This window comes from Drosophila grimshawi, unplaced genomic scaffold (genome assembly GCF_018153295.1).
Source record: "Drosophila grimshawi isolate 15287-2541.00 unplaced genomic scaffold, ASM1815329v1 contig_311, whole genome shotgun sequence".
Taxonomy (NCBI): Eukaryota; Metazoa; Arthropoda; class Insecta; order Diptera; family Drosophilidae; genus Drosophila; species Drosophila grimshawi.
Window position 1 is genome coordinate 10,296,207 of NW_025063098.1, and position 209,802 is coordinate 10,506,008.

The 209,802-nt window shown below is 39.3% G+C and overlaps 31 protein-coding genes across 44 annotated transcripts; 15 read left to right on the forward strand and 16 right to left on the reverse strand.

Annotated features, from left to right (window-relative positions):
• Positions 1-5,048: 5,048 nt before the first annotated feature.
• Positions 5,049-6,833, reverse strand: LOC6563235 (fatty-acid amide hydrolase 2). Its single transcript, XM_001989736.2, has one exon. The coding sequence runs from the start codon at positions 6,732-6,734 to the stop codon at positions 5,163-5,165; it is 1,572 nt and encodes a 523-aa protein (XP_001989772.1). The 5' UTR covers positions 6,735-6,833; the 3' UTR covers positions 5,049-5,162.
• A 1,822-nt stretch (positions 6,834-8,655) lies between these two features.
• On the forward strand, positions 8,656-11,517 carry LOC6563234 (dihydroxyacetone phosphate acyltransferase). Its single transcript, XM_001989735.2, has 3 exons — positions 8,656-9,223; positions 9,418-10,697; positions 10,772-11,517. The coding sequence occupies exons 1-3, from the start codon at positions 8,683-8,685 to the stop codon at positions 11,105-11,107; spliced, it is 2,157 nt and encodes a 718-aa protein (XP_001989771.2). The 5' UTR covers positions 8,656-8,682; the 3' UTR covers positions 11,108-11,517.
• Positions 11,518-12,401: 884 nt separating this feature from the next.
• Positions 12,402-14,330, reverse strand: LOC6563233 (putative GTP-binding protein 6). The gene is made up of 3 exons (XM_001989734.3): positions 14,107-14,330; positions 13,159-14,047; positions 12,402-13,087 (listed from the first exon to the last, which is right to left on the reverse strand). Exons 1-3 carry the CDS (start codon positions 14,328-14,330, stop codon positions 12,641-12,643), a joined length of 1,560 nt encoding a protein of 519 aa, XP_001989770.1. The 3' UTR covers positions 12,402-12,640.
• A 35-nt stretch (positions 14,331-14,365) lies between these two features.
• LOC6563232 (transmembrane protein 141) lies at positions 14,366-14,833 on the reverse strand. The gene is made up of 2 exons (XM_001989733.3): positions 14,617-14,833; positions 14,366-14,562 (listed from the first exon to the last, which is right to left on the reverse strand). The coding sequence occupies exons 1-2, from the start codon at positions 14,729-14,731 to the stop codon at positions 14,366-14,368; spliced, it is 312 nt and encodes a 103-aa protein (XP_001989769.1). The 5' UTR covers positions 14,732-14,833.
• Positions 14,834-15,084: 251 nt separating this feature from the next.
• LOC6563231 (zinc finger protein 606) lies at positions 15,085-17,456 on the forward strand. The gene is made up of 3 exons (XM_001989732.3): positions 15,085-15,265; positions 15,326-16,427; positions 16,516-17,456. The coding sequence occupies exons 1-3, from the start codon at positions 15,146-15,148 to the stop codon at positions 17,175-17,177; spliced, it is 1,884 nt and encodes a 627-aa protein (XP_001989768.1). The 5' UTR covers positions 15,085-15,145; the 3' UTR covers positions 17,178-17,456.
• LOC6564191 (MAU2 chromatid cohesion factor homolog) lies at positions 17,394-19,599 on the reverse strand. Its single transcript, XM_001989731.2, has 3 exons — positions 19,372-19,599; positions 18,031-19,289; positions 17,394-17,939 (listed from the first exon to the last, which is right to left on the reverse strand). Exons 1-3 carry the CDS (start codon positions 19,522-19,524, stop codon positions 17,480-17,482), a joined length of 1,872 nt encoding a protein of 623 aa, XP_001989767.1. The 5' UTR covers positions 19,525-19,599; the 3' UTR covers positions 17,394-17,479.
• A 308-nt stretch (positions 19,600-19,907) lies between these two features.
• Positions 19,908-23,349, forward strand: LOC6564190 (serine protease inhibitor 88Ea). 2 transcript variants are annotated; one of them, XM_032737035.2, is made up of 3 exons: positions 19,908-19,994; positions 21,716-22,684; positions 22,749-23,349. In XM_032737035.2, exons 2-3 carry the CDS (start codon positions 21,719-21,721, stop codon positions 23,040-23,042), a joined length of 1,260 nt encoding a protein of 419 aa, XP_032592926.1. In that variant the 5' UTR covers positions 19,908-19,994; positions 21,716-21,718; the 3' UTR covers positions 23,043-23,349. The 2 variants fall into 2 exon arrangements, with proteins under 2 accessions (XP_032592926.1, XP_001989766.1); XM_001989730.3 differs by lacking the exon at positions 19,908-19,994 and adding an exon at positions 21,160-21,408.
• Positions 23,350-23,494: 145 nt separating this feature from the next.
• LOC6564189 (transmembrane protein 165) lies at positions 23,495-27,385 on the reverse strand. Of its 2 annotated transcripts, XM_001989729.2 has the most exons (6): positions 27,116-27,385; positions 26,759-27,049; positions 26,547-26,687; positions 24,977-25,525; positions 24,283-24,465; positions 23,495-24,209 (listed from the first exon to the last, which is right to left on the reverse strand). In XM_001989729.2, exons 1-6 carry the CDS (start codon positions 27,293-27,295, stop codon positions 24,030-24,032), a joined length of 1,524 nt encoding a protein of 507 aa, XP_001989765.1. In that variant the 5' UTR covers positions 27,296-27,385; the 3' UTR covers positions 23,495-24,029. The 2 variants fall into 2 exon arrangements, with proteins under 2 accessions (XP_001989765.1, XP_032592925.1); XM_032737034.1 differs by lacking the exon at positions 24,977-25,525.
• A 2,653-nt stretch (positions 27,386-30,038) lies between these two features.
• Positions 30,039-31,515, reverse strand: LOC6564188 (3-ketodihydrosphingosine reductase). Its single transcript, XM_001989728.2, has 3 exons — positions 31,263-31,515; positions 30,595-31,163; positions 30,039-30,537 (listed from the first exon to the last, which is right to left on the reverse strand). The coding sequence occupies exons 1-3, from the start codon at positions 31,477-31,479 to the stop codon at positions 30,301-30,303; spliced, it is 1,023 nt and encodes a 340-aa protein (XP_001989764.1). The 5' UTR covers positions 31,480-31,515; the 3' UTR covers positions 30,039-30,300.
• A 1,054-nt stretch (positions 31,516-32,569) lies between these two features.
• Positions 32,570-64,493, forward strand: LOC6564187 (ensconsin). The gene is given in 17 exon segments (XM_032737411.2): positions 32,570-32,996; positions 48,653-48,758; positions 48,862-48,992; positions 50,431-50,544; positions 52,693-52,696; positions 55,726-55,786; positions 56,076-56,346; positions 56,412-56,530; positions 56,594-56,781; positions 57,003-57,176; positions 58,322-58,459; positions 60,186-60,622; positions 60,624-60,699; positions 60,702-60,815; positions 62,682-62,900; positions 62,975-63,088; positions 63,615-64,493. Coding segments are annotated over 17 exon segments (2,577 nt in total). The 5' UTR covers positions 32,570-32,939; the 3' UTR covers positions 63,869-64,493.
• Positions 64,494-67,678: 3,185 nt separating this feature from the next.
• Positions 67,679-113,915, reverse strand: LOC6563274 (diacylglycerol kinase eta). 4 transcript variants are annotated; one of them, XM_032737452.2, is made up of 13 exons: positions 113,174-113,915; positions 108,431-108,544; positions 86,501-86,581; positions 76,550-77,401; positions 75,706-76,250; positions 74,666-75,593; positions 74,470-74,610; positions 73,933-74,376; positions 72,811-73,503; positions 71,518-71,637; positions 70,654-70,852; positions 69,387-70,585; positions 67,679-69,222 (listed from the first exon to the last, which is right to left on the reverse strand). In XM_032737452.2, the coding sequence occupies exons 1-13, from the start codon at positions 113,444-113,446 to the stop codon at positions 68,914-68,916; spliced, it is 5,898 nt and encodes a 1,965-aa protein (XP_032593343.1). In that variant the 5' UTR covers positions 113,447-113,915; the 3' UTR covers positions 67,679-68,913. The 4 variants fall into 4 exon arrangements, with proteins under 4 accessions (XP_032593343.1, XP_032593341.1, XP_032593342.1 ...); XM_032737450.2 differs by lacking the exon at positions 71,518-71,637 and having other exon boundaries at positions 72,811-73,107; positions 73,180-73,572; XM_032737451.2 differs by lacking the exon at positions 71,518-71,637 and having other exon boundaries at positions 72,811-73,572; positions 74,756-75,593.
• A 2,094-nt stretch (positions 113,916-116,009) lies between these two features.
• On the reverse strand, positions 116,010-116,954 carry LOC6563273 (pyridoxine/pyridoxamine 5'-phosphate oxidase). 2 transcript variants are annotated; one of them, XM_001989725.3, is made up of 2 exons: positions 116,197-116,953; positions 116,010-116,135 (listed from the first exon to the last, which is right to left on the reverse strand). In XM_001989725.3, exons 1-2 carry the CDS (start codon positions 116,899-116,901, stop codon positions 116,061-116,063), a joined length of 780 nt encoding a protein of 259 aa, XP_001989761.2. In that variant the 5' UTR covers positions 116,902-116,953; the 3' UTR covers positions 116,010-116,060. The 2 variants fall into 2 exon arrangements, with proteins under 2 accessions (XP_001989761.2, XP_032593220.1); XM_032737329.2 differs by having other exon boundaries at positions 116,045-116,130; positions 116,197-116,954.
• A 609-nt stretch (positions 116,955-117,563) lies between these two features.
• On the reverse strand, positions 117,564-118,727 carry LOC6563272 (pyridoxine/pyridoxamine 5'-phosphate oxidase). Its single transcript, XM_001989724.2, has 3 exons — positions 118,654-118,727; positions 118,525-118,587; positions 117,564-118,460 (listed from the first exon to the last, which is right to left on the reverse strand). Coding segments are annotated over exons 1-3 (744 nt in total). The 5' UTR covers positions 118,655-118,727; the 3' UTR covers positions 117,564-117,780.
• A 409-nt stretch (positions 118,728-119,136) lies between these two features.
• On the forward strand, positions 119,137-124,390 carry LOC6563271 (arrestin domain-containing protein 17). 3 transcript variants are annotated; one of them, XM_032737574.1, is made up of 5 exons: positions 119,641-119,874; positions 120,835-121,187; positions 121,342-122,098; positions 122,291-122,404; positions 123,453-124,390. In XM_032737574.1, exons 1-5 carry the CDS (start codon positions 119,760-119,762, stop codon positions 123,578-123,580), a joined length of 1,467 nt encoding a protein of 488 aa, XP_032593465.1. In that variant the 5' UTR covers positions 119,641-119,759; the 3' UTR covers positions 123,581-124,390. The 3 variants fall into 3 exon arrangements, with proteins under 3 accessions (XP_001989759.1, XP_032593465.1, XP_032593464.1); XM_032737573.1 differs by having other exon boundaries at positions 119,642-119,874; positions 122,291-122,473; XM_001989723.3 differs by lacking the exon at positions 123,453-124,390 and having other exon boundaries at positions 119,137-119,874; positions 122,291-122,564.
• Positions 124,391-125,157: 767 nt separating this feature from the next.
• On the forward strand, positions 125,158-127,666 carry LOC6563270. The gene is made up of 3 exons (XM_001989722.3): positions 125,158-125,440; positions 125,810-126,565; positions 126,897-127,666. Exons 1-3 carry the CDS (start codon positions 125,323-125,325, stop codon positions 127,085-127,087), a joined length of 1,065 nt encoding a protein of 354 aa, XP_001989758.1. The 5' UTR covers positions 125,158-125,322; the 3' UTR covers positions 127,088-127,666.
• A 913-nt stretch (positions 127,667-128,579) lies between these two features.
• On the forward strand, positions 128,580-130,832 carry LOC6563269 (arrestin domain-containing protein 3). The gene is made up of 4 exons (XM_032737468.2): positions 128,580-128,691; positions 128,797-129,122; positions 129,596-130,250; positions 130,399-130,832. The coding sequence occupies exons 1-4, from the start codon at positions 128,580-128,582 to the stop codon at positions 130,767-130,769; spliced, it is 1,464 nt and encodes a 487-aa protein (XP_032593359.2). The 3' UTR covers positions 130,770-130,832.
• A 684-nt stretch (positions 130,833-131,516) lies between these two features.
• On the forward strand, positions 131,517-133,588 carry LOC6563268 (arrestin domain-containing protein 2). The gene is made up of 3 exons (XM_001989720.2): positions 131,517-131,762; positions 132,205-133,233; positions 133,339-133,588. The coding sequence occupies exons 1-3, from the start codon at positions 131,651-131,653 to the stop codon at positions 133,482-133,484; spliced, it is 1,287 nt and encodes a 428-aa protein (XP_001989756.1). The 5' UTR covers positions 131,517-131,650; the 3' UTR covers positions 133,485-133,588.
• Positions 133,589-134,398: 810 nt separating this feature from the next.
• LOC6563669 (membrane alanyl aminopeptidase) lies at positions 134,399-137,905 on the forward strand. Of its 2 annotated transcripts, none has more exons than XM_032737009.1 (6): positions 134,399-134,468; positions 134,550-135,066; positions 135,146-135,310; positions 135,371-136,087; positions 136,289-137,407; positions 137,472-137,905. In XM_032737009.1, the coding sequence occupies exons 2-6, from the start codon at positions 134,555-134,557 to the stop codon at positions 137,764-137,766; spliced, it is 2,808 nt and encodes a 935-aa protein (XP_032592900.1). In that variant the 5' UTR covers positions 134,399-134,468; positions 134,550-134,554; the 3' UTR covers positions 137,767-137,905. The 2 variants fall into 2 exon arrangements, with proteins under 2 accessions (XP_032592900.1, XP_001989755.1); XM_001989719.2 differs by having other exon boundaries at positions 134,399-134,462.
• Positions 137,906-139,540: 1,635 nt separating this feature from the next.
• LOC6563668 (membrane alanyl aminopeptidase) lies at positions 139,541-143,932 on the forward strand. The gene is made up of 6 exons (XM_001989718.2): positions 139,541-140,246; positions 140,304-140,597; positions 140,663-140,849; positions 141,679-141,926; positions 141,985-143,094; positions 143,565-143,932. Exons 1-6 carry the CDS (start codon positions 139,609-139,611, stop codon positions 143,866-143,868), a joined length of 2,781 nt encoding a protein of 926 aa, XP_001989754.1. The 5' UTR covers positions 139,541-139,608; the 3' UTR covers positions 143,869-143,932.
• A 53-nt stretch (positions 143,933-143,985) lies between these two features.
• LOC6563667 (bursicon) lies at positions 143,986-144,845 on the forward strand. 3 transcript variants are annotated; one of them, XM_032737011.1, is made up of 3 exons: positions 143,986-144,258; positions 144,310-144,434; positions 144,505-144,845. In XM_032737011.1, the coding sequence occupies exons 1-3, from the start codon at positions 144,120-144,122 to the stop codon at positions 144,769-144,771; spliced, it is 531 nt and encodes a 176-aa protein (XP_032592902.1). In that variant the 5' UTR covers positions 143,986-144,119; the 3' UTR covers positions 144,772-144,845. The 3 variants fall into 3 exon arrangements, with proteins under 3 accessions (XP_032592902.1, XP_001989753.1, XP_032592901.1); XM_001989717.2 differs by having other exon boundaries at positions 143,986-144,249; XM_032737010.1 differs by having other exon boundaries at positions 143,986-144,434.
• A 625-nt stretch (positions 144,846-145,470) lies between these two features.
• On the forward strand, positions 145,471-165,763 carry LOC6563666 (lateral signaling target protein 2 homolog). The gene is made up of 5 exons (XM_001989716.2): positions 145,471-146,372; positions 161,518-161,658; positions 161,738-162,478; positions 162,534-163,888; positions 164,303-165,763. The coding sequence occupies exons 1-5, from the start codon at positions 146,337-146,339 to the stop codon at positions 165,375-165,377; spliced, it is 3,348 nt and encodes a 1,115-aa protein (XP_001989752.1). The 5' UTR covers positions 145,471-146,336; the 3' UTR covers positions 165,378-165,763.
• Positions 165,764-166,851: 1,088 nt separating this feature from the next.
• On the forward strand, positions 166,852-170,175 carry LOC6563665 (cilia- and flagella-associated protein 58). Its single transcript, XM_001989715.2, has 4 exons — positions 166,852-167,427; positions 167,494-168,111; positions 168,170-168,486; positions 168,553-170,175. Exons 1-4 carry the CDS (start codon positions 166,949-166,951, stop codon positions 169,785-169,787), a joined length of 2,649 nt encoding a protein of 882 aa, XP_001989751.1. The 5' UTR covers positions 166,852-166,948; the 3' UTR covers positions 169,788-170,175.
• On the reverse strand, positions 169,784-173,116 carry LOC6563664 (cilia- and flagella-associated protein 58). Its single transcript, XM_001989714.3, has 7 exons — positions 172,887-173,116; positions 172,602-172,821; positions 172,244-172,536; positions 171,640-172,088; positions 171,270-171,586; positions 170,247-171,208; positions 169,784-170,059 (listed from the first exon to the last, which is right to left on the reverse strand). Exons 1-7 carry the CDS (start codon positions 172,977-172,979, stop codon positions 169,784-169,786), a joined length of 2,610 nt encoding a protein of 869 aa, XP_001989750.1. The 5' UTR covers positions 172,980-173,116.
• Positions 173,117-173,295: 179 nt separating this feature from the next.
• LOC6564143 (palmitoyltransferase ZDHHC16) lies at positions 173,296-175,119 on the reverse strand. Its single transcript, XM_001989713.3, has 6 exons — positions 174,979-175,119; positions 174,742-174,889; positions 174,335-174,644; positions 174,063-174,274; positions 173,672-173,997; positions 173,296-173,611 (listed from the first exon to the last, which is right to left on the reverse strand). The coding sequence occupies exons 1-6, from the start codon at positions 175,020-175,022 to the stop codon at positions 173,506-173,508; spliced, it is 1,146 nt and encodes a 381-aa protein (XP_001989749.1). The 5' UTR covers positions 175,023-175,119; the 3' UTR covers positions 173,296-173,505.
• A 122-nt stretch (positions 175,120-175,241) lies between these two features.
• On the reverse strand, positions 175,242-176,583 carry LOC6564142 (putative gustatory receptor 97a). Its single transcript, XM_001989712.1, has 2 exons — positions 175,564-176,583; positions 175,242-175,475 (listed from the first exon to the last, which is right to left on the reverse strand). Exons 1-2 carry the CDS (start codon positions 176,581-176,583, stop codon positions 175,242-175,244), a joined length of 1,254 nt encoding a protein of 417 aa, XP_001989748.1.
• A 204-nt stretch (positions 176,584-176,787) lies between these two features.
• Positions 176,788-177,588, reverse strand: LOC116805460. Its single transcript, XM_032737455.1, has 3 exons — positions 177,447-177,588; positions 177,199-177,359; positions 176,788-177,143 (listed from the first exon to the last, which is right to left on the reverse strand). The coding sequence occupies exons 2-3, from the start codon at positions 177,235-177,237 to the stop codon at positions 176,817-176,819; spliced, it is 366 nt and encodes a 121-aa protein (XP_032593346.1). The 5' UTR covers positions 177,238-177,359; positions 177,447-177,588; the 3' UTR covers positions 176,788-176,816.
• Positions 177,589-178,226: 638 nt separating this feature from the next.
• LOC6564141 (26S proteasome regulatory subunit 10B) lies at positions 178,227-179,618 on the reverse strand. The gene has a single exon (XM_001989711.2). It carries the CDS (start codon positions 179,511-179,513, stop codon positions 178,317-178,319), a length of 1,197 nt encoding a protein of 398 aa, XP_001989747.1. The 5' UTR covers positions 179,514-179,618; the 3' UTR covers positions 178,227-178,316.
• A 699-nt stretch (positions 179,619-180,317) lies between these two features.
• On the forward strand, positions 180,318-191,031 carry LOC6564140 (probable Rho GTPase-activating protein CG5521). Of its 2 annotated transcripts, XM_032736860.2 has the most exons (7): positions 180,318-180,897; positions 182,701-182,811; positions 183,116-183,133; positions 183,855-184,026; positions 184,094-189,304; positions 189,512-189,708; positions 189,781-191,031. In XM_032736860.2, the coding sequence occupies exons 1-7, from the start codon at positions 180,792-180,794 to the stop codon at positions 190,047-190,049; spliced, it is 6,084 nt and encodes a 2,027-aa protein (XP_032592751.1). In that variant the 5' UTR covers positions 180,318-180,791; the 3' UTR covers positions 190,050-191,031. The 2 variants fall into 2 exon arrangements, with proteins under 2 accessions (XP_032592751.1, XP_001989746.1); XM_001989710.3 differs by lacking the exon at positions 183,116-183,133.
• Positions 191,032-192,030: 999 nt separating this feature from the next.
• LOC6564139 lies at positions 192,031-200,185 on the forward strand. 2 transcript variants are annotated; one of them, XM_001989709.3, is made up of 6 exons: positions 192,031-192,408; positions 198,202-198,435; positions 198,499-198,678; positions 198,757-198,898; positions 199,440-199,595; positions 199,658-200,185. In XM_001989709.3, the coding sequence occupies exons 1-6, from the start codon at positions 192,303-192,305 to the stop codon at positions 200,067-200,069; spliced, it is 1,230 nt and encodes a 409-aa protein (XP_001989745.1). In that variant the 5' UTR covers positions 192,031-192,302; the 3' UTR covers positions 200,070-200,185. The 2 variants fall into 2 exon arrangements, with proteins under 2 accessions (XP_001989745.1, XP_032592781.1); XM_032736890.1 differs by lacking the exon at positions 192,031-192,408 and adding an exon at positions 195,109-195,187.
• A 114-nt stretch (positions 200,186-200,299) lies between these two features.
• On the reverse strand, positions 200,300-203,688 carry LOC6564138 (aldehyde dehydrogenase, mitochondrial). The gene is made up of 6 exons (XM_001989708.2): positions 203,546-203,688; positions 201,896-202,000; positions 201,736-201,836; positions 201,109-201,680; positions 200,697-201,046; positions 200,300-200,635 (listed from the first exon to the last, which is right to left on the reverse strand). The coding sequence occupies exons 1-6, from the start codon at positions 203,579-203,581 to the stop codon at positions 200,342-200,344; spliced, it is 1,458 nt and encodes a 485-aa protein (XP_001989744.1). The 5' UTR covers positions 203,582-203,688; the 3' UTR covers positions 200,300-200,341.
• Positions 203,689-203,983: 295 nt separating this feature from the next.
• On the reverse strand, positions 203,984-205,189 carry LOC6564137 (leucine-rich melanocyte differentiation-associated protein). Its single transcript, XM_001989707.3, has 4 exons — positions 204,998-205,189; positions 204,696-204,932; positions 204,479-204,627; positions 203,984-204,420 (listed from the first exon to the last, which is right to left on the reverse strand). Exons 1-4 carry the CDS (start codon positions 205,040-205,042, stop codon positions 204,282-204,284), a joined length of 570 nt encoding a protein of 189 aa, XP_001989743.2. The 5' UTR covers positions 205,043-205,189; the 3' UTR covers positions 203,984-204,281.
• Between the last annotated feature and the right edge of the window lie 4,613 nt (positions 205,190-209,802).

Below are 209,802 nucleotides of genomic sequence, written 5' to 3' on the forward strand. Positions count from 1 at the left end.
TCAAAATCTCAACTTGTAAAGCCCACAAATACTTGGTAAATGCTTTTACTCGAATCCTAGCTCCCAAAACTTGACCATTTTTATTGAGGCATACCACTCAGATCACTATTTATTGCAAAGAAAAGTTCTGCTTTGAAACTTGAATTACTCATGGAGAGAACATGTAGTCAGAGATTTTTTGACTTTGCAACCAAAAGTCACAGCAAGTTAAGCACAGTCAAAACTACTGCTCAACTATCATTTTGCACATGTAAAGGCCATGTAAAAGTTAATAGAAAAGTAGTTTGAATTGTTTGCGGACATGAATCAGAGACACCCAACTCGCCAACTCCCCCACTCAAAAAAAGAAGAAGAAAAAAATAAATAGTGTCATAAAAATGGAGTGGAGTGGAGTGGAGTGGAGTCCACATAAGGTTGGCAGCGACACCCGCATCCTTGGCTTTTGGGGAAGCTTCTGTGCCGTTGACATTTGTTAATTGTCAGCCTTGTGGGGGTTTTTGGTTTGCAAACAAGCAGTTGGCCAAAAGCCAATACGGCCAAAACACACCCACACACATTCACCAAATACATCGGTAAAGTGAACAACAATTGTGACAATTTAATTAACTTTTTGGTAAGTAATTTGCGCTGGCACTTTAAATAGTTGCTGGAAGACGCCTTTTGGCCTGGCTTTTGACTTGTTTTTACCTTTCGCTGCTGCTAATTACGCAAATGTTTTAACTTTAAAATGGCGTTGCCATTTCACGCGTTCTGCCCGTCACATTTACAACGACAACTGCCACACTAAGCACACCCAACTAGACACTCCCTCCCCCTTTCCTTCCGCCTCCGACTCCTCCTCCGCCTCCTGCGACGCCCACAAAACTTTGCATTTTGTTTTGTCTGTTTAACTTTTGTTCATAGCTCGCTGAGTTCTGCTGATTGTGCAGCAGTGGAAGGCATTCTTGTCACACTGCAACAAACTGCATTGCAGTTGTTGCATGCAACCTCAACCCAGCTACCACACATTTGTGACACATGCACTTGCAATTTATTTTTTGTATTTTCATGTTTTTGCTAGTTTTTGAAAATTACAATTTTTACTTAGCGCAACGTTCTGTTGCAGAGAGTTCATCACAAACCGTTTGTATGTGCAACATGGCGTCTGTGTGTTTACTGAGGTTGCATGTAATGAGTAAACGGTTGCATAAGTTTAATGATGTTGCTAAAAATGGTGGTGCAACCATTTCAATTTACGTTTGCGGTTCGACATTTTCACTTCGTTTTCCTTCAGCTTCTCTAATGAAAGTGTTTTTCAAAAATGATTTTAATTGCAATGCAAAATTTCAATTTCATCATCTTTCTTTCGTATTCAATTTAGTTTTCTATGCATTCTCATTTTCAAATATAAACTTTCTGATTTTTGCTTATTGAAATGCACAAACTGCTCCACAATTTTTCAAGCTTTTCGATATTTGAAGTTTGCAGATGCCAAGCTCCCAAATGCATTTTCATGGCAAAAAAAGAACAGAAGACAAACTAAGTCCTGGTCTTGGATTTATCCACACACAGAGAGAAGACGCCCAAAACACACCTGCAACATGAGCGCGTACACATGTGGCAGCTGCTGTCAGTCAATTTCCATTAAGTCAACACCTTATTGAGTTTTATTGTAAATTGAAAAAAAGTACAAACTACAAAATGGCAAAACAAAACAAAAATACAGCCACAGACAGACGCAGTGCATCAAGGAAGATTTTGAAAGTAAATTGAATGCAAGCAGTTGGGATACAAGTCGAATATGCAACTCTAATAAATAGAAATATGTATTAAGCTGAGAGCAACGAGTGCTGTAAATATTCGCAATTAATTTGCATAACTGGCAAACGATTGTGTAATTTGTATTTGTCACATAAATTATCACGCAATGAAAATAGTTTTCAAATATGCAGACAGAAAGCACAGGGTGTTTAGGGGTAAAGCCTAACGCAACTATCGATAAATTATAAAGCCGTTGACAATGCCCCTGCCTCCAAATAAAAACACGGACACACACAGAAGTGGAAACAGGAAACAGTAACTGACTAATTTTTCGCCTCAAACCAATCCACAATTGTGTTTTAGGTGCTTTCCCAGCACCGCAAATTTTATGCACGTTATAAATCACGACGACATCGACGACAACGACGACGACGACGGCAACGACGACTGCGACTGCGACAGCGACAGCGAAAATGTTCACATTAATTGTTGCAACGTCATTTTCGGGCCTATTGTGTCGGGCAGTTCGGTTCGTTGCAAGGCTAATAAAAGGCGTTCACTCTATGTGTGTGCTCCAGACGCCTTTGTGTCACGTGGCAATTTCGTTAAAGGAATTTCAACAATGTAGACGTTTTTACAACAGTTTGGGGCCACAGGCCATCAGCAGTTGCAAAAAAAAAACCTAGAAAAAGACTCAACTATTTTTTGTGATATAGGCAAATGTGCCTGTGTTGGTCGCTGGCAATGAAACATGACTGTTTAGTGGCGGGATTTGGGATTTGTCAAAGGCGCGCAACAACAATTTCAACAAAGCCTGCCGCGGCTGTGTAATTTTCATAATTTTACATTTGAGACCCGCAACGTGGCCAGATGAAGGAGAAAACTTCGAGTTCTCCGAGTTCCGTGCGATGAGAACGCGATTTGTTGTTTGTCCCTCAAGCGAAACCTTATTTTCATGCACAGCTACAGTTGCGGTCAAAATAATAAGTGCTGCTGCTTCTCAAAACATTTAATAAAAATATTACTCATTTTATGCTGATAATATCGAGACCTTTTTTAAAATCTATAAAAATTCAATTCTGCCAAACATGAAATGTTTGGTTTCTCATTTGGGAATGTTTTAAAATACAATTATTTAATTTATTTATTATTAACAACCCATCGCATCAAGTTTTATCAATTATAATGATCAATTTCAATTATAATTTATTAAAATAAACAAACTATAAAATTTAAGGAATTTTAATTCCTTTTGTCAATAAATTTGATCGCTATTCCAACTTTTAATGTTAACAAATCTTCAATATTGATTGCGTATTTTTAAGTCAAATTTCATAATTTTGTAACTAGATCTTAATTATTTTTTTTAAACACTACTAATATTTTGACCGCAGCTGTACATATGGATGGCTGTGATTTTTCTTTGCTGAGCACATAGCTCTAAATATAGCCAGTAATAATGGTTTGGTCGAGATAGCTCGACTGGGGGATACCCTGCAGCCACTGATAGATGAATCATAAGTCGCACACTTCTTAGGTATTCAAAGCAACAACAATCAGACTATCAAAAATCGATTGGAATCGATAAATGCAAAACGGGCAAGTTATCGATAAATTCGATCTGCGTGTGTTAGAAACTTGGATTCTCTAGCTCGGGTCTAGGTCTGGTCGACTTTAACTGTTGATCGTGTGTAAAATAATTTATTTATACTTTATGGGATCAGAGACGCTTCGTTTTACGCAAGAATGACGAATATATTAATGCAAATATTTAAATTAAACTATTTGCGTATTAAGGAAAATGCAAATATTATAATTTAGATATTTCTATCGAATAGATATCGGTCAGAATTAAGTAAAGCAAAATACTATGCTGCATATGATTATTGTTCAACAATATAAATAAATATTCATGCTTCGAATTATTTGCACGTTTGCATAAGCTACACACACGCACTCACATGAACATTCAGTAAAGTGTGTGTGTGTGTGTGGAATGAGGTGCACATAAAATGCAGGCAAAAACACTCGAAACGCAAAAGTTATGCACAATGACAAAAACAGCAAAAGGGCGTCGTTAGTATTTCAAAAACAGAAAGACAACAAAAACTAAACAAAACACAAGAGAAATGCCCAAAATACACACGCATGCACGCACACACACACACGCACACAAACAATCACACACAGACGCTTAGCGAAGCACAGGAAAACAGCAAATTACAATAATAGAAACAACAACGAAAACACTTTAGACAATTGCACAACGTGCTCCACACTTGACTTGTGAAAATATTAAAAGGCATATTTGCCGCCGCTTGGTCAGCAGACGGACAAACGGACAATAGGTGAAGCCAGGCGCAGAAGAGCAACAACAACCACAACAACAACAACAGCAGCAACAGCAACAAAACGGAAGATGCTAGAATCACGTAATTTATGGCTAGAGCCAAAGTCAGGTTACGTTTATGTTACGCATTCGCAAAAAGCTGTCAATGTTTGTGTGTGTGTTCATTTGTGACGGTGGGTGGAGGGGATAGGTGAGGTTTCTGGCACTGCAAATTAATTGTTGAGACATCGCCAACGACAACAGCTGAGCTAAGTCGATGCTGCTGCCCATGAGGGTTAAATGTCCGTCCATTTATCACCTTGGCCTGGTCAAAGTTCAACGGATGCGCCTAACGTCTTGCATGTGATCAATTAGCTTGTAACAAGTCTTGCCACCTAACTTTCCCTCGCCTCGCTTTCGCTCTGCATCTCCCATATAGCAGTATCATTCCATTTTGGCAATTCAGCTTTAAATGCAATAAATCACTATTTGCTTGATACAGAAATCAAGGATTTGAATAACGTAAGAAACTCTGCAAAAGTGTTGCCTATTCTTGTGCTTCTTTGAGATGGTAGTGCTGCCACTAAGTTACAAAAAGTAAGGGTGCTGCCACTAAGTAACAAGAAGTATGGGTGCTGCCAGACTATGTAATTCAAAATAAGGTCACACTGCTTTTAAAACTGCTACACTTAAAACGCTGCTTGAAGTAAATCTACAAGTTTGAGAGTATTTCATTTAACGTAATCGTGGGTATAATCTATATTAAATTATTAATTAAATGCTGTTAATTGACAATAGATATTCATATTCTCTTACCTACACACATCTCTCTGAGATTTAAATACGGCTGCAAGAAAAAAGAAAATATAATTTTTTTCCCAATTGAAAGTTACAATTCGTTTAAATAAGTTGCTTACGTTGCCAGCATTCCTATTAAAATCAGCTGTTTTCGCTGACAAGATTAAAAGCAATTCTAAAATTATATTCAGATAATTTTAATCAATTTATTAGCTCAGGGAATACAGTCTTAGGAATTACCAACACCTTGGATGAGTATTGTTAAAAAAATACACCAGAAAACATCCATAAGCAACTACTGCCTCAATGGAAACGGCGCCACCCAGCCGCCAAAGGTGCGCTCCAGTTGCTCGGCAACTGCGAGACAGAGGCGATCCTTGTTGTGATTGGCAACCACCTGGATACCCAGTGGCATGCCCTTCGCATCCAGGCCCATGGGCACCTGGGTGACCGGCAAGCGCAGCACATTGAACAGGCTGAAGTAACTGAAATCCATAAATTTGAGCAACGGATAATAATGGAATGGCGCCGTGCGTGGCGAGCTGTGGTAGAAGAGGACTCCATTGTCGCCCAGCAGCTGTTGCAAGTATGACTTGCACTTTTCGGTCGCCTCGCGCATCAGAGTCTCCGACTCCTTGGGCAGAAGGCTGTCGAGCAGTGAGTAAATCGCCGCCATGCTAAAGTCACTTTGACCCAACAGTTTCTTGAACAGCTCCACGAAGGGATTCAGGTCCGCGCCGTTTCCGAGGAGCTTATTAAAATTGGCCGGCTCCTGGGTCATCCAATAGCGCCACATTTTCCCCGTCAACTCTGTGGCGGGCAGCTCCGCCTGGCGCACTTGTTGCCCAGTCAGGTCCTCGAAATGCTTGCGCACCTTGTGGAGCACTTGCTCCGTTTCACGCTGGATGGGATTGCATTGGCGCATTCGATTGTTGGGCGCATAGAAGTAGCGCAGTTTCGACAAATCTACAGGCTCCTGCAGTTGCAGCATTTTGGCCTTGCTCGGCTCGAGCAGCACCTGCATGAGGGGACGCAAATCGGTGGCATAGCGCGTCATTGGACCGGCGCAGACCATTGTGTTCTGCTCCTTGCCGGTGCGGAAGGTGCATCCAGCCATGCTGATCGCACCTTCGCTGGGTTTGTGCCCGAAGATGCCGCAGTTGAAGGCGGGTATGCGTATGGAGCCGCCAATATCGGTGCCCAGGCCAAAGCCGGTGCAGCAGGCGGAGATTAGGCACGCCTCGCCACCAGACGAACCGCCCACGGAGCGTCGCAAGTCATACGGATTATTTGTGCGGCCAATGAGCATGTTGCGCGATTCCATCCACTTGTTCACCTCCGGCACATTGCTGGTAGCAATAATGATTGCGCCACTCGCCCTCATCAGGCGCACACATTCCGCATCCTCCTTGGCGCGTTCATTCTTGCGCGACACCAAGCCAAGCGTGTGCCTCCTGCCGGCAACACTGGTGCTGTCCTTGGTGGTAAACGGCACTCCCAGGAAGGGCAGAGCATCCAGCTGCTCCTTGCTGTACTTGTTGTCCGCCAGCTTTTGATCGATTTCGCTTGCCTGCTGCAGTGCATCCGCAAAGGGGCCGTCGACAATGGCATTTAGGTCACCATTAACACTCTCGATGCGATCGCAATAGGCTTTGACGATGTCGTAACTTTTCAGCTTGCGTTCGCGAATTTGTGTTGCCAACTCGACGGCGCTCTTGGCCAACATCGCCCGTTGATCCGCATTTGCTGGAGTTGCGACACGCTTGTGCGCACCCAGATACCAGCCAAATACCAGCTCCAGCAGGCGGTCGCTGATGATGTGCACCAGCACAAGTAGCGCCTCAAGTAACATCTTACAGGCAGACATTGCTAATGAGTTGTCGATCTTTTATCTACAAGATATGTTTGCCCTTTGAAACTGGAAATGCTTAAGTGAATTTTGTTGATTATTGCAGTTGGCGTTGCCACTTTGATAAACTATAAAAGCTCTGCGCAAACCGGTATGGAAAGCTCACTTTTTAAACAGCTCAACTAACGTCCGAACGAGTCTGCAATTTGCGGCTGCATGATGACTGTGTTGATGGCATGATTAAATGTACACTTTCTTATAGAACCATTTATAAAAATAAATGAAAATAACATAAGAATGTTTGTTTCCAAATGTAGTGCTGATTGCTGATTACCTAACTCTTTCTATTATTTGAAACGACAATTAAATTAAAATCAATTCGTTCATGCCCAAGTCGTAACGTGTGTGGTCCCGTTGAGCACGCAATACGCCACCACCAACAACAATAAAAATAAATATCGACCCGTTGCCGCCGCCGTCGCAGCTGTGCTGTGAGTGGAGTGTTAGTTGCTTTACCGTCGCGCTGCTAAAGCGTCGCAAATTCGCTGTGAGTATCTGTATCGAATTTTCGTACGTAAAAAAAAACACCGATTTCAAAAATAGAAAGTCAACAACTCAGTTGTATGCAAATGTTTGCTAATTTTTATTAATGCTAAAAACCTGTGCTAAATTGCATTTAAACTGCTCCACATGAGCAGAGACGAGTGTTTATTTATTTATTTTTTAAGCATGTGCATATTTCTCTTTGTGTGTGTGCGTATGCGTGTAAGTGAGTGGGTGGGTTGGTGTGTGCGTGTATGTGGTGCTGAGAAATACAGCAACTGCTTAAAATGCATATTATATTAAATTGCTAGTCAAATATGTGCACGCAAAATGCACCTAAGTTCTACGAACTGTGTATTTACCGTAAACAAATTTTGGTTATTGCATTAACTCATATTGTATGTCGTGTTTACAGTTTGTTAACTTGACATATTTCAAAAACAATCACCGCCACATTTTTCCTTATGTGTCGTAAGCTGTTTGATAAACAAACAACTTCATAAAAAAACGACAACCTAGCTTTTACTGTAAATGGTTACAAGGCGGTGTGCCGACAGGTACGCAGCTCGTCTTCAACAAATGTTCACAAACGATTATTCAACATTCGTCATTTTTAAGGTATTAACTTTCACGTATCATGTTTTACTATTATTTTCCAATAGCTTTTTTTTTAATTAAACGTATTTAAATAATAAGAATTATTTGTTATTTGTTATTTTATTTATTTATTTTTGTAATATTAACTTAATTTTAAAAGTATTAACATTTAATTTGCCATTTTATATATATATATTTTTTTAATATCGTAATTTTTAAAGTATTTACATTTCATATACCATTCTTTAATTTGAATTAATTGTCTTTTGTTTTTAAATACTTTGGAAATTGGACTGTGAACATAAATTGTACCAATGATTACTGCAAATTAACAAATCTAATAGCGATTTAGAATCAGTCAATAAAGGTAATTTACCCTAATTATTAAGCAAATCCAAAAGGCTGCTTGGCTGCACACTACACATTGTCGTTAATAGTCTTTTGTTGTTGTTGTTGATAAGAGCAGCTGCAATCTTGTATTGCTGTTTCTTTCCCACGTGATAGGCCATTTTACGCTTATGATTAATTTGTGGGTGATGAATAGTTGTCGACGCGGACGGACGGCGCTGGTGATTAGGCATAAGCCGATCGGTAAAATAAACCACCTAGAAACGGTGCAGATAACAAAGTGTAGTAAATGGCATCTTTCGATTTGGCCACTGTGCAGGGGGTGTGTATCAGGCCAATAAACGGCGGCAATTCTTTAAAAAAGCACCAAATTCCTCGTGTTGTACGTCAAATTTGTTTCAAATCTATATAGTATAATACATAAATAAATGAATTTGAATTTGAATTACAGGTAAGGCTGTAACGTGTCTAACGTTCGATGGAAATGAAGTCGCAAACTGGCGCTGGTGAATCATCGCCAGCGGGCGATGCGGCCGAAACAGCTGCCGCTTATATGCGGCAATTTCGGAATATAATTGCGGACGGTAATGTGGCCTCGATGACCCGAGAGTTCAAGCCACAGGTTGCCTATGAGTTTGAGCGCTACTTAAATCCCCAGAAGCTGAAACAGTATGTGTTACGCAGCGATAAATTACGCTCCCTGGTTGAGCATTATGCCAAGGTCAACCAAAAGCCGGTACGCGAACTGGAGAAGCAGGCACGCGCCATTATCGATGAGATTGGCCTGGATAGGAATATGGCGATAATACGCTGGTGCGGCATTGCAATCACATCGATTGGGAAACGCATATGTGATGGCTTCTTTGTGAACTCGGCCAGCATGGAGAAGGTGCGCAACAAGATGGGCAATTGTCCTGTCCTCTATTTGCCCAGTCATCGCAGCTACATGGACTTCATACTGATGAGCTATATCTGCTACTATTATGATATTGAGATACCAGGCATTGCAGCCGGCATGGGTTAGTAACAGATTCACATTATATGCAGCATATATCTTCCTGATTTCTATGGATAGTTGAGTCACAATTGTCCTTGTCCTAGCTTCAATAAGAGCTATATATCATTCTTCATAGTATAGTTAACATAAATTTCCATATATATTATTTAATCATTGAAAGATCTTGGTGAACTAATGTTTTAAATGTCCTTTCAGACTTTCACTCGATGTTTGGCATGGGCACCATGCTACGCAAAACGGGGGCCTTCTTCATGCGTCGCACCTTCTCCAACGACGAGCTCTACTGGGACATCTTTCGAGAGTATATGTACGCACTGGTTGCCCATTATCATATTGGTGTGGAGTTCTTCATAGAGGGGACACGTTCACGTAATTTTAAGGCACTGGTACCCAAGGTGGGTCTGTTGTCCATGGCACTGTTGCCCTATTTTACCGGCGATGTGCCGGATGTGATGATTGTTCCGGTTAGCGTTGCCTACGAGCGTGTGCTGGAGGAGCAACTGTTTGTCTACGAATTGCTGGGCGTGCCCAAGCCCAAAGAATCCACCAAAGGATTCTTCAAGGCATTGAAAATCATCGATGAACGTTTTGGCAAAATGTTTCTCGACTTTGGTGAGCCGATTTCGGTCCGGGAATTCTTTGGCCACAACAACGGACAACGCATACAACGCGCCGGAGTGGCTGGCTCGGTGCAGAAGCTCAATCGGCAGGAGATTGAGCTGGTCAAGCAGTTGGCCAATGAGATTATCTATCAGCAGCAGCGACGCATCGTCATCAGCACATTTAATCTGCTCAGCTTGTATTACGCGAGTCGCTTGTATGGCCAGCGCAGCGTTAATCTCGACGAGCTGTCGCGCGGCATACTCCATCTGCAGCGGATCTTTGAGCAGCTGGGCGCCCATGTGAGCACCACGGCCAACAGCATCAAGCGCGACATTATCGATGCCGTCGAAATACATGGCAACATTTTACAGTTTCGTGTCGGTGTCCTGCAATTTACACCGCTCGCCGTCGAGCAACTGGCGGCCACAATCGATATGAAGCGCCTCAAAGCCCATGCTCTGCTCTCCAGCACAATGGCGGTTGCGGTGCCCATGTTGGCCCTACAACTCTACATAAATCCCTGCATGTTTTGGCTGGCGAGACCCGCTTATCTGCTGCTCGCTGCGCTCAAGTTGCAGCGGCGTCAGCAGAACCTGGACAGCATGAGATCATATGCGGAAACGCTGACCGCACTGCACCATCATGTGAACAGCATGGATGCACTGTTCCAGCATGAGTTCATCATCGAATCCAATCGCGAGGCAGTCGAATTTGAGGCACACCTGCAGCTGCTGCTCGACGAGCGTGTGCTGGATCTGCACGAGCAAACGGGCCGCATCAGCGTCCACGATAATGAGTGTTCGCGTGTCATACTCGCTGCACTGGCGCCCTTCCTCTGCCTCTACTATCAGCTGTCGGTTACGTTGCGGCAGGTTTGTAATAAATGCTTGCATATTTCATATTCAGCTGTTGGCTGATTAACATCTGTTCTCCTTTTGGCTTGCAGCGGTTTTCGGTTGGCGAGTTCAGTGCCAAGGATCTGCTTGTTGGCGTGCAGCAGCATGTGGAGCAGCTGCTCCAACAACCAGGCATTGCAGCGTCACACGTGCATCCATATTGCCTGGCGCTGGACAATCTCAATATTGCCATCCATGCGCTGATCCAGTCCGGATATGTGCAGAAGTCACGCGACACGGGAATGATGCACATTGCGACAAAGTCGCCGGCGAAGGATCTGAGGCAGCTGGAACTGCAGCTGCTGGAGTATTGCCAGCTAATGCCATTTACCCAATACTCAACGGCGGCCAACGAGCAGGCCCAAACGCATTTGGCCAAGTTATAACTGACAAATGGCAGGCGGTTGGCCAACGTATCGCTGCCCAGCGCCTCGACAACGTTCTCAACGTTCTCAGCACATCTAAATAGTACAATATCACAAATCATTCAATTCATTGTTCGCCTGCTCAGAAACTGTCGCATCATTTGCATTCTGTTCGCTTTCGTAGTTGTTGCCCCTGTTTGGCAATTGCTACTCTGGCTAATTGCAGCAGCGTAGTGTGCGTGTGTGTGTGAGAGTGTGTGTGCGAGTGTGAGTGTGTTTTCGGTTTAGGGTTTTAGTTTATTATGACGGGGGTGTGTTCAAACGAGGCCTGTGTAAACGAGGCGTTTTTCCGAGTCATTTATCATTAAACAATAGTTGTAATTGATATTCGATTTGTTGCCATACACATAAAAAATGCATAAGCCAAATAAGTCACATAAATATTGATGCGAGTCAATTTGAGGGGCGACAAATACACTGTTCTACAGGTGAAGGAAGTCAGGTTTTTATATAGCTAGAGATCCCAACGACATTTGTTAATATATATTCCAATAGTTCATATAGCTCAAATATCATTGCATAGAAATTACATAGATATTTGACGCATTTTGATATGATGTCATTGACCATTTAGGCCATTTGGCATTCCTCGTCAACTGCAGAAAACATACATTTTAAATGAACTTCTTACAATTTTTATGTAGTTTTTAGCTCTTTTTATTTACATGTATATATTCAATAGGTGAGTTCTTAAACGCATTTTAGATTAATTTATTTGACGTTTTTTGTTTGTTACTCGAACTGCAAATTGAGTTAGCTTTAACCATGTTTTGTCTGTTGCTCAAAATGCACAATTTGTTTGTAAGTAAAACTGGAACTGTCCGCATAAATTACCCAAGTTATTTATGCCAGTGCATAATGCTTGAACAATGAAAAGCTTATTTTCTTTGTGTTAGTTACGTTCAATTCTACTATCATAGAAAATAACTATTCAACTATTTTGTATAACAAGTTTTCATCATCTTGAACTCAAAAGCCACACTTATCTTTTGAGCACTCAATTCCCGAGGGTATTTCGTGACATTAATATAAATGAGTATAAAAGTGCCAATGTAAATGCACTTGAAATTTTAGATAAGCTAATGCATTGTAGTTACTAGAATTCCTTTAAAAGACTTAAACATAAGTTGGTAAATATTCTCAATATTTTTGTAAAGCATACAACGGAATTTCCTATGAAAACAAAAAAAAAATATATATATATATAAACAACTGCAGCACAAACAAACCTAGCAACAAAGAATAAATAGTGCAATATTTTATTATTATTTAATACAACTTGAAAATCATATTTGAGGTAAAAGTGTTTTGTAGCTAATTTTATATATATACATATATGTATACTATGGGAATCCGACACCAATACACAAATTTATACACTACAACAACAGCAGAAATTAAATTTATTTAACTGGTGCCAGTTGCGCCATTGAGAAAGATTAACAAAATAAAAAAAAAAAACTAAAATGATTATTTATTTATTTATAAATATAACTAGCAAAACTGGCGTTTAAACTGATCCAAGGTACGCTGACTGATGACCACACGCATCAGGATTTTCTCGGAATTCTGTTCATCCGCTTTGGTATTCACAACGGCGGCATTCTTATATAGCCAGGCCATCTCTGGTCCACCGCTGGGCACGCGCACCTGCAGCTTTCGGCGTCCGGTGACGTTCAGAATCTGTTCCTCAATGTCCATTAGCAGCGGCTCCAAGCCACTCTGAGCGCGTGCCGAGATCAGATGACCGCCAGCAGCTGTCTGGGCTTGGGGTGTTACCAAATCGCATTTGTTGTAAACGTTAATGATGGGCGGCAGTTGGCTGGCGCTGGAATCGCCACCAGCCACACTGAACGCCAAGGAGCGAAGCGTGGACTCGACATGGGCACGCTGAGCGGCATGACAGGGATGCGACAGATCCTGTACATGTATGATAATGTCCTGCAAGAGCAACTGATTAATAGCTATTCCATTTTGATTTCAACTTGAAACTACATTAGAATATCACTTACCGCCAGCATGGCATCCTCCAAGGTGGCCACAAAGCACTCGAACAAGCCCGTCGGTAAATCGGACATAAAACCCACCGTATCCATATAGATAAGCTGCAGATTACAGGGTAAACTGCCCGCATGCGCTGTCACATCGAGTGTGGCAAACAACTGATTGCGCGGCTGCAGCGAATCTTCCACTGTGAGCGCCTTTATCAGCGATGTCTTCCCGGCATTTGTATAGCCAACGACAGCCGCAATTGGGTAGTTCTGTTGCTTGCGCTTCTGGCGCAACAGCTGTCGCTGGCGACGCACAGCATCCAGTTCGGCACGCAATTTGCGCTCCCTTGTGCGCAGTATTTCCTTTTGCAGATCACTCAGGGAGTAGCCCTGACGCCGTGTTTGCGTTGCACTCGCATCCTTTGCCTGCGCCCAAATGTAGGGGAGCTCCGCCATTGCCACCTGGAGACGAGCCTCAGCGGTCGTCGCATGTAGCCGCAAGATTTGTATGACCACCGAGTAGCGATCCAGCACCGGCAACTGGAATTCCGACTCCAGGAATTGTTTCTGGGCGAAGGAGAGCGTGCCTTTGCTCACAAATACGCAGCTAATGTGTCGCTCCTCGCGCAGCTGGGCAATTAGCTGCTTCAGTTCCGTCAGTTTGCCGCTGCCAAAGAGCGTTTTGCGCTCCAGGCTTTCCAGTGGCACCTTCAGTGCTCGAGCCACCTGCCAGTTGGGCAGGGAGTGAATCAGCGCCGTCGCCTCGATCAACTGATCATCGGGGCGCACATCGTTGGGCGTTGTGCGCTTCGCCGACCATTTGACATACGGCTGCAGGATGAACACGTGCTGCGCTGTGGCGACATCTCTACTGATGCGCATTGCTCCACCAGCGACCTCATCGTAGGCGCTGTTAAACAGAGGAATCTTATCTTAATAATATATTTTAAGGCCATCTTCCTTACTTACCGATCATCCAGGAAACGCATATCACCGCTGCTCATAGCCATCGATCTCTCCTCGCTGTCCTCCTGCTGGCCCGCCTGCATTTGAGCCTCGTAGAAGCTCTTGCGGCTGCGTATGCCCTTGACTCCTTGGTGTTGTGTGTACTTGAGGCGCGCCAGGATTTGTGTGGTTGCAGGACGCAACTGCGGGAGCCAGGCCACATGCAAAGCTGCACGCAGGCACTTCATGGCTTAAACTATTCTATATACTAATTTGGCGCCCCTTAAAACGTTTTCTCCTTGAGCACAGAGTGTTTGTCCTCGAAGGCCATCCAAGCCGCTTGACAGGACTTGGTGCGTGTCGTTGTCGTTTGATAGGATATCCCAGTTGCCACTAGGGCTGACACCAATACGTTGAATTTGGCTGGATAGTGTATTCTTGTTTGCACCGCCTTCTGTACAAAATATGTGCCAGCAAATCCTGGAAGCATAATAAATATTATGCAATTGTTTTGAAAATTGACAAAATGCCTACCTAAACAAAATGATGCAAGTCCCGTGAAGAGAGCACGTGTCATGCAGTCCAGGTATCCGTCAAAGCCTGGATGTTTGTCGCGCTGCTGTTCCCTTAATTGCTTTATATCGTTCATAATAAAGTTTTACTCACATACATTAATTAAATCGCAATTCAATAAAAGCTGCAAGCCTTTGGTATTCTGTTGTGAGTTCTTGGCAGCACTGCTTGCTGTCGTCCGATCTGGCAGCTACAGCGCCAGCTGTTAGAAATAGTGCACACGATGAAAATCTTATTGGCTAACTATTATCTCTGTATGACATATATAAATTTACAAGTTTCTGTCAGAACTGTGCTTATAAGAAGCAAAACTTAAATGCCACTGATGTATTGAATTAAAAAAAAAATCAAAGTTACTTTAAGGAATTGTATGACAAGCGCAAGAAATAGATTTTATGGGTAGCACTTTTTGCGTAGAGTGCCGTCCAGTCTGGCAACTCTCGCCCGTTTAGTTGTTATTTGTGGCATTAGCTCGAGAATTTGCTGCAAAATGGATGTGGAGAAGATTTGTCGCACCTGTCTCAGCCTCTCCGGCCCATTCCTGTCTATCTACGATGGTGGGTCCGGCAGCTGCTTAGTCGATATGCTGCGCGAATTCACCAGGACGCAAGTAAGTTGAACCATGTCAACCAATGTGGGTTGAAAACTTAAATCTAGCTCTGTTTGCCAGCCGCGTCGCGAAGATAATTTGCCAGCGAGAGTTTGCTTGAGCTGCATCAGCGAAATCAATCACTGCTATTCGTTTAAGCTCAAGTGTGAGAGCTCGAATCGCACGCTGCGCCAGCTTCTGCCCAATGCGCTGCCCGAGCAGCCCGAATTCGTGGCCAAGCCAACAGTGGCCACATCCGAGAAATCCATGCAAACCAACGAAGTGCAAACAGTCACAGCAGAAGCGCAAACGGATGGGGTGACCACAACAGATGCGACACAAAACACCAGCCTACAGGAGCCAGCGCCTGTGACCGTGCAGCCCCAGCAACAAAATGAGGAAGAGGAGGAGCAGGTGGAGGATGAGGACGAAGAGGAGGAGGAGGAGCAAGAGTTTGACTATGAGTTTACAGAAGAACAGGAGGGCGATGAGGCGCCGTCCAAAGCAAGTGCTGAAAATATAATACTACACGTGGAGAAGGACAATGAGAAGTATGAAACGGAAATGGTGTACAACAAAACAACCGGGGAACTGCTAGAACAGAGTGTCGAGAACGTTGACAAGCAGAAGGAATACAAATATCGACTTGTCAGCAATGGCAATGGCGACACATTCATCTCCCCGGAGCCAGCGACCGCTGCAGCTCGCAAAGAGCTGATGTCTGATCAGCCAGAGACTCGTGCAACGTCAAAGCGACGTCGAGCGGCTGCTGCTGCTGCTGCTACTGTTGCGGCACAGCTCAAGGAGCAGCCGGATGAGAGGCCGCCATCAGCTATGCTCGGCAAGAAACCAAAAATCAACAACTTCAATGAAACGCCTGCAACTGAAATGGAGGAGCTAAAGGCCAATTTCCACTGCGATCGCTGCAATGCCGGCTTTGCTCTGGAGAAATCCCTCATCATTCACCGCAGGCAAAACGGCTGCACCCATCGCAACTTCAAGTGCAACGAATGCAAGCGCGTTTTCGTCTCGATGGATCATCTAACCGAGCATCAGGCGACGCATGGTACGTTTATGTGTCAGGAGTGCGGACTGCGCTGCGAGTCCATGGAGCAGCTGGGCAGGCACATGGTGCAGACGCACAAACGCAATCTGCGCAATCAGTGCAACATTTGTCAGAAGGGTAAGTACACAAATATTGAGAATTGTTCTGCATTAAGAATGAAATCAAGGTTTAAATGAAATTCTCGGACAATTGCTCATTTTTGCAGTCTTCACCATGCTGTCAACGCTGCGGGATCACATGCGCATCCACACCGGCGAGAAGCCGTTTGTGTGCAACGTGTGTGGCAAGGGTTTTACGCAGAATGCCAATTTGCGGCAGCACAAGATGCGACACTCGGATATCAAGCGCTTCAAGTGTGAGCTGTGCAGCAATTCGTTTGTGACGAAAGCGGAGCTGACCTCGCATGCACGCACCCATACGGGCGTCAAGCCGTATCAGTGCGAGGTGTGCTCCTCCAAATTCACCACCAGCTGTTCCCTGGCCAAGCACAAGCGCAAGCATACCGGCGAGCGTCCGTATGCCTGTGATCTGTGCCCCATGCGATTTACGGCGTTGAACGTGCTGAAGAACCATCGACGAACGCACACCGGCGAAAGACCATTCGTTTGTCCGTTCTGCTCGAAGAGCTTCACGCAGCGCGGCGACTGCCAGATGCATCAGCGGACGCATCAGGGCGACAAGATCTACATTTGCCCCGTTTGCAATGAGGAGTTCAAAACGATGAATGATATGCGAACGCATCTCACGATACACGAGCAGGATGACAAGCGATTGGTGCACTTCACCCTGCTCAGCAACAAGGAGAATGGCAGCGGAGCCCTGGAGGAGGCCGACGACGATTCGGATGCAACGCAGGATTTACTCTAGTTGAGGGCTGGATAACTTTCCCTATGGGAATCTATATAATTAGATATATATATATATATATGCTAGAACTTAAGTTGGGTATTCCTTAGGCACAAGAGCTAAAAAGCTATCGATGTGTGCCACAAGATTGATTGATTATTTGATGACACTAATAATTCCTGCCACAACTCGATTGTTTTTCAGCTCTATTTAAAAAAAAAAGTTAATGCGTTCTTATAGAATTTACTTAGTCTTTAATTGTAGCTTACAAGTGTAGTTATTAAAATGCTTATGAATCGATACGGGCAACTGGTTGTCATCTGTTAGTAGAATTGTCCGAATTGCGCTGTCGATGCTTGCAGCGACGATGTGGACGCCTCCGGTGCGGCAGCAGCGACGGGCAGATGAGTGAGGGATGCGCCGCTTGTCAACGGCGGATCGCCTTGAAACCAATTGACCAGCTCGTGATGCGCACTCTGGACGCACTTGCGCTGATCGGCAATCAGGTTCTCTGAGTATTTCACATGGTTGGCATACGCCTCCTTCTCGTGCTGCACATCCTTCGACATGCGATGCAGATCCTTCAGTATCGCCGAGCCCCACAGCTGTACATGTATATCAGGTATTTTACTGGCCAATTGCATTGCAGGCGTCACCATATTCATGCTCTCCTTGGAGTTACCAATGCTCAGGAAGACATGGGAGAGCAGCACCAGTGAGCAGCTGGTCAACCGATTCAAATCCTCGGCATTGGCCATTTTCAGTGTTTCGCGCAGGAAGCGTCTGTGCGAGAGTATTAATTAGTCAAGAGAGAGATAAACATATATATATATATATATATATATATATATATATATATATATATGCTACTTACTTGGCCTCGTGGAAGCTGTTCTTGTGGAAGGCATGCAGACCCTGCACGTAGTAGAATCCGCCCATTAGTGCCTGGCTGCTGTACGTGTGCGTATTTTCCGTGGATACGGCGTCGAGTATTTGCTTCAGATCTGCATCCCGTTTGGTGCGCAGATAAATGATGGCCAGATTGAGATTGGCAAACAGCTTCAGATCCCGTTCGCCCGTCTCGTTCACGCACACCAGAAACTGTCGTTCCGCATGCTCAAAGAAGCTCGTCGACATCGAATAGAGGCCAATGAGGCAATGCAACTGCGCCGAGTGCCGCTTGAGGAGACTGCGATGCGGCACCGCCAGGCAAACATCTCGGGCAGCGGCTATCTCGCGTATGGCCAGCTCACGGTTGCCCATGACCATGCGGCACATGACGATGTGCTCGAGCAGGATGACCTTGAAGACGGATAATATGGATTTGTCCTCCTGCAGCTTGAGTTTCTCGATTTGGGTGAGCGCCTTTTCCGTATACTTTTGCGCCTTGTCCATGTAGCCGGCCATCATCGAGTGCGAAACGGTGACCAAATAGACGAGCACATATAGCTGCTCCTTGGGCAGCCAGACAAACATCTCCAGTTGATTGCCACCGAATATGCTCTCATCGCTGGGCCAATTGGGCGCCATTATCGTCTGTATGGACATCTGGAGCTGTTTCAAGCTGGGCTTCACCGTCTTCACCTGGCCGAGTGCCAAATAGTAGCACACTTGCAACACCAGAAAGAACACCTTGAGATACTCCTTCTGATGCGGATTGGGTATATTATTGTCGATAATTTGACCCGCTGAATTGAGCAGCGCCAGAACATCGTTCGTCTTGCGCTCAATCATTAGGATCATGGCGCGTGAGAGTAGAAACAGCACCTTCAGATAGGTGGCGCCCGCCTCCTCCGCTGACTCGGCGCCCACCGCTAGCAGATCGCTGGCTAGCGAGTACTCCCGATCATTGGCATGAATCTGGGAGAGCTGCAGTAGCAGCTTACAATGCCAGTAGACATTGTTTTGCGACAGTTCCACTGCCCGGCGCAGCATCGCCTTGGCGTGCGGACTCTGCTCCGTTTTCAGGTGGAGCTGGGCCAACAGCGAGGCAGTGTCAAATTTGACGTCATCAAAGTTCATTAGGGGCTCGGAAATGCTCCACGCCTGTTCCAAATGGCGACGCGCCAAATCTATGTTGCATGTGTACGCCATCAGCACTTGGCCCATCTGTAGGTGTGTGCGCGCCTCCACCTGACCAATGAGTGACATTCAAAATTTAATTTCAGTATTAAATTATATTTATTGTTGACTTTCACTTGAACTCTTTTCTTACCTTGGAAGGCGGTTGAAAAGTGAACAGGGCCTGTAAACATTGTATGCATTTTTTGATATTTGGCGGCTGGGAGGTACGAAAGTATTCGGCAAGTCCGAGTAGCGATATGTAGCAGGCATCCTGGGATGCTGCTGTGGTGTTTGCCACACTCATTGCGTTTAATTTGCCACAAAATCGGCTTCGTTTTGTTTATCGCGTAATTTTGTTGTTGTTGTCGTTCCTGCTGCGTGGGTTAATCTGGTGGTTAATCAGTGTTGGTCAACACTGCAGCGTTGTGTTGCTCCATATGCTATCGATAGATTATTATTATTAACTTGAATTATTAAATGCAACATTATTTAAATACTTTTCTAAAACATTTTATTTTGATACATATGCACTAATTAATTATTGCATTTAAATAAATATATAGATTAAAAACAGAAAAAGAACACCACTACTTTGAACAACAACAATCGCTTGAGGTTAATCGATAAGTGCTATCGAATATTTTGAGCTCGTCTCATCAAAATATTACTTGAGGCGCGCTCAGCAATAAGTTCAGTGTAGAGCTTTGAGCGGCCGCAACAAGTCGTGTTTTTGTGCAAGTAGTGTGAAAATAGCTAATAAAGTTAAAAAAAAAGGTAAAAGATGTGCACGAACCCATTGCATTTTATTAATAGTTCATACGTATTGTGTATTGCCAATATCCGACTACCACTGACCGGTTTTATCGTTTTCAAATCGAGGGCTCTTCACATATTATTTTTGTAATTTGCTCACAATAATTGTTCAATCCATAATTGCTTGCTACCCGCAAGCGTTGGCTATTCCAGTAAATAAGTGATTTTTTAAATATATAAAGCTTTGTTATTGCTGTTACTGTGACACGCAATCGCAATTGTCATTCAAAATTGGAATGAATTTTGCGTTTGATTTATGTTTAATTTTAATTGGATTGCTATTTGTAGATTATTTCTGTTGAAATATATATGTTTGTATATATATATATATCATGGTTTTCCCTTGAGATGAGCTAACGATAATGCGCTTATTATAGAATTCCTTTAATCAGAATAACAATTCGACCTTATTTTGGCCTTTTATGGATTCCTCGAAATTCATAATTAACAGATTGGGTTTTTTTCGCTTTTGGAATATTTCAGCCAAATTGGTGAAAAAAAAAAAACAAACATGCAAGGGGACACTTAATAATTATTTGCGTCAAATACTTGAGTTGTTGGAAATTCCATAGAAACATGTTGTTCCATTTTTCAATACTGCTCTGCCAGTGTGGGCAGCGCAGGCGCCAATGTGTTGATAAACCGCAAACATAAATGCGAGTGAGAAAAGAAATAAAACTAAATAAAAAAAACCAATTACAAAATCGCCAATACAGGGTCAAATAAGCGCGTAAGCTCTGAAATGTGAACAATTTATGAATCACGCATATTTAAAGTGCACACAACTGTGTGTCCCTATCAATAAACCAGTTTTAAATATGTTAATTTTGGGTTTTTTATTTCGCTTGTAAAAAACGCAATCACGCAACTGTGACGTTGTGCAGACAATCAGCTGCACAAGCCTAAAAAAAAAAGAAAAAGAAAACAAAGACAAAGTCGCTCTTTTTATGCTCAGTCGAACAACAACAGTAGTAGTCAGTTATGCATGGCAGCAACAAAAAACAAACATCAGCCGCGAATTGTTGTTGTTGCTGTTGTTGCGAATTCGAGTGCAGACAAACCGATAAACTTTCACTTTTCACGTTGTCAGCAACGAGATGTTGCAATTGCTGTAATATTGTGTATAAGATAAATTAGCTACAGCAACTTTAGCAGCTTTGGGGATAATAGCAGCGTTGATGAATCAGCCTCAGGGGTCATTTATGACTCGCTCTCACTGCATAAATTTGCCGGCTTAACGATTTTGCATACAATAAAACTGACAATAAAATAAACAAAAGATTTCCATGCGTGACGTGAATAATGACAATCCACAAACGTATATATTGCGGCATGACCTGCTTCTAGTCACGTGTTTTCTCTGCTATTTTTAAAGGTAATCGAAATGTAAATATATAAAAACAGAAGAGGTGCTCGAAACTATACTATAAACAAAAGTGATAATGACTGTATCCGCAAACAAATTGCAAATTTAAAGTATCTTAACATTATTTCATAAACAAAATATTTATTTATGTTCTGATTAGCCTCACAATGTTGTCGATTTAGCCTCCACAAGGTCATCGTGACATTGAAATTAGGTTCACGTAACATTTAGCGATTGTGCTGACATCGAACTTCTCTGGCTATTTTCAAAGTCATTAATCAAAAAACTGTCGTATCTGAATCTTGTTTACCCTTAGAGAATGAAGGTGTGTCTTTCGCTGGTGCTTTCGCTGCTGCCGGCGCTGTTAAGCGCCGAGTTTTGTGGCATCCAATCGAATCCAAGCATGGTGAATATGCGCTTCCAGTTGTATAGTGGAGAGCAGGAGTTCTCCGTGGCCATGCTGGACGCCATACGCAAGGCGACGCCCACCGAGAATGTTTTCTTCTCGCCCTACAGCACGTACCATGTACTGATGTTGGCCTATTTCGGCGCCACCGGCGAAACAGAGCAGGAGCTGACCAGGGCACTGCGCTTAAGCTGGGCATCCTCCAAGGAGGAGGTGCGCAGCGCCTATCGCATGGAGAAACAGTTACGTGGTACCCGTGCCAAGAATATGCCACTGGAGTTCTCGTCCGCGGACCGTCTGTATTTTGATAACCGGGTGCAACTGGCCAGCTGTCTGGATGAGCGTCTGCACGAAGAGATCGTCAAGTTAAATATCAGGGATAATGTGGAGGAGACACGTCAACAGATTAATGGATGGATTGCTAAGGAAACACGTGACCAAATTAAGGACATGCTATCCTCCGGCGATATCGATTCAAACACTCAACTGGTGCTGGCCAATGCTGCGTACTTCAAGGGACAGTGGCTTACTCGCTTCAATGTCGACAAAACCGAACAGATGCCCTTCTACACGTCCAGCGACAAGTATTCGTTTGTGCCCATGATGAAGCAGAAGGGCAATTTCCTAATGCATCCCGATGAGCGTCTTGGCGCCCATGTGCTGCAGCTGCCCTATCGCACATCCCATAAGGAAGATGACGAGAATTCGGAAATATCAATGGTTATTATACTGCCATCCTTTGCCAATGATGCACTGGAACAAGTGCTGTCCAAGCTGAATGCTACTACTCTGAAGGATTCTTTAAAGGAAGCGTCGCAGCGTGAAATTGAGATCTCACTGCCAAAATTTGAGTTTGAGCAGCGTCTGGAACTTGTGCCAGTAAGTGCCCAGTACTTATTCCCAATTGAATAAAATCTATTATTTATAACTAAATCGCTTACAGATTTTGCGTCAAATGGGTGTCAATCTGATCTTTGAAAGCAACGCCAGCTTCATGGACTTCAGCACGGACCAGAGCATCAATTTCGGCGATGCCAAGCACGTGGCCAAGATCAAGGTAGATGAGGAGGGCTCCACAGCTGCGGCAGCCACTGTTCTGGTCAGCTTCCGTTCAGCTCGTCCTGCTGAGCCAACCAAATTCGAGTGCAATCATCCGTTTGTCTTTTTGATCTATGATCACTATTCGAACGCAATTCTGTTTACGGGCATCTATCGCGATCCGAAGACAATGAAGTAAATTACACCTGGCCAACAAGGCTCGTGTCAATGCCAGTGCTGTGTGTGTGTGTGTGCGTGTGCGCACATCTCGTAATAATCGAATTAACACTTAACCAAATTCTGTGTCGAGCATGCGCATGTACCTAAAACTTTCTTATTGTACGTGTAAAATAAATTATATGAACATAGCTCCAAAATGTAATCTTTGTCATTTTCAAAAATTAATATTATTTTGTGCCTTAAGCTTAAGGTTTAAACTAATAAATATTTTATTTAAATAAAAAAATCCGGATCTTGAGCCGGTTAAACCAAATATCTTGGACAAATTTCGTTGCTTTTAATCTTGCAGACTGTATATATTGTAGATTAATTAGAAAAACCTTTTTTAATGCTTAAAATATTAAAACATTTCAGCAAGTTAAAGGAACAACTTTCCACACAACACCAGACAAAAAAAAAACACAGTTCACATTCATTATTTAGTTTTGCTCTTTCGCTATTTTCTTCTTTTAAAAAATTACGTAAATCATCCGTAAACATTTTTATCTCATATTTTGTTGTTTTTTTTTTAAGTAAACATTGCTACATAAATACAAATTAGGAATTGAAATGAGCTACTTAAGAGGAGCTTAGGCCATACAGTTAACAAGCATGCATATTTACAAAAAGAAACTTTAATACTTAATTCGACAAAAAATGATTAGATTGGGATCAAATGTGACTGCTACAAATGGTGTTATTGGCCTGGCGAAAACATAAAAATTCCTTGGCTTGGCAACGCAATTTGTATGTCATGGCTATAGCGAAAAGCACTGAAGGCACTTTGGGTTAGCAAGCGGCGCTTTTCAACTATAAATTTACAAACCAAATATGAAACAGAAATAGTAATTTATAATGCCTATTGCTCCTCGCAAACTACAACTAAAATTCATAATAATTCATCTTAGGGGGTGGTGGTCATCAACAAGGGGCTAGTGTGCAATCAATATAAATCATGTGAGTAGATCTATAGATCATCTGGTGGCATGACAACCGCATAAATGGCAAAGCCAATAAATACAATGCCACCCACAATGGTAACAGTGCGCACCGAGATTTTGGAAGCCACGAGACGACCGCCAATCACAGCCAGGCCAGTGCAAATGCAATGGCCAAGAATGCCGCCACAAATAACGCCATAGACGTCCTGGAAAACCAAATAAATGTATATCAAAAATAAAATTGGCAACAGTTTTGCGATTGACATTGAACCAACATACCTTGCTGGCAGCTAGAATAATAGTTGTCAATTGAGAGCGATCGCCCCATTCGGCAAGAAAGGTCATCGTAAAGGCCTGGGCAAGAATGCGCATGGTAAAATAGGTGGCACCACGACGTTGCCCCTTGCCACGGCGTCCGCTTTCCGGATCATTCACCAGTGCAGTATTCACATCACGGTCCAGCTGCAATTAAAAGCAAAAGTGCAAATTTAAAACAAAGTTCACATTGAGTTATCAGTTTCAGTTGATGAGAAGTATGTGTGCGAAGTAAAAAATGTACAGCACAATTGATAATAAAAAATTTGTGAGTTAAGTATACATATAATTATACATATAAATACAAAATAAAATTGCACAAACGATCACTTCGGAACAAAATAGATTTCAAAACATGCATATAATTGTGTGAGTATAATTGATGTATGCTTAGTGGAATGCCGCAACGCAAATGTGGAATATGAAACAAGTCAATATTTGTATGACAAACACCGCAAACCCATTGCTCTGGGGTCATTGTGTTATACACTTAAAATAATCCAATGTAAATATAGATAGTAACAAAATGCAGTTTCATGACTGTGTGTGTGTGTGTGGGTGGATGGGGGGCTATACTTTTTTTGTTGTTTGGTTGAAAAAGCAAGTGAAACGTATGTGAAACAACAAGAGTTAATTTGAATGCCTGATCATCTCTAACCCGTGTCTTAAGCTCGCCTTCCTCGATGGTATTTAAACTATGCATGCTATCATGTCCGGCTAGCGGAGCACGTGGCTCCGTTTTGCCATTCTGCTCCTCTGAAGCAGCCGGATTGTTGTTGCCAATGCTGCGGGGGCTATCACAATGGGTTTGTTCGGTCTGGTTTGATGAGGCGATCGATGCCGAGTGCGCCGGACTGCCATTGAACGTGGTCATTTTCAATTGTTCAACCACACGGCCCCCGTCCCTGAGCAGCACCTCGGTGTTATGATAGTCCACATCGTTGCCAGTTTTATCACAGCTCGTTTGCTTAACATTAGTTGAGTTATTGGTGGTAATATTATTATTATTGTTGTTGCTGCTGCTGTTACTGTTGCTGGTGGGCTTGCGTTGGCGATGCTGCATCTCGGAGCCATTGCTGGAATTTGCCTTGGGCACAACGCTCACTTTGCCTTCGCTCAGCGTTTCTCCGGCATCCTCTTTGTCCGAGTTGCTGTTCTTGCGCTTCGCATCGGGATCCTCGTATTTTCGAGTCGCTTTGCGCATTAGCTGTCAGGTTTTTGTGTGTTGTTTTAAAGTAGAGTTTCATGTTTTGCACACACGGTAGGTAGGTAAATAGTTTCAATTTGTTTGGTTTGTGAAAGAAAGAATAATTAAATTAGACATTAGCTAAGTTTTGTAATACAAATCACAGGCAATTTTTTTTTGCTGTTTCAATGTGTTTCTTTTCTGTTTTTTTTTTTTGATTTCTGGTCAATTGTTTTGCGGTTAAGCAGCTTTCAAAACGTTCAAAATTGCTTTTAGTAATTTTGTTGTTTGATTATTAAATAGGTATTTTCTTTACACTTCATGGCGCAGACGTGCAATTAATCACATAGGCGTTTGTGTGCTTTGGTGTGTTCTGTTGCATACTTCAATTCAATTCAAATCAAAGTAATTAAACTGAAGCCTGACAATGAACGCTTCAAACTGCATGTGAATGATCGATTATTAGGAGACAAAATCGATTTCTCTTGCTTACAAACAACATTATGCCAGCGTTTAATGTGCGACACAATTTTACAATAATGCCTCATTGTTAGTCGGTCTTGTTTTAAATAATAAATTAATTATAATTAACACACAATCAGCATGCAGTAAATTAGCTCTTATTGCAACACGAACACTAAAGTACGGAAAGTTTTGCGGTTCGTTAATGAATAGTTTTTGTATATTTATAGTATTTGTTTTTGTTTTTGTGAGAGAGCAAATGAAAGTAGGTGTGTAGTAGCATAAACTAAAGCTTTTCGCAGGCAAAACGTGTCAGCGGGCAAATGAAGTGATCTCCTTGTTGTCGTTGTTTGTTTGTTTTGTCAATTGCAACAACAGTAAAAAGTAAAAGTAAAATATTGGCAAAAATTATTTACAACCAATTAAGCATATATCAATTAACAAAAGCGGCGTAAATTATTATTTTAATTTCCAAAGTATTAACAAAGCCAGGATAAGAAAAACAAAACGTTTCGTTTGATTCTCAACTACAACTACAGCCAAAACATGTACAAAATAAATATCTGAGATTGTGACTCACCTCATCCTCACGCTTGCGCAGATCGCTTTGGACCTCTTCGAGTTCCTCTTGGGCATCGGTTGGTTTCATTTTGTAACCATCATACAACATTTTTAAACCGAATATTAAAAATAATGCAGTAGAAATATAATACGTATAAAGCTGAAATTAACAAAGTTAACACTTAAAGTTAAGAAATATGACAAAAACTCAAGATGTTTTCGTGTTCGTACCTTAGGAATAAAGTTTGCTGCCAAGCCGAATACGCACGAGAGAACCGTCATTAGGGCCAAGGCGGCAATGGCACCGCCAAAGACAATCAAACGCGGGTGGCGCATCGCCATAATGGCAGCAATAAAGAAAGTCTTATCGCCTAGCTCTGTTAACAATATAACAGAGATCGATGCTGTAAAAGCATCGATAAATGATCCCTTTATGTTGACATCCCGTTCCTTATCCGCCAATTTATCTTCTGTGCCAGTTACTGCCGTTCCCATTTTCAGTAACTGTTCTTGCTCCACATTCTAAAAGAAAAAAAGGAAATGCATCGATTAGACTTGCCGAGCTAAATGAAAGTAAAGTTCACTCACCTCCTTCAGATCGGCAATAATTGCAGCATTCTTGTCTCCATCCGGATTTGATTCTGCCGCACAGATGGTGGAGAATGTGAGCACCACCATTAATGCCATGGCCATTTTCCATTTGGCTGATCGCTTCAGGTATACATTGCGTCTGGTCGTCTGCCAGAAATATGATTGATTTTGTGACATCTTTGTGAGTGTGACTCTGTTGCCCGCTAGTACCGCATGCAATTATGTATCAACTTTTTTTTCGTAAACGTGTCCAATTCGTCCGGCTATCTAAAATGAAATGAGTCGCTCCACTTTAATAGCTGTTCTCTCATGGCAAAAATAAAATCAAAAGTATTACAATACATGCACGTAAAGCTAATCAGTTAGCAAGTGTGTTCGCGCCGCACGACTATTTGTATATGGCAAACACAACGAATCATGTCCAAGTCAGCGTTGAGCAAGCAAATCTGGCGGAGCCAACCATCAAATCAGTCCAACAGCGAACAGCCAACAAATGTGATGTGTAGATAACGGAGGTACTGCGTCAAGTGCCGCTGAACTGATATGGTCAGCCCAAGGCAGAATACAAAAGCAAAACCAAACTGAACCCGTAAGGTAATACAACATTTTAATACATACATACAAGATATGTACATATTTATTAATTTGGTCAATGCTCGTCGTGTATCGACGTCAGCAGCAGCAACTGCCAAAAATGTTGATTAGATGAAAATAAGTGCAAAAAATTGGCAAATATATGCCCCACACGAAACTGAGATACTCTCAGCCAACTTAATGTTTATTAGTTAATGCTCTTTATTCTTAAGAACGAAAAATATAAAAAGCTGGCGTAAACTGCTTGACTAAGCGCACAGTCCACGATAATTTAAGGGCATAAGAAACCACTTGATACACTTACGTGACCATTGCTGACTGACAACAAATCTTAAGGCTCAACTAATACATTTTTGCTGTATTTAGCTATCAATGAAAATGAACAAGAGTTGTTTAAACAGATTTATTTTAATTATAATTACTGGCAAAGTGAATCAAAATGCATTTTGCAATTATACTAGAGTTATAGTGTGTGAAGGCAGCTGGAAATGTTATCGCATTTGCATTGCTGATTGCTGTTTGTACCACTAGATTTATATTAATTTATGCTCAATTCGTATTCTACGTATTACGTCTTATACTTGGTCATATAATATTTGTGACATATATATCCTGTGTTTTTTTGTTAATGTCGGGGAATTATATTTATAATCTGTATATGCTATATATATTCGATTTATAAACTTTTGTACTTTTTTTTATGTGTTTCCCAATTAAATAAATCATCTCTTGCGGTTTTTGGTTTAGTCATTCTTTTTTATCTCTCTCCCTTGCGCCATAACATTATCTATATATGTTTATACAATAAATATAAAAAAATAATTTGGAACAGTTGAATTAAAGCTGCGCAAAATACGCAATTAAAACTTGTTTACTTAAATGCAAATAAAAATGTTCAACGATTAATGTGCATGTAATCACGTAAAGAGCCTCGTTACGTAGGACAGCTGCAGTTGTTGTTGTTGCTGATGACGTTATAGTGAACGTCTTAAATGCATAACGTATCGAAAAATTCTGCGTCAAAACAAACAACGTCAATGACACGTTAACAATATTTTATTAATATTGAATATAATACTCGAATTTCAATGCATATTCATATTAATACACATACATTGACAGCAACTCGTATTACTTATATAAATGGTTTGTAAAAAAGTGACGGGCAGAACAGAACGGCAGCAACAATTTTATAAATGAAAGGCAAGTGAGCAGCTGACCGGGCCGACCGACAAATCAATTGACCGTTTTCATTGCGTACGTTTCGCATTTGTTAACTATACCCTGTAACAGTAGATTGTATGTTGTATGTAGATGTGGTTGGAAGTCTTCCAATCAATTGTTCGACTTATATGATGATTCCGAGTCAATCTGCATGACAAACAACGGATGTAATTAACTGAGCAAAGCACATACAATTTTCTATTGTATCTTTAGTCGAGGATATCGCCTAGTCAATCAAATTAATTTTTTTTTTTATACACTTAATCAAATAAATATTAATTGCAGCGTAGCAACATAAGACACTTTCAGAAAATTATTTGCTCATGTACTTGTAAACATTTTCACATTGCTGACATTGATTTTCATTTATTTTCCAATGTATATTCATACTTATTCAATTTGTATATATTATAATTTTTGCCACTTGTCTATTTTTATGCGCACAAGCAACGGCATTTTACCAGCGCTGTCATTTTGGCTGTTTTTGAGCTAAACGGTGCAGCCAGCGTGGCAATTGATTGGATTTACTAAATCGTATTAAATTATATTATATTAAGGCACAAAATGTTTATCTTTGTGGTTTTACATAATATGCATTGCTTTTAACTTGTATTTGAACACCACTACTAAATTGTTAGTTAGCTTTTTTCACAGTTCTAACAGTTTCAAACATTCTCACACCACTTGTGGCATCACTAACACTGCGGCATTGACTGGCAAAATTTGACCAGTTATTTTGTAACATAATTATGCAAATTTTATGTAGACATTCGTCCCTCAACACATGCAAGTATATTGCATTATGTATACATCTTAGTTACACAAAATTATAAATTAATTGCGGTTTTAAGCCATCAAATGTGAAACCCGTCCTTACATCGCCAGAATACTTTTTGTTAGTGATGCTAATAACTCGATAGATAAGTGAATCGATATATTACAACTTTTTAGTTGTTTGCGTGCGCTAAGTGCGCAAAAATGCTCAGTGTTAACATAAAAAGTGCGCTAAATTTAAGCGCAGATTTACAATGTAATACTTGATTTATTCAAATTCATTTTTCTTGACTTATCTTAAATATTATCCTATCAAATTTAACCCAAATCACAAAGCAGACAATACATTTATTGTGCATATAAAAAATATAAAGTTAAACATTTATATAACAATTAAATGGAAATGAAATAAACGTAATACAAGCAATATAAATTTGGTTTACATTTTCGGAATAGATGATAACATTAATAGCAATTGAATTTTGCTACTTACAATGAATACTAAATGCAAGTCAATAAGTATGCAAAGGCCTCAGTTTAGGGCACAAATTGGATACGTCCAGAGCAGCAGATCATGGATGTCATTATTGCTACTGCTCCACTTTAATATCATCAGATTTCGATGCCTTGAGAGCACGATCCTCTCGAGCACATTTGCGTATGATTCCATTGAAATGCTTGTGCAGTCCATATCCCAAAAGACGAACTGGTCCAATGATTGTGGCATGCAACAGATTCGTAAAGAAACCATCCCAGGGCATCAGAGCACCACCCAGCATGGTAATCAGCCAGCTCTGTGCACCCACAATCGATATAAAATTGCCTTTCTGTGAACGAGGGAAAACTTAAATTGTCAGCTAAAAAAAAATCACATATTTGCTCACCAGCGCATCCTTAAGTATTGCCTTGGCAATAACCTCCGGCTCTATGAGACCGCCACCACCTGAAATGATTTTCGTTTCCCGCGGCTTCGACTTCTCCTCTTCTTCGAATCCGGTCGTATTTGTGTCGCAGGGGAGCGCCAATGTGACAGAGACTCCATGGGATCGCGACTCCATCGCAATCGTTTCGGCCATGGCACGCAGGGCGTATTTGCTGGCTGCGTATGGGCCGTAGCCATAAATGCCAAAAATGGCCGCCTGGGAAGAGGTCAACACAATGATGCCCTCGCCGGCCTTCTTCATCTTGGGCAGCACATAGCGAGTGCAATTGTAACTGCCAAAGAAGTTCACGTTCATCAGCTTGTGCACATCCTCAACGGCGACTTCCTCGAACAGTCCACAGATGGCCATGCCAGCACAATTGATCATCGCATAGATATCGCCGACGCTCTCCTCCAGTTCACCAAGGACACGCGCCACCTGATCATAGTCGCTGCCAATGTCCAGGCTGCGATGTTGGAATTTCTGTTCCGGTCTCTGGCGGATGACCTCCAATAGTGCAATAGCGCCACCTATGGCATGCAAAATGGAACACGCCATGCACCATGCAAGTGAGAGTTGCAGTGAAAATTGTTAGCTTGTTTTTCTGGTTTTTCATTTCGTACACTTACGCAGCATTTTCTCGTCGCGGGCAATTACTGTGACATTTGCACCTTTCATGGCGCATTCGACGGCGAGACATAGGCCGATGCCCTTGGATCCTCCGGTAATTACCACGTGACGACCGACAATGCTCTTTGGTCTCTTAGCCATGACGAATATGAATATCAGTATGTGGATTAATAGCGCAATGCCCAGGCAGAAAACCACTTCCCATGTCAGCTCCATAGTTATTGTGCCGCTGATAAGATTTGTCAAATGGGTATGGCGATATTTGTTTGTGGACCATCGCTAACATTATCGATAGATTTAGCTATCACGCCCATAGAAATAAGTGTGTTCTGAGTGTTGCCAGATAGTCACAAATAGTTGTATTTGATTTGATTTTGAATTTTGTCTGTATATATGTATTACTAATATATAAATATAATATTAAAATAATAAATGGGAAATTAATTATGTGTTGTTTTTCAATAAAAATTAAACGTTTATGTGCACTACGCCACTGTCTGTTTATCATATGCAAAATTTCCAATGAGCGGAGAACAGCTGCCAATTGAGTCGCTGCCCCGGTGCGCTGCACAACTTCCAAGCGCTGCGTCAACTCCAACGCCGACGCTTTGGCGATGGCTTTGGCTTCACTTAAAGGCGATTTTCAACCACTTTTATATATGTATGTTCCACAGAGCCGACGACAGTTGGCAGCACACTTTCAGCTTAGTCGTGTACGTAACGTCGTCGAGTTGCAAGCGTTAGCGGTAAAACGCATACATTTTTGGTCCCAATAGCAGCATCAGCACCAGCACCAGCGACAGCAGCAGCAAAAGTACCAGCAGAAGCAGCGGTGCATTCAAAGCAAAAAAATTAAAATGTGTGTTTAGTGTTAAGTAAATTTTTGGTAGTGCAATCTCTCAAGTAAACGGCAAATGTTGCGCTCCACTGCACGCTAATGGCAAATTAGTGCAGCAAATGCAAAAAAAAGAAAAATTTAAAACAAGCAGCACAGCGTAAAGCGGTAAAAAGTATTGCATACCAAACGGCTGTCATGAAAAATAGATATCGATTTGCTGTTGAGGCTATGGCTATTTCTGTGGGTGCACATAATACAAAATTTAATATCAAATTGCCAGAGTTACCAGCGAATTCAACACACATACTTGTAAATTATGCATTAATTGGCTCAATTGTGTGACATTCTATGTGTGGGTGTGTGTGTGTGTGAGTGGGTATTACTCTGTCGCTTACAGCGCTGTGTGTGTGTGTATGAGATCATCATTAGAACGTCGCCTGCTGGTATGCAATACTTTTTTTTTAATGGCAGCACTGTTTCTCCATCTCCTTTCCACAGCTGCGGCCAGTAAAACAAACGAAAAAAAATCGAATCTAGAATAGTGTATGACAATACAAACGCACTTTCTTCGCAACGCATTAACCAGGTGCGTGTGCGTCTAGCGAGAGCGTGAGAGCGAGCGAGAGGGACAGAGTAAGTGAGCGAGAGCGGCACGCGTGTGTTTTTGTGTATGTGTGTTAGTACGGTTGTTGCGCCTAAAAGTTGACAACGAGAACAAAAATAAATTCTGAGAAAATAAATATAGATAATCTGTAATCTGCAAGCGCGCGCGTGTTTATTTAATTTGTATTTTGGTCACTTGGTTCGGCAACAACAACGACAACAAAAGCATTTCCCTATGATTGGCTCATTCTGGAATCTGTGCAGAGCGTGCCCATCAATGCCGGTTGACAAGGTATGTACCCCATATAAACACATATACACACACACACACACACACACACACACTCATACATACATACATACATACTTGCTAATCTCACACATATCTCAACTGGGAAAATGTATACCATCCTTGAGACATTTTCAATAGTTGGCCATAACTGGTAGCTTCTTAGCCCACTTACATTATTTAAAATATGATTATATTATTTTTTGTTGCAACGAAATCGGTTGATTTATGTGCGACATATTTTTATTTTTATTGCGACACAAGTGAAGGGTGCATTGAAGGGTGCGGACAAAATGGGGTGACTCTTGTCTTGAATTTATGACTTTGCTCGTGAGGGTGTCCGTCTGCTGGGGGATTATATCATGGGATTAAGAGCCAAATATATTTGATTTCATAAAATTGCAACGAGAAATAAAAATAAAATCGCTAATCCTTATTTATTAAATGCGCATTAGAGTCATTGAGAAATATGTTAGAATATTTGTTAATGATTTTAATATCGTTATTAAATACATTCTAAAATGAAATATGCTCATCTTCAGAAATACATTTTTTATATAGATATTTTAAAAATAAATTATAAAAGCTAAAATTAAAATTATCGATCAATTTGTGATACAGAAATTTTGTGTTTTATTCAAAAGAATGTGTGTATTCCTTAAGCTCTGCTACAAAAAAATAATCACGACAAGTCAAGCGAATTCTACACAAACTTGAATTTATATACACCATACATAACTTTAGCAGCTTTCAGCGACTATCCTTGGAGTGTCATAAAAAGGAGTTGGCTGAGTAAACATGCAATTCACAGCGCACTGAACTGAAAAGAAAGAAAAATGAAGAGAATAAGTCGAAAAAGGAATGAAGTTTGAAAATAATAATAATCTGCTGATGGTATAGAATAAATTAAAGAACACTACGCTCGACACTATAGTCGGCGTCAGCAATGGAGCAGACATGGCCAAAAATCAATAGCCATATGGTAGGTAGCTAGTACTATGGGTATGTGGCCTAAAGGAGTGTGTGTATCCAGACCCAGACCCGTCAGTTGGCTAGGGGCCGGCCGGGCAACGAATTTAATTCAAGCACGAATCGCCTGCTGCTTTGGCTTTCCAGTTTTGCCTTAGCATGGTCGGAGCGGTGGAATGGGTGGCCGGGGGTTGGGTGAGGGGTGTCCACTTTGCAGAACAGCTGATTCATCAAATTCGAGCTGCCGCACTAAAATGTATGCAATGCTTTTTTACTCTGGCTTCCTGTCACAGCTGTTGGAAGAGAAAACGCGCATGCGCGAGAGAGTGACAGAGAGAGAGCGAGAGAGGGAGCGAAAGAGAGAGAGCGAGAGAGAGAGAGCAGAGAGTAATATATATTGAGAGTGGGAGCAGCGAAGAGAAGTGTGAGAAAGAGACAGAGCGAGCGGCGTCTGCCGGCTTTTAGTAGCTGCTTCAGTTGGTGCTGTTGGTACTGTTGTTGCTGGCCATATGACGTGCAAAGGCAAATTGTCTTGCGGTATTACATCAGCGCAGCGCAGTCAAAACTTTTATTGTGCCACCTCTTTTACCACCGCCATCACTTTGATCCACTGTTTGCCCGTAATCTCGACGCTTGTGGAAATTAAAAAATTGTAACAATCCTAGGGTTATAATTTCTAATGAATAAATGAATGACAAAATTGACCTTTACAAAATGTTTTTCATTTGTTAGTTTTTTTTTTATTCTTTCGTAAAAGATAATTCTTATCTTATTATGTTTTGCGAATTTGAATTACCTTTTTTTACCACTGTAGCAAAAACAACTAGTTTGGCTGGTCGCCAGTGAGGCGTGCTCCTTGCTGGTGGCTACTTTTTTGGCTTATCGATTCGCCAGACATGTTGTTGGACTCTTAGTCACTCTCTGCGTGTACATAGATATGTATATATAAATATATGTATAAGTCAGCTGGCGACGCCCAGAACAAATGCACCACTACCGTTGTTACACTTATCTAATGTAAATTTAGCCCACGACACAGGCACACTTGTTGTTATTGTTGGCTGTACGGATCCATTGTCTTGCTGCTGCTGCGTGTGCTATGTGCTCTATCTGCCCACATCATCAATATGCACATTGTGGCCTAGCCGACAGGCATTGTTCTATGCACCCTACCTTAAGCGGGGCTTAGACTCTACTCCCATATATTCGAGTATTTATAGTATGCTCGTTAACATTGCTGAACTATTTTGGGGCATTACCATACGTGCTGGCATTTAACAAGAAAAAAAACTCGTTTATCTCAGCTGCTGCAAGCATGTGTGGCATATCTGTTTGAATAAGTGCTTGGCTGTGCGGTGTATCAATAAAATTGCAACATCATTTTGCGCACAATTACTAAAAAAATTGTTAAAAAAAATATTAAAATTTGATTTCGATATTATTGATAATGATACTGATTTAAATAATGTCTATAAAAGTATTCTATACTCTTTTCTTGGGTTATACACTTCACTACACTGCTTCCAGAAGCGTTTTCAATTTTTGCACAAAATTGAAAGCTTGGCATTTCAATTTCCGCATTTCTTGACCAATCACAATGGAAATTTTCATTGTGCATTCAAATCGCGTCAACCAAACAGTTCTCACTCAGTTTGACCGCAGCAATTTGCACATTTTATTCATTACTCCCTGTCTCCCAAAGCCAGCTGCTTTCTAATCTCCAAACTGCTGACGGAAACCATAAGGGAACCCACGCGGCAAATGCACAGAGCCGCAGCCACAGACAAATACGAGAAACGGAAATGGGAAGTATACTCAAATTGTGTGGTCAATCTCTATGGAGCAGAGCTGAGTTGAGCTGAGTAGAGCACAGCGTCGAGAGCCTTAGAAAACTTTTGTAATTATTTGTGGTCAGCTGATTGTACTTGTTTCTGTTTTTGCAGTCAATGAACACTCAACCAAGCGATACTCTTAGAAAGTTTCGAGCGAGAGTACTGCAAATAATTGGTATCAGAATGCATGCGAATGAAAAGGTGTTTCTTGAATTAAAGGAATGCTTTCTTTTCTTTTGAAAAAAATCTTTTATATATGAAAATGCTAAGTAATATTAATAAAGAAATATAAACAAATTCCAAGCTTATTTTACTTTTCTTATGGAACTTTTTCATTACATAATTTCTCCACAATTTTAGTTGTCGAGAACAACTGGAAAGCTTAAAATAAATCCATACCTCAGTCAATTATAATATTAAAAGTTATACAAAACTTGTCGTTTAATTAGTTTTCTGTTGTTTCTTAGAGTGGGGTTCAAAGGTTGGCATGGTAAATTTAATTGGCATTACGATATGTGCAGACACGTACAGACTTGCACTGGATGCCAACGAAACTGTACAAATTTGCATTTTTTGTTGTGCACACAACAGGGAACAATTTCAGCTGTGTAAATTTTTATTTTACTGATTGCCTTCCGTGGCCGCGTGTCAACAGACTTTTGACTGTTGGTTAGCAATGATCATACACTCACAGAAGGTATTTCAAATATATCATATAAGAGACATTTTTGACCTAAATTTTATATACATTTATGTAAATATTATGTGATATATTATATTTATTGTATTGTGATTGTAACTTAGCGATATACATTGCTATTCTTGTGTTTATTGATAATGATATTTTGCTTAATTGAGCTTCATAAGTCCTTTTTCCACCGCTGGCTGCAACCGAACTCAACTGATGCCGATCATATATCGATACTTTTCTGATATATCTACTGACCCGATAACTTGCGCTCAACAGTATCGGGACAATGAAAAGAAGGTTGCCAGACAGCTTGGATCGCTTCTTGATAGTGATAGAAATCTTTTGCTTCATTTCAAAAGAAACTAGAAGTTATTTCATATGTTTTTTTATTGGGGAAGTCTATACCTTTCTGATATTCCATATTAGAGTACTCAGTTTTCGGCAATACTGCGTTTAATCCTTTTTTATTTTGGGTACAATAGTTTTTTGTTACTCCTTTTTAATATTTGCATATTCTCCACACAAATCAGGCAATCGCATGCAGACCGGGTATTAAATTGTACTACATAGAAGAGTTCTTAGTTTATTTTTCGCTTATACTTTTCCTTGCAATTCTCGCGCTTAAGTGCATTTTTGCGTTTAATTTGAATATTTATTTTGTTTGGCTTTACGAGTTCTTTAATATTCGCTTAATTGTTTGTCTCTTTACGATCGTCAACAGTGATAAAATTGTTAGTACTCGTAATCAAAGTGAGTAACAGTTTAAAAGTTACATAATAGACTGCAAAATATTTTGTTTGTTGATATAAATATTTATAAATTTTTTTGGTGTATATTGATAAGAATTTAAAATATATTGTGTATCTTCCCTACTCAATGTAGCTTGGCAATTGTATCCCTTGACTTAGACTCTTTATAGAGTACATTTTAAAATGCACAAATCAGAGATTAACAATGGAAACGATGTGCAACTTTCTGACTAGAGATTGGCGTGTTAATCACAGCCTTTATTATTGATTTTTCTGCCACTCATTAAGACCAACACGAAATTCCAGGCAGTTTTTGTAATAGCACGAAATGTCTGTCAAAGCCCCACTAACACAATGCTGCAAAATAAACAACTTTCCGATTAGAACAACACGAAACTTTTCCCATTAAACGAGGTTTCTGTTCTGTTTCTTTGCCGGCTAATGGTAGTTAAAAGCAATTGACTTTTACTTTAAGAATTATGCACAAGTGAAGCATAAAATTGAATTATTTTTAATTGAAATGTTATTTGCAACATTTAGCGCGAGAGATCCCTTTAAAATTGCAACACTTGGGTGCCCTTGCCTGTGACGTCGAGTCAATCTGACGGGACGCATCCGTCAACATCCTGTCGTCGACACGTCTAACATATTTCAATTTCAATTTCAATTTTCTGCCTCTGCACTAATGCAATTATTATAATTTCCGCACGTAAGTGAATGGATTAGAGGGCAGGTGCCCTTAACAGCTGGATGAGTTCCGTCAGGTCTGCGGCATGGTGTGCTCTGGGGCAACATTTGCTGCAGTTTGCCTCTGAGTTGGCTGGCGACCAACTTGCTGCCTGCCTGTCAGCGTTGATAGTAATTTTATGAGATTCTTTTTTTTTTCTTTTTTTTTTTGGGCACTGGAAAGTTTACAGTTTGCTGCAATGTGGATTGAAAATGCTCTGTGGGAATATGTTTAGGGACTAGAAATTGCCTTGGATTGAAAATGATGGTACTCATGTCTGCAAAAAACCTGAATACAAGCTAGCTTAATTCAAATTAAATTCGAAGTTATCTTCTTAAAGTTGTCTGCCTGCTAAATATTCGTATTCATATCGTACATTTATTATTTTATGCTTCCTCAATATGCCAACGTTCCCCCATCTTTGGGAAAACTTTTGTTGAATGCATCTAAAATTGTTTGCAGTTTCATGGCAAACAACAAATCCATTAAGCCGTATTGCAATTTTAACATGCTTTATTTGACGTTGGTTGCCAACAGCCGTTCTTGTGCATTGCCAAGTAAAAAATCTGCGAACATTACGTATACGCAAATAAGGTCATATATGAGCTACTCGCACAAAATGCCTAGCAATGCCAAAAAATCCAAAAGGCCTCCATTCGCTTCTACCACTTGCTCTATATGCCACTTAAATATTTTACGCTTTTATATTGTTAAGCTAAAGTTTTTTTTACCCGCTGCATTTCTAACGCATGAAAAATGCAAACGCATTGGGGAAAGGTTATATAATGTTCTATAGGGCGAGGTATATATCTATATATATATACATTCATGTATATTATATTTATGAGTGTATATTTCACAAAGCAAAGTGCAAAAAGTTACAATAGCTCTGTAAGTGGCGACTCAAAGCTCCTTGACTCAAAGCTCTGCACATTTAACATTTCATTCAAGTTTCTTTTGTGTGATTACGGTAAATGCCGGGCTTGACTTATGGCAGTCGATTTTTTAGATCGAGCGTGGATAAAACATATACTCTATGAAGCTAAAAAGGGATTTATAAGTTAAATCTCTTTTTATAATTTAAATATGTTTCTGATTTGTGCTCTAGACTTGGCATCAGGGAGCGTCCGTCGGCTTTTCTTGACTATTTTCTGTTTTGTACTTTTTATTGTACTTTTGGCTATAATTTCATATGACATTGTCAATTCACAGTGCAGCATTGCGATTGTTTGCAGCAGTATGGCTTAGCCAGCGCCATCCATAAACGACTTTATTGTTCCTTCCATTCAAAAACAAATGTACATACATATATATATATAATACATAATACATACGTATACATGAATGCAGCACAATTCGTTGTCTGGCAATGGCAATTTGATACAAGGCAGCGAAATAAAAATAAAGGAGGAATAATCGCATACAATAGACAATTATTTGCAAAAGTATGAGTAAATATATATATATATATTATATTTATTTATATAACAATTTGTGAGGTTGTCGTTATTGTGTATGCTGCATGGCCATTTGATGCTGCATTGTCTGAATGGCATTCAACCAGAGTTCTCAATTGCCAGCTTTGAAGGATTTACTCATGGCTCAACGAGTTCAACTCGGTCTAAATGAAGCTAAGCATAAGTTTGCTGATAATGTGGCCTGGGCAAATATATACATATACGTGCAGCACATTCATGATAAGTTCAGTTGGATTAGGTAAGGTCAAGTTAGGTCATCCGATTGAGTTCCAAGTGCTCAAATAAGGACAGTGTTTATCCTAGCCAAGTACCAAGTGCTTATGGTTTTATAGACTGCATAGCAATATTGTGGAATTTATGAGATTTTGATTTCTGTGTACAAGTATAGTTCAGGACGGCGCTTTAACTTTTTCTATAATGTTCTTATGTAGTATAAACCATAAATAAATAAACCAATTGACTAATCATGTTGTTTACATTTTCTTACACTTTTTTGTTTGTCTATTTTATATACCTTCTTCAATTTAATTTCCATTTTTTGTGGGATACATTTGCACTAAATTGGGGCTAAGTAAATATTTCCGGTTGCGTATTTCCTGCAAGGTGTGCGTACCACCTGTCTGAAAGGATGGTTGAAATTAAATTTGAATATTCTTAGAGCTGTAACTTGAGCTGTATGGAAATTTTACGACGTCGCCACACTTTGTGGGTTGGAAACTAAAGTCTGCGTTTTTTCTAGGAATTGTAAGCATATTTAAAGTTTAGTTCTGTTTAGAAAAAATCGCTTAAATGCCAATAAGTGTGTGGAAAATATAAAATTTGTTCATACATTCATTCATTTAATATACTACTTAATTTTAGAGAGTTTTTCGTTCAAGTTTTATAGGCTGTCAGAACTATAATTTCAATTGGTCATTAATCAAATAAGCTAAAAGAATTCAGGCGAAGCATACTTAAGTGGGCTTGCCCTTAGCTGGCTCAGTCGCATTCATCGTTTGTCACAGTCAAGTTCCGAAACATGATCCAAATGGAAAAACTATAACAACTTCTTGCGACAACTTTTTACTTATGTATTCCTTTGTAACGTGAACTTTTCGCCTGGAATAAATGTTATGAAAATAGTCTAGTGACCCTAGCCCAACATGAAGATGACTAAACACAAGTTGAAGATGCTGATTGTTGATTGGGAGAAAGAAAGTCGAAATGACGTCATTTGCAAACTGTTTGTGCTTTTACTGATTTTTTCTTCGCTTACGTCAGCCGCTGCCAACTTGATGTTATATAACCAGCTAATTGGCATCCAGCGGTTCGTATGCGTAATATAGAAATGCGCTTTGCTTACCAGGCAAATTGCAATACAGCAGATGTTTTAGATTAGAAAAATATAATGTATTTCGAGCTAAGATAATTTTTGCAAATTTAACAAATTTGTCCAAATCGGCATTGCAATTAAAAATCGGTTTTCTTGAAAGTTGCGGCTGTTGTATGTTTTGAATCATTCCTATATGTGAGGAACAATAAATCCAATAATACGACTAAAAAAGATAAGCCGTGAAAAAAGAGCATCGCTTTGGAATATTGGTTAGGTTTTTTCAAACTTATGGTTATGGATATTATAAGCTCTCCCTATACAAGCGATGTATAGCAACTATAAATATATATATATATATATATTTAACTTAAGGTTTCTAGTATTTTATACTATTGTAATTTAAGCCGTGAGCACTTAAGATACGCTATACAAAGCGTGTGCCATCGATCGCATCGTCATTATTCACATGAGTGCAGCAAGCAAAGCCGACAAAGACTCACTCATTCACTCACCCATACACACACTTACGTACACACACACATACACACACACACACACACACACACATAAAATGCAGTCGTGCGGCAAATAATAGAAATAAAGCACGCTAGCAGCCGTCTAATGCAAAAATACTTAGTTTCTGAAGGCCACTGCACAACATCATCGAGTTTCATGATAATTGTTGAAATGTGTATAACATTTAAGCACTTGAATATAGCAGGTACAGATGCATTTGCATAAACATTTGCAGTCATTTAGATTGATGATGTGGCTGCCTCTGGCAGTGGCAGTGACAGCCAGAGTTTCTGGAGTTTCTCCTCCTTGCAGGCGCAGAGACAGGAAAATGCAATTAAATGCAGCTGTTTGTTGTCATCATTGCTTTTGTTGTTGTTTTTGCATAATTCGCATTTCATTTTGCATTATAATATGCACAAAGAATGTTTTTTTGGCTGCTGGCGCCCTATGCAAAAGTTTTCCGGGTTGTGTGGCATGCATTTGACACCGGAAGTGTTGCATTTTCTGTGTGTGTACACATATTTTCCCAAAGTTCTGTTTGACTTAATACTTTGGACAAATTCAAATTTAATAACGAAAGTGGATTGTTCAATTTATTACTCTAGAAAGACTTTTTAATTAATTTATATAAACATAGTTACTTAAGAGTTAGAGTCGACAAGAGTAGCTAGGTACAAATTATTATTTATTATATTTTCATACTATTTAAGTATATCTACGAGTATTTATTTAGTTTTTAATTTTACTTGCAATTTTCAGTGAGTTAATTTTTAGAATGAAAAAGGAAGTTGTTGAAAGATTACTTCGAAAATAACTCAAAGATATCGAACACAGTATTACAAAGTGACAGCCATTTGCAGGGATGCGAAGTGCAACGAACTGTGGCATTTACAAGAATCGACTGCTGCACAATGTTAAACATCTGTAAAAGTGAAGGAAACAGATTCCAACTACAAGTGACAAATTGCGCACAGCCAAAGAAAATTGTTTATATGTTTTTTAAAATTTTATTCTCGGCTGTTTTCACAAGAACTTCTCGAGAAGCCATTCCCCCCCATGCTGAATGCACTTTGTATGTTAAGCGCTGGTGTGTTGAAGCTATTTATGTAGCTGGTGCTAAAAACAAAACGTGCTGGGTAGCAGTTGAATTGGTAAGCTATGTATTTAGGTTGAATTTGTGCCATTGTTGGTGCACGTGAATGAACTCGGGAATGCAGGATATTATGCATACGCCACTTTGCCAGCGAGCGAGCTGCGGACTCAGCCTTCCCATTGGGTCTTTTCAATAAATCAGCTGTCAACGCAAAGCCAGCAAATCAAAGCCAAAGCCATAGCCAAGCCAAGCCAAGCCAAGCCAAAAGGGATACAAATTGAATAGAGCAAGTCGACAACTGGAGAGGGATTGACGGCGAGTCCGGTAGTTGAGCTTATGTGCAATAAAAGGGTCTTAAAAGTTTAATGCCTTTCGATTTGCGGTCACATACATATGAGTTTCCACTTGGTGGCTGTCTGTGTGCTTATGTGTGTGTATTGACATTTATCCAACTGCTTAAAGCTCCGCCATTTACCTGTCAACAACTTTTTCATTGCCCCATTGAACGAGTTGTCGGACTGTTTCAAAAATAAGTTTTCAATTGCTAAATTCCATTGGTCAAATTTAAAATGACATTTTAAAAGGCACATAAATTATTTCATATATGTATGTATAGAACATAAGATTATACTCTGTTATAGTCACTGATATTTCACTTAGTTACCACACACAGAACAATATATTTTTAATTTATTATGTTATATAAATCTTACGGTTACGCGATGCTCTATTAATTTTAACAACGTTTGCAAGTTTATTGTAGTTCATTTAATATTGTTTGTAATTAAATCGCGTCTTCTGCGCCGTCTCCGCATTCTGAAATCTAATACATATTTATGGCACCATAAAAAAAGGTTTGTACCAACTAAATTCTATTGAATCTTAACGTTGCAGCGTGTATACTCTTTCAAATGACTTCGCTTAATTAATATTTGTACTTAATTTTTTTTAAATAATCATAAAACGACATTTGAAGGTATCATATCAATTATAAAAATAGCATACACTTACAAAATATATCCACTAAAAGTAGGAACGATAAATCATACTTGCTGATCGCTATTGACTACAATATAGTTTTTTTTTATTTTAAAGTAAATTATAATTCTAGGTCGTATTTTTATTATAATTGTACAGTTTAAATCAAATAGATGGCATAGCTGCTATACCCAGGCCGACTCAACAAAAATGCACCCATGCAAATGAGCAGCATTATTTAATTAAATGAAGTTGGTCCCACGGAGCTGGCCATGTTGTTGCATGTTGTGGCTAATGTGCATTTGCTTCAGAGGGTCGCCGGTAGCCTCATTAAGGGACGACACCGACAACAGCTGGGCTATTTATTAGTGGTGCAACTGACCCCTCCACAGTTACGAGTCAATCTGCGTCAGAGTCAAGCTGACAGCGTGGCTCGTTGCTGTCATCTTAAAACAGGGCACATGAATTTAGGCTGCTGGCCAGCCAACTAAAAAAGGGCGAGCATTCCAACACGTCTGGGGCCATGTTGAGTAAATTAATTGCTGGTGTAGACCAAGCAAACACACACACACACACACACCCGCACACACACACACACTCATGTTTATTTGCAAAGTCTGATTGTATTGCGCGGTTAGTTGAGCAATCGAGCAAACAAAACCGTTGCGGCCCAGAACTACGCATTGTAGAGGCACCATGTCAGACAGAATGGAAGCACATATGTAGATGGGCCACCCAGTGGGTTGGGGTAGGAGGTGGGTGGGCTCGGGCTCACCCGATGTTTGTGTTTGGCTTGGTTTGGTGAGGTTAGGTTTTTCGGTCTGTGCCAGGGGAAACCATAGAAGCAACCATCCTATGCTACCTGCACATGCACCTGATGCCGTCTGCGCCAGACAAAAATGGTGTCAAATGGCAAAATGCATCGTAAGCCAAAAATAATAAAAGAAACTGGGAAAAAACTTGAAGCTAGCACAAGTGGGCTGCACGATTAGTTTCAGATGGAAAACTGAATTCAAATTGAATATTAACAGCATGGCTTAATGCTGGAACAGACTCTGAGATGATGAAGATGTTTTATAAAGAATAAACTTTATAATCATATTTAGCATTGTATTTCTTTGGACAATTTTCTCTCTAATGTACGATTTTTGAAAGACTTTTGTGTAATCGATTTTACTATCTAAACTTTTGTTTTATTTATAAACTATTCGCAGTCAGTTTATATTCTGATTATATGGATAATTTACCGTCTTTGTACATCAAATATTGTTTGCTGTTTCGTTTGCTGTACTGCTTATAGAATTTTCTCATTTTCTAAGTAAGCTGAGTTAATGAACTTTTAGTTTTATTATTATTAAAAGACTGTTTGACAATTATTTTGTTATTTTACGTCGGTCATTATTAATAGCAAATTTCTTGTCAAATATACCTTTTTTGTGTGATATCTATAAAATCATTGTTCTACTTATAAAATCCTATTATAGTTTGAAAACGTATTGTAGCAACCAAGACAAAAGAAAAACCCCACTGGGCGATTACATTTTATGCGCTTGTTTGTGCTTCATTTTTCTTGCACTTCACAAACACACAACAAGCAGCAATATGGAAGACCGCAGACAGTCCAGCCCATTTCAGGCGATAACTGCAAGTGCTGTGTTGCCTGGAGGTGTCCTTTGTTCGCATAAAACTTGAAAGGTCCCTTCGGGTAGATTAAACACGCACACAAAACTCTATGTGGAAATATATGTATATAAATATACATATGTGTTGATATATATATATATATATACAGGTTGTTTGCGGTTTCAGTTAAGTTATCCAACATGTGTAGCTTAGTGTGAGTCTGGGGATTATGGCGCAGTATAAACTAACGAACTAACGCCTTCAACTATACTGTGGAAATGATTGCACTAGATTTACCAATCTCTTACGAGCTGTACTCACATTTGCTATGTGCAATAAATTTTGTGGACTTTTGCAAATTGTGTATTTTATAGAGCAAGTCATTGACTGGCAGCTTGAGCTACCAGCCTTGCCAGAAGTGCTGCCCATTAAAATGTTATGGTCAATAAGAAATTGTGAAGAACTCTGCGCATATTCTTGAGTTGTAGTAAAAAGTATATTAAATTACCATAATTGGCTTATACTAAATAAAACTATAGTAAACCGAATCGTCCATTGAATATTCGAGGTATTAATTTAGATTATTGCACCCACAATGTAATCTTATATATATTTAAATCAATAATTTTGAGCCTGCTCAATCACTGTCGGTCTTAATTCAAAAGCTATTTTAATTAATTTAATTAAAATTTTGATTCACTGAGCTGTGATTTGAGTGAACGACAGGCTGGTCTGCCTGTCTGCAGGCTTATCAGCATTTCAACGTCAGTGCACTGAAAAATATTATAGTAGTCGTATTAACAGACTTACAAGTTAAGCTGCAATTTTAAAGTACTTTTAAAAGTTCACAAACTCGTTGAACCACAATGTGCTGATAGACAAAAAATAAATGTGAAAAGGTAAAAAGAAAAAACAAAAATAAAAAAATAATCATAAACACATTGAAACCGAAATTGAATTTTAAATAAACTTTGACATGACCGCTGCGAAATATGTTTGCATGTGTTTATGCCAGAGAAAAAATAAAATAAAATAAAAATAAAACGAATTCGTATGTTGAAGTGCGGCTTGCATTTCGAAGCAATCAATTTGGCGCAACATACATAAATCAGGTTAAAATTTATGGTGTGCCATCGTTTTTCTTTTCTGAACCCATCCTGCAAATTCGCATGATAAATGGTTGCAGCATAAAAAATGAGCAATAAATTGGGGAAGGTGTTGCTGCCACGTGCCAACAGAGCTACTCAACTGGAATAAGCACCCTGGTACTCTTCACAAACATTCCTGGAGGCCCACCTACAATTAATCGATTAAAGTGCGTTCAGCTACAGTTCATCGACTAAATTATGCATGAGTTGTGGTATTGCAAACCTATTTCAGGGAATTGTTCCCGGTGCACAAGTTGCTTGAAACTCTCTTGTGGTTAGTTGGCAGTGAACGTTATTTATTGTCTGGCGAATTGATTTTTAATGAAGTTCTTAATGGTTTTTGAGTCTTTGGGTCGGGCACCAGTCTACACTATTTTTGTAGTTTTGCCGGCAATTTGGTTAATTGGTTTTTAACTCGATTTGCGGTTATGTATTGAATTGTGATTTAATAGGTGTGGCAGCCTATAAAACAAAGGTATTTCAAATGAAAGGCAAATAGTTAAAAATGCTGAAATCGTGAGTGCTGTGAGATACTCTTTAGCCAGGGATGTCTGTGCCTCATTATTTAAAGCAAAACTGATCGTTTTCAAGAGCTGTTCTGAAAAAGTTACCCTTCCGCTTTAAAAGGACTCTTTTTACCAAATTATCTGATTGTCCTTCAATCTATAAATACTTGCTTAAATTTAGAAAATTTAAGTTCTTTTTCAAATTAATTAAGTAGCTTTTTAGTAATCAGGTACGATTAAGTGGTTAGCGTCGAGACCTACTTATAGATTTAAATTAAACAGAGAAAGGACATTTTGAATGAAAAATGCACTAAGAAAGTCAACTGGCGAAGTAGGTGAACTGGCCAACTGGGTGAACTAACATTGTCTTTGGCTTTGCGTGTTAAGTTGCAATTATTTTTACTTTCGCAGTACTACAGAATGGCAACGATAAAATACCTTCAAGTAGCAATGCGCACATGTAGCACAGCTAAGTAAATTCCATAAGCTGCCACAGATACGAAAATGACTTGGCCAAGTTGCCACAGAAGAAAACAAAAACCCAAAAACAATGAAACAATGAAACAACTGACGCCATAATTAACTCCACTAGTAGTCCAACTATCCGACTGACTGCCTGGCTGTCGCTGCGACTTTTGCCGAGTTTAACACAATTTACAGCTAGTTGCAACGAAAAATAATTTGAAAATGTCCTTTGTCCTCAGTCCTTAGTCCTTTGCAGTTGCTGCACTTAAATCGATACGAATTTTACGAGGGCTACAACGCATTTTGTTTTCGTCATAGCCATTAAGCCATAGACTTGACTGTACACATTGGCCATAGCTATTGGTTTTTTTTTGTTTGTTTGCTTGGCTTCTTCTTGCTGCAATTATCAAATGTTTGCAGAAGCAGTGGAATAAGGACATGACTACGATTACCATTGCTGCATTGCAAATGTGACAACCACGTTTTGGCAACGCGCCCGATTTGCCATCTAAACTGGCCAATTGCGCCAGCTTTGGCTTCAGCGATGACTATTTTCCCCGGTCCTGCTCCGACCTTGCAACAAAAATATTTTCATTTGCATTTATTTTAAAAAGTTGAGTTGAATGTGCATTTGTTTTTTTTTCTATTTAGCTTAATTACTTGTGGGCAGTGCGTTTGGCTAATTATTTAGATTTTGGCAGTGCTCATTTTAATTGTCATGACATTTGAAAAGAAAAATGTTGATTGCTTGTCGGAAGTGCAGTGGCGGTGTTTTAATAAAGTAGTTTGAATTTTGTTTAACTACAATTGTTCAATGTACACACAATTGTCACGCTCAGCTAAAATTGTACATCCGAAGGAGCAAGATGCAGAGCTTCGATTATTAAACAACAAGGCAAGAAGGGGCGCAGAGAGTCTAGAACCGTATTGTGGCATTGAAAACACTGACAATACGGCTACAACTGAGAAACGAGGAATCAGATCTGCGTCACTCAAATTGGGCAGAGTCACAGGTCAAATGTCTTTTTGGTAGCGAATTAAGCAAGTAAACGAATTAACAGACATTTACAGACTTAGAATACTTATCGTTCTCTTGACAGGTCACTGTCACTGTAGACACAGAAGTCACTTAGCTAATCTTGGAGGAATCCTCAAATTGCATTATATCGCCTTGTATCACCTTAGACAGAAGAAAATGCAGTAACTTGGGGAAATATGTCTTAAGCTCAGTAAACATGGAAACTCGCAACATGACATAAATTCTTAAATCAGGATTGATGCAGGAGTTACAGGCTCAGGAGGGGGCACCACATAACAATAATAATAATATAATACAAAATAAATAAAAATATATATAATGAATTCAAAAATCATATTCTTAACTTAAAACCTTCGCTTTAACACTATTATAAGATTTGCGCTTTTGATGCAGCCGATTTTGTATTTAAGACTCGCATACAAATTCATTAATACCAAAATCAATCACATTTAATGCAAGCATAAAATTAATAATTAATTTTGCGACCCACACAAATTTGTGTGACAACGTTATTTTTTCTTATTTTTCAGCAGCTCCATTCGGAGTACAGGAGCACTTATCGTTGGCATGAATTTACGGGCAACTCGAGGCCGGAGGTTGTGCGCCGAGCGCCAGCGCCTAATCCAAGTCAATTTGTTGGTGCGTATTTGTCAAATCCAATTCCATCAATCCAATCAGAGTTGTCCACTCATCTAACTTTATCAATACATTATTTATATGTCTTTGTTCGATTTAACCGCAGGTGCAACAAATGAGCCGCCATTGCCACGTCGAAAAAAATGCCCCGAATTAGCATATAAATCGCACGAGTTTATTATAGGATCCGAATATACAGATGCACGTCGAGATGCCAGTGCGCACCGTTCGGCGAGGGTGAGTATTATATTATATATATATTATGTGTATATACGTAAATATCACAATCTAGCATTCACCTTTAATTTGACCTTGCGAAAAGAGCACACAATAATTTTGAACAGTCAGCACGGTTGCCCAACGCCACATGGTATTGCAATAGCTTTTCCTTCTGGGAAATTGTAGCATAAAATCATTTTTACATGAGATAGAAATATGTATGGCTGACATAGATTTTTACGTGAATGTATTATGCAACAACAGCATAATAGTCAGTCAAAATTTGGTGAAATAGTTTCAAGATGTGGGCATACTAATTTTAAAAATATAGAAAATACAACAGGAGGAAGATTTGTTTAAATTACAGATGAAAAAATCAATCACAGTTGAGTGATGAACATGTTCAAAAGGTCATAGGATGTAGGCACACTAGATTAAAAAATATAGCAAAAAATATCCAAATTGATTGATTAATATACTTACTTAATATATTTAGGTATAAACTCTTTACTATTTAATAAGTAAAACTAGTTACTTATTTAATAAGTAAAGTTAAATAATATAGTGACATACAAAATCTTGTCAGTAAGAAAACTTGTTTAAAGTTCAAAATTGCATGGCAATATAATAAGTACATTTGTGGTTTCTGTAAAGCTGTCACGTCGCAAACGCATATGTAATGCTCTTGGTCTGCGAGATGTTGAGAATTATGTAAAAAAAATGTTTGAAAAATGAATAAAATAAATTCAAAACTCACATTTGTATGTGGTGAACCAATTTAAGCTGCCACCATAAAAATGCATGCACTGCTGAAACTTAAAGTGCGCTGGCAGAATTAAAAGTTATGCTCTTTTTTTTTATGTATTATGCCCATTTGCTAAAGAGCAAATATAAAAAATTCTATAAGTGGCAGGTTTACTTTTTGCTTAGTTTGCCATTAGGCTTAATTCATTTATGCAGAAGTTCGTATAATATATATGAATGTGACCATAAGCCATAGTCGAATGCCGCATAATAATACAGCAGGCAAAAGGTGCGAGGCTGATGTGGTTGGTTGCCGACAGGTTTGCTGTGTTACCGCTAATTAAAAATGCGCACATGTTGCACACAAGGACATCAAGGACCAAATACATGAGTATATATATAGTTTTATGTATATATGCAAACGTATTTTCGTTATGTTGTGGGCGTCTGGGTGTGTGTGTGTTTGTGTGTGTTTGTGTTTGTGTGTCTGTGTGTTTTACTACACACCCTGGCAATAAATAATTAATTGATTTTCACTTGGGCCAATGGCGTTGAGACTATTGTTCCTGTTTTTGTGTTACCTGATCATGTACGTCAGCATGTCGTATGCGTAATATTAATGAGCTGCTAATTAACTCAAGCACACATACACACTTATATATATATTTATATGTGCGTGTGTGTGTTTTTATTCATCTCCCTCTATTTGCAGTCGGAGGAGCGCGGCACACCTTCGCGTCGCAGCAAATCGGAGGGACCACCCGTTGTGCCCAATGGACGCCCCTATCCTATGGCAACGGAGGTCGACGGACCAACAAGAAAACAGGTACACAATTGTCAGCTAGATAGATGCTGCATCTAATGCCATTATAATAAGGGATGATCAACCCATATTGTACACCTCATATGCATATAACTAACTATGTACAAACTAATGTTTTATGTGCGCCTGCAGTAATGCTACAAAGTATGTTTAAGGCTTATTTTATGCATGTGTCGCCGATAATTCAAATCTCAATGACGATAGCTGAAAATAGCTGAAAATGGCTGAAAATGCAAAATATTGGAGGACAACATTTTACAAAATTGTAAAAGTAAAATAAAGCTCTGCTCTTAAATACTTTAAATGCATGCTATAAGTGTACACCAATTAAAAATATGGCCTTTCAGCTATTGTCACTGATAATTGAACTAATTTTTAGCTTAGCTTTCCTTAAGCTAAGAATAAAGTTCCTTTTGAGACAGCCATCTTGTTGAATACTCTAATGCATGCCTCGTACGACTGTACATAGATATCTAAATGTATTTTGCCTTTACCTATTTGTATGTATATCTAAATGCGAGTATCTGCAACGGCAACGCCCTTTCTTAGTTGCGACACGGCCTCATCGTTGTCAGCCAACAAAATTGCAAACCACTATGATTTTATGCCTTGTCATGGCGCCACATACATAAAAAAATAGGGGAAAACTGCCATCCCCCACACAGATCCTAGATAGTGTGCGACTCATTGGACCAATGGACCAAGCCATTGGAACCGTCGACCAGGCGACGCGCAACAATTTCTATTAGTATTTTTCATTGTTGCTGTCTATCAGCAGTTGCCACCATGCTTGCCTTCACAATGGCCGGCCCAGCTTTCGCCTTGCATTATAGGCAATTTCTTTCATATATGTGCTAGTGTATTTGGTACACATGTCGTTACATTCGTAACTGGTTTTTGTCGCGCCATTGTAGCCATCAGAAATTTATGTAGTAACTGTATGTGTGTGTGTGTGTGTGTGTGGTAAAAGTGCCATTGAGTTGACTGTCAGGGCGTCAGTTAGTCACAGACAGACACTCGACCTGAATGTACATTTTTAATCTGGAAAACTCATCAGAATTTGCATAAGTTGCCGTTACCGCTGTTTATTGATTTCTTTTTCTCTACTGTTTCTTATATGTATATCCTAGTTACCTGTTTGTATAAAATTAAAGCATTCTATGATATGTAGTGCACGAGGGAGGTGTGTTTGTATTTTGGTTAGATTTCTGTCACATTCACTTTGCATGCCTTTATTATACGTTCGAAATTAGCATACAAATTATGGAAGGTCAATAACATATTTTGAGTTGTATTTGACTTTCAGTTTCTGTTTCAAACATATTTGAATTAATTAATTAATTCATTTCAAGGAAGAATTAAAGAAACTTCACTGGTAGCTTTTAAGAATATCGAAGCTGATTTTTGAAAGCTTGCAATATGCCGATATTATTCATAACAGAAAAACTGACAACTTCAGCGACTTTTTGTAACAATTTAAATAAATAAATATTTGCAAAGTGTATATCCAATTAATTTAGAGAACAAACTACCCTGGCACTGGGATATTTTGACAGTTTCCAATTAAACCGTTTGCTTTAGTCTGATATTCTGTAAACTATAAATAAATAAATTTATTAAAGCTAAGGATTGATTTTTCTAATTTTTTTTGTATGTATATGCATTTTATTTTGTTTGTGTAAATATAATACTTTCCTTAAATTTTGTATGTTAAGTTTAAGTATTGAGTATTTAGAACTCATTAGAATTATATGTAAAAATTTACAAATTATACTTGTACTATGTGTATTTTTCTCTCTCTTTCTCTCTTCCTTTCTCGCTCTCTCTCTCTCTCTCTCTCTCCTCTCTCTCTCTCTCTCTCTTCTCTTTAACTAACACGTTCTCTTTCTTTGTATTTTTCTTTATGTTAACTGTGCTCTGATCGTCCCCCATAATTAAACATAACTAACGCATACCTATCTACAACTAATTAAATGCTAATGCTAACAATTAAACAATTAAATTCAATTGTAACTTAATAAAAAAAACACTCAATGCGTCATTGCAATTGCTCTCTCTTTTTCTCTCGTTTTCTCTTCCATTTTTTTGTGTCTCTCTCATTTGTTTGTTTGGTCTTCTCGTCTCTTGTGATTCTGCTCTTCTCTTTCGCAGGCGGGTGAGTCAAATGGCCTATTGAAAAAGACCATCACAAAATTGAGCACTGAGTATCGCCTGCAATTCGTTTGGCCCAATGTCCGACGCATTAAGGGCGCCGATTCAAACGTATCGACGACGGCGAGGGCGGCGGCCGGCGATTACCCAAGAAAGTCAATATCATTGGGCGCGATCCGTTCCGGCCAGCCGGGCCAGCCGCAGCACAGTCACACACATCAATATCAAACGATAGGTGCCGGCTTGCCAACGGTGCATAAAAAACGTACAACAAATCAGAAAGAAGGTGCGACAGCAATATGTCGTCGCTAAGCATTTACATACATACTTATACTAAAAGAAAAAAAAAAAAAAACAACAACAACAACATAAATATCCTATTAGCGCATAGTTTCTTTCAATATCTCGTATATGTATGTACTTACTAAAAACAGCAAAAAGCGTACTAAAACAAATAATTTATATTTGAGTTTTTTACTAAGTACTAATTCTTAAATAACAATAATTAATATATTCAAATCATTTTAATTAACTAACCTTTATTGAAAAGTAATTGTTGAGCGCGCAGTTTTTTTTGAAGAACTCAATATATTTTCATTTAATTACTTTTAAAATGAAATTTGCGCAGTGGCAGCAGCATTGAGCTCAATTTTCCAAAAACAAATAAAATTAATCTTAATACTAATTTCATGCCTAATATTTTGATGCGTTGAATAGTGTTGGTAAATTACAAGTAGTCAAAACATTTCTTTTCACAACACTGCCAAAAAAGCTAACTATTTGCAAAAATGTTAACAAAAAGCGATTATCAAGTTTTTTATGTACTGGTCGTCGTAAATTTTTGCTTTTCATCCAATAATCTCATTAGATGTACATTAAATTCAACTTTCGAACCTATATTAATAAATATATAAATATATATATATATAAATATATATCGCATTTGCGACTGAATTTTTAAGCTTAAGTCACCCTTGATATAAACATAATTTTTGAACACAATATATTTTATTAATTTTAGTCAAAAAATTTAAATAGGTACACACATTTATTTTTAATTTCTTAAGGCAATATTTTTATTTATGGCTTTTATAAATAATAATTATTTGTTTTCAAGCAGTTAGCAATCTTTACTCTCTCTCTCTCTCTCTTTGGAAGTCTTAATATCTATTTCATATAGAACGAAATTATGCTAAATTCCTTCCTAAAAGAAATACACACACACAAGAATATCTTTATAGCCAAAAGCTGACGTAAGTGTTGAACTAAATTCATTTTTCTTAGTGCTAAATAATAAAAATAAAAAAACAACAACAACAAGAACTACACGGTAAATTACCTGACATATTCGTTTACGTTGATGCTAATCGTAAAATTCCATTGATCCATTGATGATACTTAATTTAATGAAAGAAAAACTAAATTGCTTTGGCTGACCATAAAAATAAGAACGCCAATGTCAATGGCAATGGCAGCCCCAAAAAATATGCCTCTGTAACACGTATCAATGCAATTTTACGCAAGTGATGAATTAGCTAAGTGTAGTTGGAGCATGCGGTCGCAGGTTGTGTGACATTGTTTTTTTGTTTTTTATGTTTTATACAAAATGTATTTATTTTTCCATTTATTTTTTTCTATTTGGTACAAGCGTAGGAGTTTTGTTGGCTTTAGTTGCATGCGTGAAACGACCAAATGGAATTAGCATCATGCATTATTCAACATCATTATATCAGCATTTATCGTACATAACAAGGTACTGTACTGTACTCAGTTAGCTAAAAAAACTATTTAAAAATTGCTAAGAGAGCTTGCGTTATAAAGAGAATTCAAATTATTTTAATATATTCAAGATGGACCAATCGGTCACAGCTGATAAAATAGTGCTTTTAACAGAGCTTTAATCTTTTGACTGACAGGGTATCGGAAAATCGTCATGATCATTTTTTGATATTATTCTTTTCTAATATTGGAAATAAGATATAGAATCGTGTGTTAAAAATAGAAAGAGCCTAATTCAAGATTAATAAAAAATATATGTATTATATTATCATTTCATATATGTATATCAAAATTAAATTTCAATATAAAAAACACAGATACATTTTACATAACACAAATTTACAGTTAAGACCAAGATCCTAGGTAAGACAAAACAAAAACGTAAGCCCAAAATCGAAATGTATACTCATATAAAAAATTTACATAATCTATATAGCTAATATATATATGTATATCATATAAAATGCAAGTGCAAATTGAAAAAGTGGCTTCCGTTGCAAAGCTTTTAAGTCTTGTCTTTAAGCCTCGAGCTTGAGAAGCTTTTTTTTAGTGCAGCCTGAAAACAATTGGCAGTAGTGCTTCAAAATACAAGAAAAAAAAAACACAAATATAAATATAAACAAAATTTAAATAAAATATAATAACACTGCGCTGCATTGAACTTGAACTGTTTATATTTTTGTATGTATATTCAAAAAAATTGGTTCGAATTTCGTTCTATATTCCAAAAAGTGACCCCAGCCCCCCACATAACCCAAAACACTGAACACGCTTCAAAACATGCAAACAAATTGAATACAAATATTTTGTTACTTTAGTTTATCAAATAATATAAATGCTGCTATTTATTGTTTTTTTTCAGTTGTTGAGAACTCTGAATTTTGCGCCAGATTAGCCAGAAACACCACTAACCACAACTAAAAAAATTACAATCACCCACCAAACCACCACGAACTTAGCGCCTTCTTCTGCTCATTTAATTTGCTGTACAAAGACTCACCCAGTTCTCAGTTGAAATTGTTTTGAGGATAATTCGAAATACTTTTGCAAAACTTAAACGTATATTTTTGTTATCCTATCAATACCTTTGGTCCTTTAGTTAACACTTGAAGCAAATTAATACTCAATTACTCGTATATTTATTTATTTTTTCTTATCTTTATGTAAATGATGAAAGTCAGCAAAGAACAATTGAATTGCGTTTGATTTTAGATCGTACAGAGTTGTTTAAATCTTTTATCTGTGTGCTTTCAGCTACTCTGCATGAGCTGGAGCCATTGGTTAGCGATACGGATGATAGAAAAACACATGAGAAGTATGATAACAATTTAATAAAATACATACATTTTTAATAAATTCTCAATATCAATATCTCTCATATGCTCATGAGCTTCAACCATACCAGAGATGCCACCAACCAACCAACACCACCAACCACCCAAAAGCAACGGCAATCATCATAGACCCACCCATTTTCCATCCATGCAAAAAATAACCCACTTGCAAAACGTGTCGCACTTGTCACGAACATTCATCTTCATATTATACCACTTTTTTTTCTGCCCTTAAATATGTGTTCTGATTTGAAATATGTCTTTATGCAGACAAGTGAATTTTGTGGAGCGCAAAATTACCACACGTCCGTTTTCGCAAGCAATAGATCAGGAGCGTCTCAATCACTTCATAACGAAAAAGGAGAACTTTGGCTTTGCCGCATCAGCTGCCAAGGATGATAATAAACAGCAGGTGGCAGCTGCACCCGACCAGGGTCAGCTGGTTGTCATGAATGGCAGCGCACCGCCGCATTCGAAACCGAATTTGGATTTGTGGTTCAAGGAGATGGTCGAGCTGCGCAAGAAGGCTGGCGAATATAAGGTTAGTTAGTCTATGACATAACCCTCTGTTTTTTAAATATAAATATTTCATAATTTTGTTTATAGTGTCGCGGCTGGGGCATAGAAATCGATCCGGAATTGTATAAGAAGCAGAAAGATTTATGGGATCAGGTATCCAAGCGCAGCTCGCTATCAGCACTGTCCTTAGCATCCACTGTGCACAGGTGAAGTCATTCAGACAGTTTACTATGATTGCATATATTTTAATTGATTTAAGCTTTATGCAGGCCTATCACCAAGGAGGAGAAGGAGCAAGAGAACAATAAAAAATCAACGCCATTGCAAAAAACGCCACAGTCACAAAAGCCACGAGTTCCTGGCCAAGCCTATTCGATTGATAATAAGGATGAGATTTCAGCACTGCCAGCACGTTTTAGCAACATACGCCATCACTTGGAGCGCACCACGGGTCCGGGTAAGCTCTGATGATAATAACTAGAGTTGGACGCATGTATTATTCGAACAGTGCACCTTCGAGTACCACTCATAATTGTACGACTACTCAAAAGGTACTCAAAGGGTTACGATTACCTAGCACTTTTCATAATATTGTTATGAGTCGCCTTTGAGTGACAAGCGCCCAACTCTAGTTTTTTAGCTGCAGTTCCCTAATTCAAAATTCGATTTATTTAGCAGATGTTGAGGAGGGCGCTCTGCTGCCATCACCCACGCGGGAGAAACTGATGCCTGCCATCACTAAACGTGAATCCGAATCTCAGCGTGGAAGTCCCAAGAAGACGGCACTTTCGCGTCACGGTTCGCCTCAGAAGGGCAGCCCCCAGAAGGGCAGCCCCAAAAAGGTCCTCAAATGTGAGTAGTTGCCAATTTCGGTCCTTTGTATTTATTTGAAACACTGACTGACTAGCAAGACAACTACACATATAACATTTTAATAGAAATCTATTTCTAAGCAACAATTAATACATAGTTACACAAGCACTTTCTAATATTTACTAAGCGATGCAGGTCACAATTTTATACGTCAAAACAATAAGTATACACCCGTTAAACTTTTTCTTTCAACTTATTTCTTTAATTTTCCACACAAAATCTTTTGCTTAACTGCTTTTAAGATTTGCTTTGCATTCTACTTAAGCGTTGGAAATTTTTCTTACAAAGAATTTTCAATATACTTTCAAGTGCACTAAATAAATGTTTTGATTATGTGATTTGTGCACATATTTTTTTTTTTAAGTGTAGCTTGCCTTCACTAAGATTTTCTTTATATGAAAGAGTTTGTTTTTTGCATATTTATTTTGAAAATATGCATACGATTTTGTATAGAATGTCTACATATATATATATACTTATATATAAAAGTCTATGCTATGGAGAGTATTCTTACGGTTAAGGTAAATTGTAATATAACAAAACATAAGCATAAAAACTATTAGGATCTAGGTGATTCACAGAGGGAATTTAAATACTAAATTAAAAAATTAAAAAAAAATTAAAAATAATTGATATAAAAATAATATAATTCTTAACAACATAATTAACTAATTGAAAGCATTCTAGGAATAATCAAGAACTTAAATATAGGGGCAATTAAAGAACTAAAAATCTAGAATATAGAAATCTAATGATTCTGCTCTTAAACTAACTATTAAAAATAGAAATTTACATATCACAAAATTAATTTGAGCTTAGGTCTAATTCACTTTTAATCGTGGCTTTTTAAGATGATATTGATGCGTGAATTGAGTGATTGTCAATCAAAAGCTAGGTAGAGTCGTATTCATAACAACAACTATAATTTGTAGTGATTTATAAAAAACACTTGTAGAAATGCATAATTCACACATTCATTCATACTTAAGAAGTGTATTTCAATGCGAAATTAAAACATACAACTCGTACTTTTATCATCAAACCAATCGAAAACTGAAAACAAAACCAAAAACCGTCTCAAAAATCAAAACCACATCTCTTCACCTTCGTATTGCGTGGTTCAGCACGCTCACAATCTGTGGGTCCTGGCGTCGCTGAGAATGAGTCACCCAAGCGTCAGATACGCTCGGCGAGTCAAGCACCCGCCAGCCGTAAAAGGCCACCGACGACATCGGCCGGAACTGAACGTAAGCCACGCCCATGTAAGTAGCTAAACGTTGCGCAGAACCACCCACAAAAAAAAAGAAAAAAACCAAAATATATATATATATATATATATATATATATATATATAAATTTTAAACGCACGAATTTTTCGTACTTTAGTTCATTGCCTTGTGTTTTGTTTGAATTATTTCTTATTTGAATTAATTTAATCCTAGTTTGCATATATCATTAGTTAAGATTAGATTGGTTTTCATTTCGTTATTCGGTTAATTTGCAATAATTTTACTTATCAACTATAGTTTTTAGTATTTATCCACACACCGCAAGTTTGTACGTTCATTTCGAAACTTACTTCAACTGGAAATTTACATAGTTAAGTGTCTAAAAACCAAACAAATAATAGCTAAAAAAAAATACGTCTAAAGTACGTTCATAAATCTCTGTTAGTTTAGTCTATGGTCATGCGGTTTAGTTTTCAAATTTCATTTTCATTTCAATCGTATTCCTTAATTTCAAAATTTATTTATTGTTCTGTAATGAAGCGTTGGATTGGTCATTCGAATAAACATTCTATAGTTTAGCATGTTGAGTGAACAAAATAATTATAACATTAAATACCATCCAATACCAATCCATACTAAAACCATAATCAACTACTAACACAAAATTGTAAGTATGTAATACTAACGAAATACGGTGTTTAAGAATACCCAAAAATATATTCATTAAGTTGTGCGTGTTGTGACTCTACCCCATATATAATACATTTATTTCCAACTATGCCATACGCTTGTGTGTACTAATAACAATGTGTTGTTGTTGGCTTTGATGTATGTGGAAATAATGTATAATGTGTACCATATTTTGATCATAAATTAATTGAATAATCTCAAAGCGAAAGAAACAAAAACCGTCTTTGGCACGCCAAAGTTTAAATACCTTTGCAGACTAGATGATTAAAAATCTTAAATTGTCAACTTGTGGCACTAAGAACACAATACAATAATACATGTATTGTATACTTAGTGTAAGGGTACAATAAATATCAAGCCAGCAGCAAAAGCGAAATAAAAAAGGATAAGCCATGAATATGACATATTATTCTATTCTCTGCAATGATATTATTACGTTGAGCTATTTCTACACAAAAATAAAAAATAAGAGTAAACCTTTGAGAGGCCACAAGATTTGTAAATAAAAAATAAAAACAACATTTTCTTAAGCATCCAACGGTTAGCTAAAAATTGAATAATACAAATTCTTGCCATTCCTGAGAAAACATAAATTACGATTTGAAAATTTCAGGGCACACATTTTTCAATTGACACGTAAGGTATCTTAAGTTAAATCATTGTGTTTTCTATATTTTTTGTTAACTAACATACAAATTCTGAATGGTAGCTTTTGCTAAGTAGACTAACCCATTTTGGTACCTCTCAACATGATCTAACGAAAAGATTTTTAAATCGACGCCAAAATCAAGCGTGCGTTATTTAATTTAATTAATATATTTTATGAACTTCAATTTTTTGTTTTGCCTTTATTTGCGTTGCATTTTTAATTCGCCGTTAATAAAAAGAAAGAAATGAAAATAATATATTTAAAACAAAAATTCATATTCAAATTTGTTTTTCCATGTGCCTTTTGTTTTTGGTCTAAAAACAAAAATATGACAACAAAAAATCAAACTCGTCGCAAAAACAAAAACAAAACCAAATCAAAAACAAAACAAAAAAAAAAAAACTGCTTACGTTTTTATAGCTACCTTATCCACAACATTCCAATCCCGCATTAAAAGTAGTTCCCTACCACCGCCTAACGGTAAAGTAGCCGCAGCGCCAACAGCAGCAACAGCCACAGCAACCGCAACAGCAACATCATCAGCAACAGCCGGCCGTGCAGCAGCTACATCCTATGCTAATCATGCTAATCAATCACATTTATCACAATGCAAGAGCTCCAACAAAATAAACAGCAAATCATCTGCAGCAACAGCGCAACAGCAACAGCAGCAACAACAACAAAAGCAGCAACAGCAGCAAATGCGTAAGAAAGATAAAGATAGATCGAATATTAGTTGCATTGGTAATGGTAGTCAAGTTGGTGCTGGTAGCGGTAGTAGTGCAAATAGTGCGAAGCATCAACAAAACAAACAAAAACAACAACAGCTACAACAGCAACAGAAACAGAAGCAGCAACCATTGCAAGATGTTGCAGCAACAGCAACAGCAACAACTGACAAGGCAGCAACATCGGCAACAACAACAACAACAACAACATCGGTTCCAACAGCAACAACAACAGCAACAACAACAGCGGCACCCACCAGACCTGTCACCATCAACATCAAACGGCTAACGGTACCAGGTCAGGATAGAAAATTGGCTGAAAGTGAGTAGAGTTTGTCCGCAAAACTTGAACAAAAAAAAAAACCAAAAATTCTCTGCAATAAAAAACAATATGATACACCCTTAAAATCTCTTATCTAAAATGGAAATGCTGTAAAATGACATCTGATGCGCGAAATGTTTGTGTTGCAACTTTTGTAAACAAAACCAAAAAAAAAAAAAAAGAAATCAAATACCAATTAATACTAACTAATTGATCTTTTTACACCTTGTCAAAAACTGTGTTGTACACGAACTAGTGTTGAGTAATGAAATTATGATTATGATTTACGAATTCGCATATTGAAATTGGGCGGCACCAATCATTTTCTCCTTTTTTTTTTATATCAGCCATGTGGAATCATGTGTGTGTGTGTGTGTATCTTAGTTGATTGGAAAAAGAAAATTGTATTTTTCTATTTATTAAGATTGGCATAGCTCTGGTGTATTGTTCAAATTGTGTTTGTGTCTCGTTATTCCACAGGGTTGTCGAAGTAAACCAAATTCAAAATTCTAGTATTTGTTGCAAAGTTGTTTACCCAAAAGCGTTACGTGTTACTAAATGTTAGTTGTTGTTGTAATCAATGTTTGTACATGTTGTCTTTCAGCCGTATGTCTAAGTCAGCCCAAGTATCGTTTTCATCTCTGTCTCATATCATTTGTAGTAAATGAATATAATTTATTTTTAACACAACTGTTCTAGTTTTTACTTACTACTCTGCTATATGTGTGCTATATATATTTATATAGTTTCTTAAATAGTCGGCCTGTCTAGTGTCCTTTATCAAATTAGAACTATTGTTTTTTAAATATAAATTTACAGCAAAACACTCCACATAATTGAGGCTACGTATGCACGTTTAAAAGTGGAAACCCACAGATTAGTAGAGCTAATAAATTTAAGAAATTATTTTTCATTTTCTCCATTTACACTTAGAGTTCATAACAGAAAAATGGGTTTAATAAATGTACATATTTTTAGCCTGTTTATTTTTTTTTTTATAATTTAAACAAAAATCAAATCACAAAGCATTTTTCTTACATGACAAAATAAATTGTGGTGGGATATTTGTGTTAGTCCAAAAAATGTTCAGGTAATTTGCAATACAGCGTTTTAACAATATTTTTACATTAAACATGAAAATAATATTAATATAAAGAAAAAGACTTGGAGAACATGCAGGAGTTGTTAACTACCGACTTTCTACACCATTTACAAAGCTGTCGTCGTTGCCTGTTTCACATTTACATTATGCCATTCCATGCCAAATCAGAAACATTCTAAACTAAGTTTATTTTTCAACTCAAAACTGTTTTGCTCATCATTTTTATGCATACTTCAAGTAGTTACTTTATTGTATAAGCATTTGATTGTACTTGTTGCCGCCTTTCTGTGTTATATGTCTCTTGAATGTGGCATGTTCTTTATTCCTCTTGTGCGCTTTATAACAAAAAAAATAAAATAAAAATAAAAAACCAAAGCAAAAATTATAATTTGAATTCAATTTTTACTAACGAATTTGGTTGCCTTTTAAGCTTTATGCTTAATACAAAGCTTCATTTCACTAAGTTCCATTAAGCTTAAGTTAAAACTAAGTTATAATTTTATGTTTAAGAAAACAGCAAACGTTTCAAATATACATTTCGATTTTAAGTTACAACTACTAACCTATATAAACTCGATCACAAAGTTTGCTTAACGAAATAAAAACGAAACAAAACCAAACCAACTCAACAGCTGCAGCAGCATTAAATTAAACGAACATGTAATGCGTGTTTTGAAAATGTTTTGATCAATATCAATATCAATATTAAATGAAATAAACAATTTTGTTACATGTTTTTTATAATTTTTTTGCAACGCCAACAGACGAGGGTGAAGATGGCCGTGAAACAGCTATTTCGATTTCTAGCTGCAGTCCACAGCCAGTGCCCGAGGTGCCCGATGAGCCATTGGTTAAATCGCCCCCGGAGCCCACAAGGGTTAAGTCGCCCGAGCAGATTATAATGCGCTCTCCCGATCCAGTCAACTGGACGGTACCCTTGGACACTGGCAAGACATTCACTGTAACACAAAATGTCAAAGAGGGTAAAGTCCAGTTTAAAATATATTCCAAAAGTCTCCTTTTAATCAATGCCTGTGTCTGTACACATTTTTTGTAGGCGAGAACTACAGCCGACCTCAGAGCGAGATAAAAGCGTCGACACCGGTGGAAAAGCCACCACCGCCACCACAATCGGCACCGCCGCAACTAACCGAACAGGCTAAAATGGACGGTAAGCCTATAAGCACGCTTCAATAAACGCAACTTCCATAAAATCCAAACAAATAAAACAAAATATGAAGTCGACATAAGTAAACAAAAAATGAACACACAAGAAAAAACCAAAAAAATCGCTTTTACAAATATTTCTATATTAACACGTATTTAAATATATGTATCTGTATATGTATATGTATGTATCGCTACTCACAACCATCATCCAACCAAAATCCAACCAAAAATCAAATCATCGTTAAGCAATCGTCAAAATACCAAATCGCAACACCAGCCAAATGCCAATCTCAAAACTAAGCGTAAATATAATGCAAAACAACTTTTCCCTCTCTCAGTATTAAGCCAATATTTCGCAATAAATAAAACACAAAAAAAAAAAACAAAAAAACAAAATAAAAAATTGCTAAGCCAAAATGCGTAATTCCACATAGCGTATCAATACGTAGTTCCTTTGCGTAACATTACAAAACACTATTTCCACAACTATTTCCCCCCTCCACTGCCATCCACTGAAACACACACAGCCTGGAAGTCCAGCGGCAGCCCAACAACCAGCGCTGCTGCCTATGGCAAAACGCTGACGCCCACCCAACCGGGCGTCGCAGTCCGCTGCGATACGAGCGCCAAGCCGGAGCCGGGCATCTCATCATCCTCATCGACAGCAACGGCGTCGACGGCACGTTCCGCCGCTGCCGATGTGCTGGAGAAGGCACGTGACCGTTTCGATCGCTTTTGGGGCAGCAGCACCAGCACCGCCACCAAAGAGGAGAGTGTTTAAGCAATTGTGTGAGCGTGTTTCAAGTGCAAAATGTATTTGGCAAAAAGCAATTAACAAAATTCAATTAACCAAAGTGCGTTCCAATAATGACACGAATGCCGCCTCAATCATGCAGAAACCACATACTCAAACAAACTCTACAAACTCTAAATCTCCTTCAGTACTGCAGAACTATCGACATTTAAGCCCCTCAATAGTCGATAATATAAATAACTAGTTTTGCATTTAATTATTTGATTTAATCGAAGGCTAAAAATTAACAGCAGCAAAAAAAAAAAACATCGCTGACAGCCAGAGAGCCATCGAACCATCGATAGTTTTGTAGGACTAACCTCTACCGCTAACTATGCTCATCTCCCGTCTATGCTTAAACACATGAAAAATCCCAATGAATATATTTAATTATCCCAAATTAATATTTAATTTATTGTCAAAGCGAGACTACGCATACGTAAATGTTTCCATTAGGAGTACTAGGATTTCAGCTGAATTTAACTTAGAGAATAAATATTAGTGAAGGAAATCATTCGTATTCTGCCATTTATTTAATTTCCAGCGCTGCACGTGCATTTTGAAGAGCAAAGTAAAATCACTTACTTTCACTGCCTAATCCCCAAATGAAAAAACAAACAAACAAGAATTTCGCAAAAGCACACAAGCTGTTCCAAACAAAAAATATATATTGAAAATATTTCAAGGAAAAAATCTTATAATAACATAAAGCAAGGACAAAATCACCGCAGAGACCCGTCCAAAAAAAGTGAACAACATTAAAAACGGTGTTTTAGGAAAACACCAACAATTTTTGTAATTTTCATTAAGCGAGAATAACACTGGAAAAATCCAATGGCAAATACTTAAGCTGAGTATAATGGGTAATGCATAGGGTGATCTAAGCTGATCCGGCAAATAGAATACAAACTTGAAAATAGATTTTGCACATGAACTACATATACAACAAATGAAAATGATATTAATGGTATTTTAAGTACATTTTTGGAAATGATGGTTATAGCACACACACACTCCCACAGATACAATCCAATACACACACACACAAACACAAATGTACTGTAAAACACAAAATGCGAAATGTTATACGATAATTGAGATACGTTTACCATTTTGTGAAGCGTTCAGATATAAGGAACTGTGAAACTACTTTTGCGACATACATTTATAATACTTATATGGCATTATATAATAGTCCTACACAATATGGGAATATTAGAATTTTCAGCGAAACTAAAAATGTTTGCATACTAAAATAAAAGGCTTCTCCGAAAGCAAAACTGATTAAGATGTTTTTTTTTGCTAATATTATTTCTGAGTACAAAACAAAACATATTTAAGTTCTACAAACAATTTGCAATATTCTTACAATGGAATCTTAGGTTCAAAAATTAAGTTTATTTCGTCTATATAATTTTAAAAAATGTATTGCTTAATATATAGTATTTAATAAGTAACTGAAGTTAAATTTTCACTACCCATAAGTTTGTGATTAACTTCAGTATTGAGCTTAATTGTTGCTTGCATATACATATTTTTATTACAAATACATACATGAATACATAAGAAAAACAACAAAATTAAAAAAAGTAAACAAAAACAAAGCTTCAGTGGTATTTATAAAGCAGTTAAAATATTTTTATATGTTTTTCATTAAATGGCTTGTCTGTTAGTTGAAAATGTTGAGTTGAAAGTCTTGAAGTTAAAAACTCCACAGTTAAGAACCCCATGTTATCCAATGCCCCCCCAAAACATAAAACTCAACAAACAATTGTTTATTATGCGCAATCTATGAGCTTTCATATATGTATTCCACAAAAAAAAAAAAAAAAAAAAAACACCATACTCCAAAATGCATTAGTTAGACACGATAAAAAGCAAAATCTTAACTAAATAAAACCTTGGTGAAACTGGAGTAAGCCCCAACAACAGGTAAAGCACACACATACACACTCAGAACTTTCAAAAGTCTCTTTACAGTTAAAGTTTGATAAAAACAACATTAAGAACTCATATAGTTTTAACTATCGTACTTAACAAATTCTAGGCAACTTTAATATGAATCCACTTAAGAACAAACTTGATATATATATTCTAGCTTGTTTTCAACATGAAATGTATACAAATAAATCGAAAAAATATACTACATACAGTACGATCTGATTGGTGTGAAATTCAGCGTGGCTCAAGCATTTGCAATTCATAATATTTCAAAAATTTACACATTTTGTTTTACTAAACAGACAAAAATTTTAAATTTTAACTTTCACGCCTAAATGCGCCCGCATTTTAAAATAATAAAAGAACAACACCAACAAAAAACGCAAGAAATATCTAAAGAAAACTACTTTAAAACTAATCAATAATTTTGCCCAATTGTCATACCTAAGAACTAAGGCACACCAAATAGCCTTGAAAATGCAAAGATTTAAAATGATAACCTATAAAAGGACATCCGTATGTACCAACTTTAACAAAAATACCTACATAAAGTGTAACAAAAACTTATAAAAGTAAAACAAAACAAGTGATGGTTAAAAAATAAAATTAAAACAATTGTATGAGTCAAATAAATGAAAAATGCATATAAACGTTTTAAACAATGTTCCATGGCTATTCATTTCAGATAACTGTGCGGGAATTTCTTACCTTCGAATACCATTGAAAATAATACATTCAAATTTTGTTTTGTGTTTTGTTTTTATTGTTTCTGCTATTATTACAATCAAGAGAATGTTTGTCTATTATAATTTGCATATTATATTTGGGTAAAAGGTTAGTGGATTGTGTCAGTTAACATTTTCGTTTAAGTTCATAAGTCTTAGATAAAAAAAAATTGTTAGACATTACATGCAGTTTATTGGGATCTTTGGGGTTTTGCATAATTTGAGAATAACCGGAATTTGTCAGGAGCAGGTTTTATAATTGATTGCTATCAACATGAATTTAATATTAGGTTCTTTTCATTTTTCATATGTTATGCGTTCTTAAAAACTTTGAAGTTATTTGTTTCATTTTATTTTAGTTATATTAAATTTAGTTTTGAGGGAGAGTTTATTTTTTTTTTTTTTTTGAAGAAAGCTGTTATCACAGTATTGTTGAAAAGAAATTAAAATGCATAAGGATAATTTTGTATGCTGGAATGTATACAATAAGGAAAATCTATATCAAATTGTTAACTTCTTTTTAACTGAACACAAAATGAATGTTTTTAAAATTTCCAATTACTCAAATTGTTTTTAAAGGTCTCTCGAAAATACATATATCGAAAAAATGTCTAAATTGTTTTTGGGTTAGTTTTGTGTTTAGTTTGATTGATATTTTTTTATGCAGTGTAAACAAATGTTATAATATTATTTGTATGAGTTATGCTTATCTAATTCTTAAGTGGATTTTTCCTTGTTACACAAAGGTTATTTGTAAGCGTAAATAGTTTCACAAATATGTGTCAAACTTTGGGGATGTGCTACATAAATAAATGGAAATTTGTGGTATAATAAGTAAGTAGTACAACAAATCAATCGAGTTGGTCTGGGCTCATTTATACTTGAATATCCAAAAATATAATATATAGACGTCGCTCAAGAGATTTGTTATATATGTATATTTCATACACATTTCCTTTCTTAATGTGACTTGTCAAAACTCACTCAACTTGGAGACAGATTGAGCAAACATTTTGAAAGTAACGCAAGTAAATATATATGTATGTATATATGGGTTGGATATTTTAATGTTTGGAGTGGTCCTTACACAACAACACATTTACATATATGCAGCTATTTATATATATATTTATATATACATATATATATGTGTATATGCTATGTAGTCGTATAAATACACTTGCTAATTGAAAATAGGTAACTATCAAAATGTAGCACAATTTCTTAAACATATCAGCTAAGACAAAAGTTGTTACCGGTTTAGTAAACAATTAAAAGGTATTCCAAAAAGGTCTTAAGCACAAGACACTGTGCTCCATGCTAGCTAAGTTTTTTTTTGAAGTACCAAATGTACTAAATAAATAGGGCGCCGGCGCCCCGCACCAAATTATACCCTTATGCTTAAATTTAAGCTTAAGAGCTAAATTAAAATTAATTTAAATAAACCAGTTAAGAGTTGCATTTCTTTTTTTGATTATACACAATAAAATGACACAGTTAACAGACTTTTCTTTGTTACTTATAATATTTGCTTGGTTACTAAAGTGGGGGGTTGGGGGCAGGTAAACATTTAAGTTTAGTTGCGATTAACTATAATTAATAATATGCCAAGTTTATGCTTTTTTTTTTTTGTTGGTTTATATGTATATATGCTTGTCTTTTAGGTTTTACAATTGTAAAATTGAAATTGCTTATCAATTTAGAATAATCTTTAGATGTTCTTTGATTTTTTTTTTTTTTTTGATTGGGGTATTTGTATGTGGTTTCCGTTTTGCTAAGCGTAAATTGAATTTCAAACTGTACCTAAAAACTAATTTCTTTTTGTTTTTGTAAATTAGTTGTTGCATGTGCCACTACATTTAAATTCGTTTAACTGCCAATTAAATTAATTTTTTACATGCATCCCGCCTGTATGTATGTAATGTATATAAGTACATATCCAAAAATTAAATTCAGTTCGCTTAAGTGACTAGAACGGAAAAGGAACAGAATTGGGATATATACATATGTGTGCATGTATATATACATATATATGTTGTTGAAAAAATAAGTTAGTATAGTATGTATAGAGTATGTTTTGTTTAGTTGTGAAAACAGATACATAAATATTTGTTTCGTTTGTGGTTTTTACATTATAGATTTGGTTTTCAACTTCTAGCTAAGCTAGTCTATAAATAGTGATTGTTGTATGCATTTATCCCATATATAGTATTAACATGCTAATAGCTCGCTTAATACACTAAACAGCCACGCCCACATATCCTAAACCAAGCACAGAAAACGCCTCTCTGAGTAGATATTTTCGAAGACTACCTTTTTAGTTTGTACTAGCCGATTGTTAATTGTGAGGAACCAATTGCAAATTGCTTAATTCTCGCTAAGATCCTTAATGGCTTGCAGTATGCGCTTCACATGACCCACTTTTACCACGCCCAAATCCTTGAGATCGCGTCGTCCCAGGGTGAGCAGCTCTTTGCCGCGAATATCGTTCTTAAGGAAGCTATCAACATATTCCGATAATTGCATAGTTTCCAGCCAGGTAACCACCTCATTGACGCTCCAGTTGTTGGCAGCTTCCCGTGTGTTCGTCATCGGTGGCTTAAACTGCTGTTGACCGGCAGTGGAACCGGATCGCAATCGTACCCAAAACGGACGTGACTTACGACGACCATCGGACTGTGGAATGATAAATATATGCTAAAATTATAATTCTACAGAGGGTATTATGTTTTCATAATCAGACTACTTAATCATGTATTTGTTCACTAACTACTTACCAGGAGTCGTGTTATGCTCCTAGCAATTATTAAATATGAGTAATTTTTTTGTATTTTGCTTACCTCCTCATTGGGGGCCAGAACATTAAAGTAAGCGCGCAGTTTGCCATCAATGCATTTCTGCACAGAGCACTTCTTCAGCTCCATTTCCATGTTGGCCAGCGCAGCGCTTAGCTTGGTCTCCAGATCCTCGCGTAGTATCAAGCTGTGTCCACGATCTCGCAACAGGGTGCAGGCATCATCGTACAGTTGACGTGACGAATCAATGACTTCCACCAATTTGGTGCGCAGGGAGGGACCCTCGAGTAGCTTGCCCTGCGGATGTATGGACTCCAAGGCCTCGCTGGCGCGACAGGCCACCTCGTAAAGATCATGCTGCAGTGCCGGATGCGAGATGATCAGGAATTTGACCCACTTCACAAGCGAACTGACGGCCTCGATGAAATTGAGCAGTACATAGCACTCCCGCTCCGATATGACGTCGTCCGTGGAGACGGCATGCTCGGAGGCTGTCGAGGAGGCGTCGCGCTGTATGGAAATGCTATGTTGGCGTTGCTTCTCCTGCCAGCTCTTCAGCGATACCTCCAGGCTGCGATTGCGACATAGCATCTGTACACGATTCTTGTGAAGGATGCGTATCATGCCTGGTGGCTGTAGCCAGGCTTCGCCATCGACCTGAATGGGTATCTCCTCGTCGCCCAGTATATTAATCTGTACGCTCTGACACTGGGCAATGCGATGATGCTGTAGATTGATTAAACGTGACGCAGCCATTTGCACGGATCCAAAAACGGCGACCACCTCCAGCACGCGATCATCGAAGCTGGGCGGCAGGAAGATATCATCCTTCTTCGTGCTGCTGCCCCAGAAATTGGTGCCGCCCATAAAGCTGGGTATGTTCAAGATGACAATACCCTGTAATTCGGGTAACGGTATGCGCTGACCATCGCACTCCAGCTGCACACGCTGCTCCAGATTCTTGCAGGTCTTCTGCAACAACTGCTTGGAGCCGAGCACTCCATACCACATGTAGTTCCTCGCTCGGGAACGACACTTTTCCGGATGCTCCTCCCGCTTGTTGTGAAAGTCCAGCGAGATTTTAGCATCGATGCCAATACCAAAGTAGTTGTTCATCACACATTTTTCGTGGTAGCCAGCCAGGAGTGTTTCATCTGGGTCCATCAGGGGGCTTACAGCAGCGCATAAGGTGTCCGCATTGGCGAGCAGACATTTCGATATGAAGCCAGTGCCATTGGCCAGATCTGAACAGGATAATGGAAGTGCGAAAGTGAAGTTTTGCAATGGCAAACTATTTAATAGCTCTACTTACTTGGCCAATTGGGCAAGCGAACAATGGGATTGATAATGGGCATCTTGCGACTGGTCTCTTCTGGAGGTGTCCTCTCTTTATCCTTGCCCTGTCTTTCCTCCTTATCGCTAAAGTGCTCGAAGCCGAAGAGTGTGGATCCCATAAATAGGCTCGATTTGGAGCCCTTGAGCGTCTGCAGATTGGGCAAAGCTTCGTTCGGCTGCAAGCAAGAGGACGCGATTAGATTGGGCTAGGATCGAGGAGAGAGTAGCTTGTGTCAAAGAGCAACTGGAAAGTCAGCACTAACTACGATACAAAGAAACATGTGGGTGTCTGAGTGAGTGGCTTGCGTGAGTGTGTGAGTGAGAGAGGTGTGTGCGTATGACAGTGTTGTGTAAGAACGGTCGCAGGGTTGTAACAGCATAAGAAAGAGAGACAGGAGAGAGAGAGAGAGCGAAAGAGCACTACTTGAAAATAAAAATGATAAATTAGTATTAAGCAGTGGCTATACGTATGCATGTTCTTTTAGCTGTTGTTACGGAAATTGTTTAGTATTGGTTAGCAATAGTTTATACGAGTACATTTTTGGGTATTATGCAACACTACTGTTAAAGACGACAACACAATTCAAAAAATTAAAAAGCCAAATGTCGCGAGTGCTGGAACCATAAATTGAAACATAAGCTGGCACTTCAACTGGCACATTATACAGAGGATATTATGAGTAGATATTGCATATATAATATATAGAGAGAGTTAATCATTTGCTGGGGTTACGCATACACATCGATCGCACGAATGAACGAACGAACAAATGAACGAACGAACGAACGCAGGAACGTAGGTACGTAGAAGGAAGGACCCGACCTCTGGTTGCGGGCTTACCAGCGGTATTAGAGGCCTAATTAGCGCCAGAGTTGCCAGCCGTATATCTGGTTCGGCGACCACAAAGAAACGCACTCTGAACAGTCCATAGGTGCGTTTAGTGTAATATTTTTGGTTTTTCTTTTAAAAAAAATTGATTTAATAGAGCCTCGACAATTTAAATATTTATTTTTGTTATGTTTTTTTTTTTGAGTATGTGTGTGTGTGTGTGTGTGTGTTTTTTATTTATTTATTACTATGTGATTATTATTACATCATATGTTTAAATATAGAATGATTGGAATGTGTTTAGAGCTTTTTAGAGTGTTGAGAAATTATAAATGAATTTCATACAAGTAGTTGACATAATTTTGAAATACGTACCAATTGATTTGTGCTTTGTAAAACATACATATATTGTATTTATATATATAAGTAAGTCTACATATATATAAATATATATATTTTTATATTGTATTTCTTGTTGTATTATTTTTGTTGATTTTGTTGTGTTTTTATAACTAAAATTTAATATGGCAAATAATAATATAACCTCTATGCAATACGTAAGTTTATTGTTTAATTCACAAAAAATATTTTATTTTTCATTCTTAAGCCAAGCTGCAAATTCAGACAGCAATATTCTGTCAAAATGTTAATGTTTTAATATTAAGAAAGATTAGGTATTTACATATTTGATTGAATAAGGTTTAAGAAGAAATAGTAAGAATAAACAAAATTTAATTTATATATTAATGGAATATTATTTATCAACATCGCATATTAATATTGCAATATTGAATTATTTGGATATAAATATTAAAGAAGCATTCGGTTTATATATTTATAAGTTGAGACCACATTATTAGAACCTATATATATCTGAACAATTTTGAACATTCGAAAACTGGATTATCCTTCAAAACAATTGGACGGATTTGCAGGCTTGAACTTAAGATTCTTAAGGACTTAGTCTAATGTCATTTTCCATGTGAATCAAACAAAATGCAAACCGAAAATCATTGAAATTAAAATCGTGTTAACTTAAACGAAAAGTTGCAGCTGTTCGAAGGGATTCCGTATTATAATTAGTCCTTTTTTAATATCGCGACAAACATTTCGATAAATAACATAATGAACCAATTACCTAAAAAATCGCATTTGTGTGTACGAGTAAATTTTTGATTTAGATTTGATGCATTCTCATTGCTCGGCTGACACATTATTGGTTGTTCACTTGCTGAGGCAGTGCCAATTTTGAGTCATGTATATCATAATGGGGGAAGGAACTGATTGTGGAGATGGGGAACTTACCTTGAAGAGGCTGCCACAGCTAATTCTACGACTAGCCGCCGGTGAACTGCTGAGGAAGCGCGCATGCTCCGGATCCAATGCTAGATAATTCGGATTGAAACCGGAATGGCGACGATCTTTATCCTTGTCATATTCGCGCACCGCTAAGCTGGGCGCATGACTCGAATGCCGTCTGATCTCCGAGGAGTTCAGGCTGCGCACACCGAGCAGTGACGACGACAGTATGGATGACGATGACGGTGTCGGTTTTATGGAATCGCCGCGCAACGGCGTTGGCGGTCTTACAACAACACTTATCTGTGGATAGTTGGGATTTACATCATCAAAGGATTCTTTCTTACACGACTCATCAAAAGTAATGCGCTTTACATCTTGTCCAAGGCCCGATCTCTTCGTGGGCGATGTCGATGAGGCCATTGCCGATTCAAGTGGCTTCGTTGTTGCTGTTGTGGTGCACATTGTGCTGCTATCAGCATCGTGTATTTCTATTTTGATAGCAGTTTGCGTTGATAGCTCATCCAGTTCATCGCTAGTCGAAGTCGTTGTCAATTGTGAATGGGCCAGAGTTATGACCGTGTTTGTGGGCGTCTCCGGCTCATCATTAGAGTTGCCGTCGTTGTGGTTATTGTTGTTGCTATTGCTGTTGCTGTTGTTGTTGCTGTTGTTGTTGCTATTGCATTCAAGCATTAGCTGCTGTTGAGATACGATTGTTGCTGTTGTAGTTTCTTTCAATTTCTTGAGTGAGATGCGCTTTTTGGGACGCTTCATTTTAGAGAGTCGATCAGGAACAGGAGCAGGATATTAGTTTAGAGATAGTTGATATTTTTGATTTGTGTTTGGAGTTTTGTTTGTTTGGTTAGTTGGTCAATTGATTTTGTTTTTTTTTTTTTTGGTATTTTAATATATTTTAGTTTTATTTATAGGCAAGCACACGAATAGAAAACAAGATTGAAGAAAGAAGCAAACAGAGAGCAACAAAGATTTTTTACCATAAGTGGCCACGTCTGAGCACTTCCAATGAACGAAACATAGCTATAGCTCTATATATATATATATATATTTATATATATGTATTTATATACAATTTACCTACTGCTGGCCAAGTCTGCTTCAAATACATACCTTGAAACTCTGACGCGCTATATCGTTACCTTCCACGAACTGGGCCAGGCTGCAGTAACGCGGTGGCTCCCTCATCTTCTGATCATCACAGCGATTATCAATCTCGAATACAATATTCTCGAAGCCAAACTGCTGCGGATTATCATCGCTGTCCATGCGTGCCAATCGAGCCATCCGTGGCGGCGATGAGTTTCGTCTGCGCGGATGTATTTGCGATTTACTCAACGCGCTCATCGATTTCTTGCGTGGCGGCTTTGGTGGACCCATATGCTCGGAGCAGAGGGTGGTGGTGTCATCCGTTATGGTGTTGTCCTGTAGTGCATTGGTTATATCATGTCCCAGCACAGAGCTAATGTCATCCATTAAACTCTCGCCGGGCATTGCCTCCGTCTCATCGCTCGTTTCCGGCGAGTCAATGTGCGTAAAGTTGCTGGCATCGAGATTCTGGTAAAGGTATAATTCAAATTTAATCTAAAATCCCTCTCTTTGAAAACAATATTTTCAATAATAAGCCCTACTTGTTTATTGCTTATTTACCTGAATAATATCGCCTAGGGTATGACCCGTTTCGGCCTTATCGAATATCTCGGAAGCAACGCTGCATTCCTCATTGCTAATGGCGGAAAGAACATCGCTAGCATCGCATCCCAGCTCCTCCGATGATGACTGTTCCTGCAGCTGCAAGGGAGGAAATGATTTGAGTTACGCTTAAGTGATGGGGAATGCTACATACAGTGTTGGACTGTTGATCGGTGTCAATGATTGTTATGCTATCGCTTGTGTAAACGTTTTGGGATTGGGGGGTTACGACAATGCCGGGTACCTGCAGGTTACAAGTGTGCACCAGGGTGTTCTGTGGATGCAACGTTTGCTCTTCGCACTTCTCATTGACGCCCGCATCCTCCTCCTTTTCTCCATCGAGTACCACATCCTGCTTTCGCTCTTTATCTTTATCTTTATCTAGTTCGCGTGCCATATAGTAGGTGCGCTCGAATACCTCAATGGGTCGATAGTCGGAGAGTGGATCCACAATCGAATCGCTTGTGATGATCGGCACACGTAGAAAGTCCAATTTGCGATCGATGGGCGAATTATCGCCGCCATCGCTGACTGGCGATAGTCGATTGCCAGCATCGTCAATGTTGGCGCCGCCGCTCAGCGAGAGTCGCCCAATGCGGTAAATTGTCTCCCCGTTGGCGCCCTCCTCCAGCTCCTGTATCACCTCCGGCACACCAGAGCTGCGACGACTGTCAGCAAATTGTCGCGGCGCCGGTAAATTGATGCTGTTGAAGAAGTTCTCATCAACTGAATCGCGGCGCGTATCTGGCAACGGTGAGATGCAGGTCAAGCGTGATGTCTCCATTGTTGGCGATATAATATTGATGGGTGGTATTATGGGCAACGGTGAGCTGCAGGGCGTCGATTCACCAGAGTTTGTAGGTATTTTGAGCGCCTCAAAGGGTGTTATTGACAGCTTGCGCTGATAGCGCTTGGGGCGACCCGGTTCCGAGTGCTCCACCACATTGTAAATGGCACGCTTGACGCTGTTGGCTCGGCACTGCAGTGCCTCCTTCTCGCTGGAGCGCAGTGAACGGCTACTGCGTCGCTCCTTCAAGTTAATATGATCCTTTTCGGTTTTCTCTATCGAGATGTTGGGATTGCTAGTGGAATAAGAAAATGAAGTATTTTAATATATACATATATTTTTTTTTTTTAACAGAATTGAGCGTTTGAAGCTATTTTAATTATTATTATTATATTTTATCGACTTACAGCAACGATGGACGAGCGGAATTCGTTGAGGGCACACTGCGTGCAATTAGACTGCGTATGGTGGCTATCAGATCGTCTCCACTGTGCGCCCCAATCTCTTCCTCCTGCAGTGCATCGAGGAGCATTGTCAGCTTCTGTTTAAGGATGTCGCATTTGACGGCCAACTGCTCGTCATCCTTGTGATGCTCAAAAATGCGCGAGACCAGATCATCAATGGTGTCGCACAAGTTGCGCGTGGAGCTGATTAGAGTTTGGGTATCGTTGGTTTCCACTATTAAGCGTAGATGCTGATTGGCCGCTGTAACCATGCCAGTGAGCACCGCCTCCTGTTCCGTTGTGATAGACATCTTTGGTATCTTGGGCACACTGATGGCCTTCTCAAACACCATTATGCTCCAGCGATCCAGCATTTTAGTGCTGGCCGACTCATAACGCTCCAGAATTTGCGGCAAATGTGTGTCATCATCGCAGCTAGAGCCCCATCCCAGGACTCTAGCGAGATCATTGCCAGTGCCCAAAGGCATGACAGCTACTTGACATTGTTTCTATTCAAGCAAATAAACAGTGTTAATGAAATTCTATAGAGTCTATACTTTATTTGCCCTTGCAGATGGCACATTTAATATTGTATGATAAATTATATAAAAAATATATATATATTTAATCATCCATGTCTGCCTGAAAATATCTCTCAGTATTAAGCTAACTATAATTGGTTGCTTAATAACTTTATTAGCATTTTATAATTAGCATTTGAATTGAGATGTCTGCAAATTGAACTGCAGTCTACAAGGGTATTTGAAATTCGGCTTGTCGAACAATTTTTGTTCTGATTTATACTTACATGCATATTAAATCGATCAATTTCGCTGAGCACCCAGCCGACGGAACCGTCTCCGGAGCAGACGAGTATGCGAAACATTTCAAAGTGCCGAAAGAGACGCAAGCCCAGACTAGGACCCGTCGATATCAGATCAAAGACCTGCGCTGGGTTCAGTAGCTGCTTGAAGCGTCGCAAGAACTTGACACCCTGATTGTCGCCAGACTTGGAGTTGACAAAGACGAGCAGTGGGGAAAAGTTGCCCTTTGGACTGGCCACATCCCAGGCATCATCAGTGCTGATTGAATGCACACTCGTGGGCGGCACCACTGACAGCTTGGCAGGTCCAATGGGGCAGGCAATCGCCATTTGGGGACGACAGGCCACATGCACCGTATCCCTGCACCAGAGGCAACGCCAATCCTGCAGACGCAACACTGAGCCGCAGGTCTTTTTGCACACAGCACAGATTGATGAGACGGGCAAATTGCCCTCCATCCATTGATGCGGCATTATGATGCTGCCATCCGGCTGCTCAATGATATCCTTGCCCACAGTCGCCAACGTTGTCCACTTGCAGTTGGCTATCGCCTTAGCGGCACAACGCTTGTGCACCTTGCATTTGCACACCTCGCAGCTGAGTCCGTGCGATGTGACGCCAGAGAGCGCATCCCGGCACACATTGCAGTAGGTGGGTCGGGCATGCGAGGTTGCATACCAGTGATGGTGATTCGATAGTATATCATGCTGATCAATCAGAATGCTATCGCCACGCGGTCGTTGCGGCGCCGTTGCCGCTTTTAGCGAGCCCAGCCAATCCTCCATGTCGCGTCTGGAGTCGGCGCAGAGCACCACAGACCGAGTTGGTGTGATTATCTGCGAATTCAAATATAAAATTTGTGGTTTTATGAAACATTCGTTCAAATGCTTATAGAGTATTTCAAAGTTAAGAAATATTTCTGTCAATATATTTCGAGAAAGATTGTGTCAGAACTATAAACATAACTTTAGGTACCTTTTTTTGTTCTTAAATTCTATACAAATAACTATACAAATTTCTGCATTAGTTTTATTTGGCTTTTACTTTGGTAACCCAAACCGGTATATTAACACATGTCAGACTAATTAATAAATGTCTTTATGTAAATATACTAGCTAATTAACTCTTTCATTAAAAGACAGATACCAATGAATGTCTTTCGATAAATGTGTTTGCTCATAATAAGTACACAAAGTGGCCTTAATACGCATATCTTTTGAGTCTACATTTGGGTGGAACGGCGTTTGCTTGATAGTTGTGTAATCAGAGAGGGGTCTATTAGTTTCTATGGTCTCATTAACATGCAAATAACTCTCATATTAATGTTAATATGCAGACAGGCGCGACCAGCCACTCCTCCAAATGGAATGTAGCAAAACAATGCGGCAAGCCTTCAAGTGGAACAAAGGCTGTGGTGGGCGTATTTCAATCCTTGACCCAGTCCACCGACCCATTCACCTCATTCCACCTCACAGATATACATAATGTACACAGTACAGACATTATTAATATAGGACCTTTTGTGGCCTGAGGCAACGGTAAAAGATAATGATAATGCCATCCAAAGCCCGTTGGCTACCTGATTATGATTTGCTTGTCGTATTGCCTAATTTATGGCACACATGTCCTTCAAGCAAACATCATTGCTGTGTGGCAAACAAATATTGTCGTGCATCTTGTGGTGAAGTTCATTTAGGTAATTGATGTCAGAAAGTTTTCTTTATTTGTATTATTAAGTTAATGAGTTGACCTTGACTTATGAGTTGCTGTGGATAATGTGATGCTTGCATGCCAGCTAGTTGTTATTATGTTTTATTTAAATGTGGGCTATAAATGTTATTTAATATATATATATATATATATATAATAGCGCTACATTTAATATACAAAATACATTTCCAATCTCACATACTTATAATTTGATACAATAGCCATTTATATTTGATATTTGAAAATGTCTTATATTTCAATATATTTTGTTAGAAATACTAATAAATATTTTGCATGGCTTCAAATAATATTGAGCTATCGAAATGGCTATTATTACAGATTTATGTATGTTTATTGTGTATTCAGATTTACTAATCTATTTATACAAATAAATAACGGAATCAATGCCAATGCCTATCCATTCAAAACTGTTGTGCAAGCACATTTGACCCATTTAACGGCAGTTGACATGCAATACATGCCAATCTCATAGCTTGCACAATGAATGAACTCAACACCAGATGACATGAAAGTACTAACAACGACAATGACAACACGGTAACAATGGACAGCAGTGAGAGTGAGCTATGGCCACATAAACATCATAATCCACTTGCAGTGGGGGCCGGACAAAGTTGGAATGACAGCAAAAGTGAAATAAGCCGATGCCAGGCAACATGACCAGGCCAAAGTGATGACAAAAGTTAACCACAAAGGTCAGGCAAAGCCACAGGCACAGGCACAGGAAAGGGCTAATCCAAAAGTCGATTGCAAAACAAAAATAACTGTGCATTAGGTGCACCTGGACGAGATTGAGTTCTCGGTAAATAAATGCTGGGCACGTGACACGAACTCACACGAAATGTTTGTGTAAGCAAAATGTTTAGCACATTTAACGAGCCAACTTCTCAACAGCAAGTTTTGTGTTAAAAAAAACTTATACACAGATATATTCATTAATGATACCCCAATGTTTTTAGTTTAAGTATTTCTAAATCATTGTTAAATTTAATGTCTTTATGTTCGACACGTATCCATCTCCAACATTAAAAATATATCAAATGTGAGCTTTGATTACAATGCCGCTTCAGTTATTTTAAAGACTAACTAACAAGTCAACCACAGGTCTAAATAGCTTTATAAATTTATTAATTATACAAAAAATGTCGAAATGCCGCCACAATTTGTAATGCGAAAGAAGCATTTTGCAACCACAGACATTTTGCATGATGTTGCAATTAATAAGACTGATGCCACAATCTTACCGAATCGGACGAATTTGTGTCAGCTCAGACTACTTCTCTTTTTGTCTCTATTTGTGACCTTTAACGCTGGTTTGTGGCTTTGCATCTGATATTTCTATTCAATTAGTAGGCAGGTGCACGTGCCCTCAGTCCTGCCGCCTGCCTGTGGCACTTGCAACATGAACTTGCTTTTAAGCTTGGCTGGCGCGTGTGGCTTACTTGACATTTACTCACACATCCGCCGTTTTTGCTTCGTGCAGCATCGAAACCAACACCACCCAGTTCGGGTTTTAATGGGATGGAATTTTTTGCGCTTTCTCAGTAAACAAACGTAGCGAGGACTTCAGAATTGATTGGTTCAATTACCTGCAAGTTTATGCTGCAACTTTCAAAGGCTGCATAGCATTTCATTTCCTGGTAATTTTAATTTCATCTCAACTTTGCCGCTGCACTTGAAGTCATTCCGTAATTGAATCCTTTTTTGACCTTCTCATGTTCATGAAAGCAAATAATTTATAAAATTCGAGCGCTGATCATTGCTTATTAATAAAATGACGAGAGTGTTGTAGCAAAGTAATCTGTTTATTCTGTTTTTCTCAAAAACAAATACTAAATGAACCATTGTGAGTGGAGTTTATGCAAATATTTCATAAGAAAATTGTATCAAAAACCGTTAAATTTATATAAATTCAAAAAATTGTTGCTGCTGTGTAGCAAGTATAAATCTATAAATGTGCAGACAGAGTTTTGACATAAATTTCAATTAATTATAAAAGCGAGTCTGGTTAACAGTAAGGAGAAAGCGTCGTGCGGCACTTTGGTGATTGGTTATAATGCAACCTGAATCCTCCGGGCTTGTCTCCTGTATTTCACGGCTCTTTTTTTATCCTTGGTTGCATTTCTCGCATTTCATAGACCGTACAGAAAAATCCATTTGGTGTTCGATAGCACACGCTTCCACTTTAACTACCACGGTTTCACTATATGAAAATGGTTTAAACTCAGAGAATACAACAACAGGTCCAAAGTAGTTTACGCTCTTGGCTACGGAGCGACTGGCGCCACGATGCCTTATTTAAAAGGGGAAACGGTTAGCAAAGAGCTTAACCCCTTTTAAATAATTAAGTAAATTATAATTTGTAAATTAGTAAATTATAATGCCACCAAACTATATCAATTTCAATATTAATATTAATATTAAAGTACAACCCAATTGTTTGAAACTTGCGTGTTATATTTGTTGTTGGTAAAGTGATAAAAACATAAATATAATACAAATAAAACATAAATTGTAAACTTTTTGTTAATTTTCCGTTACCACTTTAGTATTCTAATTTATTTGCGTTTAAAACCGAGCCAATTTAAGTGCAGACAATCAGATTTTATAATTTATGCATTAGGTTACAGAATTTTTACGTTTTTAATGAGTTTATTTGCATTTATTTATGGCAATTAGTACGTCAATGTTATTTAAAGTAGACAATGCTTGCATAATACTTTAATTTGCTTATTTGTAATGGAAAGCGAATCGAATATAATAAAAATGAGTTTGAGTTATGCTTCCATAATATAAGCTTGATAAACACATCAAAACAGTTCCAATAATTCCAATATAAATGATAGTTAGACAAAAATTATTTAATTTAGATTGTTCTAATTTATAATTCCCTTTTTGTTGCAAGTAATTTAAGGTGCTAAGATAGAAGTTATAACTCTTTAATATTTTGATTGAGTATAAAGATATGCACAACAAATTTGATTTGTTATGGCTTAGACATTATGATATTAAATTCGGGTATATGTACTCTATATATGTATCTTTTATATTATACTGTGGCAGTAAATGTTAGCTTAACTGTACTTGGCTTCCGGATACAGACACAAGCCACAATGCGCGCACTCTGCTCTCCAATCAAATAAGCAAACAAAAACAAGGCAGGCGCTCGTTGCCAGAATTCATTACGCTAAAGACAGGAGGCTGGCGACATTGGCTTTCGCCACAAAGTTTAATTTTGCCAAAAAATATGCATGAGTTGGAGGAGTCGTACCCAGCAAAAAAAAGCAGCAGCGGCAGCAGCAGCGCATCAGCACCAGAAGCAACAGCCGAATTACGCATACGCCTTGTTGTCCCCTAACGCGCTCATCACAATTGTTTTTGGCAAAAACGTCTGACAGAGTGGTGGAGCGAGGTAGGCAGTGAAATAATTTCTGGATACTTTTGCCCGCATTTCATCATTTCTGAGTATTTCCCCATATCGTTGTGTGTATCCCCAAATGCAAGCCACACGTTTCCTGCATATTTTTTCATTATCACTCTGAGCGACCCAGCGCAATGTTGAAATTACTTTTGAAATTTTAATGGCCGGCGGCTATTTCGCCAACTGTGTATGAAGTTAACGTTACTGCCTCAACTGAATAAGCATCCATATATATATATATATGTATATAGGCGTATAAAAACTTTTCATGACACTCCGTTGTCTCATCCAAAAGTTGTAATATGTACGAGGCGAATGTAATACCTCCATAAATATTTATAAGTTTTGTAAGCTTACTGCTTGATTTGCATTGCAGCTCAAGATTGAAAATGAAAATAAACGAATTTTAAAAGCGTAACTTAAAGAGAATAACAACAAAAAAAAACCCGGCAGGTATATCAAAAGCATCACATACGACTTAGCACCACAAATATTAAACAACGTACTTGAGTACATGTCAGCAATATTTTATGAGCTCAGTCAAATTTAAAAGTTCAAGGACATGTGTATGAGAGGGTGTGTGGGTGTGTGTGTGTGTGTGTGCGTTTTGTCAGTTACCTGGTAACCCACTAAACCTATAAGAAATGCGTGGATTCAGTTTGTTATTATTGTATCAAATTTCTTATTTGCCAGCTGCTGGCATCACCACAGGACATTGGCCCGCATCCTGCTGTTTGAGGAACTAACAATTCTGCGATATGTGCTGAGCATTTTTCTTTGAATTCAAAATATGAAAGCATATATATGGAGGTGCTTGAACTTTGATACATCAAATATGAGATTTATGGCATAATAAATTGAAATCATAAACATGTAATCATGCAGAACGATATCAGAGTTAGGAGAGATGTGTAAATGGATTTGTAGCCAGAGAACAAAGCAAAAAGCATCTCTAGAGTAGCAAACAAAGTGAGAAATTCAATAAAGTTTATGTGAATATGAAACAGAAGGATATTAATAGGTATGTTTGTTTTTAATGAGTTTATTAGCTTTCGCAAAGTACTTTAATTAGCTTAAAGGTAATATAAACTGGCAAGTGAAATATGTATAATGTTGAATAACATATAATGGATTTGACTTGTGCTTTAGTCGCACACAGTTTTCCAAATAAATATGATTAACAATTTTACTATTAGTGAAGCTAATATTGTCAAAGCTGCAAGAATTAAGTTATTTATATTTTTGTCGTCTGGCAAATAAAAGACTGTCACAAAATAAGCCCATTCAAGTCAAGAGCAAACAATTAAATAAATGCAGTTTGCGGCTTCTGTCGTTTGACAAAAAAAATCCACCATGAAAACGATTTTAATTTTCATTGATAAAATATAGTGAAAAATAATAACAGCGGTTCCATATTCAAACTTTGCTTAATTAACAAAAATTAATTTTGACAGCGCTCTGGAAAAGCTTAAGTGTGTAATTTTTGGACTAAACTGTGTTGGCTTTTTGATTGGCTATCTTAAATAGTCGCAGTTAGTATTTTGTTCATGTTGTGCTTTAGTTGAACTTGTTGGCAGAATATAACTGTTTGGAATTGCCGCTCAATTAGAAGAATTACAAATATTGCGCATTACACATACGCCATGTTGTGCGGCGTCGCAATTAACATGAGCCGCTGCTGTTATTCTTACTTATCAACAGCCAGCGCCTTGCATAATTGATATAACCCCCCTAAATACAAACAGGCACACACAAGCACAAGCTCACACACCCTCACACATTTGTTTAATTTCAGATGCAAGGGCAATCAATCAACTGGATTGACTCTTACAAATTTACCTACTTGAGATCCCCGCATGTGTTTGTACTTGAAAATTGTACGCTAAGTGCTGCATGCAAATTATATTTTAACTCAAAGTTGATTGCTGGGCTTTCTTACTGTTGATTGGCATCAATATGCAAATAGTTCAGTTTGGGATTACTCCATAATCATTATCAAATGCAACATACACAAGTCCCTGTTATTAATTAAATTTTGTAATTTTCACAAATTGCTTTTGGCACATTATCAAGATTATGTCTGAGCATAAATGTAACTGACATGCCTTAATTATAATGCCCTTCAAATAAATTAAACGAGCAAAGCAAGCAATATAAACAGTTCTGCTGTTCCCGTCTCTCAGCATAATTTGGGCACCAGCATTTTGGTTGCCCTTCGCCTTTTTGGATTGATGTAGAAAAGTGCAAAAGTTACAAACAATAGCCCAAAAACTGAGAGATTTGCTTTCCTGATAAAAAGGAGGGCGGTATTGTCAAGTTTGCGAAAAGGCTTAGAAATTTGTTTCATGAATGGAAATTTTCAACTTTTGTTAGAGCTTTTAGGTCTATTAAATGATTTATTTATACAGGAAAAAATCGTATGGCAATAAATAATCTTTTATAATAAATAAAAAAATTCATTGCCTTAGGATTTTTTGTATTATTAAATGTAATTAAATTTAAATATAAGATTATGGACAATTAAAGAATATATATCAGTGAACATATTGAATTATTCTTAAGCAGCACTCAAAAGTGCATGAAATTTAATATTCTCAAAACGCATTTGGAGAATAGAAACAAACTGAAGGAGCCATGCATTCAGTAATGCTCAACTGAAAGTACATTGTGGCAGGGTCTTAAGTCGGATTATTTCGAATTTGATGTAAGCAACTGGCAATTGGATCCCATAAGGAGCTTGTTAACAGAGCGCTTACAAAGCTCATAGAGTCTTAGAGCTCTTCAGTTGCAGGTACAACTAACCATTTGTATTTGTAAATGTAGGTGCTTAACTGTAATTTTGAGGAGCCTGCTGCACTTTGATGCAGCTAGTTTTCCTTGTCGTGTCTATGTGAACAGAAATGTATTTATTTATTTGTTGTTTGTGGTATTTTGCATTTCTGTAAATACAATTTGAAGAATTTAATTGGCACGAATCGAAAAATATATGAGAAGTATCACTATGACTATCACATATTATTAACTAATGCAATTTATTATAAAACCTAGATGGGTGCAATGGCACCTTGGTCGGCTAAAGTTTATGTTATTTATCATTTTAAGCAACTTACACGAGTCACACCAAACTTCCCTTTAATTAGTTGTTCTAATGTTCGCTTCAAAGAACAGAGAGCAAGAAAGTGACGATAATGAAAAAAAAATATATATGCCACATATATTTACATCAAAATATATATGCCACATATATTTACATCATATTAACAAACCTTTCAGCTTTTCAGCGTTCAACTTTAGGTAATTTGGAAACTTGTCGCAATCTCTTAAAGCCATTCACTTCCATCCACATTATATATCACACCTCACCTTATTGCTTTGAAGAGTGGATTGTCTAGCAAAAACACCTTTGCTTTTGAGCCTATAAAACATAATAAAATACGGCAGCAGCGTCTTTGATGCTGCCTTAGCTAAAGCCATTTCGTGAGAAAGGCTTGTGGCTATATCCTGAGAGCAGGATGGTACATTTATTATTAATATCAGAAATATTTAAGTATGTTTGTATGCTTATATGGCCTTTTTATTGTGGCGTACGGGCATACAACAGGAGCTGTAATAGGTAGAAACTGTGCATTACTATATACTCGACTAGCTGATGCCCTGCTGTAACATCCCAGGAAGGCAAATCATCTTGAATAAATATTGCGAGTATTTTCCGGTATTTTTTAATTATTAAAAAATGAACATTAAAATTGTAGCACAAGGGGAACATATGTATTTCAAATATTCTTACTATACCCTTTTTTATATTAACTGGGTACAACAGGTCCTTACACACATACACATAAATGTGTGTATATGTAAATCATATTGCATAAAACCGGGGAATATATGCGCTAATTTTGCGCATCAAAAGCTGCGCATTCGTGTATGAAGAAATATAAATTTAAATATTTAGGCTTGAGAAGCTGCTTGGTTTAGGGTCTTGCCAATGTTCAGGATGCTTGTGTGGTGTATAAGTATGTGTATAGGGAATTTAACAGCTTATGCTAATTTGGCATGCAGAGCGCGTCAAATGTAAGCATTTTGCTTAGATTTCGCCCTTTTGTTTCTGACAACTAATATTGATGGTATTTGAATAGAAATAAAGGTTGATTTTCAGCCGCTGCCTCCGTAATTGAGCATAGGAGGATACGACTCAGCGGAGGTGGTTGCTTCTCCATCACATATTTGCATGAGGCAAGCCAATGGCAAACAGGAAATGAGTTTGGTTATGTCATCTTAGACAGCTCCAGACAGCTTGAGACAACCTACTGCCAAAATAAAGTGAATATTGAGCTTCTTTATTTACTCTCGCCTTTCAGATTTTCACACTTCATATATGTTAAAGCACCACAGTATGTTTATGTTATGTGAATATTTGAGAAAAACGTGCCTTCCAATTATTTATATTTGACAGCAACTGTTGGCACAATACACAAATTAATGGCGTACACGAGTGCCAAATAAAATATTTACGTTACGAGCTAAGCGAAAAGTTTTCAAATTAAAGTTTTTATTAGCATCAATTGTTTGCGAAAATTTGTTTTTGCTCTAGAAAATAGGGGGATGAACATAAATACAACTCTGCTTAACAGTTGCTTCAAGGCCTCTGAAACTCTATGAATAGCATGGATAACAATGTATATTATATAACTACTGACATTTAAGTTTAAGCTGCAAAGCACTCAAATTATATCTCTCTCCTTAATTTTAATCATTTCAGATCGTACAGTTATGTGTTTCTTACCTGAAAACTGTGATTTACGTTTTTAATGCTGCACTCAAAATAACACAATTCCGATAGGTCAATCTCATCGAATACATCGCACTGTAAATAGCACAAATTAAATTGAGTATTAAAGTTGTTTTCATTAAATTAGTATATTGAAATATTTGAAATTTAATTGCACAGTTAGGGATTTTTAATAATTCTTATAGCTTTAATTTAAAGTATTCAATTTAAAGCAAATAGTAAAATTAATTTCAAGTATTATAATAAATGGTTTTAAATATTCATGATGTACGCTGTTTTGCTTTGTTTTGGTTTTTCTGTTTTGGTAACAAACGTCTGGTAAATGGCCACATAAATGTTACTTGGCAATGTGCCACAAGCCGTATATTTTTTTCTATTACTTTCTCCACTGTTCTTTGCTTTCTGGACCTCGCTTTGTTGCTTAATAAAATACACAAAAGAAGACCCAGCGGCAAATTGTTTGTTGTTTCGGCCTTGTTGGCTGAACGACGACGACTTGATATGTGCATGAAGGATACGCATACTTGGCAGTCCTTACGGAAATTGAAATGTTTGATACACACACACACACACACAATAACAACAGTGCACATGGACGGAATATAAATGTATATTTACGTGGCAACAAAAGCCAACAGCAACTCTTTGGCGTATAATAGAAGTGTGACAATGAAAAACTGAATCGACGAACTTGTGCCAAGGCTTACGTACTCAAACCGAATTGGAGCAAACAGAAAATTGGTTTTCTTCACAAAGTTTGCTTTCGACTCTTCAACAGCGAAGTGGAAAGCATGCAAAGCAAAGTTTTGCCTAACAAATACGAATAGATATTCAATTCTTGCCAGTTCGATTAATATTTGAGTATTGTTTGCATCTTAGGTTTGTGTAAATTGAAGTTTTCAATTTGTTTATTTGGCTTCAGCATTTGTTTTCACTGTGTATTTCTTTTGAAAAAAAAGTTTTGCCACCAGCTAAATTAAAAATTGCTGATACGCCGTGTATCAGCAGCAGCAAAGACGCCCAGCTCTCCCTGATGGCATTTTTTTGATAGTCAATTTGTTCGACACAATTTTTTTATTTTGTCTTTTGGTTTTTAATAACACGAATTTTCGGGAATTCAAACTTTTTGACTGGCTAACTTTGTGTGTCTGCAATCCTACGTATTTTAAATGTATTTGGTTGTAATATTCTTTTCCACGAATTTTATTTGCATGATTTCTAGAAAACAATCGACCGTATTGTGTACAAGCGAATATTCAATCATTGATACTTTGTCGCCTTAAATGCCTAAACTAATTTTTCGGAATAAATAAATAATACCTCCATTCAAGTTATTCATATCTTAAAAAAAAAAAATAAATACGCTATCCCTGTTGAGTCTACTACTTAGCAATAAATATGATATTTTTGCTTTAACGAAATGCGCAGCAACCAAAATGGATGCGCTAATTAAGCATAATTGATTGAAAACTCGGTAACCACTCAAATGGTAAATGAATAAATATCCTTGGGCAGGGCGCAGACCCAACTTAGTCGCACAATGTGAAACCGAGCATTTTGGAAATTATACACATACATACATATACATATGTTTGGGTGTGTGTGTAATGAACGGCTTCTTGCCGGCAATTCCGAAAATTGCACGGAAAATGTGAGGCAGCAAACGTCAGTGTCAGTCAAGCATCAGCAGACGGCAAAGGAGTTGGCTGAGTGAATCGTTAAACAGTCAGGTCGCCAGGAGAAAAAATCGTTAAAAACCCACCAGTATTTTCAAGCGCTGTTAAGGTTCAATATTGAGTGCGGGTAAGGTGCTGTTTGTGTTGGTATTTTGTGGCTGTGATGTGCTTGAGCTTGTTCTTTTTTTCTCCTTTGGTGCCGTTTAATGATTGTAGATATAATTTCTGCTTGAATTGTATCCCGATATTTCCCAATTTGGATGAGACGTTTGCCTTGGCGAAAACATTATTCGCTTGAACGGTTATCATAAATCTTTGTCTGCTGTCATTTAAGTTCTCGCTGAAATTATAAAGAGCCAACAAACAATATTTGTCTGTGTGTGTTTGCGGCAGCTGTGCACCGCACAATGTAAAATAAATCAATAATTAAGTATACGCAATTATAAAGTAAACGGAGTGTTCAGACTTCAGCCGCCATAAGCAAATATGAAAAGCAATTTGAGTAAAGCAATAAGCCGTTTCACACCCAGTCACCACTCAAATGTGGGCATAAGTAGGCAAAATATGGCTACGCAAACTTTGTTGTACCCTGTTAGCGCTAAATTCAGTGAAAGGCTGCCATAAAAAATTCCTAGTAAACATTAAAAAGGGCAAACATCAAAAAGATGTCGGGAAATTCTGAATATACAATTTAGAAAGATGATGTGCTTAACTACTTTTTTATTCCCTTTAGCTTTAAGCAAGTGTGTATGAAAAACAGATAGAATGCGCACTTAAACATGTTTTAGTCAGTTGTAATTTAAAATTGGTGCATTTTAAATGCATAAAGAAGAAAACGAGAACTTCTCGAGGAGCTTTTTATGTACTTACAATGTAAAGAGCCATCAATTTTGGAATTGGCTCTCGATTACTAAATAAAAATCCTTTCTATTCACTCCATCGTATGCACCCAATTCGATAAAACTAAATAGCAGCTACAAGTTTAAACATTACCAGGTTTATTCGGTACACATTCCCCAGAGCATTAACTAGTAAAACACGTTCTCCCATTTAGTTATTTTCCTTTACTTTGTATTTTTTTATTGGCCAATCCCTTTGACCTTTGGGGAACTGGACACAAAGTGAATGTAGACATTTTTACGGAATTGTTGGTAGTCGTGCTACGTCTTTTACTCACAGGTCAATCACAAACACATTAAGCAAATTGGTACATTTTTTCCTTTCCTTGGATTTGTACGGGCAATAAGACCTGGGGGTGAAAAACTTTGATTGCATTATGACGAGATTTGCCCACACCTCATCTGAGAGCCAAACTGCGAGGCATAACCATTAATTTGCGCACTTTTCGGCGACCGACCTACCACCTGGCACAGGACGATTAAAAGAAGAAGACTAAGTTTCCACTTATTTCTTGCCTTTTTTTGGTTGCTTCAATTCAGCATTGCAGAAAACTTTTGCCCATTCATATCAATTTCTTTGCCTTATTTTTCGGCACGTCATCCACGTTTCCCACCATTTTGCTTTTCTGCTTCAACTTAATTTTTTTTTGCAAAATCACTTAATGACGCTCACATTTCGCTGCGAGTGGCTATAGGCTGAGGAGGGTAAAAGAAAAATGGCACAGAAGTTACAAGAACTTAGTAGAGGTAAAAAAAGTGCTGACCAAACAGTTGAGTGCTCTGATGAAAGCGAAAAACTAATTGGGCATAATATATTCAAAATGAGGCATGGAATAAGCTGAATCCAAGTCCTTATTATCGACTTGAAGATATAATAGGGCCAATGGGTTATAAATTCGAGGAAATTACCCAATTAGAAAATCAACTGAACTTTTTATTCAAGGAATTTCTTTTTTGTAACTTGCACGACAACTTTCCCCATGCTTATTTCAGACGATTTATTGACCTACGGTAGAGAATGCACGACTAGCAAATGACCTCTGAAATATATTTATTAAGTTGTCTTTAAAAAATTCCCAGCTGAGATGTAACCGTCTGTCCGAAATAATTAGTGTTATAGATGTATAACTATGAAGCTGAAGATATTTCAACATTTTTTAAGCTTCTACTTAACTACAAAATTAGTGATAAAAACAAAATTTTCTGAAACTGCCGTTACTGACTTACACTTTCCAAATGGTATTGAATGCTCTTAAGTATATGAAGGCTGGCTTTAATTTACTGCCCCTGTGATAAAACCGAGATCAACTCGTTAACAAAAACTTTTTCTTTTGAAAAATGTTGTAGAAAAACAACATTCTTTGAAATGACTTTTGCGCTGTCCACTACACAATTGGCATCCTTTATATTGCAATGACTTGCATTAAAAGTTGCGAGCAGAAACTTTGACAAATTCTCTGGGAAAAACAAAACCCACACTGTTAGACAGCAATGCTTTTAGAACAGAAGAAAAAACTGTACTGTGTCCATAAGGCGTAAGCCGCTTACAGTTGCCTGAGGCAAAGTGGCAAATTTAAAGTGGAAAATGCAAAATGTCATGACAACAGAAGAAGTAGAAGCATCTCACAGGACTGACAACGATTTCGAGTGTAATTTGTAGCAATTAGATAGCTTGAACTGCTCGAACTGATTAAAATTGAAAAGGGAGAGTGCCACGGCAGTGGCAGTAGGCTGAGAATGCTTGGCGTGGGCGTGTTACATTTCATTTGGCGTGTCGAAAGTTGCGTGGCTAGAAATTGTTGGCATTTTAATGGCATTACATTATGATGGCCAACACTTAAATTTGCCCTCAAGCCAGTTATTAATGTGCCATAATATTTATATTTATTAGTCACACCTTGTTTGCCAGTGGGTTCTGCCATCCGGTGCCCCTTGTTCTTCCTCACCACGCAATTCCTGCGAAATCAATGTTCACTAAATTTAAATACACACACACAAAATTGAAATGACTCTTGAAGTCGCAGGGCATGTTTTGAGTTTGAGCTGCCATTTAAAATTATAATTTCTATATTAAGCATTTAGTCATGATGGGGGGTGCCCTAAATGCGCATTAGCATTACAAAAGCGCTGAGAGTAGGAAAATAAGCATTTAATACCTTGCTGGGTTACATGAAAGGCAAATATAACTCACACAAATTTGGGTTTGTTTTACGTTTAAATTGGTTATAGAAATGCTTGACATTTTACATTCGCAATATGTAAAAGTGTATAATTAAATGCAATGGATTTTGTCACCGTTTTTAGGATTCGCTAGAAAAAAACACTAGGAGCAATCACTTATTTTGTTTAATTGAGACATAAACATAAAAGACAAATTTGTATGTTTTGTTAATATTTTAGTAAAGTGCACATTCAAAATACGCATTCAATTAAAAAATCTTTTAAATCAAATATAAATAAAAAAAAACCCTAATATACTTAAAAAATTCATTTTAAAATTGAATTCGGTTTGCAAAATGCTCATCAAATTATGTAGAAATGTAAATGAAAAAATGTAAGCTCGTCAAAAATTCCAATGCTTTGCTGAAGTATTGAATAAAAATTAAAAATGTAAGTGTACACAAGCAAAGTACGCGATTAATTAGTCAAAGTGTAAAATTCAGTGGAAATTATTCATTCCGTATGTCACGCTGGAAAAACTCAATTGATAAATGTTCGTCATTTGTATAAATGGGCATTAAATTAAGCAGACATTTAAATGAATGCAATTTAAGCGCTTATGTTTAATTGAAAAACGCCCTTCAAAGTGGAGTCTTTTTCTTAAATTATTTAAGTGTCAATCACCCAGCGACTGATGAAATTGACAGTCTAAAAATGGTACGTCAATTACTAATACTTAGAAATGGCATGAGCTGTGAATGACACAAGGATTCTTAGACCAGCTCACTACATGCTGACACAGCTTGCCTTTCAGCCCTGGGGAAAGCGTCATGTGTGTAATTTTGTCCTGGCTTTGGGGCACATTTGGCAGACGGCATTCTGGCAGTTTTACTGGCAATAATTGTGATAAATTGCGGTTCGTTTTGTGCCGTATGTTGGCAAATTGCTTTTCGGGAAACAAATGCAATATTAATGCGGCATGTTAAGTATACGCCCGTGTATCGCTATTTAACAAGTATCGAAACTAATAATGAAATATAAGCGATGGGCAGGTTATAAAATTCAACGAGTCAAACTTTTTATTGTAATTTATAAGCAGTATCTTGTGAGCATACTTTTACACATACACTTCGCTCTCGCATAAATAATTGCCTGCCCCAAAAAGTATGCTACGAAATATGTAAATGTGAAGGCTTTTACTTAAGTCCTAAGCTACGTTTTGCAGACATTGTCTCTTCCTACGCTGTATGCCTGCTATGCTGTATGCGTGTTGAGTGTGTGTATGCTCTTGTCTAGAGGACCGTTCACATAAAGCTGCCGTACATTCAACTTTACCCTTTACACTTAGGACCATGCGGAACTGCATGTGTGTGGGTGTGTGTGTGTGTGTGTGTGTTTGTCAGCGAATAAAAATCCATAAATAACACTTAAGTAGTGGCAGCTAACAAAGAAATATGCTCTCGCCTCACATACACTCATGTTTTTTTTGCCTTCGGGCAACAACAGCAACAACAACAATTGCAAGAACAACATGCAGCCATCGCGACCGCTCTTAAGACAGGTTTGATTTGGCCCAAAGTGTGGTCAATGATTTTTGGCTTTCTGAACTTTGTTCTGTAAATGGAAATGGCCACGCGAGCCGTTGGGCGGATAGATGCTTTGATGTCTTCATTTCGAGGCCATTTAAATGGATTTTCTTTGCCATTTATTTTCTTTTTATAAGCACTTAAAATGTTATTTTCAGTCACTAAAAGTTAATCCGGTCAAATGCACAAAATGTTACTGAAACGCCAAACTACTCTGAATATGGGCTCGAGCTATAAATAGGGATATATATATATACATATCTATATATATATATATATATATATAGAGAGAGAGAGAGAGGGACAGAGAGAGTAATTGAAGTTTTTTAGACTTTATCTATCTACTGAATTTAACCTGATTTTTATAAAATGAAACAGATTTCTTAATATCGACATTTTTCAAAATTCCGCTTTATAAATAATTTTTTGTTTTCCTTTTACTTAGGTAGCCCAATTTGTTTCTTTTATATTTAGCACATAAAATCGCATAAATAAGGCCTATTTACGCCCAAATAACCAAGTAACCTTAATTACTTAATCCCATTCTGAGAAAACGCATATATTCTTATCCAAAAAAAAAAAAAAACACGGCCTCATCCACACATCCTAAGTCAGGCTTGCAGCGTGATTTATGCAACATAATTTATGAGTCTCATTTTGTGGGAGCGGATAGAAACAACGAGAAAGTGAGAACGAGACCCCGTCGCAGTAGCACATTTTTCAAATAACACATTTTCTGAGCTGCGAGCCAGTGAACAAAACACACACATGACCTGGTTTTGCGTTTGATAAAATGATGTTTTAGCTCTTCGCCATCTTTCAGAAGCCTGCACCAGAGCAGACCCTGATAAGAGCCAGAAAACAGTGCCGGATATCCGGCCAGGAGCGATCAAGCCTTAATGGCAACTGACAGCCAGCAAAACTCGGACATGTGTGTTCCCCATGCGGGCTGTCCAGCTCGTACTGCGCCTTCACGCCTTCACATCTAATATTTCCTTTTTTTTCATTTTACTATCGGGGAAGCTGCGCTTTCTCTCTGTTTGGAACTGCCAGATGTCAGAAGCACACTCATTAATTTAGCAAAAAGGGTAACAGTTTTTGCCTGCCAGCCTGCCTGCCTGTCACTGAAATCGGAGGCATTATAAATTTAACATTGACGTCGAAGGCTTTTGTCGTGCACGGAAGTTTCACAGCACTGCACTCAGGCAATAAAAAACTTATATGTCACTTTAATAAATTATTTGCGTAATTACAGCGATGGTAAAGTTTTGAAGCAATATTCATGAATAAATGTCTAACTTTTGATTACCACCATGGCAATGATTTTAATATTCATATTTGAATGGCTAACTGTAGGAAATTGTATTTAGTCCCGTGTTCAATATAATTATATTTATATCTCTCATCACATTAAACATAGATCAATTAGGTTAGTCTACACTGGATAAGCTGCCGAGCCCGACGGAAAGTTGTTAAAAACATATTACTCAAGATTATAATCTATACATGTGGAGCACGTATTATTTGTATATTTGTTAGATTGATCTGATATTTATAGTGCAAGCATATTTCATTTGTTTGTTTTCTATTTTTGGCCAACATAAGTTGCCTAACTGATATTTTTATTTGGTGTGCTTACGTTGGCTACAAAAATTAATATTCATAAAACTTGTCTCATCAAAACTACATAAACAGTAAGGGTAACAGACAAAATCAGTTACAAATCCTGAAAGCCTTCAACCAAAGGCTAAATGCTGTAAGCAAGACACATCTTTATAATGCGCGTGAAAGATTTATATTTAACATAAAGCCGTGCATAAATTTTAAGGCCACGTAACAGGCCACAACGTTAGAGAGACGTAATATTAACCTTAACGTAACACGTCAATTCGAGCATCATTCGCCTTTGGAGACTGCCAACACCTTTTACTCCTTGAGGCATTGGGTTGGGTTCGTGCTGCGGTAAAAATGTGCGGGCTGCGAATTTTCGGTCCTAAGCTGGATCAGCGAGGTGTTAATGATTACGCGTCCATTTTAGCTACGCATGTGGCAAACTTTCTTTGGGTCTCCCACTCTCTATCTGTGTAAGATTTATAAATATTTGTGAAGCACTCTAGAAATATTTGTTTTTTCGTATGAAAATCAAACAAATTTTCATACATATGTGAGTAGGTTCTGAAGGCAGTGAAATGTTACTTGATGTAGTATACTTCGTAATAAATCTATGATGACCAATATTAAAAAGATTTCCATCGACGTGCCGAATATTTTAAAGTTATTGAAAGTTTATATTGATCACAAATGTTTAAACTTAACCTGTAGTTTACCTTGTGAATTCTATCATTTATATTTTACATCCATTTTGAGTCCAATAGAATTCAATTATGCTGTTGCCAAAATCTGCTTTCTTTGTTTTTATGGTTAGCTGGCCCACCTACACAGCTTCAAGGACTTTTAATAAATGTTGTACACTTTTGTTTTGCCATGCAAATGAAAAAGTTTACAAGGTTTTTGTCATGGCTTTTTTGTTATGACCTATTTACCTTGTGGTTACACAACTTTTTTTATTTTATTTTTCGTTAGATGTGGGCAAAATGACCTTTATTGAGTTTTCTAATAAATTTGTGAATTATAAAGCACTCATGTACTTAAGTAAATTTGATCTAAAAAGTTAATGGCGCTGTCGTAAATTGATTTGTCGCTGGAAATATGATTAAACACACATAAAGCTCAACAAAAAGTGGTCAAATTTTGGGAAAATGTGTGATTGATTTACGCCAGCTTCATAAAAATAATGTAGCCGAAAGATACAGAATTCAGTAAATAAATCAATTATTATGCCCGCTAACCCCTCGCCGTAAAAAGATGTGAGCCATGTCAATAAGCTTTTCAAGGAGCAGACTTGTACTAAATGGCCATATGATTGAAAGCTGACCGTCGAACACACTTCAAGTGCGTCACTCAACACCCAGCTGGGCTTTCAATGACTCAAGCTTCAACACTCCCCTACCACACCCACCCACACACACACACACACACACACACACACACACACAGAGTGCTACCAACTTGATTTCTTGCTGTTGTATAAAACGGCGGCGCACGTCTGTCAAATTTTTTTTTTTTTTTTTTTTTAAATGCTTTGCACAGGAAAGGTTTCAGCGGGCGCCTAAAATCGTTCTTGTCATTTCCTATTGCCTTATTACCTATCGAATGTAATAATGTGAGAATAAAGGGAAAATTTCCTTTGGATAAATTCTATAGGTTGAATTTGCCTTTTATTCAAAGCATTCAGCTAAATGCTCTCTTGTCGCACGAGTGCCTCATTTGGCAAAGGTAAAACAAATTAAGCCTACAAAGTTATTTCAACCTTTTCTAAGTTAAAGGAGACTTCTGCTTCTTTGCATTTTAAGCGGTCATTTCGCATTTTTTAAATTTCGTTTTGTTTTAGATTTTTATTTGTCAGCTTGATTTTTTAAAAGGGGTTGTTAATAAATTAGAATGAATTGAATGATGGGTAAAGAAATTATTGAAAAAATGAGAAATATTGTTTTTAAAATGATGCCAGAACATTCGATATTAAATGTTGCTTTAATATAACATGTTTATGTATATATTTTAAGAAGAATATATCAACATTGTTGTGAAGCACTTGCCATTGTCTTCAACAATACTGTCTACTCGCACAAGGGTAAACTAATCTATTCACAATTTGTGGAATTTGCTGGTAAATTCAGCTCAGCAGGCAGATGCAGAACAAAGGTAAATTCAGGACAGATATTGTGAAATGGCCCATTGTTTGACTGCCCAGCTATTGTTGATGCTGACGTATAATTTTCCTTTATTGGCGTACAATTACAGGAATGTTTTACAAAATGCTATAAAGCTATATCGTGTTTTTTCTTTGCTTTTCACTGAAAATAGCTCAATAAGTAATCCGAAATGTATAAGTATAAAATCATTTGTTAAATGGGCCCCCAGCAATATTTATGGAGGTCGTAATATAAAATGTCGTTTCAGTTGTGTCTGCGAATGCGTTACAATAAATTTAAGACTATGGATGACCTCGTGGTTTTTGTAAGTGCGAGTCGTGTGTATGTCATTCTGTGGTATACCTGTGAATATGTTTGACTGTTGCTTGTTCATGTCGGCCATTAATCAAGGTGATATGTCAATTTGGCCGGACATAACTCACAATTAGATTGGTTATGTGTGCACCATGTTGAGAATTGTAGCATTAAATTTGCAGCCCTCAGCTGCACATGTAAGTACATGCTACAGATGGCCTTGAATGTGTGGTCTGTCGGATGTTGTCGCATGCCACAATTCTGTGGTGCATATTCGTTGCCTGCAAGCGACCCTCAGCAATGCACTTTCAGCGAAAGTCAGCTGATATATGTGCTGAACTCTTGTTTTCATTTTCGACTTACAAATTTCAAACTCTTGCGATTTTCAAAATTTGTATGAGTGCAGAAATGTTGTATATATCACTTAATTTTATCCGAAAATCGTGTGGAAATTGGTTTTTGGAATGTCAAATGTTGACATTTCTATTTTACGCCATTTGGACTGTGGCACAAGTTTCCATTTCACTTTCCTGCACTTAGTTTTATATGTTGGCAACACATCACTTCAACGTCAACCGCCAACGCTTTTGTAATACATTTAGTGCGCTTGTTAGCTAAATGTACCCTTGAGGCAGTGCATGCATGTGAAATTGTATCTTTTTCTCGCGTCTCTATTTGCGAGACATGCTTATGCGCATACTGCATTTATTTAGGCAAATACTTATATGCACATTCAAGTTTCAGTTGAGCTCTGCCAGCTTTGCAGCTTAGCTGTCGTTATATAATTTATAAAATTAATCTAAAGCTGAGTTGATTGTCAGCTTTGCATTTGCATATTTGTTTATTTTTGCCATCATATATGCAGAAAAATATTAGCTGCAATCAAAATGCAAATTTTGGTAAGCAAGTGTTGCAAATTTTGTGAAATAGTGCATTAGTATGTGAATGCACATCTGCATGACAAACATGTATCTTGCATTTACATAAGCTGTTGATTAAATGCCTCTGCCAGAGCGTTTTACTTTCACAAGTTGGTCCATTGTTGAAAGTGGCCAAAAATATTAATTATAAACAAACATCCGTTCATCTATTTTGAAAAGTTCCCAGAGCTTGTACCATACATTCTTACATGTGGATAGAAAATGTTGGTCAGGGCGGCCTCCTCCTCCGTACACATTTGTGTAGAATTAGCTAGAAGCATTAACTATTCCCGAGAGCTGTGTCTAATTCTGAGACACTTTACACATGTGGGAACCCAACATAAGTTTTGGACGTGTTGCTGTCATGCCTTAAATGACATTGATCCAAAACAACAAATGAGATGAAATGCGTTGTTAATAAAACACAAGACAAGGCTTCAACTGATATAGAATACTGGAGTTGTCAGACTCATTGTTGTCAAATGCTTAAATGTGATTGGCATCAAATAAATAATTGCGCACAATCAACCTAACAATACAACGAAAACAGAAAGAAAGAAAAAAAAAAGAAAAAAAAACACGTGAGCAATAAAAACTTGGGGTAGCAATTTAATCTGCATTCAAAAAATATTATGCATACCACGCGTTGTCAACTGTCAATAACCGAATAAGTATACCTATAGATAGATAGATATCGCAATACGAGGCACACAGCTGTAGCTTGTGGTCAATTGCCGTGACCGCGCCCCCTGCTTAACCTACGCCTTAGATTATATCTATGTGAACTGAGCAAACGTACACACAGGCACAGTCACAGCCACATCTTAGTCTTGTTAACGCTTGAGGCCCAACTAATCTGTCGTTTGTATGCAGCACACAATTCTGTTCTGTTCAATGCAAAGTAAGAAAAAAAATAGGAAAAAAGTTGTTCCTTTTTGCAGAGACAGGCGGAAGCATGCGGTGGGGAATGAGAGCTGCCAGCAAGTCTTTTTGTGTGTGTGTGTGTGTGTGTGTGTGAGTGTGCCTCTGTTATTCTCATGACAATGACGAGGACACTTAGATATATATTTCTGTCAACATGCCCGTAGCTAAACTAAATGGGATACATTTTTTTTCTGCTCTTATTATAAATGGTTGTAAGTGAAGCCAAATCTTTCCTAACAGCATCAATTATCTGGTGTTAAAATTAAGCATTGAGTAGCATTTGATTTAATGCACTTTTATTTCGTCAACTATGGTAATGAAATTGTTGCTTAATATCCTTATTTTGATCATTTTTATTTTTACTTACACTGCAACCATAAGAAAAATGCCCTTCATGATTATAGGTCAGTGGTATTAAGATTTATTTTCTGCTCGATTTCACCTCTGCTATGGAAGTGTAACAAAAACATATTTAGCCAGCTGATAAAGATGTCAAATCCGTAAATATCTATTTCAAATTTTATAAATAAGTATTTGAGCTTAATTCAAAGCTTACAACTTTCAATGTCCTTCCTAGCATTGTTCTTTAAATAGAAAACAACATGCCATAAATAAAAACCAAAAGCAAGGAAAGACTTCAAAAGGAAAAGAGCAAAGAAATTGTTTTCAATGCCAGCTACGTGCACATCTCTGAATCATCATTAAATAACATGTTTGTATGTTCAAAAAGATGCCTCAACCGCCACACGTCGGTTGTAAAAATATAGAAATAAGGTATACTAAATGGGTATATGTATATTTGTAGTGAGACCTGCTCAAGGCTTTCATTCAGTACACGTGCAGCAAATAAACGAGTTCATTAAGCGCAGAGCAAACAGTTTCGGGGAGTCTAGGAGCGCACAGCTTACGCTCAAATGGTGCACATGTTTGGCAGTAAAGTTAATAAAGGGACAACAACCAAACTATGCAAAACAGCACCCCAAACAATATGTGTTCTCAATGTTTATGGTGATTAGCATAGCGCCGGCTGTTGAAAGTCAGCTGCGTATGCAGCCAATGAGACAATTCGCTGGAAAGACTGCGAAAATATGCAGTTTAAATATAATTGAATGTATGATGTTAATAAAGCGGTTTTATTATGCAGTTTATATATAATTGAATGTATGATATTAATAATGTTGGTTTTATTATGCTTTTTAAATTTGATATTATTAAAATGGTCTTAAAATAGACCCTATATGAAGACTTTTAGCCATGTTGAGTAAATATATTTATATAATCTATTTCAAACAGTTTACAGGATAATTTAGTCTTCTAGGTTTTAGTTTAAATTGTAGTAGCGAATTAAACAGGGATTCAGAATAAATCATAGCTAAGCCCTTTTACCCTAAGCCATTAAAATGATAAGGGCTGCAAAATAAAAAATTAAGTAGGTATGTAATTTGAAAGCGTGTTATGACAGCCGATATAACCTAACCTAACCTATGTATTTAAATCTTCCGACTTCTACTTCATTCCTATGCTCACCAGTAACTCTGATATTGAAAAAATAAGAAATCAAAGAGAGAAATATATAAATTAATATATAAATATTTAACGAACTGTGGCAAACACTAATTGACATATTATTTCACCTGTTGTCAAATTTATTTGCATGAATCATATGAATCAATTTCATAAAATCAATTTGATAATAAATATTTTATTAGTTGTGTAAATATTTACCATTGTTTATATTAATTTTTCACATAACGAAAGCATAAACTACAATTTGGATGAAAAGTTGACGCTTAGAGCTTAATACAAAATTTATGATTTCTTAATACAAACACAATTTGGGTGTGTGTGTGTGTGTGAGAGAGTGTGTGTGAGTGTGTATAACATGTGGTTTGGACACTGTTGTTTCAAATCAGTACGTCTGCTGCCCACTGGCCTGGCACACACATCAAGGCTGTTCCATCGATTTTACTCCGACCTCAAAAAAACTGAGCCCTTTTTGAGGCACGTGACTTTCGTGGCAGCGACCTCATATGGCATTGTGTCACATAAATTAAGGAGAAGCTCAAATACAAGAATACGCAAGAGTATCCCAAATTATAGAGCTCACAGCTGTGACTTTAACATATATATACACATATATATACATATATATATGTGCTCATAAATTGGGCATTGTTGGACAACTGAGCAATTTTCAAATTTGCAATTTGCTTGGCAAAATATTTGGGAAGCTTTTTCATTTATTTAAATGCTCGTGTAAATATTTTCACACAGTCTTTTGCAGAATGCAGTGTCAGCAAGTCAACTGCTTGACTAAGTTTTGATAAGCCTCTCGGCCCCCTACCCGCTGCACACGCAGTTGAGTGGCACGTGGCTCATACGCACTGTGTGGCACCCCCTGCCCCCCCTGTGTGGCACCCACTGCCTGAATGTGCGTGTAGCTTGGATTTTATGTGACCCAAATGCGCCTGGGCTTATGCCACAAAATAGCCACGCAAGCCACGTAATCAGGAATTACGTAGATGCAATCAATGAAATTGACAAGTTCAGGTTACTTTGTCAATATTTAATTAGATTCTTAGCCTCGCAGATGTTGCATTTATTTTAATCAATGTTTTAGGCAATAATTGCTCGAATATTATAGAGCTCTTAGTAGTCGAGCTGTTTTGTATTCATTTGACTGATTCTTAAGATTTTTAGAATATTTTTCATGTCTGACGCAAAAGGCTTGGAATTGGATTTTTTTTATCCACCTAACATATGTATATGTTACACTTATATCCTAAATCTACTTCATATTCTTGCCTTTTGACCTTGACTTGTTTCTTTTCACATCAAATTGACGTGTAGGGGCTCGTGCAGTCGTTTTTTATATTTATTTTGGCCTTCATTGGATGCCAACATGTACTCACATTTGACCTTTACATCTTATTAAGGCCAGCACAAGTCATGCCAATTTTTGAATTCGCTTATGAAATAATAATGCCTGCCAGCAGGACCAAATGTGTGAAGCTGTTAAGCCAGTTCTGCTACTCTCTTCACAAAATGACTAAAAAGGTTTTTTCCACAATGAGTTCTTTTGCAATGTTGAGCAGTTGATTTTTCGGAATTAATTTAATCTTGTTTATAGAACACATATTTTATTTTATGTAAAAGGTATCATATCATCTAATCGGCTTGTAGTTTTAGATTTGGTAAATGGAATAAACTTTTAATTCGATATAAATAAAACAATACAAACGTAAATAGACTTGTAAAATGAACACTTATTAACTTTATCTTTGGATTAGGGATCATTTTTGATATATTACTATTATTATTAATGTTATTATTTTTATTATTATTAAATACACAAAAGAGTATTTATACGTGAACCACATCGATCAATTATAAATATGTATCAAATTGATGTAATTCCGAACTGAATGACTTTGCATATTTAATCCCATTGGCTTTCGTTATGATTTGTGGGCCATATTAATGGAATTTTTAATTCGAAAGGATATGGTTCATTATGTGTGCCACTTTTCGGCATATTACATATATCGATTAGGGGAAAAATTTCAATAAAAAAAATGTGAAATTAAAAAAAAGTTGAAGCAGTTTGGTTTTGACTAATTAAATTCATAATAATAATTCATAATAATAATGAATAAGTAATTCGAAAAAATATTTGATTAAAATTAATCGAAATATGTTTTTCCTTCTTACTGATTAATGGAAATTTGTGATATTTTATGTAATTAAATCAAAAATATTTTAATATAACAAAGGAAAAGGCACCATTAAGTTGTTAAGTAAATCAAGACTCAGAGGTAAATGTGAAATTACAACTAAACCGAATTTTTTGTAATATTTGGAAGGAAAATGGCAAAATTAAAATCTTGTGTAAATCAAGACTATAATATTTGAACATTACTTAAATTTGAAAACCAGGTTTCGGCTTATGTTCATTTTGAAAAGCCTCTTGGCCCTTAAGTTTTTATTGTTCAGCTGAAATCTGCAATGGTTTATTGTCCCGCCTGCATGGACAATAAACAATTACGATACGTGTTTCCTGGCCAATGACTTTGGAGTTTTTCCTGTGGCTAAATCTTTAAGCACACAGCTCTCCGCGTGTGTGATAACAATAACAAAAAATCAGCACGATATATGTGTTGGTAATTTTATTGGACATTATCCAGCCACGAGCCAAATTAGCTAACATGGTAACAGGCTGGCGCGACCATAAAATGATCGCCTAATCGCTTTTTCAAAAAGAGAACAAAAGCGAGAGCAAAATATACCTGTATACAGAACGGAAACACGGATATGTAAATGGACATGGGGCACACTGTCCTCCTTGCTTATTGCTTTTTGTGTGTGCTGTCATTTAAATTGCTGCAGGCAGAGTAAACACAATAAATATTTGCAGGACAACATTGTGGGTGTGTGCGTTTGGGAGTTTACGCTGTCCTGGATAACAGGACAACAAGCCTTGTTGTTTCCATTCAAAGCACGCAACAATTGCACACATAAACACACATCCATGGAATATAAAGGACATTATGTGCTTGTGCTGTAGTCTATTATCACTGGAGCGCAGGACACACTGCAACTCAACTGTAGCTACAAAAAAAAGACACATGTTTCGCTTGTTTTTTTTGCGCTCATCAATTTCTCATCTTTTCAATTCACACTTACTTCCATTTTGCGCGTTTTTATATTGTCTCTTCTTTTGTGTATGCGTGTGTATTTGTGTGTATGTGTGTGTGTGTGTGTGTGTATGTGTATGCATACAATTTTGGGTAATTATCTCGGTATAAATGTCACTTTAGCTAATTGCTTGGCATCTCCACAAAAGCACTGCCCTTCACATTGTCTCGCATACAACGTATCCTTAGTCTCCTAACTAGGCTGCCTCTATAACTGTTCCCCAAAAACACATTCCTTCTCTGTCGCTTCTCTGTCGCTTCTCTGTCGCTTCTCTGTCGCTTCTCTGTCTGTGTGTCGTTGTAATTAGCCACAAAGTGCTGCTGTATCCATTAGAGCATGAGCCAACGGTAAAGTCGACTTCTGACAGACCAGACACAAAAAAAGGTCAATGTTCGAGTTCGGTGTTCAATTTATTAGGATAATACTTAAGTATGTGCAAACGTTCCACTGTCTATAAAGTAATTCTTATTTATTTGTTGCTGTCTGAATATGTGTCCTATTTCCCACATCTAGTCATTTTCTTTTGTGTACAGATTCAAGTAGTCGTATTAATAATGTTCTTGAATTAATGTATGTTATATGATCTTGAGAGATGCATTTAGTTTTCTATAGTTATTCATGACATGATAAATCATTTGGTAAACAAAACCTCAGTTCTATCTCTGAGACTAATGCTTTCAATTACTTATCGCGTCTTTGGAGTAGTTGAGTGACATGTTGTATTCAACAATTATTTATTTCCAAAAGAATTTGCTGAGTTCAGTTTCGCACGGCTTCATTTTTAAATCAATTACATCAACGTCTGTTAAATTTAAAAGCACAGACTGAAAAATCATTGAGTCTGACATTCCGTGGCACTCAGCATCAATAATTAAATGAATCAATTTAAAACTTTTACCATAAGCGACATAAATTTCCCAAATGGATTTTATCAGAATACAAAGTTTAAGGCCCAAGGGCCGTGTCCTTAATACAGTCGCCCATTGAATAGGGCAAATTACACATAGCGTTTAAAAACCTTGTTGTTTAAGTAGACACGCAGTGAAATTGTATTAAAACTTACCCCGAAATGAGTAAAATTGTCTTTGCGGCGGCTATAACTTTAAGCCAGTGAGTTATGCTGTTGCTTCAGTTTGTGATTAAGCAAAAGTTTTTTTTTGTTTGTATTTTTTTGCGAAGGTATTCGGTTTTGCGGGTTACATTTTACACAAAAGGATACGCTACATATGCGGTTGCTTCTACACGAGGCACACAATGTTTACTACAAGTTTTTTTCTTTTTTTTTTGACACAAAGAGCTTTTAATTGATTTTGCTTAACATAATGATGATTTTTAGACACTTAGTTGAAATAATGATTAGTGATTGCTTATAGGTCCTTTATTTAAGTTATTATTATTTAAAATTTGTTAGATTATTATGCTTTTTTGTTTTGACTGCGGTTTCGGCTGTTACTTAAATGAGTGTTGTTCCACGTTGCTTTGTTGAGTTTGCACTGAGCTCGTCTTCGGCGTGACAGTTGCTTTTATTGGCGGCCAACTGAAACTCACCACAGACAGGCTGGCTGAGCAGCAGTCTCTGCCCACCCGGTGGTGTTGGAAGGATACAAATATTTACAGGTGAACAAGAGAGTAGCAGGGCTGCTCAAGGGCTCCCCAGAAAGCTTTCTCAACTGAAGTGGCCTACACTTGAAGAACACTTCGGTTAACTCGAGTAATATCGAATGCAACAGGAATAATGTGGCTAAGCATGCTATAATAGTTTGTGATTTTTAAAGACTGCAATTTATTTTATGTATGTATTTTTAAAAAACCAAAATCAAAATTCATACTTTATCTGAATTGATTGAATGTGATGTGTTATTATGTAATTTAAATTATTGCTAAACTCAATTAAAAAATGTAATTTGTCGATTTACCTCCTGCTAATATTTTTCTGAGTGCACTGCGAAGTCTGGCAACACTGTTGGTCGAAAGCTTTTTGTCCTGGCGCTCTCAGCAGCAGCAGAGCAGCTTTTACGTGTCAAAACAAAAACCCACACACACAAACAAGCCGAATCGCGCACATGTTATACAATTTACAACTGTGGTGAATATGGAAATGCTGTTGTTGTTCTTATGGCTCCGGTCGCGTGTCGCGTGCGATGTTACTTAAGAAGAAGAAAAAGCAGCAGTAGCATAAGCAGAAGATGAAACCGCACCAGCAGTAGCAGTAGCAACAGCAGCAGCAGCAGCAGCAGCAGTAGCAGTAGCAGCAGCAGCAGCAGCAGCTTTGGGCTAAAAAGGAACGAAAGCAATGCAAACAAATATTTGCGCTTTTACGATGGCGAACACCATCATCAACATGAACATCAACATCAACATCAATGTCATTTCAGTGGAACCTGCCATCGCTCATCATTCTCATTATATCTGTTCTTTCTGTCTGTCCGCTTTGTGTGTCGACTTTTTTTTTTTTTGTATATCCTTTTTCGGGTTTTACTCCTTGGGCGAAGGCTTAGCCATTGCCATTGCCGGCAAGGGTCTTTTTTCGTTCGTGCTTGTGTAGTTTTACACTTGCACTCGCATTGCCAAGATGAAGATAAAAACGAGCGCTAAGCAACAAATTACCAACCATTTAAGCAACTCGGCACTGTGGCATGGTACAACATGGTGTATGCGTAATTATAATGAAAATTTCGTGCCTACGTTTAATGAGTTTCTAAGTACTTGGGGGTCGCAGCACCGCTGTCTGCAGTTGCTGCCGGTTTTCAAATTGTTTGCCAGACCATATTAACCCTTTAATATAGCGTCGCACTCAATCTATTTGTTTTGTTGCCATAAAAAGAGCAGGCGCTTTAAGCCAAGCTTGGTTTTATAACTTACCTAAATTAAAATCTAAAATGTAAAATTAACAATGTGAGTTTTCATTTCTTCAATTATATAAATACCACCAACGCCATTGGGAATTCGAAGAAATTTAATTTCAACCTTAGTTGTCCAATTACAATTAAAACCTAAATGCAATGCCATGATATATAACTTGTTCTTGTTTAATTGAACGTAGAGGCTTGTGCAATTTTCATAAATAAATATATTGCATGCGGTAATCAATCAACCATTTAAAAGTACTTATGTGGGCTTCTAGCTTTGTAGTTTTTCATGAGTGAGGAGCTTACATATTCATTTATTACATGACATTTGCATCATCTGCGTACATGCAAAAATATTGCATATCACATCATTCAATCATATAACTCACATGTCTTACGACAAACACGCACTAACTTGGCAAACGATAACAGAGACGCATTGTTCACATGACGTATGCGCAATATTTTGATATTTAATGACGCACTTCTGTTTGACATCAGCATATATTTCTATTTTCGAATCAATGCAATTTAAAAAGAGCTCTCGCAATCTTTGTGAATGCTTACTTTGTTATCGTTCAGTGCAATCCCATTAAAATCAGAAATGCTCGCAGACAGTCGTAATTCATACGACAGGTGAAGCGAAAATCAATTACAATTAAGGGCAATATGACAACTAAGTGCTTTGTTGATGTCGAGAGACAGGCGTTTTCATTTCAGGATATTTTCAAGGGAATGCTCTCATAAACTATTCGTCCGTAAAACAGAATTCTTGAACCATAAAATAAGAAGCAATATATGTTGAATAAAGCAGTTATAAAACACAATTAAGTATAACTACCTTTTCAGTTCGATATTTTATATACACTGTATAGTAGAGTATAACTTTTCCTAAACACAATTAATGTCTATTACAATCATTTTCTGTGTTGTGAAAATTTGGCAAGTTACTGCCAAACTGTTTGCTGCCCATTGTCTTTGTATAATTAGTCTGGCATCTCCTGTAGGCAGCAGACATTACGCCTACCAAGCAACCTCCCGCCAATATGGGCAACAGGCGGCTGCTGACAAACCATGAACATTGCATTGATGACTACCCCCCTCATTTGACCAACTGCTAAACTGGCTGAACTGAGGGACAGCTAACAATGGGCAAATCGAGTAAATGGCAACAGGGTATCCAGTGTCAGTATCTAGTAGATTTGTCTGCTAATTAGCTTCGTTATGTTGATTAATGTCTTGGGCAAACAAATTAACAATTAGGCATCAATTCAACACATTGAAATTGGAGTCGCGTTCGAGGTACTAAAAGCATTTAATGATATTGTTGGCGGGTAACCTAACGCCACAAGAGTCAACTTATTTTGCGTGTGTTGCATATTGAAACTTTTCACGCAATTTGGGGCGGCCGATTACATTATATTGTTTTTAAAAGGCATTTCTTTTTGATGCACAGAGCACGCAATTAACCAATTTGGCTGACAGCCAGCGCATCTGTCACCTGAAGTTTCCCCACTTGTGGATGCCTCCCTGCTGCCAGCCTGGCTGCTTGGTTGCCCTTTGCCATTGTTTGCCTCCAACTCGCGGTAATTTCGTTTCGTAATTCTATCCTGTGGCAATTTGGAAACGTCGAATGAGGCAGGCAAATGTAAAAGGCCAGCTCAGCCAGACGTTCTGGAATCAATCAATGACAAACTGTGCACTTTCGTTTCTTGCTAATGGCATTTGCAGTGCTTCCTTTTTGCCAGGATATCGCATAAGCCGCAGCTAACGAATTTTAAGTCCCCTAACCCCCTTCCCCAAGGGACGAATGCAACTATGTTACGTATACGGCACGTGGAGCAGCTGCACAATTGGAAATTAGTACTATGTATGCCATTAATGGATATGTTCTGTTCGGTTTTTTTTTTTATTTACGAAGGACGCACAGGCCGGAGAATGCAGCTCGCAGAGAGCTTAAATGTGTTTTGACCTACTTTGTTGCCAACGCAACGGCGTGTGTGAATTTAAAGTTGGAAAGCAGAATGTGTTTAATATGTGGATGAGATCTTATATAATGGATAACGTACACAGTTCGTACACAGTTCTTAATTTCGGTTATGCAAAAATTATCTAGAAATATGTAAATAATATTAATAAACAGCTTACCTTAGCATCCTTGGCATAATATAGATGATTACGCTTCAAGCGAAAATAGCGTCGACGCCAGCGTTGAAAGGACCAAGTGTGCTTCAGCAGATAGCCCTCCTTGATAATGGACGCCTAGACATGAAAGTAAACAGAGCAGGTAATCAAAGTCAGTGCAAATAAAGACACCGAAAACCCTCAATCAAATTGGCCAAGCAATTAGAATACAATTGAATCTGATTGGCCAAGAAAATAGAGTGCAGTTCCAAGTTGAAGTCAAGTCAAGACAAGCCACAGAACAGTTGACACATGGCGGACACGTCACACTTGCAATTCTCCAACGGTCTGTCAACATTAATTGGCTGCAGGATAACAAAAGCAGCTGGGTGTGGCGTCCACACGGCTGGCAATCAATTGTGCAAACAAAGGACAATCACAATGTGCCACACACACACACACACACACACACACACACACACGGACACACACACATAAAATGGCACATCGTCACCTCGGTGACCAGTCTATTATTTGATTTAGCTGCGCATGCATTTTTTGTTTGTTCTCTGATTATGAAAGTGCGAGTTAGCGTCAAGCGAACTGCTATTCACAATTCACACTGAGTCATGTTCAATTATATTGGCAAATAAATGTTTTTGATTACAATTTGATCACATTTTTGATGCCCACTTACGACACGCAATCAAAATTCAATTTTATTTCAAAGGCCAATGCATTTTTTTTTTGCCATCGCGAACGGAAACTTGGCTCCTAATAAGATCAGTCAATGCAATTACTGTACAAAGTATCTAAAATGCTGCACAATTTTGTTTTTATGTCTTTCTCCGTCGCACCAAGAGGAAACGGAAATGATTGCTTTGCTGCATTCAAGTTTCCGTTTGGCCTTGGTCTACAAGCTGCTCAAACGCTTGACATGATTGCTTTAAAAAGCGTTTTGACCATGATAAATACTTGAATATTGTAAACACCACAAAGAAATGTTTTGTGCTATTCTATGAATGTGCTGTGATTTCAGTTTAAATAATGTTCAATAAATGAATACCAAAAAATGAAAAATAAAAATGTAAGCTTCTTAAACAGTTGTGACCTACTGTAAGATTTCCTAATGAGTGTCGAACATTAAGATATAAATGTGTCAACAACTTCTGTACTTAAGTGTCCTGTGTTGCTGTTGTTACAAATTTCATCCGACTTCATTTTATTTTCGCTCTGTTTGTCCGCATCCATTTGAAGCTTTCGTTATTCCATTCGAATTTTTTTCTGTTTTTGCTCTATGTTAAAAGTTGATTGCCCATAACTTTTTATTGTTGAAGCCATTTCTTGAGGGCTTTATGCATTCCAATTTCGTTGATATATTGGTGGAATTTATAATAAAAAATATGAATTCCAATTATTATATTCTGAGAGCTTATTATTAGATGTCAACAGGAATAACTCAAAAGAGGGTTGAATGAACTCCAAATTTATGCGGCATTCAGCAAGTGAAATCGTAAAGTTAATATTGATGTGAGCCGTATTCCCCCTCTCTCTCCCTATCTCTCTCTCTGTCTCTCTCTCTCTCTCTCTCTCTCTCTCTCTCTTCTTTGTCTTTAATTTTGCTGGCCTGTTTAGTTTAACTAAGAATCAAAGTTTTCCTGACTTTCGTTTCAGATCAGCTCACATCCATCAATCATTTTTCATTGGCCACGCACACAATGGGCTATCATGGGCCAAATCAGGCAACATCACGTATACGTCATGGTGTCAAGGGGGGTAAAAAAAAAACGCAACGAGCCTTATGATGATGATAAACGTATTTGAAATTTTCGCTAGCCGGTTATTGATTTTAAGTTAAGCCGGCCAAGAAAAATAATCGCCGGTGCCTGCCACAGATACACTGATATAGATACAGTTACGATGAGGGTATTGTCACACCTACACACCTATATATATATATATATAGGCATATGTGTGTGTGTATATTGTGTGTAGAACGTAAGCATAACGTAAACATTTCTACGCCCTCTTTTCGCTCGACTTGCGACTGTTTCGATGGCTCGCTTTGATTATTTCAACTTACGCTTTGCTGCGTTATTTATTATAAGCTTCCACTTCCACTGTTTCGCACTGTTATTGGACTTTTCGTATTATTTACGAATGGGAAAGACAAAGCGTAACATTAAATTATATGTCGGGCTGGAAATTATATATGAAATTGCGTTTGCAGTCACGTGAGCAGAGCTGAGCCGAGGCGCAGCCAATTGGCTGTGTAAATAGTCGTAAATATTTTAGACGGCGCCAAAGTTTCCTATGCAATCCACTCACACACACACAAAGCCAGACAACATACATAGAAACCGACATACATAAATATGTAAGTGTTTCTCATGTGGCTGTGGCTGTGGCTGGGTCTGAGACTCATGTGTATATATCTTGATGATACTGCGGCAAGTCTACAAGTAGCAGACAATGTACGGCAACAATAAAATGACTTTTGAAGCCGAAAGGCGGCTAATGCTGTTGTTTTATTATTGTTTTCCTTTGTTTTCAATGGTTGAGAGTGAATCAGAGACAGCAGCAGCGCTAACAGACAATGACAGGGAGAAGTTAAGTTAAGATTCAGGACTGGATTCTCATGATTAACAGTATACGATTTTTTGAGCTTTAATCGAAACCTTTCAAAACACATTAGCCTTTGCTACTGGCTGCCATCTCAAAATTAGTACAGAGAGATATATTATTTATTATGTGATTAAATTTAAAATTAAAATACAATTTCTTTTAAAATAGTGCTTAAAATATAGTTAAAATATAAATATATTAAAAACATATTTTAAATATTTAAAAAAAAAACATTTAAGAACAGATCAAAATGATAAAGCTAAAAATATATGTATATATATATATATATATATATATATATATATATATTGGTAAGCGCAATGCGTAATTGGTTTCTACCACCTGCGAGTCTTCTACACAATTATCGTCAATTGTCATGTCCTTGGCCAGATACATATAGCTGCATAAGTGTGTGTGTGTGTGTATGTGTGTGTGTATCTGTATAAATGTCTGCATGGGAGTTTGCTTTATATTCGCTGTTGTTGTTGATTTTGTTGTTGCTGTTGCTGTTGTTCTTGGCGGCACACGCGACCATCAGACATTAAGGAGCTATTGTTTAGCGTCGCTCATTGTTTTCTGGTTTGACATATGTAAAAAAGAAAAAAGCACTCACATTGAATTCATTTAGTATAGAGTAGTATAGGGCATGGCTCCGCTTATGGGGCACTTGGCTGCAGCTTGTCACAATCAGGCTAATGTACTTTGTGGGTTCAAAACAAAATGGGGAAATGAAAACAAATAGATTACGACTGTTACTTGCCAGGCAGCCAAGCCGAGTGATAAATGCGCTCAATTTCAGTACAAATTGCGGCGGGCAAATGGGAAAACCCATGAGAAATTTAAAAGGGTTTTCAGTGGGCCATTTATAATAAATATTTGATTATTATTGCGTGTATTCCAATTATAAATTATAAATACACTCTTCTATTTAGTTCGAGCATAGCAATATCTATGGAGCTTTAAAAGGAACACAACAACCTAATCCCCAAGTGGAAGGTGCAACGATGCGTATGATTAACATCACATGGTCATATTGTACATACGTCGCGATGTCCGCCTGACGAATGGCAATGCATAGAGAAGAGACAAGGACTGTTGGAAAAATGGAATAACTTAATTAAGGCGTTTGGTTTCAAATGCGGCCCCTGTTGCATTTACAAGCTTTCGCATTTTCCCTGGCCTTTTCTTCCCTTTTACGCTTTCGACTTTGCAACTATGGTTACTTTTAATTAAAAAATATAAGGACATGATTTTTAGATAATTTGTTGGGGTTCCTGCTCTTTGTCTCGCGCTAATTAATTTGTTTTATTTTTTCCTTTCGCTCGGGTGTGTAATTACATGCTAAAGATATTTGAAAATATAATTAAAAAGGGATCTTTCAAGAAGAAATATTTTGGTTGTTGCTAATAAATATGCACAATTCTTATCTCATTTTTATATATAAAAAAAAAAACAACCTTAAAAAATGTAGAAAAACATTTGATTAAATAGTAATGATTCTAACTAAAAATGCCATATTTTTGATTTGGCAAATCATTAGTCACAGTTCGCTTAAGTTGAGCAAGTGTTCTTCATAGATTCGTTGAGCCATTCCCTATTATGGCCAGACTATGTACTATATCCCATAACAGTTGGAGCACGTTTGCTTATGCGACTATTAAAATATTTACTAACCACTTGAACCTAACAACTGCGAGCTGACCTTTTCAAGAGCACAAGGACTCCAACAAATACCAGCAACGGACAGTACCTCATACATCCCCCAACCCCCAACCCCCAACCACCAACCCCTAGCCCCCTCCCACTCCTACTCATGAGTGCGTTCGCATGGCAGGGCATGTAACTTCCGCTCCAGAAATTTTTGCTGCTGTCGCGCTCCACTGCATCGTCACAGTCCATAGACGCGAAGCGAAAGTCCTAACAGGATAATAAAAACAGAGCCAAATTCATACTTTGATAATTGTCGTGCTTATTTTCTTTTAAAGATCATTCCACTTAATAATAATATTTCGTAAGTGCCCATATTTTCTTGCTTCCAGAATGTTTCCAAGCTCACAGATCAACTTATTGTTAGTTTAACAATATGTCTATAAATGTGATTTTCAATAGCAAAAATTTGACACACGTCCAAAGGATAATTACCAGATTGGTGCTGCGCTTGTTGTTGCCACTGTTGTTGATGGACATGCGTCGATGAAATATGCGGGCCGGTTCCAATTCAATTTCCGACTCAGACTCGGACTCGTCACCATCGCGAATGCGGCTTATCGCAATGATCGGAATGATGGGCACGGGCGAGACGCTGCCCGAACTACAGGCGCTGCTCAGGCCGCTGCTGAGGCCGCTGCTCAGACTGCGATGTCGCGGACTCAGGCTGTCCACGTGCAGCGTGTTGGGCTTCAAGAAGTTGGACATTGTTTAGCTCTCAGTTCGTTGTTGTTATTGTTGTTGTTATTGTTGTTGTTATTGTTATTGTTGTTGCTGTTGCTGTTGCTGCTGTTGCTTTGTAAAAGACTTTCGCATGCTTGCAGGCAAGTTTCACATTGCACGTTTCACTTTTCACGTTGAACGCTTTACGTTTTTAGCCGTCACGTTGCCGGGGCCATGGCGCTTACAGTTATATAAAAGAACCCTTTGTAGGGTAGCCGCCAATTAGCCGCAGGTGGCCGTTTGCTCTGCTGCTGCTGTTGATGCCACTGTTCCCGTTGCTTCCCATGCTGCGCTGCTTATGTAAAATATTCTGCACGCGCACACACACACATACAGACACGCACACACAGGCACGCACACACAGACAACAGTTTCTCATGGCACGCCTCCCATTTCCTGTTTAACTGTTTTAACTGTTTTAACTGACAGTTATTATTTTCGTTGCTTGTGCTTATTAAATTACGTTAATATCATTTATAAATTGTTGATCGCTATTCTAGGTAAAGTGTATAAATTTACGCGCTTATTGCAATAACAATAAATTTGACAAAAAGTGTCTGCACATTAACTTTAATATACGTATATTGAGTAAATATATATGTGTATATATATTATAGATTTAATAAAGCAACACTAACTAGTTTTTTGTTTTGGTTTTTTTTTTTTTGTATTGGAAAAAGCCATTTAACTAATACACACTCACTTTTAGAAACATAAATTGTACGTAGTAAAACATTAAACATTTCACAGTCACACTTACATATTTTAATTGAATAGTTATTGTTTAATTTCTTTAAAAAAAAGGAATATATAAAAAAGCGATGCCGCTGGAAATTATTGTTGAATTTTTACTTTGCTCTTATTTCTATCCGCTGGAGCAGGACTACGAACAGCGAGCTAAGTCTAAGCCGCACGGCGTACTGAACGAGACGGCAACCCTCATTGCTGGCGGCCAGCGAGAACGGCGTAGAGTTTGGCCTGCTAACACAAGCAGTGGGTGGCGTTATCCTCGCTGGGTTGTCAGATGCACCACATGAAAGCTTAGCACACAAATCACTTGCAATCTGCAGATAAACAAATATAAAATAAAAGTTGATCCTAAGTCATTCAAAATTACAACAAACAAAAGAAAATTTTAAATGTTGGCTTACAAAAAAATGTGAATAAGCAAATATGAATTGAGCGCAGGTTTCAGAGCTTTCGACAACTCTGCACGATGAGAGCACAATAGCCTTCAACCAACAAGTTTTGGTGCTCTCTGTCTTTGCGAAACTTTCTCGTAGGAAAACAAACCCCAAGCCCAAGTCTATCTCACCAACAAGAAGCTTTGAAAGCGAACAGCAAAGCGAAGCTCGCACCGATACAAATGAAGCGAGCAAAACAAAAGTACGGAAAACGGAACTGTAGGCATAGTGTAGATGACAACAAAGTAAACCGTAGTATCCACATGCAAGAGAGTGAGAGAGAGAGAGACAGAGAGAGAGAGAGAGAGAGAGAGAGCGGGCGAGCGAGCTTAAGACCCCAAGGCAATGGCAATACGGGTGCACAACGAGTCACAAGTTGCTGCTCTGTCAGTTTGGGTTAAGCTTTTTTATTTTTTTATTCTTGTTGTTAACTTTTCCGGTATTGCGCTTTGCTTTGGCTTTCGTTATTTACTTAGCCGTCGACTTTGGGGATAGGCAGCCTTGTTGTTGTCATTGATATTCTTACTCTTGTTGTTTTCTCGACTAACATATCCCGTCGGGCATTACTCTTTACGCTTGGCTGCAGTTCGCCAAGAAAGCTTGCGCCGGCTATGCTCTGTGTGTGTGTGTGTGTGTGCGCTGGTACCTTGGAGTCTTTATTGTATTACATTTCAAATGACGAAATGTTTGTTTGTTTGCTTTTCATTTGTTGCACTCGCAGCGAAATCATTCTGAATGTCAGTTAATATTCAAAAGCAGATTTAGCCCCACAGCAAAATATGTCTTGTTTTTGCACAACTTTTGATTAAATTATGCTGGCCTAACCTTCACCTTACCAAAGATACTTAAGCTTCAAATTAAAGCAACATATTTCTTGCTTATATATGTTCTTTAGTGAAAGTCAAAGTTGCCATTTAAACTATAATTATATTGGTTATGGTTACTCAAATTTTAGATTATGGATTGAACAAGCCATCTGAACTCTTAGTAAAGATTACATAGGATATCATTTGTCTGTCTGTATTGTGCATCAGAGGTAGCTTTAATTTATTATATATTATCCTTTAAATATCGTTAAGGATCTTGCCGTTTTTTGTCTTTACTCGTGCGCCCCTAAAAGTATGCCGAATATTTGTCTGCTCATGTGTAATTTATCCAATACTAAAACCCAATGTACGTAATATCGTAAGATTGATCGTGTTTCCAACCCGAGCTTGATCCGTCTTTCTCTCTGGTCGTGTGCGCCTAAAAGTACGCCGAAGTTGTCACTGCTTAATGCAGTTTATCCAAGACAGCAACCCGAATAAAGACAAATCAATAAAAAAACTCGTCTAATCTGAAATTTAAAAAAAAAGATTGCATTTTCGCACAAAGAAATTTAATTTAATAAGATTTTGAAAATAAAAAACAAATTCTTAGGACCCGTACTCAACGAAGCTGTCGAAAACCCAATCATAACGATTCGCATTGACGACTCGATATCGCCTGCCCTGCAACAGAAAATGGAATCAAACAAATCCTTGCAACAACAACAACAAAAATTCGACTTACACGTGGCAACGTGAGGCAGCGCTGAAATCGCATGCACCTCCTGCTCGACGCATCACAGTTGTCGTGCCAGAACTCATAGAGCGACGGCTGGAGCAGGAAACCGCCCCAGTTCCAAGGCAAGGGCAACGGCTCCTCCGGCGCCGGCGCGCTGACAGATATCCCAGCCAGATAGTCCATGATCCGGCTGCACAGGGAACGTTTCTCGCTCGCCCAAATGCCATGCATGCCGAGCTGCACCTCGCGCGGATAGCGGGCGAACTGGAGCTGTGACCGCAGAGCACTGACGTCACTGACAGTGCCCGAGACGTGGACGCTGCGCCTCAATTGCGGCCAGTGGAACTGCAACGACACATGCGGATTGTTGTCGATCTTGCCCGCCACACGACTGCCCAGCGTCGTGTAGAACGTCAGCCCGGCGGCATTAATCTGCCGGACGTTGGTCATTCGCGTGGCGGGCTGCCCCGCCGCATCCACGGTGGCCAGGCAGGCGCAACGTGGTTGCGACGCCGGCGCCACATGCGATGCCACCGATAGCCACTGTCTCAGTATACAATACGGTTCCCGTATCACATTCTGCCTCTGGTCATCCATCGGCTCGGATGCGTTGTGGCGCCTCAAACACGGTCGGCAACGGGGCAATGTCTGCGAACGATTCGAGAATGCGACACCCCGCAGCCGCTGCCTCAGAGCTGGCAACAGCACCATCGATTGATATTCACACGCCTCAAACGAATTTAGCCAAAATATTATAAAATCTATAAAAGTACCTGCAAAAGGTATACCGATTTTGTATAAATTGATTCTGATAAATAAAACCGAATTTACTACGTAAGCCTGAGAATAAACAATTATTCGGTCGACAGTAATAATAACACATAACAATGGTAAAAGTAATAATAATAATGGTAATAATATTGATAGTAATAATAATAATAATATTTGTGAATTTAACCTGAAAATAAACAATTATTTAGTCAACACGGAAATAGGTATTCTAGTCATATCTAGACATATAACAGTAATGTACAATAATGATAATAATAATAATAATAGCAATACGATTAGTAATATTCATTATATTAATAATAGTAATAACAATAATAGTAATGTTTGTGAATTTAACCTGAGAATAAACAATTATTTAGTCAACACGCGAATAGTAATGTACTTCTAAACGTACATATATCAATAATAATATATAATATAATAAGTATGACACTTTTTCAGTAAAGCGAGGAGAAATCCTCAACTATTATTGTCTGTAAATAAGTTTGTTGAATTAACTAATTAAGTTATTTTGTAGATGACAAGTACTATCATTCTGTAAACACATCATTTTCTGTGATTATATGAAATATACTTAAGGATTACATAATGTGCAGATAAGAGCGAATTATATGCGAAATACAAACACATAATTTTTCTCCAAATCTAATATTTATTTCTACTCGTTCTTCACATTCTATATTCCCCACTCCTTTTAAAATCAGTTTTGACAATTTTTATAACAAAGATGCTTTTTTGGAAGACATAACAAATGCACTCAGTACACAATTCATTTTCAGTTCTTCAGTTTGGCTGCGTTTAGGGCGCCAAACGCTCATAGACCCAACCATTGTCGCCTTGGTGCACCAGCTTGCCATCGACTTCAGCGGCGACTGCTGGACCACGTCGAAAGCGGATGCGATCGTGCAAGCGATCCGTTTGTCCCTGCCAGAACTCGATGGTCGAAGGTCGCACCAGGTAGCCACCCCAATTGGGCAGCGGCACCTCGCCGTCTGGGCCCAGTTTCTGCTTGATGCCCGTCTCCACCTCGTCCAGGTAGCTGCGTGACGGGATGCGCTTACTCTGCGGACTGGCAGCCGCACCAATTTGACTGGCGCGTGGTCGCTCATGGAAATATTTGAGGGACGCCTGATGCGGTATCTTCTCGGCGATGCCCTCGATGCGAACGCTGCGGCGCAGGGGCATCCAATAGATGGCAATTGCCACATTCGAATTGGATGCAATGTCCTCGGCCTTGCGGCTTTCGTAGTTGGTGAAGAAAGTGAAGCCCTCGGCGGAGGCCTCCTTCACCAGGACAAATCGATTCGAGGGTTTCCCCGCCGCATCCACTGTGGCCAAAGCGGCGGCATTTGGCTCAATGATCTCCTTCGTATTCAGCGCATCGTTCATCCAGTCGCGAAATACGCAAAATGGGTCCTTGATCTTAATATTCTGCTCCAGAAAAACATCCTTGCGCTCATTGTATTTCACGCGCAACGCTAAACGTTTATTTTCAATATATTTTATTTTTATTTCTGATTGCAAAATTAAAAAAATGCTCACCCGAAAGTTGCTCAATGGATGCCGTCGCTTGGCTCATTTTGCGCACGATTTGCAGCAGTATCACTGTTTGTTAGGTTGTGTAATTAATTAGTTAGTGCTTGGATGTTAGTTAGAGCAACAGCCACGTACTTGTTTAAACTTAAATTCCATTGTAAATCCACAACTTTTTGTTTTGTAATCAGTGCTAAACAGCTGTTTACAGCAGCTTACAGCGTTGCCAGACTGTTCGAAATTGCTGGCTAAAGGAGATTAAAAAATACTAAAAGCGGTAAGTCGCTGTTGCTCAACAGTTGAGACAACACTGACTCCTACTTTTCGTAGTTCACTTCATAAATGTTTTTAACGACAACGACTGCAATTAAGACAGATTTAAATTTAATTTAAGCAACTTGACAGCTCTGCGACCAAACAAATCGCCAGATGTGAACAAAAACAATTCGCACTGATTTACGTTTGTATGTGCATTTGTGTCTCTCTCTCTCTCTTTCTCTCTCCAGAAAGCGAGCGAGCGCGCATTGTTGTTTTTGTTCGTTGTTCGCTTTCGTGACTTCCGCCGCTGTTGGCGGTCGGTCGGTCGTCCTGTATGGCTGGCTTGCGAATGAGAACAGAACAATTCCAACACGAGCGGCTGCTGGACGTGTGCGAAAGCAAAGCGGCGAAACGAGTGCGGAGCGCAAGCGAGAATTAATAGAGAAAGGCTGAAGCGTGGCAAATACAAAAATAAGTTGAATTCCGAAAAGAAAAAAAAAGGAAAAAGTTGAAAAGGCAATCTTAATTACAGTTATTTATAGCCACACTGTTATTATTATTAGTTGTTGTCTGTGCGTGCATAAATCGTTTTCGTTTTCGCAAAACTAGGTTAACAACAACAACAACAACAACGAGTCAGAGAGAAGCTTTTCTCGTATTAATTTTGGAGGTCGGTCGTGAAAAGCGTTTCAGTAGTGAAAAAAGCGTTGCAGACGTTGGCTGCATGTGTGTATGCGGCGGGGCAGCAGTGAAAAAATGCAGTGCGGCAGCAAAAGCAAAAACCAAACAAATCAAATGGCTTGATAGGCAAACAAATATTTAACATTTCAATTTCAATTGGAAACACACAAAACAAAACAAAACAAAACGAACGTGATATTTTTATAATACTGTCGCCTGATTTTAGCACAGTATAACAAAAAAAAAAATAATAAAATAAAAAAAATACACACACAGATACACACACGCAAACTATATAGCAATATATGCCCATTGAGTGCCTTATATCATTTGATAATAATCCACAAGGTGTCTACTATGCCGGACAGGAGCTATCTGGCGTTGTTGATCTTAGCGTCGATGCCAACAAGCGCATTAAAGGTATGTCATGCCTCCTCTCTCCTCTCTCCTCTCTCCACTCTCTCTCCTCACTTCACACATGACTCACTTACTGGGCGTATGAGTAATAAAGTCTGTGTTCACATTGTACACCGAATTTGCACCGCAATCTACATTTAAATTGTCGAAGGACACGCGCTTGTTTTTCCCATTAAATTGTATCTGCAGCCCACCAATACCAAACCTCCCCAAATATTTGTCGCCATTTTGAATGTGCTATGCAATTAATTGTTGCTGCTGATGTTTTTACTTTTTTTATTGCTTTTTTTTTTTTTGTTCCTGTCGCATGTCCCTGCTGAGTTGACCAGCTCGTTACAGTTCCTTTTGCTCTGCACAGTTAGAGGCTAGCTATTTTTTTCTTCTTATTATTATTATTTTTTTTGTTTTCGTTTTCCACTCGGTTTTTGTTGCTGTTGTTGCTGTTGTCAATTTGTGTGGCGTCTGTTTTGGCATGCCGCCATTTTTATTTATCCATGAACTCGTTTAAGGCGTGGTAAGTGCAATCCACGTTTTTTTTGTATTTCATTTGTTTTTGTTGCTGTTCATGATGACGATAAAGTTGTCCGTGTGCAGTGCATTTTAATTTTGTGGTAATAAGTTGTGTTGTCTGACATTCTACACGATTAGGTCAGAGAGGGGAGCGAGGGAAAACTGTGCGAGGAGTGTGGATAATGTGGAAATTTACGATATTATTTCACTAGAATTTGAACAACTTAATAAGTGCTGTGAATAAGATACTTTGTCGGTTACATTTGAAATAAAACTATACAGAAATATGTAAACAAATAAACAAAATGTAATAATTAAATATTTCCTTATTTACATTCCTTATTCCTGTACTTTGTTTATAAATGCAGTAATGTTTTTAATTTGAAATTAATCCGATTTTTCAGTATCATATACCGGACTTTAAGAGTATTTTTATTTGTTTCTCTCTTTTAGGCATTCATGTCACCGTTAGCGGTTATGCTAAGATACGCTGGATAAAAAAGGGATATCCGCGGGACAGCGAACGCGCCATGTGCCGTGCCTATCGATCATATTTGTCATCGAGATCGTACGTCCTCGGCTCGTGTGCTGGGAACTCGTGCATCGACTGGCTGGCTGGCGAGTACTCGTACACGTTTCATGTCATACTGCCCGACAATCTGCCTACATCCTTTGATGGCAAGTATGGCCAGATACACTACGAGATCATAACGACGATCGAGCGTTCGGGTCGCTATCCGAAAGTGTTCAAGCTGCCATTTACCGTGATACAACCTTTGGACCTAAATGCCGATGCCATCTACAGAGTAAGTACAAAGGTTACTCGAGGAATCTAATTGACTTTTATCAATCGTTTCACATTGTTCTTTCAAAATGATCAGCTTTTTTTCTATTTTAAAATCGTTTCTTAATCTTAGCAGAACAAAACAACTAATATTGTAAATATATATATATTTTTAGGTGCCGCTCGAAATACTCGATCGTAAGCGTTTCTGGAGCTTTTGCTGTCCTACGGGGCCGCTAACTGTTAAATTCTCGACGCCGTACTGCGGATACGCGCCCGGCCAGAAGATCCATTTCGTGCTATATATCAACAACGAGTCGTCGATCGACATAACCGAATGCGAGGTGAAGCTGAAACAGGAAGTCAGCTACGAATCGCACGATCCGCAGCACGAGTATCGCTATGATAAGCATCTGATTGCCTTAAAGCAGTTCGGCAATGTGCTGCGCTGGTCGCGAAAGGTGTATCGAGGCTATTTGGATCTGCCCTCGATACCGCCGACATCGGTGAAGCCGACCTGCCCAATTAGCGTTAACTATTCGATTAAGATTATTGTGAATCCAACCGAGTTCCACTGGAAGCTGAAACTCAAAATACCGCTAACCATCGGTAGCATACCCATCATGGATGGACCCGATGCCGTGTTGCGTTTCAATCGGCAGCAGCAGCAGCATCAAGTAGTTAGCCAACATTTACAATTGTCCACGCAACAGACCCAAAGGCCGCGGCCCGAACAGCGACGCCAACAAAATAACAGCAACAACAACAACAGCAATAGCAACAATCAGGCAATGCAACGTTCTGGTGCAACATTGCTGAGCCACACGAGTCCCTCGTCAACGCCAACGACTGCCGCCCTAAGGCCCATGGCCGCCATGCCAGCGATATTAGTGACAAACGATAGTGATAGTCCCCCAGATTATATACCCATGAGTAAGCGAAGTGTTTTCATATTGTAAACCATTGCAGATATATTTTTCAAGTTATTTTCTTGATTGATTGTTGCAATATTTGATTTATGTGAAGATATTTTCATTTTCGTATTGAAAATAACTCTGCAATTAACTCTATTTCTAACATATATATATATATATACATATATATATTCTTTATTTACATTTACAGTGCCGCCCTCGTATGAAGATGCCATGGCTCTGAGCGAGAAATTTAGTGATGACATTGAATTCTTGACAAATGTTAGCATGAGCAGCATTATGTCCGCTCAGGGCGATGTAACAAGTGAGCGTGAGCCCTTTAAACCGCGTTACCCGGTCTATTACGAATATGAGACACCGACCATACCGCCCGGTAGTGATGATTCCACTGAATCCGACACATAAACCCAAATTGTTACCAAAAAAAAAAAACAGACTTTAAAAAAGAAAAAAAAATACCAATGCAAAGCAAAACTTATTGAAAAACAAAAACAAATTGAATGGCTGAGTGGCATTTTATTCCAATTTGTTTATTTTATTCCTCTTAATTTCAAGTAGTTAGTTCACAATTTTTATATAAGCTTAAGTACTGCAAAGTGTTGAGCTTAAATATGATGCCTTAACCCTGTCCGATATTTGAGGCGATGTTTGCTTTGTATCTGATACTATAAATACTAAAACAATTGTCCGCAGAAAACATTTAAATATCTACTAATTTGATAGGGATTAAGCATCCAAAATCTAAATATTCGGTAGATTTTGGTCTGAAGGAATTTTTGATTTTGTTTAACTAAAATTGAACTGATTTCTAAAAGAAGGATTTTTAACTTCTTGTTCTGCATACATAGGGAAAGCCCCGTCGTGCGTTCTGCTTCCTAAAACATTCATATTTTAAGCAACTCAATGCTTTGCAGAGCATATTGAATACTTTTTATTCCATAAAATCAAATTTTATATTGCACGTGTAATTTATATAAATATAAATGTATTGTATATTCAAAATCTATATGAAATCATATATCAATAATAAGTATGTATGCTCTGTTGCTGTTTTTATTCATTAAACATTTTAAAATTATATTCAAAAATATATTTAAAATAAAATTATAGTATCATATATTATAGTAATTAAGTTTATTATATAATTTTAATATATAATTTGGAAAATGTTTATCCTAACTTTATTCAATTTCATTAAATAATTTGCATTTTTCTGAACAAAACTTACTTATAGCTTTAAGCCAGCCCAGAGGGTTTGACAAACATACTTAAATTGCAAATTTGTTCTCTTATTACCGCTCCCCCCTCCCCAATATACATGCAACATTTTGCCTGATTTCAACATCGCACAGAGACGCTCTACAGTGAATCCTCAAATACACAATTTCGCTTCGCATTGCAGCAGGAACCGGTTTTGGCAACGGATGAAGATGCGAATAACCGAGGAACAGATAGTTATCTAAATTGCGAGAAGAAATGAATGAATGATGGCTGCATAGATGAATAATAACACCAATTTAACCAAAATCAAAACAATTCAAAAATAATTATAAAATCGTTCGAAAATCATGGCGCGAATATAGCTTTAAGTCTGATCTAAAGAAAAAATATTGATGCACAACAGTTTTACATATGGCGTATATTTTGTAAAGGCGTTTCTTTGAAATCTCTAAAGTGATACTTGATTTTTATCAATACTTTCTTTTGCAACTCCGCCTTTTGATTTAATTTACACTCCTTTATAAAGTTTCACGTTTCCCTTTGGAATTAACAATTGAATTCATTTGAATTTTATTTCCAATGATTAAAAAAAAACCGTTTATGTACTTGCACCGTCAGCACACGATATACATGCTTACACATAATATGATAAACCTAATTAAAACGTATTTAGACAACTTTTAGGCTTAAGCAAAATAAATAACAATTTGCACAATTTTACCAACAACAAACTTAACATTTTCAATATTTATAATGCCTATGAGAAATTTACACAACACTACAATTAGCGAAGAACCTATAATTATAATTAAATTGTTTTTATGTTCTATCTTAACTAATTAAATGTAATTCTGAATAAAAATCTATTGTATTACTACCACATCGTCATCGTACATACAAATTGTCTAATTTTAGTTATCGTTAAATCTATTCCTAAATCTATAATTACGAACTCATGTATACTTCCCCCGATTTCAAACCAGTCTAACCAGATATACTCTTGCGAAATACTCTGTCTTCAATTAATTCAAAATAAACAAAAACACAAGGAGCAATCTATATAAATATATTAAATGTATACCCAATTTCTGCCTTTTATTTATTTATTTTTACAAGTAATAATGAAATACATTTTTGCATGCCACTTGGTATGACTGGACTTGGAACTTGTATTTGGCTGGGTAAGTAAAGTACTTGTTTGTAAATATATATTCACATTAATGATTGTATTTTGGCAATAAACACCTTGAAATATAAATTGAAATACTTAAGTTAACTCAGTTGATTTTAACAAGCCGCAAATGTATACTGTGCACATAGTATCTATGGATCGGGTACTACACATATTTATAAAAATGACTGCAGGGTATCGGAGTGCCTGTGCTCTACTAATGCATTTGAGAAAGGGCTATCGAATTTTGCATTTAAAATAATAAATAAATAGATAAGCAGGGTATTGCTTAGTCGCAGACTGTTATCAAAGACAATTTGCTAAATAGGGGCGATATACGCAAATTTAATTTTCACTTGCTACATTTTGTGCCATGCCACTAGTCGCACATAAGAAATTCCTTTTTTTGTATGAAAAACAGGCGCAGAAATATTAGAACCAGTTTTTATTTTTTTTTTAGCTGCATTCAGGTTGGCAACTCAACAGGTTGGTGCGCAATTGTGAAAAGCAATGAGTGACAATCAGAGACTTGGGATTAGGCAAGGGACAGAATAAAATAATGAATGCAATAATGATATAATTATGAATAAAACTCAGTAAGCTTAGGCACTGTCGTATACAGAATTTATCTTTATGTGATGCCAAGAGCACACTTCGTCAACAATTGAAGCAACAAATTGACAAAGTTCCCGAGGCGCTACTTGAGTCAATGTCGTTGTGGTTGTCGTTGTCACTCGCACTTCGTCGCCTGAGCAGTTCGCACTTCAAATTTAGTCGCGTGCCGTAAATAAGCTAGAGAAATTTATTGTGAATACCCTGTAATTTGAGCGATGCACATAAATTGTAAATTTAATTTGCCGCGCTCTTCAGCGGTTTATTACACTGGCGAGCAAATTTCGGGCAGTTTCAGTTTGACAATCAGCAAGAAGAAGGCCCTACAGCTTGAAGGTGAGTGTAATTAATCAGCTATGAAATTGATATGCTGTGTTTACTTTTCGTGTACTACACACCCTTTATAAATGGGCAAATGAAGACGTTACGACACTTTGATGACTCCATCAACTATACATACATATATTGTTGTCTGCTTGTAAGATTTCGTCGATTGACCGAAGGGACTTTAAGTGACTTTAGAACGTTTGAAATTAGAATGAAGATTGTACGCATTTTTCATTGATTTGGTTTTTAAGTAACGGTGAATATATATGTTATGGTTGCATACAGAGTACCTCGTAGTCGGTTGATTTGGTGTTTGGCACTCCTTTTTCTTTCCACCGAACTGATTAGATACCTGATATCTACTGCTTCTCTCTGCAGCGCTGAGCATCACTTTGTTTGGCTGCAGCACAATTTGCTGGCAGGAGGCGCAGACGTTGATGCCACATGTAGAACACAATGACAGCACAGCGGTCACTGAAACCGCCTGTCTCAAGTTTGAAGGCAGCAAGACACACTTGCTGCAATCGCAGCAGCTTTTGGAAGCCGTCATTTTGCCGCCGGGCTGCACGCAATGCTGCAACTTTGAGTTTGAGTTGCCATCCGCTTTGCCTGGTAGCTGCCGCTTGCCACTGGGTTCGACAAGCTACATGCTGCAAGTGACTCTGCACAGGCGTGGCAAGCATGATAAATGCTTTCAGCAGCGCTTGTGCATTAGAAATCGCATTGAGTTTACTGACTTGCAGCCGGCCAAATGTGCAACAGCCACATTGCAGCTCAGCTTGCCGCGCACCGTCTATGCGCCTGGACAACGTGTTGCCTACCAATTGGCAGCCACATCGCCTGCCACATGTACTACACGTCTTTGTCAATCCATTACCTATCAGAGCCAGCAACCCTCGACGAAAGCAAAGCAGGTCCTCACCGTGCTGGATGAGAGCAGCGATTTGAAGGCTGCACTGCATCTGCCTTTAACTGCGCCCATTATGAGTCAGCTGCCCGGTGAGCTCATTGCGATTGCCTACTATTTGGAGACTTGGACCAGTTGCAATGAGCCACTGCGGTTGCCTTTGCTTGTAGGCACTGTGGCACCACCTGTTGAGATCGATTTTCCTGCTCATGGATTTGTCAATTTGGGTAAGTACACTCGAATTATTACAAATATATATATATATATATATACGAATTCATAAAGCTGTTTCTTATTTTCAACGGGTAACGTAATTTATTGCTCAGCAAATTAATGATTACTTTGTGAGATTTTAAAGTGTTATGCCGAAGATGAAATACTCTCCTAGCCAGGAGTTAATCTGCTGACATCTAAATTTTTGTTTTGTATTTTTTTTTTGGCGTGCAAGATTAGATAACTATATCCCAGATATATACATATATTTTTATCATTTGCTTATTATAAAAGAGTACTTGGTACAAGCAAACATAATATAAATATATTATTCTACTATTTCAGCTTTGTGTGAAAATGATTTACAGATTTCATCTGTCAATCACCGACTGCCTCACAGCTGTTCCCAGGAATTTAACGCCCCAAGTGTTTCCAGGCGAGGCGAACACCTCAAATTGCTGCGGCGCCAGAAGAAACAGTCTTACCTGCGACTAGCCTTGCGATATTTCAATAAAAATCTGTTACCCGCCCATTAGCTGCAGTGCAATGCTTCCAATTAATATGTGTATAAGTACGTGCAGGTCGAAGTCTGTTTTGAGTTTGAGTTTTGATTAGGTTTGGTTTTTTTTTTTTTGGTCTGCTTTCGTTTGATAAAAGCAAGTATTATCTGTTCGCATTTTATGCAACAAATAAAATTTAATCAAATGCTGCTTTCCTTAACCCATTTAAGATAATTCTCTCAAGCTGTAAATTAAATTATCTTAAGTTATTATACGCTCGCACTTTAAGCAAAATTTTTAATTAAATAACGCTTTCCTTAAGCCATTTAAGATAAGCTGCAAATTACACCTCACCTCACCTTTTTCTTTATTATTATAGCAAACAGTAATGTCTTAATTTGTTTGTTATTATACAGTCGTTGAACTCAACATTATTTCAACAATAACTAAATCCAAGTAGATAAAAAAAAACATTTGAATAAATCAGATATATTTAAATATCATCAAAGAAATGAAAATAATTTTGTAATTAAAAAATAATAAGAGTAATATTGATATACTAATCAAAATAACATTTAAAGTAATAATAATTGTAAATTTGATGCTTATTACAAAGCAAGTGAATTACTTTTAATTTGCATTGTTTCCATAAACCAAGCAAGCCAGGAATCCACTTGTAGAATGTGTTTTTGCTTCCTAATTAAATGCAGAAGCCATATTTACGGAACGGGTCAAGGCGAACTCATTTTCACAATTATCTACAGTAAATTGAGTGAACAGTTTGCGTAGGCTAACAGGGCAGAGCAGCCCATTGAGAAACCCAAAATGTTCAACATTAAAAGGGCTCAGTGAAGCTGTCAAATTTTGTTGACACATTTTGTGGCAGCCATGGAGCTGGCAAAATGGCGTTCATTTAAATCAAATACGTGTGGCTTGAACAGCGTTTATTGCCGCCAAAAATATATGTTGATAGCATTGACAATGCTCTTCGCCCACGATTATGGAAAAAATGCGCAAAAATCGAATAAAACAAAAACAAACCGAAAAAATTTGATGAACTCTTAGAGAATGGTGCTGACCTCTCGTCGCTGTTTTCATATTTCCTCGATATTTTTTTCGGGGGTTCTTTTTTACGTCGCATAGTAGCACAAACAAAGACGCTGAATGGGGGCAAGCAACAAAGCGTTGTTCAATTTGGTAACGTTTCGCTCTGAAATATTATACCACAAGCAGACAGTAGACGGTTACACAGACGCAAGGCGCCAACTTATTGATTCCGCCCCCTTTTGGCAGCAGCGAACAGCACACACCCGGATGCTGGATGAGTGAGAGAGAGAGAGAGAGCGAGAGAGGGACAGCTCGAGAGAGTGAGAGTGAGAGAGAGAGAGAGAGATAAGGAGACGCACAGACGCACAACAAAGGAGCTCAGTGCGCGTCTGGCTGTGCCAAAGTTCAGTTGAGTTTTGTTTGTCCTGTTCCCATTTTGTTTGGTTGTGATGTGAACAGCATCCTACAGCATCTTATAGCCATGCCCACCACCTGTGTTTTTCAGCTGGATCGCCTAAATCCAATCTACAACAGCGGCGAATACATCAGCGGACGCATTCTGCTGCGTACGGACAAAGTGAAGCGCGTAAATGGTGTGTCCAAAAAAAAAAAGAAGAGTTACCAATAATATAGGGAAAAAATAAACACAAATCAAATAGCCATTATAACAATAATAATGACGTACCTCCCCTTCGCAGCTGTATATGTGACCTTGGAGGGTGAGGCCAAGGTTCAGTGGTCCATGAGCGGCAAAAGTGAGACCTCAAACTATTCGGGACATCAGCAATATTTGCACACCCGCACCAATGTCTTCGATAATTCACTGTTTCGCGCCGGTGTCCATGTTTACGTTCTCACACTGCGCATCCCCCCCGATTGCCCCAGCACCTGCAAGGGTCCCTATGGCTATATTGCGTACAACATCTCGCTGACCATCGACAAGCTCTGGGGCTTCGATGAAGTCTTTCGCAAACCGATTATGGTTGTGCAAACGTTGGATCTCAATTATAACGCTGAGTTTGCGGTACGTAATTGTCGCATGTGGCAAATTGTCCAAAGTGACGTGGCACAAACAATCGCCCTTTTAATTGTGCCCATTTGTGTGAGTGCTTGTGCTGTTAAATATGCACGTATTCGTTTGTTTATTTTAATTATTGACAAAACGATAAATCAACAAATCCGAAATATGTTGTTTGACATCGATTTTTAATTTAAAAACTATTTTATCTACTAACTGTGTACCTAAGATGTATCTCAGAGAATATTTGTTGAGCTTTCGTTAAATATCTAAATCAACAAAACCAAATAAATAAAAAAATACACAACTAATTTAAAAAAAAAAACAGTTCACAAAGAATAATTTCTGAGCTTTCTAAATATAAATATTAGTTTATATACACTACCAATATTCCATCGATTCACAATACTCAAGTATTCCATTTTATATAGAAAGTACTTTTCAGCAACATACTAAAATTTGTACACCATTTCACACAGCTGCCCGTCAAGGATGAGAATATCAAATACCTCTGCCATTGGCCCTGCATCTCGGGACCGATTAGCACCAGTTTGGCGCTGCCCGTTTCTGGCTTTGCACCGCTCCAGGATGTGCCCTTCAGCGTGGAGATCGACAACCAATCGCCGCATTACGATATCGTTGGTGTTGAGGTGTCCATAAAGCAGCATTTCGTTTTCCTCTCACGAAAACCGGTGAAGCGAAACTTCTATACGAAGACGCTGTGCAAAGAGGTCGTCACAGATCGCACCTTAAGACTGTCCAAGCGAGTGTACGAGTCGACCATAATGGTGCCCATGGACACGCCCCGCTCCACACTGAATCCCAACTACATTGTATTCGTACACTATTCGCTGCAGGTGAAGCTGAAGACGGGCTTTTTTCACTACGATACTGATCTATCTGTGCCCATTGTGGTCGGCACCACTCCCCTGCATCATCTGCGTGGAACGGTGCGCACCAATCAACCAGGACGACGCACGCCGACGCCGACGCCGGAGCGACAGCGTCTGATTGAACGCGTCCAGCCGAGACCCGCAACGGTGGATGAGGAGACCGAACAGGAGCCCGAAACGGCAGTCGAACAGGCGCATCAAGTCCTGGAGGATGATGAGCCGCCATCCTATGATAGTTGCCGTGAGTATTATAATTATACGACTACAGATCTACAGATCTTTGGCATTAAGTGTCTATAAGACCAATAAGAGTAATTTGACCCTTTTTTCCGGACTTCGCCTTCGCCGAAAATTACTGATCTTATTTATTTTTTTGTATTGGATTACAGTGCCGCCTTCGTTTAGCTTTGCCACATTGGCTGGCAGCCAGCAGACACTGGAGAGTCAGCAATTTCCCCAACCACGCATAGTCTTGCCAAAGTTCCCGGGCTTTAGTACGCTTATAGGCACTGCGCCGGCACATGGAATGGAGGACTCTGGACTGGACATGCATCACTATCGCTCGTATGGCTCACTGGACACGGATCACACGGGTCGCAGTCTGGATACGTTCGGTTCGCTCTGTGGTCCCCTGTCTGAGCAGGGTGAGCTTGTCGAAGTTGAGGAGGATGAGGAGGTGGAGGAGCTGGCTGTGCTGGATGTAACCGTTCAGGTGCATCCAACAGCTCCGCTGCAGGCTCAGGAGGAGCATCAATTCTAACTTCAAGTGTCTTAAATTAATCCATGGTGGTAATATATAAATAAGATTGTAATAGACTTAAGTGTTCAGGTGTAAGTATTCAAAATATTTTTTAGAGTGTATCATTATCCGTCTTATTGAAAGCGCTCAATGCTCATATTTATACTTTACTGCCATCCAAATTCAAATTTAATCCAAGAGAACTTATTATGTGCCAATAAAATTTCTTAGCATATTATTCCATGGCTTTTTACATGCAAACTACTTTTTACGATTATAAAATATATATATAAATAAATAAATAAATATACATATACGAGCATAGAGATGTAGTTATACCTTCTAACTTTAAGCTACGACTAATACGTTCATAATAACTGGCCAATAAATGTGTATACACAAAAAATCAACAGAAATATTTTGAATTTAATGATCTATATTATTCTAAGTACACCAATTTTTCACACTGACTTTACCTAAGAAGACTTTCCGAAGAAATCACTTTTGCGAAATCAGTTGAAAAATAACACTCATATTGGCTTCAATTTTACATTGATTGGGAATAGTAGTTATTCATTGTTTGATGTTTAATGTGAATAGTGTCCATAATATGCAAGGGTCTTTTAAGCATACTGCTGACATATGGACGAATTTGTTGGCTTTTTTTCATTCGCCTGAAAATAGGCAACGATTGACAACCCATTTAATTAAATTTACTAATTGTTTATGACATGAGAGTGTGAAACACTCTGCGATTAGATAAACGCCATAATAACTAAAGGCCAACAAGCAGAAGGTTGATAAGACCGACGGCCCAGCAGCGTTTTATAGGCCAAACATTGTCAACAATTTGACAAACAGTAAACGTTCGTCTAGCGTTAAAGATCGTTAAAAAAAAAATAATGAGCCAATTTTGTGATATACAATTGGAGCGGCCCAGTGGGGTCTATCATGCCGGCGAGACGGTCAATGGCTATATCAATCTCACACTAACGGACCGTGCGCTAATCAAAGGTAAGTGCCAATGAGTCATGATTTGGGCCAAGTGATAAGCCAATGCGTGCGGCATGAATCATGCCCACTCGAAGTGTAGATTTAATCGAAAGAACGAAGTGTTGATTTAATAGATAAGCAAATGCAAATTAAATAAGATACAAATATTTTAAATACATATGCATAAAAATAAAAAGCAACAAATATTGACAACTTAAAAAACAAAATAGAAAAAGGAAAACTTCAACGACTTGTATAAGAAACAGTTTGGATTTCCATGATATTTTAATTTGTGTTATGCTTTGAAGATTAAATTTGCCAAATCCGATTCAAATATTATAAATATGGAACAGTAAATCAGTCAAAGATAGATATTTTATTTTTCAGATAATAATTTATTTGAAATTAGGCCAGCTTACACTTGTCTGAATACAAATACTAATAATAATATTAATTTTTTAAGCCATTTCACTGGAGTCCAATGGATATGCGTGCAGCAACTGGCTGAAACCACAAAAACAAAAGAAGCAAAGGGCGAACAATAAGCCACAAGTGCTAAAGCCAATGATTGCCTATGGTCAGCGTGTGGATTACTTTGCCAAGGTGGATTACTTTGTGGGCTCGGAGGAGGCGTTGCCGCAGCTGATGGCGGCGGGCACCTATTGCTACAACTTCAGCGTGCAGCTGCCGGCAAACTGCCCCAGCAGCTATGAGGCTGAGCACGGACACATACGCTACACATTGCAGCTGATGCTGAGACGCAGCTCCGATTTGCCGCCGGAGCCGGCGCAGATATGTCAAATACATGTGCAGCAGCGATGGGATCCAAACCAGGAGGCAAACAGCGGCCAGGCGCCATGTGAGGTGACTGCGTTGGAGCAGACACCATCGCTGAAGTTCTGGCAACGAGCGCTGCACCTACAGTTGGATATACCACGCAGTAGCTATGAGCTGGGAGCTGGTATATCTGTGCATGCGGAGCTACATAATCCGCAACAGCTGCCGCTGCAGTCGATCATTTACAAGCTGAATCTGGTCAGCACATATGTGGGTCATCAATTGGATAAGCCGAAGCGGGTCGACAGCCAAGTAGTGCGTCGCAATCTGATCAGCAGCAGTCATCAGTTGCAGTCGTTGCCACGCCACGGATTGCTTCACTTTCAGCATCTGCACACTTTGCATGTGCCACATACACCACCCACTATGGGCGCTGCTGTCTGCGGCTGCCTGCAGTTGAGCTATGAGGTTGAGGTCGTCGTCCAAACCAAATCCTCGGCACGATTTATTGCTGCCCAAATTCCAGTCATCATTAGCCAGGTAACATCTTCACACGCTGGCCCGCAAAAGGCTCGCTCGATGTGCGATCTGCAGGCGGTGGGCGTGTCCACTGCGCCCAGTGCACCCAGTGCGCCCAGTGCGTCCAATGAGACACCCGAGACAACTGCCTTTTCCAGCACAGCGCCAAATCTATGCGCTTCCATGTGCTGTTTGGGTAAGTGATGTAAATAGTAATAATAATATTATTTACCCTGTCAAAAGTTATTTATCGAATCTAAATAACTAACTTACTTATCTAAATATTATGTCTATCCTACAGTTTCAAATTTTCGAGAGGCGGAGTTCATGAAAGCCAGCAATGTGAACAAGAAAGATAAACATTCGATTTCTGGAGAACAGTTAGATTTTAGACCACGTTATCTCTACTATGAAATGGAACATGCTGAAACCGAAAGGGTTCTCTGAAAATACATACATTAACTATTAATTATAAGTATAAGTATTATTGCTTAGTTTTTACCTGTACCTGTGAATATTGATTATATATTTATTTAATTAAATTTATTGATATATTTACTTTTGCAATTTTATTCACTTCTTGTGTCGATTACTGGGATAGCCCGGAGTGTTAGACATTTAATATATGTATGTATAAGCTAATCAGCAGTTGAATTTCCGGTAAACAAAAGAGTTTTAGTTATGTTCAAAGCCCATGCGCATTTTGATAATGCGATTGTGGCGAGTATATAGAGTATAAAAATACTGTTATAAATTATATTATACATAAATATATTATATTTGGGTGTGAACATTTTTGAAAGACAAATTTGACAATAAGCTGGGTTCAGGGTATATCGTAGTCGAGCTCACCCCACTGCAGAGTAGTAGAATAACAGCAATAATATAATAATAACAAATTTTATAAAAAATAAAAATAATAATTAATTATCTTATTATTTTAAATTGTATTTTGTTGTCATACCAAAACCGTTTTAAAATTATAATTAAACATAATTTGCTATAATAATAAAATCACAATAGAGAATTGATTCCATTTTAATTGACTTATAAAATAGGATTGCTATAAGTGGTGTAATAGTTTTTCACAGGTTCTGAGATTACAAACGCATTCAGCGTACTAGCTGATAATGTTAAGGCTTTTTAATGTATCTCTCATGTGTTCTTATTCAATAACCACTATAACCGATATTACCTATTTTATAGTCCACAGTTAACATATCAATATATAACTCTCGGCCACAAGCCATCGCCATAAGCTCTTATCGGCTGCACCTGCGTAATCATCTCGTAATCTATAACCGATTTAGACTATAACTTGGTTGAAAGAAAAGCTGTTTTAATAAATGAATGCCTTTATTAGTACTATTTGCTGGCAGACTGACTTCGGTTGTCAAATCACAATTCCGGAGAAAAGAGCCTAAAGTACTTGTTGAGTGTTTATATAAATTATTGAAATAATCCAACCTGATCATTGGTCGCTTATCGCTAAATGTTTACTTCATGTTGCAGTCGTCATGTTTGCCCTACGCTTGGTTGTCCTCTGCGCAGGGTGCCTATCCGTCGTCCTGGCTGACACTAGGAAACTGGACTTGGAGCCACCCACAACTTTTGCCGCTGAGAACTGGGAATATAGATTGTCCGAGCACATAAATCCCATTAATTATGATATAACGTTGCGTCCCTATTTGCTGGAAAGCGATAACACAAAGCGTTTCACCTTCGATGGTGAGGTGTGGATTGAAATCGAACCGGTGCAGACTACAAACCTGGTGTCGCTGCACTCGAAAAACTTAGAATACTCGCGCAGCGAATATTGGGAAAAGCCGGCTGCAGGTGCCACAGCCCAAATCCGACAGATAACTAACCCCACACAGAATGCTGAAACAGACATCAGGAGTTTCTATACAGGTTTAGATTTGATTGCCAAACAGCGATACATTCTGCATTTCAAATATACTGGTCTGATGGGGGATGATATGCACGGCTTCTATCGCAGCTCCTATGTGAATGACAACAATGAGACCAAGTGGGTTTTGCTAAGTTCATCTTCAGTATCTGATCAGTGATTAATGTGGTATTGCTTGTGGTTTTTTTTTTGGTTACAGATGGCTGGGCTCCACGCAGTTCCAGACAAATCATGCACGTCGGGCTTTTCCTTGTTTCGATGAGCCGCAGTTCAAGGCCACCTTTAATGTGAGCCTTGAGCGTCACCACACCTTCAACAGTGCGAGTAACACAAGGCAAAAGTCCAGCACACAAACCGAAGATCCGTAAGTCTTACTATTTTATAACTCTTTGCATTGGGCCCCTCCACTAATTATTGGCATTAGGGATTACTATTTGGATTTTTATCATACAACGCCTAAAATGTCCACATATTTGCTGGCCTTCATCATATCCGAGTTCGCCAAGCGCAATGACGATAAATTCGGTGTTCTGGCTCGCCCCGAGTATTACACACAGACGCAATACAGTTTCAATGTGGGTCGCCAAATTCTGGATGAGATGGGCAAATATCTCAAATTGGACTACTATACGTTGGGCAATAATAAGATGGATATGGCTGCCATACCCGATTTCTCGGCAGGTGCAATGGAGAACTGGGGCCTCCTCACCTACAGGGAACGCAGCTTGCTGGTCGATGAGTCAGCCACAACGCTGTCATCTCAACAGTCCATTGCCGTACTTGTGGCCCATGAACAGACGCATATGTGGTTCGGTGATCTGGTTACCTGTAAGTGGTGGAGCTATACCTGGCTAAATGAGGGTTTCGCCCAATACTTTCAATACTTTGGCACCGCCCTTGTCGAGAAGAGCTGGCAACTGGAGAAACAGTTTGTCGTGGCTCAACTTCAGCCGGTGATGGGAATGGACGCGACCATTGCCACAAATCCATTGAGTGATGAGAACACTTATACGCCGGCCCATCTTAGCCGTATGTTCAACAGCATTTCCTACAACAAAGGCGCCTCGTTCATTCGCATGATTGAGCACACCATGGGCACTGAGAATTTCCAGACATCCCTACAAGAATATCTCGTCAAATAGTAAGTATTTACTAGTCTCTATTCTCACAGATAAACATATAAAATGTATTGGCCTTATCTGTCCATATGGCTGTCTGTCTGTCAATCTATTGTATTATATTGTGTTCCGATTACTGATAAGCTAATGATCGATGTTATTTTAAATAGTGTAGCCAAAATTAGTATTTAATCTTGTTTCCCATTCTCATTGTGGTGTCATAGCCAGTATCAGTCATCTGTGCCGGAGTTCCTGCTGAATGCGTGGCAGAAGAACTGGCCAGAAGATAGATTCAATAGCAGTTCGGTTGAGATCTTTATGAGCTTTACCACCCAGGTGGGCTATCCGCTGATCAATGTCAAGTTGTCCGATGATGGCAAGACTATCACGTTCAGCCAGAAACGTTTCCTGCTCAAGAATGATGGATCCGACGACAGTCTGCTTTACACGGTGCCCATTAGCTACACCACCAGTCAGGAGAAAAATTTCATGGATACCAAGCCGAAGCTTGTGATATATACCGCAACCCAAACTACCCCGTTGAGCAGTGCCGCTAATTGGGTGATTGCCAACATTCAGGAGACTGGTTACTACCGGGTCAATTACACTGAAAAGAATTGGCATGCAATTCGCTCCGAGCTCGTCGGCAGCAGCAACTGGGGCGATATACACGAAGTCAATCGTGCCCAGATTGCTGACGATTTACTGAATTTGGCACGAGCCGGACACATTCACTATGATCTGACATTGTCGGTGCTGGAGTATTTGGCATCGGAAGTCAACTACATACCATGGACATCAGCGTTTAACGGATTCGACTTCCTGGCCATACGCCTGGGTACGGATACAGCCCATTTCGGCTACTACATCCAGCAGCAAACCTCTAATGCCTATCTCAAGCTGGGCTTTGGCGAGTCCGACACAGATGAGGCGCTCGATGTCTATTTGAGGACAAAGGTGCTATCCTGGAGATGTCGCTTTGGCAATGCCGAATGCATTGGCCATGCCAAGACCTATTTCAAGTCACTCGGATCGGTGCCCAAGAACCTTCGCTCCGTGGTCTATTGTGTATCACTGCGCGAGGGTGGTCCCACTGAGTTCGATGCACTCTATCAGAAGTTCAAAGATGAAAAGGTGGCCACCGAGGCGATGCTGCTGCAGAACTCGTTCGGTTGCGTTAAGCAACAGGCGCTCATCGAACGTGTCTTCGATCTGATTCTGTCGGATGAGATTCGCAGGCAAGACAAATCATCTGTGCTGACTACCCTCTACACTGAGAACAACGAGAATGTTAGTCCCGTCTTTGCACTGGTCACCACACGCTTTGAGAAACTAGCTGACGCGTAAGCAATTCATATACTGTAAATTGTATTTGATTCATTTATAATTTCTAATGATTTGAAACAGCATGGGTGGCTACTCGGCGGTTGCTACGGTCATCTCTAACATTGCTTCACGCTTCACGGAGCAATCGCAATACGAGGATCTGCAAAAGTTCAACTCGCTGAACAGTGCCAAGTTTGGCAGCTCAGCAACCACATTGAAGGCAGCGGAAACAACCGTCAAGGAGAACCTCGACTGGGCCGAATCCAAACTGGACACCTTCCGTGTCTATTTGGCCAAGTATAACGGCAGCGCCACGATCAGCGGTTTCAGCCTTCTCTCCTTGCTGCTGGTGTCTTTGACCACATTGCTGCACTAAGGCCATCAGAATCTAAGATTGGAATTACTCATTCAACAAATGTATTTTTTTGGAATCACTTTCTGCCCGTTCAAAGTCAATAAATTATCCAGATAAGATTGCTTTGAATAAAACTAACTATTGCAACATTTTAATGAAACTCAAGTAATCTTTATGACTACAGACTTTTGTTTTATAGTTGTTAGTTTATCACTATTTCAACTGTTATTTATACGAAAAACACAAGTTTTGTTGCTATCGAATCAAATTTGCTATTACAAATATTTAAGTAGAAACCGGACTGAGTAGTTCCCATTTTCAAAATGAATATGGAGGACATCACCCAGTTGGCAATGTTGGACTAAATTATATTCAAATCATTGACTACGTTTCTTGCACTTTGGATAGCTAGCAAAAAGACAGCTCAGTTGTTATTACTTACTGTTGCTGATCTCTAAATTCTTTAACTTCTGGCTTAATTAAGAGAGTCTTTTTAAGTATTTCGTAATCGAAAAAGAAGTCACAAAATTAATTACTTTATTATTGTCGAATTACTCGCGCTCTACACTAAATAAATAGAGTTGTAGCGTTGTGGAAAATGCCTTCGTTTTCATTTCTTGAACTTAAAGCGTTTAAAAAGCCGATAGCTCAAATAGTCACTTAACAACATAGTTCAGAATTCATATCTGTATCATCAACATAATCTTTATCTTTATCTTTTCACATGAAAAACAATAATATATAAAAAAAAAACTAGAGATAACATTGCAGTCAAGTGTAACCGACTTCAAAATACTTTGTCGAGCAGAAAACACGTAGCAAGGAAGAGGCTGGTTGTAGCCAGGAAATACCATCCAAGTTTGTCTTTCAAATTGCGATAGACATAAGCTAGTAACGTTTCTTCGAAGTTTGGTAACTGTAGCTCTTAAATTGCGGGAGATATAGGCTTTAATCGTTTTAAGGGCGGTAGTGGGCGTTGTCCAATAATTTTGTTTCCGGATTTTTGAAGGGGTGTTACTAGCAATATACCTTTAAAATTTGGCCATGGTCTTATCGACTTACACCAACAGGTGTATCGGTTTACGGATGCGGAGTGGGCATAGCCCTTAAATTTTTTTATCGATCTCTTAGGAGAGTTACTGGGAACAGACGTTCAAAACTTGGTGACTCTAGCTTCCTGTGGGCGGCGGAAATAGGCGTGGTCTATTATATGCCGATCCTTGGAGGAGGTTACCAGCAAGTTACCTTCCAAGTTTTGTCACTCAATCTTCAAAATTGGGGGAGCTATGCGGATTTATCGATTAACACTTTCCGAAATATCGGCTTTGGCAATTATGGGCGCAGGCTTATCGGTTCTTAAAGGCAGCTACCAGTAATAAATATATATAACAAATTTGACGGCTTTAACTCAGAAACTGCGGAAGATATAGAGGCGGGCTTGTCATATGCCGATCTTTGAAGGAAATGGACAACAATCTACCAACAAAATTTGGTTACTTTAGCCCCAAAAATGTTAAGATATGTTTTAACGATTTCCGAATATCGATTTTATCGATTTCCTAGTCCCATGGTGGACATAGCACTCCAATTTTTACACTTTGTCTGGCGCGGGCATAGATCAGTATATGTTTCAAGTTCCAAGTCGCAATCTCGGACGGACAGACAGCATGACGGACACTGCACAAAACCAATATACTATGACATCTTCGCGATCAAAGTATAAAAACCAAGTATGACTCCTATTATCGGCTATCTGCAAACGCCAATCGATTTTTCACCAAAACATTGGTAGTTTTGAGCTTACGTGAGTCCATAATTATACAATTGGCCGGGAGTCAACTCAGTATTGAATTCGCCTTCGACATGAATAGTCGTGGTTACAGACTGTGGCCAATGGTCATCCTGCCGTTGCTGACCTGGCTAGGCAGCTCCGAGTGTCTTGATTATCGGCTCGGAATCAGTGTAAAACCATCTTTCTACAACCTGCGCATAAGTGTTCAACAGGATGTTTTAAATCCAGCTGCGCCATCTTATAAATTCGATGGCGATGTCGAAATCACCCTGCAGTCTGTGGATGCGGATGTGTCTCAAATAACACTACACAAGGACGACATTGACATAACAACTTGTGGACTCTACACAAAAGGAGAGTTGGTGGAGAACATTGCGATCCAAACGATGTCATTTGAGCAGGCAACTCAGCAGCTAACTGTGCCCCTGACTCAGGCATTAGTTGTCAATCAGGACTATTTGTTGAAATTCAAGTACACGGGAAAAGTACAGACTCGTCCGGAGGGCCTGTTCTCCAGCAGCTACCTGGATGAAGAGACGAACACAAGCAAAATGGTGCTGATAACTCACATGCAGGCCATCAATGCACGCCTCGTTTTGCCCTGCTTTGACGAACCAATCTTCAAGGCCAAGTTCCAGGTGACCATTGAACGGCCAAGTGGATTTAATGCAATCAGCAACACAAAACTGATTAAAACCACAGACGAGGGGTAAGCATTCGAATATAATTTACGAAAATACCAACTATAACTAGATGAGAATTGTAGCAACAATCGGTTTGCGGATCAGTTTGATGTAACTCCCATAATGTCCAGCTATCTATTGGCCTTCATCATATCCGAGTATAAGGCACGGGGCAATAGCACTCTGGCCATTTATACAAGACCGTCGTACTACGACCACACCTCGTTCAGCTACAGTGTGGCTGAAAGGGCGCTTCCCGCATTCAATGAGCTGTTCCAGCAGCCCTACCAGGAACTGGGCAACGAAGTGTTCCAGTATGCGACAACTCCAATCTTTCGCCACAACAGTATGGAGAACTGGGGCTTAGTAATTTTCAAGTGTGTACTAAAAACCCAACAAAATGACATTGATTGCCGATAACACATTCTAAATGGGCTTTCAGAGATAAGGTTGTTCTGGAAGAGCCTGGCTACACGGACGGCTGGGCACAGAAGGAGTTCACCATTCGCAACATAGTCCACGAAAATGCGCACATGTGGTTTGGCAACAGTGTCACGATCGCCTGGTGGGGTTTCTTTTGGATGCAAGAGGGATTGGCTCGCTACTATGAGTTCTTCATTGGACACGAGGTATGTTCAAACTCTTCACCCATTAAACTCTTTACCCATTTAATACGAATATTAAAACCTAAATGGAATAAAAATCAGCACTTGCAGATAACGATCTGAGTTGGTATTAACATTTATTTATATGTATAATATTTGGATTTTATTGACTTATCAGTGCAAGTGTTATCTAACTCAACTTCGATTCAGGCTATAATTAATACGTCGATCAACTTTATTTATTATTTTTGATAAACTTACTCTACCAAAATCGATGGCAGACGTGCAAATTGTGCTCAAAATAATACTAATAATGATAATAAAAAAACACTACTATAATTTTAAGCGGGCATTTCTAGGAGATTTTTGTTATTTTTAATGTTTTTGCTGTGTTTTCCTATGTTTATTGCCAACAAAATGCAAACTACTTCATAAGAGACAATACTTCATGAAATAAATAACATTTCAAGCAAGAAGTGAGCAAAAATTTAAACATTTTCAATACTTCCAAAAGTCCTGATATTATTTTGAGCTCAGCTGAATATCTGATTAATTATCAAGATAAACTATTAGTAACTCTCTAGTCACAACTTGATATTGAGGCTAATGACCCCAAAACCATTAATTTAAGAATACATCTTGAGATTTTTTGAGAGGACTTTGGAAAGTATATCTTTAAAGTTGGGGGAAATTTTTAGAGATTAAGCATAAGCATAAGAAGTGTATATATTTGAGCAAAGGTATATAAAGTTAGCTAATACTCGAGTGCTGAGGGATTCCTAGTCGAACTCATTTGTAAAGATCACAATGCTAAGAGACTTAAGTATTCCAAAAATGGTTGTATTCATTGCAGTTATACCCGGAGTATCAGTTGGACCAACAATTTGTTGTGCACAAACTTCAGCATATCCTTACGACCGACTCTCTATATGGCACACAGCCCTTGACCAGCGGGGAATGGAGAGTTCAAACCCCCGATGAAATCTACAACAAGTTTTCGAGCATTTCATTTGCGAAGGGAGCCAGCTTTATTCGCATGTGCCGAAATGCGATGGGCAGCGAAAACTTTGACAGAGCCGTACAAAACTATCTGAAGGAGTAGTAAGTGCTAATTTAGTTGAGCCAATTCTAGAAATCTCATTTCTGTTTCCTCGCTTAGCCATTTGCAAAACACATACCCCAGCCAATTTGTTGCCCATCTCAAATCAAACTGGAATGGCTTTGAATCCGACTTGGATAGCTTCTTCGGTTCCTTCACAGTTCAGGAAGGTTACCCTGTGATACTTGTTAAACTTGAAGAGAGTGGCTATAGCGTCTTCTTCGAGCAGCAGCGCTTTCTGCTCAATCCCAAAGACGGCAGCGATGTCGCATTGACGTATACGGTGCCCATCACCTTTGCCACAAATCAATCGCCCGACTTTGAAGATTTGACTCCACAGTTTTTCATGTATGCTGGAATGTATAAGCAAACGTTTGACAAGCCAATTGAGTGGATTATCGTTAATAAAAAGCAGTCCAACTACCATCGAGTAAAGTATACAGAACCGCTGGTGGGCCGTATCCAAAAGGCACTGACAGAGATCAATCACAGTTATATTCCCGTCGAGAATCGTGCAGCTCTCGTCGATGATCTTTTCAACTTTGCCCACGCGGATATGATTGACTACGTCGATGTACTTAAATTTATGGAGTATATGAGCACAGAAACCGATTACATTCCATGGTATGCGGCCTATGAGGGCTTGACACGGGTCTCAAAGCGTTTAACACCACAGCAGCTGCCCAATTTCAACAAATATCTGAGTGATATCACAGCTGCGGTCTACAATAAGCTCGGAGTGAGCTGGAGCTCCAATGATAAGGTGCTCGATGTCTACAATCGCAACCTACAGGTGGCCTGGCTCTGCAAATACCAATCGGAGGACTGCAACAACCAGGTGCGGCAAAAGTTCGAAGCCGACTCTGAGAAACCAACGCCCGACTATCGAGAGATCTTCTACTGTGCAGCCTCACGAGCCGGTGGATATGACCGCGTCCTGCAGTATTATGAGAAAGAAACTAACGCCATAGATCGAGAACCTCTTTTGCGCGCCTCCAGCTGCACGAGAGATTATCGGACGCACTACCATAACCAGATTATAGGCACTGGCAGCGGTAACGACGTTTCTCTCAAACTTATCGCCCTCGCTCAGCTGTACGAGCAGAATCCCGACTTGATAACTCCCATTTTCCAAATGGTAACCGAGGACATCACCCAGTTGGCAAATGCGTAAGTTCACTTTAATTATTCATCAAACATTTTTTTATAAAAGAAATATTTAATATGATTAACAAATGCAGTAAGTCAAATTTTAAAATAATTTCAAGTAGTTCAAAATTAAAAAAAAAAATAAGAAACATTTGAAAATCTCTAATAATAATTTTGCTCAATAATATTTTCAAGCAATTGAAAACCAAAAAAGAAAATTTTAAACTCAGTTAAAAATCTGTGATAATAATTTGGCTCAACCGACAAATGCAGTAAAATCATCTCATTTCTGAATACAAAATATTTTCAAACAGTTCAAAACTAAAAAAAAAGAAAATATGAAGAACATTTCAAAATCGGTAATAATAATTTTGTTTAACCGACAAATGCAGTAGAATCATCGCAAATCTGAATTAAAAATATTTTCACACAATTCAAAAAATATTTGAACAAATGTGTAATAATAAATAAATATTTTTTAACCGAGACAGTTTGGATAGCTGGCCGAAGACAGCCCAGGCGCTGAGCGATATGGCGGACTATTTCACTACGAGTGAGCAGCGGACGCTGCTCTCCGACTTCTACAGTGAGAAATATGCGCTGTTCGGCAGCTCAGCGGAGATTCTTAGCAAGGCGCTGACCAATGTGGACTCGAATCTGGACTGGGCCGCAAAGCGTTTGGGCGATCTCAATAAGTATTTGGCACAGAGGAACGGTGCTGCTGGACTCGCGACGACGTCGCTGCTAATGTTGATGATGTCGACACTGGTCAGTTTTGTGCTTAAGCAGCAGTGATTTGTGCATAGAAATGTGGGCAAATAAATGAGCTGCTGTTCGAGACGCAGCGGGATAAATGGTGTTTTCATGTATGCAATTACTAGGCGAAAAAGCCATTGTTTGTTCATCAGCCTGGCAGCGTTCTTTATTGGACAATAAGTCATATAAAGGCGACAGCGATGGACACGTTTCCATCTATAAAAGGCGTCGGGCGGCTGAGAGCGTTTTCCATTTGAGGGCAAGTCGCGACTTCGGGGTGACAACGAAAAATGCTTCCACATTTGCTGCGCCACGAGAACAATCGGATATTTGTGCTTATCTTGCTGTACTGCGTCCTGGTCAGTCTACTGAAGCTGTGCATGGCGCAGTCGGACAATGCGGTGTCCAGAAACGACAATGGTATCAAAGGTATTTGTCTCAATGGGCGTTTGGCATTTATAGCAATTATGGCATTTGCAGATATTGGCCATCTTGGAGACGATTGCCAGGTGACGCCAGTGATTCATGTGCTGCAATATCCGGGCTGTGTGCCCAAGCCAATCCCATCGTTTGCCTGCGTGGGTCGCTGTGCCAGCTACATACAGGTACACAGGCTGCCTCCTGTTATTGTCAATTGATCAATCAATCAATCAGGCATTCCTTCCTCCCATTTAGGTTTCGGGCAGCAAAATCTGGCAAATGGAACGCTCTTGTATGTGCTGCCAGGAGTCGGGGGAGCGCGAGGCAGCCGTCTCTTTGTTCTGTCCTAAAGTCAAGCATGGCGAGCGCAAATTCAAGAAGGTGCTGACCAAGGCGCCGCTGGAGTGCATGTGTCGTCCGTGCACCTCCATCGAGGAGTCGGGCATTATTCCGCAGGAGATCGCTGGTTACTCGGACGAGGGGCCGCTCAACAATCACTTTCGACGCATTGCCCTGCAGTAGGAGCTGTCATAACTGTCATATAATCACATTTTGCACACAATTTGCTCATTAAAATACATTTAATTGCCGCACTATTTTACATTTCTTTCACATTTTGCAGCCAACGTAAAACAAGTTAATATTTGAGCCATACGGCAACTCTAAATATTTTTAAATTTTATAGCCAACGAAAAAAAGTTTGGAGTCGAGCCATATGGCAACTCTGTGGATTTTTATTCAGTTGAGCTCAGAATCATGCTATGCGTAATATATGTATGTATGTCTAGCTATATTGCATGCAATTAACGTGCGCAATTAAATATTATATAATTTAATGTGCACAGATAAAACCCTTTTTCAAGTATTTCCTTTCTATTAGTTATAAATTCTGAACGGAAACTAGGTGCGCAAAAATGATGCATGTTAACGCAAAAATGAGCATGTTGCTCCTCTGCCAACTAGAAATGGGCAAAATTCCTCTCGTTGAAAGTGATTGTTTTATTTCTTATTATAATTTTATTATATTACTATTCGCGCAGTTGTGACTAACCTGATTTCGTATTGGAATTGTTCCTGTGCCATTTTGTAAACAGCATACCAGCCTTAACTTAGGCAACAGCAATCGATAGTGCTATCGAATATGTTATCGGATATGTTATCGCTTGTTAACAGTTGGCTAACATATTTTTAATAACAAAAAAGGTTAAGATCTGTTAGTCGAAAAAAATCTTTGAACGCAACGTACACGCTTCGCTTGTGCAAACGGTAGGGCGGATAAGTGTTGCGCGAGTTTAATGGTTTTTTCGCTGCACAAAAACCATTTTCCCATGCAGTTTTAACATATTTTTATAAATTTTAACAAATCGACGCAATTTCAACGTAAAGAAATGCAGTTCATGTGATATGTCTGAGCAGTGGAAAGAGCACGCGAAGAGTCACGCGTGTGTGTGTTAAAATTGTTGAAGGCAAAACCGAAAATCCAAAAACGAATACGAATTCAACGACGAGGCAAAGTCAAAAACGAAGCAAAGTGCAAAACGGGCATTACAAAAAAAAAAATAAAAATAAAAAATTAGCACTTGGAAATGAACAAAAGGAAGCATGAGACGAGCAAATTTCATATTATACAAAAAGTGTAAAATTCGTTAAAAGTGTATTTAAAATGCCCAAAAAGTGAAAATCCAACAACAACAAACGCGAACGCGAATGCAACAGTAGTTGAACACACACACACACACACACGCATACTCATACTCATACTTGTGTTGGTCGGACTCAGTGTGGCCAAGCAGCAAGCAGAACGAATATATCGTTGTATTGTAGTCACCTCTCACTTGCATATTTCTTCTTTTGTTTTGTTCGGTTTTTGTCGTACGCGCCTTACGTTTATGTTATTGTTGTTGTGTTGTGTGTGAGACGCGCGCGTTGGGCAAGGACGACGACGCCATCTATTGGAGCCAACAAATCATTTGACAGTGCTGATCATTTTGTTTTACACAAAGGAGGGGGGCCGAGGAAGGTGGCTGAGCTGTTAACAGCGTGTCAACAGCTGTAAAGCTGACGTTGACGGCTGCCGCTAAACAACCATGGATACATTTCGCAAGTGGCTCAATAAACCCAAGGTGCGTATGCGAACAAACGGTAAACAACAAAACAACAATGCATTGATAACCTCATTTGCATTTGTGTGCACTCACACACAGACACCCACACACACACACACGCAGTATAATAGTTCCGTCTTATCAACTAAATATATATATTGTATATGTACAAAGAAAATAACACAATGGAGCAGCAGACCTGTAATTAATTAAAAGCAATAGCGCAAATGGTGTCAGACAAAAGCAAGCAGCGCTGCAGCGAATGTTTCTTTGCTAACATTGTGACGTCATCGCTGCGTTGCTTTGGCCCTGGCGTATGTATACATATGTGCGTGTGTGTGTAAGTGCTGCTCTATCCTTCTCTCGCTCTCTCATGCACGACCAGCTGCGTTTTAACCGCATTTTCTTTTTTGTTTTCCTCATTCGTAGTAATTGCTGGCAGTGGGGTTTGCATGATTAATTCGCTGACGTTGCCAGCACTTGGAAAAAAAGCTAACACATATAAACAATAACAGCTACCAAGCACACATAAACACATGTCAGTTGCATTAACATAGTGGAAATGCACTATTCAAATTGGCAAAATGTGCGGAACACAATACTTAATAATGCCAGTGTTGACAAAATTAGTTTTTCCAAGTATTAATTATGGGGAATTTATTAGTTTTGTTATCGATGTTATCGAAATTTATAGTAGGTTTCTTTCCACAAACCCATAGCTTTTATTTAGCTATAGCTTAGTAAAACTTGGCAACACTATATACAATTTAAAAAAAAAAAGCGAAAAAACCACAAAAGCAGCAGGCGCCAGTCTCTGTTCGTGTTGTAAATTACGAGCTGTTCTTGATTTTAATAAAGGCGTGAATGTCTGTAAAAACATGTATATGTATATATATATATATATATATATATATATATATGAGTGTGTGTGTACATATGTATATGTGCACATGGTTATGTAGGTAATACGTTTGTAATTGTGTGAGACGACTTTGAAAATGGCAGCTTTAGATGGGAAATTTTTTATTTTACTTTTTTTTTTTGCAAAACAGCTTGTTTTAATGGAATGGAAAATGTTGTAATATATGTTTCCATAAAGACAAGTGCGATTATCATGAATTCATTTAACCTTAATTATGTATCCATATATCAATATATTGTATACATTCAAGCAATACATGATTTAAGATTGAAGTATTCGTATTTTTAGCCAGCATATCACTCACTCGAAATAATTCATTGAAATCTAAATTTAAACAAGCACAACAAATCGAATAACGCTCCCAATTGTTGTTCCTGTTGTTGTCTGGAACTGTCAAGAGGAGAGTCCCGTTAAGTTCTTGTTCTTGGGGCGATTCCCAAAATAAATCTATCCCAATTTAATTTAAGTGCTGCTGGGGAGAGAAATTTGGCTTAGATGCTGCTGGGTATCACCCGTCAATCCATCAATCTGATTGACGTTTTGATTGGCCCTCTGCTCATTTTGTGTGTATATCGGAATACATTGCAAGCGACGGAATAAAAATGAAATTAGGAACAACGATTTACTACACACACAAAACAAAAATCCATTAACAAAACGGATCGGTTTTGAGCTTGACCCTTAACCTCTCTCCGCTCTCAACTAAAGGTCAGTGGCGATCGATAGTTGGCGGATCAACAAATAATATCACGATACGTACTTAAAACTGGCTTATGTGACTGATTGACTGACTGAACGAATAATTGATGAATAAGCTTAATATCAAGGGAAATGGAAAATGGGCGAAAAAATAATGTGTGTTTAATGCTAGTTAAAAATGTATTCAGGACGTGTTAAGCGTTATAAACAAATTCAACGAAACGACTGGAAAATAGTTCTTAATTTTCTAGTCACAATCTCGGATAATATTGAATATCAGAATAAATAGAAATGATGACAACTGACTGAATCAACTAAAAATTATAAGTATAGTAAAGCATCAACATCAAATTAAACGATCTGAGGAAATGGCAAATGCAATTATATTAACCACATATTGTACTTATTACCTAACGACATCATTTGGTATTACCCCCTCCTCAATCTGGGCATTACTGTGAACAAAGTCCAAGTACATATATGGCTCAATCGATTTGGGCACTTCCCCAATAAAGGCGTTTTTTTGTTTTTGTATATAGGCAATTTTTAATTTGCGTTTAATTGAAAATTTCTACGCTCGATGCACTGTAATAAATGCATTAAATTTTATACATAAGGCGCTGTTAATGTGCAGACATAGGAACGAGCATACTTATATATATATATATATATATGTATATATATGCATATATATATATATATATATATATATATATATATATATATATATATATATCTGTGTATCTGTGAATCTGTGAAATGTATGAAATGCTTTTCCTTCTTGTTGGTTTTTGCACAGCTAAAATTAATAACGAAATCAAGCCAAGCTGCTTTGGAGTTTAGTTGCTTCACTTTTTCCGGTTGCTTCGTTCGTTCGTTCGATCGTTGGTTAGTGTTGTGCAGTTTGTGCAATTTCTTTTCTTTGTTGTGTGTCCATTAACACACTTCTTTGTCTGACTGCCGCTTGCTCGCAAACCTCATAAATAACGTTACGCTTACAATAACAGCAAAAACAAAGTAAAAATAAGAAGAGTCGTCGTCGCCGACAGAAGCAGCAGCAGCAGCAAGTGAATGAAATAGAAAATGTGCATCGTGTCTGCCTCTGCTTCTTCTTCTCTTTATTTATTTCATTGACTGACTGACTGCACACATCACGTGTGTGTAATCCGCCAGTTGCTTCCTGGAGAGCTTCAGCATTGTTTGTGTGTTTGCCTTGCGGCAATTTTCTTTTGTTTTCGCCTGTCTGGTCTGGGCCCTAATGAATCAAGGCAGGTGTGGACAAAGTTTTATATGCATACATTTTCTTTGTATATTGGTGCATGGCACAAGAGTTACCAGATTTATTATTGCTTGCCGCAGAAATCTAACTCATAATTAAACAATATGGCAACGCTCTATCCAAAACAGAAAAAGAACAACAATAGGACAACGAAATTCAGTCATGGCATGCAATTTACTGCGACAAACTTGGAAATTTACATAAAAACAGCGAGAATAAGAAAGATGGAGAGAGAGAGAGAGAGAGAGAGAGAGAGAGATGCAGTAAAAGCGTAGCGAATCTGCATAATCAGTTAAAACAATGCAAGTCCATTTGGCAAGCAAGTAAACCCGAAATAGTGTATAAAAGGGGGAGGATCAAATATATGTATATATGTATGTGCATAAATCTAAAAGCTTACACAACACTGAAAGCAGTTTAAGCAATATTAGAAATCAACGCTTAAAGCTATTTGTATTTTCCGCATGTGTTTATATGTAAATTGTATGTGTGGGTGTATGTGTGTGTGTGTGTGTGTGTGTGTATGTGTATGTATGCGTGTGCGCTTATTAAACACACGTGGCTGCTTCTATTTGTTTGTTTATTTGCAAATTTCGCTATGTACCTTTGGCAAGTGTTGATTCTGAATCTTCCGTATAAATATATATACATATATGTGTATATAGATATATATGTGCCAACTCACGCACCTCAGAGATACCAGCGTCATACCTGTTGTTAGACAGAAAATTATGAAACACGGAATACTGCGAATCTTAAATAAGCACAATTCGCAATTATTTGTGCCTGATTTCATTAAGTGTGATATATGTGTTTATGTTTGTATATAGATACATCTACGACTATTTTAATGATATTTGCATTGTTCTTGGGAGTTTTGCGTGTCTGAACAAACAATTGTGCGTCATTAACTTGTTTGAAGTTGGCATTGAATTGCTTTATTGCCTGTCAGCTAAAAGAAAAAGATAAAAAAAAAAACACCCATCAACTCATTAAAAGTGAAATCTTTGCACATACTCTAACCACATTTGTTGTTGCAGGGTATGGTGAGTTTGCCAGACTGGCTGACTATTGGCAATGCTATAAAACATATATCTAAAATTTAACGTTTGAACAGAGTAATTGAAATGTAAATTTTCAGCAACTAACTCTACTTTTGAGGCAGCGTATTTATTTGTCTGCTTATCTTTTTTCTGGTTTTGCTTTAATAATCAAAAAAAATGTATTTAATGTCAGTGTTTCTTTTTATACAACTTTTGAACAATTACAATTCCATTTTTTGGCTGTATTCGGAGTCGGAGTGTGTTGCAAGGGTAAAACACTTAAAGTTCGCACCACGAGCACAAACCGTCCATTAACACAGTAAACTCTGACTGCCTCGATTATAAGGTTGTGTTGTATAAGGAAAAATCATGAGCAGGCAAAATGGCAAACAACCATTTTAACAATTACAATAAGAAACTAAAAAAAGAAAAAAATGAGGGGGGAAACCATTTAACAGTCATTTTTGACATCAATGTTTGGCCTAAAGAAAGCTGCACAAGAAACAGATAGGTTGGCCGAGATTAGGGCTTGGAGGGGTGGTGTTGAGGTCGAACCCGTCTGCATGACACTCGCAAAATGCGGCGCGGCAGCTTTTCAAAATATGTATATATATTTCGTAACGCTTTCTTAACCCTAAGAAAGAAAGAAACAGCTACAAAAAAAAAAAACACCGCCTCAATGACCATCTTGTGCCGAGGAAGTAAACAGCATACAAATAAACTGAAAACTGAAGTGAAATGAAATGAAATACCCAACACCAGTGGCAAAGTACAGTTGCTAATTGTAAGCTTAATATGGGTAATTGTAATACCATGACTACTCTAATTACACACACAAACACACACATACAAAATGCATATTTATGCCAGACGATAATACTGAATAACAACAACAAAAGTGTTACTCTATTTATGGGAGGGCTCACTATCAGAGCATTTGATAAACATAAGCTATAAGTTAATAATGCGTTCTTAGATTTGTAGTTTCTAGTTTTCGAGCGTTCACTGTACTTAAATTGTTTTGCCATTTCTCATTACTCAGTTATTTGCTTGTTGTTTCCTCTATTGTTTCCTCAAATTATAAATGTTTACACATACTAATATTGTCCCATGTTATATATATGCTTTAGTTGTGCCTCTTCAACAAATAAGTTTTTCATATTAGTAGCGATATGTGAATATTTCACTAGTAATTGGAAAAGCTACGCTCCTTCGTAGTTTTTCGTTTTACTATTGCTATTGCTACGAACTTTCACAGAGCCAATAGCATAAACTGTTCTGCTCTGTCTTTTGCAAGAGCAATAGGCGTAACAAGAGTAAAAAAATGCCCATAAGGAATGTCATTAAAAACGACCTAACGGAATAGCAGCAGCAGTGGAGCAAAAGAGCAAAATAAATATACGATTACTATAGAGCAGGAGCACATACTGTATAGTTCGACCGATAGGCTCTCGCTCCGTTTTTGGTCTGTTCTGCTATTGCTACCAATACGGAGAGCACAATGACATTTTGTTTTGCTCTACCTACGACTATTGCTTTTGAAAACGGCAGAGGAACAATCTGCAATTGCTCTGTTTAAATTTGTATCAGTAGCAATAGCAGAGTATTATTTGTATTCCTCTTGCTTCGACGCCATCTCTCACAGTGCAACTGCAAATACTTTATGAATGAGTTCGATGCGTATACGCACCGTTAACCGTAGCAGAGATCACAGCAACAATCTCTGTGTGTGAGTGTGTGTGTGAGTGTTATTTGTGTCGTCAAGTGAATGGCGGACGCGGCCTGTTGCGCGTGCCCCCAACAGCAGCAGCAGCAACAGCAGTCGCAACAGCTACAGCCAACAACAAAAACAACCTGTTCTCCATTGGCTCATAAAATTTGGGCCATATTGACATGTGCCACTGTTGCTGTTAACAACTTTTGCTTTGCGCTCGTCGTCATCTTTGTTGTGGCCCCATTTTGGTTTGCTTCTAGCACTGGCCACAGAAAACGCTGTATTACGACACATAAATAAATAGATGAATAGCTTAGCTGGAAAATCCACGTTTCTCATTTGAATCACAACACATACTGTGTGCACTTGAATATCGTTTAAAGTAATTCTCGCTATTAAGATGATTATCGCAAATGATTTGCACGTGATGTTTTTCGCTAGAAATTTATGCGCATTTTTGCTTAACCATTTTATTTGTTGTTAATACTTATATGTACGATTCAATTACTACCATTTCGAAGGAGGGTACTATAATTTTGTCATGGAATGTGAAACAGTAAAATATATAGAAATATACCCAATTGAACATTGTAATAGTAATCGACACTCTCTGAGCCAAATAAGCTGGAGAAAATTGTCGAAATTTTTCAGCATGAGTGGAACATTTTTATGCATAAAAATATCTTGAGATATTTGAGTTTTATTAGGATATTTTATTTTCATCATGCCGTAAATAAGAGCCTCCAGCTTATGGTTTTTTTTCTAATTTTTTTATGGACGAATATCGTTGAGGGTTTTTGAGAAACCGCAGCAAAACATTGGAAACTATGAGACTAAAAAACTCAATTTGTTAAAAACATACACCCTCAAATATATAACTATGTATGTGTGTGTGTGTCTGCTTTGTGCCCTTTGTGACGCATGCGGCAAAACAAGCACTAAAATCAAGTGATAATACACACACGCCCTGGAGCGTGTAGTAGAGTGGGGTGGCATTTGAGAATTGATTACATGAGTAAGTAAATAAAAGCAACGCAACGCGCCAACTTGAACACCAGAAAATGTTGTGTATTATGGAACATATATATATATATATATATATATATATATATACACTCTATGCCATACATATAAATTAACAGAGTGTGAATGTTGTTTAATCTATTATAGAGGAGACCGCATATGTAATTTATGAGCGAACGATTGACGGGTGAAAACATTGACTCAAAGTTTTGACTGTTAATTGGCTTGGCACTTTTCAATTCCATTTGGTTGGCATTGTTCACATAAATCTCATACGATAATGTAAGGTATGAAAGTTGTTTCGTAAATTGGAGATTGTTAACTTATTGTTAAATAATGATTTCATGACATTTTTACTAGTTAATGCAACTATTGCAACAACAACGTGCTTGAACAAAACAAAACAAAAATGTATACAATAAAATAAATATAAAAAAAATAATATAAATAAATATGTTTAAAATGTTTTAAACGATCTGGCAACACGAAATTATTTGACGCACGAGCGTTAAGTTGGCTGCGCTTGCAATCAATATCGAATACTGTTCTGGAATAATATAAAATATATAGTGTGTGCCATAAACTTTTGATGTTGCCGTAGTGCGGTTGTCATTTAGGTTTATGGCTTATCAGCAAATGTTATCACAACGTGTTACGCTCAGACAGCTGTTGGTGGTGTCTACTTAGTTGTGGATCTGATTAGAAGCGTCAGAAAACACGGACTGCAATCGATGTTACAATTTAATATGTGCACATATGACACATTAACTCACACCTCCTCATAATCACATCCCCCTTGAACCGCTTGCAGGTGTTTGTTTTGTTACGACAATCAACAATGTGTCAATTATTACGCTTTCGAGTTTGGCGTTGACAGCTACATTTTCTAAAAGACTCAAATATAAATTTATACATGTATATATATATATATATATATATATATATATTTATGCACATATATAACATATACCTATAGCCAAACAGACCGCTGACCGACGCGTGCAATGGGAAAAAAGTAAAAGCGGTGAAATTTTCCCATTCACATCGAATCGATCTCGTCGCATCGTCGTCTGCATTGCGAGTAGTGCAATGCACTGGCTGGCCAGACGCCAATCTCCTACTTTCGAATGTGCAACTGCAGCAGCCTCAGCAGCAGCAGGAGACAACTTTGGAGGGGCACTCTCATATTACCTAATCATCATCCAGCTGTGCTTAGGCGGCGCTAGTTGAGCCCTAGTGCTCGTTTGCTGCTTATCAATAGCTTAAGGCAGCGTCTGTTGCATAATGCCACGCGAACTGCGCCCCAGCATATCAATGAGATGCGAAAGCCGACTGCTCAACTCTATCAGAAACAGTGACCAAGAGAGGGGTAGTTGAAACAGGCGCGTGTTTTGCGCTGCTGCGGAATAAAACACATGACTACGCCCCCTTGGCATGTTCACCTTACACAGAAAGAAATTCTTATGAAATTTGCGTATTTAAAAGGTAGCATAAAAGAAGAACGTATTTTGTATGTAATGCGATTTGATGATTTTGGGTTCCGTTTCCGGTTCTGTTTCGTAAAGCATAAATATTCCGGTAAGAATGGATTTATACATTCTTCAGTAGCATAAACAAGACCGATCTAATGATGTCGGTCTGTCTGTCCGTCTGTATGAACAAATGGGTCGAAGTGCTAAGAGCTTCAAATTTGGCATCAGAGCAGGTAGTTAGGCTTTAAAAAATATTAACTATAGGTTCTGATTCCGATTCGGATTCTGAATTTCAATCGGTAAACAAGAAGTCCAGATTTCGGTTCCAATTCCGGTTTGACACACAAAAGCGAGTATATACTATAAAATCATTTATAGATTTGACCTTCTGATTTCTTTCTGTGTACTGGCTGGCTGCTTAGCTGGCCAGCTGAGAATGACTGCTTATTCAATTAGCGACGCGTCACTTCCGAGAGCGCGGACAACGCTTATCGAATGATTAAACGCTTGTCGTCTGCCCGGCGTATCTTGCACTCTAACCTCAGCGCTGTACGTGGGGGTAAACAAAAACAAACAAAAAAAAAATCAAACAAAAACATAAAAAGAAAAGGAAACAAGTAAACAAACGACAGAAATACCGAAAAGACAGAAAAAAGTGAAAGCGATTGCGGTTTATCGTCTTTGTCATCATCAATGGGCAACACAACACCAGTGGCGCCCATAGCCAATAATAATAATAATAATAAACGAGTGCTTTTATAAAAATACATCCATAATACATCCGTGGGTCGACCCGGGAACGAACTTGTTTGCTGGTTTTGGGTTTTAACCCGGTTTCGCTTTTCTCGCGGGATTGCAAAAGTATCTTATTTAGCTTCGATGGGAAGAGCCAGCCGCATCTCTGAAAGTAGGTTGCAATACTGCGTATGGGAAGGTCACATTACGGGTTTTTTGTTTTTGTTTTTGTTTTTGGTTGCTGCTGGTAAAACAATACACTCTTGTGTTGGGCTAGAAATACCCAACGTAAATCTAATAGCAGGCAACGAAGAAAGCTCCTCCCTTCGCTTATGCACTTAAGCATGGGTATTTGTGAAGTTTCCGGTACGTGTGTTGTTCTTGGTACTCAAATCTGATAACTGATAATATATCGCAATTCCGAGAATTGAATTGATATCGAGAAAATTCCATAACTCTCTCGATAGTCAAGTAAGATGCCAACGAGTCAACGAGAAATTTCAAATTAAGCATTTTCTATTTATGGAATATATAGTGACATTTAAGACAATTCATTAGTACCCACTTAATCATGCACATGACTAGGATGTTTACTTATAACATTAATTTCTTCGTTTTCTCTGTTAATCACAAATTCTCATATATATTATCAGTAAATCACTCAATGTTTTAAAAATACCATTGCCTCTAATCAGATTGGATTAAAATAATTAAATCAAGTGATGTAAGGATGATGAACGGATGGGTTACGTCCAAATATATACATATGAGTCGTGCATGAATACGTAATCGGGTCAGCCTAGTCTCTATCGCCCTAAATGAGTTGCTTGCGGTTGTCTATCAGTCTATTATTAGGCAATTTGTTGGATTGGCTTTTGTTGTCGATGTTTGTTGTGGTTTTGTTAGTTTGTTGGCTTGTTGCCTCTTCCTCTGCTTACAGTTTGTTTGCTTTTCTCCCTCTCTCTCTCTCTCTCTCTCTCTCTTGTCCATTGTTGTTTGGAAACGTATGCAAATTTCAAGTTTTGTAAACAAATTGAATAAATTGTGATATAATAATAAGTTCAATTTAAACGCGGGCGTTGCCACTTCGTTCAAACTGCATACGAATGGAACCTGATCCAGTGTGAGGGTCCATTTCCGCTCTCAGCGACTTGCCGGAACCATTAATTTATGTTTGCAGAATATTAAGGAAATTATGATAATTTTGGCAGTTGAGTGTACTCTCGGCCATTGCATTCCCCTAATTACCCGGAAATTGAAAAAGTAACAAAAATTGTTTGTTTAAATTTTGAATATGAGTATCCGTTTGAATCATGCAATTTACCATATGTATATTTATATCTTACTTCTCAGTGTGTACTCTGCCACAATGTAAAATTATTTTCTTTCTTTTTGCTATCAGAATAACTGTGTGTAAAATGGCGACTTCATAAGTTGCTTTTAAAATTCAGGGCAAGATTTTGCTTTGTGTTAATCTTATACGAGCACAATAGCTTTCAGTGTGTTATACTGTCGATTCATTTTCTATACATATGTTTGCATACATACATTATCAATTATAAGTGTAATTAATGTGACCATGACTCACTTTTGAGCGCCTCATTAAATTGCGCAGATTCCCCTGTTAAAGTGTTTCCCAATTAGCTGCACCAATTCACAATCTTTTTACAAGCAATTCGAATTCGTGCATTGCCTGAAAAGAAAAAAGAAGTGAAAATAAATATTTAATTATACATTTATATTTAATGCAATTTAGCGTATTTTGCGTGACATTTAATATGTTTAATTTTGATTGTAAAACTAATTAAATTGCTGGGAAGTCCACATTAAATCGCGATATATGCAAAAGCAATAACTATGTTATGGCGGCCTTTCTATATACTATAAAATGTTGAAAAGTTGTGTGACTATTGCTGATAACTAAGAATGCTATTTGTGCCTATCAATTAATTCAAAATAAATAAATTCTGATTTTATTAGTAAAAGGAAAAAATCAAATAAATGTTCAGGAATAATCTATAAGTACTATTGCATTTATTCTCCAAAATCCATATGTCCGTTTTTATTCTTTATTTATTCTTTTGTTCAGTTACACTATTCAACAATAGGGATTATTTTTATAATAGGCATTCCCAATTCTTTGGAATTGAATCAATTCCTATTTAATTAACGCATGTGCCAATTTGATTTCTACTTCCTAAGTTGGAATTGTGCTTCAACTTTTAATTTTACCTGTGCTTTATATTTGCGTCGCATTTTATTTGCTGTTAGCATTTGTATATATATTTTTTATACTAGTAACACTTATATAGGTAAAGCCTCAAAATTATCTTGTTTTGCTTATGTGGCCATTTCATGTGAGGTGTTTACTAAACTCGACGCTCTTTGTTTTGCTCGAATGTCGATTATAGTGGCATAGCGATGTTTGTCAATATATATATATACATATATATAGTACAATTGCTGATAACTAAAACCAATTGTCATGAACTTGTAGGCCAGACTGAAAGGAACAGCTGTTAGTGTTCTGATCATTTTCTCACCGTTTGTTAGTCTATTCAATTTGACACTTCACTTGGAAATCAATTGTTCAGTAATTAAATTCAATTGAAATATCATTAAATGTATTCAAATGTCAAACACCTCCCCCCGCCAATTAACTGAGTGCGTCAGGTGCCGGACAGGGAAGAAGAAAACGTTTCAGTCTTCTGTTATACAATCGTATATATATATATATATATATATATATATATATACTCTCAAGCAGGTCATGTTGTAGGGTCAACATTGGGTCTCCACCTCATTCTGAATATTGCTCGCATTTCGCGCTGTGTTTAATCAAGGCACGCTTTCATTTGCTTATTTTTCGTCTTCTATTTTATATATTTTTTCCAATTGATGGTCTGATTGAGTGCTAGAAACGGGACGACCTCATGTCGCATATATTCAATGTCAAGTGCTTCCACAGATGAGTGTGCTAGCAGGATAGAGATGGGGTAATTGCAGCCGATGTGGCGCCACTTTATGAGAGTGGTCGGTCTTCATGCAACCACCTCGATTTCCATCTGCATCTATTTTTGGCCAACCTTCGTCGTCGTCGTCGAGTAGTAAAGCACCCAGTGCTCATCCTCATCCTCGTCCTCGTTCTGGGTAACTCAAGGACTGTGGCATTTGCCATACTGTTTGATGCCGCCTGTTGCTGTTGCGATTTGCTGTGGCAAGGTTATTTTTAGCTGCTTTCGTGACGTCAGGCGCTATGTCCTTAAAACCTGCTGCTGCTACTGCTGCTGTTGCTGCTAGTAATTTATTGACTAACGTTTTGGCATTCAACATTTTTTTCTAATTTCACCTTGAAATTGCAAGCATAGCCGGAGTCGCCTCGCTGCCGCAACCCACACAAAACACCTGTCTGTCTGCTACATTTTTTCAGTATATGAAAAAATGAGAGTTTTAGCTGTACTTGTGTGTGTGTGTGTGTGAGTGTGTTTTTGTGTGTGCTATCAGCGATATTCGATGCGATTACTCACATTAATTTATTATTTCGTTGCTGCGATAACCAAAAATGAACAATTAAAATAATAATTCAAATGCCACATAAAAAGTAATTGCGAGAAACAAATCAGTAATCGCTTATATGCGTGATATATACAAAATATATAAACTTATATGCTTTTAAGGAATTTCGATACCATAATTTAATTATTAATTAATTTAATTTGCACGCAAAAACAACACATAAAGTTCTTGCAGCTAAAATGAACTTGAAGCAGTGCGAAGAAAGGTCATTTTATTTATTGAAATGTCTACGAAGTTCTTTGTACGATTCATTTGAGTAGAATTAGCAATGACAAATCAACTGCTGCCAAATGTAAAACAACAAACTCGGTGAAACTTTTACTTGGTTTGCCCAAAGTTACTTAGAACCTGAAACCATTTGTTGCCAAACCCAAATAGTTCATATACATGTAGGTGAAATGACTGCCTATCAAAAATGAACTCACTTCAGCGACCCACACATTCGTCATTTATAAGTGAAACGGCGTAATTTCATGAGTGACGCATTAATGAATAGTAATAAAAATAAAACTTAACCAAGAAAACAGAAGTTTATATAAGCCGAGGCATATATTTAAAAATGCTTGGCGAATTCCATATCGCGTCAACATTCATATATCTTCGTATTGAAATTGGTGTATAGATTCAATTATATACGATTATATATGTTTGTTACATTGAAATGCCATTGGCGCTGTAATAATTAGCTTTTGTATCCTTGACGGCGCCTTAGCCGGCCCTAACTACAATTAACTTGGCCGAAACGAACTTGGAATATTTAATTACATATTTGCTTTGCGACTGTCTGCTTTTACTTATAATTGAGATTTGTGGCACACGAATGTTCATTAAATCGAATGTAACTTAACATATAAATAACTTAACTATAATTATAGATTTTTTTTTAGTAGTTTTAGCCTGGTCTCATGGCCGGTCAATGACACCGGCCTCAGTGCATAATCGAAACGCGAGTAAACGCAAAAGAAGCTCGCTCGATCAACAAACGAAAGTCTTCAAACAGACATTTATTGATGTTTGGTTATTTGTTTGCTTGAGCCGAGTTTTTGTTAACTGTTTGTCAAGTCGCAAAAATGAAATTAAATAAGCCGCAATAAAACTGACGGCGCTAAGCAATAAATTGCCGATCAACTGCGACGACTTAATATAAGAGAAAGAGCGAGGGGGTAAGAAGAGAGCGAGGCGGGTGGCAGTCAGTCAGTCATTGAACTATTTACTCACGGCCTTGCATGTGTACCTTAGACATGGCCCAATAGAACGGCCAGCTTTGAGCTGCTGCCTGCCCCCGACACACACATGTATGTGTGTGTGTGTGTTTGTGTTTGCTGGTCGGAGTATTTTCGCTCATTGCACGTTTCAATGTTGTGTAAACAAATGGAAATGGAATTGCCACATGTTGTAGCAGGCAGGCAGCCAGCCAGCCAGCCAGCCAGCAACGTTGGCATTGAGCTTTGCGCTCGCCGCTTTCAACTGGCAACGAATTCGGTTTACTTGTGATTTCATACAAATCGCCTCACACTTTGCCAGCCATCGATTTACTTGTTGTGAATCATTCATTAAATGGAAAATCAACTGAAAACTTTGTCGCAATTAAGCTATATATCTCATTGTGAGTGTGTGTTTTCCCTAAATAATTTTGCTTGCAAAACTTTTTGGAATTACTCAAAGCGTTCGCGCTTAATCGCTGCTCTCGTCCGCTTTGCCCCCTGCCCCTTGCCAGTTGTCGCGGCTCTTTGCAGCGTGTCGAACTGCGCAGTTTGGAGTGGAGTCAACGGCAAAGCCAACGCATTTTGACGTGTTTGCCTTTATAATAAGCACATTTCGCACATTTCGTTTCCTTCCACCGCATTTAGCTTTTGGTTGTTGCCTTTTGGCCGCTTTTATTTTTTCATTTCATATTTAAACAACAGTTCACAAATGCAAAAGTAAAGCAAGCAAAAAAAAAAAAAAAACAAGTTCAGCTGCCCGTTAACTTGATATCTTGAACAAGAGAGCAAGATACGGAACGAAAGAGAGAGCGAGCGAGCGAGAAAGAGAGAGAGGGACCAGTGCCTCCTCTCTCACTCTCTCTCTCTCTCTCTGTTCGCTGGTTCGATCTTCAATGAAGCTTTTTATTTGCAACAAGTTGGCAGCTTCGTGCTGAACAAAATTTGCATACTTAATGTATTCCAAATAGCATTTTTTTTTGTTATTATTTTTAATTAATACACATGTTTTTAAATCAAAATAAATCTAGCAGTTGCAACTTGAAATGTTGCGCAGTTTTAATCAGCGAGCATTTGATTATATCTTTATTCATTAATATTTATATAAAACTATTTTTATGGAAAAGCGTAAAAATAATATTCCATTTTTATAACAATCGATAATAATTTCATTAAGTCAATAAATAGAATAGTTTGAAATACTTAAATACTTACAAAATTGTAATTTGAAAAATTAGTCATATCGAGCGTGCAGCAAGCGCTGCTTGGTTGGCTCATTACTCATCCGTGTTTACTTCCCACTTATTGCCACTGATTGCACGCGCTTGTGAAACAATTGCAGTGAGCAGCAGCTTCTGTTGCCTCACTTAACAATTGAAGCTAAAAACAGAAACTGCTGACAGCTGTTCACTCATTTGCGCATATGCATCATATCCTTGAGTTGTATCAAACTTTCTTACTAATTACATCCTTATTGTGGCATTAATTATTCTTGCAGGCTGATGACAAATCGCTGCTGGCACGCTTCTACCATGCCGATCGTTCGCTGACCGCCGTCGCCAGTGAGCTGGACAGCTTCGATGGACGCGCCGAGCCGGATCGTTGTACGCGTCTCGTCAGCAGACTGCGTCAAAATCAGGTAAGTTTGAAGCTGGGCAACTGAAAAGCTGATCAACGGAACTGATTTTGTTTTTTTTTTTTGGGGGGGGGGTGTGCAGGACAAAGTGCTGGCCATTACGAACATGATAATGGAGGAGCTGCTGGGCGAAGATCGTGATCCGCGCGCTTTTCGCGCCAAATTTCCCGAGGAGGTGCTGCAAGAGAATCTGGCCGGTCAGCTGTGGTTTGGCGCCGAGTGCCTCGCCGCCGGCTCATCGATCCTGAATCGCGAGTCGGAGAGCAAAGAGATGCGTCCACTGGCCCAGGCCGTTACCAAGAGTCTGGGTCATGTGCGTGTCCTGCTGCGCGATCAATGTCTGCGCAACAATGTGCCCAACAGCAAGACGCTGCACTTGGACTTCAACGACTCGAACACGGAGCAGCTGTACGAGAGCCTCAAGATATTCGATCATCTGTTCGCCGAATTCGAGCTGAGCTATGTGAGTGCCATGGTGCAGGTGAAGTCTCGACACGAGTACGAGATGCAGCAGTGGATTGGCGTCCTCTTCTCGGAGACGCTGCAGCGTTCCCTCAAGGTCGGTCTGCTCGATCAGGACATGGTGGACGCTTTCGATCCGGGTCTAATGTTCTCTATACCGCGATTGGCAATTGTTGCCGGGCTCGTCGTCTATGCGAAGGGGCCGCTGAACATGGACATGCCGGGCGATCAACTGTCGGAGATGTTCCGTCCATTTCGCACGATCCTCATCAAGATCAGGGATCTGTTGCGCAACCTAAGCAAACAGGAGCTGTATCAGCTGGAGAAACTCCTCTGCACCAATGAGGATATCAACACGAAGGTATTTTTGATCGACTTTTGTTTTGGTTTGCTTTACTCACTCTGTATTCCTGCAGGTGCCTTTGGGCTCCAGCAGCATTGAGGCGCCTAGTCCTGAGCACAACAATAGCAGCAGCACCACCAACACCAGTAACAACAACAATAACAATACTAACAATAACAACAGCAGCAGTGGCAGTGACTGCACTAATAATGATAAAACCGGCACAACAACAAACACACACAAGCCCGTAGAGCGTCTGGTGGATCACCGCAACAACAATACCACCAATAGCCAGCAGACAAGCAGCTGCAGTGTGAATGCAGCTGCAACCACACCGGCAACAAGCAGTCGCACTCGCACTCCTCCGTCCATATTGTCGCCATCGGCGGGCAGCACGCCGACAGCATCGCCAGCGCCATCGCCGACGCCGTCGCACTCAATTGCGTCCACGTCGTCGGCGGCGACAACTTCGACAAATTCGCCAGCCCATTGGAGCGATTATGACGATGATGATGAGGATGATGATGATGATGACGTGCATGCCGATGTGGAAGAGGATGAGGATGAGTCGGGCATTTTGGATAGCGATGAGCATGACTTAAATGATGACAGTGATAGCGAAGTGGATGAGTTCTTTGAGGCACAGCTAAAGGCTATTGTGGCAGCCGTCGATTGTGCACCTGGCTATCTAATACCGGATTGTGCCTCTGGCTATTTAATATCAAACACAAATCTGGGCAATCTGCTGCAGCCGCAACAGGTGCCACTCACGGACAACTTCGTGGCCAGCGAAGACGATGAGCTTGGCAATCCCACTGCAGTCGATCAGCAGCAGCAGCCACAACAACAACTAGAACACCATCAGCAACAGCTGCAGCAGCAACAACATACAGAAGATGAGCCCAGCACAAGCGCTGCTATGTTGGCCGCCAGACGCACTTTGCAGCGTCTCCGTTTGCCCAGCAGCAGCAGCGACAATGAGCCCAGCAGCAATAATCAGCAGATGACAATCAAATCACCCAGCGAGCAGACAACAACGCGCAGCAGCAGTAATCGCCATCGGCATCACAGTCACCATCATCATCATCATCATCACAGTCACCATCATCACCACCATCAGCCAACAGCAGCAGTAGCAGTAGCAGCAGCACAGGACGAGCAGCACAATAACAATCAACCTCACAGTCATAGTCACAGCAGCAGTCATCACCATCATCATAATCATCAGTCGCATTCGCATCCACATCGTGCAAATCGCAGCACTCGCAAGCGCTGCAGCCAGGAGCACTGCGAGACCATCACAACAACAAAAACAACATCCGGAGGAGAGCAACAGACGGAAGACAGCTTGGATTCGAGCACCGCCTCCTCACTCTCCGATGATGTCTCGCTGGCCATGCGGAACACCACGGCGCGTCTCAAGTTTAAGTGAGCATCACATTGGCAAACAGTTGCAGAAATAATAATAATAATAATAGCACCACTACATAATGGAATTATTTTCAATATATTTATAAATTTCATTTGAAGCAAAAAGTGCCAAAAAGTAACGAAAAATAATAGAAATCATTATGTTTCGCCGATTTTCATTTATTTAATGTTTCAATCAATTTTTTATGTTATGTTTTTTATGTTTTATGTTTTTCTTTCTCGATTTATTTTTTTGGCAAGAGTGTTCCACTTCTAAAACCGTATTCAGAAATTTAAAAGACTTGAAAATATGTCTTGTGAGAGTGGTGCTATTTTTTTCACTGACAAATTCACACGAATCTGTGGAAAAATCAATCAATATATCAATCTGAACCAATCTTAATTAGCATTATTTTTGTTTCATTACTACAGGAGTACTGAGAATCTGCTGCATCGTCTGTTCGTTTGCATTGCTGGCGTCGCCGATCAACTGCAGACAAATTTTGCCTCTGATCTGCGCCAGATATTGCGCAGTGTGTTCCTTATGAACATGTCCTCGGCCCAGGAGGACATCGACATACCCGAAAAGACAAAGGAATCGGAACTATTCGAGTTTCGCGCCTCGGAAAACGATGTGATACAAGAGAGTGCCGGCTCCAATCAAAGCATTTATTCCGCCGAGGAGGTCAATCCCGAGCTGGACAATGTGTTCAACACCAATACGGGCACCAACGGAGCACGTCACTCTGCTGGCGCAACAATGCAGCGCAACAATACCATTGATCTGGCGACGGTGCAAAGCAGCAACAGTGGCAACAGTAGCTCCTCCAACAGCAGCAGCAGCTCCTCTGCGGCACGCAGCCATGTGGCGCGTAGTCGTAGTTTGGGCGATCACGATCAGGCTTCGACCAGCAGCTCGCAGCAGCAACAGCGAGAGCTGCAATTGCAGTTGCAGCAACAGCAGCAGCAGCAGGCGCAGATGCAGCAACAATTGCAGCGTCACCGCAACAATTCCGTTGGCAGCAATTCACCATCGAGCGCCTCATCGACTAGTTCCAACTCGGAGCACAATTCACCGGTGAGCACGCGCAGTGGCAGTCGTCGCCGTTTGCCTAGCAACACAACCACCACACTGTCGACGTCCATTGGCACAGCAGCAACGACACCAACGGGAGCAACAACAACTGGAGTAACAACAACAACAACAATGTCACCACCTGCCTGGATACCCGATGGCAAGGCGCCACGTTGCATGTCCTGCCAGACACCGTTCACAGTGGTACGGCGACGTCATCACTGCCGCAACTGTGGCGGCGTCTTCTGTGGCGTCTGCTCCAATGCCTCGGCACCGCTACCCAAATACGGCCTAACCAAAGCGGTGCGCGTCTGTCGCGAATGCTTCATGCGCGAAGTGCGTCAGAGCCACAGTCATGGTCAGAGTCAGAGTCAGATTCATAGCCCCACACAGCAGGCAGGCGGTAGGCCGCAGGCAGCAAGCGCCTCTTAGGATTGGCCGCTGGCGCTGGCTGGCAGGCGCAGAGCAGTGAGACCAAAAACGTGCCCAACCGTTGACCAAATCCAAATGGATGGAAAACAAGAAAACTGTGAATCGCAATCGTTATTCAAAATTATTTTTTCAACATTTTTTTTAATGCGCAAACCAAACAAAAGATTTTTTAATTCCTCGACAAAACGGCACAGTTCTCCCAAATGCAGCAATTATCAATCGATTCGCTTACACATGAAAATGATCCCTTTTCGAAATTAAATCTTATTCACTTAAAAACACAAACTGACCAACTCTGAGTGTCGTATCAAAACTGTACAATAAAATACTTTGACTTCGATCTATGTATGTATTATATACGCAACTGTTCATCTAGCTATATACCATTCACACGTGTAAACGTTAATTGTAATTGTAAAAATGCTTTCAGCTCATATCATGCATATACAAATACGTATATATCAATGCAACATATACTATATATAGTACTATATACATATGTATGCCTGCATTTCAATAGATCTTCTTTGGGTTTTATGGGGACAGAGGAGGGACTGCATTAGAAACATAAAAGTGGATCGTAGCTAATATTGTAAGCTTTTATGTTGCAATTGTCCTGTCATTTAGCAGCCAACTCGTTTAGGATCATAGAACATAGTGTATATATATTTTTGTAGCAAGTGCAGCAAACTGAGCTGAATAATAGACATAATTTCTAGCGAAAATTTGCAAAACTTTATTGTGATTTATTGTTATTTATATACCCTGTATGTTCCCAAAAAAAAATCTAAAAAACAACAAATCTGTGTTGCATTCATTTCTCTTTTTCTATCAAACTGTCTGAAGATATCTAGATCTAGAAAGCCAATAAAAGTAAACTTAAGTCAATGTACTATTAATATATGACGGTACGTTACAGGGAATATAAATAAATAGTCGGCCCGATACGGCTATAAAGTTCTTACCTTATACGAAATCCATTTTATGTTTAACCATGTAAGCTAGCAGGAAATTGATTTCAAACCTAATAAAACACAGTTTTACATATAATATACAAACATATATATCCATATATATTTTTCTGACTTAAAAAATAGAAATTACAAAAAAAAAACTGTAAATTGAGTTTAATGAGTATATATATATGATATTTTGCTTAAATCAATAAAAAAAAATAACAAAAACAAAGAACAGAGTTTTTATTTAATTTTAGTGGAAATCGGCTTTTGCTCTTAAATGATTCTGAGTTTACATTTAATCAATTTTAAAAAACCTCCATATTTGCCATGAATATGTAGAGAAATTAAATCATTCTTTGCACTTTAGTTTGCTAATTTGCAATTCTCTTATGTTTTCAATTTAAAAGAGAAAATCAAAGCCCAACTTCAAACATTATTTCAAATCGTAGGAATACATCTTTAACTGTTTAGTTTTTGCTTAACTTCAAATTTATTTCGAATTTTAGCTCAGTTCGTTTTGAGATTTTTCCGGGGGGTTGCTTATTTTTTTCCGCTTTTTTAGGTCTTTGTTGTTGGTCTTTTGCTGCTAGATTAGTTGAAACTCACCCGATAATGGGAGATCACAAGAAATCGAAAAAGTGCCCGGAAACAGCAGAAACTGTGCTTTGGAGAAGCCTGTCGCAGGATCGCAAGTTTGATGACGATATCGAGGTGGCGCAGTTAGATTTAATGGATGACTTGGACGAAGAATTCTTCAATACGTCCTATGAACTGGTGCAACGTCTTGTGCCGCTCAACGCCTTCGTGGCGGGCAAGATTAAACGCTACGTGGATATTCTGTCCAGGATGCACCGGCGTTTCACCAAAGCAGTGACAGTGGCCAATGCAATGCATACCAAAATACAAATGGCAGATACAAAGCTGAAACTGGCCATAAGAACGACTGCCATGTCAACGGATATGATGGCGAAGCTGCGAGAATCCGTGACAGAGGCCTGGTGTGCAGCGGATGCAGTCCACTTGCGGGAGACCCTAAGGCTGGATAATCAGATTTGCACGAAGCCAATCCATTTACATAAAGGTGAACATCCGTAAGTGTTAACGCGTCAACTCTGAAGATCGAGTTCCCTGCTTCCATAATTTTTTATTGCTTGCAGCAAGGAGCTGCGCATCCGTGGCATTGTCTTTCGGGAACGTGATCGCCTGGCTGTTGAGTTAAAGGACTATGAGAAGCGGCTGGAACAGAATCGTGTATACTCTGTGTCCTTGGAGGATATGAATGAATTACAGCGCGAGACGATTCAAAAACAACAGCAACGCGTTAACAAGATCGCAGAGGAAATGTATGCAATGGATCGCAAGAATCGTATCACTGTCGCATCCTTAGAGGACAAGATAGACTATCTGATGAAAGATTTGGAGAGCCTCCATGCGGTCAAGCATGAGCTGAGCAAGTCTGAGCAAAACTTGGCAAAGGGCTTGGCCATGAACGAGCAGATGAAGCGTCTAATCGACCGTCTCTCGCAGGAGAAGTACACCTTGGTGAAAAACCTTCAATCCCTGCAGGACGACAAGCGTCGCTGCAAAAAGTTGGCCAAAGATTTGGAAACTGAGAATCGAGAGCTAGTCAGCGAAAAGGTTGAGTTAGGCCGATTAAATCGAGCCAACGTCAACGAAATAAAAAAGAATGCCGATTTGCAAGCGATGCTCGAACGCCGACTCCGACAATTATCCAAGAGGAACAACGAGTACGCTGAGCAAAAACTGATCCAAGAGTAAGGCGCCAGCATACAGATACAATATTAGATATTGACTCGATTCCATTTCATCCAGCAATGAACTGATGGATCTTAACAAGAAATTGTTGATCACCACAGCGACACTGGACGAGGCGTTGCACCAGAAAGAGGAAGGGGAACGCGGTCGGGAGAGGATGCGTTGCGAGTTAGCTAACTTGAACGATGATTTGGCCGGCTTGCGTCACGATCTCTTCGTGCAACGCAGTCGTACGCACGATGTGCAATTGAATTTGAAGCGATGCCACAACTCGTTGGACAAGAAGGACCAACAGATCCAGAAGGTCAATCGGGAGAAACAAGAGCTGCAAGCGGAAATCACTGCGCTGCTAAAGTCAATTGAATCCCTGGAAAGTAAGTAAAGGACACACATACAGACACACACCTATGTATACACACTAATATTTATTGTGTCCTCAGCGCTGGTGGCCAAGAGAACAGAGAAACTGACATATGTATCTGAGCAGATGGAGCAGAAGCATCGAAGCTATCACAATGCATTAATGCAAATGGAAAACCTGCAAAGTGAGAAGAAGGTGCTGGAGAAGAGCTTCGAGATGTGCGCCAGGGATCGGCAGAGTTTGCAGAATCTGAACGTTAAGCTGGGCTTTCAGAACAACCAATTGTGCAATCAGTTGGCCACCAATGAGAAGGAGATCAACGGACTCAAGAATCACATCGATCAGATGGACAGCACTGTGAAGCACAAACAGAACGAGATTCATGGCCTGGATCGGCAACTGCAGCGAATGCGCACCGAACTCAACGAGCTGAAGATCAGGAATGATCAGCTGCAGCACACCACCGAGGCGGATGAGAAGCGCTTCAAGCAGATCACCATTTGCCTGGACGAGGTGCGAAAGGAGAAGACACTAGTCGGCCATCAAATGGTCCGACGCAACTCCGAGCTGCGTATGCAGCGCGAGAAGCTCGCCATGATGAAACTGGCCCTTGAGCATGGCAACATACAGTACAATCAGCGCATCGAAGACATCCGTCTCCTCAAGACGGAGATCCGAAATCTGCGCATGTCCAATGATTGCATGCAGCGAGCCGTTAGCGGCACGGCCAATTTGCGCCACGAAGTAGTGCGGCTCGAGCGTCAGCTCATCCGTGAACGATTGCACGTGACAGCGTTCACGGAGGAGATGAAGCATCCGTATCGCATTCATCGCTGGCGTGTTCTTATCGGCAAGGATCCATCCAAATATCAGCTTATCCGTAAAATGCAGGGGCTGCTCAAGCGCAACATTCGCCTCGCCGTGTTGCGTGGCAATCTGGCGCAGCAGTTGGAGGATTTGCAACGATTGTACGATACACTCAAGAAGCAGCTGCAGCGCATGCCCAATCCCCAGGTCGTGGAACGCCTCTGGTTCCAGCAACGTATCAATCAGCGCCAGAGTCGCAAAGTGCGCGCCATGAAAGCAGAACTGGCAATCAATGAGATCGATCTAAAGTCACGAGAGATCATCATCGACCAGTATCAGCAGGTCCTCAGGAAGGAGCATCAGCTGCAGCAACCATCTCACAAGGATGCCAGCCGACCACTCGGAAGCGTAATATCAGCGCCCAAGCAACAAGTCGAACAGTTCGCCAAATCAATCTTCGAGATAAGCACAATAGATTCAAAAAGTTCGAGTTTAATGACTATCTAAAGCAATGAGCTGATGACCTTGAAGCCAGCTCCCAATGTTCGTGGTAGCTGCGCCGGAGCCGAGTAGCAATGTGCCTGCATCTGCTCCAGCATCTGACGCTCCTCGAGCAGCTTCTGCTTGCGCCTCTTCTCCTCCAGCAGCTGTGTCTTCGTCTGCGCCAGATTGCCGCGCAACTCCTCCAGCTGCCTCGCATTCGACTTCTCGCCAAACTCGTGCGCACTCAGCTCGGCCAGGAGCACCTTCAGTTTGCGATCCTTGGCGGATAGGCTGGCCTGCAAGCAAACCAATTACAAACTATATTATTTATTACAAACCGATTATATTTTAAATAAGAGTTGGGGATTAGAGGAATTATAAATGCTAATTATATGGCACTGTCAGGTCGTAATCCGTACAAGAATTTTCATTTAGATTTCAAGGATTAAAGTGGTGCAGGTAAAGTAACCTGCCACGCCTCACCTTCACCGTGTTGAGCTCCGCCTGCACCTTGTGGCTGGGTAGCTTTAGCATAAACTCCTTGAGTGCCGCATAGAGTTGTTGGGCCTCAGTCAGGGCACGCTCCTGTTCCAAAGCAGCCACGTTCTGGCCGAGCAGCTGTTTGCGCAGGATGTGTATGCGTTCGAGCAGATCCATTTTCTCGGGATCCTTGCCGCGCAGCAGACGCCAGCGATGCACATTCATCGGCGTCATCATTTCGTCCTGCAGTGCACGCGCCTTGATCCGCTCCTGGTTGAGCAGTCGCTGCATTTGCAGCAGTTCCTGCCGCAAGTCGGCGGCACTCTCACGATCGGCGCGCAGAACATTCCGTTCGGTGCGCAAATTCTTGATCTCGACGCCCATCAGACGCATATCGTCCTGGCACTGGGTGCACTGGCGCTCCGTCTGATCGTGAACGGTCTGCAGATTCTCCAGCGTGTGCTGGAGTCGAGCATATTCGTCATTGCGCTTGGTCAGCGCCGCACTGATCGAGTTCTTCTCGTTCATCAGGTTGTCGACATCCTTGCGCAGACGACCCAATCGCTGCTCGTCCTCCTGCAGCGACTTGGCATGCCGATCGTTCTCCTTCCGCTTGTCCAGCAGCTCCGCCTTGGTGTGCTGCTGCCCCAACTGGGCGTGGCGCACATCGTTGCGCAGCAGACGACGCTCTTTCTCCATGCGATCGAGTTGCAGCTGCAGCTTGCTCAGCTCCCCATCGCGATACGTAATCTTGCTCTTGAGCGCCTCGATCTGCGCCTGCAGATTGCCAACCACATCTCGCAGCTTTTGGCGTTCCTCGTCCAAGGTTTGCAACGAACGCTGCAGACCTTGTCGCTCATTGGTTAGTGTCTCATGCTGATGCAGAAACTTGGAGCACTTCGCTTCCAGATCGCTTATGGTTCGCTTCAGCTCAATCACATAGTTCTCCTTGAGGTGAATCTCATCTGTGGATTAAAATGTGATTTAATGTAAACTGGAGTTGGGAGTAATGATTGGTTGACTTACTTTGCAGCAAATCGACTTTGTCAATCCACTGCTGAATCTCGTCGAGCTTTTTCGTCTTCTCCTTCTTCTGCTTCTTCAGATCCTCCTGCAGTTTCTTCATTTTGAGATCCATGCTGCTGACTGTGTCCTTCAGAGCGCGCACCTCATGCTGCGACTCCTGGAACAGGGCGCTGCTCTGCTCGGCGCTCTGATGTTCTCCCTTCACTTCCCGCTTGAGCACATCCCGTTCCTTGGTCAGATTCTCGTTGTTCTTCTCGAAATGATGCACCACTCGCCGCATGGACTCCAGCTCCTTATCCTGTGTGCTCATCTGCGTTCTGCAAAGCATTTTAATTAGAATTTGTGTTTGCTGAACCCACTTGGAACCCACTTGAGTCGCATGTTCTCTTGCTCCACCTCCTGCTTGGACATCTCCAGGCCGCCATATCTGCGTGCGATAGTTTCCTGAGATTTGGCCAGTTTGGCGTTATCCTGACGCTGCTTGATGAGCTCATCCTCGCGCATCTTGAGCAGCGTTATTTTCTGATTTAGTGCACGCCTGTTTTTATCCCGCTCCTGCACGGTGTACTCCAGATCCACTGTAATCTTGGCCAGCTTATTGCAGGTGCTGTTGTGCAGCGTATTCAAATGCTCCATATTCGTCTTCAGTGAGAGTATCTGCAGATTCTGACGCACTTTCACCTTGGTCAGGTGCTCGTTGACCGCCTTGATGTGCGCTATTTGCTCCAGATACTTTGTCTCCTCGCTCTTCATCGCGCTCAGCTCTTTGGTTAGCGCGTCGCACTTCCGTTTCAAATTACAGGCATCGCTGGAAGTTTCCTGAACGAAAAGAAAAACAAAACTTGTTTTAAAATTAAGAACATAAAAAAAACTTGTTTTCCAATTAGAAAAAATATATTTAAATAAAAAAATCAATAGGAAAATAATTTCAAATTTCAATTACATTGAATTAAATCATAATTTATACTACACACATCGAGCAGCTTGAGCAGCTCCTTGTTTTTGCCCTCCAGTGCCTGGATGGTGGTCTCCACCTCGGCGGAGTAGGTGCGTTGCATCTGGAGGCGTTTGTTCAATTCTTTGATTTCGCCTTGGAGTCTTTCGCACTCCTTGCTGTCCTCCCGCTTGTTGCTCATGGCGCGACCTTTTTCATTTAGAAATGCCACCATTTCCTCGGCTGCATCCAATTTTTGGCGCAGACTCAGCACCTCGTCCTGAGCCGACTGCTCGCGTATTTGAGCAGCATCCTTCTGCTTCCAGGCGCCCTCTAATAAAACCAAAAAACAAATGTGTAAATTCCAAGTATTCTATGAGGATTGCACTTCACCTCACCTATAACACCACGCAGCTGCTCGATTGTCGCCATGTCCAGTTTGCTGAGATGTGCGGCATTTTCGAGTCGTGCCTCCAGTTCGGTGATCTGTTCGCGCAGCTCCTGCGAGCGACTCTCCTCCATGCGCAGATCATTCTTGTAGCGAGTGCCACAGATGAGCAGACGCTGCACATTGTCCGCATTGTTCGGCGTATCCTTTTGACGCAGCGCCTTTGTTGCCTATAAATTGCATTAATTAAGGATTGAGATGCCAGCGTATCGAGTCAAGAGCAGACGTATCTCACTTCGGGCATCTTCTCGCTGAGTTCCCTAAAGAAGTCATCATCGAAGTCTTCGGGCACCAGCGGCTCATCCTCAGATCCAGAAGCTTTCGACATTTTCAATGATTTGGTTGACAATGGGTGCTTTCACTTTCACCTTTCTCCAATTCTTCTTATCGACTAAACCCAAAATCGTTTGAATTTGGCATCCTGGCAACAAGTTGCCATACCGGCGCAAGGCTCCATAACAACGCATCCACTCAACAAGTTAAATGTTTATAAATTGAGCGAAGTATTGTTTATTTGCAGGCTACATGCCTAATTTCTATAACCATAGATACGTTAAATACCAAGTCAAATTTTATGAGCTTCGGATTAAAACTTAACAACTCTTAAGATAAGAATATATATTATTAAATATAAAAAATATCAATTTTAACGTATTACGAAATAATATTTTTAATAATTTTGGTATATATAAATAGGGAAATTTGAATAACATCCGATTGTATATTACTTCCAATTAATATTAATAAATGCTAACAAAATGGAAATGCTCTACTTAATAATATAAGAACATCAACTGGTTGGCTATGAAGACATCACAAAAGCTTTAGTCCTGCGCATAAACGTAGGCCAAGGACTATGGCCACTCATCCTCAAAGGGTGCATCATGGACAGTGTGAAAAGTGAGCCCGTTGCCTTCCGGTCGATGCCATGAGGGTAGGAGCACGGTGCGCCAAAAGGATCTTTAAGGGAAGTGCGCTAGTCTTATATCAAAGTCAGAAGTCTGTTTTAAAACAAATTACCTGCCACGCACGAGACCCAGAAACAGTTTCCAGTTCTTTTTGCTACCAAAATTGTAGGGATTGATGTATATGCGGTTGACCTGCAGGAAACGTTTAGTTTCTGCCTCATTAATATGCGACTCGACGCTTGTCTCGCCGCGTGTAATTAACTTGGCATGCCAGGTGCAAAGGCTGCCCAAGGCAATCACCACAGCCACATTAGTAACGGCCATAAACCACAAGATACGCCGCCGTGCGGGCGAAGACTCATCCGTGTGCACAGCAGGAGTGGGCAGATTGTGGACAGCTGCTGGCAACAAGATGTCATCATATTCATGTGGATGCGTCTGTCAGCCAAACAAATATGAATATAAATAAGTTTGTAATAAAACATGTCACACAATTATCTTACAACAGGAATTATATGTCCACTTAGATTGTATTGAACTGGATGACCTTCGAGCGGTTCCAACTCAGTCCAAGGTTCACTATGATCCAGCCAAAGATATTTGTGGCCGATCTCGACGCCAGCCACAATGAGTAGCAAACAGCCCATCGTTGTGTACAGCATATAAAGGAAGAAGTAGCGATGATTGGCGTAGCCAACACAGTTATTAAGCCAGGCTAAATATGAATTTGTGTTATTAACTAAAATAGGGGATATGAAATCATATATGTACTCACGACAATGATGATCCATCTTCAAGATGCAGCGATTGCAGACGGAACAGTGATGAGTTCGCGGCGGCTTTGGCGTAATGCACTTGGAGCACATACTGACCGCCTCCACCTGCGAGACTCCCTCAGGTGGATGGCCAGGTGGTGTTATTACAGCCATCACATAGTGGAAGATGATGTTCAACAGCACCCAATTGCCAAAGATGAGCAATAAAATCGTTGCCAATTGGCTTTTAGCCCACCAAAAGGGCAGACCAATCCAATAGGCAATGCTGACAACGACAGTGGTCAAAACAGCAACACCCACTACGAAAAACTGAAAGTAAAGTAAATATTAAACTCGATGTCTACGAGGAGATATCTTCTCCACTTTTGCTGTTTTCACAGTGTCTCCTCAGATGCCGATCACTTACTGGGCCCAAGCAGTGTGTATAATTGTCGACTATCCAGAAGATCGGTGTCATGCACACATCGATGGCATAGCTGGAATTCATGTGCGAATTGATCGTCAGCGAGTGCCAGCAGTGCTTCATATAAGACCAGCGTAGGCGAAAAGTTGAGCTGCCGGCAAATGAAACATAAGCAATAAACATAAAAAAAGAAACAACAAAATATATACAACAAAACTTAATGTGGATCTTTAAACTTACAAAATATTCTGGTTGGCGCCAAGGCGCCATTTAATACGCGCCATTGAAAAACACTTTAAGCTTAAATAGTCGAGATTTTAATATATTTTAAATAAACAATCGTATTTGCATCTTATTGCTTATGTTTACAGTCAGCTGTTCGCTGCAAAAAACCTGTGCGCTAAAGCGCAACAAACTTATCGTTTAACCACCACAGAAACAAAAACGTATTTATCGATATATTAGCTCAGTTGCAACAGCATTTTTAATTCAAATTTGGTTTCTTAATTGAGCGAAAATCTGAGCGTAAGATCGTTTTGGATGAGAAACAATAAAAATCCGGCAACCGTTGACAAAATTATATTGGTCACTGAGTTGTTCAGTTCAAACAGACCCATCGGCACTAACTTGTATTTAATCAGGGACACATCCAACCAAAATGCATCCACAACTTGCTTAAAACGTATATCGGCGTGCTCCTGATTGATTTGCTGCAGCATATTACCCGTCTCCTTGGCCTGCAGCAAAGTCAGAGTTATTTTTGTAAGAAAACCAATATATACATATGTATATATATATATATATATATATACTCATTGTATTTACCTGCTCGATAGCTTTCTGGCTGATACGCGCCAGCAAATACATTTCCGTAAACGGAACCACAATAAAAACCAAATGGACCAAGCTTTGAATCACATTATACGGTTGCTCGAGCAGAAGATGATCCGCAACAGCCTGATACAATGTGTAGCAACCCAGCGTTGTGCTGATCAAATTGATGGCCATCGAGACGACAAGCGAGAAGGCGGTGAGCTCCAAGTATGCAATCGAGTAACCCGTTGACATCGTATATTTATTTTTCAACTCGTCTACGCGATCGGCCAAGTCACAGAAACGCTGCATGCGATAGAAGCGCTTCTGCAGGATCATCTCCGATGGTGTCTGCAATCTATTGACTTCGGCGACAATGCTGCGCAATTTGTTGTTAATCTCGGCGATTACAAGCTCGGCCATTACCATGCTGCCAAAGAAACAGTTATTAATCTGATTGGCCAGATAAATGGGAATCATTATTTTAAGAGTGATCATCCAATTTTGCTGCGAATGGTACAGCGTTAGAGTCAATTGCAACAGCAATGGGCAACCGAACCATTTGAGGCAGGCCAACACCAGTGGTCGTCCCGCCGATCTCATCGATATATTTAAAAAGTTGATGGTGCTAAATAAAGGTATACTATTTTGAAAACTCAATATTTCGGGCATTATGGTCCACTGAGTGACGTAGTTGAACAGGCCCACACAGGCATTCATATAGCAATAAATCTGAATGGGATTGCGTAGATCGATTTTCCCGTTATCGTAATCTTCCCATATGCGATTTCCATAGAATATGCCAAAGAACGTGGCAACAGCCAAACAATAAATGCCCAGCAACTTGTTAAACACAAACTGGTTCTGCTTCCAGCAAAAGCGACCTGGATACAATCCGTAGGCGATGTTCTGCACTATGGAAACTGCTATCCAACACAGCAGAACTTTACTGGCCAGTATCCAGGAATCAGTCCGTCGAGGCTTGTTCCAGCTGAGCTTTATGCGGCGTCCTGCCGCTTTCACGTATTGCATGGCACTGGCAAGGATAAACTTTGATTTAATTGCTTATTAATTCGAGCGCGTCGTCCTTATCGGTCACAGGACACGCAACCTGTTAGCTGCCACAAAATGGGCCACATACTAATTAAGAGTGCTCTTTGCTCTCTATGCGAGAGTGTTCGACTAGCAGATACCCAGCTCTAATTTGTATATTAAAAATAACATTTTAAATATATGTAAAGTATTTTAAATTGGGTTATATTTGGTTATCTGTCAAAATACGACATCTCTTCTCCGCTTGAGGATTCCTCGGCCTGTTCATATGCAACCTCCTCATCCCAACTAGCAAGCTGATTAGCAGGCGACAAGAGTTTATCGGGCGAGCTAATGTCATTCGGCGCTCGATTCTCGATGTCATGATTGATATTGCGGTCTGGATCGACGCCTTGGACAACATATTTGCAGGGACATTGCGAAGGGAGCTGAACCGGCCACAATTTGTTCAGTTCATCCAGTATGTTCATCTTCCTGCACAGTGCTTCGCCTCTAATGTTCATCGTCCTCGAGCTGACGCAACAGACACCGATTTGTTTCTGTGAAACGAAATTGGAATTATGCTCCAAATGCATTTTAGCCAGATTTACTCACCATTTGTTCTAAGCACTCTCTGTTTTTATCCCAATGCATGAATCAATTATTAATTTTCTTTGAAAAAATAGTGATTCAGTTCAATTGAAAACTTTTAGGCAGAAGATTCTAGAATGTAGCACAAATTAAATTGATATGTCTAAGATTCCTTCCTGTGTCTTCTTATAAATCCATTCATATAGATAGTAGAATGAATAATTAAGAATTAAAGATATTATTGAAGAATTGTGCTTAATAAATGTATTTACTTTATTTGTCTGCTCGTCTGTTTACATCTTTTATTTAACATCTGATTTTCTTTGTAATAGAGATGGCAACATGTCAATTTGAGTTCAAAACAAGTAAGAGTGCTGAGCCCTAGCCTAGCCCTGAGCCTATTTGAAATAAATTCTAGTTTTCTTGGAAAATTTCCCTTTACCACTTTTAACACATTTTAAATGGGTTCAGTGTATAAAAATTCATGAAAATATATCGAAAGCACAAGTATAGTTTTGAAATGATTTCAATAATAATACAAAATAGAGATGGGGTGACTGTCCCCAAAATCATTTGACGCCGCAATGTCAGTTTCGAGTTTGTGAATAAAAAACAAACAATGCCATCGTAATTGAAGACGATATTTTTTTTGGGATCTTAGAAAATGAGGGGACTGGAATAATTATGTGTTTTAATCGATAATTGTTGAGAATTTTGATTTGTGCATATGCAGTGTCTCACAGTTCAAAAGGCGCAGTGCCTAGCAAAAAATTTAAAGTGCTATAAGGTTTAAACAAAGAAACAAACGCAAAATGTTTAAATGCCAATTTGTTTTATGTTATATCATTTTAGCTATTTGGCGATAAGAATATCCAATCTGGAAGTGTTCCAGGATGAGATTTCGTTGCTCAATGGTAGTCCGTTTGTCCATAGTCCTTGTTGGCTGGTGGCACCCGAGATGCAGGATATAACTAAACTGACTACGAAGGATTGGTCTATTTATACCGAAAATAATCAACATGACAACAATGCATAAATAAAATTGTAAATGATTCAGCAATTAACAAATTGATTTATTGTAAAATGCATTGGCGATATTATATTTGATGCTGGCTTTGTATAAGAAAGTACATCAACTGTTTCTAGAGGGGTTTGTAGTCCAATTTGGTTTCGAGTTTCTTGTTGTCCGCCGTTTTGCGTACCGCCTTCATGAAGTCCTCCTGGATGACGTATTCACGCTCCTCGCGCAGTGCAAAAAGACCCGCCTCGGTGCAAATATTGCGAAGATCGGCGCCATTGAACAAGTCCGAGAGTTTGACGACCGCCTCGTAATCAATTTCGCCACGCTTCGCCAGAGGAGCCGCATGAATCTTGAGTATTTCGAGGCGAGCGATCTCATTGGGCAGTGGTATTTCCAATTTGCGATCCAAGCGACCCGGACGCAACAGGGCCGGATCTAGAGTGTCCGGACGATTGGTCGCCATGATAATCTTGACCTGGCCAAGAGCATCGAAGCCGTCCATCTGGTTAAGCAGCTCCATGAGGGTGCGCTGAATCTCACGATCCGAGGAGGTGCCCTCCGAAAAGCGACGCCCGCCAATTGCATCGATCTCATCCATGAAAATGATGCACGGCTGATGGTCGCGTGCATAGTTGAACATCTCCCGGATGAGACGAGCACTCTCCCCAATATACTTGTCAACGATAGCTGAGGAGACGACCTTCAGGAAGTTCGCATCCATCTGTGAGGCAATGGCGCGTGCCAGCAGCGTCTTCCCAGTGCCCGGCGGCCCGTAAAGCAGACAGCCCTTGGGTGGACTGATGCCCACCCGTACGAACAGATCGGGATTCAACAGTGGCAGTTCAATCACCTCGCGCAACTCGCGAATCTGATCACCCAAGCCACCGATGGCTGAGTAGTCAATATTGCCAGGATCCTCATGTGACATATTGTACACCTGGGGATCCACCTCACGTGGCAAATAACGCATTATGGTCAGCGTCGTAATGTCTAAGGCCACTCGAGTGCCAGCCTTTAGTTTCTCCTTGTTCAACTGGCGGCGACAGCCGACGATGTATCGCGGCCCATGGGTCGACTTGACAATGAAGTTGTCCGGCGTTAGCTGCTTGATCACCTCGCCAAGCATTTGGCCAACACTCTGCAGTGCCTTCAGATCATCCTCCGATTTCTCGAAGGCAGATTGTTGATCCTTGAGCTTGTTTCGCAGCGCCTTCAGGCGCGACTCGAGTTCGCGGTGCTCCAAGAGTTTGGTGCGGTACGAGGCTAATGCATTTTTGCGCTCATTGTCCATCGATGGAGGTGCATTATTCGATGTCATTCTCAGTACAGAAATCAATTTTGTGATTACAATTGAAATATTCAACGTTGATGCGTTAAAATGCGCTATAACTGCAAATCACCTTTAACGAATTTGACGTTCAAAACAAATATGGCAAGTGACAGGGTTGCTAAGTAGTTAAATAAAGTAAAGTCTTCTGCTAACAACGATTTAAGAGTGGAAATAATACTAGTGTTTTCAGTATTTTAAGCTACCGCACTTTTATCAGTTTACTACATTTTAAACAGATATTCAACGCATTTCATCATATTATTATTTACGTTCGAAATTCACTTGTTTTATTGCATTTTTAAGTTCAATTTAGTCAGCGCACTGTTCATGTTACTATCCAGTTTTATTCAGAAATTAGGGTTTCACACAAAGTAAATTTAAATAATAATCAATAGATTCCGTTATAAATATATTTAATATACAAGAAACTTCTATCGATAGTTGTACTAAATTAATATAGCCTAATGAACAACCGATAGTTAGTAGCAGCGCTTGTTAGTGTTTAAATAATTGTAATTGAGTCGTTGAGACTTATTTCGAGTAAATACTGCAACAATAACTGACATCAAACGTCAATAAAATTGCTTATGTAAATAAGACAAGAAAAGTTTGCGTTGTAATCAAATGTTGTTCGCTGCTAATAACAGCAGAGTAAATGTTAATGTTATTGCCCATTTTATGACACGCTGTTAAATAACATTCCACCTGGTTGATTGGCCGAATTTCTTTTAGTCCACACAAAACGTCGCGTCGCAGATGAATATTAAAATTCGTAAAAGCGAATAAAATTTGCTGCAGCGAAAAATGTTTAATAATAATGTGTAGTGAAACGATTGCTATAACAATCATAATGTATACAGATGCTCGGATAATTGCGAGACTCCGCAGTGCAATTGGCTGCTGGGCGAGCGAATGTGTAGACATAAAATAAAACCAACACAGAAAAAAAACAGAAAAATTACAACAAACAAGCGAAAAGCAGAAACAGAAGCAGAGGCAACGTCAGCTTCGACGTTTGTTGCGGTCGGACGGATAAATTTCTGCTTTGCTTTGCTCGACTCGTTGTTGCAATTAGTTTCTCCGGGGTGCTCCGCTGGACAAAGTGCGAGAAGAAAGTGTGTATGTGTGTGTGTGTGCGTGTGTGTGTGTGTGTGTGTGTGCGAGAGTGTGCGGATTTATTTATGTTCAACTAAGCGAAATCAAACGAATTTAGTTTAAGAATGTTTGTGTGCAAATATTAAGTATAAGAAACGCAAAAGTGCAAAAATGTTTACGAAGAAATCGCATGCCGATGTCAAAAAGTCGACGGCCAAGCTGCAAGATTGCAAAAAGGATTCGGCCTCCCGCCTGCGACACCTGCGCACCATATTAGGTAATGTACATTGATTCAACGCCTCTTAACAAATTTATATAAAAAATAATAATACAATAAACTATGCAAACAAGAAAACGGGTTGTATATATATGATTGTTGTTATTGGTTGGTTTTTAGCTGGTCAGGTGGGCGTTTTAGCCATGAATGTTGCCATTCAAATGAACCAATTTTGTTGCTTATTACTTTTTTACATATCTAGTTAATGTTATTTCCTGTTGAAGCACCACAGAACAAACACACACACATATGCATTTGTATTTACATATTAATAAGCTGAAGCGGATGCATGCCTTCTATTTGTGGTACTTCTATTTCTGCTGCTGTTATTTCTATACTGTTAATCATAGTACTACAAATAACACACATATGTACTCAAAAGCATAGCTCAACAAATGGCGGCCACATTAATTTATGCAAAAAGTACTACACACACACATATATACAACATACAAGCAGACACACACACACATCCAAATGCAAATAGCAAATAGCGCGCAATGTGTGAAAAACGTCAAATGATAAACGCGGCACAAAAAAAAAATATTACGAAGCTAACCAACCAACTGGCGGCAACTGTTGACTGAGTGGCAACTTTGCTGCTACAATTTCAACACCAGCCAAATACATGCATGTGCACATACATTCATACAAGTGCACACACACACACTTGTATACATATTTATTATATTTATATAAATATATGAATGTACAGTGGCAGGGGACAGAGGGGCAGACGGGGTGCACTGTGTAACTTTCTTTTTGTGTCATTGAACGGAGCTATTTCGAAAACCACCCAACAGGTGCACGTTCAGTACTCCATTGTTGATTGTTGTTGTTATTCCTGTTGTTGTTATTGCTGTTGTTACTTGGCAAATTACACGCAGTTTGTGCTACACACACACACACACACACACACACACACAGATACACATACAATTGTACACAAACTTATGTAGCTAGTTCTTTTTTCATTTTTGCCCAATTGTTTGTAACATTATCAACATCAACTCAGCGTCGTGCGTTGTATTTTTTTGCGTTTGGTGGCCTTCTATGTGAAACCAGTTTTAAAGGTTTCTTGGCCTACTCTTTTCTCTCAACGTTTAGCTTTCTTCTGTTTTGCAGCGTTTCGCTGATGACAGCAATGCCGGCAGCTGGCTTACCCCCCCTAGTCCTCCTCTCCCTTCACATTCATAGTGCTCTCGCACTGATTCATCAAATGGTTGTTTTTCAACGCATTTTTTAAATCTCGTCAATCTGCGGTTTTTTGCCCATTCGTCATTTGCGGTTATTCTTGTGACCAAAGACTGCAGCGACAGAGAACACACAATTATGGAAATTATCGAGTCGATATCGTTGTCTGGGTACGGTGAACATCTCCATATTATTAAAACTGTAACTAAGAACTAAATGTTATCAGTATTTTTCAGATATCTATTGCAATTACTTATTAAATGTAGTAAATTTCAAGAATTGACCACGTATTGTTTTTTATAGACTATTAAAATGTATGTGTAAAATATATCATTGTATATTATGTTGTCATTACATTTTAAGCTTTAATCACACACGTGTTTGACATTATTGGGGGACCACTGTACTTCCATGTGCCTGACTGTTTGTTGGCCAATCGATGGGGGCGCTGCGTCACGTGTTGCCCCAAGTAGGAAGCAGGCTGCTCTTATCAGCTAATTGCAGAATGAGATTACTCGGATTGGGAGACGAGACGTGCATACAACAAATATTAAAAACTTAATGACAAAATAATAATAATAATAAATTCGTATCTCTTGCTCTTTGCAGATAATGTGGACTATGAGGAGTCAAAGTCGCTGTTCGAGACGAATTATAGTCATGTCTATTTTATACTCTATGACACCTTCATTCAGGCCGAGGCCAATCTCAAGCAGAAAGGTAATTAAATATACACAAGTACATAAGTAACACTTAAGTCATTTAAGTTATACACACACTTTTTATAGTTCCACTTATTTGTGTATTCTTTTGTTTAAACTTTTGTCTACCAATTAAGAAAGCGAATCGCCTTCAAAATTTATGATTGCTTCTATTTTTTGTGTATCGTCGTTTATCTCTAATGTCTTATGTTAATTATGTTTTGGTCCCCCTTATTATGTTATTCAGAGATAGCTAAACAGCTAAACAAAAAATTATTTCCTTCTATTTTTATGCCTTCTCTTTTGTATACCCTTACCGGCAGAACTTCCGTTTCACATTGGTAAGTTTGTGTGTTAACTCTCTGAACCTGAACTCATTGGGTAATCCATCAGCATCCACATATTCTCCCGACTTTGCTTTGATATCGAATTTCCCCCCCACCCACACACCCATCCACATTTTGCGATGCATTCGGTTTCTCATTTTCATTTTCCTTTGATTCATATACATATTTGGCATTTCCCTTTTTGAATGCTTGCCTGTTTCATTCTAGCGTTTCCTTATGAAATTTGGTTTTTCATTTGAATAACTTGAGCTATGCCGTCTTCACTTTTCCTTTACCAAGTTCAAATACTAACTTTTTGCTTAATTGCAATATGATCTAATCGAAAGAGTTTTCTGCGTTTCCTTGACGACAAAGTAAATCGGAACCCACAACAATTAACGCATCAGCTCATTATCAAATCTGTTTCCATTTCCATTTAGAAGCTTTATTTAAAGATAAAGTTGGTAAGCAAAATTTCAAAAGTCACGTTTCGACAGCATTTTGTTTGACTCGAGCTTAATTTAGCGATTTCTTGACGAAACTTCACAATTGGAACATGTAAATCTGCTCATCTAATAAGATTGCTCATCGACTCCTGCTCCACTCGCACTTTCTCTCTTGCACTCTCGCATTTACCTGCTTTAGTAGGACTCTTTAATTGCCTGCAAAAGGAGTAATGAATTTGTGTAAAAGAAATACGTTTTTTAATACAATTACAATTGCATGTCAATCGTAGTGCACAAGGCGCATCGCGAGGAACTGGATGGCTCGCTATGGCTGCTGGAGAAGATACTGTGCCTGCTGCCGGAGCTGTTGGCTCGTCGCTGGCAGTGTCACTCGCTCAGTCGCATTATGGCCAAGCTGCTGCACCTGGGCAACTCGCCCAAGCTGCGGCGCGAGGGTGTCAAGTGAGTTGTTGAATGATTTAACATTTTCGCCAGCTGAGATTCGACTAAATCCCGTTTCAATTGACAGATACTTTCTGCTGTGGTATCAGACACTCGGCGACAATGCGCCCAGCTATGTGCATGCCATGTACGCGGACTTGATACCCGGATTAATAGTGCCACAGAAGGGAGGCGTTGTGGGACCCGATACGGAATTCAGTGCAACCGATTTTCTATCGCATCCGAATATGAAGGCTGATGGTGGCATGGCATCCGTTTTCCACGACAATGCCTTCTCGCATCCGGTGCAAAGCTCCGAGGTGGTCGCCCTGCTGCCGCCCTCATCGAGCGAGAAATCGGCGCCGCCAGATCCACGCGACGGCCTCGAAGTGCTGCTCAATAGCATGGTGCAAACGGCGGCGTGTCTGCGATGGCGCGACAATCGCGCCCAGAAGGATCATCGAGCGTTTGCCTTTCTGCTGCAACGGTTCAAGGATGTGTTTCTGCCGGTGTTCTCGCCCAGCTTTGATGCGAGCACCTCGATCTATAATCCGCGCCTGGAAATGCCCGTCATGCGCTCCATCCACAAGAAGGAGGAGGTGATGGCCTCCTGTGTGGTCGTCCTCATCAATTGGGTCTCACGCTTCACGCACGAACGGCTGCTCAGCAATCGGCTGGACTGCGCCCTGCACATCGAGGGTGTCGATCATGCCCGGCTCCTTGGCTACCAGCAGGGACTCATTGTGCGCGATGTGTTCTATGTGAGCCGGGAGAACATCAATTTTGTGCACGAGGTCTATCGTCAGGCGTTCCTCCTCAACTTCACATCGAAAACACAAATCGAGGCCATACGCACGGCCATCGCTGTCTATCGGGATTGGATGACGGGCAGCACACCGCCACCGTTTCTCCTCGAGCCCAACGATGAGCAATACTCACCGTTGACCACCACCAATGCCACATCGAATGCGGGCGGAACACCGCGTAGCCAACGGCTGAGGACACCCTCCTATGTGGGTGCCATGCATCAAGGCGGCACCAAGGAGCAGCAGCAGATGGTGCGTGCCGGCATGCAGAATGTGCTGCAAGTCTTTGTGACGAATGCGGCGAATGTGTTTCTCGTGAACACCGCCAATCTCAACATTTGTTTCAATACACGCTCACGGGACTATCGCTCGACGCCATTGGAGGAGCAGACGGAGATATGCAAGAAGGTGTTGAATGTCTATCGCACCATGGTGATGAACACACGCATGGAGACGCGCACCTGGGAACAAATGTTGCTTGTCCTTCTGCAAGTGACGTCCATTGTCCTGCATCAGAATCCGCCCGCGAGTGGCGCAAAGAGCGCCAATCTCGGCTACATACTCGGCTCGGCGATCATTCAGACGCTGATCGTCACCTGGATACGGGCGCATACAAATGTGCCCGTCAACGTGGTGCTGTGGGAGAAGTTTCTCGTCGTGCTCCAATCCTTGACGCATCGTGAGGAGCTCATCGTCGAGTGGAACAAGACCATTCAGACACTGACACGCGTCTTCTCGCGCTACACGTACGGCATCAATCTGCTCGATCTGCCGCTGGATCGTGTGGCCGAGACTCGTGGCAAGCGGCGGCGCATCGGCAGCGTCTGGCAGGGATCGGCCACCGGTGCAAACAACTCCAATGCCAACGCCACCAACACTGCTGGCAACAATGTGCATCGCGAACGCGAAAGCATTGCCGAATCGAACAGCAGTCGCTCCGATGAGAACTCCCATTCCGGGGGCAGCAATAGCCAGGCGCCGCTGCTGCAGGCCAACTCACATCGCAGCCATCACCAGCACTCGCAATCCCACGGTGGTGTCATTGGACACGGCACGCGTCCCGTGCCACTCACGCCGATGCTGAGCCGCAGCTACAGCGAGGGCAGCCTCGCCTCGGCGGCACGCAATTCCCGGATGCGTCGGCGACGCGCTACGGCACCCAAACCAGATGCCACAGTCATGACGACGCCCATCAGTATGTCGGGCAGTGCAGCACAGGATTTGAGACGCGCAATCTCTCTGGATTCGTTGGCGGCGCCCGTACGCAAGACTCGGCGACGACGTGGCTCACAGCTGGCCGTCGATGATGTGGATGGCTATGCGGATGCGGTTGGGGATCAGGTGGATCCGGACAATGAGAGCGCCGGTGGCGGTTCACGCAGTCCATCGCCGACGGCTAGCAGCGGCATCGAGGGCGGCTCCATCAAGGATGCCCAGCTGCACATCGATGTCCTCGCTGCGGACACGGGCAGCCTCGAGGATGGCAGCTCAGGCAGCTTTGTTGCCGGCGGCAACTATGGCAACTCGGAGCGTCGCTCGATAATGCTGGGCGGCACTGCTACTGGTTGGCTGCCCGACTCCACATCGATCATGTGGAAACGGATGCTGGGCGCCTTGGGCGATGTGAATCGCATACCCAAATCGGAGTTGCATGCGCAGGTGTTCAAGCATCTGCTGGAGATGACCCACAATCTGATCAAGATCAAACAGAATCAGGGCATCTCGACGGATAACCAAAGCACACCGCCACCACCAGCACTGGTGCCACCGATTGGCGTTGTGGCACCCTGGTGCTATGGTGCCCTCACCCTGGATCGTTCCTTCAAGAAGGGCAAATTGTGGGCGCTGCAGCTGCTCAGCGCTTTGGCGCTGCAGGGTGCCATTAATATGCAGCAGCTGCCGTTGTTCTATCATGCACTGCATCAGCTGCTCACTGGCGAGGATCGGGATCTGATCTATGCGATTATGAAGCATCTGGAGGGGCCACGTCTGCTCAGCCTGTTGCTGCCGGGACACACGTTGCTGCTGTTGGATCTGGTGCATGCCAGCGCCATTCTGCTCACCTCGCTCGAGGTCACGCGAAGCACTCCGCGCGCCGAGGTGGCCGCTTTATTGGGTTCACTGCTCTCGTATCCGGCCATGCTGCTGCCACGTCCGGTGCTACAGCCGACGCCGCAGAAATTCGAGCTGATGGAATGCCCCGATCTGCAGGATCACATACTCAACATTATGCTGCGTTGTGCCCGACGTGAGCCCTCCGCCAAGGCGCGCTGCATTGCCCTCTGCCAGCTGGGGCAGTGGCTGCTCCTGCGCCTCTCGCAGCCCAGCAGTCCCGACAAGGCGGCGACGGCGGCGGGTCAGCGTGCCCCGTTCCATCAGTCGGTGCCACATCCCAAGGATGTGCCACTGGCCAAGGACACAGCCAACAGCTATCATCCGCGAATACGCGAAGTGCTCCAGGTGCTGCTCCAAGCGTTGCAATTCAAGCATCACACCATCGCCGTCATCGCTGTCGATGCGCTCAAATTGTGCGCGGAACGCGGACGCCAATTGGCGGCCATTGAACGTCTGCCGCAACTGATAATCACCGCTCTATGCAAGGCGCTCGAGATCCATAACGTGGCCAAACTGAAGGATGCTGATAAAGTGGTGCTAACATCCCTGATGCTCTGCCTCGGTGAGTTCTGCATGGCCATTCCGGCAGCCATAATGCTGGCGCCCTACAACGATCAGGGCGACACTCTGGTGCTGCAGGTGCTGGGCGTCCTGTTGCAGGTGGCATCGGGTGCACCGCGTCACGAACGCGTCAAACTCACCGCAGACGATGATTTCGATATGCACATTGCCAGCGATGATCTGCAGGGCGATGGGCGTTTGCCCGAGGCAAGCTATCAGACATTGGAAACGATTCAGGGATGCATCTCGGCGGTTCGGTTGTGTGCCCGGGCGGTGGCCATGCATCTGGTCACCCATCTGGGACACTTTCCCATGGGCATTGGCGCGTCGCGTCTTAGCTCCATGGTGGAGGAGCAGGATGACATCTACAGTGGCAGCATCGCTGGCAGTCAGCTGCAACGTCGCGATTCCATGGAGCTACCCTCGGTGGTCAGTGCCCAGAACATGCAGCTTTTTATGCTCAACACGGGCCTGGTGGCCAGTTTCATAGAGCTGCCCACGCTGAAGTTGCCGGGCGGCGGCATCACAGCTGGCCTGGTCACCGCCGAGAAACAGGTGCGTGTCCTGATGCGCGACCTCAATGGGAAGGCATGCTGGGATGCCTCCATACTCTATTCGGAGCCGCGCAAATGTGAACCGCTAGCCAGCTCCGAACGCTATGATGCATCGGCGAGGACGGCGAGAAGTGTGTCTCATGGCGGCATGGACTCGATGATGAAGGGGCAGGAGGTGCAGTTGCACACACGACACACGTTGCGTCATCGACCGCTGGGCGTGCTGCCGCTGGCCAAGGATGTGGCACCCGATTTGGACCAGCTGGACGATATGCTCTCGTACATTGGTCACACGAGTCCCGAGTGTGTGCCGCCATGCATTGCGGAGCTGAATGCACCGTGTGCCAGTCCGTTGAGCAGCGCCCAGGAGGCACAGGCCATATCCGTTATACTCAGCCAGCGTCTCCTTGAGCAGGAGTATGTGGCACACACGGCACAGCACGCTCTGCGACATGCCGGCTCCAGTTCATCCCTACAGCCCGATCAGCGTTCGCTGCACAGCGCCTCCGTATCGTTTGATTCGTTTACGGGCGCTGGCGCTGGCAGCTTGCAGGGACGCGTCGAGACGCCCTTCCAATACTGTCGCCTGCTGTTCGCCCATCTCGGTCTGGCCGGCTGGGAGCGACGCTCGCGCACTCATCTGCTGCAGCGCAGCGAGAAATTGTTGCGCGAGTTGCGCAACGTCGATGTGCAAAAGTGCCGCGAGACGCACAAAATGGCCGTCATCTATGTGGCCGCCGGGCAGGAGGATAAGTCGAGCATTCTGCGGAATACGAACGGCAGCAGCATGTACGAAATGTTTGTCTCAGCACTCGGCTGGGAAATTGAGCTGGAGACGCACAATGGTTTTCTGGGCGGTTTGCCGCGTCAGGGCTGTGGTGCGACGGCACCGTATTATGCCACACCCTTCCTTGAGGTTGTCTACCATGTGGCGACACGCATGCCCTCCGACTCATCGGAGGCGATGCTGCTGAAGACACGGCATCTGGGCAACGATGAGGTGCACATCGTGTGGAGCGAACATCATCGCGACTACAGACGCGACATTCTGCCGACGGAGTTCTGCGATGTGCTCATCGTTGTCTATCCGCTGCGCAATGGCCTGTTCCGTGTGACGGTCAACAGGAAGCCGGAGGTGCCCTGGTTTGGGCCACTTGCCAACGAGAGTGTCGTCAGTGGTGCCTGCCTGGCCACCCTTATACGCGCCACGGCCATCAATGCGGGCCGCACCAAGCGCGCCGCCCTGCCGCTCTACCAGCAATTGTAAGTCCACTTTTAATTGCACGAAAGAAACCCAGAAAGTCACTCACAATTACTCAAATTGAAACGGAAAAAGAGAAAACAACATTTAAATACGCTTTCTTATGTCCGTAACCTTAACACAGATTTGCCTAAATAGAAATTTAAGTTTTATTTATTTGTTTTGAAGTGTCCAAGTCATTGCTTACTCATGCTTTACTTTTGTTGTAGCTATGAGGAGCGCAATCGGTCGCTGGACAGCGTCTCGACGCGCTACAAGGAGAGTACCACATTCGAAGACTTTGCCAGTCGCATTTACAACCCGATGCCGTTGTCCACTTTGAGCACATTGCGGGAATCAAATGCGAGCAGCGCTGGTGCTCCACTTGCTGCCGCACTAATCGATCACAATCGTGCCTCCGTCAAAGGTAATTTGAGTGCACACTGAAAGAAACAGTTCGAACAGTTTTATCTAATCGAAATTATTTGATTGCTTGCAGGCTGGGTGCAGGCATCCATTGATGCGACGCCAGTGCTTGGCATTGCGCCATCCGCTTCGGCTGGGTCAACGTCGGCCATGGAGGCCAATTCGAACAGCAGCATAACCTCGGCATCGCCACGCGGTCCCCGCAAGCTGGGTGCACCCTTCAAGAGTGTGACCAAGAAGCATTCGCTGCAACAAATTGTGATCGGCGGCAGTTCGGGTGGCAGTGCTGGTGGCGACACACCGCCCGAGAGTCCGACGTTGCCGCTGCGGCGCATCAAATAGAACAATTGCTCTACTACTGGCTGGCCATGGTTACTACTACTACAACTACTTACTATTCCTACCCCTAACTCAACTCATTCCCCGCTGCAAGAGACCAGAGCCAGAGAGGTGCGGCTATTCAAATAGCCAAGCAACTTTGCGGAGTTTTATTGAAAATGAATAGTATTGCAAAACACGTTTCCTGTTATGTTTATTATTATCATCACTATTATTATTATTATTTTCTTCTAATTTGTATTGTAATTTATTTCACAATCGATGCTTATTTAGTCTAACTACTCACTGTATTTAACTATTTATTTGCCACAATTCCAACAACCAATTGAAGAAAACGCATTGGAATTACGAAAGTTACGTATTTATATATATATATTAATCATATTGTTCGATTCAAATTCAAATGCGATTCCATGTTACTTACGTCCACTAATTAATCAAATTGTAATTATTTATTTTTGTTAGCTTTTACCCATAAGAGTGCATAATTCTAGTATTAAGCTTCACAATGTATAATTAACTTGAGTTTTATATATATATAGATTCTCAACTCGCTTGTCTGTTGTAATTTTGTGTAACATTCGCCTAACACACGCCCTCTATTCTTTTTTTTCTAGCACTTTAATATTTTATTATTCAACTTAATTTAATTGAATTTTGAAGATACTTTGAGATACAAATTCATAGAATTCGTTGATAAGTGTTGTGCACAATGCAAACAAAATCAAAATTTATTTATACAATTTACAATTCTGAAATCCAAATAACAATATATGTTAAATCTGCCCAATAAGCATAAACATTTACTAGTAGTATTACGTAATCGAGCTCTATGTATAGACAATCTAGCTGTAAGTATTCAAAAACTAAGAATCGTGGGCAATCCTTGTGTCCTGTCGATCCAATTATCTACGAATATTGTTCAAGCAATCGTGTTTTAATTATATGTAATTATATATTTGCAACAATAACAACAGCAACAGAAGCAAACAAATTGTTAAATGATTTAATAAGAAATGTGAGCCTTCATTTTGTATTGTTTAGCAAATAATTTCAACAAATTGATCAAATTTATATATACGCTATATATATATTTATATATATACGTTAATTTTATATTTATTTATATTATGGGGCAAGTAAAAAAAGAAGTTAATTGCAATGCGTTTTTGTTGCACAAATGTTTTATGAACTTTTAGTCTAATTAACACCAATAATATTTAGCAATTACCTATGTGTGTAAGACTTTTTTGTATACAAAACCAATAAATTCGTACAAAATTAAGCAACAAATTGCGAGCGACAAATGTTTTTGTAACTAACACCAAGTACGTGCATATTATATATATATACAAACAACTATATTCTACTATATACGATACTAATTTATTTAAGAAACAAACGAGTATTTTTCATAAAACAATAAATGCAATTCAATTCAAATTGAGTGAGTTCACCATTGACAACATTTCCTATATATCTAATGTCACACCCCAAAAAAGTTGGACGCCAGGTGTTACATTTAGGGGCCTGTACTTTTATACTAATTAACCGTTAACTCAGTTGGGCACGCAACGCTGAAAAGGTAATCCCAATGCAAGTCGTACATTTATTTGTTTTCAGGTGTCCCAAAACGAAGACTGGGTCGGTCATTGCCATCGCTGCGTGCAGGACCTACAATTAGGGGTGAATTGTGGCTAACACATACACACACACACACACACACGTACACACATAGTTCATAGACAGCTGCTTTGCCAAAAGAATGTAGACAGTCTGACTGACTAACTGACTGGCTGGCTGCCTTGCTTGACTGGCTGGCTGGCTGGCTGGCTGACTGGGATCTATGCTCAGTTTCTTACCACCGGCTAGTGACGCCACCAAATTTAAATTTGTTACACACACACACACACACACACACACACAGAGACGCATTGCTAGTCGTGTTTTCGTAGTCGATTGTGTCGCTTCTTGGATTGCGCTTAGTTCTATTCGAGCATTCGCTTCGTTTGAACGCGCTCGCTTCTAATTCTCTTCTCGTCTCTGAGCTAATACTACTGGTGCATCGAATAATTATCGTCTTAACAAATTTTGACACACTTTGGAAATGCGCAGTCAAGTGTTAAGTTTTTGCATTGCCATATTGTTAATTGTGTGCCTCATGTAGAGGGCAATTGGCAACTGGCAATTGGAGCATCAATCTGGGAATTATGCCTTGGCAAGCCTTACTATATCTGAGGCCACATCGGACAGAGAATGACGGTAAACACGCTAAAGAGTACGCCGCAAAGGATACGCCAAATTGGCGAAAGCTTGCAGATGCTCACCAAAGAGGCGCATCGCGAGGTGATGCGCTGTGAATGTAAGTAACTTTTAACTAAAATTAAAGAGATGATAACTTGGCTGGGTTTCAGTTTATTAAGAATTATCAATTATAAGTTAAGCTTAAATTGAATGGTGAACTTGTTAATAAATAAATACTTTAAGTCTAGTAAATTTCATTCGATTCTCAATTGAAACGTTTAGTTAAATATATTTTTTTACCTAAAAAAAAAATGGTTGTTTCAAGTTTTATGCTTTGTTGTTGTTAAATTGTAATTGTTGATTGCGTCAACTCAGCTTTTGTCCTTCAGCTGTGGCATTAGCAATATAATTGATTACCATCCACATATTTACCCCCCTTATTTGTTTAGTTTTTTATCTGTAAATATATCTATGTCGATTGCCTGTAACGTTGTAATAAATTCAAGAAACGTCACATCAAAGGCGGCTCTGTGTTGTGGCAGCGATTGCTAATTTGCATAAGCGGACAACGTCATCGCCAATTTAAACAGGGAACACACAAAAACTACGTTTTCATTTTCACATGTGGAAAAAAAAATCAAAAGCAAAAATTAAAATATAAATATGGATCTTTTTCTTCGAAATTTCCATTAGTGAACCGAAAAACAAATATTGGTTTTGTACAAATGTGTAATAGCTCCTGCAAAGATTACAGATCATAAAAGTGCTCGCAAATGAGCTCATCGTATGGAATTTATTTAAATAAGATATTGAATGCTAACATGATGATGGAACAATGGAACGATATATAAATATAAATGAACTTCGCAAACTCCGGACAAAACTAGTTATCATTATAGAATTGAATACATAATAAACTACTACAGCTTATGTTTGAAAGTCTTCCTTGACTGAACTTGACTGCTATAAATTAAACATGTTTATCCTGAGAAATGTCAAGTCACAAATCATTACAAGGATTAAAGAATCCTTTAAAGTTCTTATCATTGAACAAATATATTTATATTTCTCACATTGCTTGAGAACGGGTTAAGCAAAGTGTATATGATTAGATTAAGTTGTTAAATTAGCATTTTATTCCCCCAAAAAGCACACGAATGAAAACAGATGGTACATTTTTTTGAGGCATATAGATGAAGTTTGTGTTGAGCGAAAACTAGATGCCTGCCAAGCACGCGATTTAAATACATATTCCTTTCAAACAAACACACACACACACACATAATGTGGCAACTTCTTGGGGCATTGTGGTTGTTAATTAAGCTCACCTTGAGCCCTGAAAGCGGCTTTCGTTTTCAAGGTCATCGCCGATAATTGCATAACCAGAAAACAACTAAACCGGACCGATTTTAAAGAACATTATTCCATAAGAGGAAACACGCTGAAGGACAACCCAACAAAATATATAATTCTCTGATTTGAATGTGATATATAACACATATTACACATGTGTACCATATCTTGTTTCCCTTGAGCTAATCGGCAGAAGTTCATAAAATTATGCTGCCAAAAGTCGAGAACAATACAAACAACAAACAACAAGATATGGAAGAAATAACAGAAAAACAAATGCGAAACAAAATCAAAACAAAACAGAAAAGCGAACACAGCAACTTGAATAACCAGTTGCAAACTTGTCAAAATCAAAACAAAACACAAGAAACTCGCTACTTTTCGCTCTCTTTCTCTCTCTCTCTCTCTCTCTCTCTCTTTTTGTAAATATCTTTATTTCTGCTCAGTCGCTGCCTCAGTAGAGAGCAAATAATAAAATACTGGAAATATATGTTTGGCCAGCAAAATCAAATTCTGCCGCCGCCTCAGTGTCTGAGCAGCTGCGGTTGGCTTTGGTTCGATATCGGTGCGTGTTATGCGAGAGAGAGAGAGATAAATAGAGAGAGAGAGAGAGAGATTCCTGCTACATACTAATTCGGCAATCGGTTTGGTTTGTTTTGTGTTTTGTTTTTGTTTTCCAACGCTTGAGCGCTTCTATGCAAATGTTAGATAGAACAATAGTGAAAATAACATAAATATTCAATGAAACTGCCTTTTGGGCGTGACCGTGAACTGTGGTTCAGCCGGTTCGGAGTGTATTGCGGGAGTTTGAGTCTTGCCACAGAAAGTTCTATTTTTATACCCGTACAACACGCTAGCGTACACAGTCAGTGTAGTTCCTTAAAAAAAAGAAAGATTAACAATAGGTGTTAATTTTCGTAGTGACGTATACGTAATATGCCAAACAAATTCAAATCCATACAAATATTAGTAAAATCAACAAACTCGTTTCTTTTTGAGTTGGTATTTACCATCCAAACTATTAAATTTTCTCCTATTATTTCATTTTTGCGGTCGACTGATTTCTTATTTGTTCCGCTTTATTGAATGTAAAATCGAACGAGCACAAGTTTCACATTATTTTTGACTATTGCGTTTATTTCTTACCATCAGCACACAAAGTTCTTAGTATCTTGTTAAAAGCTTAATCAGCAAGTCGTAAAAAAAACCATTAAACTTTACAATCGCTAAACATATAAATTCTGGCGCCTCGATAAGAAAAACAAGAACACTTGATGGAAACCCAACATAAATTGTACTTCCATAAATAAACCAATAATGTAAATAATTGTTGAAAAAAAGAATAATGTGTGAGTGAAAGTGTGCTAAAAATATATTCTAATTCGCCACAAGTGGTATTTATTTATCTGCATTTCCGCGAAAATCAACGAATCCTACAAAAAAAAAAACGCAAAAATACAATTTAACAAAATATGCGACAATGGAGCTGATAAAAAAATACAAACAGGGAAAGCTGACAACTGGCGATATACGCTTGTTGAACCGTATGTTTATTCCTTATTTCTAGCATACATTTTCTATTCTTGTTATGAAATTTAAATCTATTGTTTCTCGGTCAGCAAAGGGCCTTTGGACAAATAAATAACAACCTTCGACTGAACTGGCCAAACAAAATTCGAATTCTATATATGTGAGGTTGACAATGCTAATTGAATTTTACAGAAGCTGGCCCCCAATTAGATATCGTGTTGACAGCAAAAATATTTTTATCAATTAGGGCAACATGTTGGCTGTCCAACAATCTGTCTGTCTGTCGTCTGTCAGCGTTTGTGTGGCATGCGTCTTTCATCAATAATGTTTTGCACAATTTTGATGAATGACTCTGACAGTGGCCAAGGCCAAGACACAAAAGACGATATTCAGTTTTCTTTGACTGAAATCAACAAATTTGATTGTAAACATTACTTTTATAATATAATTACGAATTATATTAACTGTAATATTTGCCATAAATGTAATTGCCATTATATGTGCGATAGAAAACGTTTTAATGTGCTAAAATGGCTAAAGGGTTTTGAAAATGTGTTAATTTGCATTGCTTGCTACTCGCTAATTGGCCACTGAATAATTGTTTTTTTTTTTACTTAGGGATTGTTCCGATAATTGACTGTTTGTGTTTGCTGAAATATTAATAAACAATTGCCTTGTGGAGTTTTATACACAAGTGCTGTGAGTGGGCGCAGTTCATAAAGGAATGCGCATACGCCATGTGGTTCATTTTCAATGGCATCAACAAATAGCTAAAAACAAACAACTTCCGCGAGAAATTGAATATAGTAAATGTTAACTGAGCTTAAATTGTAAACTAAATTTCAAATGGCTTTAAGGTAAATTATATGAGCTAAATAATCTGCCAAAGCGAAAACTATTGTTTACATATAGTTATTACTCTGACATACAGCTGGGATATCTGGAATTCAGTAGATTAAAGTATTTACAAGTAACATTGAACACTCATTTGCCACTCGATTCGAATTCTGCTAGCTTCATATCAAGTTTCAAGCCGTAATATTTATTTATAACTCGCTCGATGCTTCAGAATATTACGCCATCAGCCAAAAGTGCCGCTGCCCCTGGAGCCATATTCAGTTACACAAATCGGCAATTTGACTGACCAAATATAGTAGTTGTCGGCAGCGCTAATGACACTCTAGGCTAGCATTTTCACTAGTTTCGCATTGCCCTTTCCCTTACCCCCCGCAACAACAGCGGCACAGTTGAGGGGCAGTCTCTTAGTGGCAGAACAATGGCCCAATGGCGCTGTGTCTATTAACGCTTTGGCGTTTCTGGCACAGTTGGAGATGGGGTATGATGTCATTGTGTTGTTGCTGCGGCTCTCAAGTGCTCCATGCCCCATGCAACTCTCAGAATAAATCGCCATATAATACAACAAATATATATATATATATATATATATAAATACCGCATAAGTGAGACTCGCTTAGGAATATAAATAAACCAGCATTTATTACTATTTAAAAAATTTGTAGCTTATGCGTTCACTAGTGCATGAAAACGTTTATAATTCATTAGTCATTATTCATTTGTTCGCTCAATTCGTGTGTGCAACGTGTGAAGAGTGTCTGTCCATAATTAGTCCTTGCAAATCATTAAAATGGCAGCAGCCAATAAAGATCTCAAGTAATTTTCTACTTTTAGTCAACCGAACAGGAAAAAAGAAATCATCGTATTTATATCCCGACTTTTATGATGGAAAATATTTCAACTCGAATATTTGTTTGTTGACTTTTGGCACAATGCATTTCTCATTTTGCTTTGCGAAAAATTCATTTATTAAAATTAATTTTCCCCAACATTTTACAATTTGCTTGAACTCGGCATGACTGAATTTAAGCATCAATTGGAATGGATTTTATTGGGCAGGTCCGTCGCAAATTTCGACGTCATCGGCAAATGTTTGTTGTTATTGTTGCTGTTGTTGTTATTGCGTTCGTGGCTCGTTAACCAAGCCATTCAACATCTGCCATGATATCATGCCTCCAATATAAACTCAGCCCCGCCAACCAAATGCTAGTTTATCGACGGCGTATGTTTTCACAATGTCTTCTAGTAAATTTACGTATATGTATACAAAGAAACACCAGCCTCGCCTCTGCCCCCGAGTGCCGCCTCCAGCTTTGTCTGTAGAATGCTGTAAAAGATGCTGCGATGTTTTGTCAAAAACATATACACAACAATTAATCAAGTGTGCTTAAAATTCATATATATATGAAATATATAGATATCAAAAATAAACCATGCCTTAAAATAGTTGTAATACAAACAAACCCAATATTACACGCAATTCTTATGTTTATCTTCTTATTTTGTACACAGTTTCTATTCTATTCTATTTTATTCTATTCTATGCCATTGTTAATGGATACTATCTTTATACACAATATGCGTGGTTGGCCATGTTTAACTATTTGAAATGTTTATGCCTTGGTCTGGCGACGTGATTGTAATAAACAATTATTTTTGACGGCATTTAAGTTATTGAAATTATTTATATTTTTTGCATTTATCATCAAGTTTTGGTAAAGCCAGTTAAATTATAGAAAGCTTTAATTTAAAGGTGCGATAAACATTATAATTAGTGTTATTGTTATTATAGCTATTATTATAGCTAAGATCTTTTTAATAGTTATTACTTTTCTCATAATTATTATCATCCAGGGTGTCAAATCGAAACACATTTACTTTGCGATTCCGATTTATAAAAATTCCGATAAAGATTCAAGTATATATTCGGTTATGTATTGGAACCTTGACTATTGCGGTACACTACCGTTTCGTCATATTCTAAAAAAAATGTCAAATTTATGAGAAAAATTCAGTCGGGAGATGGGAAGTCCATGCGGTTCCAATTCTGATTCCAACTCCTGTTTGACACCCTTTTCTTACTTGATACTCATTTACCAATGAATGAATTTTTCTGAATCAGAATATATTTACTAATTTTATTTGTCTTATTTACATTCCTCAATTCTTACAGATATAGTAATATGTCTCATGGTGCTTGTGGCCACTTTCTCCATTATCTGGAGCGTTTCATTGCACTTGTTGTCCGGTGATTTCTACGATGGATTCATCAGTGCCAAAATTATGTTTAAGGAACGCGACCACATCGATAATAGAAGCAACGAAATTGGCAATAAGTATTTTGAAAAAGTGGGACAGCTTTTGTATGTCTCGAAAGAAGCACTGCAATCGCCGGAGATCGAAAGCCGTAAGTCTAATTTCGATTTCTGGCTAAGTATCATAGTTAACAATTTGTATCCTTGATAATTAGCAACACAAAAGTCAAAATACAAAATCGCACATATCTATGAGCCAAAAGAAAGTGATCTGCGACTGACGCATCTTATCAGCGATCACGAACCGAAGTTGAATGCACTGCAACAAACAACAACCACAAGCGAACCACCCAATAATGTGTTCAATGCCGAAGCGGATCGAAAGTTTCTAAATAGTGAGTACAAACAGCGAGATGGGGGAAACGGATATCTTTTCAAACATGCTAAATCTGATTTGATTTGATTTACTTCAGAATCCATCGATATTCATGCCACACGCTGGAGTCACGGACTTGGTGCACAATTTGTCTACGCCTTTCCGCTGATTTCGGAGGTGGTGGCCATCATTTGGACGGCAATGTGCATCATCTTCCAAACGGGCAACAAGAAAACATCGTTAGTATTTCAAATTGAGGATATAACAATAAAGTTTTATAAAAAAAATATCTGTTTGTGCAACACAGTTCTGACCACAATATCATTTATAGTAATTTTTGTTCTTGTATCCACAATTTTTATACTCGAAACCCATTGAAAATGGGTAAAAGGGGTGAAATGATTTTGTGCAAAAAGAACCAACTCCGACACCATAATATAACTATATATTTTTGATCAGTATCAAAAGCGGTGTTGATCGATTAGTCGAGGTCTCTAGACTTGAACCTTTTTACTGGTTTTTGTTGTTTTTATTTTAAAATCTTTCACATCTTTAAATGTTAATCACTAACTTATTATTATTATATATTTATTGATGATATTTGTCTGAGTTAATTTCCGTACTTCCTATAGAGATAGGATATATATTTCATGAAATTGTTAAAAATTAAAAACTATATATCGCATGAAAAATTTGCATAACTTGATCTGACTGCCAGGCTATTAAATCTATACCAACTCAACTAATAACTTTTCTTTTTTTTATGAATTTAATTTTTAGAGTACTGCCCAAGCCGTGGCGCATTGTTGTGCCTTCGATTTTGATCTTTACGCTGATGAGTCTGCTCAGTGCCTGCTATACGATATTAACCGATGCTTACTTGAAGCGCCTGTGCCTCAATTTGCGTCAGGGTCTTAGCAATCCCTTGGCCATTAGGTCAGTCCACATTTGGTGTTAATGTGCCATGAGTTCATTAATTAAGTAATTATACTTTTTAGCTGTGGTGATGCAATTGCCGTGTTGCGACCCTATATGCACGAGCACAGTGTCTCGCATGATGCGTACCTGGATATCTTCCGGTTTAGCTATGTGATCAGCATGACCCTGTGGATCTTGGCACTGCTGGTGATGGTGTTGCGCTGTGCCTTTGCCGTCGATTTCCAGCTGGTTGACATCGATGATATGTTCGATGGCCGTCGAGCTCACATGCAGCCTATTCAGCCAGTTTATACGGAGGTGCTGCAGACGAGCCCACAGCACAAGCAGCAGGCGAGACCCAAATCCGAGGAGGATTACCAAAGCGCCAAGTCGCGTCTTAGTGATTTAGCTGTGCCGCTGCTCGAGCTGAAGGCCCCGGAACAACAGCAAACGGAACAGCAACAGCAAATGCACTTAACAACTGTGGCTTAGGTCTTCACTGTGCCTCTACAGAAATCTCAGGTTTATTTTTATATATTTAGTGTAAAGCAGAAACTACATCAAAATATTATTTCGAACAAAATTCAATGATATTATTTAAGTGTAAGCTAAGCAGAAACTCGTGCCTCGTTTCAATTGAATGTGAACTTGATTTTTGATGATTATTTATTGATAGAGTAGTTTAATTGAAATTGTCTAACCGTAAAACCAGCTGGTGCAAATAAAATACAAAAATATATTCCATATACAAATAACAAAATTGTTTACAATAGTTTCATGGTAATGGTCTTGTTCTCCAAATAGTTGTCCAGGCCATCCTTGCCCAGTTCACGTCCAATGCCGGAGTGCTTGTAGCCACCGAATGGTGTCTGTGGTAGCACGGCATCATAGCAATTGATCCAGACGGAGCCGGCATCGACGTTGTTGGCAAACTTCATTGCCTTATTGATGTCATTGGTGATGACGCCAGCAGCCAGACCATATTGCACATTATTGGCACGATCGATAATCTCCTCCAATGAGCTGAACTTGAAGATGGACTGAACGGGTCCAAAGATCTAAAATGCAAATAATGTTGAGAGACTGCTCAATGGTTTGTTCCTCAATTTTAATTCGAACCTCCTCCTGGGCAATGCGCATGTCATCCTTTACATCCGAGAAGACAGTCGGTTCAATGAAATAGCCCACATCGCCAATACGCTTGCCACCCGCCTGCAGTTTGGCGCCCTGCTGCTTGCCACTCTCGATGTATCCGAGCACCTTGGTCATCATTTCCTCATCGATTTGCGGTCCCTGGAGCACCGACTGCTCGAAAGGATTGCCCACCTTGCGTGCCTTGGCCTTGGCGGCGGCCTTCTCCACAAACTTGTCGTAGATTTTCTCGTGCACATAGGTGCGACTGCCGGCACAGCAGCTCTGGCCGTGATTGGAGAACAGCGCCTCATGGGTGGTCTCCACCGCGTAGTCAACTACAAGGTGCAATTATTATATATATTTGCATTTATTTATATTTATTTGCTTTTCTACTTACTGTCCGCATCCTCGAACACCACCACGGGACTCTTGCCGCCCAGCTCCAGTGAGACGCGCTTTAGATTCGACTTGGCTGCCGCCTCCATGATAATGCGACCAATATCAACCGAGCCGGTGAACGCCACTTTTGCAATGTCTGGATGCTCACTGATCGCGGCGCCAGCGGTGGGTCCAAAGCCATTGATCACATTTATGACGCCCGCCGGGAAGCCGGCCTCCTTGGCCAGTGCAGCCATGTGCAGGGCAGTCAGAGGTGTTTGCTCGGCCGGCTTCATGACAATGGTGCAGCCAACAGCCAAAGCGGGACCCCATTTCCAGGACAACATCAACAGCGGATAGTTCCACGGTATTATCTGGCCCACAACGCCGACGGGTTCCTTGCGCGTCATGGCAATGAAACCGCCAGCGGGAATCGTGTCGCCAAAGAACTTGTCCGTCCAGCCGGCATAATACTTGAGCGTCATTATCGAGATGGTCACATCGAAGAGCGCCTCCGCGAACGGTTTGCCATTGTCCTGTGTCTCAATGCTAGCCAGAAAGTTCTTGTCGCGCTCCATCAGCTCGCATAGCCTGCACGAAAAAACAAACAATGGGTATCTTGAAGTCAGACGCAGAGTTCACCTACTTGTTCATCAGATTGGTGCGCTGTAGCGGACTCATCTGACGCCAGGCGGAGCCACGATGGAATGCCTTCTTGGCGGCGGCAACAGCTCGATCTACATCAGCCTGCACAGGTTACATTTGTTGAGAAATTAACTCACAGAAACAGAGTTCCATTTGCTTACCTTGCTGCCCTCGGCAACCTGTATGATCTCTTTGCCCGTCGCTGGATTGTGGGTGGCAAAGGTTTTGCCCGAAACAGCGTCAACGAATTCATTGTTGATAAAGAGCTGCACATATTGAACAGATTAAACAAACAATTATTAATATATTATCTATTTATAACCAAAAAGTGGCTGAAGGTTGTATTATTGCAATAACATTTTAGAATTTAATAGATAATTGTTGTAGAATATTTTGTAGTTGGTTTTTATGGTTAACATTAATAAATAAAAAAATAATAAATCTGGAACGCAAGCGCCTTGATAGAGTTTATTTGGGGGCAATTTATGACTTTTTTATTCCCCAAATAATCGTAGTTGAAGCAGATAAAAAATAAGATATGGTCAAATTATTTTAAGACGTATTTGCTTTTTCGTTACAAAGATCGTTATATAAACATGCACTTTGGCCTTTCCACAGTGCTTGTCAAACTGTCCCATTCAACACACTTTGCGATGGTTGGCAATTCCCGTAATCTGTGTAGTAGTCCCGCAGTAGCTGGCGTGTCAATAATTAATGCCATCTGTGTGCCTTGTGCCGGCTTTTTGCTAATTATGAGCCACATTGTGTACTTAATTGAACTAAAATTAACAAGTTGTCAGCTGCATTCGCTGCGAGACACGCAACAGTTTTGTTCAACGTAAACGAAACTCAAATTCGAGTCACGATTTGTACAGAAACGAGTTTGACGAATGCAACTCTTAAGTATTTAATCGTATTGTCAATGAAATACTGATCTCAAATACCAATACAAAAAACTATCTCTGCTTGAGGCAATTTTGTAAAGTGGCTTCGGTTCACTAAAAAATGATTAAATTACGAGTTTAGTTGATAAAGGACGTCAATAATTTGAATGCAATCTCATGTTTGCTGATCATTAAATTAGTGCAATCTCATGCTTGTTCAGCACCAAGTTGTTTACGTCCTTTTAAAATTATCTGCACTTTGCACAATCCAATTAGAGTCGAGCGTAACTAATCTAATATTGTGATTATGATATGCTCTTATCAGAACGATCTCGATCAGAGCAAAAATCTTGTAGGTAATTATAATGAAATTCCATAATTATTGCCTTGTTTTTTATTTTATTACATCTTAAATTTATTGTGCGTACCACAAATAAACTTAGATTGACTTAGTTACTTTATTAATGTACGCATTGAGGTTGTTGTCCCCGCTAATCTATGCGTATAATGAATCTTAATAACTGTCAGCTGATAAAACGACAGATTGGCCAACAATCTAGAAATGTATATAAATAAAATACTTTAAACATATTCCGTTCTCTTCACGCATATGGTATATGTATTCATATCAGTATATATGTATATCACACAAGTACACATACACATACGAATATTTCTTCAGATTTGCGACACAATAAAAACAAGTTTTTTAACTGGCAATCAACAAAATTTAATTTGTAAAAGTTGAGCAAATTGTTCTGTAAAGCTTATAACATATGCAACTTTAAGCTAACCATAAATAAGTGTATACAGATTGCAGCCAACTGTTGTCATATAATTGAAATTCAACACTCGCAAATATTCGTATTATTTATAACTGGAATTAGCATTACAGCACAACAGTTATTTATCAATTTATTTACTTACTTTTGTGTATTTTGGCTGCGCGTTGGAGTCTGCCATATTGAATATGTAATTCTGTACCTGCAATTGAGTGAAGTTTTAACTGAGAGCTGCACTGCTTAAGGAAGACTCCAACTGTTGGCGACTTTTCGAGCGTTCGCTGTCAACTAAAGTTGCAGTCGATTTCTCAATTCTTTTTATACTTTGGTGTGTTTTGATAATGTGTGTTCACTTTGCTTTGAACACTCGTTTATCACTGACTCGCTCTACTTTCTACCCTTCGTTATCTGTTTTGCCGGCCGGCAACGCAGACGAACAATATAACGAAATAGCACATACACATTTATAACCTGTAATATTTAAGGCTTGTGGGCTATGCATCGATTCAGATCAGTGTGCCTATATTTCAATTTTCGCCTGAATTTCACTTTAATTTGAATTTTATTATTGCAAACAAAAAAATTCAAATGTCATATGTTATCTGTTAAATTGACAATTTCAACAGTTGGTTTAATTCCTTATATAAGTAAGGCAATGCGAGGTGTCTTCTAAGTGGCATACAATTGTTTTTTATTTGTACTATTTCATCTGTTTTGTGCGCAGTTTCGCGTATTTATTTACGTATAAGACGTGTGCTTTTCTCAATATAATGGGTGCGTGTCTTCGCTAAGAGCATTCTGAGCTTTCTTAAAAGAGGGCTGTCATACAATTCCAATGAGATTTGAACAAAGTTAGAAAGCAGTAACAAGTTGGAATATTTTCATAGTCTTGTTGTTTTTACTAGCGTATTGTCGGTCCTGTCATAATTTGCGGTTGGAAAACTCTCATAGTCGTAGGTTCGCTGCACCAGACCATGATCCAGAAATTTCAGTTTGCTAAACGATTGCGCAATTAGATTACTGCAAAATGCACGAAAATGCAATTAGAAAATAGCAGTAAAATATGGTAAAGAAATACCTGTAATATTTGTAGTCGTATTGTAAGTAACTGGAAAAGGGTTGCAAATTGAGGCCATCCGGGCAAATGGGATTTCCGTGCAGGCTTAGATATTGTAGATTGGGAAAGTGCCGTCTGATAAGCATTATCGTTGTTCTCAGATCCCTGAACTGCAAATTGAATTGAAATACTTTCAATAGCCGATAACAGAGCACGGGGCGCTTTCAATTCAATGAACCTCATTTTTGTTCAACATGAGCACCTCCAGCTGAGGCAGCGGCGTTTTCACTGTGCGCAACTGTGACTCGTGCAAACGGTTGCTGTCCAACACTAGATAGCGCAGCTGCTCGAACTCCGCCAGCCAGGACAGATCCTTGAGGCAGTTGTGACTCAAATCCAAATGCTCAGCGCTATCTGCATAGCGTTGCACAATTTGTGTGGGCATCGTACGCAAATTCTGTTGCACCAATATCAGCTGCAAAAAATAATTTTTCTTGTTTTTAACGAGATTAGCTTCTGCTTCAGGTATTCATTTCTCACCTTGTCGCTGTAGCCGTCGTCATCAAATAATTCTTCCATTTTCATTTCCACTTTCTACGCTTTAGTTTGATCAGTTGATCTTCTCGAGTTGAATTGCAGTTGATAACTGTTCGCATTTGTGGTTTGGTTTCACAATCTACGTTTAATTTTGTTATTTATTTTTATTTTTTTCTTAGCTTTCGTTTTTGCTCTGTTTGGCTTCTTCTTGTTTGTTCGCTGGCGCTTCAGGCGAAGCTTTTTGCGCTGAACTTGCTCTAGTGATAGACGAGCTAACAGCTGAGTTGCGATATCTTGCTAGGCACGACTTGTAGATGGCGCCAGTGCTCGACCTGGATAATTACCTCGCTTACACGCAGCAAGCATTAACTTTGAATAGGCTTTGAATGCACAAATAATGTTATCAATATAATAAACATTAATATAATAATAATTAAACGTCTGCTTAGTGCTAAGAATAAAAAAGAAAGAAATAATTATTTGCTAATAAATTAATAATAAAATCAAATTATATATCTTCTTATTTATTTTTTAATCATTTTATTTTATTATGCTTATTTAAGGCTCTACTTCTTGAAACTAATAAAGTTGTATGCAACTCTCAGCATGCAGTTGAACCGAAAAATTCATATTTATCTTTTAATTTGTTTACAAGAATTAGTTTTGCAGACAGGAAAACTGCTTTCTCAGCTTTAACAGGAAAATTAGCTAATATAACTTTTCATCTAATTTTTCATTAAAAGTTATCAAGCCAAACGTACATATTTAATATGCAGACGAGCTCTGCACTCCTGTAATCGATTCGCATATTTTAATTAAATCCAATTATTCCAACTGTAAACATCTAAAATTCATTACGTATACAGCATGTGCGCTTAACTTTGATTAGCATAAAATGGATTTAAATACCACACGATTTATGAACTGACTGAGTTGACTGTCAACACTTGTGGATTCTGTTTAACTGTAGTCAGTGACAAAGGACGTACGCAGATTTTCACAAAAATATAAATGGAGATGGTTTAAGAACTTTTCTTGTCGTGCCTCAGAGAGGCTGTTACTGGTGGTGCTGGTGGTTGCTGCACGCCAAAGTGGCAGAGTGCCAGCAAATACATACATATGTATTTTTTATAATTGCCAGTTAGGCGAAGAAACGCGCCGTGGTAAATACTGAAATGACAGTCGACAAGAAACAGGGCTGCTGACAAGCAAATTTGAGTGTGTGTGTGTGTGTGTGTGTGTGTGTGAGTGTGTATGTGTGAGTGTGTGTGTGTGAGTGTGTGTGTGTGTGTATGTGTGTGTGTTGTGGGGTCAGCACACATTAAAACGGCAATTGCAAAGGCGGCGGCGAACAAATGTGATTGACTGCAAATGGCTAACAAAATGCTGACTGTCGAACGGAGTGTGCTTGTGTGTGTGTATAAGTAATAGGGGGGCAGGAGGGGATGGCGGGTGGTTGGGTGGGGGCGGTTTAACTTGTAGAGCCAAACAATAGCAGATGACAGCGTAAATAAACAAAGTGTGAGATACAAATTGCGGGCAGCAGTATTTAACTAGGCATTTTATTCAATGAAACATGACAAAACACACACACACACACAAAGATAAACTGAGAGTATTACACATATGCACAGCAGCAATGGCACTGGCATTGGGCATCCGTGAGATACACAGATACATATCTAATCGATTTGCAAGTGTGTGGAAGCTTATTGAACGCTGGCTGCCTTTGTCATAGCAGCTGTCTGGGTCAAACGACAAAGTCAGTGGTAAGGCTTTTGGGGCTATATGTTGTTTTTGTTGTTGCTATTGTTATTGTTGTTGCTGCTGTTGCCGACTTTTGTTGCATATGTATTTTGATTTGCTTAGTGTGACTTTTGTGGTTTTCATTTGATGTTGGATAGCCAGAAATAAAGCACATTTGGTGCGTGTTTGTTGATATTTATTTATTTTTACGCAGCACTTACTGCGCTTGTACACCAATTGTCCATCATTATTGTGCGTTTTACTTGGCATTAGACTTAATTCAATGTCAATGTTTTCTCTTTCCTAATTGCTGTTGTTTACAGTTTGCGTTTGATTCCCCTTTCCCTTTGAGCTATTTATTATATTCACTTGGAAGAAGCCTTCTGAGCTTTCACCTTTCAAATGGCAATTTTTGGCCCAATTCTGCGTCACTGTGGGCCATTAAAGTTTATTGATCTGCTTTGTAATTACATTACGAGTAATGTAATTCTGACTATAATTCCATTTGTTAGAAATTTGCCAGAGTGTCATTAAAATAATTAAAAAAATAAATGGCAAACATAGTTGGAATTTTGTATTTAACTTGTTAATTGCTTAGTGTGTAAAGTTGTAATTTGTATAATTGTAAAATGCAAATATTTGATGTGTGTTTTTGTATTTTGACGCCAACTTTAAATCTAAATAAATAAAACAAAACAACGATTTATTTTTTATTTACTTATAGGCCTTTTGTTTTAATGCTTGCAATCATATTGATTCCTCAATTTTTATGTTTTTAGTATTTCGCTGAGTGTATGCATACAATTATCACCTACTGTATCGCCTGTTAACTACCTCAAATAAAAAAAAAAAAAATTCCATTAGAGGTACGGGTTTGAGTTTATGGGGTGGCCTATTAAAGCTCATTATTCACTGTAATTGAAAAGCCATGGATACCCGAAATGACATCAGCAATGGCCAAGCAGAAAACTTGGCCGCACACCCACCATCAACACCAACACTAGCAGCGCCACCGAAACCACCAACACCACCAACGCCACATTAAAAAAGAGAAAAAGAAGCGCGCGTGCAACTCCAATTTAAATTACATCCTACGAGTCGTATGCGTTATATAAGACGCTATAGCGATAGCTGCTTTATAATTGTGCTCGCTTACCGGCAAATTGGGTGACCTTGCGCATCGTTTGCCTTTTGGTCAGCCCAATCAGCCACCCGCCCACTGGGCCCAATCGCCTTGACGCGAAAACACGCAAAGTATTTAAAATAGAAACACACAAAACAAAAACAAAAACAAAAAAAAAACCATCAAATACCAATTGCCTGGCGATGAACGTTAATTAACAAGATAATCGATGGAGACGTTGCACACTGATACCAAATACGGGAAAAACAACAATAATAAAAATATATATACTATATTATAATGATATATTTACTAAACTATTATATATATTTCAAAGTAGTTCACACAGATCTTTAATTATCAACTAAACACTGTATCAGCTTTGTGGGCCTGAAACGAGAGCTTATCAACCACAGACAAATACTCAATTATATTTAAACTGTCTGTGCATAGCTGCACCAGCAGCACCAGCATCAGCATCAGCAGCAGCAGCAGCAGATACCTGTTCATTATTGTCATCATCAACTGGCTAAGCCATTAAGTAATTTGCTTCAACAGTTTGTCAACAAAAATATTGTTTGGCTTTTCTCAAGTTGCCGTCGCGGCTTAGTGTTCCTTCAGTTGCTGTGAGTGGCGGGGGCGGGTGCATGACACTCATTTACAAATTGTCATAATTTGTGTCGATGTAGGTTGAAGTCATTAAATGTGTAGCACACACTTTGCCATGATTTGCATTATTTTTATTTATTTCAATGCTGTTGGAAAAAGTCGAAATACGGCTTAAAATAAACATAATTCAATCATTTTTCATTTCTGGGAATTTATAAATATGACGAGTACTTTTTAGCAAATTAAAGTGAAGTTTGATAAGTAAATAGTTGCCAAGTTGGATCTCACGCCTTGAACTGAGTCCTTGATAAAGCCTCTCTTAATTCTATTAGCCGAGAGTAGCTTAAGATTCACAGAGATCTGATCTGATTGCGTTCAACGATATGCTGCTGCTGCTGCTGCTGCTGCTGGAAGGCATTGACCAACTAATCGACTTTTAGGGTCGTCTCTCAATGACAGGGCCTCCAAAGCAAAGCAGTATCCAAAGTCAGCTCCCTCACAAACAGCAAATGCGCTATTGTGGCAATGTCAAAACGAAACGAATTCAATGCGAGTTGGCACTTGAGTGCAACAAGTGGCAACAACGATGCCCTCAAGTGCATTCTTCAGAGCGCCCTCTTCGTCTATTTTAAGCCAATGCGATCGTGAAAATACCCAAACGATCGTCGATCTTCTTCGATCGATCGAAGGGCAAACGCAAATGCCAATAAGTAGTGCTAAGTACAACCAAATGCGTTGTGGCACACACACAAACACACACACACACACACACACACACACACAAGCCGACACAGTGCGTTGGCTGCCACTTGTTGTCTACTGCACAGATGACCTGATTTACCTTCCTTCCCTACCTCTTCCCAAAAATGAGATGTCGCAATCGACGCCTTGTCTGCAGCTGCAGCTCTTGTTACTGTTGCCGTCTACCTTTGGGGTCGATCTTTCATCGCCCTCAGCCCGTTGCGGACTCTTGGCTACCTCAGTGTGTCCAAGTGCACCAATTTCAATGATTCGCGCACATGTCGATGACGTAAAGCAGCCACAGACCTGTTGCCTGCTTAAATGTATATATCTATATATGTATATATAAATATGTACTTTTTTTTTGGGGACCACTCTGCACAATTTCTCTCGCAATCGAAAGACGACCGGCAATTACGATTAATAAATTGTGGCCAGCGTGGATGACAAGTGTTTAAATTCGTTTATTTTGGCTGCCTCAACTCTCGAATCTAAGTATTTCGTGTTGCGTTTGTTTTGGTAGCTTTATTTTTGTTTTTTGTCTGTTACTTATTATTTGCCTGCAATTATAAAACTGTTGTTGATTTTA

What these genes read in the sequence shown, in the direction of transcription:
- LOC6564138 (XM_001989708.2), bottom strand. Translation starts at nt 203,581, where the DNA reads ATGGCAGACTCCAACGCGCAGCCAAAATACACAAAA. An exon ending in CGCACCAATCTGATGAACAA is followed by an intron (nt 201,681 to 201,735) that starts GTAGGTGAACTC and finishes TTTTTCGTGCAG; the next exon opens with GCTATGCGAGCTGATGGAGC. An exon ending in TGCGCATTGCCCAGGAGGAG is followed by an intron (nt 200,636 to 200,696) that starts GTTCGAATTAAA and finishes TTTGCATTTTAG; the next exon opens with ATCTTTGGACCCGTTCAGTC.
- LOC116805460 (XM_032737455.1), bottom strand. Translation starts at nt 177,237, where the DNA reads ATGCATTGGGATAAAAACAGAGAGTGCTTAGAACAAATG. An exon ending in GAGAGTGCTTAGAACAAATG is followed by an intron (nt 177,144 to 177,198) that starts GTGAGTAAATCT and finishes TTCGTTTCACAG; the next exon opens with AAACAAATCGGTGTCTGTTG.
- LOC6564188 (XM_001989728.2), bottom strand. Translation starts at nt 31,479, where the DNA reads ATGGAGCTGACATGGGAAGTGGTTTTCTGCCTGGGCATTGCGCTATTA. An exon ending in CCGCGACGAGAAAATGCTGC is followed by an intron (nt 31,164 to 31,262) that starts GTAAGTGTACGA and finishes TGCATGCCATAG; the next exon opens with GTGGCGCTATTGCACTATTG. An exon ending in CAATACTTAAGGATGCGCTG is followed by an intron (nt 30,538 to 30,594) that starts GTGAGCAAATAT and finishes CCTCGTTCACAG; the next exon opens with AAAGGCAATTTTATATCGAT.
- LOC6564143 (XM_001989713.3), bottom strand. Translation starts at nt 175,022, where the DNA reads ATGGCGCGTATTAAATGGCGCCTTGGCGCCAACCAGAATATTTT. An exon ending in GGCGCCAACCAGAATATTTT is followed by an intron (nt 174,890 to 174,978) that starts GTAAGTTTAAAG and finishes ATTTGCCGGCAG; the next exon opens with CTCAACTTTTCGCCTACGCT. An exon ending in GAAGATGGATCATCATTGTC is followed by an intron (nt 174,275 to 174,334) that starts GTGAGTACATAT and finishes ATTCATATTTAG; the next exon opens with CCTGGCTTAATAACTGTGTT.
- LOC6563234 (XM_001989735.2), top strand. Translation starts at nt 8,683, where the DNA reads ATGGAAATGAAGTCGCAAACTGGCGCTGGTGAATCATCGCCAGCGGGC. An exon ending in AGGCATTGCAGCCGGCATGG is followed by an intron (nt 9,224 to 9,417) that starts GTTAGTAACAGA and finishes ATGTCCTTTCAG; the next exon opens with ACTTTCACTCGATGTTTGGC. An exon ending in TGTCGGTTACGTTGCGGCAG is followed by an intron (nt 10,698 to 10,771) that starts GTTTGTAATAAA and finishes TTTGGCTTGCAG; the next exon opens with CGGTTTTCGGTTGGCGAGTT.
- LOC6563669 (XM_032737009.1), top strand. Translation starts at nt 134,555, where the DNA reads ATGTTTGCCCTACGCTTGGTTGTCCTCTGCGCAGGGTGCCTATCCGTC. An exon ending in AGCACACAAACCGAAGATCC is followed by an intron (nt 135,311 to 135,370) that starts GTAAGTCTTACT and finishes TATTGGCATTAG; the next exon opens with GGATTACTATTTGGATTTTT. An exon ending in TTTGAGAAACTAGCTGACGC is followed by an intron (nt 137,408 to 137,471) that starts GTAAGCAATTCA and finishes GATTTGAAACAG; the next exon opens with CATGGGTGGCTACTCGGCGG.
- LOC6563231 (XM_001989732.3), top strand. Translation starts at nt 15,146, where the DNA reads ATGGATGTGGAGAAGATTTGTCGCACCTGTCTCAGCCTCTCCGGCCCA. An exon ending in GCGAATTCACCAGGACGCAA is followed by an intron (nt 15,266 to 15,325) that starts GTAAGTTGAACC and finishes TCTGTTTGCCAG; the next exon opens with CCGCGTCGCGAAGATAATTT. An exon ending in GTGCAACATTTGTCAGAAGG is followed by an intron (nt 16,428 to 16,515) that starts GTAAGTACACAA and finishes TCATTTTTGCAG; the next exon opens with TCTTCACCATGCTGTCAACG.
- LOC6564142 (XM_001989712.1), bottom strand. Translation starts at nt 176,583, where the DNA reads ATGCAATACGTGAAAGCGGCAGGACGCCGCATAAAGCTCAGCTGGAAC. An exon ending in GCCAGAAAGCTATCGAGCAG is followed by an intron (nt 175,476 to 175,563) that starts GTAAATACAATG and finishes ACTTTGCTGCAG; the next exon opens with GCCAAGGAGACGGGTAATAT.
- LOC6563270 (XM_001989722.3), top strand. Translation starts at nt 125,323, where the DNA reads ATGCACATAAATTGTAAATTTAATTTGCCGCGCTCTTCAGCGGTTTAT. An exon ending in GAAGGCCCTACAGCTTGAAG is followed by an intron (nt 125,441 to 125,809) that starts GTGAGTGTAATT and finishes TTCTCTCTGCAG; the next exon opens with CGCTGAGCATCACTTTGTTT. An exon ending in TCATGGATTTGTCAATTTGG is followed by an intron (nt 126,566 to 126,896) that starts GTAAGTACACTC and finishes CTACTATTTCAG; the next exon opens with CTTTGTGTGAAAATGATTTA.
- LOC6564140 (XM_032736860.2), top strand. Translation starts at nt 180,792, where the DNA reads ATGTTTACGAAGAAATCGCATGCCGATGTCAAAAAGTCGACGGCCAAG. An exon ending in CTGCCGCTCTACCAGCAATT is followed by an intron (nt 189,305 to 189,511) that starts GTAAGTCCACTT and finishes CTTTTGTTGTAG; the next exon opens with CTATGAGGAGCGCAATCGGT. An exon ending in CAATCGTGCCTCCGTCAAAG is followed by an intron (nt 189,709 to 189,780) that starts GTAATTTGAGTG and finishes GATTGCTTGCAG; the next exon opens with GCTGGGTGCAGGCATCCATT.
- LOC6564137 (XM_001989707.3), bottom strand. Translation starts at nt 205,042, where the DNA reads ATGAAAATGGAAGAATTATTTGATGACGACGGCTACAGCGACAAG. An exon ending in TCATGTTGAACAAAAATGAG is followed by an intron (nt 204,628 to 204,695) that starts GTTCATTGAATT and finishes TTCAATTTGCAG; the next exon opens with TTCAGGGATCTGAGAACAAC. An exon ending in TACGACTACAAATATTACAG is followed by an intron (nt 204,421 to 204,478) that starts GTATTTCTTTAC and finishes TGCATTTTGCAG; the next exon opens with TAATCTAATTGCGCAATCGT.
- LOC6563667 (XM_032737010.1), top strand. Translation starts at nt 144,120, where the DNA reads ATGCTTCCACATTTGCTGCGCCACGAGAACAATCGGATATTTGTGCTT. An exon ending in GCTGTGCCAGCTACATACAG is followed by an intron (nt 144,435 to 144,504) that starts GTACACAGGCTG and finishes CCTCCCATTTAG; the next exon opens with GTTTCGGGCAGCAAAATCTG.
- LOC6563232 (XM_001989733.3), bottom strand. Translation starts at nt 14,731, where the DNA reads ATGAACGATATAAAGCAATTAAGGGAACAGCAGCGCGACAAACATCCA. An exon ending in ACTTGCATCATTTTGTTTAG is followed by an intron (nt 14,563 to 14,616) that starts GTAGGCATTTTG and finishes TTATGCTTCCAG; the next exon opens with GATTTGCTGGCACATATTTT.
- LOC6563274 (XM_032737452.2), bottom strand. Translation starts at nt 113,446, where the DNA reads ATGTCCAACTTCTTGAAGCCCAACACGCTGCACGTGGACAGCCTGAGT. An exon ending in ACGTAAATCACAGTTTTCAG is followed by an intron (nt 77,402 to 86,500) that starts GTAAGAAACACA and finishes TTGAATTCGCAG; the next exon opens with ATAATCACACCAACTCGGTC. An exon ending in TTCTGGCCCCCAATGAGGAG is followed by an intron (nt 69,223 to 69,386) that starts GTAAGCAAAATA and finishes ATCATTCCACAG; the next exon opens with TCCGATGGTCGTCGTAAGTC.
- LOC6563268 (XM_001989720.2), top strand. Translation starts at nt 131,651, where the DNA reads ATGAGCCAATTTTGTGATATACAATTGGAGCGGCCCAGTGGGGTCTAT. An exon ending in GGACCGTGCGCTAATCAAAG is followed by an intron (nt 131,763 to 132,204) that starts GTAAGTGCCAAT and finishes TAATTTTTTAAG; the next exon opens with CCATTTCACTGGAGTCCAAT. An exon ending in CGCTTCCATGTGCTGTTTGG is followed by an intron (nt 133,234 to 133,338) that starts GTAAGTGATGTA and finishes TCTATCCTACAG; the next exon opens with TTTCAAATTTTCGAGAGGCG.
- LOC6563269 (XM_032737468.2), top strand. Translation starts at nt 128,580, where the DNA reads ATGCCCACCACCTGTGTTTTTCAGCTGGATCGCCTAAATCCAATCTAC. An exon ending in CAAAGTGAAGCGCGTAAATG is followed by an intron (nt 128,692 to 128,796) that starts GTGTGTCCAAAA and finishes TCCCCTTCGCAG; the next exon opens with CTGTATATGTGACCTTGGAG. An exon ending in GCCATCCTATGATAGTTGCC is followed by an intron (nt 130,251 to 130,398) that starts GTGAGTATTATA and finishes ATTGGATTACAG; the next exon opens with TGCCGCCTTCGTTTAGCTTT.
- LOC6564139 (XM_001989709.3), top strand. Translation starts at nt 192,303, where the DNA reads ATGACGGTAAACACGCTAAAGAGTACGCCGCAAAGGATACGCCAAATT. An exon ending in ATCGCCGGAGATCGAAAGCC is followed by an intron (nt 198,436 to 198,498) that starts GTAAGTCTAATT and finishes CTTGATAATTAG; the next exon opens with CAACACAAAAGTCAAAATAC. An exon ending in ACGGGCAACAAGAAAACATC is followed by an intron (nt 198,899 to 199,439) that starts GTTAGTATTTCA and finishes TTTAATTTTTAG; the next exon opens with AGTACTGCCCAAGCCGTGGC.
- LOC6564141 (XM_001989711.2), bottom strand. Translation starts at nt 179,513, where the DNA reads ATGACATCGAATAATGCACCTCCATCGATGGACAATGAGCGCAAAAAT.
- LOC6563665 (XM_001989715.2), top strand. Translation starts at nt 166,949, where the DNA reads ATGGGAGATCACAAGAAATCGAAAAAGTGCCCGGAAACAGCAGAAACT. An exon ending in TTACATAAAGGTGAACATCC is followed by an intron (nt 167,428 to 167,493) that starts GTAAGTGTTAAC and finishes TATTGCTTGCAG; the next exon opens with CAAGGAGCTGCGCATCCGTG. An exon ending in GTCAATTGAATCCCTGGAAA is followed by an intron (nt 168,487 to 168,552) that starts GTAAGTAAAGGA and finishes TTGTGTCCTCAG; the next exon opens with CGCTGGTGGCCAAGAGAACA.
- LOC6564189 (XM_001989729.2), bottom strand. Translation starts at nt 27,295, where the DNA reads ATGTCACAAAATCAATCATATTTCTGGCAGACGACCAGACGCAATGTA. An exon ending in CAGCAAACTTTATTCCTAAG is followed by an intron (nt 26,688 to 26,758) that starts GTACGAACACGA and finishes TGTTAATTTCAG; the next exon opens with CTTTATACGTATTATATTTC. An exon ending in TGCGCAAGCGTGAGGATGAG is followed by an intron (nt 25,526 to 26,546) that starts GTGAGTCACAAT and finishes AAAACCTGACAG; the next exon opens with CTAATGCGCAAAGCGACTCG.
- LOC6564190 (XM_032737035.2), top strand. Translation starts at nt 21,719, where the DNA reads ATGAAGGTGTGTCTTTCGCTGGTGCTTTCGCTGCTGCCGGCGCTGTTA. An exon ending in AGCGTCTGGAACTTGTGCCA is followed by an intron (nt 22,685 to 22,748) that starts GTAAGTGCCCAG and finishes AATCGCTTACAG; the next exon opens with ATTTTGCGTCAAATGGGTGT.
- LOC6563271 (XM_032737573.1), top strand. Translation starts at nt 119,760, where the DNA reads ATGCCCATTGAGTGCCTTATATCATTTGATAATAATCCACAAGGTGTC. An exon ending in TGCCAACAAGCGCATTAAAG is followed by an intron (nt 119,875 to 120,834) that starts GTATGTCATGCC and finishes TCTCTCTTTTAG; the next exon opens with GCATTCATGTCACCGTTAGC. An exon ending in CCCAGATTATATACCCATGA is followed by an intron (nt 122,099 to 122,290) that starts GTAAGCGAAGTG and finishes TTACATTTACAG; the next exon opens with TGCCGCCCTCGTATGAAGAT.
- LOC6563273 (XM_001989725.3), bottom strand. Translation starts at nt 116,901, where the DNA reads ATGGTGCTGTTGCCAGCTCTGAGGCAGCGGCTGCGGGGTGTCGCATTC. An exon ending in GCTGCCTCACGTTGCCACGT is followed by an intron (nt 116,136 to 116,196) that starts GTAAGTCGAATT and finishes TTTCTGTTGCAG; the next exon opens with GGCAGGCGATATCGAGTCGT.
- LOC6563235 (XM_001989736.2), bottom strand. Translation starts at nt 6,734, where the DNA reads ATGTCTGCCTGTAAGATGTTACTTGAGGCGCTACTTGTGCTGGTGCAC.
- LOC6564191 (XM_001989731.2), bottom strand. Translation starts at nt 19,524, where the DNA reads ATGAGTGTGGCAAACACCACAGCAGCATCCCAGGATGCCTGCTACATA. An exon ending in CTTTTCAACCGCCTTCCAAG is followed by an intron (nt 19,290 to 19,371) that starts GTAAGAAAAGAG and finishes CTCATTGGTCAG; the next exon opens with GTGGAGGCGCGCACACACCT. An exon ending in AACAGCTTCCACGAGGCCAA is followed by an intron (nt 17,940 to 18,030) that starts GTAAGTAGCATA and finishes ACTCTCGCACAG; the next exon opens with ACGCTTCCTGCGCGAAACAC.
- LOC6563668 (XM_001989718.2), top strand. Translation starts at nt 139,609, where the DNA reads ATGAATAGTCGTGGTTACAGACTGTGGCCAATGGTCATCCTGCCGTTG. An exon ending in ATTAAAACCACAGACGAGGG is followed by an intron (nt 140,247 to 140,303) that starts GTAAGCATTCGA and finishes TGAGAATTGTAG; the next exon opens with CAACAATCGGTTTGCGGATC. An exon ending in CAAAACTATCTGAAGGAGTA is followed by an intron (nt 141,927 to 141,984) that starts GTAAGTGCTAAT and finishes TTCCTCGCTTAG; the next exon opens with CCATTTGCAAAACACATACC.
- LOC6563664 (XM_001989714.3), bottom strand. Translation starts at nt 172,979, where the DNA reads ATGTCGAAAGCTTCTGGATCTGAGGATGAGCCGCTGGTGCCCGAAGAC. An exon ending in AGCTGCTCAAGCTGCTCGAT is followed by an intron (nt 172,089 to 172,243) that starts GTGTGTAGTATA and finishes CTTTTCGTTCAG; the next exon opens with GAAACTTCCAGCGATGCCTG. An exon ending in CAAGAGAACATGCGACTCAA is followed by an intron (nt 171,587 to 171,639) that starts GTGGGTTCCAAG and finishes AATGCTTTGCAG; the next exon opens with AACGCAGATGAGCACACAGG.
- LOC6563272 (XM_001989724.2), bottom strand. An exon ending in ATCCATTGAGCAACTTTCGG is followed by an intron (nt 118,461 to 118,524) that starts GTGAGCATTTTT and finishes ATAAACGTTTAG; the next exon opens with CGTTGCGCGTGAAATACAAT.
- LOC6563233 (XM_001989734.3), bottom strand. Translation starts at nt 14,330, where the DNA reads ATGAAGTGCCTGCGTGCAGCTTTGCATGTGGCCTGGCTCCCGCAGTTG. An exon ending in ATGCGTTTCCTGGATGATCG is followed by an intron (nt 14,048 to 14,106) that starts GTAAGTAAGGAA and finishes TCTGTTTAACAG; the next exon opens with CGCCTACGATGAGGTCGCTG. An exon ending in TGGAGGATGCCATGCTGGCG is followed by an intron (nt 13,088 to 13,158) that starts GTAAGTGATATT and finishes TTGCTCTTGCAG; the next exon opens with GACATTATCATACATGTACA.
- LOC6563666 (XM_001989716.2), top strand. Translation starts at nt 146,337, where the DNA reads ATGGATACATTTCGCAAGTGGCTCAATAAACCCAAG. An exon ending in AGTGGCTCAATAAACCCAAG is followed by an intron (nt 146,373 to 161,517) that starts GTGCGTATGCGA and finishes TTATTCTTGCAG; the next exon opens with GCTGATGACAAATCGCTGCT. An exon ending in ATGAGGATATCAACACGAAG is followed by an intron (nt 162,479 to 162,533) that starts GTATTTTTGATC and finishes GTATTCCTGCAG; the next exon opens with GTGCCTTTGGGCTCCAGCAG.